The following is a 204,096-nucleotide window of genomic DNA, read 5'->3' on the forward strand; positions in this document are numbered from 1 at the left end:
TAAAACTCTGGCTGCCATGACAGATCTCCTGTACCCTCCTGTGGGCACCGTGTGCTAAAGCCCCCAGCACAGCTCTGAGTCACCCTGGTGAGAACCGCAGGGGCTCCGAGCCTTTTCAGGAGCCAGCAAGCGGTGACATTCCAGGCAGCAGGAAGGCGAGCAAGCTGAGAGGACACAGCAGCCGCCTGAGACTCAATCGTTGCATGAAGTCCAGGACTTACAGCACAATGCAGTTTCCATGAGTGGTTTGGAGAGCCTCCTGGGGGCTGCAGGGATCCCGTGTTTTGATCCTGTGGTGGTTACATGGGTATATACATATGTAAAAACCCACCGAGATGTAGGAGTTAAGATTTTTGCATTTATGGATCTAAGTTTTAGCACCTGCAAGCTTTCTCTATGCTTGCAATTCTTCCCACCTCCAGCTAACTGCCCCTCCTCAGTCTCCAAGGCTCTCTGTCCACATTTCCAGTTTGCCATAATTATATACACCCAGAGCCGGCAAGCGTTTTTCCCTAAAGGGCCAGGGAGTAAATATTTTCAGCTTCGGGGGCCAGATGGTCTCGGTCGCAATGATTCAGCTCTGCCCTTGTAGTGTGAAAGTAACCCGATGCTACATAAACAAATGGGTATGGCTGTGTTCCAATAAAACTTTATCCACAAGCACAGGTGGGGGGGCCAGATTTGGCCCTGGGGTTATAGTTTGCCTGCCTTTGGTATACACCACGTTTTAATTGCTTCACCTGTCTCCTCTATCAACGTAACTACCTTGAAGGCAAGGGCAAGTTTTTCCATCCCTGCGTCTTCACCATCTGCTCCAACGCCTGCACAAAAATAAATGACTGTCCGTAAACAAATCGATGGGTGATTTAATTAATTATTTGCTCAGCTTGCCCCTAAGCGAGAAGTGCCAGAACAGCAATGTTGAGTAGTATAAGGGCCCCATTAAGACGCAACCCTTCGGTGCGCCTGGGTGGCTCAGTCGGTTGAGCCGCCGACTTCAGCTCAGGTCATGATGTCGCGGTCCGTGAGGGCTGTGAGTTCGAGCCCCGCGTCGGGTTCTGTGCTGACAGCTCGGAGCCTGGAGCCTGTTTCCGATTCTGTGTCTCCCTCTCTCTGACCCTCCCCTGTTCATGCTCTGTCTCTCTGTGTCTCAAAAATAAATAAATGTTAAAAATAAATAAATAAATAAATAAATAAAAAGACGCAACCCCAACGCCATGCATACCCCCTTCCGGGTCGCCCCGTAACCACAGGCGTTCTGGCTATTACATTCAACACATGTTGACCGAGTACAGGGTTTTCTTTTGGGGTGAGGAAAATGTTCTAGAACTAGAGCGAGGTGATATTTGCACAACGCTGTGAATGTCCTAAGTGCCACTGAATTGTTCATCTGAAACGGGTTAACTTTGTGTTTTGTGCGTTCCGCTTCCATTTAAAAAAAAAAAAAAGTGAGCTACAAATTTGAAAACTTTTAACTTTGCTAAAAAGGAAAAACAAAGGCTCCCTCTGGCTGCTGTGTGGAGAATAGACGATCCTACGAGGCCGGAGCAGAGGCTGGAGGCACCCAGGTCCCGGGGCTTCAATCCTTTCACTTCTGTTAGTGCTGTTACAGCTGAATTATTTCCTGAGGGACACGGAATGTTTGGCCTGGGCGTTGCTGCGACTACTTGGGTTCCCTGATCTTGGGGATGGCCAAGAAATAAAGGTGCTGCCAGCGGGCAAGCTGGTGGGGTCCACGGTTTGATGATCTCAGACAGCCCTGGCTGATGTTGGAACGTCATAGCACTGGCCAACCCCCAGGGGGCGCTGGGTATATACCGCCTTCAGCTTGACCATACCATGAGCTGACGGGCTGGTGTATCATTATGTCTGTTGCAGCAGACCCTCAGGTGGCCCGTGTCCCCTCCCCTCAGCCCGCCCCACCCCCGCTTTCACCATAGGGGGACAGTTCCTGCAAGTAACCTCTTGTTGACAATATCACATGTCAAGCCTGTACCACACATACATGCATGCAGTTCCTCCCATGTTTGCCAACGCCCCAGGGCAGCCCAAAAGTGTGGGGCTAACGAATGGGAGTGTAATGGGGCGGCGGGGTGGCTCAGTTGGTCAAGCGTCCGACTCTTGGCGTCGGCTCAGGTCATGATCTCACGGTTCGTGAGTTTGAGCCCCGCGTCCGGCTCCGCGCTGACGGTGTGGAGCCTGCTTGAGATCCTCTCTTCCTCTCTCTCCGCCTCTCCCCTGCTCGCTTGCGCTCTCTCAAAACTAAATAAATAAACTTATATTAAAAAAAAAAAAGAGGGGTGCCTGGGTGGCGCAGTCGGTTAAGCGTCCGACTTCAGCCAGGTCACGATCTCCTGGTCCGGGAGTTCGAGCCCCGCGTCGGGCTCTGGGCTGATGGCTCAGAGCCTGGAGCCTGTTTCCGATTCTGTGTCTCCCTCTCTCTCTGCCCCTCCCCCGTTCATGCTCTGTCTCTCTCTGTCCCAAAAATAAATAAACGTTGAAAAAAAAAATTAAAAAAAAAAAAAAAAGAATGTGAGTATAATGACCACAGACAACATCAACATAACGCATGTCCCTTAAGAAGACATATTCAAACTAGATGTGTCTCCCCAAATTGTATGTGTTGAAAACTAACCCCCAGTGTGATGACAGTCAGAGGCGAGGCCTCTAGGAGGTGATTAGGTCAGGAGCATGGAGCCCTTGTACATGGGATTTGGGCCCTTATAAAAAAAGATGAAAAAGTAGGTGATGGGTTCCAGAGGCTGGGGAGGGGGCAGGAATGGGGAGTTTGTGTTTAACGGGGACAGAGTTTTAGTCTGGGAAAATGAAAAGAGTCCTGGGGCACCTGGGCGGCTCAGTCAGTTAAGCGTCCGACTTCGGCTCGGGTCATGATCTCATGGTTCGTGGGTTCAAGCCCCGCGTCGGGCTCTGTGCTGACAGCTTGGAGCCTGCTTCGGATTCCGTGTCTCCCTCTCTCTCTGCCCCTCCCCCATTTGTGCTCTGTCTCTCTCTGTCTCTCAAAAATAAATGTAAAAAAAAAAAAAATTTTTTTTAAAGAGTCCTGGAGGTGGATGGCAGGGATGGTTTGCACGACAGTATGGTTCTATTTAATTCTAGTGAACTGGACCCTTAAACGTTGCTAAAATGGTCAATTTTATGTTAGGTCGATTGTGGTCATATTTCTGCAAGCAGTTGTGTAAAAAAACACAACAACAACAGCATCATAACCTCAATATAATTGTGAGAAAACATCAGGAGGGACACTCTCCAAAATACCTGGCCAGAACACGACAGAAATGTTAAGATCCCGGAAGACAAGCGAAGCCTGAGGGAACTTCACAGACCGGCAGAGACAAGCAGATGTGACAACTAAGTGAAACGTGGATGGTTTCCCGGATCAGATAAAGGACCCGGTGGGAAACCTGGCGAATCCTTTAGAAGGTCCCTACTTTAGGGGCGCCTGGGTGGCTCAGTCGGTTAAGCGTCCGACTTCAGCTCAGGTCGCAATCTCACGGTCCGTGAGTTCGAGCCCCGCGTCGGGCTCTGGGCTGATGGCTCAGAGCCTGGAGCCTACTTTTGATTCTGTGTCTCCCTCTCTCTCTGACCCTCCCCCGTTCATGCTCTGTCTCTCTCTGTCTCAAAAATAAATAAACGTTAAAAAAAAAAAAAAAAGAAGGTCCCTACTTTAGGGGCGCCTGGGTGGCTCGGTTGGCTGAGCATCCAGCTCTTGATTTCAGCTCAGGTCATGATCCCAGGGTTCAGGAGATGGAACCTGCTTGGGATTCTCCACCACCACCCCCCCCCCGCCCCCTCCCCTGCTCTCTCTCTAAAATAATAAATAAATAAATAAATAAATACTCCAGGTTTCAACCCTCAGCCAATGGAGACTGTGATCCAGTGGCTAAATATTCATGCCTCCAGCTTTCGAATGGACGCTGTTGGGAGAAATCTTTATCCTGTGACCCCGGTGATACACCTTCTCTTGGCTTTTCCTCCTTCTTGGTCAGTCTCCCAGCTCTCTCCTGCTCCCTGGGGTCACCGCCGACAAGGACCACTGCCTACCCGAACTATAGTGAGGTTGCTCTGAGCTCTCTTCCCGCCCAGGCCTCATCAGCCTTGGCAGGCTGAGCCCCGTGTAGTAAGAATTCCCCCACCTCTTGAATAAAGTCTTCCTTGAATAGAGCCTGTTTCACACTGCCCCTTGCAACTTTGCTTTGGCACCTCCCAAATAAACAGCCTGAACCCAAGTCCTTGTCTCAAGGGGACCCAAGCTAAGAGAATCCCTATGTAACAGATGAGGAAAACAAGGCACAGAGTAGTTAAGGAGCTCTGCTAAGGTCACACAGCCAGGGAATGGAAGAGATAAAGCGCCAACCGCATGGCCCAGCACAGAAGGTGCCCTCCTGATGACAGCACTATCCCAACCCTGAGCGTTAAAGGATTCTCCTTTTTTTTTTTAAATTTTTTTAATGTTTATTTAGTTTTGAGAGAAAGAGAGACAGAGTGTGAGCGGGGAAGGGCAGAGAGAGAAGGAGACACAGAGTCCAAAGCAGGCTTCAGGCTCTGAGCCATCAGCACAGAGCCCGATGTGGGGCTCGAACCCATAAAACGTGGGATCATGACCTAGGCCAAAGTCGGCTGCCCAACTGACTGAGCCACCCAGGCTCCCCGAGGATTCTCCATTTTAGATTTCACTTAGTCCCAGATTTACATCCCCATAATTCCCTAATACAAACCGAAACAACACTCCCCTGCCAACTTATCTGAATAATGTGTGTAAGGCAGAGAAAGTGACAGCTGGAAACCACTCTAATTTTCCTTACACATAACTGAGGTTGATTCGCGTTGTCTTCTCCAAGACCTTCCCCCCCCCCAAAAAAACCCCGAGTAATCTGGTTGGTGCTACAGGATGCCAACTTTGTCACATCTCTCTTACAACTTCTGCAATTCTCCCCCGAAAGCAACCCGCAGAAGCTGTCGGTGGCAAAGCTGGAGTAGTAAACGAGGGAGAGGAGAAAGTTCGCTTTCTTTTTTTTTTTTTTAATTTTTTTTTCAACGTTTATTTATTTTTGGGACAGAGCATGAACGGGGGAAGGGCAGAGAGAGAGGGAGACACAGAATCGGAAACAGGCTCCAGGCTCCGAGCCATCAGCCCGGAGCCCGACGCGGGGCTCGAACTCACGGACCGCGAGATCGTGACCTGGCTGAAGTCGAATGCTTAACCGACTGCGCCACCCAGGCGCCCCAAAAACAAAGATGTTTTTACTGTAGCTAAAGGTCGGGGGGAAATCACAAGGTCTGAGCAATGTGCTGGAGTTTCACATGTTTCTCCCCCTGACCCTCATCACACCCTGTGAAAAGTGGGTTATGTAAGCCATTTGGCAGATTGGAACAACTGAGGCTGAGAAAAACTGAGGCTGAGATTAGAAACACTTGGTCAGGATGGCACAGGCAGTAAGTGGCACGGGCAAGATTGGAATCCCTGCTTCTGCACCATGCGATGATGACCCAGTCCTTATCCTCAAGGGGCTTACAATTGCTAACTGTCTCCCAGAACCCATTCTCTGTGGGTTCCTTTTAGTAATAGAACCTCGCAGGGGCGCCTGGGTGGCGCAGCCGGTTAAGCGTCCGACTTCAGCTCAGGTCACGATCTCGCGGTCCGCGTGTTGGAGCCCCGCGTCAGGCTCTGGGCTGACGGCTCAGAGCCTGGAGCCTGTTTCCGGTTCTGTGTCTCCCTCTCTCTCTGCCCCTCCCCCGTTCATGCTCTGCCTCTCTGTCCCAAAAATAAATAAACGTTGAAAAAAAAAAATTAAAAAAAAAAAAAAAAGTAATAGAACCTCCTGAATTTTAGGGGGGGGGGGAACGCATGGCCCCCCAGCTGGAAACTACATTTCCCAGGAACCCTTGCTGCCAGGTGTGGCTGTGTGATCACGTTTGAGTCAATGGGATCCAAGCAAACACGAGAGAAACTTGGAGGTCATCTCCTTAAACACAAGCTACCTGCCCTAGGCTTCCTCCTCCCCCTTTCTGCTGGCCGCAAATTGGAAATGGAGGCAGGCAAGCTCTTACCAGGTGGGTGAGGACAACCCTAGGGGAACAACAAGATGAAAGGAATCTAGGGTTCCAGATGACCCCTTGGAGCCCAGAAAGAGAATTAATGCCCAGCCCTACATGATTTTCTTTGCACCATGTTTCATTTCAATCACACGTTTGGGTCCACATGAAATCTGTGACATGAATTAAAGGGAATTACATTTAAATAATTAAAGCTTGTTATAAGCATCCCATAAAGCCCAAAGCCATTCAACTGGTTACTGTTTAATTATGTGCAGGAAGGCACATAGGAAACTTCGGAACCTGGTGCAAATAGAAAAAGGCACCAAAGTATGGAAAGAGCCCAAATGTCCATCGAGGGATGAATGGATGAAGAAGATGGGGCATAGATATACAATGTTCTCTTAAATATAGAGAACAAACAGAGGGTTGTTGGAGGGGTTGTGGGAGGGGGGATGGGCTAAATGGGTAAAAGGCTTAAGGAACCTACTCCTGAAATCATTGTTGCACCATGTGCTAACTTGGATGTAAATTATACAAAATAAATAAATTATAGGGGGAAAAAAAGGCATCCACTCCGACAGACAAACTAGAAGGTACCCTGTCTCCAGCTTGGGGAACACAGCTAAGCTAGATTTCAGCCCCTGAAATCCTGAGGGATGCCGGTGCCCTCAGCCAGGCATAACAGCACAGCCAACCACACACAGCGGTTTATGTCTAAATGCAAAAAGGGGGGAGGGTCTTGTAGCTAAATAATTTTTTTTTATTTTTTAACATTTATTTATTTTTGAGAGAGAGAGAGACAGGATGCGAGCAGAGGAAGGGCAGAGAGAGACGGAGACACAGAATGTGAAGCAGACTCCAGGCTCCCGGCTGTCAGCACAGAGTCCTATGTGGGGCTGGAACCCACAAACCAGGAGATCATGATCTGAGCCAAAGTCTGAGGCCCAACTGACTGAGCCACCCAGGCGCCCCTAAATAAATTTTACATAAAGTGAATAGTTGTCAGTGCACTGAGGACGTTTTCTATTTAAAGAAATCCTGCTCTGAAGTCCTTTGGAGAGACTGCTGTCCTAATGGAATTAGTCACCACTGAGTCATTTCTGCAAAATTCAGATTCGTGATTCGGTCTAAGCCAAGATCTGGCCGGAGAAGTCAGATAAATTATAGATGCCATTAATAAATTATAGAGTACTTAAAAGCAAAAGAGGAAAGAAAAAATGACACGTGAAGGTAAGCGGGATTGACACCGGGAGTGTGGTCTCCACCCGCACCCAATCGTGGCCAGGATCCGCCCGCCGTTGGTTGTCATTTAATTAACTGTTAAGTGCTCCTGGGGATAGGAAATCAGCTTTTGTCCAGTTGGAAGGGAATGAACGAAGGGACGAGGAACAACCCGCAGAAGCTTCACCGAGTTTAGGCAAAAGACCAAACGTTAAAGAACAAGCAACGGGGACTCCGCGCGGTCTCGCCCCGTCCGGGTTGCCCGGACAACCGCACCGGCGTCCGGGCTGAGCCCCTGGCGCGCGCGCCTGCGCCTGCGCAGACCCCTAGTTCTTCGCCTGGCTGCTCTGTTCCGCCGCCGAGGTCCTCGCGGAGCCGGGAAGCGGGGTCGCAGGAGCCCTGGAGGCGGAAGCACGTCTGAGCGCCCCCTTGGTGCCGAGAGCCCTTCGGGGAGCCCTGGAGAGGACCCCCGCCTTTCCAGGCCAGCCCCTTCCTTCAAAGCTTGAGACCGTGGTCCAGTTCTGTGCTCCCAGCCTCGGTTTCCCCGTTTGTAGTGTGTGGGTTCACAGCCCCTGTCTCAGCACCCGAAGAAGATCTAGAAAACTGGGAACAAGGTGGGCTCCGTGGGGAGTGCTTGCGAGCCCTTTGTGGCGGGAGTGGTGGGGGGAGGGACCCTCTTCAAACAGCCCGAGGAGGTGGGTGTTAACATTTTCTCCATTTTACAGGGAAGGAAACTGAGGCCCAGAAAAGGGAAGTGACCCGCCCAAGGGGTTCAGCTAGTGCCTGGGCAGGACCAGGAGGGGAAGATGCCCACCTTGGGGTAACCCTCACTGGAGAATCTGGGGGTGGGGTGAGACCTCTCTCTCTCTCTCTCTCTCTCAAAATGTTAAAAAATTAAATTCTTTTACCATTGTTCTGTGCCCCAAAGTATATGCTATACCAATTTTCTAATGATATGGAAATTCTTAACAATAGCCAGATTTTCTGGAAACTAGCTGCCCAATTGGAGTTTATGAAACCATAGATGATTGTCATGGACAGTTCAACTGAGTGGACCAAGCATTGGGCAAGAATCAGGAAACCTGGGGTCTGTCCCCATTTCTGTCATTACAGGCTCTATGGCTTTGTCTCTCAACCTCCCTGGACTCACTTTCCCCCTCTGCCAGGTGAAGATACTGAGATGATTTTTTTTTAATGTTTATTTTGAGAGACAGATAGCATAAGCCGGGGGGGGTGGGGATGGCAGAAACAGAGAGGGAGACACAGAATGCAAAGCAGGCTGCAGGCTTTGAGCTCAACGCGGGGCTTGAACCCACGAACTGGGAGATTGTGACCTGAGCCGAAGTCAGACACTTAACCAACTGAGCCACCCAGGTGCCCCTGAGATGATTTCTAAGGGCCTGGAAATGCTCATATTCTGATAAGACCCCTCTCCCCACCTCGCCCTGCCCCTTGGAGTTATTAAAGCCACCCGCCTCCCTCCGAGGGGTTTTCACCTCCAAACATCTTTTGTTAACATCTCTCAGCCCCCCCCCCCCCCCCCCCCGCCCCGGTCTGGTCCCTCGGACACATCTTTCAGAGTCCGTTTTTCTAGGCTGTTGTTACCACTCAGACAAATGCATTATTATCCCTGATTCTAACAAGTAAATTATGGTGATGTTTACCAAAGCAGTGTCAGGGGCTTGTTTGTGGCAAATTACAGTGTTTAAGCACAAGATGCCCCGATGTTTCCGTGAGGAAAAATAAAATGAAGCTTAAAACTGGCCTTTTAAAATGCTCCCTGATGCGGTGCTGAACTGTAGAAATGTCCCAAGCATCCTCAGAAATTATTCTGACCTCGCTGGTGTTCAGACAAAAAGCCATAGATCATCCCTTTAATTCATTCTCCTCAGCACCCACCTGCCTTTCTGTGTATGTTGCAGTTGCCGGGTTGGGGTAACGGGTCAGAAGACTGTCTATCCTCTCCTCAAAGAACAGGAACTGGAAATAAGGAATTGAGATCCTGTTCAAAGGGAGTAAGTAGTCCGCCCAGAACAATCCAACCTGAACCCATTAGAATGTAAGCTCGAGAGGGAAAAAAAAAAAAAAAAAAGACGGTTTTGCGTATGGCTGCATCCCCAGTGCTTAGAGCAAGGTTAGACACCTAGTAACACTCAGTAACTACGTGTCCAACTAATGAATGAACAAGGAGTCCCTGACATATTTGGGTAAGTAATGACTAAAGGCGATCTAAACATTTTAAAAAAGTTTTTTAATATGTTTTTTTTTTTAAATTTTTTTTTTCAACGTTTATTTTATTTTTGGGACAGAGAGATACAGAGCATGAACAGGGGAGGGGCAGAGAGAGAGGGAGACGCAGAATCGGAAACAGGCTCCAGGCTCCGAGCCATCAGCCCAGAGCCCGACGCGGGGCTCGAACTCACGGACCGCGAGATCGTGACCTGGCCGAAGTCGGATGCTTAACCAACTGCGCCACCCAGGCGCCCCTATATGTATTTATTTTTGAGAGAGAGAGAGAGAGAGAGACAGGGAGACAGAGTGCGAGTGGAGGTGAGCAGAGATAGAGAGGGAGACACAGAATCCGAAACAGGCTCCAGGCTCCAAGCTGGCAGCACAGAGCCCGACGCGGGGCTCAAACCCACGAACGGCGAGATCATGACCTGAGCCGAAGTCGGACGCTGAACCCACCGAGCCACTCAGGCGCCCCAAGGCGATCTAAACATTTTGCTTGAAGTTTGAGATTATGTTCTAGAAAGTATCAGTGTACTTGACATCTCCCTCTCTTTTCGCCCCTTCCCCTCATTTCACACCTTTTTCTGTGTCTTGCCCCCCCCCCCCCCCCCCCCCCCCCCCCGGACTCTCATTTGACAAAGCATCTCCTTCCTCACTGGGTCTGTGCACGGCAGCTTTCTGGAGGGTGACATTTACATGTGCTGCTGGGGGCAGGACAAGGGATTTATTACATGGGGTGGGGGCAGTCCTGTGGTGCCTAAACCTGATTCCTGCACCACCACCACCCCCCCCCACCCCCCCCACCCCCGCCATGTTGCACTTGTTTGGAAACATCACCTTAAGGCAGATGATTCAGAGCAGGTGGACACAATGAAGAAACATCATTTGGAAATGGAGCTTCACAAGCAAACTTTGTGCTGAGGCTTGCTGTCCCAAAGGTCTGAGTTCGGTTTCCTACTTAGCCTCTTCATGTTTTTATTGGAATCCATCACAGAAGCAACAAAGGAACAGACTTCCTCTTAAGAAATTTTCAATAGTTGGGCGGCGCCTGGGTGGCTCAGTCGATTAAGCGATTAAGCATCTGACTCGATTTTGGCTCAGGTCACGATCGATCTCCCAGTTCGTGAGACTGAGCCCCCCCATCGGGCTCTGCACTGGCATCGCAGAGCCTGCATGGGATTCCCTCTCTGTCTCTGTCTCTGTCTCTCTCTCTCTGCCCCTCCCCTGCTCACACTCTCTCTCAAAATAAATAAATAAGCAACAAAAAAATTGTCAATTGTGTTCATGGCTTTTGGACAACTACTTCTTTTTATTTTTATTTATTTTTTTTTTCAATTTTTTTTTCAACGTTTATTTGTTTTTGGGGGGGACAGAGAGAGACAGAGCATGAACGGGGGAGGGGCAGAGACAGAGGGAGACACAGAATCGGAAACAGGCTCCAGGCTCTGAGCCATCAGCCCAGAGCCCGACGCGGGGCTCGAACTCACGGACCGCGAGATCGTGACCTGGCTGAAGTCGGACGCTTAACCGACTGCGCCACCCAGGCGCCCCTGGACAACTACTTCTTAAGGAGAAGAGCCGTCTGTAGTAAAAATCTACTTGGCCCAGGAGGTGATACAAGTGGGGGGACTCCACTCAATTCCTTTCATATGTCATTTGTCTACACACAACGGTTATATCAAGCCTAACTCTCCAATATTTTCAAAAGATTTTAGTGAGGCGCCTGGGTCAGCTAAGTCCGACTCTTGATTTCCGCTCGGATCGTGATCTCCAGGTTGATGGGATCGAGCCCTGCATATGACAACTCAGAGCCTGCTTGGGATTTTCTCTCTCCCCCTCTGCCCCTCCCCCTCTCAAAATAAATAAACTTAAAAAAAAGTTTAAAAATTAAAAGATTTTAGTTTGTCCTAATCATGGTCTTAAAGATGATATTCTGGATACAATTCTTTTCTTTGAGGCCATTTCTCCTACAGACCATATTTACTAGCATAAACTGATAGACTCAACCTTGAGGTGCCCTCAGATCCAGAAGTCCAAAAGTTAAAAGTACTGATCTTATTTCAGCTTTGATAAACCTCAATTAATTTATTATTGTTTTTAATGTTTGTTTATTTTTGAGAGAGAGAGGCAGAGCGTGAGCAGGGGAGGGGCAGAGAGAGAGGGAGACACAGAATCCAAAGCAGGCTCCAGGCTCCTAGCTGTCAGCACAGAGCCCCACGCAGGGCTTGAACCCACAAACCGTGAGATCATGACCTAGCTGAGGTTGGATGCTTAACTGAGCCACCCAGGGGCCCCAATATCAGTTAATTTATACAGTGGGATGAAGGGAGGGGGGAGCCTATTTGTTAAGCCAAAGACTTCCAGTTCAACATCCTCAGAATCTAGACAAAGGACCAGGCATCATACTAACTGCCTTCTCGACGTTATCCCATGAAACCTCTCCAACCAAGTAGGGATCATTATCTCTATCTTTGGATAGTGAGACTGAGCCACACAGTAGTTAACAACTTGCCCCAGGTCCCCAAACTAAGAGGTCCTCTGTGGCCCTTGAGGGTAAGGCCAATTGCAGGGAAACAGGTCTCAGCTTTTTATGTCAAGAACTTCCTGATGCTTAGAGCCTGCCCCTTGCACCCAAAGCTGCACTATGATGCCGGAATGCCCTTCCCAGCCCACAGCATTCTCTTTTCTTATTCAGAATGCTTTACAAGTACATCTGTGGGCATTTATTGCATTATTTCCCCTGGGTGGAGCCAAGATATCCCACTTTACACAAACAGAGATGAGATGATTCACTGAGGGTCCCCAGAGCTAGAATTCAGGTCCCTCCCTGCCACCCTGCCCAGACTGGCTAATTACCCTCCTCTCCCTAAGTCGGTTCCCTTGGCCCCACAGGCACTGGCCTGCATTTGACATCTTTATAGAACTGGCCTGCATTTGACATCTCAGGCTGATGTCTGGATTCCATCACCTGCCTTATGTGTGAGTGATGAGAGGCTCTATATGTCCCTTGAAAGCCAAGGATCCTCATACGTCCCCCTCCTCTAAATATTACAATTGGCATTTTGTGGTTTTTCCATCACTCTCTTCAGTCAGGTACAGGACTAGGATTCAAGCAAAATCTAGACGTGATAAGCAAGACTGGGGTTGGGCACAGTTCCACAGCTCCATCTTGTCCATCAGGATCTGTGACCATTACTCTGCCCTGTCCCCCCTTCTTCTGCCTCGTTCCTTTTCATCCAGCTCGGGAGTCACCCCTCCTAGCGATCTTGCCTCACTCCTGCCCGCTCCCAAACCACCACTCTTGTCAAAGATTCCTGAGTTCCTGTAGCCCTTAGGCTTAACGCGTACAATCCGAAACAGCATAGCTCAGGAATCAGAGGAACAAGGTGTAGCATCAGCAGAATGAGATCCAATCTTCCACCCCCCACTAGCTGTGTGACTTTAGGCCAGTTACTTAACCCCTCTGGGCCTGTCCCCTCATCTGCAAACTGGGAATGATGGAGTATCCATTTCCTAGGGGCAGCATTCCCTGAGATGACACATGTAAGTGAGCAGTGAGCCCTGGTGAACGGTGCCTGGCGAGTTATGAGCACTCAATATGCAGCACCATGATCACGTGAGAACTGACTTGTGTGGGCTTTAGAACAGGGCTTGGCATTGAACAATGTAGTATTAGTATTGTCATCATTTCTCACACTGTCCTGAATAAATTGCCAGTGGAAGTGGCTGCCTCATCAGAGGAAAGGGTGTGTCGTTTGCTTCTGAATCGCATACAGCAGGCACCTAATAAATGGCTGTTGAATGACAAAGAAACAGATTCTGTTGGGCCCTACAGGGCATAAAAGTAAACTCAAAAGCCACTCTCCGAGAGACAAGGGCTGGTCCACTTCTGCAAAGGTAGTAAACTGTTTTAGACTGTGTGGGTCACACACTCTGTTGCAACCATTCAACTCTGCTCTTGGAGTGGGAAAACAGCCATGGACACGTGGGTAAATGAATGGGCACGGCTGTCTCCCAATATTTTATTTACGGGCACTTCATATTATTTTGAACTTCATATTATTTTCGCAATTCATAAAAGGTAAATTTTTTTTTCCACAACCATTTAAAAATGAATAAAGATTTCTTAGATCGCTAGCCTTTCAAACGCAGAGAGCAGGTTCGATTTGACCCGCGGGCTGCAGTCGGCCAACCCTCGCCCTACCTCTTCCCCTAACAAGACAGAGCTCCCAGGAAAGCGGGCCTCGGATTGGGCCAGGCAGAGTGGGTGGGGCCTGGGGGGGGGGGGCTTCGTGTCGTCGCGCATTGGGAAGGGAAAACCCGGATTGGTCCACTCCGTTTGGCAGTCGGCCAATCAAATCAGGGCGGCCCTGCCGCTTTGCCCCGCCTCGCGCTAGCGTCTGCGTTACGCGGGGAGTGCGCCACGCCCCCTTGAGCGCTCGGGACTCACTTCCGGGCACTGGCACGGCGTGACGTCAGGAGGAGGGCAGGTAAGTACAAGCGGGCGGTGGGGGTGGTGGGGGCGGTGAGGGCCGGGGGTCTGGTCGTTGTTCACCCGACCTCGGAGCCGCTCGACGGGGTGAGCGCGCGGGGGGTCGTTGGGCACTGCGGTTGTGGACACGATGTCCGGAGCCGGCTCCGGTCCCAGCCGCGACCTTAGTCCCAACCCCAGGCAGTTTTATGTCTGAAGGGCCTTTGGGTTTTCTTATCCGAAAGATGGGACCAGTGAGCCCCTGCCTCGCTGGGTTATGGTGAAGATTTAGATGCTCGTAAAATGGTTTGGCATGAGAAGTAATCGAAAGTGCCAACATTTAACTCTGCATCAGGCGCTGTGCTAAGTCCTTCAACTCACTGAGCCTTGACAGCAACCTTATCAGGTTGATACTTTTATAAACCCTCCTTTACAGATGAGAAAACTCGGGCTCAGAGAGAAAGGCTTTGCCAAAAGTCAAAACCGCTAGCACGCAGCCGAATCGGGGTCCAAGCCCACGCACTATGCCCTAAGCCAGTGGGGTTTATAATAACTCCTGGCACCAACGACTAGAAATTTCTATACATCCATCCTATAACACCCGCTCCCTGGGGTGGCAAAACCACTGTAAGAGCCCCAGCTCCTGTAAATGAGGTCCCCTGCGAACACTTCCAGCATCTTATTTCATTCACAGCAACCCCAGAAAGTCAGTCCGGTCACCCTCATGTACTTGTTACAGATGAGGAAGTCGAAGTTCAGGGAAGCTCAGACACTGGCTGAGGTCACCCAGTTAGTGAGGACAGGAGCTGGGATGCAGCCCCAGGGAACTGTATCCCAAGCCGGGGTGGGCACTTAGCATTGTTAGGTTGGAAGCGACCTTGGGAAAATCCAGTCCAAGGGCACACTTTACAGATGAAGGATCTGAGGTGAAGAGATGTTCAGGGTCATGGCAGAACAGTTTAAATTTTTTTTCAATGTTTATTTATTTTTGAGAGACAGAGCGCAAGCAGGGGAGGGGCAGAGTGAGAGGGAGACCCAGAATCCGAAGCAGGCTCCAGGCTCTGAGCCGTCAGTACAGAGCCCGACGCCGGGCTCGAACTCATGAACCGTGAGATCATGACCTGAGCTGAAGTCAGACGCTTAACCGACTGAACCACCCAGGTGTCCCTGTTACCAGACACTTTTGGATGATGGCACTGTGAGCCCTCATAGTTAGCAATTTTCCTTTCCAGGGAGTCCCAAGAGACTTCTGGGACTTGAGGCAGGGAGTCGACACCGCGCAATCTGCGATCCGTGTCTCATCACCTCTTCAGATCAGCCGATCAGTCGAGGGCGAGGACCAGTAGGCAGCTCGCAAGATGGTGAGTAGACAGCCTCGCGCTCACCGGGTTTTTCTTCTGGTCTTTGTCAGGCCCCGGAAGTAGCCCTTTCCCTCCCCCACCCCAGGCTGTAAGGAGGTATTTCCAAACTCCGGATCATGATCTTTTTGGTGCATTGGTTCTCAAAGTTGGCATTGCACTAAAATCACCCAGGGAGCTTTTTCCTTTCCTTTCTTTCTCTCCTTTTTTTCTCTTTTTCTTTCTTTCTTTCTTTCTCTCTCTCTTTCTTTCTCTCTTTCTTTCTTTCTTTCTTTCTTTAAGGAGGTGAAATTCAAACAACATGAAATTCACCATTTTAGAGTGTACGATTTAGTGGCATTTAGTATTTTCATATTGTTGGACAACCACCACCTCTATCTATTTCCAAAGCATTCCCATCTCCCCAAAAAGGAAATCCTATCCCCACGAGCAGTGCCTCCCCAGCCCCCAGCAACCACCCGTCTGCTTCCTGTCCACATGGACTTTCCCGTTTGGGACATTTCATGTAAGTGGAATCATACGCTATGTGGCCTTTTGCGTTTGGCTTCTTTCACCAAACACAATGTGTTTGAGGTTCATCCACGTCGTAGCGGGAGTCAGGACGTCATTCCTCTTTGTGGCCGAATAATATTCCACCGTCCAGATCTGCCGCATGGTGGGTCCCCATCCATCCGTTGAAGAACGTTTCAGTTGTTTCTGCCATTTGGCTGTCATCACTACGGCTGCTAGGAGCGTGCGTGCACAACGATTTGGCCAAACACCTGTTTCCAGGTTGCTTTTTAAAAGCCCGGGGGTCCGGGTGCCAGGCCCCGGAGGAGCCCTCGTCAGGAGGGGCGGGGCCCAGGCGTCGGGATTTTAGAAACTCGTCAGGTGCACGCAACGTTCGGCCAAGGTGGAGACCCACTCCTACCTGGGTCATCAGGTCAATTTATGGGGCGGCTGCCAGCATTTAGAAAGTGAGACCCTGGCAGCTGGATAGGCGTTCTTTCCCGAAGCCCGTGCTGTGCTTTGGCTGTACGACGCGCGTGTTTACGCAGCGGCTGTGTTAACGTGTCCTGCTGTCAGTCATGGTCCCCAAAACACGGGAAGCCCTTGCTTTAGCAGAGTCGGATTCTCTTGTAATTTTCCACTGTGACGACAGCGGCTCGCCAGTCCCCAAGTCACGGTCCCCAGTCCGACCCAGAGCCCAGGGCTTCTCTGGGATGTCCCTCAACCTCCCCCCCACGGCCCCCCATCCGGGCCCTGCCCCTGCAGGCCTCCTGGAGGGCCCTCTCTGAGTCACATGTCTCTTCTGCTTTCCAGGGTGAAAGGAAAGGTGTAAACAAGTATTACCCTCCGGATTTCAATCCCGAAAAGGTAAGGCTGGGTTCCCTTCCCTGTGTCCATGATAGCAAAGAGACTCCACAGAGCAGGGGCCACGTAGCACGGCATCCCCCCCTGACGTCAGGGCCACGGCTGCAGGAGCGCGGGTGGCCTCTGAAGTGTCACTGCCTTGCTGGTTTGCACTTGTCACAGGAGTCTCGGGACAGTCTTTTTTTTTTTTTTTTTTTTTTTTTTTTTTTTTTTTTTTTAGCATTTATTCATTTTTGAGAGACAGAGTGAGGGGAGAGTAGGGGAGGGGCGGGGGGGGGGGGGGGGACACAGAATCTGAAGCAGGCTCCAGGCTCTGCACTGACAGCCTGACAGCAGTGAGCCCAACGCGGGCCTCGAACCCACGAACCGTGAGATCGTGACCTGAGCCGAAGTCAGACGCTTAACCGACTGAGCCACCCAGGCGCCCCACAGGACGGTCTTTATTCCCCGTGGAAAATCGGGCTGTGTGGTCAGTGACCTTTTACCCTGGGCCCAGCATGGCCCGTTTCCTGCGAAGGTCAGGGTGAAGTCCAGCACATGGGCTGCATCAGACCCCCTTTGCACTCTCAGCTCTGGCTCCTCTGCGTTCCTCTTTGTTCCCTGTGCTGTTCCCTCCGCCTGGAATCTCTTCTACTTTTGACCACAGGCCCCAGCCCCCAGCAACCACCCGTCTCTCCCCTTCTCTCCTTCAGGTCTCTCCCCACAGGGGGCTTCCCTGACCCCCGTCTCGTTCTCTGTGGCATCACCTAGTGCTTTATTTCTCATCGTAGCGGTTACAACTCCGGGATGCGCTATCCCTTCATATGGATGTTGTTCCCTGTCCCCCTCTAGAATGTCCACCTGAGGGCAGAGACATTCATCCGTCCTGTTCACAACTGTGGTCCCACGCTGTAGGTGCTCAGTAAGGGCCCGGTGAGTGAATTGGCGCATCCCAGCTTCGTGGTCCTGGGCACATGACTGGCCTTTCTGTGCCACAGTTTCCCCATAGGTCAAAAGGGGAAAATAAAAAACGGCCCTATGTCACAGGATCCTTGAGGGGTTGAAACAAGATGACACAGGGCGCCCGTCTGGCTCAGTCGGTAGAGGTGCAACTCTTGATCTTGGCGTTGTAAGTTCGAGCCCCAGGGTGGGTATAGAGATTACTGAAAAAAAATTGGGGCGCCTGGGCGGCTCAGTCAGTTAAGCGACCGACTTCCGCTCAGGTCATGATCTCATGGTTTGTGGGTTCGAGCCCCGCGTCGGGCTCTGTGCTGACGGCTCGGAGCCTGGAGCCTGCTTTGGATTCTGTGTCTCCATCTCTCTCTGCCCCTCCCCACCCCCCTTTCAAAAATAAACACTAGAAAAGGTAATTAGAAAAAAATAAATAAATCGTAAAGTCACCTTTACAGAAAAAGAGAAGATACACACGTAGTACCCAGTAAACACTAACCAGTACTGACATCTCACCTGGTCTGCCCCACAGCACCAGAGGTGATGACAGTCATTGTCCCCAGTCGACAGATAGAGGAAACAGAGGCTGGAAAACAAAAAGTGAGGTCACTCCCCGGGGTCATGCAGCTCGTTCAGCTCCTCAACGGAAGAACAAAGATTCAGACTCACATATTCCTGATTCCAACCCCACTTGCCCCACCAAGGCCTTAGTGCCTCACGGTCTGCTGTTAACACCGTCCACAGGACCTGAGAAAGAGGCCTCTCTCAGCCTGCGAGAGACAGCCTTGCTGTGCTAACCTGCTCCTGTGTCCTTTCCGTGCAGCATGGCTCTCTCAACCGATACCACAACAGCCACCCGCTACGGGAGCGGGCTCGGAAGCTGTCCCAAGGCATCCTCATTATCAGGTAAGACCCTGGCATCACCTGAGGATCCCTGCATTTGTGCCACCTGGCATCGGTCTCTGGGAGAATTCAGCGCCCCTGATTTTGCCCCATTGGCAGGGCCTTAATTCCATAAAGCAGAAAGTCGCTGTTATCAGTCAGCTGTTGCCGGGTAACAAAATGATGAACGTGTATTGTGTGTTGCTCCCGATTCTGCAGCTCAGCTGGAGGTCTCTGCTGGCCTTACCTGGGCTTGGCTGACCTGGGCTGGGCTCTCTCATGCGTCGGGGGTCACCTGCCTGGGGGACTGCCTGGTCCGGCATGGCCTGGGCCAGCACGACCGGGCTCTGCTCCACATGTCTCTCATCCCCCAGTTGGCTAGCCTGGCCGTGTTCACATGGCAGCACCCAGCTTCCAGAAGAGACTGGGCGGAGGCAGGCAAGGACTCTTGAGGCCACAACCCAGAGCTGGCACACCGTCACTTCTGTCTCACTGATGGCCCAGTCGTGTTGCAGGGGGAGGGGCGGTGAGTTCATTCCACCTCTCGACAGGACGTGCTGCAGACACACATTGCCAAGGGCACGGATATGGGGAGGAGAAAGAATCACAGCCATACTGCCACTGAGCCAGGACAGTGGCCCTTCCCGCAGGGCTCTCCTTTTATTTCTGGCCCGTGCCCCCGCGGGCCACCCAGGACAAGTAGCAGAAGCCAGCCTGTGCTGCCTCGGGAGGACGAGCCCTTCTCTGCTTCGTGGACTCTGACCTCAGTCTCCATGGCCCATCGTGGGCCTGAGCAGATCCACTGACAGAATCACGAGAGGTCAGAATGTCTTTGGAAAAAGAATCAAGATCGGAGGCCCAGCAGTGGCCTCAGGAAGCCGAGAGCTGAAGGTCCCTTCAAAACACAAAACCCTCCCCGCACCTCCATGTTCCAGCCGCTCTGTTCGCTGAGCCCTCAGCTCATCTGTACGGTGTCTTCCCTTCGCCCCATTATTCCTTACACAACGGTGTCCCAAACTGGAGGCCCTGTCGCTCCCGTACACGGACGGCCAGGTCACGCGTCACAAATAGAAGCACGGAGAAGAAATCCAGTGACGGTGCAGCAAGTTCCCTAAACTCTGGCTGGGCCGCTGCTCCTCCCCTCGGCTCCCCCCACCCGCCGTGGCCTTGGCTGGTACGGGTGCGCGGACCCAGGGAGAGCCCGAGCGCACCGGGCGCCAACGAGCTCTTTTCTCTTCGCGTAGGTTTGAGATGCCCTATAACATCTGGTGCGATGGCTGCAAGAACCACATCGGCATGGGTGAGCCCCGCCCACCCTTCCGTTCCTCGCCCCGCCCCCGACCACTCAGCCCCGCAGATGGCCAGCCCCTTGGCCGCTGGGCCCAGGAGAGACCGTCTCCACCAGGGGCCCCCGATCAGGCTTCGGAGAGGAAACGGGCACCCGAGTGACTGGTGGGTTGTGGACACCTTGTCGCAGAGCAGTCGGGAGGCCTGGGCTTGCCACTTCCTACCTAGCCGGACCTCAGCAAGTGACTTAGTCTCTGTGTGCCTCAGTTTACCTACCCATAAGACTCACGTGGTAGGAGAGCTGCGTGGCAGGCCAAGTGCATAACCCACGGCACAGAGTACGCACGAGGGCTCAGGACTTAAACCGCTGCTGCCTGTGCTGTGACCTTTAATATTGGACCCCTGTCCGTGCCACAGATGGGCAGACAGACAGACGTGGGGCCACGGCCCCACTGGGCCGCTCTGAGATCTCAGGCAGGTGACATGACCCACCTGGCTTCCACGTCCTCCTCGGATACAGGGACCCTCAGTTCTTCACGCAGCGCCTGGCCCGGTGCAGCAGCTCATTCTGTAAACGGGAGCGGTGGCCCTTGGCAGTAGGGGCTGGCCACTGTCACAGGGGCCACAGAAGAGCAGGAAGGAGGGGCTGGGCCGCCCCACTGCTACGGAGGATGAGTGAATCCTCCCCACCCAGTAGGTCCCCCTGATCAGACCCAGCCAGGGGCACCTGCCCCAAAGGCCCCCGGGTGCTCAGGGGACAGAAAGCAGGACGCAGCCTAACACCCAAGGTGGGTCACCCTCAGGGCTGTGAACCGAAGCAGCCACCAGGAAAGGGAAACTCAGGCCATGCCACCCGCCAGCCCAAGGTCTGTTTTTGTGGTTTAAAGCTTTTTTTCCACCCCATAAGCGAGACTAAAGCGATCAAGAATACGAACTATCTAATCAGTGAAAAACCAGAAAACGCAGATGTTATTAGTGAAAGCCAACCCTCCTTGAACACCTGCCAAGTCCCAGCCCCCGTGCTAAGTGATGTGTGTGTATCGTCAGCCCCTGTAGTTGGCACCGCAGCGCTGTGTGGTGAACAGGATAGTCGTCCCTGTTGAATAGGTGGGGAAACCGAGCAGCCGGCCTACGGCCGCGTAGCTGGTATGCGGTGAAGTCGGTATTTGAACCCGGACCCTCCTGCCGCCACCCACACTCCTCTGTGGCTTGAGCCCCCGTTGTGTGGCCTGGACACAGCTCTTTCCCACCTTGAACTTCAGGGCTCTCCAGAGGTGTCTCCCCTGCGGGTACACGGAATAGCACCCCTGTCTGCCCCCCGTCAGCAGAGACGCTGGGGGTGGCCTGAACCTGAGCCTCCGTTCTTTCCCTTTCCTCCCAGGTGTTCGTTACAATGCAGAAAAGAAGAAGGTTGGCAATTATTACACAACGCCCATCTACAGGTAGGGGCAGCCTGGCGGGTGTCCCCAGAGGGACACATTGGTTAGCTACAGGGTGAGGGGGCTACAAAGGAGTCGCAGTAGGAGGGCAGCCATTCCCTGATGGCCATTTGCAACGGTCCTTTCCCGGAAACTGTCCTGGTCTGTCAGTCCGGGCACATCCCTCTGGCTAGAACCCTCCATGGCTCCCACCTTCCTCAGACTAAAAAAAGCCTGAGTCCTCCCCACTGCCCACAAGGCCTTGCACATTCTGCCCGGTCCCGTCTGTGTCCTCACCCCCTTCCGCTCTCCCCCTGAGTTCCCTCACACACCCCCCCCCCCCCCAGGAAGACCCCCCCCACCTCGATGCTCTCAGCCTGGAATGCTCTTCCCCAGACATCCGCAAGGCTCCCTCTCCTTCCTTGGGTTTCTGCTCCAACACCACCTCTCAGAGAGGCCTCTTCCAGAGCAGCACTCACCCCCCAACACTGGTTGCTTGTGCATTTGCTGCGAGCGTGGCCCCTGCTGGGACGTCAGCCCCTCTAAGAGCAGGTTGACGTCCTTCACCGCCGTGTCCTCAGCAGCCGCTGCCAAGCCTGCCACAGGGCAGCCTCGCTCGGGAGGGTTTGTTGAATGCACGAAGGAGCAAACTCCAGACAGATCAGCTCTGGGGCGATGGGACGGTGTGTGTCTCACCCACAGCCATGACCCCAGACGCAGAGCTTGGTGGGTAGCAGGTGCTCAGTGAACGCTTCCCGAATGATGCTCACCAGCGGAAGGAAGCAGGCGAGGGGTGACGGGTGGCCTGGGGCCGCCGCGGTGTCCTGACGTGCGCCCTCTGCCCACCCAGGTTCCGGATGAAGTGCCACCTGTGTGTCAACTACATCGAGATGCAGACGGACCCCGCCAACTGCGACTACGTGATTGTGAGTGGCGCCCAGCGCAGGGAGGAGCGCTGGGACATGGAGGACAACGAGCAGGTGCTGACGACAGGTGAGCACGGGGGAGGGGTGGGCCCGGAGGCCAGCCCCGAGCCCCAGCCCGAGCCCGAGCCTGGAGGCCCTGCCGCATTCCTGCCGTGGCAGAGCATGAGAAGAAGCAGAAGCTGGAGACGGACGCCATGTTTCGCCTGGAGCACGGCGAGGCCGACCGGAGCACGCTCCAGAAGGCCCTCCCCACCCTGAGCCACATCCAGGAGGCCCAGAGCGCCTGGAAGGATGACTTCGCTCTCAACAGCATGCTGCGGAAAAAGTTCCGGGTGAGTGGGGCTCCCGCGTGGCGTCGGGACCACGAGGGGGCAGGGGCCACCGACGTCGGAGGGGGGAGAACGCAGATGCGACCCTGGCCCCACCACGTGCCAGCTCCAGCTGGGCCATTTAGCCCTCGGAGCCTCAGTGTCCCCATCGGACCACGTCCCTACCTCGGGGCACCCCCGGGAAGCCCCTGGCCCAGCAGCTGTTATTAAGCAGGTAGCCCCTTCCGGGGAGCCCCAGCTCTGCCTTCAGCAGACTCTCCGAGGGAAAGAAAGCGTCGAGCTAGAGCACAGGTGAGGCCCAGCCCCGCCAAGGGGGACAGCCGAGGCCCAGCAGGGCCCTGACCTACTACTCAGCTCCTAACACGTATTTCACGGGTCCACGCAGCCATCCCAGAACGGAGCCCCGAGATCATCAACCCACGCCCGCACGATTGCCAAAATATCTCTGCCGTACCCTGTGGTAAAAAATGTCTGAAAGGGGAGAGTCGCTTACGACGAAGCGTGGCCATGCGTGTTTCAGTGTACAAGTGCCTGAGTGCAGAGTCGCTGAGGGCACACGTGCAGACCCCGACTCGCACCCCCGGGGGCACGGTCCTCCCTCGATGTCTGCTCGCGTCGCCCACTTGCTGGGTGGCTTCCACGTCCCGGGCACCGCGTGAGGCCCTTGCCTCGGATGAGCTTGAAGAGGAGGAAACCGAGGGGCGCCACGCACCCCGGGTCAGCGGGCAGGGGAGAGGCGGGTCTTCGACAGCCACCGTACCTTTCCCCCACCCTGTCCCCCACCACACAGGAGAAGAAAAAAGCCATGCAGGAGGAGGAGGAGAGGGACCAGGCGTTGCAGGCTAAGGCGAGCCTGGCCATCCCGCTGGTGCCCGAGACGGAGGACGACCGCAAGCTGGCCGCCCTGCTCAAGTTCCACACCCTGGACTGTGCGTTGGGGGGCCAGTGGGCAAGGGGGACCGGGTGGGAGGACACGGAGGTCCCCGGCCGTGAGCGGGCCACGGCAGGCCAAGGCAGAGGGCGGCTGTGGACCTCCTTCCCTCTCTTGCCTCCCCATCCCCAGCCTACGAGGACAAGCAGAAACTCAAGCGGACGGAGATCATCAGCCGCTCCTGGTTCTCCTCCACCCCGGGACCCCGCACCGGCAGCAGCAAAGCCAGCAGCAGCAAAGTCGGCAGCGTCCTGAAGAAGCTGGCCCAGAACCGCAGATGCGCACCCGTCGGCTCCCCCATCACCGTAGAGGACCTGGGCATCGTGCGGCGGCGGTCCCGAGAGGCCTTGGAGAACCTCCGGCTTGCCGCGGAGACCCCCAAGCCTGGGGAGCCATGGGTGCCAGAGGGGAACACCCAGGACAGGCCCGCATCCCCCCCAGACTGCTCTCCGGAGACAGCCCAGACCCCCAGGAGCAGGGGACCTCCGGGGCAGGCGGGGAAACGTCAGGACAGACCCCGGTCCCCACCAGGCCCCTCTCAGGAGGCAGCCGCCTCCCAGGACACACCACACCCGGGCACCCTCAGCTCCTCCCTGGTGGCCGATTACTCCGACTCAGAGAGTGAGTGAGCAGTTCTGGGCACTGGACCTGCTCCAGAGGCTGCGACCCAGCCAGGAGGCCCCTCCCGGACTGCAGCCTTGCTTGCCCCCCCAGCCCTCCGAGCGCTCAGACGCTGCCCCTCCCGAGACCTCGCCTTCCTGCAGCAGTGGAGTTATTTATTTGGTCCTGGAGAGGGTGTTTGTGCCTTGTGGGACAACATCCCAACATTAAAGCCCTGCTTCTTTGTCCCTGCCTCAGGTTGCTGGATGGGCCCGGGGGCTGACTCCCCCCGCACCCCACCACCCAGCTAAGCTTCGCAGGACCCTCACCAGCCAGCGTGATGCTACGGCCACAGCCGTGATCCCCGCCCAGCATGAGGGTTTCAGTGTGGTAGCTCAGGTTGGCCTGCAATCAGAGCGGACTTCCCAGGGGAGGCAGTACAGTCTCAGTGCGAAAGGTGGAGGGGGGACCGGGCAGCAGGAACCGCACAGTTAGGACTGGGAACATAGGAGGTGCCTGAAGCAGTCAAACCCGGAGCATGCAAGTGTGGGGTTTTTGTTCTCCCCAGCCTGTAGGGGTGCCTTGGAAAGGGGGCGAAAAGGCCCTCTCCCCTACCCCCTTCCCTGCCATGGTGCATCTTTTGGAGGGAACCGGTAAACTGAACAGGAAATAGCTCAGAAACAGCAGGGCACCGACCCAGAAACCCAAACGGCCACCTCCCCTTAAACCGGGGAAAAGGAAGAGCATTTAACAAATGTGGGGGGTTGTAGCCCCAGGGGATACGGCAGTGACCCAGCCACACAGTGCGCTTGGTGCTGAGGTTCTGGCCAGATTCATATTTCGCCTGATGGGGCATGGTGGCCCCAGGGGGCTGTCCCCAGCCCACCAGCCTTTGCTCCCTGCAGAGAAGGGAAGGTTTCAGGGCAACAGTAAGAGCTCCTTAGTCTCTGAAATACCCAGTGCGGGCCTTTATTTGAGACCACCTTCAGCATTCTCTGTGGCTGAAGAAATCAGGCACCTAAGGGTGCCCACCCGGGATTTGGGGGACCTTGCTGCGAGCCCTTAACTCCGGTCAGCCGAACCGTAAACAACGTGGCCCCAGAAACGGTGCGCTCTGGTTTCCAGAAGGCGGCTAACTGCCCAAAGTCGGCCCTGGGGGTAGGGCGGGCTCGGCCTCCTGGACTGCCGGTCTTGCGGGGTTGCTGTGCGCACGCGCCTCCTTCCGAAAGGGCGGGGCGGGTCCTGCCCACTCCTTGCGTCCTATCCCCGCGCGTGCGCAGGGAGGGCCCCCCCACCCCCACCCCCGTCCTTCCAGAGCGGCGTGAGCGAGGCGGCGGTACCATGGCCTTGGAGGCGATCCGCTACTCCCGGGGCTCGCTGGAGATCCTCGACCAGCTGCTGCTGCCCCAGCACAGCCGCTACGAGGCAGTGGGCTCGGTGCGCCAGGCCTGGGAGGCTATCCGCGCCATGAAGGTGGGACCGCGCGGCGCAGCGACGGGGCAGGGATGAGAGGGGGGCGGCCCCTTCTGACGCCCCGATCCCTCCCCTCCAGGTGCGCGGCGCCCCGGCCATCGCGCTCGTGGGCTGTCTCAGCCTCGCCGTGGAGCTGCAGGCGGGTGCGGGGGGACCGGGCCTCGCCGCACTGGTGGCTTTCGTGCGCGACGCGCTGAGCTTCCTGGTCACCGCTCGGCCCACCGCGGTCAACCTGGCCCGCGCGTCCAGCCAGCTGGCCGACGCCGCAGCCTTGGAGGCCGAGCGCGAGGGCGCCACGGAAGAGACGGTCCGGGAGAGGTAGGGAGGCCTTGGGCCAAACACTGCTCCGCGTGGAAGCTGTTGACTCATCTTTTCGCACAGCGACCCGTTTTACATACAGGAAAACTGAGGCACGGCATGTCAGTCCAAGGCCACGCAAGCGGGACTAAGAGCCCTTACCGGACAGCTGGGTCCCAAGGTCCTTGCACTCAAGTTCAAGTCTCTTGAGTCTGCCTCCCCAGCACATGCCCAGCCCCATCTGCCTCGTCCCTTTTGGAGCCACTGCATTCTCCTAGTTTTTCTTTTGAGGAATTTTGCTTCCTGCCTTGATCCCTTCCCTGCCCTTTTGTTTTTCTACTCTTCTCTGTTGCAGCTACGTGGTCACTTGGCATGTTTCTTGACCTTACCAAGCTTACTCCTGTCTCAGGGCCTTTGCACACGCCATCTCTTGCAGGCCGGGTATCCACAGAGTTTACTCTCTGTCAGGTTTCAGGTTTCTGTCTTCCCCACACCTCCTGTAACACAGCTCATCCCCCCCATCTCTGTCCCCTGACTCGGCTGCCTTCTCCTTCATTAATTGCTTACCACCTGCCTCCCCCACCCTAGCGGGAGCTCCACAGGGGCAGAGATTTTTGTGCTGTGCTCTCCAGTGCCCATGAGGTACTCGGTAAACATACGTTAAGTGAGCAAGTGGTGTGACAGGTGACGGTCCAGAAGAGTGCAGGTCCCACAGCCTGGAGAGGCTGTGAGCAGGAGGGATCCTACTGAGCGGTGTTGGGCAGGGAGGAGGGGCTAGCCTGGGCCCCAAGGCCTGGTGGCTGGTGCTGAGAGCCCCTTGTCGGCCCCAGAGTGATCTGCTGTGCCGAGGACATGTTGGAGAAAGACCTCAGAGACAATCGGAGCATCGGGGACCTAGGAGCCCGCCACCTCCTGGAGCAGGTGGCTCCTGGGGGCGGCAAGGTGACCGTGTTGACCCACTGCAACACTGGTGCCCTGGCCACTGCTGGCTATGGCACAGCCCTGGGTGAGTGGGCATCATGGGAAGGGGGAAGGGCCCCTTTTGGATGCTAGAGAAAGAAACCCTAGTCACTTTACCCACCAAAAAGATGTGAAGTTGTTCCTTTTTTTGTTTTAATAAGTTTAAGTACTTTTAAACATTTATTTATTTTTGAGAGAGAGAGAGTGAGCGAGTGGGGGAGGGGCAGAGAGAGAAGGACAGAGGATCTGAAGCAGGCTCCGTGCTGACAACAGAGAGCCTGATGTGGGGCCATGAGATCATGACCTGAGCCAAAATCGGATGCTTACCCCACTGAGCCAGCCACGTGCCCTGGTGAAGTTATTCTTGTACAGAAGTGCTTAGGTGGTTGGCTTCAGGTGTGGCTGGATCCAGGTGTTTAGATAGTGGCATCAGGATCCATCTATCCCTGTCCCCTAAATCCTGCCCTCCGCGACGGCATCATTCTCATGCTCCACGGGTCAGCAGGGAGGCTGCTAGGATTCAGATCATGAGGAAAAGAGCCAAGGGTCTCTGTGCTGACAGTGCTGGAAAAGTCTCCTTATATCTCAGGGGCTCTGATAGGGCCACTCGCCCATCCAGGATCAATCGGTCAACGGGCCCAGACTGAGCCTTATGCTCAGAATGGGCACGATGTGAACTCCAAGAGGACTGAGAAGGGAGTGGCCCCCCAAAAGAAAGATTGGGGTAGCTGTGACCAGGACAGTGGGGAACAGGTCCTGGGGGTGAAAATAGTAGATGCCACTTGACCCTAGGAGATTTGCCTACCTGCCTGGGTCCTGCCCTTGTGCTTGGGGACTGAGGCCTTGATGGCAAGATTCTCGTTTATTCACTCAATAAACATCAGTTAAGAAGCCGAGTACCCCCACCATTCCTGCATACATGCATTCCTCAATTCACTCAATGCTTACTGAGCACCTGCTGTGTACCAGGCACAGTTCTAGGCACTGGGGACCCAGCAGTGAAAACAGTAGACAAAACCTCTGCCCCAAGGAACAGGAAAGTAGGAAGAAGTAACACAAGCAAGTTGGTAAATATGCACGCTGCGTTCGAGGGTGATGAGTACGAAAGAGCAGGGAAGGGGTCGGAGGGGTAGGGGTGGGGGGGTGGCTGTGCGAGATCGAGGAATCAGGGAGGGCCTCCCGGAGAAGGTGTTCTCTAAGCCCACACGTACCGGGCAGAGGAAATCATCACTGCAGGGGCCCGGGGATGAGACTGTGCCTGGCGAGGCTTTGGTGAGCTGCGCTTCTAAACCGCGAGCCACTCGGCCCAAGCGTCGCTGTCTGTTTCATCCTGACCTTCTGGTGGGCCGAGCCCTACAGGGGTGATCCGCTCGCTGCACACCCTGGGCCGTCTGGACCACGCCTTCTGCACGGAGACCCGGCCCTACAACCAGGGAGCCCGGCTGACTGCCTTCGAGCTGGTCTACGAGCAGATCCCCGCCACGCTCATCGCCGACAGCGCGGCAGCAGCCGCCATGGCCCACAGAGGGGTGTCAGGTCAGCGGGCGCCATGCCGGTGGGCGGGGCTTCCAGGCGTCCGGGGCCAGGTGAGGACCCCAGCATCTTGCTCCCCAGCCGTCATCGTAGGAGCCGACCGCGTGGTTGCCAACGGTGACACAGCCAACAAGGTGGGCACCTACCAGCTGGCCATCGCTGCCAAGCACCACGGCATCCCCTTCTACGTGGCTGCCCCCAGCTCCTCGTGTGACCTCCATCTGGAGACAGGCAGGGACATCGTCATCGAGGAGCGCCCAGGGCGGGAGCTGACCGACGTCAACGGGGTCAGGATTGCAGCCCCCGGTAAGCCGGCCCCTTAGAGGTGGGCACCACGGCACCTGGGCACGTCCCTTTAGGCACCTTGGCCCCTTCCTGGGGGCAGGTGGATTTAGGGCATCACGGGCCTTCTGGGGCATAAGCGGCTCCTTCGACCCATTTCTTGGAACAGAAGCATCTTGAAGGTCAGATTCAAGGTCGGAATGTACAACTAATGAGTTAGGAGACTTCAGGCAAGCTGTCCTGCTCTTCTCCATTTCGTTTTCCTCCCTTGAAGAAGAAATAAGAATACTGCCTAGCCCAGTGCCTGTGAAGAGACACTGATGCTCTCAGCTTCCCCACCCCACCTGGAGCAGGCTGCCTGAGTTCTCCCATTCCCAAGAGCCCCAGCGTTCACGTCTGTGAGATGCACTCTTACTATGACCTGCCTCACAAACCCCTGGGTGGTCAGCGAATCAGCCCAGGTGACATGAGGAACCGCGCCTGACCCTTACTTAGTGCTCATTGGATAGTAACAATTACATGGGGCATCTGGGTGGCTCATTCGGTTAAGCGTCGGACTTGAGCTCAGGTCATGATCTCACAGTTCATGAATTCGAGCCCCGCATCGGGGCTGGCCAGCTCAGAACCCACTTCAGATCCTCTGTCCCCCTCTGTCTCTGCCCCTCCCCATGTGCACACACGTGCTCTCTCGCTCTCTCTCAAAAACAAACATTAAAAAAAGCAAGAACTGTGAGCCAGAGAAAATCGTCACGGGCCCCCAGTTTGCAGCCTCTTGTGTAAATGGTGGTTATTGACTCAGCAAATATTTTAGGGTACCTGACCGATGCTAGGTGCTGTGCTAAACGCAAGGGATACAGGTATGAAAAAGTCATAAAATCCCTGCTTTGTGGAGCTGACAATCCAAGATAAATAACAAAATCACAGTGCGTGTTAGAGGCGGGCAAGGGCTGAGGAGAAAAGGCAAGGAAAGGCACGGGAAGTGTTGGTGCAGGGAGATTTAGACAGAATGATTAGAGAAGGCGTCGCTGAGAAGGTGACATCTGAGCAAAGACCTGAAGGAAACGAAACAGTGAGTGAGTCGTGTGTATGTTGGAGGCAGAGGGGACTGCCCGTGCAAAGGCTCTCGGGTGGGTTCTCTGAGGTTCTTAATGCGATCCTTGGAGCAGGCGGAAGCGGGATAGATGTGTGTAAGACTTCTAAACCTTCTGAGACGAAGCCAACAGGGTTGTTACTGAGTGCTAAAACCCACGCCCTCATGCACTTGCAGAGTGACTATTCCCGGATTCTCAAGGATTCTCGAAGTCCCAGAACCCCCATGGGGGAGACAGGACACAACAGCTTGAGAGCTGTCACAGAGCCAAATACTGCCTTCTTGCCTCCTCCTTCTCTCCTGTAGGGATTGGGGTTTGGAATCCTGCCTTCGATGTCACCCCCCACAACCTCATCACCGGCGGCATCATCACAGAACTGGGGGTCTTTGCTCCTGAGGAGCTCCGGGCAGCCCTAAGCACCACCGTCTCCTGAGGGCGGGTACCCCAGCTGGACCCCAGAAGTAACCAAGCTGACTCTCCATATCCTGCCCCCATTCCCTTAGGTTTTGTAATAAACTTATTCATCGAATGGCTTGCCCCAAAACTGACTTTCTTCCCCGCAGCTACACTTCTTCCTAGAGCAGGGAGAGCACGCAGGGCCTTTGGATGGCTTTAGGAGCCCTGTAACTGGAGCCAGCCTGCCCAAGTTCAAAACCCAGCTCAGCCACTTTCTCTGCTGTGTGACCTTGGTCGAGTCACTTCACCTCCTCGTGCCTTGGTGTTCTCATGTATAAAATGTTCTCAGGTTGCTTCAGGGCCGGAACTAGGATGGTACCTGGGGTGCAGAATTTTAAACGGCACCCCAAAAAGCTCAGTAATCAAGTACAGCTTCTTGCACAACTTGACCTTACCTCACCCCTGACACTGGCCCTCATTCCAAGAAAATCTTACTTGCGATCTCAGGCACCTGCTCTGCAGGCTGTGGTTTGACGATTTTACGTTTATGATACTAAAATTTTATGTTTCGGGGTGCCTGGGTGGCTCAGTTGGTGAAGAATCCTAGACCAGCTTTTATGTACAAAGAGCATAAAACTAAGTTCTACAAAAGAGCGCTCAGGAAGCGTTAGCTGATCATCCTAACCTTTCTTTGGAAGGTTTTGCGAAGCCCTCCGTATCGTCTACGTCTGTGGGCGTCTGTCTCTTTAATGCCTTGCCCCGTTGTGTCCCGTGAGTCTTTGCGCGCGCCCCGCCGGCCCCACTGTATCCCGTCGTGCTCTGCGTCTTCCGGCTGTATTTTCTCGCGGCCCCGCCTCTTCCGGTGCGTGCCGCATCATGGCGCAGGGGCAGCGCAAGTTCCAGGCGCGGAAGCCGGGGAAGAGCAAGGCGGCGGCGGCGGCCTCCGAGCGGAACCGAGGCCCGAGGAAGGGTGGTGAGGAGCTGTTGAGGGCTATGGGGGGCGAGGGGGACCCGGGGCTCCCCGGCCTCACACGAGTGCGTCTCTTCCCAGGTCGTGTCATCGCCCCCAAGAAGGCACGCATCGTGCAGCAGCGAAAGCTCAAGAAGGTGAGTGGGGGCGTGCGAGGAGCCTGAAATCGGTGATGGGCGGAGGATGGAGACTGGAGCCGGTGGGGGAGCCTGGAGGCTGGCGAAGGGCGGAGGGGGGAGCCTGGAGAACTCCGCTCTCTGAGCCTCAGTTCCGCCCTCCTGTGCCGTGGGTACCGGAACCTCCCACATCGTTCACCGAACCCCGTAGAAGCAAGGCCCGACCGACGTGCAGGAAGTGTTAAACGCACGCCAGTTGCTCTCGCTGTTACCGTTCGTTAGTGGAACTTGGGAGGGGAGGTGACATGGAAAGTAGAAACCCCAGTTTCGAAGGAAGGCCGCGCGGGTGCGATCGCAGCCGTCAACGGCTATTTCTTCACCCGAGGTCTCTTACCTGTCACGTGGTCATAGTGATTGCACCTTTCTTTCTAGAGTCGTAAGGATTTAATGCCATAGGGCACTGGTAAAGCGCTGAGAACAGCACAGGACCCAAGTAAACGTTAGCTGCGTTGGTTGTCATTTTTGTGGTTGTGTTTAAATGCAACTTCTTTATGTAGGCGGCTAGGGTGGAGCTTATAAAGAAGTTTACAGAGATTTAAAACTAGTTTTACTGGAGTCAGATTTGCGTTCAAATTGTACTCCACTCGAACTAATGCGTGATCTTGAGCAGGTTGTTTCGTTTGCTCAGAGCATAGGTTTTCTGAGACCCCAGGGCCTGCTTACCTCCATGTGGCAGCGGGAGGCGGGCTGTCACATGGGCGTCTCAGTCTCAGCACATCCAAAACCAAACTCCTGATGCTTCCCTCTCCCTCCCCGACATGACCCTGCCACCGTTTTTGATTCAGGAAGATTCTGTCCTTCCAGATACTTGGGATCATCGTTTCCCCCCTTCTCTCACATTTGGGTCTGATCCCGTCTTTTTTGCCCCCAGTATTAGTTTACAATCCACCCATTTCCCACCTCCCTGACCCCCTTCCCCTTCCCACCCCATCAACTACCACCCGGACCAGGGCAGGTGCACCCTCCCTGATCTCCTACCCCCCACCACAGCAGCCAGAGGGCGCCAGTGAGCACCCAAGTCTGGCCGAGCCCCTCTGCTCCCGGCCCTTCAGTGTCTCCCACGTGACCCCAAGAAAAGCTCAGATCCTCCCCGTGGCCCACAGGGCCCTGCGTGATCTGCCCTTGTCACCTCCCTGCCCTAATCTCCCACTCTCCCCCTTGCTCACTGGGCCCTTGACTACTCCTTATCCCACCTCAGCACTTTTGCACTGGCTGTTTCCTGTGGGATTCTTCTCCCAGAAATCCACACGGCTTCCTTCCTCTGAGTCTAGTCTGACTGCAGGCATTACTTCCGAGCGGCTGTCCTTGGTAACAGCCCCCATCCCTCGCTTGTTATCCCTTGTTTTTTTTCTTCCACAGCCGCACTTACCATCACTTTCACCTAGTGGGTTATGGGTATTTATGTTGTCTGCATATACATGCTGAGTGTCAGCTCCCTGAGAGCAGAGACTTTTCTGTGTCTTGTTTGCTGTTCTGTTCCCTGCATCTAGGTATGTGACAGTCGCGGTGGTCATGGTCATTGGAACTCATGGGCAGGATGGGGCAGTTTGGGAAATATGATTAAACTACCAGTTTTGGACCCAAACCCGTGTGCCTTTGCCTTCTGACATTTCTGTCTCAGAGCCCCAGGCCACCATCTGCCAAGTGGAGATAACACGTGACAAGAGGGGACTGGTGCCTGGAAACTGAGACCAAAGGCTCTGGGCATGCTGGGTTCCAGTCCCCCTTCACTCACCTGTCTTGGGAACCCTGGGCAGGTGCCTCCACATTGCTAGAACGTGTTTCCCCATCTGTAAAATGGGGAAGCTGAGGTTCAGAGATGAGAACAGGACTTGTGTTTCAACCCCAGACCCCAGGTACCGTTCATGGGAAGTTGCTCATCCAGTCTCCTGTGAGCTCTTGGCAGAAAGAGGGTGACGGGTCAGCCCCCCCCACCCCCCCACCTCAGGACCCAGTTTCACCGCCCTGTGGTTGCCCCCTCAGGACCTGGAGGTCGGGATCCGGAAGAAGATCGAACATGACGTGGTCATGAAAGCCAGCACCAGCCTGCCCAAGAAGCTGGCGCTGTTGAAGGCCCCCGCCAAGAAGAAAGAGGCAGCCTCTTCCTCCTCCACCAAGACGCCTTCCTAAGGACACCAGCCCAGTGGAGGCCATCGGCACAGCCTCCGTGCTCAGATCCATGCCGGGGACCCCGCAGGTGGCACCGCAAGGAGGAGCTGAGCTCTCCCGAGCCTTGGGTTCGCGCACCTCGAGTTTCCTTGGGGAAAGAGTAGGTGAGCCCAAGAGTAGGTGAGCCGCGGACCTGAAACGCCCCGGTCAGACTCCCGGGGCCCGAAGAACGCCGGAAGCGGAGGAAATGTCCGCCGGTTTCTTGTGTCCCTGTCCCCCTCCTCGGTTCTTCCCTCCACTGGTTTAACCCAGAGCAATAAACCTGACCGCCGTTCCTCCCGCATGCCATTCACGTGCTCCTGTGAGTGGGCCGTTTCTGGAGCTGGCGCCTCGGTGCCCCGACCCAGGCCGGTCCCGGCGGCTTCCACCGGAGACCGGCTGTGTGCCCGGGGAGGGACGGAGAGGCTTCTGCACCTTCAGCCCAGGAGCCGAAGAAGAGGCTTTTCGTCCCTCACCCCCTGGGCCGTTCCCACCAGCTTCCTCGCTTACCTGACACCCCCTGCAGGCATGCCCAGGTCACTGCCTCTGCCAGAGGCCAGCCAGGCGTCCCGGGGAGCTCCTTTCCCGCCTGTGTGACAGGGTGACGCCACCCGGTAGGGTCTCCGTGCCGGGTAAGCCCGGACGCGCGCGTCAGCTGCTCGAGGCCACCTCGATGTTTAGTCCTGACGGCTCATACGTGTGCGGCGCTGCGAGTGGCCCAGGCGCCGTGCCAGCGCTTTCCGTGCCAGCCCAGCCCTCGTGATGCCCAGGCTAGGTGGTGTAAATGCTACCGAGCAGGGATGTGCACAGCCGCTAACGGGGTCCCCGATCCCCGCTGCCTCCCCTGCTCCCTCCTGGGTCCCTCCTCCTTCGGTCATTGTTTGCGGTCCTGCTGGACCACACGGTGCCTGCGAATCAGCCAAGAGCTTGTCGGCCTTCTTCCCGCACCCCCAGCACCCCCGCCATGCCCCAGGGGTGTGGGGAGCAGGTCACAGCTGACGGACTCGGCTGCGGTCTGGGTGACACTGAGCTGCTGTCCAGGGGAGGTGGTGGCACCTGTGGGTGCAGTCGGCCGCACGTGTGGGTGACCGATCCCCCGGTGGCCTGTCCTTTCCCGGCCAGCCTGACCCACCGCTGGCAGCTTTTCTCGATCCCGTGGAGTGGTGGTCAAAATTTTTTGAACGACTAAAATTTTTCTGCACAGTAGGGGACGACCGCCGTGGAGAACGGTCTGGTGGCCCCTCGCTCAGTAAGTTCAGCGTAGAATTACCCACGACCCGGCCGTTCCACTCCCGGGCGCGCGCCCAAAAGGATTGAGGACGGGGGCCTGACCAACGGCTCGGACGTGAGCGTTCACAGCACTGCCAGTTTCAGTCACCAGAAGACAGAAACGGCCCAGATACCCCTGAGCAGACGGAGGATAAAGGGCGTGTTTGCGCGACGGAGTCACATTCTGCCGCGAAGGTACAAAGCGCCAGCTCGCTGCCTCGTTGAACCTCGAGTCCACGCTCCGGGAGAGGAGGCCGCTGTGAAAGGCCACGTGCTGTATGCTCTCGTTTATGGGAGACGTGCCAAATGGGCCAGCCCACAGAGAACCAGAAAGCAGATGGGTGGTTCTTGGGGGACCCGGGGAGGGGGGGGTGTGGGGTCCACCATTGGACGCTGGGGTCACGTCCTGCAGGAAGAAAAGGTTTGCAGGGGCGGCTGCTTAACGTGGTGAACGTGCTGAATGCCGCTGAGCTGTGTGCTTTTTTTTTTTCTAAGTTTGTTTTGAGAGAGGGGGAGAGAATCCCAAGCAGGCTACACACTGTCCGTGCAGAGCCCTATGCGGGCCTCGATCTCAGGAACTTGAGATCATGACCCGAGCCAAAACCAAGAGTCTGAATGCTTAACTGACCCAGCCACCCAGGCTCCCTGAACTACTCTTTTAATTGACAGATTTTGTTTGTGAGCAGTTTCACATACACAAAAATTGTAAGTTACGACTTGAACGATCAGGGCTGGGGCACCTGGGTGGCTCTTTTTTTTTCTTTCTTTTTTTTTTTTTTAAGTTTATTTTGAGAGAAACAGAAATAGCACAGCTGGGGGAGGGGCAGAGAGAGGGAGAGAATCCCAAGCAGGCTCCACTCCGTCAGCCTGGAGCCCTACGCAGGCTCCCCGATCGATCGAGAGCTCGTGACCTGGGCGGAAACCAAGAGCCACTCAGGTGCCCCACGCGTCCAACTCTTGATCTCAGCTCAGGTCTCGATCCGAGGGTTATGAGTTCAAGCCCCACGCTGGGCCTGAAGCCTACTATTCAAAAAAAAAAAAAAGAAAAGAAAAGAAAAATTGGGACTTGTGGCAACAGGACCCAAATTTGATGCAAAGACTAGTTTGGGGTTTCCCCGGATCCAGCACTCAGGTTTCTGGGGGGGGGGGGGGAGGAGGCTGGAGGGCAGGCCTGGGGTTGGGAGTCTGATCCTCGGGGCACGCCCCACCTTGAGCCCCATTTGGTCAACCTGGGCGCCCCTGCCATCTGGTCACAGCACGGTGGTTTATCCCCTAAGCAGACAGCGAGCGGCTTCTGCCTTTTGAGAGGAAGCCACATTGGCCGCCGGGCATTTGTTGTCTACCTACTGTGTGCCAAGCACGGCTAGGTAGAGCTGAGAACTGGCATTCTAGTGGAGAGAACAGAAAACAAACCTCAGGCTGGCCACCGCCCCCTTGTCTCCCGTCCTGCCTCCTGCTGTGGTTCCCTCCACCTCCCGGATGCCGCCTCCGGGAGCCCCTCTCAGCCCTCCCGCACCTCCACCCCCAGGAGTGGTCACTGTGCTCCGCTCCAGACTTTTCTCCTTTGCTCCTTTGTTCACTGCTGAGTCTCCCAACACCTAGGAAGGTGCACAGTAGGTGTTCATTGAAGGAAGGAAGTAATGTATTGTTTCTTTTTTTTTTTTCTTTTGCAAGGAAAATTTTGCATTTCAATGAATCAGTTCTGGTTATTCAGTGCATCATCTCTATACAACACACCCTTCCGGGTTAATCTGATTCATAGCATTGTCTTTGAACTCTCGGCTCTGTAAATTGTAAGCAATTGATAGCAATATAAAACCACCCTTATCTGTAGACGTGCAAATCCCATCCGGTCCGGGAGAGGTTTCTTTGACAACCCTCCTCCCCTGTGGAAAAAAACAATTTGCCCCCGTCTGCACGTGGATTTGGGTAAATAGTCTGATATGTAAAAGTGTCTGGTCTCCAGACTCTCTTTCGAACCGCGTAGAACATCTGCCTGCTTCCCACGTGAGCTCAATAAACGTTTTAACACGTGTCCGTCTTTATATGTCCGTGAGGCTCAGGATTTCTTCCTCTTTTGGAAATTCTCGTTTAACCTTTATCTGGAATCTTGGAAGGGCAAGGACTGGGGGAAGGTGGGCTCCAAGGGCCCTCTGGTGCCTCCCTCGGCCACCAGGAGGCACCTCGAATCCAGGCCAGCGCCACTGAGGCTGGCGGCGCCCCGGCGGGCCAGGGACTCCCGTAAACCTGCTCCCTTTGTCCCTCTGACGCCAGCCCTTGTGAGGAGGACCCCAGGGGCGAGGAAAAGGCATTCAGGCGCAACAGGTATGAGGTCTGGAATGTCAACCCACGTGTTCCCCTTTCCCCCAACCCCCGCAGCCTCCCCAAACCGCCTCTGCCAGCGGCGTGCCTTTTCCTTCTCTGCTAACCCTGACCTGCCCACGAAGCCCCCCATTGGTGCTGAAGCCAAGAGCCCCAGACTCTGGGAAATACCTCCACCTTGAGTTCAGGGTCAGTTTCTGCCACTTCGTGGCTGTGTGACCTTGGGCAAGTCCTGTCACTTCACTGAGCCTCAGTTTCCCCATCTGCTAAATGGGGATCTTAACACCCCTGCCTCAGGAGAATTCTGGAGCCTGAGGGCTGTGAGAGTTGCCTTTGTCCAAAGATTGGAGCCCGAGACTAGCCACTCAGCCGGTCCTCTCTTGCCCGCCACCCTGGCCCTCTCCCCAGGGCCAGAGCAGTCACTAAAGTGTGGCTTTTCAGATACAATTATTCCTTCCCAAGCCTCTCCTGTCTTGCTTCCATCATCCCCCTCCGCCTGAATGCCCGTTTTTCCTGGCGGGGCCCTGACATTCAGCCCATGAACCTGTGTTCCAAAAGGGAAGAAAAGAAATGTAAGAAGTAAATCTTGCCAGTTGGACAGGCCAGAGGGGCTGCATCAGAACCAGGAAGTGAAACTGCTCCGCCTGGTTTCCTGCCTGAGTCAACAAGGGCATGGGTTTGTGCAGGGGGCTGGCAGAAGGGAGGGACCCTGGAAAAATTGGGGTGGGGTGGCCACAGAGCTGGGGGCCCTTATCCCCCTTCGTCTGAGCCGCCGGGGCCACCCTATTTCCCACGGGTCTCAAATACATGTGGGTTTGGGGTCAGGAGCTGTGGATGCCTAGACAATGAGCTCACAGCGGCCTGGCGGGATAAACGTGGCTTCCATTTCTCTGAAGCCCAAGTTCGCCGGCTGCATGGAGAAGGGAGGACATGTGAATGTCTGGAACCTGGCTCCCAACCTCTCCTAAAAGCATTGCTGGGAGGAGAGCAGGCCAAGAGATTCCCAGGGGCTTTTCGGACCTCATATATTCTCCTGGGATCACTGCGTGGCCTGGGGTAACTTTCTGACCTTCTCTGGGTCTCATTCCTCTGCAAAATCAGGGAAATGGAATAGAATGTTGGTGTTTTCCCAAACTCTGTGCATTTGATCCCCAGCAATGTGACAGAACCACCCGCAGGGCTTGAAGGCGGGGCCCTGTCCTTTCCCTGCTGGGGACCTTGAGCAAGTTCACCTGGCCTTTCTGTGCCTGATGGGGATGGTGACAGTATTAATATCTAATGTCAGAGAATAAAATAACATCCTCACTCTGTGATACCCTAGTCTCCATTCCTCCCATGGTTAACCCACTAGAGCAGCCTGGGGTGACTTCTCTGATTCAACGTCTCGGGACACCCACTGAAGCATCCTCAGGGACTGGGACCTGGGCTTAGCTGACACAGCCACGTTCCAGTTGCTGAAGAGGATCACGGGTAAGGGTGGCTCTGGGGTCCTGTTGGCAAGGGGAGCACCTGAAACGTGGGCTTCACTGAAGTCCCTCCTCATCCTCCCCACGTCTCCCCACAGTCCAGTTATCCTTCCCCATCGGTCCGTCTTTGCCTCGACTTTTCTGGCAATAAGTCTAGGGCATCCCAGACTGGGTAACTTCGGGCAAGCACTTCCGCTCCAAGCCTCAGTTTCCTCGTCTGAGAAATGGAGGCAACGAGCCCCACTTGGCAGCACTGTTGGAAGGCTTAAACGTGATTATATGCTAGGGGCACCGGGGTGGCTCAGTCGGTTAAGCATCCAACTCCTGATTTCGGCTCAGGTCATGATCTCACAGTTAGTGAGTTCGAGCCCCGCCTCAGACTCCATGCTGACCGTGTGGAGCCTGCTTGGGATTCTCTCTCTCTCTGCTCCTCCCCAGCTTGTGCTTTCTCTGTCTCTCTCTCAAAATAAATAAACTTTAAAAAAAGTGATAATATGCCAGAACAGCAAGAGCACATTATTATCCACGTTGTTCCTGCTGCTGCTATTATGGCAGGTTGTGGTGTCTCAAGTTAACCATGCATGTCGCCTGTGTCACTTTAAATGTCCTGATACCAAATAAAATATAAAAAAATAAAAGGAAGCAGGTGGAATTAATTTGAATCATGTATTTTATTTAACCCAAACTTACCTAAAATATTACCATTTCAACACATCAGTATAAAGAATTCTTGGGGCGCCTGGGTGGCTCAGTTGGCTAAGCGTCCGACTTCGGCTCAGGCCATGATCTCGCGGTCCGTGAGTTCGAGCCCTGTGTCGGGCTCTGTGCTGACAGCTCAGAGCCTGGAGCCTGCTTCGGATTCTGTGTCTCCCTCTCTCTCTGACCCTCCCCCATTCATGCTCTGTCTCTCCCTGTATCAAAAATAAATAAACGTTTAAAAAAATTTTTTTAAAATAAATAATTCTTAGTGAAATATTTTGCCTTTTTTTCCCTAAGTCCTTTTTTTTTTTTTTTTATAAGCAACTTTTTTTTTTAACGTTTATTTATTTTTAAGAGAGGGAGAGAAGGGGATAGAGCATGAGCAGAGGGGGGAGGCACAGAATCTGAAGCAGGGACAGCTCAGAGCCAGACATGGGGCTCAAACTCACAAGCTGTGAGATCACGCTTAACCGACTGAGCCACCCAGGTGGCCCTCCTACTAAGTCCTTGAAATCCATCTTGTTACATTTACAGCACACCTCAATTCCCCCCGGCCCCATTTCAAGGGCTCAAAGGTCACTTGTGGCCAGTGGTGACCCTACGGGACAGCACAGGTCGGAGGGAGTTTACTGAATGGTGGATTGGGCACTGGCCAGAAAGTGCAGCTGGAAATTCCTGGAAGGAAAAAGCCAGTTTCCATATGGGGTGGGGAGACTGGGGACAGCAATCGGGCCATTTAAGGGCCAGCTTCGGTGTTTCCTGCTTTGTAGACATTTCAGCGGAACGGGAACAGAGTTTGAGTTGGCTCGGTCGGTAAGTTACGGGTTGACTGCTGTACGCCGGCTGCTGTTCGGGCGCTTGCGGTGTAGCAGTGCACCAGTTACACAAACGACCGCCCCCGGGGGTCTCGGTGGAGAGGAAAGAGTCAGAAACTAAACAGCTGCTAAAACACATGCAGAAATGTAATGATAATGGCGAAAAGCGTGCCGAAGGGGAAACGTCGGGTTTTCTAAGGACAGGGGAAAGGAAGGATGGCGTGGGCCGTGGGGGCGGGGCCGGCGATCAAGACCAAGGGCGGCTTCCGGGCGAGAGACGGTGTCCAGGACAAAATGGGTCGGAAAAACAATTAGAGGTGATCGGATTCGACAAGTATTAGTTAAATCTTACGAAATTGCCATTTTAGTCGGTCAAAACCGGTCGAAAATCAGCAACTGCCTATGACGACGTAATGTTCAGGGCATAGAATGGATTAGGGGTTCCTCTCTTAGGGCTTGAGTTGAGCTCTATTTCTAGGGAGGAGGTCTGCAGCCCCCATGAGCTCTACAAGGAGACTGTGATCCTCCCCGCCCCCCGCCCGCCCCGCCATCCCCCAGAACATCAAAACTTGACTCCGCGCCCAGAGACGCTGAGAGAGTTTCTCGCATCACACAGCCCAGAGGGAGGAGGGGCCGAGCTGCTGCCCTGGAATCCCGCCGCTCAGTCTCGCTCCCTGGCCGAGCCTTGTTGATTGTCCCCTTGCGGAGCCCGGAAGCGACCCTCAGTAAACAAAGCCGTGTGTGGGCGCAGCCCCAGCTGCCCGGGGCGCGCTGTCCAGCCGGAGGGGGGCGGGAGAGGAATGTTGTGAATGAACCCAGGACCCGCCCCGAAACTTCGCGTACGGCCTGCGCCGCGGGGGTCCTCCTACTGTGATTGGCCGCAGGTGCCCCATGATTGACAGCGCAGCCCGATGAGCTCTCTGATTGGGTTTCCTCCAAAAGACAGGCAGCACATACAACGAATGAACAGCGAGAATTTAGGGATGAGTCTGGAGGTGCAGCCAATGGTGGAGGAGGGCCTCGGAGGCCGAGGGGGGGGCCAATGGGGACGGGCGGCGGGGGCGGGACGACGGCGGAGGATAAAGCGGCGACTGAGGCAGCTTCATTGTTGTGAAGAGTCTTAAAGGGGCCGCATCACCCGGCCGGCCCGGCGCGGGGCGGGGGTGGGTGCGGCTGGGGTCCCGGGGCGGCCGAGCGCGGAAGACGAACTGGAAGGCGGGTAGGGGGCGCGGGATCCGGCGAAGCAAAGCGGGCATCGGACCGACCCCCCAACAGGCCCCGCCCCGGCCCCGGTCCGGCCGATGGACCCCCCTGCGGCCAAGCGGAGCCGGGGCTGCCCCGTGGGACCTGAGGAGCGCGATGCCGGGGCCGGGGCCGGGGCCGGGGCCGTGCGCGGCCGGGGCCGGCCCGAGGCGCTGCTGGACCTCAGCGCCAAGCGAGTAGCCGAGAGCTGGGCCTTCGAGCAGGTGACGGGGGCGGGGGGGGGGGGGGTGGAGGGGGGAAGGGACGCACCCCCAGCCCCTTCTCCGACTTGCCTTCTCCTCCCCTTGCCCAACCCCCAGTCTCGGACCTGCCCCCACATGAGACACTCCCAGAGAGAGATCCCCTTCAGGATCCTTAAGTCCGCCCCGAAACACCCCCTCATCCTCCCATTTCACTTCTTCAAGCCCTGTGACCCGCCCCCATTCCTTTTGCCATCCCTGCCGTCCAGCCCACAAGAACAGAGATGCCCTCAGCGCCCTAGATCCCAGCTCAGGACACTTCCTTCTCCTTCTCCTCCTGCCCCGTAGTCCCTCTCTTCCCACCTCATCCTCGGCACCCCATTCAATCCTCACTCCTCTTTCCAACTCCTGTAAGCCGCCCCCACTTGGACACCCCAGATCGCTGCCCCACACCCCCAATAGAACCCCTCCCCCCCATTTCTACAGATCCCAGCCTCAAGATACTCCTTTCTGTCTCTGATCTGTGCCTCCAGAACCCACCTGTCTCCTGGGGAACCCCCTCCTCCTCCAGCTCCTTCCCTGGGGTCCTGCCCCCCTCCCTCTGAGACCACCTCCCACCTGGGGCTTCCCAACCCCTCCAGGGTGAGGGTACCCTCCCACATCCCCCTATTTCCCCAGTGCTCGCCCTCCCTCTGCCCCCGCCCCTACTCCCCACCCCCCAGCCATCCCAGTCCTTCCAGGGGATCAGCAGCAGGGCGAGGCCTGGGTCACAGTACCTGGACGGGTGCACTGGAACCCTACCTCTGTAGTTTCTGAGGGCTCTGCCATGATGCCCCAGGGCTGGTGAGGTTAGAGTCCCCTTTTCCAGCCTCAGAGTGGGCCTCTGGAGAGTGGAGATGTGGCCTGGATCTGACCAAGCCTTCTGCAGCCCCCATAGGTTCTGTCCTCTGTCTGGCTTTGAGGGGTGTTCTTTGCTCCCTGGCCTCTCCAGAGTTAGGAAGTCTGCAGGACTGATGAGTCTGGGCCGCCAAGTGGGGATGGGGCAGGCTCTGATTCACGGCCTGGAAAAATCCCTCCTTAGTCATCTGCCAAACCATCCCCAAGGCCTCAGCCAGTCACTGGCCCACCCACTTCCCCCAGAAACCCAGGACTGGGGGCTCTGGGAGGTTGCCACCCCTCACAATCCTAAACCATCTCTGGGTCTCCCACGTACCTGCCCTGGTCAGGCCTGGTGCTAGGAAAGCTCTCGCTCATGGAGTCCTCTGCAGCCCTCTGGGATTTGTCGTTCTCCCTCCCACTTTGAGGAAACTGGAGCACAGAGAGGTTGAGAAACGTGCCCAAGGTCACAAAGCCCGTGAGTTAGCAAGCCCGGATTGGAACGCAGGCTCAGTCGGCTTGGTTCACTGCCCAGAGCCCACGGGGTGACGAGGACACCCCTCCCTTCCTGTGGGCCGTTGGAAACTGAGAACAGAGCCTGTCTTGGTAGCTGGAGCTTGCCAGCTGGGAGACTGAACAAGTGAATTCACCCCACTTCTGAGCCTCAGAGTCTCCAGGCTGCAAAATGGGATGATAACTAGTATCACTGAGATGTTGCTATGGAAATTATGGGAAATCACATACATAAAGCATTTAGCACAGTGTAGGCTGAGAAAATGGAGACCTGATCACTATTCTCATTGCTTTTGTCTCCCTTTCTCTTGCCCCTTCGAAGCCTTGGAGGTGGGTCTATGTTACAGCAGGACCCCCGGACCTGGTATCCAGGAAGGAGGTCGCAGAAAGTTCTGGAACACTAAGTACAGGCCAGGAGTTATTGTAAACGTATTTACATGTGTAAATGAATATTTAATCCTCGTGATACTCAGGAGGGCAGTGCTGTTAACATCCCCACAACACGTTTGAAAAAACAAGCACAGAGAGGCACAGTGACTTGCCCAAAGTCATACTCCTGAGCGGCAAAAGCCAGGGTTCCAGCCGGGGTTTCTAACCCACCGGCCCTTCCCGCAGGTTGAGGAGCGGTTCTCCCGGGTGCCAGAGCCGGTCCAGAAGCGCATTGTGTTCTGGTCGTTCCCACGCAGCGAGCGGGAGATATGTATGTACTCGTCGCTGGGCTACCAGCCCCCAGAGGGCGAGCATGATGCCCGGGTGCCCTTCACCCGCGGGCTGCACCTGCTGCAGAGCGGGGCCGTAGACCGAGTGCTGCAAGTGGGTGAGTGCTGGCCCCCACCCCTGCCGGGGAGGCCAGGAGGTCCAGAGCAGGCGCGGAGGAGGAGGAGGAGGAGGAGGAGGAGGAGGGAGTGGAGGGAGGCCTGGGCCAGGGCGAGGGGAGGTTCCAGATGTCTGGCTTCCATGCCCAGGAAGGATTATGCAAGAAATTGTGAGCTAAGGATCAGAGATCTGCCTGGACCTCAGGCAGCGGGCTTAGATGCGGCTGGGAGGAAGGATGGTGAACTAGAAAGCAGGGGAAGGAAGGTCCCAGAACTTAGGCAGCCAGGACCAGCTGAGGGCTGAGGGCTGAGGCTATTTCTAGATCCTAGGTGGAGGGCCACTATGGGGATTGGGGTAGAGGTGGAGACAGAGTGATGAAAAGCCCTAGACCTCAGGCTTTGAGTCCACTTGGGGGTGGGTACAGGATTCTGAGCTAAAGGCAAAGGTGGCCCTGGAGTCCTCAGCCAGGACGCTCCTGAGGCAGGCGTCAAGGAGCAATTGTAAACAAGAAGGAGGGTAAGTTTCAGACCTCAGGCAGAGGGACCTGGTGATGCTTTAGGGCCAAGGTTTAGAGCCAAAGGTGAGAATGATCCTAGACCTCAGGACACAGGGGCTAGGTGAGGGCTGGAGGCAAAGATCTAGAGCCAGAGGTGAGGAGTCTTGGACCTCAGGCAGAGGGACTCGGGGGAGCTCTCATCAGAGGTCTGGCGGTCTCAGACCTAAGGCAACGAGGCTTAGGTGGGGGCCTAGAGTAGAAGCTTGAGATCAGCTGTGAGGGGTGGTCTTAGGCCTTAGGCAGTGGGGTCCAGGTGAGGGTAGGGGGCAGAGGTTTAGAAGTAGAGGTGAAAGAGCATTCTAGACCCCAGGCAGCGGGGCTCAGGAGCGGACAAGTAGAGGTCGAGCCCGAAAGGGGGTAAGCCCTGGAAAGCTACACCTCTCATGTGGGAGCGCCGCTTCTCCTAACTGGAGGCAGGGGCTTGGCCAAGACGGTCCTCCCTGAACCCGGGCAGCCTGGAGGCCCCCTTGCCTGGACATGGCCCAGCCCACCCCAGGCTCGGCCATCTTCAGCCGGTATGAGGAAGCCACTGTTTCTGTGCCACTGTCTCTCTGCGTGACGCAGCCAGGGCCGGCTGGGGCCTGAGCTGCCCAACCAGTTGGATAAGCCTGGCATCTGGGCTCCCCAGGGGCCAGGGAGGGGCAGGGGGTGATGGGATGACCTGGCCCCTCGCCTGCCACATCGGCCCCTCACCCCCAAGTGTCATAGGCCTCTGTCATCTTCCCAGGAAGTTACAGGGCCCCCGGAGCCCAGGCTGTATCCACGGTAACCCAAGGGCGGAGAAAACCACCTTCAACGTCATCATTATAAATTCTTCAGATTTAGAACAGGAGCCAGCATTTATTTAGGACTTACTATATACCTACAGTGAGTGTTCTAAACATTTACCAAGCGTTTCATCCTCATCACAAAGGCATGAGGAAGATGTCACTATTCACTCCCATTTGACAGATGAGGAAGCGAGGCACAGAGAGGTTAAGTGGCTTGCTCTAGGTTCCTCCGCGGGGATTTGCATCCGGGTCTTGCCTTGCACCATGGACAGCACCCCCGTCTCCCGGGTGACACAGCGGGCGGCTGGTTTGGCTTTGGTCTTAGGGTTCCATCTGAGCGGAAACATCCGGGAGCCCGGGGGCCCCGGAGAGCCCGAGCGCCTCTACCACGTCTCCATCAGCTTTGACCGCTGCAAGATCACATCTGTGAGCTGCGGCTGCGACAACCGGGACCTCTTCTACTGCGCCCACGTGGTGGCCCTGTCGCTCTACCGAATTCGGCACGCCCGCCAGGTGGAGCTGCGGCTGCCCATCTCTGAGACGCTGTCCCAGATGAACCGAGACCAGCTGCAGAAGTTCGTGCAGTACCTCATCAGCGCCCACCACACCGAGGTGCTGCCCACTGCCCAGCGCCTGGCTGATGAGATCCTCCTGCTGGGCTCCGAGATCAACCTGGTGCACGGTGAGGGCACCCGGGGGCCTGATGGGGCGGCGCGCCCTCAGTTGCAGCCACCTCGGTGGCCTCGAGGCAGGCATTTGCCATGGAATCCTTAGGTCCCCCGGATCCTTGAATCGGGGTGGGGAGCCATGGCCTGAAGTCAAGGTCACACACCCAGTTAAGTGCAGATCCTGGATCTGACCCCGGGCAGATGAGTGAATGGTTGGAAATCAGCCAACCGGGAGATTCAGCCCCCGGGTGGGGGTGCGCCAAGATCACAGGAGCAGGCCTGCGTGTGGGTAGGTGGAGGGCATGAAGGGTATGTGGACGTGGGTGGGTGTCAGGTGGGAGACAGACCAGGAGGCGTTGTGAGCTCCGGGAGGGTTTGGAGCTACAGGGGGCTGGGAGAGGGTGGCGTAGGATGGACGGTAGGGAGATGGATGGGCCATTGGGAATGGTGGGGTGTTGGGTGAGCGAATGATCATGTAGGATGGTGGGTGAATGGGGAGTGGGTGGTATTGACCGCATCGGTGAGGGGGGATGGGCTTTGATTAGGATCAAGGTAGACCGAGGGTGGTGGACAGATGGGAGTTGGTGGAAGATTGGAAACCCCGGCCTCACTTTTCCTCCGTCCCCGCAGGTGCCCCAGACCCCACAGCGGGCGCAGGCATCGAGGATGCCAACTGCTGGCACCTGGACGAGGAGCAGATCCAGGAGCAGGTGAAGCAGCTGCTATCCAACGGCGGCTACTACGGCGCCAGCCAGCAGCTGCGCTCCATGTTCTGCAAGGTGCTGCGCAGGCGCGCGGCGGGGCCGGGGCCGGGGCCTGGGAGGTGCCGGCGCCCCGCCCCCTCCTCACCACTCCGCCCCGCCCCCATCCCGGCACAGGTGCGGGAGATGCTGCGCATGCGGGACTCCAACGGGGCGCGCATGCTGATCCTCATGACCGAGCAGTTCCTGCAGGACCCGCGCCTGGCCCTGTGGCGGCAGCAGGGCGCTGGCATGACCGACAAGTGCCGGCAGCTGTGGGACGAGCTGGGTAAGGCCTGTTCCGAGGCGGCGCACTGGACCCGGGGCTCCCGCTCCCGCGGCGGCCCTGGCAGCCAGGTCTTGCCCACCCTGACATTAGGGTCTGGCCCCTGAATCCTTTCTCTGCTCATTTGCCCCTCTGATGTAAGAGGCACTGTACCGGGTGCTGGGGCTGCAGCAGAAAACAAAGGTTAAATACCTGCCCTCTTGGAGCTGACACTAAACGCTATAAAATCCTATCAAATACTACCAACCCCTCTGACCACACCTTTTCCATAAGGGCGACTGTCTGTGGCTTTGGCTTTGCGGGGCACTTGTCTCTGTCACAGCTTCAGGGTTTTTTTTTGTTTTTGTTTTTGTTTTTTTTCCAACGTTTTTTTATTTATTTTTGGGACAGAGAGAGACAGAGCATGAACGGGGGAGGGGCAGAGAGAGAGGGAGACACAGAATCGGAAACAGGCTCCAGGCTCCGAGCCATCAGCCCAGAGCCGGACGCAGGGGTCGAACTCACGGACCGCGAGATCGTGACCTGGCTGAAGTCGGACGCTTAACCGACTGCACCACCCAGGCGCCCCCACAGCTTCAGTTTTGACCGTTGTCGTGGAAAAGTAGCCCCTGACATATCACCAGATGGGCGTGGCAACGTCCCAATACAGTTTTGTTTACAGCGGCTATTTATGTGAATTTCACGTAATTTTCACAGGTCCCAAAATCTTCTTCTGATTTATTTTTCCCTCACCATTTGAAAACATAGAAGTCAGTCGTAGCTCGCGGGCCGTTCAGACCAGGTGGCAGGTTCGATTTTATCCACTGGCGGTAGTTTGCTGACCCCTGTAAACAGATGGTGATAAGTGCTATAGGGGAAAAAAAAAAAAAAAAAAAACAAAACCAGCAAGAGGAAGAGTCTGGGTTCCAGTCCTGACTTCCCAGCTGTGTGACCTTGAGCAACTGCTTTTACCTCTCTGGGCTGTAAGGCGAAAAGACTATCAGTTGCAACCTCAGAGGCTGGAGATGAGGGGTCAGCAGAGACCAGTGCCCGGCACGCACTAGGCACTCCACAGGTGTGTGCCCGTTCCTGTTGGCATGAACGCTGAGCCTGCCTCGTGCCCACACTGACCACCCGCCCTCCCTCCCCAGGGGCCCTGTGGGTGTGTGTCGTCCTGAGCCCCCACTGCAGACCAGAGGAGCGAGTGAGCTGGCTGCAGCTGCTTGGCAAGTGGGACAAGCTGGACGTGTGCCCGCTGGAAGAGGGCAACTACTCTTTTGACGAGCCCAGCCTGCAGCCCACCATGACCCTCAGCCGAGGTAGGAGAGGGGTCCCTGCTATTCCCCCTGCAAAAAGCTGGCCTGGTGCCCAGTCTCCCCATCACAGTGCTCTGGGGGAGAGCAGAGGGTCTCCCAGCCCCTGCCAGCAGGAGGGAGGGAGGGAGTGCCCAGGCAGGGGCGGCAGGCAGCCTGAGTCACAGGAAGTGAAATGTTTAAGGCGCCTATAGTTCTGGGCTGCTCTCCTGGCCATGGAGGCAGGGGTGGGGGGACAGAGAGAAAAGGAAAAAGCTATTGAGAAGAGAGAGACAGGTAGAGTCAAGATGGAGGGACGGAGGAAGAGAGAGAGGAGAAAGTGAGGAATGGGGGTGGGAGTAGAGACGGAGAGAGAAAGAGGAATGGAGTCCAGGGAAGGGGCAGGACGGACAGAGAGACCAGTGGACAGTTATTCCACCTCCATTGTCCATTGGCATGAAGGGCTGTAACAGCTCCTCCAACAGAGCCATCACTGAGCCCAGAGCCTAGTTCCCAGCTGGCACCCGGTCAGGGGAGCTGGCCTCAGCCCCGAGTGCTAGGCCCCCTTACCAGGCCATGTTGGGCGCCTCTCCCGCAGGCCCAGAGGAGGAGGAGGAAGAGGAGGTGGGGGCTAGAGGTTCCCGCCACACCGTCTTCGGCCGCGCCCTGCAGGCTGGGTCGCTGCACTGGAGCGACACTCACCTGCAGAGGATCCTGGCCAGCGACTCCTACGGCCCCAGCCTCACAGGCACCATGGGCGGTGAAAAGCCAACCTTTGACCCCCAGGGCCGCCCACTGTGGCTGGGTGAGCCCTTCCCCACCGCGTGCGCCCGTGTGGACACCCTGCGTGCCCATGGATACCCCCGTCAGGCCCTGCGGCTGGCAGGGGCCATAGTGAACTCACTCCGGCTGCAGCGACGGCATCAGCTTGAAAGCTACAAGCAGCAGAAAAAAGGTGGGTGCCACGACTGTCATACTACCCTGGGGCTCTAGACACAAATGCCGACTGCTGGGCACTGTGGCAACCCTGACATCTGTGGGTACCGCTCGGGGTCCCACCGGGAAAGCCAGATCAGCCGAAGGTGTCGGGAACCGAAAAGAATTTAATACAGGGGATTGAGGCCTCACAAAACTACTGGAGGGGCTGCAGCATTAAGAGTCAGGGATACCACTGCTTAGGTTCAAGAACCTGAACTCCCGAAGTACAGGGATTACCGCAAACTGCTGACATTGAGCTCAGCAGCCTGTGGCTGCACTGTGGGCTGCGTCCAGGAGGACACTCGGAACCTTCTGGCAAGCCCTTGTGTCTGTGCCCTGCACAGTCACACACCTGCTCATGGAGGCTGCAGAAGAGCCTCATCCTTTCCCAGCCTCTGCACCTCACGCAAAGGAGCCTGGGACGTGTAGTTTCTAAGCTTCCAGCTCCCGTGGAACAGGATGGGTGCACCAGCCACAAGTCTTTCAGGAACGTGGACCCAGTGTGCCCAGATTTTCAAGACAGGCCGGAAATCTGGATTGTATGATGTGCAAATTTACTGATTTTTTTTTTTTTTTAACGTTTATTTGTTATTGAGAGACAGCGCGTGAGCAGGGGAGGGGCAGAGAGAGAGGGAGACACAGAATCCGAAGCAGCCTCCAGGCTCCGAGCCGTCAGCACAGAGCCCGACGCGGGTCCTGAACTCACAAACCGCAAGATTACGACCTGAGCCAAAGTCAATCGCTTAACGGACTGACCCACTCGGGCACCCGTGATTTTTTTTTTAAGTTTATTCATTTGGGGGATGAGACAGTGAGTGGCGGGGGCAGTGGGGAGGCAAAGAGAGAGAATCCGAAGCAGGTTCCACGCTGACCCTGGTGCAGGACTCAAACTCACCAACAGTGAGATCATGACCTGAGTCGAATTTGGATGCTTAACCGACTGAGCCACCCACGGGCTCCAATTTACTGAAATTTTTAAACATGGGCACCAAATTCAAATTCGTATTAGGGGGACCAAAAAAAGCCACAGTGTATGGGCCAAAAAAAGAACCTGTTTGTGGACTGGCTATGGGGAGGCAGGAGGGCAACTTATCAGGAAATTGAACCCAGGGTATAACAGGAACCTGGGGGATCTGGGACCCCGGCAGAGTTCTGGCCTGGCCTAGAGGCACAGAGAAACCCCGCCCCGCCGCAGAGCCACTGAGAGCTGTACATCTTAGGGATGTATTGTGGTTTTCCAGGGGAACAGGAGGGAGAAGAACAACATGGGCAGGATCCCAGAGGCAGGAGTGGGAGGAGATCGGAGAATGGGCTTTCGGATGGGGCAGGTGGCCACGTGGGGTCGGGACAGCTGGGTGAGATGGAAAATGATGGGAGGGATTAAGAAGAGGAGAATGGCACCGGTTAGGTGTTTCAGAAAGCACCCAGTTTCCATCCTGTGACCTGTCAGGCCTAGGTCTGGCTGTGCGACAGGAGGCCAAGGCTGTGGAGGTGAGGGCTGCTACAGAGCTCAGGGGGCAGAGAAGATGGCTGCGGGGTGGGTGGGCAGTGGGCAGGCTCTGGGAGGCCGGGCTAGGGGTTCAAGGGCAGAACCCCCCCCCCACTAGGCTTGTGGAGGGGCAGGCACTGAGCCCCCCCATACTGCCTGCAGAGCTGCTGCAGAAAGGGAACACCTGCATCACCAACACGGAAGGCTGGGTGGGCCACCCCCTGGACCCTATTGGCTGCCTCTGCAGGGCGCTCCTGGAGGCCTGTCGCCTGGAGGAGGAAACCCTCGCCCTTTACCCAGGTGCCTACACTGGGGCCCCTGGGAGGAAGAGGGGCATCCCCCCACCCTCCCCGGCCCAGCACCCCGAGAAAAGAAAGTGGGGCCGCACCCTTATCCTTGGCCACACCCCTAACCGGTGCCAGCAGCCCGTAGACTCCGCTTCTCCTGACGGCGAGGCCACCATATAGACCTACGTGTCTGCTGGTAGGAAGTGTCTGGTTAGAGCTGGGAGCCGCTGGGTTCCCCCTAAACCTAAGCCCCCAGACCCCCCGCTTGAGGTGAAGAGCCGCTGGGGTCCCAGGAAGCGGGTCCTGAAACCTGAAACCCGTGTCCCACAGACTCGGGCCCCGAGAAGCGGAAGGTGGCCTACCAGCACGTGCCGGTGCCCGGGAGCCCTGGGGAGTCCTACCTGGCGCTGGCCCTCGAGGTGGCACTGCTGGGCCTGGGGCAGCAGCGGGCCCTGCCCGAGGGGTTGTACGCCCAAGACAAGGTGGTGCGCAGCGAGGAGCAGCTGTTGGCCCTGCTGGAGGAGGTGGAGCTGGACGAGCGGCTGGTGCAGGTGCTGCGCAGACAGGCCGGGCTGCTGCTGGAAGGTGAGGCCCCTCCCCCCCCCCCCCCCCCCCCCAGCCCGCTCCTGAAGGCGGGGTCCCTCCCCCCACCTGCGGTGGTCGGTTGCTGCCGGATCTCGAGACCCGGCTCTCGGCCCTCGTAGTTCGCTCCCAGCTCGGCAGGCAGTGCCTGAAAGGTGAGATCCGGCCCTTGGCCCTGCTCCCGAGAAAGTTCCGGCAGCCAGTAGCCGCTGTGGCCTCTGAGGCGCTGCCCCTCTCCCACCTTGGAGTCGAGGAGCCTGGTCCCTGATGCCCAGCTGGACTTCAGTGGCTCTGCCCGTGGCCCTGCCTTCTGAGGCCCCCACCCGCCCCTGGAGCGGGTGCGGCCCCGTCTCGTATCTGAGTCCTGCCTCCTACCAAGGGGGAGGCCGGGTCTCCTCTTCGGATTCTCCGGCGCTTTTCTGACTCGGCCCTGCACCCCCATCTCCGGGACCTCTTTAACCCCCAGCCCCTGCCCCTCTGTCCTGGGGCCAGCCTATCCCCTACTCTGAGCCTGGGGAGGGGCGGAGACGAGCCCTCACTTGGGGGCTGAGCTCAGCATGCCCCTGCAGCGGGTCCCTTCAGTGGCTTCGGAGAGGTGCTCTTCCGGGAGAGCGTGCCCATGCACACCTGTGCCCGCTACCTGTTCACCGCGCTGCTGCCCCACGACCCTGACCTGGCCTACCGCCTCGCGCTGCGAGCCATGAGGTGAGAAGGGGCGGCTGGGGACTGGCCCAGGGGACCGGGCCGGACTGGAGGGTGAGAGGCGCCCTTGGAGCCCCGTCCTCCCGCCTGAACTAGCAGCCTGCTTAATTCAGTCTCCCTCACGCTGGCAGCCCGGTTGCCCTGTGCTTTTGATTATTAAATATGCATGGGTGTTATGCTCTTGAATTTGAGAGATACCCACACGGCACAGAATTCAGAGTCCTTTTCTAGACATTTTTGTCCCAACCTACCCAAATCTCTTCCGAGGCAAGCCGTGTCACTACTTTCTGCTTATCTAACCCACAAGAATCAAGATTTCGGCAAACCCATGGTCTGGAAATTGAAAGTTGGTCTTCCGTTTACACCCATGATGCATCCTGTATCTCTTTCTTGGCACCTGCACTTTTTTTTTTTTTTCTTTTAGAGAAAAAGTGCCTGCAGGGGAGGGCAGAGGGAGGGTGAGGGAGAGAGAGAGGGGGCGAGGGGAATCTCAGGCAGGCTGCACGCTCAGCCTGACGTGGGGCTTGATCTCATGACCTGAGCCAAAATCCAGAGTTGGACACAACTGACTGAGCCACCCGGCAGCCCCAGCGGAATTTTTAGAGGCCCTCTGTGTCCTAAGCCATGCCCAACAAATAAAGTGCCTTCTGTCCCCGGTCTCAGACGATCCCATTTAGGGTGCATCTTTCCAGAATATTTGGAAAGAATCATCTCTGAAGAGCTGTGGATATCTAAGGAGGACCCAGCAAATTAACAGCCCATGGGCCAGATTCGGCCTGCCACCTGTTACCATACAACCCAGGAGACGAGAATGGTTTTTACATTTTTAAGTGTTTGAAAATAAAAGAATATTCTGTGACCCATGGAAAGTATACGAAACTCAAGTTTCAGTGTCCAGCAGTAAAGTTTTATTGGCACGCAGCCACGCCCATTCATTTACGTATCGTCTGTGGCTAATTTACGTGGCAGTGGCAGAGTCGTTGGGACTGGGACCGAATGGCCTGCACAGCCAAAAATACCGGCTGTCCAGACTCGTGCAAAGAAACGGTGCCGGTCCCTGGTCCAAATCCATGGCTCACAGCACCTCGTGTAATCTTAACAACCTAGAGAAATAAGTATGTTGACCCCCATTTTTTTATTTTTATTTTTATTTTTTTATTTTTTTATTTTTTTCAACTTTTATTTATTTTTGGGACAGAGAGAGACAGAGCATGAACGGGCGAGGGGCAGAGAGAGAGGGAGACACAGAATCGGAAACAGGCTCCAGGCTCTGAGCCATCAGCCCAGAGCCTGACGCGGGGCTCGAACCCACGGACCGCGAGATCGTGACCTGGCTGAAGTCGGACGCTTAACCGACTGCGCCACCCAGGCGCCCCTGTTGACCCCCATTTGACACGTAAACACACTTAAAGTGTGTCCAGAGTCACATGTTGAGGAAACTTCAGTAATATTTGAAACCAGAATAGTCTTGATTCCTCTTCTGTGCTGTTGATCCCATCTGACAACTTAGAAGGACTTTCTAAATATAAACCACATCTATAGAGAGTGAGCCGGTTAACAATATGCCGTAGTGGGCACGTAAAGTCCTCCCCCAAACATTTGTGTGCTCAGCATTGTTCTGGCTGCTGGATATGCAGCAGTGAGTAAAATAGTCACAAATGCCCGCCTTCATGGAGCTGAGGTTTTGGGGTGGGAGAGACAATCAAGAAATTAATAGGGGGGCCCGGGTGGCTCAGTCGATTTAAGCATCCGATTCCTGATTTCAGCTCAGGTCATGATCTCCCCATTTGTGAGATCAGGCCCCGTGTCAGGCTCTGCCCTGACAGCATGAAGCCTGCTTGGAATTCTCTCTCTCTCAAAACAAATAAACTTTAAAATTAACAAAAAAAAAAAAAAAGAAATTAATAGTAAACTATATTGTGTGTCAGATGTGACCTATAGCAAAGAAGCCCTGGGAGAAGTTGGGAGTGGGAAGTTCACACGGTGTGGGGGGGGGGGGCCCATGGAAGAGCCCACTGAAAAATATTTGAGCAAAGACTTGAGGGAGGTGAGGAAGAAGCCGTAAGGATGTCTGGGGAAGAGTGTTCCAGGCAGAGGGAGCAGCATGTGCAAAGGCCCTGAGGTCGGACTGTGCTTCATTGTATTTGAGGGACATTGAGGGGAACAGTACCTGGAACAGAGTAGGGGTGACAGAAAGGCTAACAGGGGCCGCATCAGGACACAAATAACCTCACATTTTTATTGGCCCTGGCATATGAATAGAGTATCATTTATTTAATCAACTGTGAAGGGCATCAGCAGTACTTTGGTGAACATCTTGCGCTTCTCCCCGTCCCCTGCCCCAGGCTGCCTGTACTGGAGACCGCGTTTCCAGCCGGAGAACCTCACCCCAACCCGCTGGACTCCATCATGAGCAACCGCTTCCCCCGCTGGTTCATCCTTGGCCACCTGGAGACCCGCCAATGCGAGCTGGCCTCTGCCATGCTGACAGCTGCCAAGGGTGAGGGCAGCGGCTGCCCCCTGTCCCCCTCTGCCTTCTCTTTCTTCCTTTCTGTCACGCCTCCCCTCTCCTTTTTACTCCTTCATCGGATTTCAGTTTTCCTTGAGCACTTCCTAGATGGCCCAGGCAGTGCCCCGGGCGCTAGGGACACACAACACAGTTCCGAATCCCGCGCCCTGTGATGTTACGTTCTAGTGGGGGCGGGCAGACCACGCGCAAGGTAAACAGTTATGTTACTCAGTAAGCAAGACAGTAAGAGGTGCCTAAAGCAGGTTAATGCTTAAGCCAAGAGGCCTGAGCTATGGCCGATATCTGCTCTCCGAGTCACCGGGAGCCTCCATGACAGAACCACAGACCAGGGTGCTCAAACAACAGACGTTTATTTTCTCACGGCTCTGGGGGCTGGAAGTCCGAGATCAGGGTGCCAGCCTGGTCGGTTCCCAGTGAGGACTCTCTTCCTGGCTTGCAGACGGCCACCTTCCTGTTGTGTCTTCCCTTGGCAGAGAAAGAGCTCCAATTTCTTCCTCTTCTCAGGAGGACACTGATGCCCTCACAGTGCCCTACCCTCAGGACCCAGTGCCTGCGGAAGTCCCCACCCCCAGATACCACCATCCTGGGGATCCGGGCTTCACCATGAATCTGGGGAGGGTGCAGTCCAGGGCTGGAGAGCATTCCAGGCAGAGGGAATAGCCAGTTCAACGGCTCTGAGGCTAGATTGTGCCTGGTATGTTTGAGGAACAGAGGAGGCCCGTGTGGCCGCAAGTGGAGTGACAGAATTGTAGGATCGGGGCCGGTGATAATAACAGCAATAAAAGCTCACATTTCTATAGCTCTTGCCCTGTTAAAGCTTTTCAAGTGTCGGCTCCCCATCCCGTGAGGCAGGTACCATAGTGTTAGTTTAACCCATTTTACAGATGGGGCAGCCAAGGCACAGAAAGGTGGAGCACCTTGCTCAGCATCACACAGCTAGTGAATGGCCAGGCAGGGATTGGGACCCTGGTGCTCGGGGTCCAGAATCAATGCCCTTGACAATTAGGGGTCCTTTTGTGGCTTTGTCCCGCCGGGTGAAGGAGTACCAAGAGCGGTCTGGATCTTTACGGAACCACTGCCGGGTGCTTCTCCCTCCTCACACGGGTGCACCGAGTGGGGAGGAAGCTGTGTGAACAGGTCAGGCGGCAGCAGGGTCTGGTGCCAGGTGTGCTGACCCTGCCCTCCTCCTTCCCTCACCCCAGGAGACCCCAAGTGGCTGCATGCGGTGCTGGGCTCCATCCAGCAGAACATCCACTCGCCTGCCCTGCTCTTCAAGCTGGCCCAGGACGCCTGCAAGACGGCCACCCCTGCCAGCGCGCCTCCGGACACCACGCTGCTGGGCATTGCGCTGGAACTGGGCCTGCAGGTGGGCGGGAGTCGGGGGAGGGGGGGTGGGGGGAAAGGCTGCCTGGGGCCCCGCCTGCGTGTGAGCGACACCTGGGGGCGGGGCCGCGAGGAGCCCTGTCTGGGAATGAGAGAAGGGTCACCAGCTGGGGTGGGCTTGTGAGCGAGGGACTCTGTGGCAGAGTCTGAAGGTGACAGTCCACTTCTGGAGGTGTGACTGAGGACAAGGATGCGGGTCCCGGGTCCCGCAGGTGAGCCAGTGGGCCACAAAAAGCAGCAGAGCCTAGGGTGCTGGGCTTGGGGTGGGGCCTGGGGCTGGTGTGCTCGCGGCTAGGGCCCCTGGGTGGGCGGGGCTGAAGCTGAGGGAGCAGAGCCAATAAGGAGCCTGCTTGGGGGCGGGGCTTGCTGGGAACCGGCCTGGAAGGAAAGGTCACCGCGGAGGGGGCGGGGCCCGGGGGAGGGTCCTGAAGGTGAGGAGCCACCTCTGAGTCTGAGGTCTTCGAGGCCGGGCCTGCGAGTTGGGGCCGTCCCCAGGGGCCGCCCGGGCAAGGGCTGTCCTGCTGGGGCAAGTCAGAGGCCAGCAGGGGTGCAGCTTGGAGGTGAGGAGTCAAAAGCCGGGTGTGGGACCCGGAGGGGGCGGGGCCTCAGAGTGCTTGCGAAGTAAAATAGGAGGATAGGGAACAGTTGGGGGCAGGCTTGCAGGATGGGGTGGGACCTTCCCAGAACTGGCAAGCAGGGGGGCTGCAGAAGGCAGGATTAGCCCCGAACAGAACAGAACAACCTCCTGTGGGGGAGTGGAGGCATGGCAGGGGGTATTTGGGAGGTGAGAGCAGGGAGGGGTCCCTTAGAGATGTGACACACTGTTTAGGAGCCTTCAGAAGGCAGAGCCCCCAGACAGGACCTGGGGACGGAGCCGGGGGGAGAGGCAAGCAGGGAAGGTGGGACTTGTGGGGCAGGTGCTTTGGGCCTCCAGGGGGAAATCTGACAGGAGCATGGAACTTTCTAGAGAGAAGGGGCAGGTTGGTTGGTTGTCTGGGGTGGGCTCCGTGGGGCCTCAGAATAACACCAACAATAACAGTAACAGTAATGGCTGGCGTTGGGCTGAGCGCTTTGAAGCAACCAGTACTGTGCAGGAGCTTTTTATTTTTTTAGTGTTTTTATTATTTCAATTTTTGAGAGAGGGAGACAGCATGAGCAGGGGTGGGGCAGAGAGAGGAGGAGATACAGGATCCGAAGCAGGCTCCAGGCTCCAAGCTCTCAGCACAGAGCCCCACGCGGGGCTTGAACCCACAAACTGCGGGATCATGACGTGAACTGAGGTTGGACGCTTCACCGACTGAGCCACCCAGGCGCCCCTTTAATCCCCATTTTATAGACGAGGAAACTAAGGCCCCAGGAGGCAAGGCCACGTGTCCAGATTGTGTGGCTCACTGACTCAGCCCTTAACTTCCGAGTCTCCTGGGCCCCTCAGGATCCCTGATCCCCTTCCCTGTCCCCTCCCACGCTGCAGGTGATGCGGATGACCCTGAACACCATGACCTGGAGGCGGAGGGAGATGGTGCGTTGGCTGGTCAGCTGTGCCACAGAGATTGGTGAGAGTCCCCCAGTGAACCTGCCGTCTGTCTCCCTATGGTGGCAGGCAGGCATGAGAGAGAGGCCGGGCCTTTTCCATGACTCCAGCCCGAGCTCAGGGCCAGGCTGGTGCGATGGGGGTTGTGGGGGGACAGAGCTGGACAGAGGCCCAGAAGCCGGCCAGGCTAAAGTGGCTTGGAGAAGGGACAGCGCCTCCAAAGCGTGCCCTCTCCCCACCCGGCCCCGCTGCTCCCCGCTCCTTTGGAAAGGTGGGGTGCGGCTTCCGTCAGGCTTGGGGTGGCGGCAGAGGGGTTGTCTTCAGCCCTGGGTGGTGGGGACGGCGCATCAGGGCAAATCCGTGCCCGCACCTGGGAGTCCCCGCCCTTCTTCCCGGCCAGCTTTGCCCTCTTGCCTCCCCCCAGGCCCCCAGGCCCTGATGAATATCATGCAGAACTGGTACTCCTTATTCACACCAGTGGAGGCTGCCACCATCGTGGCGGTGACAGGCACCACGCACGCCACGCTGTCGCGGCTGCAGCTGGATGCGCCCCGGCGGGAGGAGCTCTGGGCCTGTGCGCGCACCCTGGCCTTGCAGTGCGCCATGAAAGACCCGCAGAACTGTGCCCTGCCCGCCCTCACCCTGTGCGAGAAGAACCACGCGGCCTTCGAGGCGGCCTACCAGATCGTGCTGGACGCCGCGGCCGGTGGTCTGGGCCATGCCCACCTCTTCACCGTGGCCCGCTACATGGAGCACCGTGGCCTCCCACTGCGGGCGTACAAGCTGGCCACGCTGGCCCTGGCGCAGCTCAGCATCGCCTTCAACCAGGACAGCCACCCCGCCGTCAACGATGTGCTCTGGGCCTGCTCGCTCAGCCACTCGCTGGGCCGCCACGAGCTCTCTGCCATCGTCCCCCTCATCATCCGCAGCATCCACTGCGCCCCCATGCTCTCTGACATCCTGCGCCGCTGGACCCTCTCGGCACCTGGCCTGGGGCCCCTGGGGGCCCGTCGGGCCGCCAAACCGCTGGGCACTGACCGGGCGCCGCTCTGCCAGCTCCTGGACGCCGCGGTGGCGGCCTACATCGCCACCAGCCACTCGCGCCTCACGCACATCAGCCCGCGGCACTACGGTGACTTCATCGAGTTCCTAGGCCAGGCCCGTGAGACCTTCCTGTTGGCGCCTGACGGGCACCTGCAGTTCGCCCAGTTCTTGGAGAACCTCAAACAGACCTACAAGGGCAAGAAAAAGCTCATGCTGTTGGTGCGGGAGCGCTTCGGTTGAGGGGCTGCGGCCCCCTTCACCCCTGCCTCCGCGGCACCAGCGCCCCATCCAGGGCCTCGGCGCTGGAGGCCCACGTGGCGTTTCAGTATTAAGTCAGGGAAGGAGCCCGGCCGCAGCTAGGAGATCTTGCCTGCCATCCCCTGGAGGCCTGCTGGGGGGGCGGGGGGGGAGGCGGGGGGGTGGCTTCCTGCCACACGCGTGCCTAGGAGTGTGCAAGTGAGTGCGAGATGTGAGGATCAGAAGCCATACCGCCACCCAGGGGCCCGGAAGGGGGTGTGTGCTTGGGCAGCCGGTATGACCCCGCCTTGGGCACCCCAAAAGCAATAGGCAAGCTCTCCCTCCCCAGACAGGCAGGCCTGGCTTGGACTGGGGGTGGGGGTGGGATCTTCGAGGCAGGACATTCCAGAAAGTGGCTCTTAAAGCCAGCGTAGCAGACCGCCCCACACCCCACTCTGGGTGGCCAGGGGACTCCTGTTAGGGCATCTAAATCTCCTTTTGTACCCTCCCCTCACTGCCTCAGGGGCCCCGTTCTGCATCCCAGGGCCTCCTCCAGGCTGCCCAGCTGGGACCAATGGCTCATTCCCACTGAAGGATTTGAAGAGGCCTCAGGCCTCAGCCACATACCTCACCCCCTTCCGGCCGGGACTCCCATTCCCGAGGATGCCAAGGTCCCAGGGCAGGCTCAAGGGGTCACTACTGTCCCTCCCCCTACCTGCTAGTCACTGGATACAACTCAGGAACTGAGCCAGGCTCACACTGTCCTCCAAACCTGGTGTGTGTCGGGGGGGGGGGTGGGGGGGGGTGGGAGACGAGCGCAGGAGAGCCAGGGACTCCCCGCCCCAGATCTGGAAAGGAGACAGGTTGGCATCCTGGCATTTCCGACTCTGGCTCTCTCTCTCTCTCCTGCTCTGTGTCCCTGCTCCTCCCCTCATCTTACTCTCTCCCTTTCCCTATTTCCCTTCATTTAGCCTTTCTATTTGTGTCTCAATCTCAGCTGCTGACTCTCTTGGGTCTCCCGTTCCCACCTTGGCCCAGGGAGGAAGAGGGAGAGTGTCCCAGACCAATCACCCCTTCTGTCTTTTCTCCTCTTGTAATTAAGGACAAAATCATGTCGTTTTGTAACTTTTTTTCTATTTATTGAACCGTATATTGTATTTCCTTTTTCCTTTTTTTTTTTTTTTAATAACACAAATTTTGAGACTGAGGTGTGTCCCCTACCCCCCCTCCCCCGCCCCGAACCAGGACCACCTGATCCCTGGACAGAAAAACTCCAGCCTTGGCTGCTCCCGGCACAGCTTGGGCACAGCTTCAAGCGAGGCGTGGAATGGGAGTGCTTGCTGGTTTCGTCCGTTTGCAGTAGTGTAGATAATAGGGCTGAGAGCTGGGCAAGCCCCAAGAGGAGAGCTTTATACCTGTCACCTGTTACAACACGTGTCACAGTGGCCCTACGAGTCGGGAAGAATATCATTTCCGAGAATAGTGGGGTTCCAAAGCGTAAGGAAAGGCAGAGCCTGATCAGTACCATGGTGAAGCCACTGACCCTGCCCACCTCGGACACCATGGCCCTTGAACTGCTGGGAATGGCCACTAGGGGGTGCCCTGCCCCCAGACACCAATGTTGGAGATACTTGTCTCCGAGTTGCTGAAAGCGGGGACCCTGACAGGTGCTGGGTGCACCTGGGTGGGAGAGACACACACAAGACAGGAATCCCGGGCCTCGACTCGTCCTTGGTGGGCGGGTTCTGGCGTCGGCGAGAAAAGCAGGTGGGTGTGGTCAGCGAGGGGCGCGGCCCGGGCGTGTCTGGATTCCTACGCCGCCGTGGAGGCTTCCAGTAGTCCCCAAATGGAGTGAGCCGTCTGGGGGGCCGCAAAGAAGGCCTTCGGTTGCCTTCTTTCCCTAGTTCCCTGAGAAGCAGGGCGCCCCCCCCCCCCCCGTCTTTAGGGTGTGGCGGATAGATGAACAAGTGTGTCTGGGTCACTGTCAGGGCCGGGGCAAGCGAGGACGGGCTTCGCGGCCAGGCGGGGTACAGAGCAGTGCTGGGTGGAGCTGACCGCCAGAGGGCGCCGAGACAGCGCGCGCGGTCGTGGGCGGGGCATCGGCAGCGCTGGGCACAGCGATTGGTTCGTGGCACTGCCCTCTGCCCGAGAGGGCCCATTGGAGACGGTCCCATCTGCCCCGCCTCCCCGTTCCCGCAGGTATGTGCCGGCGTGTTCTTTTGCGCCGCCTAGAGGCGTGATTGAGGGTAGAGGGGCCAGGCTCGGCGCCGAGCATTTGCTTCACCCCTTACAGTCTCAGCTGCCTACAAATGCCGTCCTCGGACTTGGGGCTCCCTTCTTATGCCCCTCAGCTCTCAAAGTCATCCAAAAATGTCCCCCTTGGGCCCGGGGATTCCCTCGTAACCCACGCACACCTCAAGCACGAGTTCCCTGCCAGAATTCTCGGACACCAGCAGGTCAAGTCTAACCTGAGGCCTGAATTCTCCCTTATCTCTCCGCCACCCCCAAATATCACCAGCTCAAGACCCTCGGGCCCCATCCATCTCTGAATGCCCAGCGTTTCCCTCGGGGTCACCCCCCACTGCCACCTGAGGTTGGGTTCAATAGGCCCTGGGCTTGGGGTGCTCCTCATTATGACCCCATCTAGATTCTTCCTAGAACAGCTCTCCCTGCCATTGCATCAGCCCTCCCCCCCGCCCCCATCCTAGGACATCCCTCAAGGTCACCTTTCCAGCTTTCTCTGCCCTGTGTGACTAAACTTGCGACCTTTCTCACAATAGGTGGGACAGGCATAGGGATCCTGGGAAGTCAGGAGCTCAGGGTGCAGGGACAATAAATTCAAGCCCATCGGTCCTCCCCACCTGAAAAGCCAAAACTCCAGCGACAGGAGGAAGTCACAAACTACCAGACCTTCAGGAATGAGGTAGGAGGCAGGTTTTATTTAATTGGACAGCAGCAACACACAGCACAGACCCTGCCCCGAGCTGAAGTATGCCCCTATCCCTGGGTGAAAGGGTACCCTGGGCCAGCGCTGACAGCCTAGGGGGCTTCTCTCTGCCTGGTCGCACTCAGAGTCCATCCCATCTGATACTGGACAGTCTCAGGTCTTGTAGTAGCAGGTGCGCTGCAGGGCCACCGGCAGACTCAACAGGCCCGTCTGTGTCCTTTCTGGGCCCCCAAGGGACCTTGCTCCCTGCTCCACGTGCCCGGAGAGTGTCACAGCTCTCCCCACACCCCCAAAGTTAGGACGCCGCAGGGTTCAGGGAGAAGAGGCCAGGCACACTCAGGTCAGGCCAGCCTGGTTCCGGAAGCCGGAGTTGGCATTTAACGGTCTGGGGGCCCAGGGCAGCTTCCTCTTGAGTAACTGGCTGCTGGGAAGGTACAGGCCTGGCTCACGTCCCACCAGGCCTGGGAGAGAAAAGGCCAAGGCTCCAGGCTGGGAGGGTTACTGGGAGGGGACAGGGACCCAGATGGCTTCCCTTTCTAGTGGGAGGGCCACCCACCCACCTGCCCATTCTCTCTAGGAGTTCTGTCCAGCCTCAGCCGGAAGTAGGACTGTGCAGGGGGCAGGACCCCCACGTACAGAGTTGGGGGAGGGCGCCTACAGCAGACAGCTAGGTCCACCCACCCCATTCCAGGCTATATTGCCCCTCCCCCAAGTCCCTCCGCCCAACACAGGTCTGGGTCTGGGTCCTCAGCTTTTCTCCTAGGAATCAGCCCACCCGAGGAAGGCAGGCTGCACAGGCTTCGAGGGGGCTCGACTCCTGTTCCTGCTGAACTGAGCCAGTCTGCACAAATCAACTGTGTTTCAGCTCAGTAGGCACGGGAGGCAGAGCCCAGGGAGGCCCGGACAGTGGGACAGGCAGGCGGCAGGGCCAGAGGAGGCGGGGTCCCGGGGGGCGGAACTTAGCCACTGTGAACACGACTTGGTGTGGACTCTGCTCACAAGCAGCTAAGCCCTGCTCCCCAGGCCAGACGCAGGCAGCAGGGGGCGGGGGGGCCTCTCGGCCTCCCATCCCCGGCCCTATCCCCGGGCAGCGTCCTCAGCAGCGAAGGCGGTGGCGGCAGCCCCAGAGGCAGGGCTCAGGGTCGGTTGGAAATCCCTGGCAATGTGATTTGTGACAGGCAGCAAATCCCATCCCCAGGAACCCCAGCCGGCCATGGCACAGGGGTTGGGGGGCACCGGGTGGGACCGGAGGTTGGCACCTGAGGGTGGGGGGGGGGAGAGAGAGCAAAGGAGGTAAATGAGATTTGAAGACATCTGTGCTCCACGTCCCCGCTGAGGCCTGGTAGGGAAGCCCTCTCCCCACACACGGCGGCGGCTGAAGGGAATGCTGGACCAACAGGCTGGACGCCCCCACCGCAGCCACACGCTCAGGCCCAGGCCCGGAGAGGTAGAGATGCTCCAAGGATCCCTCTGAGCTAAGAGGGCTGCAGGGACGTCCAGAGCCAGGTTCCCCCCCTTTTCCCGCCCCCCCCCCCCCCAGTAAGCCCCGGGCAGGCTAAACGGGGCCATGAGGAGAGGAAGTCGATGGGGTGGCGGGCAGGCGGGTGAGGAAGTGATCTCACCCCAGCTGGCGCCACTTCCTAGAAGCCTGAAGGGCAGGAGGAAACCACCAGGGCCTCTCCCCCCTCCCGTGGCCCCGTCTCCTCAGTGGCCAAGCCTTAGCCTGCACCCCATCAGAGCGGATGCCGACAGCGGGTACCCAGCTCTTCCCGTGGGCACACACATCCCCAGAGCACCGGACGCAGGCCCAAGGTGCAGATCTCCACTCTGCAGTTTCCCAAATGCCCTCCAAGCCTCAGTTTCCCCATCTGTAAAACAGCCCAGGGCCTCAACCGCACAGCACAGGGAGGTTTCACCAAGAGCGTATGTCATTCACAAGCACCCAGCACCAGGACCGCCTTACACGATTGTCAGTGCTCAGTGCAAAATGAAATTGCAGGGTCCCTTCTTCACAACTTGCGAATTTCAAGACGCTGACAGAAGAGCATCAACCCAAGCTCAGGTCCTTCCGAGCAGGGGAGACCCCGTGAACTGCATGATCACAAGCCCACGACGCCAGCCTGCATGTCGTAAACGGAGCTCTCCTTAATGATAAGAGCCCTCTGGCCAGGAGACCCCAACTCTGGAGCCAGTTTGGGCAGCTCTGAACCCTGGTTCTGTAGCATCCTAGCTGGGTGACTCCTAGAGAGCCACTCAACCCCTCTGGGCCTCCCTTTCCCCATCCACAAAGCAGAGATAATGCCGTGGTAAGGATCTCACAAGTGGTACATGTAATTAGAATGGGGCCATGCCGTCATCATCAGGGAGAAACAGAAAAGACGGTGGCAGTGAAGATTCCAAACACTGGTGGGACCCTGGCACCCACATATGGTGGCGCCCGTCACTGGGAGACAGGTGTTAAGAGATGTCCTGCTCTGTTCCCCGACCCCTCGCATACATATAGGCGCGGGCGGGGGCGCGCACACACACACACACACACACACACACACACACAGTGGCCACTGGTTTTCCCATCAGGCCCCAGCCCTGTCCCCTCAGGGTCTGGGGGCACCAACCGGGAGCAGACAAGGCCCTGCAGGGCGGCCGGCCTCCCTGGGCCGCCTCCGGAAGTGAGACAGCACATTCGTGTCCCAGGGACGAGAACGGGAAGGGCGGCCATTTGGCCAGGCCCGTTTCCTGTGGGGTTTCCCCTGCACAGAGCCCCAGGCCGGGGCCAAGGCCACTCCCCATCCCCAAAGGCACAAAAGGCCTGGGTCTCTCATGGATGGGGCGCTGCCGTGCAGGTGCCCAGGAGCCGGGACCCCTGTTACCAAAGGTGTGCCTCTCAGGCTCATGGGAGATGGGTGTCCAGGGAGGGCCAAGTCCTTGGCAGCTGGAGGCGTGGGGGGAAGATGGGCCCCTGGGCCGGAGGAGCAGAGCAGGCCCCAAGCCACACGGATGTATGTATGTATGCCTGAGTACAGGGCGTGGAGGCACGAGACACAAGCAGGCAGGCTTACTGTCACCACCCCCCAACCCCATGCTCCAAGAATGAATCAGGGGCAGCTTCCGCCGGGGGCGCCACCACCACCGCCCCCAAGCCTGGTCCCCAAATACTTTCCACCCTCTCGGAGCAGCTGGGATCGGAAAATACCAAGGGCTGCAGGCCCCGCCCTGCCCGCCACCGCCCGCCCTCCCAGCCTGTCACTAACGCTTTGCCTAATGGGCCTAGACTCTCCGCAGAGGCTCCCTGGGCCGGGCCCAGAGCCAGCCGCCAACCTGGGCTGCTCGGCCAAGTGCTGCCTGACCACCAGCCCCCCATCCATTACCCTGATCCCAACACAGCAACCGTAACAACCATCCCGATGGGCGACGCTCAGAGGCTGGCACCTGGGTGGAGGCAGGCAGGACAGTGGCAAGTGGGTGGGCCCCCACTGCCCACCCAGGGCCGGGGGGAGGGGGCAGGCCCAGGAAGGGGTGAGTAAGTGAGGACTGAATCACTTGTTATAAATAGGGGAACCGTGCAAGTCACATCCCAGCCCCCACTGTGCCCAGCCACACCACACCACACTCCAACCCCTGCCTTAAACTTCAATCCCCCTAGGATCAGTCACGGAATTCCCAGGGCCCCCCCCCAACATCCACACCGAGAGCCCTTAACTGAGGGGCACACCCTATTGCCATGTTCACCTCTTGCCTTGTCCCCATACGTCCCCATCGTAGCCCTGGCCTGACTTTTGCAGGGGGGCCACCAGCCTCGAGGCGAATCACGGGCTTCTGGGCCTTGTCCTCCTTCCTCAGCACCCCCAGAACTCCCAGGCCCAAGGCTGAGGGGTCCCCAGGATCCTCAAGGCATTCTAAGGGCGTGGGTGACCACAGTCCTGGATGGTGATGCCAGACCCAGGCCAGGGGAAGGCCAAAGGTCTTCAAGTCTCAGAAGTCAGCTTCCTGGCCGCTCACCACCCAGGCCCCCCATCCCAGACCACCCAGGCCTGCTCTGCCCAGGGCCACAGCTCAGTGACCACACCCAGGGTGGCGCCAGCTCCAGCACCCTGGGGCAAGGCGCTGCTGGAGCATGACTCAGCCGTGCCCAGCATGGCGGCGTCCTTCTCTGCCCAAGGATTCCCACACGCCTACGCCCGCTGCCCTCGGTGTACGACCTCTCCAGGTGACCAGCCTTTTCCAACACATCTCCTTGTCCACCCAGGACACCTGATGGCAGGAGGGAAGGTGGCCAGGGTGCCCCAAAAGGGATCTGAAGGCGAGCGCCCGCGACAAGGAGGGGAAATGCACTCTCTTCCGCTTGTTTTCTGGTGCTCCCCATTTACAGACGGAGAAACCGAGGCCCAGAGGAATTCAGGGCCGGGCCCAAGGTCGTGCAGCAAATCTAAAGGAAAGCCAGGTCTGCTCCTGGCAGAAAGCGTATCCAGAGTGGAAAAGGGCTGGCCAGACAGCCCAGCGAGGGGCAGGAAGGTGTCTTTTTGCGACCACCCAGGGTTCCCAGCAGTATTCTTCACCGAAAACAGAGCCCCTCCGCTCAGCTTCCCAAGGTGAAGGGCACACTCTGAAAAAAATGCTTTAAGGTATATCCAAGTGCCATCTGGGCCCATAGGAAGCAGGTCACCCCACTTACACCCACCCGGACCATGATGCCAGTTACCCTGGGACTGCAGTAGCGACAGGGACTGCTCAGCAGCTGCGGCCAGCGCAGAACATCTGGCCTCCACTTACAACAGGCAGAGGTTGGTACGGGGGCCCTGGGAGGACCCCTGGAGCATCCGCCTCCGAGATTTCTCTCCAGTGAGCAAGGGTCTGCAGAGACTTGGAGGCCGGGCTAGCACAGACAGGCCCGACCCCCCTGGACACGCCCTGTCACGCATGTGCTCCGCGTGCCAGCCCTGGGCTAGGCCGGCAGCTATTTTAGGGCCCCCTCTGGGCCCACAGACGAGGCCTGCCAGTTGGGGTCTCGAAGGAGCTCCCAGAGGACATCCTGCAAGGGCAGAGGGCAACGGGTGCCCTTCTGGGAGCTAGGACGGAGCTGGCACCAGGCCCCAGGGCCCGTGCCTTCCCAGGACGTGCCTTCCCGGGACTGCGGCGTGTGAACACATGCGCAGGGGCCGGCCCGGGCAGGGTGCGTGGGCGAGGGGACAGGGTGTGTCCCACATCACCTCGCCTCTAAGCCGGGGCACCTGTCGGGTACTGCCCTCCAGCTCTGGCGGGCATGGGAAGAGCTACCAGAGGACAGCCTTCATGCCAGGGGTCCCACACCGCCCCCCAGCTTTAACCTCACACGGCACCCGTCATCGTGAGCGAGCAGCTGGTTAGGACTGGGGCAGGAACGGGGCAGGTGACAAGAGAGCCAACTGCACCTTCAAGGCGTTCGGGAGGCCACTGGGTCTGGCTGGGCCTGGCTGGGCTGAATAGGCAAGTCAGTGTAGGGCTGGGGGCTCTGGTGGCAGTCAAGTCCAGTGCTGGGGTCAGAGGTCAGTGTGGGGCTAGAATACAAGGTTCAGGTTTTAGTCAGGGGCCTGCAGCCCAAGGGCATGAGGACTGCGGGCCGCTCGCGGGGCACGGGACTGGGGAGTCATCCCTCCAGGAATCTCCCACACCTGGCCCCCTTCCTAAGCAACCTTGAATGAGCTCCTCTCTCCTGGGCCCGGAGGAGCCAAGAGGGAGGGGAGGGGTGCCCCAATCTCCACCAAGCTAGGGCTACACCTTGGGGCCCCCAAGCCCATCTGCTCAATGGAAGGCCTTCCCTCTACTCCTTGGCCGACATGTCAAGAACTTGAACCACCGTGTCACCCGCCATCCACGGAACTCTGGGAGACCCCCCACCCACCCACTCCTCCAGCCCCATCCCCACCAAAGCCCTGAGAGGCACCCTAGGAGCCCAGGTACCCGTGTGTATCCGTCCCTCCCCACCCCAGCCCGGGCATATGCCCTCCCCCTTCCCACCCTGCCGCTGACTCCCGGCCCACCTGGACCTGCCCCCGTGACTATGGGACCCGCCCTCCCCACCACGCTCTCAAGGGTCTCGGTGGGGGGAGTGGCCAGGGGTCTCCTGGGGAGAGGGTAAATGTTGGGCTGCCCTTCCCCCGCTCCGTAGGGGGCGCCCCGGGACTCTGCCGCCACCGCCACCGCCGCCGCCAGATGCACGATCCCCGCTGCACCCCCCCCCCCCCACACACACACAGAGCCACCGGCGGCGGGGCGGCGCCCTCCCCCTCTCCAAGCGCTGGGGACCCGCCGGGCGCACCCCCCCACTCCGCCCACGAGTCCGGCGCAGAAAAGTTGCCGCCGTCGCCGCGGCGCCGCCGCCTCCCTCCCGGTTCCCTCCCCGACTCACCCGCGGGGGAGGGGAGCCGGCACTCGGGGCTCCGGCCGCCGCCCCGGGCCCGGCGGCAGAGACGCGGGCGGGCGGCGGACCCGAGACGGGCCGGGGTCGGTCACGGGCCCGGCTCCATCCCACTCACTGGCCGGCCCGCCGCGGGGCCGAATCGCTTTTAAAACCTTCCCGTCTCCTCCCCCCGGGCCGGACAGGGGGCGGGCGCGGGGCGGGGCGGGCGCCGCCGTCATGTGCCCCCGGAGCCGGTCCGCCCCCACTTTCTCTCTCTGGTCCCCCAACTCAGCCCCAACTTTCTCCCTCCTTGTCCCGACTCCACCTGGGCCCCCAAACCCAGCCCAGCTTCCCCCGTCCGGGTCCTGGCCTCGAGAAGCAGCCCCAGATTTTAAGCTTAGGCTCTCCCTGCGGGAGGAAGGACAGAAGCAGGGGTCCTAATGCCCCTCGCACCCCCAAACCCCTCTTGGCAAAGTCCTGCCCCTGCGCAGGAAGAGAAACGCTGGAGGCCGTGGGCAGGGGCAGGGGAGATGGGGAAGGGGGTGGGGGAGGAGAAATGGCGCCAGACGGAGGACATACTTCTGCTGTGTATGTACCCTTCCTTGGGAGGCACGGGCCTGGGCGTCTGGGCTCCTGCCAAACACCAATCCCCACTTCCTCCAGTCCCTCAGTGCCTTCTCCAGCCCCAGGAAGTCCCTCCTTTTATCCCATCCAACCCTCTCCTGCTGCCATGGAAGCCTCCGACCCCAGTCCAGGTGGTCCCTGGATCAAGGTTGCCTCCCGGCTCTGGCTTCCCAGCATCCCCATCCCCCACCCACCCAGGGGCTCTGGGAAACTCCCCAGCTACTGGAGTCTCCCTGGGATAGAGTCCCTCCCTGGATCCCTCCCTCCTTCCCTGCCTGCGTCTGTCCCACCACATCCTCCACCGGCCTCCCCTCCACCGGGAGAAACACGGAGGCATTGTTCCCCAGGACGGGGCCCTGCCTTGGGGCCTGGCCTTGTGCCCAGGTGGGGGGCCAGGAACAAAACTAACCAAAGGAGGGGCGGGGTGCCCTCTACCGCCAAGACAGCCTCCTTGGGCATGCCTAACTGCCACTTCACCCTCTCCAAGATGGGACAGGGGCCGATGGCGCCAGATCGCCACCACGGCCACCCCTATGGTGCCATGGCGCGGGGGGTTCTGGAGCCAGAGGACCCTCCTCTGGCTGTGTGTCTGTGGACACACACACACAGACCTGTGTGGGCATTGCTTTGGGGGCCGTTTTTCTCCCCCCGCTCCCAACATTTCCCAAGTCATATGATTGGGGGTGGGGGGGCCAGATTGTTCACCACCCAACTCCTGGGAAGTAAGGGTAACGCTGGGGAGTGGGAACCCAGCAGCAGGCCCAGGCAGGGGACCGTAGGGGCTGGTTGGATGCCTCTGGGTCACCTCGTACCCCAGAATTCCTCCCGAGGTTCTCCATTTCCTCAGTTCAGCTCAGCCGGCTCCCACCTTGGATCTTAGTGGGAATTGGAAGAAGCCGGTGGAAGCCACACCTAGTTCCCATCCCATGGGACCCAGCCTGGGGGGTTCCTGGGTCTTTCTTCTCTGTGGGGCCCAAGGGGCAGGCTGGCCCAAGCTGCAGGATCTGGCAGGTTGGGGCAGGAGGGGGCAGAGCAGCCTGTGGGGCCCTGGGGGAAGATTTGGGGTGGCACAGAATTCCCCGACTCGGGGTGGGGCCCAGAGAGGGGTGGGGTACTTGCCACATGGCCTCCTGAGCAGCTAAGCGCAGGGGAATGGAGTTCTCAGAATCCAGGGTCTCCCTGTGGACACACACACACAGGCTTGTCATTTCAGAAACAGACCAAATAGAAAGTGACCAAATTACAACCGCCACCCCCCCCCCACGCTGCACCTCCAGAATGCTTCCTTCGGACCCCAGAACAAGCCTCCCATCCAGAACCATCCCTCGCCTGGCATTAGTCCAGTTGGGCACACATTTAGCAGAAATGCCTCCTCCATGCTGTCCTCCAGAGATATCTGTGCCAAGGCCCTTTATAACCCCAGGCGACCCAGCTCACTAAGCTTGGAGGGACCTCAGGTGCCACCAGCTCTCCCAGTGCTTGCCCCCCCAGTGCTTGCCCCGTACGCCCTGGTCCTGAGTTGGCCAGTTTACCCAGGGACAGCAGCCAACAGGGATAGGAGTTCTCCAAACTAGCCAACAGATCCTTTGTCACGACAGGGAGGGATAGGGGGACAGGGCCAGGGTGAGGCCAGCTTAAGTGGTCAAGTGGCATAGGGATCACACACACGCCCATCTGTTCGTTCTTCAAACATTCGCTGAGTGTCTGCTGTGTGCCAGGCACTGTTCTGGGCACCGGAGACCACAGCAGAGAACAAGCCAGAAAAAAAGCTTTGCCCTCATGGGACTGACATCTGTAGGGAACACACACATACAAAACAGATAGGTATAAAGATATATTGTGTGTTGGGTGATCCACGCTAAGGGAAAATAGAAGGGGGCTGAGGAGGTGGGGGCCAGGTCAGGAAAGGCTGCATGAAGACCAGGTGACACTTGAACAAAGACTTCTAGGAGGTGAAGGAGGAGCCGTCCAGACATCTGGAGGAGAAGTTCAAGGTGGAGGGAACAGCCAGTGCAAAGGTCCCGAGGCAGAAACATGCCTGGGGTATTTGAGAAACAATGAGGAGAACAGTGTGATGGACGGACGAGGGGAGCAGGGTGGAAGAAATGAATTTCAAATCTTTGCTCCCCAACTTTCTGGCTGAATATCGTTGGCCAAGTGATCACACCTCTCTGAACCTCAGTTTCCTTATATTGAAAACGTGCAGTTTGCAGTTATGCCAAGGCTCTGAGATGAGATGAGGAATGTCCCGGCCCAGGGCCCAGGATGGGGTAAAAGTTGGATAAGCGAGTGCCCGGAGGTACACCAGGTACATGCAGTCCTGTGGGCCCGGGACGGGGGGTGGGGGGGGGGGGTGGTGGCTGGGTCAAGGGACCCTGACAGACCCAGCCGCCCCATAGGTCACCCCAGCTCACACGCACGGCTGCCTGCCGGGCCCCATGGCAACGCTGCACACAGAGACATCAAACAGGCCCTGCCGAGGAAGTCCCACGTCACTGTGGTTAGGGTGGCTCCTCCCAGCCCAGCCCCCCTGGCGCGCGTGTGCTCCTCCGTGCCAGTCAGGGCCTCTGCCTCCCATCGCCCTAGTGACGGGCTGTGTTGTGGACGGAGCAGGGATCCCACCACCTGCCCCCTCCCTAGCCAGTTCCAGCCATTCCCCACATCCGGGGAACGACGTTACGAGGTGGCCCCGGTTCACTGCCACGAACCCTTCCATTGAGCCACCCTCGGCCCAGGTGACAGCACCAGGGAAGCCCTTGCCTACCCACCTACGGCTGAGAGAAGCTGAGGCCCCAGGGATCTGTGGGGACCCCCACCCCCTCCCCCCAGCCTGGCGCCTGAAATCCCTAGGGCAGCGTCTGGGTGTTGCTCAGGGGCACTGGAGGGGTGAGTCAGACAGGAATAGCCCCCAGGCCTGGCCCAGCCCCCACCCGAGGACTGACTCACCACCCACCCAGCACCGGATGACATCAGGGCCTGGCCTGCCACCCTCACCTGGCACCGCGCCAGAATGGGGGCGCCCGAGAGGTGTCACATCTGGCTGCCCTCTCCCCTCAGACCGGGACCTGGCAGGCGCAGGGTTAAGGAGGGGCCCTCCTGGGGGTCTCCCCCCTAATCCCATCCCCCCTTTCCCGGGGATTTCGGGCCCCAGCCCCTCTGACGTCACTGGGGGTTGCTATGGCAACTGGCCGAAGTTCCCAAATAAAATTACCGCGGGCGGGTTAAGTTTCCTAGGAGGCAGCCGACGGGTAAACAATGGCGGTGGCAGGCGGGGCCGATGAGGGGCCGTCTCCCCCCCCCCCCACTCTGCTGGGACTTGGGGGGTCCCCACGTCGGGGAGCAGCGTCCCCCCTCCCGCCCGGGCCCCGAGAGCCTGTGAGCACCGAAGGCACCGGCGCACAGATGGGGGACAGCAAGGCCACCACCGAGATGAGCGGGGCGCGGGGGGGTGGGGAGGGGGGGTGGGGGTGAGAGGGGACCTCGGACTCGAGGCTAGGGCGGCGGGGAACAAAGAGGGGACCTGAGGCCTGGGATCCGCCCCCCGCAGACCCCGCCCCCCCCGACCCCGGCCGGCCGCCAGTCCAGCTGTGGCTGCTCCCAGCTGCCTGGCTCCCCACATCTGGCGGGCCGCGCGCTCACTTCCTGTCGCCCCGGCTGCCTGGAGGGAGGTAAAAATAACCCTCCCCCTCCCCCTGCCGGCGGGCGCAGACGGCGGATCCTCCCGGCCTGGAGGAGGGCGAGGCCGAGCCGCAGCCGGGGAGCGGAGCCCCCCTGAGGCCGCCTCCCGCCCCTCCCACTGCCTCGGTGTCCTGGGAGGAGGGGCGCCGGGGGGTGGCACGGATCCCGGGCTGCGGGACGGGGCTGAGGATCCTGTTGCCACCAGAAACCAGGGGAACCTTCGTGTCCCAGCCCCATCCCCCCCCCCCCCCGCCCGTGGAGGAGGGGGGTGTGCCAGCTCCAACCCGCTGGTGGACGGCGACCAACGTGCCCGGGTTCCAGTCGGGGGGCACTCGCTCACTGTCTAGGCAAGTTACCGAAAGCTCTCTGAGCCTCCGTTTCCCTATCTGTAAAATGGGAAAACAGTGCTCCCCTCAAGGTGCGTTTGCTCAGTACTGTTAGCTATTATCTTTTCGCCATCCCTGGGGAGGAGGGGGGCTAGGGGGCTTGAGACCTTCAAGTACTCCTGCCAGATAAAACACAGGACACCCCGTTGAAGCTGATTTTCAGAGAAACAAGGAATCACTTTGTACCGTAAGTTATGTCCCCGGCAATATTGGGGGACGTTATTATACTTAAAAAAATTTTTTTTTACTTGTTCTGTATCCGAAAATCAAATTTAACTGCGTCTCCTGTATTTTTATTTGCTAAATCTCGCAGCCATCATCTCTGGCCCGAAAAACACGCCAACAGACACCTCCCTGGCCTCCTTGCTCCTGGCCTTACCCCTTCCACCCCTTCTCCGGAGACAATCTAATCACATCTTTCCTCCTCCCTCTACCATTCACTCTGCGAAAATTCCCATCCCCCCTTTCCCAGGGGGATGGGATTAAGGGGGAGACCCTGCCATTCTTCCAGGGTCTCCCACCTCTTCTGACCACAGGCCCTGCTTGTCAGATCCCCACTTCTCCCCAGCCTTTCACACTCACCTGCCCGCCCGCTCGTAAAGCATCCTTCAGATCCTAGGGCATTACTCTTCCAGGAAGGCTTCCTTCCCTCCCACCGTGACCCTCTGACTTTAGACTCTCCAGGAACCCTGTACTTTTCTGCGTCCGCACTTCACCATCCCAGTGATTTATTCAATCATTTGAGTTAAAAAAAAAAAATCTTTTTTTAAAAAAAAATCTTTTTTTTTAATGTTTGTTTATTTTTGAGAGAGACAGAGACAGAATGCGAGTGGGCTAGGGGCAGAGAGAGAGGGAGACACAGAATCAGAAGCAGACTCCAGGCTCTGAGCTGTCAGCACAGAAGCCCACGTGGGTCTGGAACTCACCAACCGGGAGATCATGACCTGAGCCGAAGTCGGGCGCTACACCGAATGAGCCATCCAGGCGCCCCAGTCGGTGGTACCTATTATGGGGTCCTGGGGAGCTGGAATGAAGTGATGCCGACTCCTGGGAAACTTCTCCCTGGCCTCAACTAGCCTGGCATAGCCTCTGGAGGCCAAGGCCTTCAACTGTCTTCTCTGCAGCCCCCACCACACTCTTGCAGGTCCCACCTGAACCGTGAGCTCAGACCTATGCTCCAGACTCCCCCAGATATGACCACTGCCGCGAGGGGGAGCCCACGATACCCTGCCTGCGGTCAAGCTCGGAGTTCTGCATCCTCTGGCAAAGAAATGTGCCTGGGCCTCAGTTTCCCCATCTGTAAAATGGGCATAATACCTGCGAGCCGTCAGAGGGCTACTGTGAACATTAGTTAATATCCATAGGTACACACGTGAGTAGAGCAGCTTGGAACACAGAATGTATTCAGTGTTAGCTCCTTTGGGGGGTGGGGGTGGGGATGAGAAGCCCAAATCCCCTCCTCCTCCTGATCCCCCCAACCCCAGGCAGGCACCCTAAGTCCCTCTACAAAAATGGTTTCCACTCCCTGGTCCAGCTCCTCAGGGCTCTTCTCACCCCACAGCAAGTACATCGTGCCATCCCCTGATCCTGGCACCGGACTCCACAGGCCCGAGGGAGGGTCCGGCTTGCGGCGACACACCCTCTGTCCCCCGACCCTCATTGAACCGCAGCTGTCTCTTGCGCCCTCGTGTCTGCGCCCACCAGGACCGCAGGCCCGATCAGAGTCCTCAATCTCGGAAAGGCCGCCGCTCCCAAAGCCCCGCGCAGCTTCCATCCGGCGAGAGGCTCGAACCCTGCTCTCCGGGGCGGACGGGGCGGGCTCCCGGCGGCGGTTGCCCGGCAACGCGCTGTTTGTTAGCGCGGGGGGCGGGGCCGGCGCGCGCGGTGACTCACAGCGGCGTGATGCGGCCGGGCAACGCGCCCGGCAGCCTGGCGGGCGGCCCGGCTTCTGCCGGCCCCGGCGGCCGGAGGGGCCCGGCGGCGGGGGCGTCCCAGCCCCCAAGCGGGCGCCCGAGGCCCGTGGGGAAGCGGCCGAGCAAGGCCCCAGCTCTCGGGTTCGGTTCGAACCCGGGCCCAGCCTCTCACTCTCGAGTTAGGTGCTCGTTGCCTCAGTTTGCTCATCGATAAAATGGAGTCCACGTTGCAGGATGCAGTAACCCTGCTCTGGCGCACGAGGCAGCTGGGATTATTACCCCGTTACACTCCGGAGCAGCGCTTTTGGTATAGCCCCGACCCGGTTTGATCTCCTGTGGCTTTGGGCCGCAAGGGAATCACGCCGAGCCTCAGTTTCCCCATCTGGTAAAAGGAGGTAGCAAGAATTCCCTACCTCACGGGTGGTTTGAGGATCCATAAATCAATAGTGAGACAATGGCTGGCTCATCTCAGTGCCAGGGGTCTGCCCCCAACCAAGGAGGGGAGGAAGTGTGGGAAGTTTTCTCAGTGGTCTGAGCCCTACAGGGCAAGGAGGTCAGCGCAAGGCAGGTGCCTCTGGAAATGGGTGTGGGTCACAGGCTCAGAGTAGGATGGCATGAAGGCGGCTGCAGAGGCCCCCATCCCCAAGCCGGAGCTGGCAGCACCTGCTGCAAGCTGGCCAGAGGGGGGCCTGGGCTGAGTCACCGCCCAGCAATGAGGAGTGAGTCACGCAGGGCGGGGTCCCCGCCGACAGCCCCCCCCTCCAGCCGCTCCCACAAAGGGCCTTTGAGAAGAGTTCCCCACCCCCTCCTCCAGTCCTTAAGCCCCTCTGGAGGGTGGGATGTGGGCCGCGACCCTGATGGGCTACCCCCAGGAGCCCTGCCTGGCCTGGGAGGCGACAGCCGGTTTCCGCCATGTCTGTGAAAAGTCACCGTGGGCAGCCGGGTGTCCCCCCCCCCGTCCCCCCCCCCCCCCACGGAAGGGGGTTCCAGGCTGCCTGAGTCATTCCGGGGACAGCAGAGGGTCACATGCACAGAGTGGACAAACTGAGTCAGGCTGTCTAGTAAGGCTGGCAGGTGGGGGGGGGGGGGGCCTGGATTCTGGCTTTGTGAAAACCCCAGGAAGAGCCATCTTTCCAGCCAACCCCCCCCCCCCCCCCCCCCCCCCGGCTTGGGAACCTGCAGCTCAGGGAAACCCATGGCTTTTGTCAGGAAGAGGGGTGCACATCTGGCCATGTCTCCTTGGCATTACCACCCCCTGCCTTGTCTACAGTGAGGACTCCTCGTCTACACTGGGGACTTCTCCCCACCTTAGCTGTCCTTGAACTTGGTGTGGAAGGAGCAGCAGGGCCTTGTGGCCGAGGAGAGTGAGGCTCTCTCTGCAGGGTCGGGTCCCACAATTCACAGCGACACCCAAACAGTAATCAAGATGAAACTTTTTTTAAAAGGATTTTATTTTTAAGTAATCTCTACACCCAGTGTGGGGCTCAAACCTACAACCCCAAGATCAAGAGTCACGCTCAATCGACTGAGCCACCCAGGCACCCCCTGAATCATTTTTTACAACCGCTTTATTGAGATAAAATTTACATGCCGTACAAATGCCTTACTTAAAGTATACAACTGGGGGGGAGGCACCTGGGTGGATCGGGGGCGCCTGGGTGGTGCAGTCGGTTGAGCGTGCAACTTTGGCTCAGGTCATGATCTTGCGGTTCGAGAGTTCAAGCCCCGCATCCGGCTCTGCACTGACAGCTCAGAGCCTGGAGCCTGCTTTGAATTCTGTGTCTCCCTCTCTATCTCTGACCCTCCCCTGCTTGTGCTCTCTCTCAAAAATGAATAAACATTTTAAAAAATTTTAAAAAATGCACAATTAGGTGCTTTTAGTATATTGACCCCCACAATCAATTTTAGAACACTTTTATCCCCCTAAAAAGAAACCCAGGTACCCATTAGTAGTCACCCCCCCCATTTCCCCTTCATCCTCCTTAGCCCCTGACACAACTAATCAACTTTCTATCCCTGTGTATGAATGGACTCCTATTGTGTGACTTAGGACTGGCTTCATTCACTTTTCAAGGCTCATTCGTGTTAGACCATGTATCACTACCTCGTTCCTTCTAATTGCCAGATAATATGTGGTATGGACACATCCCTCCCCCCCCCCCCTTTTTTTAAGTTTATTTAATCATTTGAGAGAGAGAGAGGGAGAAAGAGAATCCCAAGCAGGTTCCGAGCCATCAGCACAGAACCCGATGCAGGGCTCAATTCCACAAACTGTGAGATCATGACCTGAGCCCAAACCAAGAGTCGGTCACTTAACCATCTGAGCCACCTAGGTGCCCCTACATCACATTTTTAAATCTATTCATCAGTCGATGGACATTTGGGTTGTTTGCACTTTGGGGCTGATATGAATAATTATGCTGTGAACATTCTGTGTAAGTTTTGTGTGGGAGATTAAGTAAGATTTGAGAAAAATAAACTTTTTGTAAGTATACTTCCAACACGGGGGCTTGAACTCACGACCCCGAGATCAGGAGTCACATGCTGTGCCGACTGAGCCACCCAGGCGCCCCTCAGGTGTAGACCTGAGCCTTCCAGGAAGGTTACCACTGATCGCACAGGGCTATTGAGATATGCTGTCAGCGTGGATTTTTAAAAATCTTTTAAGTATTTTATTTATTTCTTACTTATTTACTTTAAAAGTTTATTTATTTTGAGAGAGAGGGGAAAAAAATCCCAAGCAGGCTTGAGCTGGAAGCATACAGACTAACCTGGGGTTCGATCTCACAAGCCGCGAGCTGATGACCTGAGCTGAAATCAAGAGTCAGACGCTTAACCAACTGAGCCACCCAGGTGCCCCTAAGTTTTCATTTATTTAAATAATGTCTACACCCCACATGGGGCTTGAACTCACGGCCCCGAGATGAAGAGTCTCCCCTCTCCTCTGGCAGACCCAGCCAGGTGCCCCCCGGTGTGGATTTTTTTTTTTTTTAAGAATGTAAACAATCTGCTTAATAATTTTTATTTGATTGCATGTTGAAATGGTACTGTTTTGGGTATATTGGGTAGATGAAATATATGATTAACATTCATTTCACCTGTTTCTTTTGCCCTTTTTTTTTTTTAATGTGGCTGCTCGAAGTTTTTAGAATTCCGCATGTGACAGCTTGCGTTTGTGGTTTGCCAGAGCCTTCTGCTGAAGAGCGCTGTGCTGGAACCACTGCCTTGGTTTCCTTCCCTCTCTTTTACTTTTTTTTTTTTTTAATGTTTATTTATTTTTGAGAGACTCAGAGAGATAGACTCAGAGAGATAGAGCATGAGTGGGGGAGGGGCAGAGAGAGGGAAGACACAGAATCTGAAGCAGCTTCCAGGCTCTGAGCTGTCAGCACAGAGCCTGACTCCGGGCTCCAACTCACAAACTGTGAGATTGTGACCCGAGGTGAAGTGGGACACTTAACCGACTGAGCCACCCAGGTGCCCTTCCTCTCTTTTGCTTCTCAAGGAGCTGCCTGGGCACATCGCTGACACCAAGTTGCCCAGCCCACCCGACTTCCTCAGCCATCGCTGTCCTCTATCTCTGGGTAACATCTGTCACCTTTGCTCTCTTCTGCCTTGGCCCCGGGACACTACTTTCTCCTGGTGTCCCTCCTCCTCTTCAGTCCTTTCTGTAAACTACCTCCCAAAAGCCATCCTCCCCAGGCATAGCTCTGCTCACCGTGTATTGATGACCCCTTCTCTGAATATCTCCTCCAGGAAGTCCTACAGGTGTCTCTGACTCACCCTGTCCCCATGCACGTCCTTGGTTCCTCACTCCCTCTCGCTCGCTCGCTCTCCCTCTCCCTCTCGCTCTCCCTCTCTCTCTCTCCCTCAGCCCTGTCGGCCCCAGTTCCTGGGCTCCCCATTCCCATCTTCCCCCAGACCCCTACCTTATCCAGTCCCGTGTGTTTTCTCCCAGACAGCCACACTGGTCTCCCCGCTGGCCCTCTGCTTCCAACCTTGTCCCCTTTGCAGGGTGCATGACCTGGTACATGTGACCTATTTTTGCTTAAGACCTCCCAAAGACTCTGCTTTTTCATGATCCAGGCAGTGACTGCACAGCTATATTTATTTATCAAAACTCATAGAATTGTATAAAGGCTGAATTTTACTCTCTGTAAGTTATACCTCAATAAACTGAACTAAAAATAAAAACCCTCCAAATGTTCCTGTCTTACTTATAATCCAAACTCCTCCCTGGCCACTGCATGGCCCCACCTCCTCCAGAAGGCTTCCCTGATTGCACCCCATACTTAGGCTGGCCCCCATGCCCCCGCCCCTGTACTCACTCGTGCCTCCAGCTCTCAACCCTGAGAACTCATTACTATCAGCTAGCTATGTGACTGTTCCCCCCCCCACCAAACAGTGGCAGGCAGGTGCCATGTCTATTTTGTTCCCCAGCATGCCAGGAATATGGTAATTATCAATACATCGATGCAACAGATAATTGTCTGAGACTCTGCTCTGGTGCCACAACAATGATCAAGACAAAGCTTCCTGCCCTGAAGAAACTGACACTGACACGTGAGTACAGGAGACAGACAAGAAATGAGATATGCAGTAAGACATATAGTGTGGTCAAAGGTGATAGGGTGATGGGTGAAAAAATAGGGCAGGATAAAGCAAGGGGGTGTGATTTTAAACAGGCAGGGAAGGTGTCACTGTGGAGGTGATTGTTGAGCACAGTCCAAGGAGGCAGCCATGTGGGTATCTGGGGGAAGAGAGTCCCTAGTAGAGGGAACAGCCAGTGCAAAGGCCCGGAGACTGGACTGTGCCTGGTGTGTTTGAGGAACAGCGAGGAGGCCTGTGTACACAGAGCAGAATGAGCGAGGGAGGAGGTGAGGGCGGGGGTGGGGGGATGGGACAGAATAGCGTGTGCAGGGCCGTGGGGAGGAGTGTGCTCTGAGTGAAATGGGAAGCATGGAGAATTCCGAGCAGAGGAGGGACACGACCTGACTCGGCTGATCCCAGGTGCCCTCGGGCTGCTGGGGGTGGACCAGACAGACTGTGTGAAGCTGGGGCAGGAGAGCAGGGAGCTAGTGACTGCATGGGACCAGGAGACCTGGTGGGGGCCCTGGGGCGAGTAGGATTCTGATGCATTTAGGAGGGACAGTAACTGAATTTATTAACAGGCTGCATTTTGTTAAGAAGGGTTTTGGCCCCAAGCGGCTGGAAGGATGGAGCTGCCATTTCCACAGATTGAGAAGATGGCTGAGAAGCTGGTTTGTGGTTGGAGTGAGCAAAACTCCCGCCCAGGGCCTCGTCCTGGCCCTGGACTGTCCCTTTCCAGTCTTTGGTGGGGGTGCAAAGGGAGGCATCCTCACACTCTGGGCCCTGCCTTTTCAAGCTTTTCTCTTGGCTGACTCCTGAGTGTGCGAGCTACGCGCCCATCTGGGCACGTGCAGCCACCACCCAAGACCCCCGCTGACCTGGCATGTGTACCCATGGCCACAAACTTGGGGACCCCTTGGGCCTGGGGCTCTGAGCTGTCATGGCTGAGAAGGGTGGCTCAGGCACCCGCCTGGCGTACATCTGGGTCTCTAAGAAGACCCCGGGGGGGGACAGGAGGTGACATGGGGTGGGAAATCTCTCAAGAAGTTCAAGAAGGGCTGCTGCTGAGTCACAGCCCTGGGTCCCCTATGAGTCAGCACTGGCAGGGGCCCCAGGAACTGGGGGCTGGGGCTGGGGTGGGTAGGGCAGTTCCCACGCCCAGAGGAACCAGGCGGTTGGGGCACTGGGGCTTTCCCCTACTGCCTCTCCCATCCTGTGCCGGTCCCCGGGGGGGATATTCGGAGGACTCTAGGGGCAGGAAGCGGGGGAAGGGTGCTGACCACTGGACTGGGCTCCAGGAATCCTCTCTCCTGATCTGACCCGGTTCAGGAATGCAGAGGCCGCCCGCCCAACAACATGTTGCAGCAAGAAGGAGAAGAGCTAGCCGTTAAGAGGGACCACGTGCAAGGGAGGCATTTGTGGGGACGTCGGTTCTATTTAAGAAGAGCTCCTTATTTCTGGGGCCTCTGCATTTCGGCAGTGGAGGTTCCAGCCTGGGGGTGCAGGCGGGGTCCCAGCTGCCGAGAGGTATGGGGTGTGGGAGGCGACGGGAGCTGAGCGCTGAGCGCCAGCCTGCCCTCACGGAGGGGAGGGTTCTGGAGTCTGCTGCCCCCTGCTGGTGGCCTCGGGAAGCTCAGCGGGCAGAACTCGGAGCGCTTTTCCGGGCCAGTCCTTGCAGAGAAGGAGATTGGGAAAGGCCTCGGGCAGAATTCCAGCTCTGCTGCTGTCCAGGCTGTGCCACCTTGGGCAAGGGGCAGCCCCTCTCTGGGCCTCAGTTGCCCGTCTGTAAAAAGCACAATATGCATTTCGTTGGCTTGCTGGGAAGAGTCTGAGATGATTGTCCGTGAATGAATTAATGAATGTTGTACATTTCAGAGTAACCCTCACCCTCTTTTCAGTTATCAGAGGGAAAGGCGCAGGAGGCGACCCCACCCACGAAGGCCCAATTACTATTTACTCCTGTCCTCTTCCTTACATGCTCTCCCTCTCAGGGAATTATCCCCCATTTTGGGGGGAGTCAGGCATAGAATAGACCTGGACCCCTGTAGCCTCTGGGGGATCCTAGGGACATCCACCTGCCTGGGCCAGCTGGAGCTTGGCTTTCCGGGCAGACCTGAGGAAGGGTGCAGGGTGTGGGGAAGGTGGACCTGTGAAGGGGAAACTCAGGCAGGACTATGGTGAGGGGGCCGAAGCGGGGGGGGGGGGGGGGTCGGGGGTTGGGGGGGGGGATATGGCCAGGTAGAGCAGGGCCATGGCTCCACAAGGGTTAAAGTCTGGGCTTGCGTGGGGTGCACAAAGGCTTCTCTGACGCCTTGTCAGACTGAGATGGGGGGATAAGTCGAATGAGAAATCTGTCAGCTCAGCCCTGGACATGGGGAGGCCGCCTAGCTCCCTCACGGTCCCTGAGGTGAGGTGACTTCCCTCCACCAACCAGCAGCCATCATGGCCACAGCAGGCAGGGACTCTGAGTGTGTGTTCAGAGTATATGGGGATACCTGTGTGTGGATCCCTGGTGGGAGTCTCAGCGAGTGTCCGTTTCCTGCCGGGTGTGCCTGTGTACCTGATGTGCGTGTATGTGAGGGAACAGGGGAGCTCCATGTAAGCATCTCTAGGTGATGAGGGGACCCCCCCCCCCCCGACCTGTGTATAACTTTTGAGTCTATCTTCTGTATGTGGCCTATGTATCTGGCCTGTGTGCATGCCTATGCCAGATGGTCAGAGGTACATGTGTCCCCAAATATCCCTGTATTTACTGTGTTCTTATGGACCCCTGCGCCCTGGGGACCTGTCTGGGGTTTTTTTTGTGTGGCTATGACTGTTGGTTTTATGAATTCTAGCATGCCTCTGCCCTTTGTACATGAGTCATTGCGCATATATTTGTGTGTCTGTGAACTTTGTGTGTCTGTGTGTGTCCCTGAGACTGTGTGTGCCTGGCATATCTCTATAGATGTGTTCTATTCTGTGTGTATATCCATGTGTGTTGGGGTATTGTGTTTCCAGGTGTTCCCATGACTGCACCTGGTGGGTGGGGAGGTATGTTGGTTCTCTGTGTATCCCTGTATGTCTGTGTATCTTGTGTGTGCTCTTGTCTCCCTGGGCTTGTGTGTTCTGTGGCCATCCCTTCGAGGTGAGTCTGTGTATGTGCCCGTTTGGTATTCTCTGTGCATGCCCCTGGGCTCCTCTCTACCTATATTTCAGTTCTGAACAATCCTGTCCTGTGGAAGCGATGTGTCTGTATTTTGCATGTGTCTGTGTGCTCCCTGGGCCTATTTGTGTAGCTCAGTTTTATGAACATCCTCGTGTGGCCGGTGCCCCGGTGTCCCCGCGTGTCCTGACATCCCCTCCTGCGGGTATGTGTATCTGGAAACCCCTTGCACACCCTTCCCTGTGTTTGTGGTCCGCGTGCCTTTGTGCGCGTGTGCTCCCCGTGCGCCTTTGAGGTCTACGTGCGTCTGGGTCCCTGCGTGTGCCCGCTCGCGCCCCCGTGTCCCCCGCGCGGGCCCCGGGAGCTGCGTCCTGACGCCCCATGGGTATCCCGCGTGCGTCCCGGTGCGCCTGGCGGGAGGCCTCGGGGCACACACGGTCGCCGCCGGACCCACCGCCCGGCAAGGCGCGGGGAGGAGGGAGGGGGCGGCGGCAGCGGCGGGGAGCGCGGGCACGTCACCGAGACAGACAGGCGGGCGGGCGGGAGGCGGCGGCCGCGGGTTCGAGCCGGCGCCGGAGCCCCGCGGCCCCCTCCCCCGGCCCGTGGCCTGGCCCCCCCCCCCCCCCCGCCCAGCCCGGGAGCCGCCGAAATGCAATTTCCCGTGCAGGCGCCTCGGCTCAGGGGGCTTTTCCGGGCGGGTTTGGAAAGAAGAGGGGCGACGCGGCCGCGGCCCAAAACGAGGTGAGCGCGGGCGCCAGGCGGGCGGGGGCGCCGCCCGCGGGGAGGGGGCGCGGCGGGGCGGGGCGGCGGCGGAACCCGGCTGCGGCCCCCTCGCGCACCTGCTCGCGGCCCGGGGGCCGGCGCCCTGGCCTCTGCAGCCCGGCCCTCCATTGTTGCGGAGGCTGGAGAAGGGGGGCGGGGAGGCCCCGGCGGCATCTCTGCATCTCGCCTTCCCCGAGAAGGGGAGCCGGGGAGACCAGACGCCCTAAAGAGGACAGGCCCTCAAGTACCCGAGGCTGGGCCGCCGAGGGGGAGGGCAGGCCGAGATGCCCCCGCCGGGAGGGGCTGCATGATGGGGGGCGTAGGGGCAGCGGTGCCTGGGCCGCCCGACACCTGACCACGGGGAGGCCCCGGGGCCGGGCGGTGGCGAGCTTTGTTCTTGGGGGCGCAGAGCGGGTGGGGGCCTCCGATATCCAGGGCTGGGAGAAGCTCAGGTCCGGCGCACGCGTTCGGGAAGGCGCCCCCGGCCAAGTTCACGGGCGCGCGGGCCTGCGCGGGCCCTGCGGAGACCGATCCAGGCGCGATTCGGGAGGCGGGGGGGGGGGGGGGGGGGGCATAGGGCCTGGCTGTGGCCGTGGCCCCGTGGCTGCAGCGACGCCGCCTGCAGGAGCCCTGGCGCCCTCCGCGGGCTCCCCGCCGGCCTGTCATTACCTGCGGAGGCTGCAGGGTATTTACTGGGGCCAAGGTTTACTAACAGGAACACGCCCTCCAAAACTGGCCGAAGAAGGGAAAAATGGCCCAGAATCCCACTGCCGGGGAGCCTTTTTAAAGCGACAGGACCCCTTTCACAGGGACTTCGCCCTGGTGGGCATGCTGAGGGTGGGGGGATGAAGGGCTCTTATTGGCTGATAGGAGCTGAGAAGTGCCCCCCATCTCCTTTCCCACCCATCCCCCTGCCCTGGACTACTCACAGATACATTTACGGAGCCACAGTTAGATATTCCCAAATCCCTGATGAAGTCTCCCAATCCACACGTTATACGTGGACATACATCATCCCTATTGTTACTCCCATCACCTGCGGGAACAGTCATCCGCACACTCGCACACACAGTCACTCACGATAACACTGCCACGTGGGCACACACATCACCCGCGATGACGAGGACGCGCAGGGCTGACAGCTGGAAAACATTGCTACACTGAAAAATGCAGCCATCGCCGACAGTGGCCGCAGTGTAGGCACCGCCTTGCCTAAAACGTGGACATTCACACAGTTCTCTACTGCACGCGCACACACACCCGGATGCTCAGTGTTGCACGGGCACCCGCAGGCTGTCACCCAGGGTAACCATGACTACCGCAAATACTTAACCCCCCCCCCCCCCACGTACTGATAGATACCACCATCCATAAGAACTGGAGCAGACACACGTACACGATGTAGACATCCATGTGCCAGCCCAAGCAAGGATCTGCAGTCCCCCAGATGACTGGACACACCCACACAGCTGGTATGAGGCCTGTGTGGACACTGACATCAGGCCATCATAATCGTGACGTACACACGTACAGATCCCCAGTAACACAGCTGCACGTGAGGACACACGGTGGCCCATGGTAAGACTGACCTCCTAGACCCCCATTATGACACCGTCACCCACAGACATGGGAACCCTTCAGCAGTACCTACACCTATAGTCACCTACCCTAACACTTGATTATACACCTCGACACCCACGGTACCAACACACAGACAGAATAACACACGCGCAATGGCCCACAGACCCACGGGAAAATGACAGAGGGACAAGCAGAAATCTACAGTCACCTGGATGTAAAGCCAACACTTGTTTATTGAGCATCTGTTATGTACCGGGCACTGTTCTAGCACTGGGATGCAAGAGATCAAAATCCCTGTCCTCCTGGAGCTGACATTTTAGTGAGGGCGGTCGGGGGGCACCATGATCAGATGACACACAGACTACAGTCACCCCCAGTGACACTGACAGACGACAGACACCCACACACGCTGGCTCACAAGTCGACCTGCAGTTACTCACAATTAGCCTGACACACACCCACAGTCATACTGACATCCACACACAAACAGAAGCCCACGGGAGTGCCGACACTTGTGCCGACACAAAGACACCACTGGCGTAGACAGCCACCCACTACAGCACACGCCCACCTGGATATACAGACACCCACAGAACCCCCCGAATAGCCCAGCAGAGTAGCTAGGAGCCCAAGCCCACTGCAGACCCCCCAGTTACAGGTCCACTGGTAGCTGCTGCCCGAGTTTTGGCAGGCACAGTCCACCCTGACCCAGACCCAGGGTCACCCTGCACCATGAACCTCACTAGAAGTGTCTGAATTTCCCATCGACCTGCCTAGGCCCCTCCCCCTCCCCACCCCCCACCCCCACCCTAGCCCCGGAGAAGCTGGACCCTTCTGCCTCCTCCATCTCTGGCCCCGTATCTGGTAGCCTTGGGATAGAAGCCCAGGGTCCCAGCCCACTGGCTGCCCCCAGGTCTTGATGGGACAGATGAGCCCCTTGGCTGAGGACCCTGTGTGAAAGGGCGGGCAGGTGGAGAGGAAGCCATGGGGAGGGCAGGTGGGAACCTGAGAGGTCATGGAGGTATCAGGGAGATGAGGAGTCCCCTTCCCCCCAGTCTACACAGCCTGGGCCATCGATGGGACTCCACTTGGGGACCTCCAAGTGCACTTTTGCTACACACTCCATAATGGGCTCTGTCGGCCAGGCCATGACCAGCTCCTCCTGCACGTGCCCCACCAGGGTCTATCCACACACACAAGGGCACACACACAGGGACACGTGCACACTGGAGCAAATACGGGGTCGTGCAACCAGGAACACTCGCATGGACATACACAGAGGGGCGCACAAAGACGTGCCGGCTGCCAGACACCCTCTGGAAGCCCTGTACCTCTGACCTCGTGCCCCTGGCCCCTGTTCTTCAGCTTGACAGACCTGCCTCCTTCCGTCTCTACCCATCTGGTTCTGTTGGGACCTCTCACCTCCAACTCTGACCCCCAGACCCATGCCAGCTGCCTTGCCTTGCCCTCCTGGAGCTCAGGGTGAGGGTGGGTGTGGGGGCAGGTCAGTGTGGTTTTGGGATGGCTCCCCTCACCCATCACTCCCAACCCCCTGCCTAGACAGATCCTCCCAGTTGGGATGGGAGCTGGGGGGGCGGGGAGGGGTGCTGTCCCAAGGACTAAGGAACAGGAAGAGGGAGAATGAGGGCTAAAATGGCCCTGAAAAGTCCTCCTTCCTTGCATCAGGGTCTGGGGTTGGGGTAGGAAACAGCCCCCCATCTTCACTCTGCTGGGCTTCAAAGTCAGATAGGGGGATGCCTGGGTGGCTCAGTCCATTGAACTCAGTCCATTTTTTTTTAACGTTTTACTTATTTTTGAAAGAGAGAGAGAGACAGAATATGAGCAGGGGAGGGGCAGGGGGCAGGGAGGGGGTCGGGGGACACAAAAGCTGTGAAGCAGGCTCCAGGCTTTGAGCTGTCAGCACAGAGCCAGACAACGGGGCTCAAACTCACTAACCATGAGATCATGACCTCAGCTGAAGTCGGACACTTAACTTTCTGAGCCACCCAGGGATCCCTGAGCATCTGACTCTTGATTTCCGCTCAGGTCATGATCCCAAGGTTGGGAGATGGAGCCCTGTGTTGGGCTCTGTGCTGGGCGTGGAGGCTGCTTAAGATTATCTCTTTCTCCCTCTGCCCCCTCCCTCGTGCAAGCTCGCTCTCTCTCTCTCTCTCTCTCTGTCAAAAAAAAAAAAAAAAAAAAAAAAATCAGATGGAAGCCCAGTTGGCCCTTCAGAAAGCCGTAGGACGCTTGATGGGAGGAACGGTCAGCTTCCGCTCTCCCACCTCCCCAAGGGCCCCAAGTCCAGAGAGTGAGATGCAGACAGAGCAGAGCCAACCCTTACCAAGGGCCAGACCCAGACTTGGAGGGGATAGGCTAACAGATCAGATGTAAACAGGCAGACGCACACAGGCAGACCCAGACAGCAACAGACAGGAGCACACACAGAGCAGGAGATCCAGACAAATACTGGCCCATGAGGGGCACAGTCAGACCCAGACAGACACCAAGGGCACGGGCAGAAGCCTGCACTGACCACCATGGACAGAGAGACAGGCAGACCCAGGGTAAGCCCCAGGCAACCCCTTCTCCATAGGGCCTATAGGGGCTTTGGGTTTCCTCCCACCCTTTCCTTTGGCTGGAAACCCTGCCTTCCTACCTGGGCTCTGACCCTCCGGACCAGGCACCCTCTGATGGTCCTTAACTTGTCTTGGAGACAACCCCTTTAGGGACTTCCCTCTTTGGTAGGTCAAGGTCAGAGTCCTCAAGGAATCAAGTCAGAGAGGAGACACAGAAGGAAAAGGGTGTCTTGAGGAGTCTCCCCACCATTGTGCCCAGTACCTTATGCCAGGTGACCCCTCATTCTAGCTCCATAGTCATCGTCACAAACAAAGCTTCTGAGGAACCTGGGTGAGTTCTGTTCCAAACTCTTAGAGCCTCACCATCCTCATCGATAAAATGGGTATCCTAATAATAGTGGTGTAGGTAAAGCATTATTATTATAAACTTCCCTTCCTGAACCATGCTTCTCCCCCATAGTTTTAGGCATTCTGTTCTTTAGGACCTTGATTTTCACTGCAGGAGACCCCACATGGCTGTCTCAGAAGGGCCTAGATATCCTGAGCCTGGTAAAGGGGGGCCCTCAAACTATCCCCAGAATGGGGCCCTTTTGGCTGGATTGATGGGTGGTGGGGGAGGGCTCCCTACTCTGAACTCCAGTCTGGTGTGGGAACGTGGCTGGATCCCTGGCCAAGGTCAAGAATGTGGGCTCTAGGGAAGGGGCTTCATGAAGTAGGGGAATTTCACAGGAGCGAGCATTTCCAGGATCCCCTCCCAGGGCTTCCTGTTTGGGGACAGGTCCTACAGGGGCAGAACTTAAGGACCGTGGGCTTCAAGGGGGTGGCCTTGGGGCCTCTGTAGGGACGGGGTTATGGGGGTCTAGGCAGGCTGACTTTAGAGGCGGGACTGAGGGGTGGGGCTTAGTGGCCTTGGGTGCTCCTGAAGCTGGAATATGGGGGTGCCAGAGGGGTGGGTTCAGAGGGCGGGGTGTGGAGGCAGGACTTAGAGGATGTGGGCTCTTTGAAGATTGGCTTTGAAGGTGGTTTTATGACGGATGACTTTGGGGGTGGGCTTTAGAGGACGGGTCCCGGGAACTGGCCATAGGAGTGTGGGCTTTCAGAGTCAGGCTTTAGGGAGGGGCCGGGGTGGGTGCAAGGGTCTCTGGGGGCTGGCTCTGGGTAGGGATCTGGCACCTGGCTTGGAGAGTTGTGCTGGCTCCGTCCACCTCTGACAAGGGGCGTTTTGGGGTTAACTTAAGCTCAGCACACTTGGGATCCCTGACCCCCTCAGTATTTCCCAGTAAACTGAGAAGGGACTGGACATCTGAAGGCCTCTCCCCAGGCAGTCCCCAGACCCCGGTTGGAGGTGGCTTTTCCTGAGACTGCGCATGGAAGGTTGGGGTGGGGGACCTTGAGGGGGTGGGAGCCCAAATCTGTGGGCCCCTGGAGGGAGGGACTGGGAATGGGGAGGGGGCAGCATCTTGGTGCAGTTGGGAGTCTGAGCAGGGATTTGACTGATGCCTACTTTGAAGTCCCAGGGTGAGCGACCCTGTACCCCCACATCAAGGGGGCAGATGGCCAGGGGGGTCTCTCCTCTAGTCCTCAGGATTCTCCGCTGTCAGGTGGACCAAGTGGCCCTACTGCTAGCCCCAAATTTGCAAAGAGGAACAACCCCCTGGGGTTGTTGTGATTCATAAACAATCTTGCCTTGCTGGGAACACAGTGAAGCTCACAGAAGGTATTACATTGTATTAAAATGACTTGTTTATCGCTGTTGCATCAATGTCCTGGGGCAATAACCGTCTGGCAGCCAGACCTCTTGGGGCCACTAGGAATCCCTCCTTTGCCTCTCACTAGCAGTGGGTGCCCTTTGGCCTCAGTCTCCCAACTGACAAATACGAGTCCTCTGCACCTTCCAGGACCGTTTTGAGGATGATTTGAGTAGATGCGCCGAGAAACAAGCCCACTACCCAGTATTGCTGCCTCTATGTAGCAAAGCCTACGTAAATATCTACAGTTATTATTTATATTTATCTTGTGCTTTTTCCAGGTCCTGGAGCAGACAGGTCCTGCTTGCTGAATTACTGAGTTAATAGGTCCCTCACCCCCTCCAGTCTCTCCTGCCCCGACCCCACTGTCCAGTCCTGTCCCCCCTGGAGAAGTTGCCAAGGGTTTGGGGGAACATTCAACCTGTCGGTGAGTTTGGGCAGCTCAGGCAAACCATCGACCGTTGAGTGGACCCCGAGGCCTGGAACTGCCATCCACCCATCATGACCCCTGCCTTCTATATCTGGAGGGCCGGGGTAGCTCCCAGATCCAGCCTGGGCATCCCCTCCTTTAGGCCACAGCGAAGGTCACAATCAACATTCATTGTTGTCGGTGGGTTGTGAGGACGGAGGCCAGACCCACCGAGGGATGAATGTCACTGTGGCTGGGCCGGACACAGCCTGAGGGGAAGGGACAAGACCCACTCACGCGATGCCCTGACCTCAGCTCCTCACCCCTTGGGGAGGGCTGGCATCTGGGATCCTTATGGACACAGGCCTGATTTGGGGAATAAATCCAGGGGAGTGGGGGGAGTTGGAAGGCACTTGGAAAACCTTTCTGACGGGATAGTGAGCCCTGTTTCCAGAGGACTCAGGACTAGGATTTCTTGAACGAGTCAGTCAACCAATGAATGGGGTGGGCAGGCAGCAGAGCCCCTCCTCTCTGTGTCTAGGTCCTGGGCCCAGCACCCACAGACCTCTGCTTTACCTGTGGTTGCCCCTTAGCACCTTGGTGCCTGCTCATCCCTTCATCTGCCGAGTCTCTGCCCCACCTGGGTACCTCTTGAGGGTCTCATTTGAGGGAGTGGGTGGGGATTGAGGTGCTGGGGGGACCCCCCTCCATTAACCCAGCCTGTGCCTCTGCTGCCCCCATAATGTTTTCTCACTTCCTGTCCACCCCAGGGCCAGCACCTAGCCTTAGGGGCTATGGTAACTGGATGGGGGAGACTGGCTTTTGTGTTGTCTTTGTGCAAAGTATGGGCAGGTGGCCTCATACCTCAGGGTGTTCATCCAGGGAAGTGGTTCCACTGAAATAGGTGTGAAAGCTCCCTGAGGGACTCCTGAGCTGGGGGGTCTTGATCCTTGGCCTTCCCCACGAACCAGGCACCATCCCCCTTCCAGAGACAGCCAGAGCATCAGCAGCTCCCCACCTTCCCCAAAGAGCCCAGGGGCACCCGGCCCCTCCCCCAGCCCAGGGGAAGGAAGACACAAGTTACTAAGTTACTGACTACATCGGTGCTTGTCTTTGGGGTGGGGCTTCCCCCTCCCCTCCCCGTCTCCCTGTGGGGGCAGGACTGGCTGGCCTCACAGGCCTCCAAGAGGGGTAGGCAGGGGTAGCCCTCCCCATGCCCCTCTGTGTGGGGGGTGGCTCCCAACTGTGGGTGCCCCCTGCAGCCTGTGTCCTGTCACTCCCCATCACCCCCAGCCCACCTAGAGACCATGTATCCCCTGGCAGGTGCCTTTATGGGGGAGCGGCAGCAAGCCCCCCTGTGACAATAAGGAACCTCCCATGGCCTGCTCCTCCCCCTTCACACTCCCTTGGAGGTATAAGGAGGGAACTGACAGCCCAGACTCCTAGGCTCCACAGAGGGGAAGGGAGGGGCAGAGGAAGGGTTAGAAAGCGGAGCTCTGGGCAGGCAAGGCTTCTTCTCTCTGCCCCTCTCCCTGGCGCACACGCTGCCCAGCTATGGGAACCTTCAACCTATGGACGGATTACCTGGGTTTGGCACGCCTGGTCGGGGCTCTGCGTGGGGAAGGGGAGCCTGAGACCAGGCTGGATCCCCAGCCACAGCCAGCTCCAGGACCTGGGGGTCAGAGGCCCAGCCCGGAATCTTCAGCAGCTCCTGAACGCCTGTGCTCTTTCTGCAAACACAACGGCGAGTCCCGGGCCATCTACCAGTCCCATGTGCTCAAGGATGAGGCCGGCCGGGTGCTGTGTCCCATCCTTCGTGACTACGTGTGCCCTCAGTGCGGCGCTACGCGTGAGCGTGCCCACACCCGTCGTTTCTGCCCGCTCACTGGCCAGGGCTACACCTCCGTCTACAGCTATACCACCCGCAACTCAGCTGGCAAGAGGGTATCCCGGCCTGATAAGGCGAGGATGCAGGACTCGGGGCATCGCAGAGGAGGAGCAGCAGGCGCGGGAGCAGCAGGCGCGGGAGCAGCGGCGGCGGCCTGTGCAGGTGGCTGGGGAGATCCGCTGTGGAGGGGACCTGCCCCAGGCTGTGGCTGAGTCCTTCGGGGCCTCTATGAAGTGGGGTTAGCCCAAGCACCCACTTTAGAGGGGCGGGGGGAGATGATCTGTGTAGAAACTTTAGAACAATATTCTAGAGTGTTGCCCAATGTGAGTAAACTGGGGCTGGGATTAACTTGTGGCCTGGGCAAGACTCTCCCTCTTTGGGCCCATGTGGGAAGTGCCTTCTTTTCCAGGCATGGGGTGATCTGTCAGGGAGGCTGTGGGGACTAGTAGTGGGATCTGCAGTTAGGTATAGCAGGGGCTCCAGTCCTGCTTGGCACTTAGGAGCTGTGTGGCCTGAGAGAAGTTCTCAGCGTCTCTGAACCCTGGCTGCTTCATGCTCCTCCTTTGTTCACTCTTTCGCCAAATAGCTTGGGTGTCTGTTTTGTGCTGAGTGCTGGGCTGGGTCAGCGATGTGAAAATGTAGATGGGAGAGCGGCATTTCAGAGAGTGTGATGAGTGCTGAATGGGAGAGTCTTGGAGGAAGCACCTGGATCCGGATGGAGGGGTCCAGGAGGGCTTCCTGGGGGAAGTGACTTTTGAAAGTCTAATTCAGTTTAATGGAGTGCTGAGAAGTGTGGCCCAGGCATTGGAGTTTGTTCAGGAACCCAGTGAAGTTAATGTATCTGGGACAGAATGCGTGTGCATGTATGGTGGAAGAGGTGTCAGAGACTTGGGGGAACAGCACAAAAGCCTTATAAATCTTGGACTTGGGTACTAGGGAGCCACGGAAGGGGCAAGACCAGGTCTGCATGTTAACAGTATGTTGGACCGTGGTAGACTGGACTGTCGGGACAGATTTCAGAGTGTTAGAAGGCAAGAAGGAGGCTGGTCCTCCAGGCAAAGGTGTCAAGGCAGCAAGGAGGGAGAGACCCAGCATCCAGGGAAACGTCAGGTTGTGTGTGGATCAGCTCAGGAGGGCAGCGGGGGCATAAGTTTATGAAAGCTTTGGCTGAAGCCTCCCTGAGGTCTAAACTGGCCCCACACTGCCTGGCTCACTGCCTGGATTCCATTTCTGCAGGTCTGGGTGGGGCCTGAGCACCTGCATTTCTAACGAGCTCCCAGCCAGGCAGGAAGGCCAGGGACCAGGCAGGCCGCAGGCTTGGTGTAGTTTGAGTTTACGTGGCAGCAGTTATTACAGATGCGAAGGGCCTCAGCTCCTGTGGGGTTTTAAAACAAATCGTTTTAGCAACTTTAATTGCTTTTGCGGAAGATGGCTAACAGAAGAGGCAGGTCTGACTGGGCCATGTTGTTGCCCATTTGGGTGCCCGATGTGGGTATAGCCTCTTCCATCAGAGTGTGAGCTCCTTGAGGGAAATGACTGGGCGGGACCATCTCACCCTCACCCCCAGAAGCTGTGCAGGGAACATTTGTCCAAAGAGATGAGTCCCTCCAGGAGAAGGCCATATTCCCCAAGAGATGAAGTGAAGTCCATCTGGGAAATGGGGGAAGCCGAGGGTACATAGAAATGATGGCCTCAGAATTTGCTTTTTTTCCCTTCTTAAGTGGGAGGGAATAGGAAAACTCCCCAGGTTTGGAGGGTGGGGTGGAGCAGCCCTCACCGCAATACTGGCAGAAAGGCCAGCCTCCTGTAACATTCTGGGTGTAACAAATGTGGAGTCCCAGAGCCCTGCAGCCGCAAGGGGGCAGCGCAGCCAGCCAGAGTGGGAGTTTCTGGGCTTTGTATCCAGCTCTGGGTCCCACCCTGGGCTGTCCTGATCTGGCGGTCACAGGGATGCTATTCCAGGAGCGGCCCCCAGGTGGCGCCAGAGCCCTGGCAGCCTTGAAGTTTGAACCAGGACTTTGAGAGCCTTGAATCATACCCTATTACCGTTTTTCTCCTTCCCTCCGCTTTTTAAAATCCAGGTTCCAAAGGTGCTGGGAAGTCTTCTGGACCTTCACCCTCTTCCTGCTGTCCCTCCACTTCTACCTAGGAGACTGGTGCAGGGAGGATGGAGATGCTGCCTTCCCCTGGGTGTGGGGACCCAAGCTCGATGGAAGATGTATTTTGGGGAAGGTCCACTTTGCAAGGACCTGCCCCTGGGCCCTTCCCCCAGCCTGGAGGCCTGGCTAAGAGAGCAGGGCCTGGGAGCACAGCTGAAAGAGCACCCCCATGAGGAAGGAGGTGGCCGTCAGTCACCCTGGCCCTCCCTCCCCAGCACTGGCCACCCACTCAGCACTCAATAAATGCTTATGAATGGATCAGCGTCAGACGAGGCCAGGTCTTGGGACAAGGTAGTGTGAACAGCTCCAGAGGGGATGGGGCACCTCTTTTCTATTCTCACTGCATCTTTCAGCCCCCACATGTTACTCTGACCCCCACTTTCCCCAACTGTTATTTGGATTTTGGATCATCCTAGAGCGCTGGGGTGAGCTTGCTTTATGCTGAGAAATGGGAGTGGGCACCACAGGGTGACAGCCCAGCACCTGAGCACGGCACTTGCTGCCCAGTTAGCACCCTGAAGCCATTTCTGTGATGTTTGGTATTTTTGAACTCCCTTCCAGCCATCTCTCACACACTGACATGCCAAATGGGCAGAATCCTCCACCCTGGAGGTGGAGGCTTGATAGGAGACTGTCCCTCCCCCTCCTCCCCAAATCATCCTGACCAAGGAGGCCCTCAGTGAATGTTTAGGTCATCACAGATGTCCTAGCAACCAAGGCCATGAAGTCACATGCCAGACCCTTCAGAACAGGGAAGAACTTCTTGAGGGGGTTGGCAAAGAATGGGAATATGTCCTGGGGGGTTGGGCCAGCCAAGGCCTTGGGCAGAAGGCATCATGGCTTTGGCTCTGCTTGGGCAGGGGAGGGAGAGCCATCCCTACAAGGTAGTGTGATCCAGTTCTCCTGGGGCAAAGGCTGAGCTTGTGGGAATCCCCACTCCCTGTCTGCTCCCCTGGCCTCCAGAGGGCAGCAGGTGGCAAGTGTCTGTCTAAATTCTTCCCCCAAGCCAAGGGCTGGCCTGGGGTCTGGGGTTCCATCCCTAGCTCACACGGTCTCCCAGAGTTGGGTGGAAGCGGGATTTGGATTTTGCAGGTCCCCTCTGGCCCTTGGCTTTTGGACGTGGACCAGGACCCGAGGCCACCCAGGAGGAGGGCTGGGGATGGGAGACAGTCTTTGAGGACAGCCTGGTCCCTCTCCTTGGAGAGGGGAGGGAAGGAGGAGAAAGAAGACCCAGAGGAAGGCTCCTTAGCAGCCCCAAGAGTTTCAAACTGCGTTAGGGGACACAACATCCCAGTCACCCCCAGCTGCTTGTAAGTGCTCATTGTATAGGCCAGAGCTGCTGGCACTTGAGACCCAGGGTACCAGGAGAAGGGGCATGTCCAGGCAGGTTCAAGGAAGAAGCTGCACATCCAGCCAGGAGAAGGGGGACCATGACCCACCTTGCTCTCCTCCAGCATAGGGTTTCCTGGGGTCTAAGAAGGCAGTAGGAGGGGATCTCTGCCTTGACTATAGGAAATGGGTGCAGGAGTCACAGGTCAGAGGACTAATGAAGTCTCCAGTCTGGTCAACCTTTTGGTGACCAATTTAATTGAAGCATCGTGTTCTGTAAAATGGGTTGGACAGCAGCACCTGCAGACACTAGCTGTGTTTGTATCAGTAACAATCCCCCAGCACTGCCTCCTTCCAGTCTGGGGCCTAGAAGCAGCTTTTTCCTTGGGGGATGGGTAAGGCCATCTGAGCTCTCAAAGTGAACCTACCAACTCCGCAGTTGGGTGATCAACTATGATGTCTCAGTGGGCTTGTTGCCCCACAGATACGGGGGTGTGTGTGTGCTTGGATGTGTACACACACATGGACACACAGCCACCCACTCCTGGAGACTGACACACTTAGCATCTTGTGGGGACCCCTTGATTCACAGGCCCCGGCAGTGGCCCAACCTGCCTTCCTGGGGAGGATGAGAAGTAAAAGGAGAAAGAGGTGGTTAGGGAGGTTTGTGGGCAAAACATAAGGAACTGAAAATGCCTCAAACCCCAAACAACAGGTCACAGATCCACACTAGGGAATCATTTATTAATGCTCTAACCAGAACAAATAAAATGGAAATCTGGAGAAAAACAAAGGTACTGCCAACAAAGGGAACCCTTTTCTCCTCCAGGAAAGAAACAAATTCTGAACCTCCCATAACCTGAGCTAAAGAACTGAAATTTGCAAATCCAGATAAACATCCGGGCAGCTCTAGGCCCTGCTCAGAGCAGCTGGCTTTCTGAATGTTGGGGGCACGGTCAGCTTCCAGCCTCCTGCCTCTGGCCTTTGCTGCAGCCCCAGGGAGGAGCAGGTCCCCTCCCGTACCAACTCCCAAGGGAGGCTATTGACTGAGGCCTGGCCTCCTGTGTTTCCCATGGAAAGCTGACTTCTGGGTAGGCTGAGGGAAGGTTTCTGGGGCCCACTGGGGAAACGCTGGAGCATCTTCTAGGGTAAACCAGGGGGCACACACGGCCTGCAGGCTTTCTGGGGTCTGCTGAGGGATTGTTTCCAGCTGTTTGGCAGGAGTACCAGGCACTTCTGGGGGCCAGCGCAGAGGAAACATGCATAGGCACTGTGAGCTTGCACACAAGTGTGTGCACAGGGCGCTCCTGAGGTGGTCTGGAAGTAATCTACAAATCCCTCCAGGATCGCTCCCCTGGAGGGAGATTCCCAGCTCCCTTTGATGTGTAGGGTGCCGGCGCTTTCCCTGCTGGCCTTGCCTTCCTGTAGTTGAGGCGCCTGAAAGCCTCCAGGTCCCGGTGGGTGCTCATGATCAGCCGGCTGCAGGAAGTGCCAGCAGGAGCTGTGCTCCACCAGACGTCTGTGCGAGGACCCCACCTCTCATTCGGACACAAGTGGCTGCTCACTCTCCCACACAAGCTCACACACCTACACACTCACGGATCATGGACACGCACACAGGCAGATGCTGGCACTGGGCCCTCCCCACCACCCTCCAAGGCCCTGTCCCCTCTGCCACCCCTCCCACCCCACTCATCCATGGATCCCTGCCCAATGCTTACTTCAGGTTGGAGAGCTCAACGACAAGGCCACGCACGGTGTCTGTTGCGTCCTCCATCCTGGCAGCTTCGCAAGCTTTGATCCCTACACATGTCCTGGGGGGGAAGGGAGGGATGACATGAAGCCTGACCTCACTGGACAGCTCTGTCAAAGTCTGTTCTGGGGGCTTTTGCTGGGTCTTCTCTGGATGTTAATACCTTTTACAGATACAAAGCCACCACAGGCAGAGCCCTCATGGCCAACCTGGCTAGCTGTACCATGAGAAGCACACTCAGAATCCAGCCGCCTCCCCTCCACCTTGGTCCTTGTCTGGACAGCTGCCACAGCCTCCCTGGCCGCCAGTTCCTGCCCCTACAGCCTGTCCCCCATTCAGTGCTGGGGTGGGGTGGGCTGTGAAAATGGAAACCGGGTCGGGCCCAGTGCCCCTCCCTGCAGCCCTGCACCATCTGCCAGCACCTCCAGACCCCATCCCCTCATTCTCATTCCCTTCCCCCCTGTTCCAGCCACACTGAATTCCTGGCTGTTCCCTGAGCACTTCTTAGGGCCCTGGAATGTTCTTTCCCAAATATCTCCTCCTGGTGGGGGGAGGGGGCCTTCTCTGATCACCACTGTAAATTTTTAACCCCTTCCTCACAGTCTTTTTCTCAACACTTCACCATCTGACTAATTTGCTGGTCTCTCACCCTCCCACCCCCACCAGATGGAAGTTTTGTGTTTTGTCCCACACGGCCTCCCCCATGCCCAGAGCAATTCCTGGAAGAGCTGGCACTGGATGGCATTAGTATCTGAAGGGTAGATGCACCACAGCACCCACTGTATCTAACACATGTGGCCTGCGGGTGTGGGCAGTGGGCTGCCCTCCGGGACTCGAGCCAACAGCTGTTCCTAAATCCTCCCACACCCCAGCTTAGCAGTGTCTGCCGGGCTGTCACTGTGGGAACTCCAGTTCTGCCCCACCCGCTTCGGTCACCCTGAGCTGGCTTGCCTTAGCCTCTGCACGTCCCACTCAGCCACAGGCCACTGAACCAGACCCATGACCTGCCTGGGGCTTCCAGTCATCCATGTGGGTCATATCAGAGGCCACTGGAGATTCACAACATGAATCTCTCTCCTCTTTGCTCAAGCAATAGTAAGGCCACTTTGACTAAACTGCCACTGATCCCCTTGCAGTGTGTGTGTGTGTGTGTGTGTGTGTGTGTGTGTGTGGCAACAAGTGGTACAACAGGTACTATTTACAGACGTTATGCATGGGTAAGAGGTGGGAACGTGGCCACCTCTATCCTGAGGATAAGGGGGAGGAGGAGAAAAAGGAAGGAGACAAATTCTGCCAAGGGCTGTGTCTCTCACCCCTCCTCCACACTTGCCAGCCAGAAACAGAAACTTGGCCATGAATAATCGATAAGCTGCAGCCTCTGCAGAGAGGCCAGTTCAAGTACAAGGTAACAGGAGAGGGCTGGCTCAGTGTTAGCGCCTGGCAGGGTGGGGAGAAAGGACACAAAGGGAGGTGATGGGACTGTGAAAGGCTCTGGGGTAGAGACAGAGGACCCCCCCCAACACACACACACACACACACACACACACACACACACACACACTCCATGGCCTGCAGGAGGGAGAAAGTGGCCTGCCTTAGGGCACAGAGCCAAGTGAGGAGATGGGACCAGTCAGGGACCCTGGAGGTCCAGAAGGTGCCAGAGTGGGGACAGACTCCAAGGTCACATGGGCCAACGGTTCTCAGCCCTGTCTGGGTCCTCTTCCCCTCTAGAGATTTAGAGAAAGCTCTAGAACCTCTCTCCACAAAAAGTACATGGTACGTCACAACAGCCCATGGACCTGGGGGCACCTTCCCAGGGGTTCTGGGAAGAGACTGTGGTTTGTCTGTAGATCGATGATCACGATTTTTCCACTCATGGGGATCAGGGGACACGCACAGTTTGAAAGATGGGGGTTGGCTCCCTTACTGAGGCCCATCCAGGGCAAGGCAGGCCTATGGTGAGGGAGAGTGTGGGAAGCGCCAGTGCCAGGAAAGCAGTGACGTTTTCCCCTCCCAGGCACTTAGGGACAACCGGTACTGGGGCAAGGGTCCTGGGTCAGCCTCCCCCCATCATGTCTACCTCAGCTGGAAGTCAGTGAGGGGGCCTCCATCAGCATGTAGGCTTGTGCCAGGCCAACAAGAGTCCAGCCTGCTCCCCAGAGGAAACAACTGTGAAGAGAGAGCACACCTATGAATGACCTAGCTGTGAGCCCTGCACAGGGAAGGGTCATGCAGGGGACCTCTCGGTTCCTCCGGGCCATGTCAGGGACACAGAGGCAGAGAATCCTGCAGAACAGTGGTATAGGGAAGGGACAGGATGCTGTAACAGCTAGACCCGGGGGCCGCCAGCCCTGGCTGCTCTCCCCACCTCCCCATTCCAAAAGAGCAGACAGGGCAATGTGGGGCCTGACCCTGGTGTCCCCTGCCGGGCCTGTGCTTTCTGAAGGGCTGATCTGTGCTGGCAGATGGCTCTGTCTCTGATGGCTGAGGTGTAGCACTGTCTCCTGCTCATCCTGCAGTATCTGGAAAGATACAGAGAAGACCCCCAGTAATGGTGACTGGGGCGAGGTGGGCATCTGGTGTTGAGGGGAAGAGGTCAGCCAGGTTTCATGTCAGGGGGAGATTTTGCAAATACATTTTAAGGGAAAATTTATAATTAATAGGGGAGAAAGCCAGATAACCCTGAGAAGCTTAAGTTTCTAAATGTCAACGGTGGTTTAACTTTCATGGAAAATGTCAGGCTCAATCATGGAGGTGACATATGTCCCTCTGAAAAGAGGCAAAGAGGCTGGGGCAGAGTGGCCGGCCCAGGGCCTCTTCTGGGGGGACCAAAGTCCTAGAGTAAGATGGGACCCATTCCAAAAGACATCCTTTCAGAGCCGAGCCCCTCTCTCCTGACAGCAGTGGGGGATGGGATGAAGGGTTTGAGCTACAGCTTACAGCTGCAAATGTCCCTGAATCCCAAGGAACAGACGTGAAGAGCTGCTTGTAGCCCAGCGGCTCTCACCAGGGAGGATCACCCCTAGGCACTTCACGCTGGTCGGCACACTTTGGTACTGGGGAAGGTGCTACGGGCGTGCTGTGGGTAGAGGTCAGGAGGGCCACTCAGCACCCTACAGTGCACAGGACGGCCTCACCACACAGAACTATCTGGGGCCAAATGCCAGCAGTGCCGAGTTGGGAAGCCCGTCCAGTTATCTCCCAGGCATCTGGTTGACTTTCACGTAAGTGACTCTGTGGCTTAAAATACAACTTGGCATCACATGTTCACTCAACTCACTGTGCTGTTCTTGGCCATGAGGAATATTCTCCCTCCTGACAGGTACTACTGCCTCCACCAGGGTTCTGTGAATGTTTGACACAGTGAGGGCAGTTCTCCTCCAGAATGTGCTGGAGGCCACCACTCTAGGACCCAAGAGGGACTTGGAATCAGCTTTTTTTAAGTGACTTACGTGGCAGTGGCCTACAGAGGCCCCAGTGTCTCTGTGGGGAGTGTTACATCCTAAGGGAGCTACTATGAGAAGAAAACACCATAGTTTCCTGTGAGGAGACCTGGGTTTGAAACTGCTCTGTCATTGCTGTGTAACCTCTGGGACACCCCGAGTTGCCTCCTCCGAAGCAGTGCCCATGGCTGTGCCACCGTGAGGGACAGTGGGCAGGCGGCTGCTGCCACTCTCTCCATCTACCTGCACTCTATTCCCAAGTGTGCCTGTCCACGCAGCCTTCCTGCTGGGCCCCATCCAGAAGCTTTCCGTGGGAACCTGCCTGTGCCGGGGTCGCCCCAACTTGTTTGGGAACGCCCATTATCTAAACGAAACGTGCCCAGGCATCAGCAGCCTTGTCAGGGCAGCGCTTCCGCCCCTGGGGGGCCTGTCAGGTCTGACCACCCCGGCTGTCTGCTGGGTCCCACCACTGCGGATTCCTTGGTGTTTTCAAAGCCCAAAGTCACTGGTGGCCGATCAGGAAGGGCTTGCTCTTTGCCTGCTGGATGCCACTAGATAGCCCAACTGCTCCTTTAGCCACTGCCCAGCAGCCAGAGACTGGGGGTAACTTAGACTGCTCTTCTTTCCAAGGGAGGGGTTTATATTTTTCAAGGGATGGGGCTTCAATTATAAAATTTCAGCTGTGCCAGGAGCTGAACGCCCATCTATCCTAGGTACTTGTCTTCAAACGTTATGAGTGGACTGCACGGCGATTGGCTTTCCATGATCTTACTCATCTGGTGATTGAGAAATGGGTGGCCCAAGGTACTGGGGGCCCACATGTGGCACCTGGGGCCTGGTCTGAAGCTACCTTGCAGGTAAACATGGTGAAGGGCCAAAGATGACCCTTGGCCATCCCCTGGGAAGGCAGCACCTTGGAGACTCACATTTGCTCAACCCAGCCACATTCCCCTCTGTGGCTGGAACAGCTGGCTCTCTTCAGCTAGGCACCAGATGAAATACTAGGCTTCTGTTTCATGGCCATATTGTATAAAAAAACTCTTTAAGTGCTGAAATGATAGGGTACAAAATGTTTACTCTGGGAGAGGCAGGTGGGAACAGTATAACCACAAACCTCACAGGGGCAGGGACCACGCCTGATGTGCTGACTCCTGGAAGAGCAGGCTCTTGATAAGCATGTAACTGAATTAATTTTTTAAACATTTCAACAGGACAGCCGAAGAAACAGAGGCCAATGTTTGTGAAGCAAGCTGGGTTCTGTGTTCCAGGACAGACACAGCTGCAGAATCAGGCCAACCTGGGAACAGACCCAGCCTGCTTCACTCAGCTGCTTCACCTTGGGCAGGTGCCCAACCTCCTTCAGCCTCTTATCCACACCCAGTGTGTGGAAAGAGAACCACCTACCTTCCAGGGTGTGACCACAAAGCACTTAGCCCAGATTCAGGTGTGCCAGTGGTCAGGGATGTGGTGCCTCCCTGGGAGTGGGGCCGAAGCAAGGCTGCCACTTGCCCTAGACAGGTGAATGCCAATGGCCAGTGTAGGCTCAGTAGCCAGGAAAGGTGATTTGGGGCAGCTCTCCCACTGCCTATTGGGCAGGCAGATCCCTGAAGGAAAGAAAGTCCCTACGAATTCCAGCAGGAAAGAAAAATTCTTGTATATATTTGGAAAAAAAAATTCATATCAGGACCCTGAAACGACCCTTAAGATGGGCAAAGGCTCTTTTCAGTTGGAGACTGAAGTCCTCTCCCCCATGCCCAGCTTTGACAACAGTGGCTTTTTCAAAGGTACCCTCAAGGCTTCAGGCATCCTCTTTATATCCTTCAGAAACCTGCAGCCAGGGCCAGGCCCTGAAGCGTGGAGAGGGTGGGCACACCTGGGGGCTCCAGTCAAGGAATGGAGGACCTCCATCAACTCTGCCTGGGCTGACGGAATGCATGTGTGTCACTGCCTGGGGCTCTGCAGTTCCCACACAAACTCCTTACAGAAAGAAAGGCAGGACTGTCCTATCTGGAAAATCACTGACTCCATACACACTGAAGCTAAACCTCATTCTCCTAGACCCGTGTGCTGTATAAACAGATGACCACACACCCCAAATTCCCCACCGGTGGGTGGTTTGTGACAGGGCTCATGGCCACTTGACACCTATCTTGGGATGGTCTGGCTATCATGTGGGGAAACTCTTACCTGCTCAGGTGAGGCTGCAAGGTCAGGGACTTCTAGGGCATCCCGTAACTGGCTGTCTGGCAGGAAGTGAGGTTCCATGGCTGGAGACTCCCCCAAGAGAGCCTGGTCTGCAGAGCCAGGAGGGGGTTCAGACCAGCCTGTGGGATCTTCAGGGGCATGTGGGTGGTCGTGGCAGGCCCTGGTCTCCTGGGAAGGGCCACCCACTGCTTCTCTGTGCACTGGAGGAGCAAAGGCTCCAAGAGACAGATTGAACCAGTCAAGGTCTTCTTTAGGGCTCTGGCTCCTTAACTCAGCTGCTTTTTCACCTTCAGGCTGCAACAGCAAAGGCAGTGCACATATCCCCCCCAGTCCCTCTTCATCCAGGCCAGGCGCCCTTGTTTGATCAACAGGTGGGCCCACTTCTGAGGCTAGAAGACTGGAATCTCCAGCACCTACTATGGGCTCTTTTATCTTGCGATCCAGAGTCAGGGAGCCTAAAGGGCCCCCCAGGATGTTGCCAGGGGGCTTGTCTTCCCACCTTGCCTCCCTTCTGCCTCCTGTCTCCCCACTGAGAAGTGTGCAGCTGAGCAGGGCCCCACTGTGGCCTCCATCAGGGGCCTTCCCACTGGGAGAGGAAGGTGCCCTGGTGTTGGCCTGTTCATCTGGCTTGGCCACCTCTGGAGCCCTCCGTTCTGGCTCAGTGGGGTCTGTCCTCCTGTCTGTGATGACAATGGTCCCAAGGGAGGAATGACTTGGGCCACTACAGCTCTGTTCTTCTTCCCTGCTAGTCTTGCTGGGTATATGCATGGGGTCAGAGAGGGCCTGGTCTGCAGATCCGGGCTCTGGGCCCTGAGTGGAGGAGGGACCCAGGACACTGTCTCCTTTTTCTCTGTGCCCCTCAGGCAGGTCAGCCTCTGCTCCCCCTTGGACACCTGCTTCCTGGAAGCTTCCTCGGTCTGGCTCCTTCTCTTCAGCATCACTGCTCAGCAGGAGCCCTTTCTGGCCATGATAGCCTAGAACCCAACATCCCTTCCTGGTTTCACCATCCGGTGTGTTGGTTCCTTGCTCCGACAGGTGGTCCTGGCTGGCCCTCTCTGAGGCCAAGGGTACCATCCCCCGTTCTGGAGAGACATTGGTGGAAGCCGAGGGCGGAGAATCCCCACTTCCAGGCACAGGTGTCACGGGGTTTCGGTCTCTGTGTTCAGGGTGAGTGCTGTCTACCTGGGTCTGGGCTCCCAGCTCCCTGGCCTCCCAGGAAGCAAGCCCTAGTGACTCCTCTTGCAGTCGGCTTCTGGCCTGTTGGCTACTGGGCCCTGGCGGTGTTTCCTATGGAGAGTAAAAGACTCAGCCTTGAGCCTTCAATAATCAACTAAAATTTTTTCTAGTTGTAACTATACCTGTACAAAGTCTCAGATGTTACACATGGTGCACCCAGTACCATTCAGTACCAGTGCTGGGCATAGTTAGAGCCAGGGGCTGGAATGGGGACCAGAAGCAAAGGAATCCCTCTTTCCATCAGCTCCTTCTTCCCACCAACACTGGGCACATGGAGGCTCTTGGACAGATCAAGAATATAAAAATCAAGGGGGCCTGTGGATTGTGTCAATGTCAACTGACCGGTGTTGGCAATGGATGCTAGTTAGAAGATGTTACCACTGGAGGAAACTGGAGGAGAGCACACAAGGACCTCTCTGTACTGTTTTATTTTCTTTCTTTTTTATTTTTTTTTATTTTTAAATGTTTTTATTTATTTTTGAAGGAGAGAGAGAGACAAAGCATGAGCAGGGGAGGAGCAGAGAGAGAGGAAGACATAGAATTCATAGCAGGCTCCAGGCTCTGAGCTGTCAGCACAGGGCCCGATGCGGGGCTCGAACCCACGAACTGTGAGATCATAACCTGAGTCAAAGTCGGACGCTTACCTGACTGAGCCTCCCAGGCGCCCCTGTACTGTTTTTGTTTTCAATTGTGGTCTAATACGCATTACATAAAACTCACCATCTTAATCAGTAAGTATACAGTTTAGTGGCATAAAATACATGTACACTGTTGTGCAACCATCACCACCTTCCATCTCCAAAACTCTTTTCATCTTCCCAAGCTGAAATTCTGTCCCCATTAATCCCTGTCTCCCAGCCCCGGGCATCCAAGCATCGAGCGTCTACTTTCTGCCTCCATGGATTTGACTTCTCTAGGGACCTCCTGTAAGTGGAATCCTATAGTATTTATCCTTTTGTGGCTGGGTTATTTCACTCAGCATAATATTGCCCAGTTTCATTTATGTTGTAGCCTTTATCAGAATGTCTTTGCTTTTTAAGGCTGAATAATATCCCATTGTATGGATATGCAACATTTTGTTTATTCATCTATCAGTGGACACTTGGGTCCATAGTATTTTTGCAATTTTTTATGAGCCTATAATTATTTCAACATAAAAACTTAAGGGACACCTGGGTGGCTCAGTCAGTTAAGCATCTGACTTTGGCTCAGGTTATGATCTTGTGGATTCGTGAGTTCAAGCCCACATCAGGCTCTGTGCTGATAGCTCATAGCCTAGAGCCTGCTTCAGATTCTGTATTTCTTCTCTGTGCCCCTCCCCCACTTGCACTCTCTCTCTCTCTCTCTCTCTCTCTCTCTCTCTCAAAAATAAACAAACATTTAAAAAAAAACTTAAAAGAGAGATGGGGTGCCTGGGTGGCTCAATCGGGTAAGCATCCAATTCTTGGGTTTTGGCTCAGGTCATGATCTCACGGTTCGTGGGTTCAAGCCCTGCATCAGGCTCTATGCTGACAGCACAGAGCCTGCTTGGGATTCTTTCTCTCTCCTTCTCTCTCTGCCCCTCTCCTGCTCTCTCTCTCTCACAATAAATAAACAAACACTAAAAAAAAACTTAAAAGAGAGAGGGAGAAGCGAAATGTCCCTAATGGAGACAGAGATGACCAGAACAGGGTGGGAAAGAGGGTTCTGACTGGGACGTAGATAGATATTGTCCCCTACGTAGATGGCAGCTCAATCCAGGCATTCAGACCTAAACCTGCAGAACCACTGCAGCCCTTGGATCTCCCCCAACTCGAGACACTGGTATCTGGAATCTCCCTCTGGTATCTCCTAGTGACATCCAATGTCACATGACCGACACCAGCTCCTGAGTATGCCCTCAGAGGCTCCCTGTTTCAACTACAGCAACTCCATCCTTCAAGCTATTCAGGCCCCAAACCCTGGAGTCAACCCATCACCTCCCTTCCTCTCACAACCATGCCATCAACTCTCCTTTCAAACTGGACTACAAGTAATTACATCTGACAGGTAGGGACTGAGGTCTGTACCCAAGGGCACCCTATAGACAGCGATTGTCCCCCCCCTTCCCATGCTTCTTCCATACGGTTATCAGCACTGAGGGAGATGCCTCCTCCACAGTTACCTCCCTACATCAGTCAAGTCCAACCTTTCTAGGAGGGTGTGTGTTACAAATATCAGAGCATTGAAGGTCATGGCCTGTCAGTCTGGCTTCAGTAAAGCCACTGGCAACCAGCCGCTGAGTTACACATAGCATTTCCTGCACATTTTCAGTCGACAGTGAAGCTAAGACCCCTCTTATTAGTTAGTTAATATTATTTTTTTTAAATAAGCTCTACACCAAACATGGAGCTTGAACTCACAACCCCAAGATCAGGAGTCTCATGCTCTACCAACTGAGCCAACCAGGCACCCGACCTCTCGTTTGTATGTACGTATGCACGTATGTATTTATTTATTAAGTTTATTTGAGAGAGACAAACATCACACGAGGCGGGGGAGGGACAGAGAGAGAGGGAGAAGCACAAGTAGACTCTGCGCTGCCAGCACAGAGCCCAACATGGGACTAGAACTCACAAAGCCGCAAGATCATGACCTGAGCTGAAACCAAGAGTCAGACACTTAACTGACTGAGCCACCCAGGCACCCCCCCGACCCCTCTTGTTTTTAAATTACACTTTTTGTGAGATCATTGTAGATTCCTATGTAGTTATAAAGAAATGGCAGAAAAAGACTCATCATGCCCTTTACCCAGTTTCCCCCAGTGGTATCATCTTATATAACTTGAGTATAATATCACAGTCCAGATACCAACACTGATCAAGTCCACCGACCTTATTTGGCTTTCCAGCTTGACTTACGCTTGTTTGTGTGTGTGTATGAAGTTCTACAAAGCTCTCTCAGTGGTGGAGGCTGTGCATCCACCACACAAATAAGATATGGGAAATCTCCAACACAGGGTCCCTTGTGCTGCCACGTGTAGCCACACTCACCTCCCCACCCCACCCTGGTCTAACTCCCTGCAACCACTAACCAACCCATCTCTATAAGTTTCTCATTTCAATAACGTTATGCAAATGAAACCCTACGGTATATAACCTCTTGGGACTGGCTTTTCTCACTCCACATAACGCCCTAGAAATCCGTCTAGATTGTTGCGTGTATCACTGGTTTGTTCCTCTTTCATTGCTGGGTTGTGCTCTATGGTGTGTTCAGCAATTCGCCCATGAAAGGATATCGGCTGTTCTCCGCTGGGGATGATTACAAACGTGGCTGCTGGGAATGCCCATCCCTCACTTTTGTAGGGGCCCCTGTTGCCAGAGACATCATCACCCTGGGAGCTCATGGTAGAAAGGACAAGAAAGTACGCTGTAAGACCCATCCCCTACCCCCAACCACACAAAAGCTTCCAAGAAGTAAAGGGGTTCAGGGACAGAATGTAGATTGTCTTTCTGCATTTTTACTACTATCATGCAACCTGGGGAAAAGGGCTGTGGCCTTGACCACTTGGGTGCAGGCACAGCTGTCCTGAGCGCCTCACACAGGCGTGGCACACGCTCCACACACATCTGTAGCATCACGCACTGAAAAAGGGCATGCAGACAGATGCAGGTCTAGCCAATGCCAAAGAAAACCAAGGTTGAACTCAGTAGCCAAGGCTGGTCCAAGCAGCTACTGGGTGTCTAACGGGCTCACCTGGCTGATTTTAGGGGTTCTACTCCTGAGGTCCTCTTCCCTCAACTCTGCTGGTCTTGTCACTGTCTTCCTGGACTTTGCAAACTGGGGGACAAACCTCCTGGCTGAATTCTGTGGACCAGATACAAGAACAAAGCAGCAATAAAGATAAGGGCGGAATGAGGTCTCAGAAAACAAACACCAAACCAGTTCCTTTCTTGCAGCTTCAAATGCAGTCCTTGCCCTCCACTCCATCCCCAGCACACAGTCTCACCAACCTGTCAGCCTGTTGATGCTGAATGGAGATAAGAACTCCAGCTTAAGGGAGGCAGCGTTTGTAGTACATATATGAGGCCATAGAACAGGCTCACCTGGGAAAGAGGAAGGGGTGCTGGCTCCTTTTCTGGTTCCCCGAGGAGACTGGCGGGAGCTTGTGCTTCCTCAGCAGGGGAGCTGGGTGGAGAAAGGCAAAACAGAGGTGGTTCCGAAGTCCTGGAAAGCTGTCTGTGCGCGTGGTAAGACAAACAGAATGAATCCAAAGGCAAAGTAGTGCTCAGTCTCCTGCAAGGGAGGTCCTGGAGCACCTGCTTGGAGAGGGTGGGGTGGAGAAGGGGAGCTGCGCCTAGGGTGACATGTGACTGCCAAGAAGGGTGCAGAGTCTCACATCTAGAATCCAAGCTTCCTGCTCTGGCAGCACTTTACCCTTAGAATCCCAGGAATTGGCTCCTGAAATAAGAATAGGATTTCACATTTGGAATGACACTCTAACCCCCAACTCTGCAAATTCCAGAGAAAGGAAATTGTAGATGCAAAAGACACAATGTCAGAAAAAACAGGTGTACTCATTAATTGCCAAAAATGCAGAAGCAACTGAGATTGCATTTAGTGGGTGAATGGATAAATAAACTGTGGTGCATCCAGACAATGGAATATTATTCGGCATTAAAAGAAATGAGCTATCAAGCCATGAGAACACAGAGAGGAAGCTTAAACACGTGTTACTAAGTGAAATAAGTGACCTGAAAAAGCTACATATCGTATGATGGAAACGCTATGACATTCTGGAAAAGGCAAAACTACGAAGACAATAAAAAGATCCGTGGGGCCAGAGTTGGAGAGAGGAGAGATGAACAGGTGGAGCGCAAAGAATTTTTAGGCAGTGAAAATACTGTGCATGAGATTATAATGGTAGATACATGTCATTCTATGTTTGCCCAAACCCACAGAACATACAACACAGAGTGACCTCTAAAGTAAACTGTGGATTGCAGGTGATTATTATGTGTCAGTGCGGGTTCATCCTGGGTAACAAATGCACAGCTCTGGTGAGTGATCATGACAATGGGTAAGGCTACGCATGTGTGGGGCCAGGGGTCTATATGGGAACTCTCCATTACCTTCTTTCCAATTTTATTATACACCCAAAGACCTTAAAAAATTAGGTCTTTTTTTTTAATGTTTATTTGTTTTTGAGAGAGAGAGAGAGACAGAGCGCAAGGGAGAGGCAGAGAGAGAGAGGGAGACACAGAACCCAAAACAGGCTCCAGGCTCTGCAATGTCAGTACAGAGCCCGACACGGGGCTTGAACTCACAAACTGCGAGACCATGACCTGAGCCGAAGTCGGACACGTAACCAACTGAGCCACCCAGGCGCCCCCCCCCCCCCCCCAAATATTAGGTCTTTTTAAAAAGATTGTGAGACTTATGGTTATATCTAAATAAATGTGGATGTATGTGTTGTTAAAAAAAATCAAAATCTGGAACTAAACCTTCACGATTTCACCTTTATAAGTGGAACAGGAAAAAGCACGAAGATACAGTAACAGGTTTAAACCATGTCAGGAGGTTATGGAGACAGAATAAATCTAGATACTGACAGCAAGAGTTTGAAAAAAAATTTTTTTTAATTTTTAATGCTTATTTATTTTCGAGAGAGACAGAAACAGAGTGAGAGTGGGGGAGGGGGAGGGGGGGAGAGAGAGAGAGAGAGAGAGAGAGAGAGAGAGAGAGAGAGAGAATCTGAAGCAGGCTCCAGGCTCTGAGCTGTCAGCACAGAGCCCAACATGGGGCTCAAACCCACGAACTGTGAGATCATGACCTAAGTTGAAGTTCGATGCTCAACCAACTGAGCCACCCAGGTGCCCCAAGAGTTTGAAAAAAAAAATTTTTTTTTTTAAAGTCCAATTTGCATTATAGCGTTTTGATTTTTTTTTTAATTTTTTTTTCAACGTTTTTTATTTATTTTTGGGACAGAGAAAGACAGAGCATGAACGGGGGAGGGGCAGAGAGAGAGGGAGACACAGAATCGGAAACAGGCTCCAGGCTCCGAGCCATCAGCCCAGAGCCTGACGCGGGGCTCGAACTCCGAGACCACGGGATCGTGACCTGGCTGAAGTCGGACGCTTAACCGACTTCGCCACCCAGGCGCCCCGAGTTTGAAAATTTTTAATTGGAGTGGATTATTTGGGTGGCTGCTAGGGTACTGGTAAAGATTTCATTTCTCAACATAAATGTGTTAAGCTTGTTGGCTTTGCTTTTTTCTGTTGTACTTCTATGCACATGGTATTTCTTAATTAAACATTCTGAAAACAAAAACAGAAAAAAGAGAGTGGGAACCCACTTCTGTAGGTTCTGACTATTCTTATGGACTAAGACAGTAGGGTGGGCAGTGCCTGGGACCCCATGAGCCCTGCTGGCCTCTCCAGGAGCGTGAAGCACAGTGACATGCTACCTGTCTGGGAGAACGGGTTAGCTGTGACATGCGGCCCCTCTTCATATCCCACACACCACAGGGCTGCCTTTAGTCTTAAATTGCAATGACCTGCGACCACACAGCCCCCACCGCCAAAACCAGCTCTGTTGGTCAGACCATGTGCCGCAATTGTTTACTCAGAAAATTTGGTACACTGATCCATGATACTTTCTTTGAAGACTTCTGGTAGCAGGAATCCTCCTCTTAACTCCTGCTAACCCTTTCTACTTTGTTGTAGTTACATGTGGTTTAACTCCATGAATAGACTATGCTCCAGATCTTTCTTTTTCCCCCATTGTGCTTAATTACATATTCCTGAAAATAAAAATAAGGAAGCTGGGAAACCATGGTGGTTAGGAACACAGGAGCCAGACACAGCCAGACCCCAGCCTGCCCTGCACCAGCTCAGTAGCCTTGGGCAAGTAAGCCATTTGATTTCTTGAAATTTCGGAGTCCTCACCTGTGACACAGGGATAAAAACTTACCTCACATAGCCACGAGGATTAAACGAACAGACAGACGTAAACCATTTATTATTAGCGCACTGTCTGGCACATAATATTTGCTATCCCCTTTCATGGCTTATTAGTTCGCAGACCCACAACTCCATCGATCCTTTCTTGGTTAAGAAGGAATGTGGGATAAACATGGATTTGACCAGCAGAGGACAAGATGCATTCTATTACCAAGTGACCTTGAAACATTCAAGGTTTTCCTTGCCCGTGGTTAAAATATCAACCTTTCTCTCTGGAAAGGAGAGTCCTAGGAATGGCTTTGAGAAGCAACCTGAGGGGCCCTGAACCCGCAGAGGGAGGCGTGGCGTTGGATGGGTCATGGTTGTCCCCACGCTTTTGCATCCTGCCTACTGGACGGCTGTGCTGTGCCCACTGTTGGTGTGAAGGCTTGCTGGAATGTTCCAAGCCACCTACCTGGAGGCTGCCTGTACTGGTTCCTCTGTCCTCTGTTCGGCAGAGGGAACAGGTCCTGATCTGCCTTCTGACGCTTCAGGGAGACACAAACAGCCCCACTCAGAACTCTGGGGGGGCCTGCCAGAGTCTCCTAGCCTTGGGTTCTTTGGGAGTTTTGGAGGACGGATTCCTTCTCCACCTAGTTTAGAGAGAAAGGAAAATGAAGGGATGGGAGGTACAGGGAGCAGGCACTTTCACGGCTGACAACCAACATGGCAGGGCCACTGCTGCAACATGAACAAGCCTGTTCCAAGAGCAGGAAACCCTTCCTCTGACACTAGCCTGGAGAGAGAGGTGGGATGGAGCCTTGTCTAGGAGCTTAGGTAGCCATGGGATTCAAAGACTTTTTACCTAAGGACTGGTCATGACTGAGACCAAATCCTGATGTGGCCTGGCACCAAACTACATAAGACAACCTGGTCCAGCCACCTGTCTCTCTGGGAAAGTGGGGAGAGATGTGTACTGGCTTCCTTGAGTCTCAGCTCAAATATTCCTTCAGAGGGCCATCCCTGACTTCTCTATAGGGCACCCCCTATAGAGACCCACGGTCTGTTTCATTCACTTCACAGCTTTTTTTTTTTGCCAGTATCTGATGTACTGGTTATTTTCTGTCTCCCTCAATACAACCTGCTCCATACAAAGAGGGGTTTATCTCACTCTCTACTGAGTCTCAAGTGCCTAGAAGATCATCTAGTATACCACTGGTGCTCAATAAGTACTTGGTACATGATTAAATAAACACACGTGTAAAACAGAGATCACCACCAGGAAACACTGATAGGACTAGATTATGTACCACTCTAGTTTTCTGTGATGCCTGCAGAATACCCATCCTGGGAAAACTGGGACCTATAGTCATCGAGTGCTAGGGAGGTGACATCTCAGCTGCTCCTCGGCCCCTTGAGTAACTGCAATACCTTCCCCATCACTGAAAGCAATTAAGAGCCTAACACCTATTTGCTGAATGAAGGAAACACCCTTACACGGAAACTGCCAGTAGTGGCTGACTTGTAATACCTCTCTAAACCTGGCCCCAACCTACTCATTTATTCAAAAAACAAATGATAAAGGTTGAACCTAGACAACTCCATGACAGACGCTATCCTGAGAAGTTGGGTATGTTATGATAAAAACTTTGAGGCAGCATCCCACTGTTCTGCCCATCTTACAGATAAGAAAGCTGAGGCACCTGGAGGCCAAGGAATCTGGAATGGGATCCAGTCAGTCCAACTCCAGAGCCTGCACTTGAGCATTTATTGAGTACCTACTATGTACCGTGCCTCTGACCAGTGAGAACAAAAAGGCAAACCAGGTGGTCTTTCTGGAGTTCAGTCAGGTAGATCCTTTCCAACCTCAGCTAGAAGTAAACCCACTGAATGAGCCCCCCATTCCCAACATCTATCACTAGGGTCCTCGTTAGCATTCACTTGACTGTTTGTGCTCCAGTAGACCACTGTGACTTTTCTGTAATTTTTTTGATTCTGTTATGGTTCACGTGTACCCTTTTAGAACTTTACCTTACTGCCGTGTATTTGAATTAGTGCTCCCGGCGAGAAGCAATTTTCTTTCTCCCCTGCCTAGACCCTGAGGGTCATGAGGGCAGGACCTGAGTCTGCGGCACCCTTTGATCTCATCCTTGCCCCGCCTGCCAGTGTAACCTGCTTAGATGCCCGCGCCAGTGCTGTACTTAGAGCAAGGCTCCAACGAATGCTTCTTACACAAGCATATTCCCACCCTGTGGTCTGCCAAAAAAGGCAAAATCGAGCAGCTTTGTTTATTTGGTTTCTTACGATGCCCAAACACCAGCTCGCTTTACTCATCCAATGGACATGTGTACCAAATAAAAAACAAAAATATCAACAGAAGTGAAGAGCCTCCCATTTCCTTCCTGTGATCTATCCCCACAGGACTAATTTAAGAAAAACTAAGGCAGAACCTTATGTTCAACACCAAAGGCCAAAGACGTTGGGAGGGAAGGGCTTCTTTCACCACCTGCCAGAATCCTCTTCCTTTGTCCCCACCCCTTCCAGGACACACAGAAACAGCTGTCCTGGGCCAGCCTGGGGTCCACCGAGCTAGGGAGGCCACTGCCAAGAGAGGCCCCAAATGACATGCTGTGGGTGGGCCTGGCTGTCCCCAGCTTCCCCCTCCAAGGTCAGTGAAATTCCTGTGTTTCCAAGCAGCCTGTTGCTCATTTCTACACAAAACATTTTCAATCCGTTGCTAATTTTTGTCCCACATAGTTGGGGGGGGTGGGGTGGGAAATGAATGCTACTCCTTATGTTCATTAGCCAGTAAGTAATCATTTCTAAACTTCTACGAGGTTTAAGTTATCTTAGACAATGACAGGGAGGTGGTGCTATACTATGTAATGTTGGGTATTTTTCTTTTCGAGTGAAGAAACGTATATGTAGGTTGACAAATAAAGAGGACGTGATATCCCATAAAGCAAAAAACAGATTATAGGTCGATATGTGTGATGATTCTATTTTCCAGTGAAAACACTATATTGGTGTATATATAGGAAAGTTTGGAACAAGTAGTGTAGCGAGGTTCATTTCTTGGCTTCTTATGCAATATTATGATTGATCGTTGTCCTGTGGTTTTGTTGGACATTAACCTCCTGGGAAGCTGGAGGTAGGGCAGACAGAACCCTGAACTATTTTTGCAAGTTTTCTGTAAGACCAAAATTACTTTAGAATGAAGGTGGTTTTTTGTGTTTTTTTTTTTTTTTTTTTTTTTTTTTAAGTCTGGGGGGAGAATCATAACAGCAGCATACACTTGTGTATACCTAGGGTCTATCCTCTGTGCTTAACAAATACTAACCCACATGTGAGCTCTAGGGCAGAGTTCTCCACCTCGGTACTGTTGACATTTGAGGCCAGATCATTCTGTGTTGTGGGGGGCTGTCCTGCGCATTCTAGGATTTTAAGCACATCCCAGGCCTCAACCCACTAAATGCCAGTCCCTGCCACCTTCCCCACATATATCAGTTGTGAAAACCAAAAGTGTCTGTAGACATTTCCAGTGTCTTCCAAGGAGCAAAAAATCCTCCCGCCAGGTTGAGAATCATTGTTTGAATGGACAGGGTAGGTGCCTTTATTATCTTCTATTTACAGAAAGGAGAAACTGAGGCACAAAGTAAGTCATCTGCAATCACAGGGCAAGTGTGAGAGCTAGGATGAACCCAGTTTTTTTTTTTTTTACGTTTATTTGTTTATCTTGAGAGAGAGAGAGAGAGAGAGAGAGAACGCGATCAGAGTAGGGGCAGAGAGAGAGAGAGAGAGAGAGAGAGAACGCGATCAGAGTAGGGGCAGAGGGAGAGGGGGAGAGAGAATCCCAAGCAGGCTCCGTGCAAATCCCAGCACAGGGCCAAAATGTAGAGTTGGACACTCAACAGAATGAGCCACCCAGGCTGCCCTCAACCCAGGGTTTTGGTTCCAGAGTGAAACACTTAGCCACCAACCAATGACCCTGTAGTATATCAAAGACCTTGTAGTTGAGGGCACCCGGGCGGCTCAGTCGGTTGAGCATCCGACTCTGGCTCAGGTAGTGATCTTGTGGTTCATGAGTTCGAGCCCCACGTTGGGCTCTGTGCTGACAGCTCAGAGCCTGGAGCCTGCTTCGGATTCTGTGTCTCCCTCTCTCTCTGCCCCTCCCATGATCCCACTTTGTCTCTCTCTCTCAAAAATAAATAGACGTGAGGGGCGCCTGGGTGGCTCAGTCGGTTAAGCATCCGACTTTGGCTCAGGTCACGATCTCGCGGTCCGTGAGTTCGAGCCCCGCGTCGGGCTCTGTGCTGACAGCTCAGAGCCTGGAGCCTGCTTCCGATTCTGTGTCTCCCTCTCTCTCTGGCCCTCCCCCCGTTCATGCTCTGTCTCTCTCTGTCTCAAAAATAAATAAACTTAAAAAAAATTAAAAAGTTAAAAAAAAATAGACGTTAAAAAAAAAAAGACCTTGTAGCTCTATTCACAGGTTGTCTCTGAGAGCGCACCCCTGCCCTAAGCTTGTGGGATCCCACCCGAGGGTGGAGGAAACTCCAGAAAGCTTTCACTTTTTTTACCATATGCACTTTCCACAATTCACACTTTTCTCACCAGCTCCTATGAAGTCACTCCCCCCGCCCAGGGGCTTGGCGGGGTCGTGTTAGCATTTCTACAACAAACAGGCCCACATCCTCCCGTAACCGGAAGCAGCAATAAAGACGCGTCAACTTGAGTGTCCAAATACCTGAAGTCCGAAGCTTTTTCCTCTTGGTCATTTTATCCCTCCTTTGAGAAATCTGAAAATGAGCACCATCCCATCGTTGTAAGCAGTCCTCGCCCCTGGGTACAGCCCCAGTGACCTTGGCTGAGGGCAGAAGCCACCCTCCCCGCACCTTGGCCCATCAGGCTGCCGGGATGCGGGGTGGGGGCAGGGGGTGGGGGGGACGGGGGGGAGGTCAAGCTGGGCCCCGAGGGAACATGGTGGGGGGGAGTCACAGCCACCTCAGGCCACGGCCCGCCCGCCTGGGAAGCCCTGGGGACACGGCTCTAGTCCCCACGTCGGGACAGAACATGGGAAGCGCCGTCCCTCTCCGCTCTGGTCGGAGGCCCTTCCAGGGACACCCGAGGACCCTGGAAGGAGCCACCTGGGGCCCTTCAAAAGGTCAGGGAGCCCTGTGGGGGATGCCTGGGGCCGTCCAGACAAGTCGACACCGACCTGGGCCACAGAAGTTGTCAAGGTCTCTCTGTCCTGATCAGGAACTGGGTAGGTCTGCCTGGATCTGTCGGGGAACAACTCGGTTAAATTACTTGCATTAGAATTTTCTGAGAATATGAAGGGCAAAAGTTGGCCCTCACGGAGGCCGGGGGTCTGGCGCTGACTGTGGGGGGGGGGGAAGGGCGGAGAAGGCCCGAAGCCCGAGCGCTGTGGGCCCGACTTCCGGGGGCCGGACCCACACTAACCCTACCCCGGCCACCTAAAAATATGGAATGTCCAGACCCGGGCCGCCAGGAGAGGCCAGAGCCCGCAGGTGGCCGCGCGACGCCGCGAACCGCGCGGCCGACACCGCCCCTCACACCTGCGCGCGCGCTCCACCTCTTTCCCGCGCATTCACGGCACCGCCGTGCGCAGGCGCGATGACAGCACCGCCCCCGCACACGCGCGCACGCCCCGCCTCTTTCCCGCGCGGCCCGCGGCCCGCCCACCGCCCGGCAGTGCGCACGCGTGCCCGCGCACTGCCTGCCGGGAGTTGTAGTTTCAGTGCGGCGGGCCCAGCAAGTCCAGTGGCTGCGCTCCGGTGCCGCGGCGCCGAGGCCGAGGCGGAAGTGGGGCGGCCACCCCCGGGGTCGAGGGCGCGGGGTCAGCGGTCGCGGGGCGCCAACCAGGGGCGCGGGGCTCAGGAAGTGCGCGTGCGCGGCGATAGGCCCCAGGGGAGGAGGCAGGGCAAGGCCAGGCGAGGTGGCCAGTGGTCTGGGCATCCTGCCTGGAAGATGCACAAGAGGAAGGGACCCCCGGGGCCCCCCGGCCGAGGTGCCGCCGCCGCCCGCCAGGTGAGTCTATACCCCACGGCCCCGCCTAGAGAACCGTTCTCACCCCTATCACAGGTTCAGAGGAGGGCCCCACCCACCAGGGGAACCGATCACCACCCCCAGGTGAGCCCCGGTCCCCGCCTTCCAGATGAGGTTCTGCCCCCAAAGTGGGGCCTAGTGGCCCCGGCTCCCCAGCTCCTCAGCTCTTGGCGCCCCGCCCTGGGCTCAGAGCCACCTGTTGCCGAAGCCTCTCCAGTTTGGGAGGGGAAGGCCTCGGACCTGAGATAAGGATAGTTAATGTACTCCTGGTTTGGACACTCATGGAACCTCGCATCAGCCAGGCCAAGTCAGACTTTCTATCCCCACTGTACAGATGAGGACACTGAGGCCCAGAGAGGTGAAGACAGCTTCCCAAGGTCATAGGGATTAACAGCTTGGCCAGGGCCAAGTGCAAAATCCAGAGCGGCTGCCATGAGCCCACGGGACTGTGTCTGGTCGTCCTTTTCCCTCCTCCGTCTCCTCTGCCCCAGGCACCTGGAAGGTTTGATTTTTCTTAGCTTTGGTGGAAGGAGCTCAGGCCGTAGTTTAGTGCCCGGGTATTAGAATCTGGCCAACCTGGAGTTCCCTGCTGGCCTCTGCATGTTGGACACTCAACTTCCCAGCTCTTACACCTGTATCCTCGTCTGTAAAATGGAGGCCCTAAGAGTCCCTATGTCACAGCACAGTTGTGAAAATTCACTGGAATAGTTTATGGAAAGTGCTAGAACCTAACACTCAATAAGCATAACTTATTTTGTTTAATGTTTATTTATTTTGGGGAGACAGAGAGACAGAGTGGGGGAGGGGCATAGAGAGAAGGAGACACAGAATCTGAAGCAGGCTCCAGGCTCTGAGCTGTCAGCACAGAGCCCGGCGCGGGACTCGAACCCACAAAGCGCGGGATGATGACCTGGGCCGAAGTCAGACACTCAACCGACTGAGCCAATAAGCGTAACTTATTACTGTTGAAAGGAGGCATACATAGTAGCCAGTATTTGCCCATTCTGACCGACAGAAAAGGCCGTTTTGTGTAGTTCAGTGTAATATCATCACATCACGATTGGTCATTAGCTGGGACGGGATAGGAAGACAGGTCTGTTACACAATGAAAACCCCGCTTTCAGTTTCTATGTTGTCCGGGCTTCTATTTGCTCTTGATAAGTCCAGGCTTCCTTCGTGGCCCCCTCTGCTGAGTATGCTGGAAGGAAAAGCCCAGGTGTACCGAGTGGCTTAGCTTTGGGCAGGGTGTAGGGCCTGTCTTTCCCACTGAACTCAGTCAGCAGCACATTGTGGGTGTGGGCTCGGAGCAGGGAGCAGGGTCTCTCTGCCTGCCCTTTGCCCCGGGTTGATCTAGGCCAGAGGGCCTGGCCCATCTTGGAACACCTGTTGCATTCTCAACCCATTCCAGCCTCCTGGCACTTCCCTGGGGAAATTACTTTCCCTCCGAGACCTGGGTTTCCTTCCTGAGGGAAACCTGGGTCTGTCCTGGTTGCCTCTGGACAGGTGGGGTGCATTCCAAGGTCTGACTGGACCCTTACTGTTCCCTCAGCTGGGCCTGCTCGTTGACCTCTCCCCAGACGGCCTTATGATCCCCGAGGATGGAGTTAACGATGAGGAACTGGAGGCCGAGTTCTTGGCCTTGGTGGGGGGCCAGCCCCAAGTCCTGGAGAAGCTCAAAGGCAAAGGTGAGACTCTCAACACACCCCTGAACATTCTCTGAGCACCTGCTGTGGGCAGGACTCAGCCCTGGGCCCGGGGGAGAAGGGGGAAAGGAGACGGAGAAGGTCTCTGCCCTCCTAGAACCCGCAGCCTGGGTTAAGAGGTTAAGCGATCAACTCTGGGCCCAGAGTGAGGGTTCAAATCCCAGTTGTGCTGCTTACTGGCTGTGTGACTGATGAGTCCCAGCACCTGTGTGGACTTCGGTTTCCCCGTCTGTAAAATGGGAATAATAACTGCCCTTAGTCACAGTAGTTCATCTTCTCGTGTGTGTTAAGTACTTCACACAGGGTCTCACATTTCCTCCAACACGCTGTCCCATGATCAGGTTGGGGTGAGGGAAGCACAGAGGGATGGGGGAGACCTGTGAGCTGGGGCCAGGTGCCCGCAAGAGACACCCACAACAAGGATGGTCAGCAGAAGAGCTAGAAAGTGCGGCCGGGAGGCCCAGCGCGTGCAAAGCCCTCCCCCCTCCCCCCGTGGGAGGTGACAGGGTCAGCAACACTGCAGGGCTTCGAGTAAACACGGGTCCTTCTCACAGTCTGTGTAAGGCTGCATTTTGCTCATTTTGGCACTCTTTGTGGGTACTCTTTGCGTGGTACATTTTGCTGTTCAGAATGGCACTAAAGTGTGGCGCTTAGAGCTGTCTCGTGTCTTTAAGGGCAAGAAGTTTGTGATGCGTCTTGTGGAGGAAATACGCTAGCAGATAAGCCTCATTCAGACACGAGTAGCCTTGAGTTAACAATGTTAACAAACCAGCAACATATATTTAAAAAGGTATAGTTAGATCGAGGCACACATTGAACAAGATTATGCATCGGCCGGTTGACGAAACTGTGCCCAGAGGCTCATGGGATCCTAACCTTGTATTTCCTCTAGGGGCAGTGGTCCAGTACTTGCTAAGTCAGTGTTGAAGGCACTTTTATGGGACGTAGGTAATGCAAATAATGAGAATAATTCGAATGACAAAGTGCTGATGACGTGCTTTTCTAGAACCTCATTTACCTTGAGTCCTCACGATGCGTGTGTGAGGGAGAAACTTGCCCTCGTCTAATAGGTGGGAAGACTGAGGCCCAGGGAGATCACGTGACTTGCCCAGGGCTCCACAGTAAGAAAGCTGCAGAGCCAGGGTTGGAAGTCCGGCTTGATAAGCACGAGAGGAGGCCGGCAGGATTAGCGGGATCATACCTGGTGGGCCTGAGGGCAGTAGGGTGCCATGGAAGGGCCAGTAGGGGGGCATGCTGCCCTATTCTTTAGGGCCATGGGTAACTGGGACAGGAGGCTGGGGACTTTTTTTTTTTTTTAATGTTTATTTATTTTTGAGAGAGAGAGAGGGAGACAGAGCATGAGTCGGGGCGGGGGGGGGGGGGGGGGCAGAGCGAGAGGGAGACACAGAATCCGAAGCAGGCTCCAGGCTCTGGGCTGGCAGCACAGAGCCGGACGTGGGGCTCGAACCCGCCAATCGCGAGATCATGACCTGAGCTGAAGTCGGCCGCCCAATTGACTGAGCCACCCAGGCGCCCCATGGGGACTTTTGAAGGATCCCAGTCCATCTGGGGCCTGTCACTGCCACCAGGTCCCCTGCCCATGGAGGCCATTGAGAAGATGGCGAGCCTGTGCATGAGAGACCCGGATGAGGAGGAGGGTACCGACGACGAGGAGGATGTGGAGGCTGACGACGACCTGCTGGTGAGCACCCAGGGCAGGGCAGGGGGCCACCCATGCTGTCATTGCCCCGTGCAGCAGGCCCTCATGCCTGGCCAATGGCCGTGTGTCCCTGCAGGCAGAACTAAATGTGGTCCTTGGGGAGGAGCAGAAGTCTCTGGAGTCCCACCCTCCTGTGGCTCAGGTATAGCCTGACAACCTGCTCCCTGTAGTGCAGGGTTCAAGGCCCTCCCTTGCCCCTCAGCCATGTTACCTTGGGCAGGTGACATGACACCTCTGAGACCCAGTTCCCTGCATCCGGAACAACGATGATGATTTCTACCTTGGGGAGGGGGGTGGGGGAGGCGACGGGGACAGCTGGCCCCCCGGGCACCATGCCTGGTGTGTGATAGGCACTCGCCCAGGGGAGCCCTTGGGGAGAGCCCAAGTGGGGTCACCACCCAGACCATGCCCCGGTCCCTCCTGCAGCCCAAAGCTGCAGCCCCCAGCCCCGGGGTGGAGGCCACCTTGCAGGAGAGGCTGGCCCTCTACCAGAGGGCGATCGAAAGCGCTAGGCAAGCTGGAGGTGGAGCCAAGATGCGACGCTACGACCGGGGGCTTAAGGTGAGCGGGCGGGCGGGTGACGGGAGGGCGCTGGCACCCTACCGCCGGCCCACCGCACCCAGCTGTCAGGCTCCTCGGAAACCCATTTCGCACCTTCTCTCAGACACTTGAAAACCTGCTGGCCTCGGTCCGGAAAGGTAACGCCATCGACGAAGGGGACATCCCACCGCCCGTGGCAGTGGGGAAGGGTCCGGCAGCCACCCCCAGCCACACGCCCGCACCCTCCCAGCCGGCCTCCACCACGAGCCAGCCAGCCCCGGAGCCCAGGGTCACGGTAGAAGGCCCGCCTTCCTCTGCCCCAGCCTCATCCATAGGCTTGGCTAAGCCCCAGCTTCCGCCAGGTAGGCCGGGGGCAGGGCTGGGCTGACATGGGATGCTGCAGGCGTGGGATTTACTCAGCACTTGGCCATTCTGTGGGGGTGCAGGCCCTGCACTGACTGTCAGATACCCTTAACGCCCCTCGCCTCCCCAGGTCCTCATGTCTCTGGAGTTCACGAATGCCGTTTTTTGTACGTGTCGTGGTTTAATACATACAACATGACATTGGCCCTTTGAACCCTTTTTCGGTGTGCAATTGAGTAGCAGGTTCACCATGTGGTGCGCCGGTCTCCTCTGTTTCCAAGACTGTTTCATTGAACAAAAACTCTCTTCCCGCGAAACACTAGCTCCCCATTTCCGCTCCCCCGGCCCCTGACAGCCGCCATCCATGCTTTATGAGTCTGCGTCTCCCGGACACGTCACGTAAGTGGGACGACACACGAGTTGTCCTTTGGTGCCAGCTTCTTTTACTTAGCGTCACCTTGCAGCATGCGTCGGAGTCCCTTTTGAGGACTAACGCGTAAGAGCTATAAGTGGATAATTCCCCAGCCCTCAGCATGTCTGTCTTCTAAAACTGACCTGCGGGCTTATGAGTTCAAGCCCCGCGTCAGGCTCTGTGCTGACAGCTCGGAGCCTGGAGCCTGCTTTGGAGTCTGTGTCTCCCTCTCTCTCTGCCCCTCCCCCACTCACACTCTGTCTCTGTCTCTCTGTCTGTCTCTCAAAAATAAACATTAAAAAAAACAAACAAACCCTCACCTGCGGGAGGTTTTCCTTCCCAACCTCTCCCTCTCCTATGGCCTTCCTCCCACTACCCGAAAGGAGTGCCCGCCTCTGTCCCTTCTAGAATATCAACACAGGCACTGCCCCAGGGGCAAACGCTCCCCAAACATACGAAGAGACACTTAAAACTGGGGTGGCCCGGTTGAGAAAGTAAACACCAGGTCTAAATCTTTCCACAGCCTGGCTGGTTTCTAAGCTATTGTTTTGGCAAAGTTCAGGGAAGGTTGTTGGAAATCGTCACCCGAAATGCTCAGCCAAAATCACCAAAGCTTTTTTCACGATGGGGTTTTGGCATACGACTTGGGTAGGGTCCAGGGAAGCCCGCAACATGGTGATAACAGGACCCCGTGTCTTCCCGTCTATTTGTTGGTATGAAGCAGGTTTCCTGGTGCTTTGAAGAAGAAAAAAGGGAATTTGGGAAACAATGAACAGGGAAACGGGAGTTAATTGGTAGAAGGTGGACCCAGCCCCAGCCCTGTCAGCGAGAGGTGCCAGTGCGATGAAATTGTGCTCTTGGCATATAAAAATTCTTTATCAAAAAGCCTGATATATTTAGGCTTTGTTCAGTGCTATGCTAATAATACCAATGATTCAACCTGGAAGAATGTTTTCTCTGCGCCCCCCCCCCCCCCCACCAAGAGGGAGCACAAAGCAGGGGAGGGGCAGAGGGAAAGAGAGAATCTTAAGCTGTTAGTGTGGCCTGGATCTCACAACCCTGGGATAATGAGCTGAGCCCAAATCAAGAGTCAGATGGACGCTCAACTGACTCAGCCACTCAGGTGCCCCCGGAAGGACATTTTTTTGACTCCGAGAGACTCACTGTGATAGGAGATAAAACCGATCAAATGTCAACGCTCTTTTGCTTCCACTCACGGATACCTTTTCAGGCAAATACGCCTGAACTTAAAGCTGTAGGTGCAGTTGTCAGTCTGAAAAAGTACGATGCATGTAGCTTGCCAGGCGTTTCTAGGATTTGTGGACCCCGGTGGTCGTAAGTGCAATAGCCCTTTGTTTTTTTATGTCAAAAATTGCACCAGTTGCCCTAAATTTAATGATACTTCTCCTGAAAACCTATCGAACGTGTCATTTAATACTGTAACTAGCATACTGTTTAAAAAAGCAATTTAGGGGGGCCTGGGTGGCTCAGTCGCTTGAGTGTCCGACATTGGCTCAGGTCACGATCTTGCAGTCCGTGAGTTCAGGCCCCACGTCGGGCTCTGGGCTGATGGCTCAGAGCCTTGAGCCTGCTTCGGATTCTGGGTCTCCCTCTCTCTGCCCCTCCCCCACTCACACTCTGTCTCTCTCTCTCTCTCAAAAATGAATAGACGTTAAAAATTTTTAAAAAAAAGCAGTTTAACTCTCCATTTCCTCACTTTGCCAGTGAACCTTATAGATGGATTTTGGTTGCACAAATATACCATAGGGCGGTCAGGAAAAGACTTTTAACAGGGCACCTGGGTGGCTTAGTCAGTTGAGGTCGGGCTCTTGATTTTGGCTTGTGTCATGATCCCCAAGTCGTGGGACTGAGCCCCTCGTTGGGCTCTGCGCTGAGGGTGGAGCCTGCTTGGGATTCTCTCTCTGCCTCTGCCCCTCCCCCACTCATACTCTCTCTCCCCCCACCCAGTATGAAAAGAAAAAGAAAAGGCAGCTTTAAACTGAGCAGGCCCCCTGTTTCTTTGATAAACACAGTGCAGCACTGTATTTCTCTTCCTTGTGGTTTTCCTAGTATCATTTCTTACAGCTTCGTTTATTATAAGAACAGCATATAACGCGCATAATGTACGAAACGTGTCGATCGGTTGTCTTTATTGGTGATGCCCGTGGTCAACGACAAGCTATGAGTAGTCAAATTTGGGGGGAGTCAAAAGTAGATTTCCAACTGCATGGTGGGGGCAGGGGGTGTTGGTGGCCCTGACACCCTCATTGTTCAAGGGTCAACTGTACGTGATGTACTGAATTGTACACTTAAAAAGGGTTAAGAGGGTAAATTTCATGTGTATTTTGCCGCAATTAAAGAAAACAAGGGGCACCACCAGCTCATTCGGTAAAGCGTGTGACTCTTGATCTCGGGGTCATGAGTTCGAGGCCCACAGTTGGCATAGAGCTTGCAAAAATATAAAAAATAAAAATAAGTGAATACTGGTGAGTTTCAAATCACCATGGTAGTTAAAGTACATTAGATTAAAAAACGTTAAAATTTTTTTTTTTTTAATTTTTTTTTTTTTCAACGTTCATTTATTTTGGGGACAGAGAGAGACAGAGCATGAACAGGCAAGGGGCAGAGAGAGAGGGAGACACAGATTCGGAAACAGGCTCCAGGCTCTGAGCCATCAGCCCAGAGCCCGACGCGGGGCTCGAACTCAGGGACCGCGAGATCGTGACCTGGCTGAAGTCGGACGCTTAACCGACTGCGCCACCCAGGCGCCCCCGTTAAAAAATTTTTTAACGTTTATTTATTTTTAAGAGAGAGAGAGAGAGAGAGTACAAGTGAGGGAGGGGCAGAGAGAGAGACAGGGAGACACAGAATCCAAAGCAGGCTCCAGGCTCTGAGCTGTCAGCACAGAGCCCGATGCAGGGCTCGAACCCACAGACCGTGAGATCATGACCTGAGCTAAAGTCGGACACTTAACTGACTGAGCCACCAAGGCGCCCTTAAAGTACATTAAGTTTTAAAGAGTGATGTGATAGTTCTGTTTTGTGAATGTCAGTATTTGCACGACACTGGGAATGACAACTGTGGCCACTTTTTAAAGTTAAGATGAGGGCCGCCTGGGTGGCTCAGTCGGTTAAGCGTCCAACTTCGGTGCAGGTTATGACCTCACGGTTCGAGGGTTCAAGCCCCACGTCGGGCTCTGTGGTGACAGCTCGGAGCCTGGAGCCTGGAGCCTGCTGCGGATTCTGTCTCTTTCTCAGGTCCCGGGGTAGAGTCCCCGCCACACCATCTTGGGGAGACGGCATGGCCTCTCAGCCTCGGTGCTCACATCTGTAGGTCAGGCCTAAGGAACAGGCTTCGTCGTGACGGTTAAACAGAGGCGGTTCGTATGCTGTTCCCCCTTCCAGGTCCCTGCAGCCCTGACCTCCTGGCCCAGTTGCAGAGCCGCCAGCGCGAATATAAGTTGGCCGCCCTCCACGCCAAGCAGCAGGGAGATACTGCCACTGCTGCCAGACGTTTCCGTGTGGCCAAGGTGCGTCCAGACCGGTGGGAGAAGACACGACGCTTCCGACTTTGCGTGGTGGCAAAGAACGGGAGCGCTGTGGTCACACGGACCCCAGTTTGACTCCTGACCCTTAGTCACTCTGTACGTGTAGTTTTCCGTATCTCTTAAAGCCCCGGTTTACCCTGCCTGTGAAATGGGCGTCAGTATTGGAAGGGGCTTAAGCAAGATGCTGCAGAGGAATGGACAGAGGCTCCCCACAGGGTCCTGGCCCCCAACCGCAGCCTCTTCCCCTCGTCTCCTTTCTCTCAGAGCTTCGATGCCATCTTGGAGGCCCTGAGCCGGGGGGAGCCTGTGGACCTGTCCCGCCTGCCACCTCCCCCTGGTGAGGACCCCACCACCCTGCCCAGCCTCCGGGACTTGGTGCTGCCACCCTCTCTGGTCACCTGGGGACCCCCTCAGACCACACCAGCGTGGGGTAGGGGGTCCCCAAGCAAGCCCCTCACTGGACTGGACCTCTCTGCCCTCAGACCAGCTGCCCCCAGAGCCACCCTCGCCATCACCACAGCCTCCGGCTCCCAGCACGGTGCCCTCCACGCCAGGTAGGCTCTTGGAACCCTGTGTGGTGGGCAGGCCAGGGTGACAAGTCTCTCCTTCCCAAGACTCTTAACCCTGCCCCTCTGCTCCCCCTCGGCCCCCGTCTGGCCCAGAGGTTCCCCCACCTCCGCGGACTCTCCTGGAGGCACTGGAGCAGCGGATGGAGCGATACCACGTGGCCGCGGCCCAGGCCAAGACCAAAGGGGACCAGCGGAAGGCTCGCATGCATGAGCGCATCGTCAAGGTGTGTGGGGGCCCAGTGGGCAGGCAGACAGCGCCCGGAGGCCTTGCCCAGGTAGCCCTAATCCTGTGTCCACTACAGCAATACCAAGATGCCATCCGAGCCCACAAGGCGGGCCGAACAGTAGATGTGGCCGAGCTGCCGGTGCCCCCAGGTAGGCACAGCCCCCACCCCTGCCCCTCCCGGCCTCTGAGTCTCCGTAGGTGCTATTCCTCCTGACCGCACAGGCCCAGGGAGCTGTGTGCTCCGCATTCGGGAATTCTGCAAACTTGTTAGATAATTGGTACCTTACAGTTGGGTCCCAATTGGAGTGTTTGTACCACGGAAATCGGCAGACACTAAAAATCAGGGGGTTTTACTTGGAGAGCCTGTTCACCAGCCCACCATCGTCTGTCTGATTTCCTCCATTTCTTCTGTGTTCGACTCCTCCTTTCGCATCAGCTCTCGGCCTTACACTCTACTCAGCCTTCCATCAGCCTCCCAGTGGGTTGGGGGCCTCCTCTGGGTTCTCAGAGCTGCCCGCGCACCCCCGGGAGAGCAATTATTCCTCAACACCTTGGTCCCCTGGGAATCCCTCCAGGCCTGTGACCGCCTCTTGTACCTGGTAGCCCGCCTCACCCCGTGCTTGCCCGTTGGCGTCTGGTCAAGGCCCAGGGTCAGGTGAGAGGCAGCAGGAGATTAGGTTGGAATAATCTGGCATCTACACAGAACCAGCAGCAGCTCCTTCCTGGATTCAAAGTACATCCAAAGCCCCGAGGCTCCTTAGGAAAGGGAGGAACCCACGGCTCCGCCATCGCGGCACGGGTCCCTCCCTCCTGACTGGGCCCTGACTGGCCGCCCAGGCTTTCCCCCCATCCAGGGCCTGGAGGCCACCGAGCCCACCCAGCAGAGCCTGGTGGGGGTCTTGGAGACCGCCATGAAGCTGGCTAACCAGGATGAAGGCGCAGAGGATGAAGAGGATGAGGAACCTAAGAAGGTGGGAGGGGCTGGGGTCTTGGGGTGAGACGGGAGTGGCAGCAAAGCCCTGACAGAGCCTGGGAAGAGCTGGCCTCCCTCCCGGCCTGGCCACTTCCTGGCTGTGCAGCCGTGGGCCAGCCATTTTGCTCCCTGATCCTGCCTCCTCATCTGTAAAGTGGGTACAGGGGCTGTCTTTGTCTCTGCAAAGATTCAGTGAGAATGAGACTATATGGGGCATTCGTTGCTGAGGAAACAGAAACTAAGACAGTCACCATTGTCAGTTTCGGGCCCCGGCCCCTTGGGGAGTGGAACCATTGCGAGTGCTGGGAGAGCTCTGATTCCCTCCCTGTCTGTCAGCAGCCCACCAGCCCTCCGGCCCCCACGGCCCAGCCCAAGGCCCCACCCTCAAGGGCACCCCAATCAGGCTCCACCCCAGCAGCCAAAACAGCCCCCAAGGGCACATCCGCCAGAGGTAGGTATGCCCTCCCTTCCTGGGCTGCCTGTTGCTTGGTGTGGGCCAGGCCGCATCCACAGACCCCCCTGTACCCACAGCCCAGCAGCAACTGGCCTTCCTGGAGGGCCGCAAGAAGCAGCTCCTACAGGCCGCACTGAGAGCCAAGCAGAAGAATGACGTGGAGGGTGCCAAAATGCACCTGCGCCAGGCCAAGGGGCTGGAGCCCATGCTGGAGGCCTCGCGCAATGGGCTGCCTGTGGATATCGCCAAGGTGAACCCTCTAGGCCTGCTGGACCTCCCCAGGCACCCCCTGTTGGGCTGTGGCCGCTTAGCAGCCACGTAACTTGGGGTATATTAGTCAGGATCCAGGTTAAGCTTCTGTAACAGATAAGTACCCCCCCGACTCAGTGGCTGAAAGAAGACAGATATGTTTTCTCGCATGGAATATTCAGGGCAGTCTGGGCTCTGGAAAAGACAGAGCCCTCCAGGGCCCAGGTTCCTTCCATCTTGTTGCTCTGTCACACCTTGGAAGGTCATCTTTGTCCACGTGCTCAGAGTGGACTGATGCCCTTCCTGCATTCAGTCCATGGGAAGCAGTGAGAGAAAGAAAGGGCAAGGCAGGCAGTTCCATTTAAAGCAAGTGACATGGAATGCCATCACTTCTCACCTTCCACTGGCCGCAGCTGAATCCCATGGCGGTACCCGGCTGCAAGGGATGCTGGGACACGTAGTACCTGGGCTGTGTGCCACTTTGGGAGGGACCATCCACTTCTCTCTGAGCACCACTTTTCTCCTCGGGGAAGAAGAAAGACCAGGGCTGGGGCAAAGCAGTGGTCCAGGAAGGCCTCCCCAAGAAGGGGTGACATTTCCATGCGCGGGCCTGTTTGTTGCTAACCAGCAGGCCCCTCCCCATGAGGCTTGTCTTCTCTAGGTGCCACCCGCCCCCGTCAACAAAGACGACTTCTCTCTGGTCCAGCGGCCTGGCCCAGGTCTGTCTCAGGAGTCTGCCCGGCGCTATGGTGAACTCACCAAGCTCATAAGGCAGCAGCATGAGGTGAGGTGGGCCCCTGGCCCAGATCAGCAGGCCTCAGGGTCGTGGCCCCCCGCCCCTCCCCTCACTGCCTTCTGCTCTTCAGATGTGCCTGAACCACTCTAACCAGTTCACCCACCTGGGCAACATTGCCGAAACCAGCAAGTAAGTACCCCTGTCCTTGCCTCTGCCAGACGTCTGTACCCCCATCCCATCCCTGGGTCCAGGGACCTGAACAGGGCTCTCTTGCCGGCAGATTTGAGAAATTGGCAGAGGACTGTAAGCGGAGCATGGAGATTCTGAAGCAGGCATTCGCCCGAGGTCTCCCCACGCCCACTGCCCGCTTTGAGCAGAGAACCTTCAGCGTCATCAAGTAAGGCCCTGATGCCCCTTGGCCCAGATGCCCCTTTGGAGAGGGGCTTGCACTCCCCAGAAGCCAGCAGAGGACTTGCCTCTGGGGGAGAGTTGGGTTGCACGGTGAAAGCACAGTATATGCAAGGGTCCTGAGGCAGGCATGAGGTGCAAGTGAAAGATGGTGTTGGGGAGTTGCCAGTGACACATTGAGAAATGGGGAAGACCGAGTGAGTGCAGAGATGTGCCTTGTCCCGAGGCCGGGGCGAGCCCTCAGCGTGGTTGTTGTTGGTCCTGCTCCTCTTAAGCCTTCCCACACCGTGGGGAATTGGGATCATTTCCCCCACTTACAGATGGGGTTAGGCACAGCCACTGCAACAACCTAGGATACCCCACACCCCTTACCTTGGCTCTCCCACATCTGCACAGCCTGGCTCCCCATCACCTCATCCCCACCCACTGTCCCCACGTTGCTTGCCTCCTGCCACACAGGCCTGTTTTTGGTCCCTCAGACAAACCAAGCATGTTCGTCCTCAGGGCCTTTGCACTGGCTCTTTCCTCTGCACAGACCCTCTTCCCCAGGTCTCTGTGTAGTAACGCCTTCTTGGCATCCAGAATCACCTGTGATGTCGCCTCCCTTGAGAGGCCCTCTTTGACCACTCCCGTCTACAACAGCCCATCCTGAGCATGCTCCACTCTCTTCCCCTATTTTAATTTTCTGCAGAATTGCTTTGTTTCCTCTGTTTATATATGCACTGGTCTTCTCTTCACTCAGCTAGCTTGGGCTCCAAGAACACAGGGATGGGGTCTGTCTCACTATATCCCCATCAGTGAGGACACCAGCAGGCACATAGTAGGGGCTGCAGAAATATTGCTCTTATAAATTTGTTAAGATGTTTATTTATTTTTGAAAGAGAGAGAGAGAGGGACAGAGTGCGAGCGGGGGAGGGGCAGAGGGCGAGGGAGACACAGAATCTGAAGCAGGCTCCAGGCTCTGAGCGGTCAGCACCGAGCCCGACGTGGGGCTCGAACCCACGAACCCTGAGATCATGACCTGAAATCGGACTCTTGACCGACTGAGCCACCCAGGCGCCCCCCAGAAGTATTGTTAAATGAAGGGAAGGTCCCCCAGCAGTGAAGCCACTGGCTGGCGCAGAGTGGGTCCCAGACTGAAGAAAAGTCTCGAAAATAAGCCATTGGCAGATCTGGACAAAGAATTCCAGTCTGTCCAGATCCTAAAACTGGAGCCCAGGAGCCCATATAGCTACAAAGGCCAGCATGGGGTGTGTTCCCTGGATCCACAAAGGGAAAAGAAGGCGGGCAGGCGTTGGGGCTGACGTGCCTCTGTCTCCCCACCTGCCCTCCCGGAAGGATCTTCCCTGACCTCAGCAGCAACGACATGCTCCTGTTCATCGTGAAGGGCATCAACTTGCCCACGCCCCCAGGTGAGGGGCGCCAGGCAGGGGTCAGGGCTGCGGGACTGCCTCCCTGCCCGGCTCTGACCCTTGTCTGCCCACAGGGCTGTCTCCCAGCGACCTGGATGTCTTTGTTCGGTTTGACTTCCCCTATCCCAACGTGGTATGTAGGAAAGATGGGCTCAAGCCTCATCCGCGGGAGTGGGCCGGCAGGGGTCCGAGGGCAGGCCCCAGCCCCTGAGCCTTCCTGCCTCCTATTTGATTTGGCTCTAGGAAGAAGCTCAGAAAGACAAGACCAGTGTGATTAAGAACACAGACTCCCCCGGTGAGCGGAGGAGGAGGGGGAGGAGGCCGTGGCTGCCGTGGCTGCCGGAGGCACCCCAGCCCCATGCAGAGAGAACCTGAAACCATAGCCTGACCCCTCCCTCTTTCCTCCTGGGCCTGTCCTCATTCCTGGAGTAGAGTTCAAGGAGCAGTTCAAACTCTGCATCAACCGCAGCCACCGCGGCTTCCGAAGGGCCATCCAGACCAAAGGCATCAAATTTGAAGTGGTCCACAAGGGGTGAGCTGGGGATGCAGGTGCTGGGCGGACTCTGGGGGAGGGGGAGCTGCCTTGGGCCAACCGTCCTGTCCCCCTCACGCACACAGGGGGCTGTTCAAGACTGACCGGGTGCTGGGCACAGCCCAGCTGAAGCTGGACGCCCTGGAGACCGCGTGTGAGGTCCGGGAGATCCTTGAGGTGAGATGTGGACATTTGCCCACAGGCTCTGGTGTGGCTGTGTCACTTGTTAACGTTATTCAAAAGCTCCCTACAGGCCCTGGGCCTCCTAGGGGTCTCTTCTGCTGACCCAGCTTCTCCCCCAGGGATCCCAGACCTCCATACTACCCAGCCCTAAATATTCCCAGCACCCTGCTCCATTTTGACCAATCGGCGTCTCAGCTCTATCTATCCAGGGGCTCAGATTTTGGAAATTACCCTGGTTCTCTCTGATCCCGGCCCTGGGCCTCCAGCCACTGCCTGCTTCTCAGTAGCCTCCCCTCATTTCCACCCAGGTCCTGGATGGTCGCAGGCCCACCGGGGGGCGGCTGGAGGTGATGGTCCGGATTCGGGAGCCACTGACCGCCCAGCAGTTGGAGACCACAACCGAGAGGTGGCTGGTCATTGACCCCGTGCCAGCAGCCGCGCCCACGGTGAGACTCCTGCCCATCAGCCACCCCAGGGAGGGAGGCTTGGTTCAAGCGGGCCGGGAATCACAAGACTGGTTCTGTCCACTGAAGCAGGTTGCTGGGCCCAAAGGGAAGGCCCCTCCCGTACCCACCCCTTCGAGGGAGCCAGGGAACAGGTAGGTGGCTGGGTCAAGCCATGCTGGAGAGAAGTCCCTTCTTCCTGTTTCAGCCCCTCCTGGACAGTTTCCCATCAGGCACGAATTGTAGTGCATCCCTTCCCTGCTCCAAAACGTCTCCTGGCTCCCCGTCTCCTGAAACGTCCTGACACTTCGCAGCCTGGTTTTTAGGACCTTTTGTGATTGGACCATCATCAATATATCCAGTAGTCTCGTCCCACCCCACTTCCTCCTGTTCGTTCATGGTTATCTACACCTCGTTTTCACTGGCCTCTGGGCTTTTCTGTCTTCTGATGATGCCATGAGCCCCCCTACCCAGCACTTGCTCCCCACTCCCCTGCCCGGCTCTAACTCCTCTGGCTCCCAGCTTGGCTGCGTTCTTCCCTGGGAGACCTTCCCTGACCACCGGGCACGGCAGTTGCCTGAGTGTATAGCCTTCAGCCCCACTAGGTCGTGGGCTCTGCAACACCAGGGTGGGCCTAGCTTACCTCCTGCTGTTCCCCAGCGCCCAGTGCGTCTGTGAGAATTAATGAGGTCAGGCTTGGGGGGTCCCTGCGGCCCTTCATCCCTCCCCAACTCCACAGAGCGGCCCGGCCCCTGCACAGCCTCAGCGTGCTGGCCTTTGATCAAGAGCGTCTGGAGCGGAAGGTGGGTGCCTGCTTTGACGGGCTGGCCGGGGCAGGATTGGGGGTTCGGTAGGCCCCGGACGGGGCCGTCACAGTCCCCCGCTCTGCACCCCCCCAGATCCTGGCCCTGAGGCAGGCGCGGCGGCCGGTGCCCCCGGAGGTGGCCCAGCAGTACCAGGACATCATGCAACGCAGCCAGTGGCAGAGGGCGCAGCTGGAGCAGGGGGGCCCGGGCATCCGGAGGGGTAGGGTCTCGGGGATGGGCGCGTGGGGGAGGGGAGGGCAGGCAGCAGCCCCCATCCTGACCCCTCCCCACCCTCAGAGTACGCGGCCCAGCTGGAGCGCCAGCTGCAGTTCTACACAGAGGCGGCCCGGCGCCTGGGCAACGACGGCAGCAGGGTGAGCCAGGCGAGGGCCGGGTGGGCGCTGGGGGGCCGGGGCTGCCCGCGGCCGCCCGCTGACCGCCTCTCGGCCCCCAGGAGGCTGCAAAGGAGGCACTCTACAGGCGGAACCTGGTGGAGAGTGAGGTGAGCGGCCAGGCCGGGGGGTGTGGGGCACGGCTGTGGCCATGAGTACCCCCCCCGACCCTGGCGGCTTCCCCCTTAGCTGCAGCGGCTCCGCAGGTGAGGGGTCGGCCGGATGGGCGGCCCCTGGAGAGTGCCCAAGGCCCTGGCACCGGGAGGAGCTGACCAGGCCACAGCCGGAGGCCAGACAAGCAGACAATCAGCAGACCGTCAGCTCCAGATGGACGTGTCCTCCGCCGGGTTCTTCCTGGCGGGGGGCCCTGAGGATGGCACCACCAGCCAGCCTGTGCCCCTTGCCCCGGCCTGGCTGGGTGGGCCCTGGAGAGTCCCGTTTGCACAGCCTGGGGTGTCCGGCCCCTGGCCTGCCCCAGAGGTGGGGGGGGGCAGCTAGGACCAAGCCCCGAGGGCCCCTGCAAGCACTTTACTTCCTATCCCTCCCCAGCCTTAACCCTGAAGCCCACCCACACCCCAAAGAAGCCACTGAGGTCAGCCAGAGCCCAGCTGGCTCCCCAGGGCTGACACAGGGAATAAACAGCCAGGGCCACGCCTGGCTCACTCTGTCCTGTTGATGTTTCTTGCCCCCGCCTTGTGGCCAGCTGGGTCTCTCCCACAGTCCCCCGGGGGTTGATGGCAAGGTGCCCATAAGAGGGGCAGGCTGTTGGGGGGGAGAGTGCCCGTGAAGGATGTGTTCGATTCGCACGCTTGCTCCGGGGACATGTGTGAGGGCTGTGGCCTGCTTGAGGGCGTCTGCCGTGCCGTGTGTTTCTGTAGCTGGTGGCCTTGGGTGTGTTCGGGTGTGTACGTACGGTCAGCTGTCACGTGGTGGTTCTTGCTGACCCCTCGAAATCCAGCCCGGCTGCTCACTGGCCCTGGGACTTGGACCAGATTGCCTGACCCTCTTAGCATCCCACAGCGTCAGTTTCCTCAGTTGGATGCTGGGATGGTGAGAGCCCCTCCTGCAAGGTGAAGGGCATCTGGCAGGTGGTGAGCACTTGACAGGGTTATTAGGCTTTATTGTTGCCGCCTCCACTTGTGCGGGGAGTGGGGACCGCGTCCGGCAGGGCTGGTGTGGTCTGCGTGCCTGGCGTGCGAGCTGCATGCTTGAGTCTCTCCCGGGGCTCCCTGTGTGTGGACGCAGCGCCCCTGTCCCCAGCTTCCTGGCCGGGCCCTTGAGGCCTGGGAGAGCCTGGCTGAGGCCCCGGATGGGCACCGTCTCCTCGGTCCGTGACCCAGTGGAGCCCCAGGGGTCTGGGCTACACTGCTGGACCCCTCCGGGCTCGGGGGCTCCCTGCCCGTGGCTGACGTGGAGTTGTGGGTGGCAGCCGGACCAGGACCTGCTCGGGGTTGCCCGCCGTATCCACCACACTCAGGTGCAGGAGGCCCAGGAAGGTGTCCGGTGCGATGCTGGTCATGTGAAGCCTGTTTGCCCTGTAACCGAGAGGCAGGCGTGAGGGTGGGTGCAAAGGAAGTGTGTGTGGGGGGGGGGGCCACGACCGTCCTGGCCCACCCAGGCCTGCTGGAGCCCATCACAGCCCCTGCCCCCAGGACTCGCTCTCCCCAGCCGCCTCCGGGGCACCTGAGAAAGAGGGCGCGCAGGCGGGGAGTGCTGAGGAAGGCTTCAGGACCCACGTGGCTGATGCGGTTGCCCTGCAGGTGCAGCTCCTCCAGGGCCTCAGGCAGGTCAGGGGGCACAAAGGACAGCTCGTTGTGGCTGAGGTCCAGCACCTGGGCAGAGATGATGCCACGGCGGCCCCGGGCCTTGAGCCCCAAACCTCTCTGCCCGGGCACTCCACACCAGCCTGGGCCTCCTCCCCTCAACCCCCTCCGCGTTGCCAAATTCCCTCCAGCCCCGACAGAGGTACAGGGAGTTCCGTCTGGGGCAGGCTGGGCTCTAGGTGCCGGGGTCCCAGACAGATGGGGACCTGCCTGCTGCGGGAGAGATCGAAGCAGTCGTTCGCGAGGATGGCACTTCCCTCACCGGGCACCCTCCTGACACCGTCTACTGACCAACCGCTTTCTCCCTAACTAGTGCGTCGGTGCCACGGGCCCGGAGCTGTGTCGCTCTGTGCCCACCTCTCCAGCGCCTAGGACAGCGCCTGCACCCCCAGATGCTCTAAACTCTGTGGAAGCAGCCGCGTTCAGGAGGAACCAGGGGAGGCGGGGACTGGTTGCCCCGGGGAGGCGGAGGGGCTGGTTGCCGAGGACCAGGTGGCAGGGACGGCACGGCCCAAGGCCCGGAGGCCGGCTCTGCCTCACCCACCCCGGGTCCGTCTGCCGGGCTCTCTTTGAGGCATCTCGGGGCCTTGTGGGAAGACGCTGCAAGGCGTGGGGATGGAGGGGACGGAGGGGCGGTGGGGGCAGTGTGGCTGACCGGCCGGCGCCTGACCTGGAGGGCCTGGAGTTCGTGCCAGGTGCCGGGCCCGATGTCTCCGACCCGGAGCCGGTTGTGCGCCAGGCTGAGCTCCCGCAGTTGGTCCAGGCCGGCCAGCGGCTCCGGCTCGAGGGCCCGCAGCTGGTTGCGCTGCAGCCGCAGGGTGTGCAGGCCGCCGGGCAGGCCGCCGGGCAGCCGGGTCAGCAGGTTGCCGGCCAGGTCAAGGCTGCGCAGGGCACGCAGCGGGCGGAAGGCCCGGCGGTGCACGCGGGCGCTGACCAGGCGGTTGTAGGCCAGGTTGAGTTCGGCCAGGCCCGGTGTGCCAGCCAGGTCCCGGGCGCCCAGCGTGGTCACGTGGTTGTGGGGCAGCACCAGGGCCCGCAGGCGGCGCGGCAGCGCCAGGGGCACGCGGTCCAGCCCGTTGCCATAGAGATGCAGCGTGTGCAGGCCCCGCAGCGGCCGCAGCGCCCCTGCGGGCAGCCCCGTCGCCCCCAGCTGGTTGTGCTGCAGCAGGAGGTAGCGCAGGCCCCGCGCCCCGCGCAGCCGGGCCGCCTCCACCCCGCGGATGCGGTTGCGGCCCAGGTGCAGCACGGCCAGGGTGCGGGGCAGGCCCGCGGGCACCGAGGCTAGCCGGTTGTGGGACAGGTCCAGGTACTCGAGGTGGTGCAGCTTGCTGGTGGGAGAGAGGGCTGGCGTGGGGCTGGGTGCTGAGCGGGAGTGGGGAGTGGGGGGTGGGGACAGGTGAACCTTGGGGGTGAGGGTTGAAGAGTGCTCCCGCGATAGAAGCCGGAGACCCCAACTTGGGGGTGGGCGAGTCGCGAGATCTGGGTGGGAGGGGCACCTGCTGAGATCAGGGCAGAGTCCGGCCCCCTGGACTGGATGTGGAGGTGACCAGGACAGAGTTCTGGGTGCAAGTCTGCATGCGGCGGTGATGACGTTTGGAAAATAGAACCCAGGCACAGAGGAGCTGGGAGCAAAAGGATGGCTGCTAGGTGCTCCGATGAGCCTGGTGCACAGCAGGTGCTCAGCAAATGAGGCCTCGGTTTGGGGGTCATACCCCGGAGGGGGCTGGAGGGTTGCGGGGGGTGGGGCTTGGACTCCGAACCTCCAGCCCCTCCTGCCAGCACGAGGCTGCACCTGTGTCCTCCCCTGTCTCAGGCCCCACCTGAAGGTGGTGGCATCCAGGCCGCTGTCCGTCAGCTGGTTGTGCTGGAGGTAGAGCTCCCGCAGGTGTGTCTGGCGGCTCAGCGCCCCCCGGGGCACCTTGGAGATGAGGTTGTTCTGGGAAAGGAGGAGACAGCGAGACCAGGGGTCGGCGGACAGACAGCAGCAGGGAGCTACGGAAGGCTCTTGAGTAAGGGAGTAGCAGGGAGCTAGCTTTGGCAACGCGGGTCCGAGAGCACCCGTGAGTGACCCGCGCCAGTGGGCAGGACTCGAAGATACTTGTGACTACTGGCATTCTCGGGGGGGGGGGGGGGGGGGGGGGCTCCCCCAGGAGAGAGGGAAAGGGGGCGGGCAGGGGGCTGGCAGGGTGGAGGCGGGGCACCTGCAGGTGGAGCCGCTCCAGCGAGGGTGGCAGACTGGGCGGCAAGTAGCTGAGCCGGTTGCTGGAGAGGCTGAGGATGACCACGGCTTCAGAGCCGTGGAAGGCGTCAGGGGGCAGGCCGGCGTTGCTCAGCTGGTTGTTGTGGAGGTACACGGACCTGAGGGGAGCCAGGCTCCGGCCACCAGCCTGCCCCCGGCCCTCCCACCGGCCCCCACTCCCGCCCCCGCCCCCTGCACCCCAGCGCGGCCTCCAGTGTGAGGATGCGCACGCGTCCGCGCACTGTCTCCGCCTCGTGTGGCGGTTCTCCAGACAGCATCCAGGGTGTCCTGCCTCAGATCCCCACTCCCCACCCCCCACACCTCCCTCCCAGGGTAGGACTCTGCCCCTGCAGACCCTCAAGGGCAGGCTCTGATCCCCTCAGGCCTCCAGGGGTAGGGAGTGACCCCAGGCATATCTGAGGTCAGAGAGGTCCGGGCTGGGCCAGGGGCTACCTGAGCGCGGGCTTCTCCCCAAAGGTAAGCGGGAAGATCTCCGTCACTTGGTTGGCAGCCAGATCTGCAACCCGGAGGGAGCGGGGCAGAAACTGGGGGGCCACCGAGAGCTGTGGGGACACGGCCACGCTTGGTCAGGGAGCCCTGCCCTCCACCCCACCCCCGCCGTGCCCTCCGCGCTCTGCTGTATGTCCCTGCGGGCCAGGCCTCAGGGCCGGGGCAGGGGTCAGGTAGGGGTGCTCACCTTGTTGTGGGCCACGTAAATGTGCTGCAGCTGCGTGAGGGACTCAAAGGCCTCATCGGGCAGGCCTGGGAGCGGGATGGGCAGTGAGGGGACCCCCCCCCCACCCCGCGGCCCCGGGGCACAGGGAGGGGGCAGTGGGGGAGTCTGTGCTCCCAGCTGCCCCAGGGCTCTTGGCTGGCCACTGGCAGGGGCTCCTCCAGGCACCCTCCCACACGCCTCCCCACCCGTCCTCCAAAGCCACAGCCTGGGTTTCCATCCTGCTCAGCAAAGGGCAGTTCTGGGAACGACCGCAGAACTACCCACAGACCCAGCAGGGGAGGGAAGGGGCCGCCTCCCGAGGTCCCCTCACCCCTCACCCTCAGAAGAGATGAGGTTGTTGTGGAGGTTGAGGGTCCGGAGGCTGCTGAGGCGTGACAGCTCATTGTAGGGGAGCTCCTGGAGCTGGTTGTTCTGGGGGGGGAGGATTCACACCCCTGAGCCCTCCGCAAGTGGCCGGAGCCCCGATTCCCAGCTCCCCATCGCGTTAAGCAAGTAAGCCTTGACACCCCTCACCCCCACACTTGATCCCCAAAGCCCCATTACCCTGCAACCAAAACAACCCCGTCACCACAAACAACCCTGTGATCGCCAAGATGTTGACCCCCCGACACCCCATCTGCCCCCATAATTGACCCCTGACACCCATCACCCTGACCCCAAACAACCCTATAAACCAAAAAGATGTTGTCTGACATTTCATCACCCCCACACCGGACCCACATGCTCCATCACTCTGACCCCCCCCCAAAACCCGTAACTGCCAAGACATTGACCTTTTAACACCTCCAAACGCTCAGCCCCTCCTAAAAGTTCCAGTGTCTGTCCCCCCCGCCCCCCGACCTGCCCTCGCCTCTAATGCCCAGACCCCGACGCTCTCACCCAGGCCAGCTTCCATCGCTGCCAAGACCTGCACGCCCAACGCCCCATCACCCTATCACCCTGAAACCCGGCACTTGGCGTGCTCACCCTGGCCCCCGGGGCCCCACCTGCAGGGAGAGGTGCTGAGCTGCCCGGGTGATGTTGTCCGGGAACACCTGAAGGTCCAGGCCATTGCAGTCCACTGTGTCTGCCCGGGGGCAGGAGCAGCGCAGGGGGCAGGCCCGGGGCGGGGGCTGCGAGCTCTCCCCCAGGTGGGGGAAGGCGGCGTCCTCCATGCCTGGGGCGGGTGGGGGGCCGGGCAGCAGCAGGAGCAGCAGCAGCAGGCTCAGCCGCTGGGAGTAGAGGGACTGATGGGTCACGGTGGCCCCAGGCCCAGCACCAGGTCACCATGGCGACAGGAGCATCCCCGCGTGGGGCGGGGGGGGGCAGGGGAGAGGGGGAGCAGGCAGGCTCCCCTCCCTCCCCTGCCCTCCCGCCCCCACCCCACCTTACCATAGCCAGCCCCAGCTCTGCCGTCTCGCCTGAAATGCCGACCAGGGCTCCCTAATGGAAACCAGGCGGTCACCTCCTGGAGCCTCTTCCGTGGCCGCCACCGCCCCCCATCTCTTGGCACAGGTCACCCTCCACCCGGCTTGTTCTCCCAGGCGCTGGGGGGTGGGGGTGGGGAACTAGCCGGCCCACCCCCTTCCCCGCCCTGGGGAGGGTGGGAGGGCTGCCGGATGGGGTGGCGAGGACAGGCCGGCCCGTCCCCTCGGTCCCACCCCCACCAACCACCCCTGCTCAGCTTGCGTAACCTCGGCCAGCCTGGGCCGGGCCACAGGAGCATGGAATGCTTGGGGGAAAGCTAAGATTCGCCCTGTCTGGTATTTGGGCCAACCGCAGAAATAGGGGTGGGGGCAGAGGAGTGGAAGATGCTTCAGGCCACAGGAGGGTCCCCAAGGAACTGGGGCTGGCAGCAAGGGGTCAGGGCAGGCCTGGGCTCAGCCTGCCAGCCCAGATGCCAGCCTGGGGGCTCTCAGCCAGGCCTGCCATTTGGGCCCCTCCTCCTCCTCCCTGAGTGGCCACAGCCGCAGCTGCCTGAAAGGAAATGACACGTATTGAAGCACGAGCCCGGTGGTTAAGGGTGGTTAAGGATATGCACTCCGCGCCAGCCTGCCTGGGCTTGAACCTGGGCTCTGGCACCTCTCTGGGCCTTGGTTTCCCACTCTGCAAAGTGGGGAGTGGTCGTCTCATCTCCAGGAGTGGTATAAGGATTAAATGAGATAACACATTTGAGGTGGGTGAGAAGGTTCCCGGCACATTCCTTGGCCTTTACACCAGAGCAGTAGCGTGGGGGAAGAAGCCAACCTCTGCCCCAGATCCCATCTCCCAGGATGCACCACTTACCCGCAAGGTGTCTTCAGGCAAATTGTTTTCCTGCCCAAACCTCAGTTTTCCCACACGTAGGACAGAGATGACAGAATATCCTTCCTTCCTCAAAGGCAAAACCAGATTTTGGACAGAAAATTCTAAGCATCACATCTGCCCCTTACAAGTGCTCAGCTCAGAAGTGGCCGAGCCGATGGGCTGTGTGAAGGGCATGAAGGAGGTTGAAGTTTGGGGGGGGGGGGGGGGGGAGGAAGGTTTTCCAGAAGCAGAGCTTGAGACAAGGATTGAGTGCATTTGTCTTGGACAAAGAAGCTGTAGGGGAGCAGGGAAATGACAGAGGGAAGGAAAGAAGTAGTCAATGACGAGTTATCTCCGGGGTAATCAACTTACCTAGAACTTGCCAGTTTTAGCACTCAAAACCCTGTGTCCCAGGAAACCCTTAGTCCTGGGCAAATTGGGACGGTTTGTCACGCTTGTTATCAAACAAGTTCCCACCAGAGGCATAGGGCTCGGTCCTGCTGGGGAGTGCTGGCAGATTTTGTAAGACACACGTCCTACCTGAGGGGTGAGGGAGCTGGGTTATTGATTCTCCAACTCCCTCCCTCAGGCACTGGTTGAGGGCTAAGGCTGCAGGATCTGAGTTCCCTGGCACTTTGGGTAGAACAGGCCCCAGCCCTAAACAGATATAAATGCCTGATGGTGAGGCTTGGGGGCGCCTGGCAGGCTCCAGACATCACCTGCCAGGGAGAGTGGGAGGTTGAGCCACGGAGAGACGGCAGTACATCAGGGGAGTGGGAGGAAGGGACCGATGTGGGGGAATGACGGACAGAGAGGGTATCTGCATTGTTAATCCCCCTCCCACAAAGGAAGAAGCTTGGAGGTGATCATTTGCCCACATGTCCCAGGACGGCGTGCACTCATGACAGGAGACACTCAGGGTCCCTCAGGGCTAGGGCAGGAGACAGGTCTGAGTTTCAGCCAGAAGAGAGAAACAGTCCTCAGCCCAAGATCTCCATGTGGAACCAGTAGCTGCTAGCTCGGAATGTCCTCAGTCTCCCCAGCAGGGTAATGGGACTAGCCTCACAGAGCTACTGAATTTACTGCCTTGATGCTGGCCCCGGTGAGAACCAAGCTGCTTCTGGCAGGCCTCTTTCAGTTGCAAAGGACAGAGAACCCAAACGAAACTAGCCGGTGCAAACGAGGGCATTTATTGACTCATGAACAGAAACATCCAGTGGATGTATCATTCAGGCATAGCTGGATCCAGTGGCTCAAATGACATTCTCGTTTGATCCTTTGCCTCTTAGCTCTCTCAGCAGGCTTCTCTGTTGAGTGCCAAGATATCCCCAGCAGCAACATGGACAGACTCTGAGCTTTACTCCAACTGAAAAGTCTCAAGTTTCAATCTCATTAGCCTCGCTTTGGTCACATGTCCGTCTGGAACCAGTCCCCGTGGCCAGAAGGATGGACCGCGCTGATTAGCTAGGAACCTAATCACTGCTCTTGTAAATGACCTGCTGGCCTTATCTCCCTGCGACAAACTCCATTTCCTCTACCTTGCACTGCCCTGCCCAGCCCTGCCCTGCCTTTCCTAGCCCTGCCCTGCCTGGTCCAGCCTTCCCCTACCCAACAAAGAGTTCTGCAGGGACAGCACTGGAGGACTGACTATGGTCCACGAATATAGAGCCCGGCATAATCAGCATTTATGACACCTTCATGGAATGCATGTGTGGAGGATGGTGTCTGTGTGTGTGGGAGAGGTTTGCATGGGGAGGCAGTGTTGGCTCTGATCTCAGAGTAGGGAGGACTGTAGGGTCATGGGGACAAGGGACAGTTGCAGGAACACTGTGGGCAGCTAGGGCAGCAATCTGGTCTCATTTTGCTTGCTGGGGCGTATGGGGAGGAGGTGGGGGTTGATGTTAAAGAGGGCAAGAGGATGATGAGAAATGTAGTCTCCCAATTAGAAAAGGAAAGGGGAAAAAAACAGGGTGGGCACCTGGGTATCAGTTGGTTGAGCGTCCGACTCTTGATTTCAGCTCAGGTCAGGATCCCAGGGTCATGGGATCAAGCCCCATGTCAGGCTCCACATTGAGTGTGGAGCCTGCTTGGAATTCTCTCTCTTTCTCTATGTCTTTCTTCCCTGCTCATGATCACTCTTTCTCTTTCTCTTTCTGTCTCTCTCTCTCAAATAAAAAAAAAGAAAGAAAGAAGGAAAGGAAAGGAGGGGCCTTAAATCACTACGCACTAATGATCCCAAGGCACGCCTTGGGCCTGCCCCTCATGCTCTGATGGCATTCAACCTCAAGACCCAGGCTAAGGCCAAACTTCTCAATCGGCCTTCATCTGGCTAATTAGCCCTTCAAGGTCTGAGCCAAATTCATAAAATCACTGATACTTATCTGGGCCTATGGCTGCCTAAGATAAAGTGCCACATTTCCCAGCCTCCCTTGCAGCTGGGTACAACCATATGACTGTGTGAACGGAGGTGGTATGTGCCACTTTGAGGGAAAAGGAGTGCGTTTCTCCTCTCTACTGTTGGAATGTGGATGTGATGGCTGGAACTCCATCAGCCATCTTGGGCCATGACGTCAAGACCACTATTCTTGAATGGTGGAGGGACAAGATAGAAGCAACCTGGGTGTCACATACAATGGAAGGCCATCCCTGCAATGCTGAGTGTTTTGATCACCTCCTACCCACCCTGTTGGTGAAGGAGGGGTCTGCTCTAAATGATACAAGATAGCCACGCACGTTGACAGCCAACCCTGGATAGAAAAAACTGGTGTTGATTTATTATTCACATATAATCACAGCCTGGAGGAGGGAAGGACACGGCATGCCACGCGGGGAGCCACATGGGGGTGGCGCACGTGGGAGCCAAGTCAAGAAACAGGGTCAAAACAACTAGAATAGTCACCAAACTCGCGATGAAAATTAGCATAGTTATTTAAGTCGTGGCCTCCAAAGTTTAGAATGAAAATTGCTTATTCCTAACACAACATGCTCAAATTAGTGCAAATTTTGCAAATAATCACCAAGAAGCTGGGATACATTTTTTTTTTAAGTTTATTTATTTTTGAGAGAGAGAGAGGCAGAGACAGAGTGCGAGCAGGGGAGGGGCCGAGAGAGAGAGGGAGACACAGAATCCGAAGCACGTTCCAGGCTCCGCGCTGTCAGCACAGAGCCCGACGCGGGCCTCGAACTCACCAACTGAGAGATCATGACTATGAGCCGAAGTCAGACGCTTAACTGGCTGAGCCACCCAGGCGCCCCTGGGATAAATTTTTTAATAAAGAAAAAAATGAAAAAGCAGGCTTTGTAGTGACAAAAGGGGGAGGTGACCTCTGGTTCCCATGAAGGGGTGTGATTGGCATGTTTGGATGATTTCTCAGGCTGCCAGGGAGGTGACCCATTAGGCGGAGGACCCGATGGGGTGCAGGTGGTCTGGCTGATAGAGGAGGTAGCTGGGTGGGGAGCCTCTCCCTCCGGATGGAGGACATGTCTGACAAAAGCAGGGAGACTCCTGGTTGGGCCTTGGGGGCCCTGTGAGGCTCAGAGATAGGAGAGGAGCCACGGCGTCTCAGGCTTTTTAAGACCCCGGCTCCAGCGGTCTCGAACGCGACGGAGAAACAGACGTCTCTCTTGGGTAAGCCACTGTTTCCCTTTTCCTCTCCTTCAAAAAAACAACGTACTCTAAATCCTAATGGGGACGCCTGGGTAGCTCAGTCGGTTAAGCTTCCTACTCTTGGTTTCAGCTCAGGTCTCGATCTCGTGGTTCGTGGATTCGAGGCCCATGTCGGGCTCCACACTGGTGGTGCAGAGCCTGCTTGGGATTCTCTGTCTCTCTCTCTCTCTCCTCCCTCTCACTGCCCCTTCCCTGCTCTCTCTCTCTCTTTTGAAAAATAAAATAAATAAAATCCTTAAAAAAATAAGTCCTAATGGATACGGAGGCTATCTACAGAATGAGAGTTGCAGCCAAGGTGTGGATGGCATTGGCCAAAGAGAAAGCATAAAATGGAAAGGGAGGGGCGCCTGGGAGGCTCGGTTGGTTGAGCGTCCAGCTTTGGCTCCGGTCATTATCTCAAGGTTCGTGAGTTTGAGCCCCACGTCGGGCTCTCTGCTGTCAGCACAGAGCCCTTGTCGAATCCTCTGTCCCTCCCCACCTGTCTGCCCCTCCCCTGCTCACGCACTCCCTCTCTCTCTCTCAAAAATGAATAAACTGGGGCGCCTGGGTGGCGCAGTCGGTTAAGCGTCCGACTTCAGCCAGGTCACGATCTCGCGGTCCGTGAGTTCGAGCCCCGCGTCAGGCTCTGGGCTGATGGCTCAGAGCCTGGAGCCTGTTTCCGATTCTGTGTCTCCCTCTCTCTCTGCCCCTCCCCCGTTCATGCTCTGTCTCTCTCTGTCCCAAAAATAAATAAAAATGTTGAAAAAAAAATTAAAAAAAAAATGAATAAACATTTTTTAAAAAGGAAAGAAAACGAGCAGGGAGACCCAAGGGACACTGCTGAGAAAAGCTTGATGGCCGAGGGGTGGGCAGAAGACAGCCAGCAAAGATCATGGAGAAGGAGGGTCCGGAAGAGAGGACGAACCTGGAAGTATCTGGTAAAACCGAAAATGTGCCTGTCGTGTACTTGTGATGGTTAACCGTACAGGTCCAGTGAAACGTTATACTCTAAAGTGATACTGGCCCATGGGCTGCACAGATTAAACCTGATTTCTGGGTGCAGCTGTGACAGTGTTCCCAGAAGAGATTAGCGCTTGAATCTGTGAACTCAGTGAAGTAGATTGCCCTCCCCCAAATGGATGGGCATCATCCAGTCCATGGAGGGGCTGAACGGAACAGAAAGCAGAGAAAGTGAGGCCAGGGGCGCAGGAGTGCTAGAAGACCGGGCTCCAGGGGTTCCCAAATACACCGGCTTCCGCTGCTCGCCGGCGACAAAATCCAAAGGCAGGGAAACCAGTGGTGATGAAACAGGAAAGGAATTTCTGTCAGTGAGGCCTACACCGGGAAGACAGCGGACGAGCTCTCGAAGACTGTCTCCCAAGTGCCAAAAATACTTCCAGGTCGGTATAAGGAAGATGGGGGGCAAAGGTGGGTGGGTGCATGCAGGTGAGCACTGAAGGTCAAATCGATCACGGCCTTGGCATCACTCTCGACTTAAAAAAACCAAAGTTTATTTGTTTTTGAGAGAGAGAGCGGGGGAGGGGCGGAGAGAGAGGGGGACAGAGGATCTGACATGGGCTCTGCGCTGACAGCAGAGAGCCTGACATAGGCCTTGAACTCATGAACCGTGAGATCATGACCCGAAGCCAAATTCAGAGGCTTAACTGAGCCACCCAAGTGCCCCTAAATCTTTCTATAGATTGATAGGTGTAGATATAGGTATAGATAGATCAATCAATACATAGAGATAGAATTCTATGTCTATAAATAGATTGAAAGAAGAAGATATATATATAAAATGATATATACATATGTACATACAAAAGGATATATATATAAAGAATAAAGGATAAACATATACAGGAATAAGATAGATATAGATGATTTAGATATGGATATCTTACTGGTTCTGTTTCACATGTGCATATATAAAAAGATAGATATATATACACATATCTATCTATATATAAAAATATAGATATATATACACGTATATATCTATATATAAAGGATATATATACATGATAAGATATATCACATATGGATACACATATATGTAGATACATTTGTTATTGGTTCGGTTTCCTGTGGGTATTAGATGGACAGGCAAGATCATTCTGTGTAACAAGCAGCCCCAAGGGTCAGCGACTAACCCCAGAGTTGGTCATCCACACAATATGATCTCAACGGCTCAGCAGGGTCACTCTGAGCCACACAGTCACTCAGGGATCCAGTCCACCAGAAGCCTCACCATCTTGAACAGCAGCCCCCACAGTTGCTGGCTCTGTGGAAAAGAGAGGACTCCCAAGTCAGCTTTTCAGGGTTTCCACCCAGAAGTACCTTCTGTTTGCATTTCACTGGCCAGGATTAGTCACGTGGTCCTGCCTGACTGCAAGGGACAGAGAAGGTGGGGGTCGGGGTAGGGGCTTGGGGAGGAGCAAGGGGACTATTTGGAGTATTACTCTCTCTGCAACACCCAAGGACCAGAAGTCTGCTCTGGAAAACCTCTTACACAGCCGGTAACAGATACATACAAGAGTTCCCTGTAGTCTCGTTTATTACAGTGAAAATTCTCTGCCGCGGGGGATCACACACGGCTGGTGATTTTAACTCATGTCACTTCCTCGGAGGACCCCTCACCAGAACTCCCAATCAGAAGCAACATTTTTGTCTCTCTCTCTCTCCTCTTCCCTGCCTTACTTTTCTTCCTGGCATTTCTCACATCCTGACTTACATATCTGCCCACCGTCCACTGTCCTCCCCCACTGTGGAGGGGGGCACTTGGCCATAGTCACCTCTGTCCCTCAGCACCTAGAGCAGTGTCGAATACAAACCAGGTGAGCGGTGAACATATGTCGTGTGAACAAGTGAAAAATAATCTCCTAAGAGGGGAATAAACAAACCAAACATGTTCCTGTTAAAATAATAGAGAACCAAGGGCGCCTGGGTGGCTCAGTCTGACTTCGGCTCGGATCGTGATCTCGCAGTCCGTGGGTTCAAGCCCCATGTGGGGCTCTGTGCTGACAGCTTGGAGCCTGGAGCCTGCTTCGGATTCCGTGTCTCCTCTCTCTCTCTCTCTCTCCCTCCCTCAAAAATAAATAAACATTAAAAAAAAAAATAGAGAATCAGATCTAGGACACACAAGGGACTCACTCTATATACGTAATGTATCAGCTTCCTGGAACGGTGGTACCAATGCTCACAAACAAGGTAGCTTAGAATGGCAGGCATTTATTCATTTCAGAAGTCCAGATTATTTATTTGGACCTGCGGAGAGAGCCTGGAAGTCCCAAGTCAAGGTGTTGGCAGAGCTGTTCCTTCTGGAGGCTCCTTCCTTGTAGTTCTTCCAGCTTCTGGTGGTTGCTGGCAATCTTTGACGTTCTTGGGCCTGTGGCTGTGTCAGGACCATCTCTGCCTCGGTTTCCATGTGGACTTTTCCTCCATGAGAGTGTCTGTGTTCCTCCTCCTCTCTTTTATAAGGACACTGGCCGTGGACTTTAGGGCCCAGCTGGTTAATCCAGGATAATCTCATTTCAAGATCTTTTACTTAATTACGTCTTTTTTTTTCCCCCCCCCCAAATAAGGTCATATTTGCATGTTCTAAGGGTTAGGACACCAGGATACCCTTTTGTGGGTCACTGTTCAAACCATTACATGGATTAGTGTGGGTAGGGCTAATCTCGTGAGGAGAAAAAGGGTACAGAGCGAGGCTGACAGTTTTGATCATTTTCATAAAGTGAAAAAGATATTGGGGCGCCTAGGTGGCTCGGTCAGTTAAGTGTCTGAACATTTTTTTTTTTAGAAACTGAGATATAATTGAGATGCAACGTGAGTTTTAGGTGCACAGCACTTCATTTTGTTTATTACGTGAGTTTATTACTCATTTATTTATCACGTGTTGATACACTTTTACTCATTTCCCACTTTGGGCGATTAACAAATAACACGGCCACGACCAGTCCTGAGCGAGTCTTTGAGGACACATGTCTTTTTTAAAAGTTCTTTCGGGTAGGGGTGCCTGGCCGGTTCGGTCGGTGGAGCGTGTGACTCTTGATCTCGGGGTTGTGGGCTCGAGCCCCACGTTGCCTGTGGAGATTATGTGAAAAAAAAAAAAAAAAAAAAGACGTTCTCGGGTGAATACGTCGGAGTGAAATGCGCTGAATCACACAGTAAGTGCACATTTCACTTTTTATGAGACTGCCAAACTGCCTTCCAACGTGGTTGTGTCGTTTTGCACCCCCACTGGCGGCTGTGAGAGTTATGGTTCCTCCAAGCCCTTGTCAACACTTGTGGTCAGTCTTTAATTTTAGCCATTTTGGTGGGTGTGTCCTGCTATATTATTGTGACTCTATTTGTATTTCTTTGACGACTAATAATGTTGAACATCTTTTCACGTGCTCACGGCCCATCCTATGTCTCCTCCGTGTTGAATTTAAGACTGTATAAAGATAATGCCTATTTAAAATAAGTGAGGGGGCGCCTAGGTGGCTCAGTCAGTTAAGCGTCTGACTTCGGCGCAGGTCATGATCTCATGGTTTGTGGGTTCAAGCCTCGTGTCAAGTTCTGTGCTGACTGTGTGGAGTCTGCTTGAGATTCTCTCTCTCCCTCTCTCTCTGCACCTCCCCACCTTACACATGGGCAATCTCTCTCCCTCTCGAAATAAATAAACTTGAAAAAAAAGGAGGGGTACCTGGGTGGGTCAGTCACTTAAGCGTCCGACTTGGGCTCAGGTCAGGATCTCACAGTTCGTGAGTTCGAGCCCCACGTCGGGCTCTGTACTGTCAGCTCAGAGCCTGGAACCTGCTTCGGATTCTGTGTCCCCCTCTCTCTGCCCCTTGCCTGTTCACACTATGTCTCTGTCTCTCTCTCAAAAGTGAATAAACATTTTTAAAAACGTCAATGATAACACCCATTAGGATGGTTTCTATAAAAAAAAAAAAAAAAAAAAAAAAAGATAACCAGGGCAGTCGGGTGGCTCAGTCGCTTAAGTGTCAGACTCTTGGTTTCAGCTCAGGTCATGATCTTGCAGTTTGTGAGTTTGAGCCTGCACAGAGCTCTGCACTGACAACGCGGAGCCTGCTTGAGATTCTCTGTCTCCCTCTCTCTGACCCTCCCTGCTTGCTCTCTATCTCCTTCTCTCAAAATAAATAAATAAATACTTTTTTAAAAAACGCAGAAGATAACAAATATTGGCAAGGATGTAGAGTAACTGAAACCTACTTTTTTTTTTAACATTTTTATTTATTTCTGAGAGACAGAGACAGAACGTGAGCGGGGGAGGGGCAGAGAGCGAGAGGGAGACACAGAATCCGAAGCAGGCTCCTGGCTCTGAGCTGTCAGCACAGAGCCCGACGCGGGGCTCGAACCCACGAACCGCGAGATCATGGCCTGAGCCGAGGTCAGAGGCCCAAACAACCGAGCCACCCAGGCGCCCCTGAAACCTACTTCTTTTTTTAAAAAAAATTTTTTTTTCAACGTTTTTATTTATTTTTGGGACAGAGAGAGACAGAGCATGAACGGGGGAGGGGCAGAGAGAGAGGGAGACGCAGAATCGGAAACAGGCTCCAGGCTCCGAGCCATCAGCCCAGAGCCTGACGCGGGGCTCGAACTCACGCGAGATCACTCGAGATCTCACGAGATCGTGAACTCACGGACCGCGAGATCGTGACCTGGCTGAAGTCGGACGCTTAACCGACTGCGCCACCCAGGCGCCCCTGAAACCTACTTCTTATCTCTACCCCGATGCCCAGTCCTTGAACATGACCCATGGGCCCCGAATACAGCCGCTTTTCTCCGTCTTCACTGCTATTACTCGAATCCGAGCCACCATAACCTGTCCCTCTGGCCTCCCTGAGGCCTTTCTTGCCCCACCACCCCTCTTCCCCTCAACATCCTCCACACGGAAGCCAAATGAACTTTTGAAGAGTCTTCTCTTCAGAAACCTTGGTATTTTGAAATAATTTTCAATTTACAGAAGATTTGTGCTATGGACTAAATGTATGTGCCTTGCCTAAAGGCATATGTTGAAATCCAGCCCCGATGGGATGGTACTGGAAGGTGGGACCTTTGGGGGTGGTTATGTCATGAGGATGGAGACTTCCAGAATGGGATTAGCGCCCTATAAAGGAGCCAGTGCTCGTGTGCCTTTGCTCTCTCCTCTTTCTCGCTGTTTCTCTCAGTCATGGGAGGATATAGCAAGGATATACAATCTAGGATTGGCTAGATCTTAGACTTCCCAGCCTCCAGAACTATGGGAAATCAAATTTGGGTGTAAATCCACCCAGTGTACAGCATTTTTAATATGGCAGCTCAATGAGTTAAGACAATTTGCAAAGGAGGCACAGAAAGTTCTTGTCTACCCATTACCCACTGGCCCGAATGAGAACATCTTGCATAACCACGGTACAGTTGTCACAACTAAGAGGTTAGCTAACTTTGGCACAAGACTGTTCACTAAACTACAGGCTTAATGTGAGTGACACCAGTTGTCTCTCTGATGTCCTTTTCTTTTCTGGTCCAGGGTCCCATCCAGGACACCACATTTCATTTATTTATCACGTCTCCTAAGACTTCTCTAAGTCGTGCCAGTGTCTTGGTCAGGCTTTGTTTCTCGTGATCCTGACGTTTTTGAAGTATCCTAGTCAGGTCTTTGTAGACTCTCCCTCGAGTTGGGACAAACATCTGATGGTTTCTCACGACTAGATTGAGTTTGGGGGTTTAAGTGACGATATTGAGGAGGTGATGTGTCCTCCTCATCACATCATATCAAGGGTCCGGGCACATGACTCATCGCTATGATGACAATGTTGATTACCTGGTTGAGGTAATGTCTGCCAGATTTCTCCACTGTCAAGTTCGTTGCTTCCCTTCCCATAACTTTATTCCTTAGAAGCAAGTCACTAAATCCAGCCCGCACCCAACAAGGTGGAGAATTAAGCTCCACCTCCTGGAAGGAGGCATATCAAACAATCTGTGGACATATATTTAAAAAAACCCAGTAGTTAATAAATATTTTGGGAGAGATACTTTTAGGGTAGGTGTTTCTCCTTCCAGTTTCATCCACAAATTTTAGCACCCATTGGTAGATCTCGCCTGCTGCAAATTGTAATTGTGGTGTTTGCCTCATGATAATTTCCTATTTCCCTCATTCTTTCTACACTTATTAATTGAACATCTATTAATTGAACATCTTCTATATGGAAGAATGGTCTCTTCCCCCCCCCCCGCCCATTTTTTTTTTAATTTTTTAATGTTTTAATGTTTTTATTTATTTTTGAGACAGAGAGAGACAGAGCATGAGTGGGGAAGGGGCAGAGAGAGAGGGAGACACAGAATCTGAAGCAGGCTCCAGGCTCTGAGCTGTCAGCACAGAGCCCGACGCAGGGCTCGAACTCAGACTGTTAGATCATGACCTGAGCTGAAGTCGGATGCTTAACCAACTGAGCCACCCAGGTGCCCGCCCCCTGCCCATTTTTTATTCATTTATTTACATCAGTATGAACTCATGGGTATTTATTTAATTCTTTGGATTACAATGATTATTTCTTTGTTTATTTATTAATTAAAGTAATCTCTCCGCCCAATGTGGGATTTGAACTCAAGACCTGGAGATCAAAAGTCGCATGCTCTACCCACTGAGACAGCCAGGTGCTGCATGGATCATAATGATCTTTTTGACCATGTATTTTTTTTTTCAACATTTATTTATTTTTGGGACAGAGAGAGACAGAGCATGAACGGGGGAGGGGCAGAGAGAGAGGGAGACACAGAATCAGAAACAGGCTCCAGGCTCCGAGCCATCAGCCCAGAGCCCGACGCGGGGCTCGAACTCACAGACCGCGAGATCGTGACCTGGCTGAAGTCGGACACTCAACCGACTGCGCCACCCAGGCGCCCCGATCATAATGATCTTTTAAATCTCATATCAGATTCCATCATCTTCTACTAAAAACCTTCCAGAGGCTCCACTTTATGCTTAAGAGTAAAATCCAACTATCTTGCTCACCCGACACTCCCTGCCCACCTCCCGGTCCTTGTCTGTTTGACTTGCTTACTTTCTTCCTTGCTTATTCCTGCTTTGGCCCAACTGGACTTTTTGGGGTCTTTCAGGCATGTCACCCTCATCCCTCTGAAGGCTTTGTCTTTATTGGAATATTCCTCCTCCTCACCTGCATGGGGACCTCTCTCTAGCTGGCCTGAGCAGCCTTCTTCCTTCTCTTTGATTTCTAATCCCACCTGGAATTAGGTAACTGAAATCTATTTCTTTGTTTATCATCTGTCTTGTTCACTGCTGTACCCCTAGAACCTAGAACATAGTAGGTGCTCAAGAAATATTTGCTGCATAAATGAATGCACGGAATGCATTCATGAGGCTGGGAGAGTACAAAGAACAAGATCCATTCACTCCCTCTTTGATTACAGCCATAATTGAGGCATATGCGTGCCAGGTACTCAGGAGCACTACACGGTAAGCCTCAGTTTCACCCTGTGTAAAATGGACGTAATAAAAGGACCTATCTAGGGGCGCCTGGGTGGCTCAGTCAGTTAAGCGTTTCACTTCAGCTCAGGTCATGATCTTGCTCACGGGTTTGAACCCTGAGTCAGGCTCTGTGCTGATGGCTCAGAGCCTGGAGCCTGCTCCGGATTCTGTGTCTCCCTCTCTCTCTGCCCTTCCCCCTGCTCACGTCCTGACTTTTTCTCACAAAATAAAAAAAAAAAAACAAAACATTAAAAAAATCTTTTTAAAAAGGACCTATCTACAAAACTGTTGCGAAGATTAGATGAGCTAACACATATGAAAATGATACTCAGCAGGCATTCAACAATTATTAGTATTGTTATCTGTAAGATGGGCACAACAGCGACTTACTACATAGAATTGTTTGTAAGCTCAGAACCGTGTCTTGCACAGGTGAAGTGCTATATAAGCGATAGATTCTATCATTATCGTCATCGTCATCCCACCAGGCCGTCCCTACTTTCAACGAAAGATGTTTTTAATCGAATCTCATTTTTTTTTTTTTTTTTTTTTTTTTTTTGCAAATCCCTTTCTTCGGCCTGCCCTGGTGGTCTCAGGATACTGTCAGGCCTCTGCACCTCCGTAGAGAGCGCCGACATCACTAGGCTGGGGACTCTGGCCCTTGTGGACCACAGACTCCCATCGCCCCGCCCACAGGCCTGGACCGCCCGCGGTCTCCATGGAAACCCACTAGCCGCAGGGGGGCGTGACGCCGCCGAGACGGATAGAGGCCTCCGCCTATCCGGTCAAAGTCATTTCGGCAAGGGGCGCAAATGGGGCCTCTGATGGGTGCGTCCTTGCGGAAAGGCGGGGATACGGCGGCGGACCACGGGGGTTGTGCCGTTCCTACCAATCAAGTGCCGAGATCGCTTTGATGGACAGGCGTAGCGGGAAGAGGCCCCAAGTGCGGGCTTTCACCCAACAGACTGGCCGCAATGCCGAGAAAGGGCCAATGAGGAGGAGGCGGGGGTGGGACGAAAAGGCCGGTTGCTCCGGAAGTGGAGGGAGGGGGTGAAAATGGCGCCCAGCTCGAAATCGGAGCGGAACAGCGGGGCCGGGAGCGGCGGCGGCGGCCCCGGGGGCGCCGGGGGGAAGCGGGCAGCGGGGCGGCGGCGGGAGCACGTCCTCAAGCAGCTGGAGCGGGTCAAGGTGAGGCCTGGAGTCTGGGGAGAGCTCGCTGGAGGGTGGGGAAAAGGGACGAGGGAGGCGGAGGGAGGGAGGGAGTTCGCGGGGTGAGGGGTTGGGGGCGGAGCCCCGGGGGAGGGGGCTCAGAGGAAGGGGGCTGGGCGGGGCCCAGGAGAGCGGACTTGGATGGAGGGGGCTGGGACGGGGGCTTGGATGGAGTGGGCTGGGGGCGGGGTCCGCGGTAGGGGGCTTGGATGGAAGAGCTGCTGGAGGTGGCCGCGAAAGAGCTTGGGTGGAGGGGGGTCGCTGGAGGAATAAGGAGAAAGGGGGCGATCCAGGGTCAGACTCGTTTTTCAAAACCCTGCTCCCATGGCCCCTCCGTTATGGAGCCTTTCCGCCCCCTTGGCAGAGCCCCTGCTACCGGCTTTGGGCTTCCTCTGCCTGGTGTTCCTCTCTCTGTCCCGGCTCTGACCACACGGGAGCTGGGAGTTCCTGTACCTGTGTCTGCCTCCCCCATCGAATGGGAGGGATCTTCCTGGAGAAAGCCTGGTCTTCTCCCTCAGACTGGGAGCTTCCTGAGCAGGGCTCTGTCTTCTCCATCAGACTGTAAACTTACAATGTGTCCGCGTATCTATCTCCCATCAGTCTGGGAGCTCCGGGAGGGCAGACATGTGAATCTGCTGTGAGGTCAGCAGCAACCTGGGCAGAACTGTTTCCTTGTGGGTAGCGAGAGTGCCTTCTCCATTAGGTTGGGAACTCTGTGAGGGCAGGGCTGTGTCTCCTCCTTTTGACGAGTTCCTTGGGCAGGGATAGCCGCCACCTTCAGCCTGGTTGCTCCCTGGGTTGGTCTGTGGCTCCACCCTTAGCTTGGAAGCTCCCTGGACTGGGATTGTGTCTCCCGTCAGCCTGGGCCTCCCCAACAGGGCTGTTCCATCAGACGGGGATCTCCTTGAAGAGTGTGCCAGAGAGCTCCCCAGATGGGGGTGTTTCCCATCAGACTGGAACCTCTTGAGGGCAAGGCCAAGTATCTCACTCAGATTGGGCTGTAGGACCCGGGTGCTCTGATCCCCTAGCACTCAGCTTGTGCCTGCCTGTCCCCCCCCCCCCCCAAATTCTTCCTTGAAGTTTTTGGGATGAGGGAGTCGGTTGGAAGGCGGCTAGGTTAATTGAGAAGGGGGAATTGGGCAGAAATTGGAAGGTCACTGGTCAGCCCCACCCTTCTGCTGCCTCACCTGTCCCTGAGGCCAGGGCTGTCCCAAAGGCCCTGAGCACCCTGTGTGTAGGCTAGTGGGTCAGGAATAGGTGAGTGCGGTTGGTCAAGCCTCTTTAGTGGTGGATGGCACCCACCGGAAACAGCCTTTAGGAAGGCAGCCAGTGTGGCCCCTTGTGACCAAGGTTGACTGGGGAACCTTCCTGGAGGAGGTGATGCCAGTGCTGGTCCTCAGGACCTGGGTGCTTGCGCAAGAGGGGCTCTGAGACTGAAGAGGTGTGAGGCTGGGAGGGTGGCATGGGTCCCTCCTGGAGAGCGAGGCTCAAGTGAGGCCCAGCTGAGCCATCTTCCCTAGCTATTCCCACCTTCCGGAGCTCGGACCCCTCTTGACCGTCATAGTTGGCGGGGGGGCGGGGGGGGGTGGCTATGTGGGCAAGAACTTGGGGGTGCTACTCTGCTTTAGGCGAGGGCACTGGGGGGCGATGGTGCCTTAAGAGCCAGGGCCACCCCTTCCCCAGATCAGTGGGCAGCTCTCCCCTCGCCTCTTCCGGAAGCTGCCGCCCAGGGTCTGCGTCTCCCTCAAGAACATTGTGGACGAGGACTTTCTCTACGCAGGGTGAGGCTGCGTGAGGCTGGGCCGAGCAGGGGGGTGGCTGGGTGGGGTGGCAGGCTGGCCCTGACCTGGCCATTCTGCCCCCGCCCCCACAGACACATCTTCCTGGGCTTTTCCAAGTGCGGCCGTTACGTTCTTTCCTACACCAGCAGCAGCGGGGACGACGACTTCTCCTTCTACATCTACCATCTGTACTGGTGGGAGTTCAACGTCCACAGCAAGCTCAAGCTGGTAGGGCTGGGCCCGGTGCTGGGCTGTCCCTTCCAGCAGCAGGACCCGCAGATCACAGCACCCCTGAGCCCCAGTTTCCTTGTTTGTAAAGCAGAGAAATCGCACTCCTAAGGTCGTTGTCAGGGCTTACCACGTGGGAGGTCAAGCCACACGGAATTGCCGTTTTTATAGTTGAAAGCGGGTAGACGGCAGCAGCCTCGTGAGGTTCGGCTCCACGTCTAGCCTGCGGAACACGGCGGGCTCAGGCCAGGGGGGAGCCGTTAGCTTTGCTACCCCATTCGCTTAACCCTGACTTTGACTCCTTGAACCCCCCCATTCCAGCAGGTGAGTGCTGTCAGACCAGCTGACACGTGAACCCAGGGAGGTGGACAGGTTTCAGGGTGGAGCCGGCTTGGAACCGATGTGTCTAGCAGGGTCCCCTCTTGTGAGGCAGGGCTTCTATTAGCTTCCTCCCTGCTGGGCCAGGGCCCTGCTTCCCGTGCCAGGCCGCCTCCCTGCTTCCCCTAGTTGTGAGGGTAGCTTCCCCTGCCCATCCTCAGGAAGGCAGAGGCTAAGGTACAGGGGCTGCTTAGACTCCCTGGCTGGAGTCACACACCCCCCCACCCCCCCACCCCCCAGAAAGGGCGCTCCTGCCAGCTCAGCCCCAGCTCGGATTCCAGGCCAGCATCGTGCAGCCTCGGGCCCCCTCTCCCCCCACCCTACCTGCTCTGGCTCCATACCGACCCCGACCATGCTGCTCAGGTCCGGCAGGTGCGGCTCTTCCAGGATGAGGAGATCTACAGCGACCTGTACCTGACCGTGTGCGAGTGGCCCAGCGATGCCTCCAAGGTCATCGTCTTCGGCTTCAAGTAAGACCCGGGGACAGGGAAGGCCTGGCGAGGGTGGTGCGTGGGCCAGGCCGCTGAAGGTGTGCCGGCCCCCAGCACCCGCTCGGCCAATGGGATGCTCATGAACATGATGATGATGAGTGACGAGAACCACCGAGACATCTACATCAGCACCGTGGCGGTGCCGTCGCCGGGCCGCTGCGCCGCCTGCCGGGAAGCCAGCCGGGCCCACCCGGGTGAGCGGGCCGGGGGCCTCGGGGTGCGGGCTGCTCCCCCCCCCCCCCCGCCCCGCCCCGCGGCCGGGAGTGAGCCTGGGTGGCTTGTGTTGCTGCAGGCGACCCCAGCGCGCAGTGCCTGCGGCACGGCTTCATGCTGCACACCAAGTACCAGGTGGTCTACCCCTTCCCCACCTTCCAGCCCGCCTTCCAGCTCAAGAAGGACCAGGTGGTGCTGCTCAACACCAGCTACTCTCTGGTGGCCTGTGCGGTCTCGGTCCACTCGGCAGGTAGGCCCCCGGGCCCGACGATGGGCCGAGCACGGGCTGTAAGCCTCAGAGCCCGTGACCTGCCGACTCCGCCCAGCGGCCCTCCGGGGGTGGTCCTGTCACTGCCCCCCACGGCAGATGAGGAGGCCGGGGTACGCAGAGGTGGAGTCCCTTGTCCGGGGCCACACGGCTGGACAGCAGGAGTACGGGATCCGAAGCTAGCCATGCTCCTCCCCGACACCGTCCACTAGAACTTTCCGTAGGGGTATGATGGTCTATATCTGCTGTGTCCGCTCCAGCCGCCACCGGTAGCCACTTGGAAGCGGCTGAGTGACCCAAGAACTGACTTTTAAATTTTATTTAATTTTAGTTGAGCTCAAGTAGCCCCATGTGGCCACAGCCACCATGCTGGACAGTGCAGTGCCCTTTTCGAGCAGAAACGGTCACTTAAAATTTCAGTTGGTAGACAGAAGGCCATCTTATGTCTTCGGGAATAGGAAAAACGCCAGTGAAAGTCACAAGGTGATGTCCCTTGTAGCTAATGTTAAGAGTAGCTAATGTTAAGCTGGTTGATGTTACCACTGGCGGCGATGGGGGACCCTGGGGCCTCACCTGCACCCTCAGGGCCACAGGGCAACAATGTGACCGCAGCCCGGCCTGAGCCCGGGCACGTCCAAGGCTTTGGTGGTAGGGGCTACCTGGCGTCCATCCCTGGGGATCGGGGAGGTAGGACAAGGCAGTGATTCCTTTGGATCGGCAGTCCACTGAGCGCCCCAGCACGCGTGTCTGGGGAGCATGCCTTGAAGACACATCCAAACGCAAAAGAAACCAAGGAGATCTGTCACCAGTCAACGACACCACTTACGTCCCGATTTTGTAAGAATGGAGTCAATAAGAAGACACCCACTAAGTACATTAAAACGGTTGTCCCTGGGAGAGGGAGTGGAGTGGATATAAAAAAAAAAAGGATTAAATGTATACAATTAAGCCACAAACCAGCAAGGGCCAGGATGTCCTGTCCCCAGGCCCGTGCAGGGGCCTCCTTCCCTGGCTGCTTGTGCCACTGTGGGCAGGGTCCTCTCCAGAACCCAGGCCTGGTTGAGGCCGATACCTGCCCCCGGTACTTGTGGCTATGGGTCCCTGTAGGAAGGGTCACGTGGGACAGGATTCAGCTTTGTGCACACTGGGGTGAGGGGGACATCGTCACCCGTGTCTAACACCTCGCCATAGGACAGTGTTTACACAAAGGGGGAGTTTTGACTTGGCCGTCGTCCACTCTGGTGGACAGGAGTGCCTTGGTTCGCATTGTCATGCAGCGTGCCCTTGGATAAGTTTCCCTCTGAGCCTCGTTCCCCAGTCTCTGAACTGGGAGGACACAGCCCCCGCCCTCTCAGTGTTGATTGTGGGGGGGGTCCTTTGGAGGTGGTGCAGGCAGGGCCCAGGGCTCAGCTACAGTGCTCCTCTGAACACACTGGGGTTGTCCGTGGCGAGCCCACATTCCTGATGGTGCCCATAGATGGGCACTGTGCCCAAGTCAGTCAGGCTCCCGTTGGGGAGGATGGAGGGCTATGGAGTAAGTTTTCAGACTTTGGTGATTTTTAGCTTTTGTCACTGTAAACCGTGAACTCCCCAAGGGCAGGGATTTTTGTGTCTCGTTCCCTCGCATCCTCAGTGTGGCATCTGGTAGATGCTCAGAAATAAAGCTTGAAGGTATTGTTTATGCCCGTGTTTGCACGCGCACGTAAGGCCTTTTCCCCTTCCGAGTGTTTTCAACTGATCTTTCAGCATAGGGAAGTCTTCTAGAAGGGTGTCCCCAAGGCGGATTTCTAAGAACCACCCGCCCCACCCCACCCCCCTGCCCCCGGGCAATGAGGGAGGTCTGCGGTGCCCTAGATTTGAACTTGTTTATTGACATCCCCCCCCCCCCTTCACTGTTTTCGTTTCAGGCGAGAACAACTTCTGCCAAATCCTGTATGACCACACCACCTCCCCTCCGGCCCCTCCCAGCCCCCCTGGGCCTCAGAGCCCTGAGGTGCCCCCCACCCTCCCCAGTCCCTGTCCCGAAACAGCCCCCGCCCGGGTCCCTGGGGCCCCTGAGCCCTCGCCCGCCATCGCCAAAGCCAAGGAGTTTGTGGCCGACATCTTCCGCAGGGCCAGAGAGGCCAAGGGCGGGACCTCGGAGGAAGCCCGGCTGCCCCCCTGCCCGGGGCCCTCGGGCAGTCGCTGCCGCCCGCCCTCAGAGCCCCTGGCCCCATGTGGGGAGGTGGTACCCCGAGACAGCCCCCCTGCGGCGGAGGCACCAGCCCCTGAGCCCGGCTACGTCAACTACACCAAGCTGTATTACGTGCTGGGGTCCAGCGAAGGGACCGAAGCGGAGGATGGTGAGCTGGGAACCCACCTGGTGGGCAGGGCCCCAGGCATGGGAGGCCAGCCAGGCCTCCCACCACCCCTACCCCCACTTCCTGCCCCCTCAGAGTTCGAGGATGACAAGATCTCCTTGCCCTTTGTGGTGACTGATCTCCGTGGCCGCAATCTGCGGCCCATGAGGGAGCGGGCTGCCGTCCAGGTTGGTGCCAGTGGGGGGCAGGCCTAGGGGCAGCCCCTGGGGAGCCTGCTGGGGTGACAGCTGATGCAGTCTTGCCCTCCGCCCGCTGCCCACAGGGTCAGTACCTGACGGTGGAGCAGCTCACGCTGGACTTCGAATACGTCATCAATGAGGTCATCCGCCACGATGCCACCTGGGCCCACCAGTTTTGTTCCTTCAGTGACTATGACATTGTCATCCTCGAGGTGGGCCCAGGGAGGGAATGGGGTGGGGAGGGGTGCCCAGGGCCTCCCTGTTCTGGGCATCACCCTCAATAACTGTCACTGTCCCACTGCCTGCCTCCCCCCCCCCCCCCGCGCCCCTGCCCCCCAGGTCTGCCCGGAAACCAATCAAGTCCTCATCAACATCGGCCTGCTGCTCCTGGCGTTCCCGTCCCCCACTGAGGAGGGCCAGCTCCGGTGAGTGAGTTGGATGCCCCTCTCCCCCGCCTAGCAGCGGGCCACGCTCGGATACTTCAGGGGAGTGGGCGAGTGGGGATGTGAGAAGACTTCCCCTGCCCCCCAAATTCCATTACTGTTCCAAAGACAGAAGCCCCCCAGGGTTGCCTGGGTCCCAGCTGAGGGACCCGTTGGTCCCGTCCCTTTCTCCTTTGCTCCTCATCCGCTGCAGACCAAAGACCTATCACACCAGCCTCAAAGTGGCATGGGACCTCAACACAGGCATCTTTGTGACAGTCAGTGTAGGCGACCTGACCGAGGTCAAGGGGCAGACCAGGTGAGGTGGGACTGGGGCCAGGGCCGGGAGGGGGGGGGGCCTGGGACGGGGGTGGGCGGCCTGGGGCCTGGGTGATGAGAGCCCTCACCCCCTTGCCCTCAGCGGCAGTGTCTGGAGCTCATACCGCAAGAGCTGCGTGGACATGGTCATGAAGTGGCTGGTGCCTGAGAGCAGCGGCCGCTACGTCAATAGGATGACCAACGAGGCGCTGCACAAAGGTGGGCCCCGCGACCCGATGGCGGTCAGGACTGAGGTCCTTACCCTGGTGCCATGCCAGGCCTAGAGCGGGTGCTGATTCCTAAGTGTTCCTGATGGAGGAGTCCGCTGGCTGTGCCACTGGACACGGTGGAATGGGGGTGAGGGGAGGAGGGCAGGCCCGGCGAGGCGAGGGGCCGGCTCGGAGAGGACCCGGCAGGCGTGGCGCCCGGGGAACCGCGGCCAGTCCTTCATTCAGCAGAGCTTTGCTGGGTGGCTGCAGGCCTCACTGCCTTCTGGAACCTTGTGTGGCCCAAATCAAGTCGGGGAAAGAGGCAGACCCCTCCCACAGCCTGGGCCCGCAGAGACTCCACGGCTCCCTTCTGCCCCTTCCCTGCAGGGTGCTCGCTGAAGGTTCTGGCAGACAGTGAGAGGTACACGTGGATTGTGCTGTGAGGGCCCGGCCGCTCTGGACACTGACTCCAACTACCTCCGCGGCCTGGGAGCTGGCCGCCTTCCTGGCAGCCTCTCCCCGGCTGGCCGGCCGACCGGTGACCGACTGACGACCGGCACTAGTGTTAGGCTGCGGGGAAGGGGGCTGGGTGGGGCAGCCCCTGGTGGCCTGAGAGTCTGGACGCTTCTTATTTATGCCTATTTAAGTTGGGAAGGGGCAGAGGGAGGGAGCCCCCTGCCCCACCAGCCTCAAGCGCCCACCTTCACCCCGCGCTGGGCACAGGCCCTTGCTCTTTGCGCGTCCGCCCCTTTCCTTGGCTACAGGTGTGGACGTTGCCCCCCGGGGAGGCCGAATGGACCCCTTTCCCCTGCCCTGCCCGTCCCAGCCTCCCCCACCTGAGGTGGCAGACCTCGTGGCCATCCCCTCCCCCTGCCCGTCATTCCTCTTCATGTAATAAATGTTTTATTTCTGAGCCTCACTGAATTCCCTTTACTGCCGCTCAGGGCCCAGTTGGAGCCCCCAGCCCCGAGGCCCCTCGAGTCAGCAGTAGCCAAATATCACAGCGGAATTTATTGTGTTTTAAGAAAGACTACAAAAAGGTAGAAAACAGCTCGGCACACTAGACTACCACACGCGTGGACACTTTCACGGCCAGGAGAGGGGAGGCCCCGAGGGCAGGGGAGTGGGGGGGGGACGGGGTGGGCCACCCCAAAAGCTGTAGCACGCGGAGCACACAAAATAGTGATTTTTTATACAATAGGTTCAGGTTTTTCTTTTTTTTCCTTTTTTTTTTTTTTTTTTTTTTTTTTTTTGCTTTTTGCTTTTTGCCATAAACATCTATCTCACAGGTTGAAGACACTGAGAAAACCGGAACAGATAAGGCCATGATGGTTGGAAAAAAACCAACAAGTTACCAACTCCGCTCAGGCGGCTCACAAAAATCGCACAATAGTCGTGTGGGGGGCGGGGCGCACTGCACGGAGGAGAAGCACAGTCTCCTGGGAGAGGAGGAGCACGGAGGTTCCATTACAAACCAGAGGCGGGCGGCCTGGGACACTGGGGTCTTGGATCTGAGGGAGTGGAGCCCCCAGCCTGGGCCGGGACGGGCGCGGGCACTTCTGGACCCCACTGCCGGCAGCAGGCCCCTCGGGGCTCCCACGCCCAGCCCCCGCCTGCTGCTCTTTGGAAGCTGGAGGCGGCATCCCCCGGCCACCCTACCCCCGACCAGGCCAGGCAGTGCCCCCCTCTAGGGCTGCGGGGCAAGGGAGGGCCCAGCTCTGGAGAAGATGCGACACCCACGGCTTTAATTGCACTTATACCAAGGAGTGGGGAGCGGTGGGGTTGCTGGGGGAGGGGTCCCGGGGCTGCTGCTGACAGTGGGGGTCCCCAGGTGACGCCCACCTGTGCCCACCTGGGGCTCAGGGTTGGGCCCAGGACAGACTGTGCAAAGCCAGCGAGCTGAATAAGTTAACGGTTCCACAGGGGAGGGGGGCCTGCCTGCCTGCCCCCTGGGATGGGAGAGGGAGATGCTGAGGCCTTGGAGGCCAAGGAGCCAAGCTGGCTGTCCCACGGGGCACCTGGGCACGGAGGCGGGTTCCTTAAGGCACGTCTTTTGTGTCAGTTTGCAGCTGCGGCTCCGCCCCGGCCCTGTGATTGGTGCCGGCCCCTCTGGGGGCGGGGACCCCCTAGCCTTCCCTGTCTTGGAGGCCCCCATCCCGGCCCTGGCCGAGGCTGGAACGGTGACAGCGAAGCCACAGAAGCTGTGAGGGACCCTGGCGTGGATGGGCGGCGGGGGCGGGCGGGGCGGGGTGGGGGGAGGCCGCGGGCTTAGCTGGAGGGCAGCGCCTGCACGAAGAGGCCCCGTGTGTCTGTCCTTGCCAACTTGGCCGGCGGCTCCAGGGCGTCCGGGCCCAGCGCGGGTGACTCTCCGCCGGCCGCCAGTGAGATGTCCTGTGGCAGCTCGTCCTCGCTCTCCTCCTCCTCTTCCTCCTCCTCGTCTGGGGCACACAGAGCAGGCCCGGCTCAGCGTGTGGCGGCCGCACCCCCAGAGCACCGTGGGCACCTCCTCCGCCCCAATCCCCCTGGGTCGCCGCCCCTTGGACTCAGGCCCTGGGTAGGGACGCGCCCCGCCTACCTTTGTCCGGGTCAAGGGGGTTCAGCGAGGTGGTCAGGTTGGCGAACTGCAAGGAGGCAAGACAAGGGGTGAGGGTCCCGCCGGGGGGGGGGGGGGGGGGGGGACCCGCCCGCGCCCTGGGCGCCCCGCCGCGCGCACCTCGCCCATGACGGCGATGGGGGTCTCGCCCTTGGCCTGGGCCACGCGGTGCTCGATCAGGTAGTACATGTACTCGTCGTAGAGCAGCCGGATGAGGTGGAAGGACCCAAAGCTGGCAGCGCTGCGCAGGGTCAGGTCCCGGATCACCATGGAGCTGTAGGCGGCGGCGGGAGAGGAGACCGTCAGGCCCGGCCCCGCCTCTCGCCCCCGTATAGTACCGCAAAGACCCCAAGCGCCGGCAAGCCCCGCGACCCGAGCCCGGCCTCGCGCTGGCTCCCCAAGGGCTTCCGTCAGTGACAGCAAACGGTCATCACCCAGCCCACCGCCAACAGGGCCTCCGCCTTCGTAAAAGGGCACCTGAGCCCCAGGGAAGGCGGGGGCGGGGAGGGGGGGCGAGGTCTTCTCCCGTCCCAAATTCCCCGAGGAGGCGGGGCCTCCTGTGATCCCATTCTGGCCCGCCCCCGGAGGGGAGGAGCCGTCCCTAAGCCCTCGCCCTCAGATCAGGGTCCTCCCACCCCGCCCCTTCCCGCCCGGATCGCGCAGGGCCTGAGCGCACCTGTAGAAGGACCACTTAAGGAGGAAGAGCTTGGCGGCCTTGGGGAAGCCGGCGCTGCCCTGGTAGGGCTTAAGCACCTGGCTCACGACGCCGTCCAGCCAGGCCGCCCACTGCTCCAGTGAGTTCTGCTGCTGCAGGGTCACCTTGAAGTCCTGCTCCAGACGCTGCACCACGCGGTCCTCGCAGCGGCATACCCACGAGGCCTGCTCCTGCAATAATACAGCGGGCACGTGCCCGCGGCTCAGCCACCGCCCCGGGGCCGCCGCGCGCTCACCGGTTCCGCCGCGCGCTCACCGGCTCCGCCGCGCGCTCACCGGCTCCGCCGCGCGCTCACCTGCACGTTGGCGAAGTCCACGCGGTTGAGGTCGCTCAGCATCTGGTTGATCTGTGCGGTGTTCTGCAGCACTGCCCGCGCCGCCTGCGCCAAGTGGTTGAGCGACGTGTAGCGTCGCAGCGTCTGCGCGAAGGCACCGGCCGCCGCCACCTGCGGGGCGGGGGGAGGGGGGGAGGCTTGTGGCTTGTGTGGAACCCACCTCCACCCCCGCCATCCCCTGCCCCACACACTGCAACTTCTCTGATCCTTTCTTTCTCCTAAAAGGGAGGGATGTATCTTGTCATTTTTGTTGGGCAATCAAGGGGTTTGGGATTTTCAAACTTTGGGTGGACACCCAAAGTATGGGACCAAAAAAAAAAAAAAAAAAATCAATGCAATGTGTCTGACCAGATTATTTTTCTTTTAAATTTTATTTGAGCGAGAGAGAAAAACTGTGCACACGAGCAGGGGAGAGAGGGGAGAGGGACAGAGGGAGGGGAGAGAGAGAGAGAGAGAGAGAGAGAGAGAGAGAGAGAGAGAGAATTCCAAGCAGGTGCCACACTCAGCCCACAGCCAGACACGGGGCTCAATCCCACAACCCTGGGATCATGACCTGAGCCAAAATCAAGAGTCAGAAGCTCAACCGACTGAGCCACCCAGGTGCCCCGTGTTATTATTATTTTTAATTAAAGGACACAATACAAACTCTGAGGGCACTGCCTAGAAAGGCCATTGCTTGGATTGTTATTCCTCTGAGTGTCAGGGAGGGTGGGGTTTTGTTCATCTCCGTCATTGCTGTGCTCCCAGCATTGAGAACCATGCTGGCACACAGCAGGTGCTCAATAAATGCATGCTGAATAAACGAATGAATACATGAGTCTTGCCAGTTCTGAAGGGCTTCCCCCTGGATCCAGCTTCTACTCTTTCCACCCCTCACCCCCCCCCCCCCCCCCAGTGTGCAGTGCACTCAGGGGTGATGCTTCAGATGTCTGGTTCTGTACGGCTGTCTTGTTACCATTTTAAGGACAACAAAACAACCCTTTTCTTCCTTTTACGTTTTTTGGTCAAGAGCAAGCACGTCGCATCTAATCCCTCACATGTAAGCAGTGAATGTGCAGCATTGATGCAGAGGGCCATTATTCTGTTACCTTATAGATGGTGCTCCCCCCCCCAACATAGAAACCGTCTGAAGAGAACTACTTCAAGCTGCATTTGGTTTTTATTTTTTTAAGATGTCGGATCGTGTACAAAAATACCACCAAGGGGTTGTGTTTCAGAAGTGGGCACCTGAGGAAGCCGGTTTGTAAAGACAACACCCAAAGCTCACTCTGAGGGAACAGGAACTGCCTCTCTAACGGGCAGGGGAGACCAAGGCCCCCAGCCCACAGTTCCATGGCCAGGAGGGAGGAGCTGGGCTGTGCACCCAGGCTGGCCGCTCGGCCCGCCCTCACCTTCACACGCAGCATCTCCTCTGGGATGTTCACCATGGCGTGGGTGAGCCAGCTCTCCAGGCTCTTGGCAAAGTTCCGGATCGCTTGGGTCAAGGCACCTGCGGGTGGCAGCGGGGGCGTATCAGGACCGCAGGGGGGAGGGGAGAGGCGGGAGGGCGGGGGGGGGGGGGGGGTTGCGGCAGCGGCGCACTCACTGGGGATGGGCCGCAGCACGTCAGGGATGAGGATCTCCACCAGGCCCTGGTACAGCACGTTGTCACAGTGCTTGGTCCACTGCAGCACTGGCTCAAACTTGGAGAGGAGCACCAGGCTGGCCTTGGGCAGCCGCTTCTCAGCCTCGTCGTGCCTGTGGACACCCACCCCGCCCCTGAGGTCAGGCTGACACGGGCCCCGATGCCCCCGGGGTCACACGGGCACAGGCACCCACCCACTGCGGGGAGGAGACGGCCCAGCGAGGCGCGCTATACCCCCGCGCCGTCAGACCGACACACAGGCACGCTCCGGGGTGGGGGTCACAAGGCCACGTACACCCCCTAGACTGCAGGGGTTCGGGCAGATGCCCCCCTTCTACGTGATGGCCGAGGTCTGGCTGCCCCGGCCCCGGGTGCTGCTGACTCACACAGTGCCCCACTTCCTTCCCTCCTCCCCACGCCCACTGAGGGACTCACACGGCCAGCGGAGGCGCCTCGTTGGGCTGGCTGAGGTTGTACCTCCAGAAGGTTTTCCACAGCGTCTCCACCAGGGTGAACTGCAGGTTCACCATGACGTCGACAATGGCCTGTTGGGGAGGCTGGATGCTCAGGGACGGGGCGGGGGTGGGGCAGCATGGCCTTCCCTCACCCCTGCCCACCCAGCCGGCTGCCCTACCTCACAGTGTTCCCGGTACAGGACCTGGAAGGCCTTGATGTCCCCAGGCCCGACGCCCTCGGGGAGCACTTTGCCCTGGAGGTCAAGCTCCGAGAAGTCAGGGAGACTCCTCGAGGCATCTGGAGGCGGGAGGAGACACCATGAGGCCTTTATCCTCTACCTGCGTGCACCCCCCCCCCCCCAGGCCTCTCCCCGGGGATCGTATCAGGTTGTCATCACCCTCCTCCCCAGCAGGGCCCCCACCCCACCCCACCCCCCCGCCCCGCAGGCAGTGGGGGACGGTGAGGCTCTGCGGCGGGGGCGGGGGGGACAAGGGAACCATGTGCATGCTCCCCGGAGGCCTCGGACCTGCCCCAGAGCCCGCCCCGCGGGCCAGGACACTCTCACCCAGAAACTGCTGATACTGCTGCACCTGCGCGCTGATGTCCGACAGCCCCGCGGCCTGCTGCGGCCCCACAGCCACGCCGTTCGTCATGCCCTCCATCTTCTGGAGGGGCTTGAGCCTGCAGAGGGGGCGGTTGGGGCCCTGAGACAGGCCGGCAAGCCCTGCCCCCCGCCCCCGCCCGCGCGGGGCCGCCCCTTCCCGCTACCTCTGCTTCTGTGAGAAGGGCTGGCCCCGCATGGCCATGTGCTGCTGGTCCTCCATCAGTCGCAGCAGGGGCGAGCTGGCCTTGATCCGCAGGCCGTAGTAGTGGTATTTGGAGTTGCCCCTGGGGGAGGCAGAAGGTGAGAGCCAGGCTGCGCCTGGGGTGGGGGGGGGGGTGGGGGGCTCCGGTTGTTCGCCGGGCCCTTCCCGTCCCCCCTGCCTCCTCTCTGCTTGGGGGACGAACAGTCCGGGTGCGAGACCCGTGTTCCACAGAGCCGAGCGGGCGCCACGCTGGGGAAGGACAGGGGCTGTGGGTGCCAGGCGAGGTCCCCACGTGCCAACGGCCTTCTGGGAAGGCGGGGCCGGCATCGGAGGGCACGCCTGGGCCCCTGACGCTGGCACGGGCCGGGAGCTCAGCACGGACTCGTAGACTAGTAGTTACAAGGACACCGCGGGCCCTGGCCTGAGCGCTCCGCACGCACCAAGGCCCGTGTTCCTCAGCCCTCTCCCCTGAAGGGTGCTCCTGGCACCCTCCACAGACAGGTGAAGAAGAAACCGCGGCACAGAGAGACGGTCAGGCACGTGCAAGCGAATGAGGCAACGCCTAAGCTGGGAACTGGACCGGAGAGATGAGCAGGGCTCACCCCAGGGAGGTGTGGGCGTTGCAAAGGAGAAGAAGGGAAGAGTGGGTTCGTGGGATGGCTCCTTGTTCCTCCCTACATGAATTCACTCGAAGGCCCTGATTTAAGCACCAACCGTGTGCAGCTCCTGCATTTTAGCATTGGAAGCCAGATCAGAAACAAGAGAAGGGAGTAACCCAGAGTCATGTTGGATGGTGCTCCTCCGTAAGGAGAAAAAGCAAGCGGGGAAGGGGGCGGTCTGGGGAGTCAGGGAGGTGGGAGGTGGGAAGGCTGCAGTTTTAGTTAACGGGGCCAGGCGGCGTTTGAGGAAGAATACGGGGGAAGAGTGCGTGAAGGAGAAGGCATAGCTGGTGCAAAGGCCCTGGGGTGGGGATGTGTGGGTGTGACAGGAAGGGGCCAGTGAGCGAGGGCGTGACAGGGGTAGCCGAGGCCCTGGAAAACTTGGAAGACGGGGCGGGCTTTGCGGCTGTCGGGGGTGGATGGCCCACCTGGTGCCCAGCCGTCGGGTGCGCAGGCCCATGAACACGGAGCGGATGAGCTTGCCGAAGGAGGCGGCATTGACGGGCTCCAGCTTCTGCTCCTGGCAGTGCAGCAGGTAGTGGCAGTAGAGGGTGCTCCGTGGCAGGCTCACACCCTCGGCCGTCTCATAGTTGTCTAGGAGCCACTGAACCTGGGGCCGGACCAGGGACCGAAGAGCATGAGGAATTGCTTTAGTTTCTGGAATACTCATTGTGAAGTGTTCTCTGTACCTATTTTCTTTTCTTTTGTTAATGTTTATTTTCGAGAGAGAGAGAGAGAGAGAGAGAGCACAAGCAGGGGAGGGGCCAAGTGAGGGGGACAGAGGATCCAAAGCGGGCTCTGCGCCGACAGCAGTGAACTCAGGAACCCTGAGACCGTGACCCGAGCTGCAGGTGGAGGTTCAATTGACTGAGCCACCCAGGCGTCCCTTCTCTCTGTGCCCATTTCCAATTGTGACGCTGACAACCACGTTGTAGGTCACATCATAGCATAATCACTGGTGGGAACTAAATCTCATGGAACTCTCTAAAACTGCACCGTCCAACAGAGGTGCCTCCAACCACACGTAGCTATTTAAATTAATTTATACTGAGTGGAAAAGGCCAATGTCAAAAGGTCATGTGGAGTATGATTCATAGAACATTCTCGAGATGACAGCATTATAGAAATGGGGAACAGATTCATGGTTACTGGGGGTTAGAGACGTTGGGAGGGAGGAGGGCAGGGGTTACTATAAGGGGTAGTTGGAGGGTGATCTCTGTGGCAGTGGAACAGTTCTGCATCGTGATTGTAGCGGTGGTTTCCAAATGTACACCTGTGATAAAAAGATAGAAGTAGACCCCCCGCGTTGTACCAAGGCCAGGTTCCTGGCTGGATACTGTACTGCAGTCATGTAAAACGTAACTAGTGGGGTAATCTGAGTGGGCGGGGTAACCTGGGTGAGCCGCCCACGGGGGTCTCCCTGTACTATTTTTGCGGCTTCCTATGAATCTACAATTATACCAAAATAGCGTAAGGAAAAACAAACAACTCAGTTCCTTGGTGACCCCAGCCACATCTTAGGCACTCAATAGCCACATGTGACCAGAGGCCTCTGTATTGAACAGCACAGAGGGAATACTTCTATCAATGGGGAATGTCTAGAGGACGGCAGTGTTCTAGTGAAGCGTGTCTGCAAACTTCGGGTAAGGACCCGTTACAGGGTCATGAAATCAGCTGGGTGGGTCACAACCAGCATTCGAACAACATAGACCTGAAGCCGGGCTACATGGGGGTATAAGGGAGGTTCAGCCTGCCTTCTGAGAAAGCTTCCGTCTCGGTTATGTGGTCCGTGATGGGTGGCTATGTCAAAGGGCGGTATTTATTTATTTTATTTAAAAAAGCTTTTTTAAATGTTTATTATTTTGGAAGGAGAGAGAAGAGAGAGTGAGCAGGGGAGGGGAGGGGCAGAGAGAGAGGGAGACACGGAATCTGAAGCAGGCTCCAGGCTCCGAGAGCTCTCAGCACAGAGCCCGACGTAGGGCTTGAACTCACGAACGGTGAGATTACAACCTGAACCGAAGTTGGACGCTCAACCGACTGAGCCACCCAGGCGCCCCCAAAGGGCGGTATTTAAAATCGCTCCAGGGGCGCCTGGGTGGCTCAGTCGGTTGAGCGTCCGACTTCGGCTCAGGTCATGATCTCACAGTCCGTGGGTTCGAGCCCCGCGTCGGGCTCTGTGCTGACCGCTCAGAGCCTGGAGCCTGTTTCAGATTCTGTGTCTCCCTCTCTCTCTGCCCCTCCCCCACTTGCACTCTGTCTCTCTCTGTCTCAAAAATAAATAAACATTAAAAAAAAAAAAAATCGCTCCAGACCCCCAGGGCACCTGGGTGGCTCGGTGGGCGAAGCGCCTGACTTCGGCTCAGGTCATGATCTCACGGTTCTTGAGTTCGAGCTCTGCATTGGGCTCTGTGCTGACAGCTCAGAGCCTGCTTCAGATCCTCTGTCTCCCTCCCTCTCTCTCTGCCCCTGCCCTGCTCGCTCACTCTCTCTCTCTCTCTCTCAAAACTAAATATTAAAAAATAAAAATAAAAATAAAAAAAATCACTCCAGACCCCAACTTCCAAGAGGACAAGGACCACCCTGAGACTACTAGGCCCTGATCCAACCACAGTCACAGAGCTAGTGAGAGGCCCGGCCCAAGTGACTCCATACAGCCCACCTCTGGGCAGAGAGAGGTTTTCTTGTCGCCTTCTAGATGGACCAAGTGCCTTGCTCAGGGCAGCTCCCCCCATGCTGGTGCCTGCCTCTCCCTCCCCTTGCTATACCCCTGCCATCATCAGTTCTGATCACAGGAGACAACACTTCTTGGGGCCCTGGTCTAACAGCCTCATGCATATGAGCTGAGGCCCAGAAAGGCTGAGTAACTTGTCTGAGGCTACACAGCCAGGATCTGATCCCCGGACATCTTCATCTGAGGACTCCGGCGCAAGGGTGCGAGGACTCCTGCTGCCGGCGACCAGTGACCACCCACCGCCCGCGCCCAGCACCTCCCCCCGCCCCCGGCCCTGCATGCCTTTTCTGGGGCCCGAGTCGGCACTCACGGTGGCTGGCGAGGCACGCGTGGTGTGGGAGTAGGACTGGCTGGCGCTGCCCAGCATGTAGCCGCCCTGGATCACATAGGTGCCTGCTCCGCTGCCGCCGCCGCCACTGCCGCCGCCGCCGCCCGCCCCGCCGCCGCCGCCTGCCGCCGCCGCCGCCGCCCCGCCGCCGCCGGTGCCCGCCGGTGCCGCCGGCGCCGCCGCTGGCCCCACCCGCGCTGCTGGCGGAGCTGGTGACGACCTGGCTCCCGGACACGTACATGGGCACAGAGCCGCTGCTGGCCACCGCCTGGGAGGTAGCGGGCGTGCTGACCTGCGCAGCTGTGCCTGCAGCTTCGTAGTAGCTTGCGCCCCGCTGTCTGCGTGTACAGCGGCGTCTCCGGGTAGGGGTAGGTACTGGAGCGGCTGAGAGGGAGCAGAGGCAGGAGTCAGCGGGCAGGAGCTGGGCAGCCGAGGGGCGGGGCGGAGGGGGCTCCTGTGGCGCCGGGGCCCTCCCAGGATGGGAGCCAGAGGCCGCCAACGGTTTACCCATGCCGGACCAGGCACCACTCTGAGCGAGTGCCTGATGGGGCGCAATTTTCCATGTAATCATCAGAACGGCCCCTGGCATGGGAGCCCACACCTCAGATGTGAAGAAGCCAAGACAGAATGGCTAGGTCACTTGGAATAGGGCACACACTTCACTCAATTAAAAACAAAACAAAACAAAAAAAACCAACTCATCGAGCACCTACTGTATGCTGGACACTGTTGTAGGCACTACAGACCCAACAGTGGGTAAGACAGAAAAAGCCCTGCCCGGGGGAGTTCACGTTGTCGCCGGGAAGCCAGAGGAGAAGCAAGCACAGAGGTGAATCAAGGCATTGCAGAACGTGGTCTGTGCCCAGGTAGTAAATGAGACGGGAAGAGGGGGCTGGAGAAAGGGGAGGTGGCCTCCCTTCAATCCGGTGGCCACCCTGGGGGGCCATTCAGCGACGACTTCTGGAGTGCAGAGCATGTCCCTTTTGAGGCAGAGGAGCGTTCTCCTCAGCCGTCCCAGGACCCGCGTCAGATGATGCGGGGGCTCAAGGCCGCAGTTCATAGCAAGAGAGCAAAACAACTGGGGTCCCTCTTTGGAGGACAGTTAAGTGAAAGGTGACAGAATCCTAAGAAAGGGTAAGAGAGAGGAAGATCCTGCCAAAGAAGAAGCTCCAGAACATTTTTTCAGGTGAACGAAAAAGGTTGGGAAAGGTAAGGATGGGGTTTCTGGAACAGGGGGGAGACTGTGCCCCATTTCCTATCTATGTCTGCATCATGCGGGTGGAGGCCCCATGGATGGGGAGTGGGCATCTCACAAGACATCGTTGGACACAGTTTGGTTTCTGAGTCCTCTTAACTTATTAGTGATTCAAAATAACATCAAATTTTAAAATCCAGAAGGGAGCAAGGCCAGCCAGATGGGACCCGCCGCAGAAGGCTCTGTTGTAACAGACTCCTGAAGGAAGCTGGGAAGGAGACTTGCAGGCCTCCAGGGCGGCAAGGAGAAGGCGGGGGGAGGGGCAAGGGGGGAGGGGAGGGGGGGGAGGCTGGTCACCTGAAGTGGGCGCCCTACCTGTTGGACACCAAGAGGCAGCTCTTGACTGCGGCATCCTGGTCCACGTCTACTGAAGTGGCACTGGGTGGCACCAGCAAGTGCCCTCCACCCATCCCCAGGCAGGGACCACAGCCAGCCCAGCCCAGCACCCCACCCCCACCCCACATCTGGAGCCACACGTGCTTGAAAAATGTTGCTCTGGCAGCAATTTGCTGCATGATTGAATGAACGTGTGCGTCTCTGGACAGAGCCAGAGCCAGAGCCAGAGGTTCAGGGACTGTGGCTTTGGCCAGGGAGGGGTCCAGGCTGGCAAAGGGCTGGGAAGCCAGTTAAAATCCACTGCAAGAGACAGGCAGGGGACACAGTGCTACTAACAATTTCACCAGAATCCGATGGCAGTGATGGGCTACGTGTGATCCCACACGCGATAACCACGGAGGGAGAATTCAAACAGAAGCAAGGACAGACACTACCAGGGGAGGCAGAAGGAGCCAGCCCGGCACCACAAGGCCTGGGCTTGTGCCTCAGTTCTACTTTCTGGGGGCCCTATGGGGGCCACTCTTCTTTCCGGAATGCCCTGTATGGTCCCTACCCACTCTGGTTAATTGCGTGGCTAAGAGACCGGCAGCATGGGAAATAAGTCAACGGAACTATGAGGTAGCTGGAGGCCGTCGACCATGACTCAGGTGCCAGGGTCAAGCCCCCTGGGATAGGCCACAGCACCACGATCCAGGGACTGAGTTGCTCTATGAGCTAATCCCCAGCATCACGCCCTTATGGGACAGGTGGGTGGGGGATGTAAGAAAAAAGGTCAGACACAATGTAAAGAAAACCGAAAGAAGCTTCCGACAATTAACCGACAATCACCGTGATCCTGGAACTATTACTGTGAAGGAGGAGAGAGCAAAGGTGGTGGGAGGGGTCTCCCGGACAACAGTGAGCCAGAGCGGAGGCTCGGGCAGGCCTCGGGCATGGCATCTGCCTGACATGGCAGGTGCTGATAATGCTGCAGGGCACGCGACAGCAGGGAGAGGAGGGCCCCCAAGTGTCTGCACTGGCTGACGGCACTGGCTACGACGTTCACGCTATGTCTGCACCGTGGAGTACTATGCAGCCGTTAAACAGGGTGACTGGGACCCGGTCAGAGAAACAGGGAAGAGCTTTGAGACACACGACTGGGAAGAAATAAAGGACCGAACATTCTGCCTGTTTCTGAACAAAAAAGGGGCTAGTTTCTATTCTCAGGGTGTCTCTAGGAGGAAACAAAGAAACTGGTCACAGCACTGCCTTTGGAGCAAGCTTGGGGGTCAACAGGGAAGATTTCTTTTCTTTAACATTCCCTACTAATTCAGAAAGTTTGTCTTATAAAAATTAAATTTTCTTTTTTTCTTTTCTAAAAACCAGGCCCATCTGACCCCAAGGTCTTAAGTTATACTGGATGCCTTTCCCAACCTGCGAGGGCCCCCTCTGCTTTGCCCCTGCCTGATGGCTGCTGGTTATCCTGGGGAAGCACCTATCACCTGTCACCTGAGCCTTGAAGCTGGCTGGTCGGCTAGGGGCAGGGACTCTCAGGCCTCGAGTCCCAGCAGGGTCCTGAGGCGACCTAGGCCCCCGGCCCCCCCCCCCCCCCCCCCGCGCCCACTCACATGGCACTGGCCGTGTAGCTGGCGTCACCACCCTCCACATACTGCACTTGGCTGGAGTACACGTGTGGGACGGGCACCTGCTGGAGCTGCTGCACCTGGTGTGGGAGGAAGGGCACACAGGAGGTCAGGGGTGGGGCGGTTCCTCTGCCTCTGTCTCTGTCTCTAAAGGGCTGGTAGCTGTCCAAGCTCGCAAGGACGCCTGGCTCCCCGGCGGGGAGGCTGCATTTCTGGACTTTCTGAACACATCCTGGACAGGGCCAGGGGTCAGAGGCCCAGGGGTTGTGGCCTTGGTCAGGGCTGGGAACCGGGTGGCACTGTGTCAGAAGCCAGGACTCTGTGCTCAGGCTACGGACGGCAAGGATGGGGCCTGACGCGAGGCGGGCTGAGGAGACCCCGGAGTCCTACTCTGAGCGCGAAAGCTGGACCCCACAAGTAGAGCCAAGCACTGGGACAAGGCTGTCACTAGAGCTAAAGCCAAAGCTGGAGCCTGAAAACCACATACAAACAGGGCCTCAGGGGTGGAGCCTGCATCAAGGGAAGGATCCCCGTCTGTAGGGGCGGGGCCTGGAAGCTAAGTACAGGAGGTCAGGGGAGGAGCCAGAGGCCAGGGGTGGGGCTCCGGTTGGCGGGACACAACCTGGAATTACTGACAAGGTTTGGGGGGCGGGGCCTGAATTCCCCACCCCCATCCCCCGCCCGTCTGTTGGAGTGGAGGCTGGGACCTGGGACCCCCAGTCTTGGCGGTGGGGGGTGGGGGGTGGGGGGTGGGGGGTGGGGGGTGGGGGGTGGGAGGTGGGGGTGGGGTCGGAGGTGGGTCCCCACACTGGCCGGGCGGAGGTGGGGTCTTCAGGGCCAGCAGGGCCAGGGGGCAGCCTGGGGCCGGGCGCCGGCCGGGCCGGCGGATCCCGCCCCCGCCCGCCCGATGCCCCCCGCCCGTGCGTCGGCCACCTACTTTGAGGGCCGTGGCGGCCGTGCCGAACACTAGCACCTGGGGGACTCTCTGGATCCTGACCCTCTGGTCGGGGCTGGCTCGGGCCGGGAGCCCGGGCAGTGGCTCGAAGACCACTTTCTGCTGCGGCAGGAGCAGGTGCGGGGGCATCACGCCCACCAGCTCCACCCACTGCTCGGCGCCCGGCTCGTAATGGGGCGGCGGCGGCTGGGGGCTGCCTAGCTGCCGGACCTCGCCCCTGCACGCGGGCGGGAGCGGCGGCGGCTCCGGGGCCAGCGCGCTCGGCCGGGGCCCGGGCGTGGGTGGCCGGGGCGGCGGCTCCGGCGGCGGCGTGGGCCGGGGCTCCTGCTGCTCTGCCTTCCTAGCGGGAAACTGACTGCCTGAGCTCTGGAGGACAAACAGAGACACTGGGGGGTCACCGGGAGCGGCCGCGGGCGGGGCTCTAGGCCTCCGCCGCCCACCGGGTCGCTGAGCCCACGCGGCAACCCCACAGAAGATCCCGCCCGGTGCCTCAGGGAGGGGAGAATCCAGATCTCTCTCTTAGCAAAACCTGGGCCCTTGAACCGCCAGGTGCCGGGGAGAGGGGAGGCTCCAAGACAGAGTCTACAGCCCACAGCCCAAGCCCTTGAGGAACTCCCCCCACCCCGACCCCCCCCACCCCGACCCCGAGCCCCCCGCCCCGCCCCATTCCCTCCCTGCAGCCTGATGGGCCCGCACCCACCCCTCCCCAGCCCGGGCCTCCCCAGTCCCAGTTTGCCCAGAGGTAAGTGGAGAAGACACGCACCTCTTGAGCCACGTGAACTGGCTGGAGCCCCTGCACCGTAAGTTGCTGCACGGGGCCGGCTTTGGGCGCCTGTGGCGTGGCTTGGACCACGGACCTCTGGGATGGAAAAGGCAAGTCAGACTGTGGTAACCGTGGCGACCAAAGGCCCACCCATCCCTGAGCACCCACCCCATGCCCACATGAACTCCTGTAAGCCTCACAGCAGCCCGGTGAGAAAGAGGCCACCATTCTCCAGCTCTTCCCTGCCGGCCCTGCACCAAGTGCCTTTGAGATTCAGGACCACATTGACCCCGGGCGTTCAGTTAGAGGCGCGAACAGAGGCGCATCAAAGTGAGGCTGACAGGAAGTGGCAGAACTGAAGTTGAACTTGGGACTGACTGCGGGAGTCCTTGCCACCCACCCCTACTCTGGACATGAGTTATCGCACACCCCCACATCCGCCATGCCTCCTCCTCCTTACTTTCACGCTACCGCAGGAATACTGACATCGCCCTCAGGGCACAGAGCGAGGGGCAGAGGCCGGGGGTGGGGTGGGGTGCCGAGTGGTGGATTAGGACTCGGACCCAGGCCTGGAGGTTCAGAGGGTGCGTGGTGCTCGGCAGGACATCTGCGAATCCTTCGGGATGGGGTTTCTGCTTTTCCTCTGGGGGAGGTCTGTGCCTTTCATCTGGTTTTGCCAGGGGTTTGGGACCCCGCAACGTGAGTGATGACAACCAGATGGCAGACGACCCTTGCCACTTAACCTGCTCCAGCAGCTCAGAGCATAGCCTCCTCCCAAAGGCGGGCCGTGCATTTGGAGGCTGGGTCTCTCCCTGAGCTCCTTAGGGGTAAGCCTGAACTTGGCCTCGGGGCTTCCTCCCGGCGAGTGGGCCCAAAGAGGCAAGGTTGTTTCTCAAAGTTGTTTCCAGCGCCCATTCAGTGTTAGGTGCCACCTGTGAGGACCACATCTCATCCCCCAGCAACCCCGGCCACCCTGCCCCCAGACTCCCAGGGCAGAAGCCATTATGCAGATAAGGATGCCGTGTCTGAAGGAGAGCAGAGGTTCTTGCCAGAGGCCCCCGGGGGCCGGCTGAGGATGCACCCCTACCTGCTTGGCTCCCACAGACCTTCCCGACCGCAGCTCTCACAGACAGCCAAGGAGGCCGCAGAGGCTGCCTGGCCAGGACCCCCTGCCCCAGCCACCGCCCGCCTTGGCCTGGCACCTCTTGGGTGACGGGGACACTCTGCTGAACGCCACAGACCTGCAGCTGCTGCGGCACTGCACCCGCGGGGGCCCCAGCCGTCTTGCTGGAGGAGCTGTTTGCCTGCCCCGGCGACCGCTGCGAGGGAAGGAGACACGGGAGCGTAGTCTGGGCACCCAGGCCCTGGAAAACCCTTCTCAGGAGGGCTGTCCCAAGAGCTACTTGGGGAGGGTGGCAGTCTACAGAGGTCTCAGTCTCCTAGGCTGGTAACTGGCCGCGTTTCATGAATCCAAATGCCTAGTCCCTGCCGTAGCCCCGCTCACTCCCAGGCAAGGCTAGGGGTTCGGCTCAGAGGTGCTGGTGGGGGGACCCACCCTCTGCAGCCCAGATGGCCTCAGCTCAGAGGACACCCGTGCCTCCGAAATCAGAGGGACTGCCGCCTTGAGGTGAGGAGGGGTAGGTGAGGCAAGCCCCACTTTCCAGATGGGAAGGGATGTCCCAAGGCCACACAGCTGAGTGGTGGCACCGGGCACTGACCCCAGGCAGACTGGTGACAGAGTCCCTGTTAGCTCTGGGCCATGCTGTGGCCACACGGAACTGACGGCACTTGGTATTATTAGCTGTTTTACACAGAAAACACTGGGCTCAGGAGGCTCCAGGGGCCTGGCCAGAGTCCCCCAGGAGAAATGGCTGAGCTGGGGGTCTGACCCCAAGCTCCTGATGCTGCCACCTATGCTCCCAGCCACCCGTGGTCTGCCTGCCTCCAACACACTCATTAGTGCTTAGGGGGTCCCCAGAATCCACCCTGTAGTCTGGGGAAGAGCCTCTACCAGCCCTGAGGGGCGCAGGGGGACCCGCTTTGCTTCCTGGGACGCGGGGTCCTGATGTGGAGCTGCGAGGCCCATCTCAGCCTGGGGTGGGAAGCAGCTCAGAGCTGGCAGGGCCACGAGTCAGGCAGCCAAGCCACCCGACCCGGGCTCAATAAGGACTTTGGAGGAGCGAGTGGGCTTGGGGGCACAGGGACCCCTCCAAGTATACTCTGGGGGTACATGCCCAACCCGGGGAGAGAGGTACAGAGAGGGCAACTGATGGGGCCACCACCTACCTCAGGGGGCGAGTGCACCTGCTGGGTGCCATGCACTGTCAGGGAAACCTGGCCACCCTTGCCGCCTGGGGCCGTGCTCTGCACCACCAGACGCTGCGTGGGGAGAGCCTAGAACCAGGAGGAAAAAGGACCACAGTTCACTCACAACAGCCCGTCTGGTTCCCGCGAGCATCTGCGCCACACCAGGCGATGTCCTGGTGGTGCTCACCCGTCAGCTCACAAAACTGCCCCGACGGCCCCCCGGGCAGCTCTGTTACTACCCCCACCGCACACACGGTGACAGCGAGGCTTGGGACGGCGAAAGCGCTCGCCTGAGGCCCTGGAACCGGTAAGTGGCCGAGCCAGGGTTGACGTCTAGGGAGCCCGGCTCCACAGGCCATGCGCAATATGCTCTCACCCTTGAAGCCCGTTCTGGGCGGAGCCCCGTCACACCGCCGGCAGCCTTCTGGGGGACAGGCCACCATGTACTCACGGTCCCCGTGCTGGCTACGGGCTCTTGGCTCCTAACTGGCATTGGGTTCTCTGCTTTGAGATATCGGGGCCGGGCCTGAAAGCCACCTTCCTTACTGCTACTCCTCGGCTGTCTATTAAGATGTCTCGTGCAGCAACTCCTTCCCCAACGGGCCCTGACTGCCACCGTCTCACTGGCCGGAGGCGGCGGTCATCCCCCTGGATGGGGCCTAGGTCCTTGATGCTGGTGAAGGCACATCTGAGCAGGCCACCAGGAACTGGCTCTGCAACCCAGGGGGAGGCCGGGCCTGGTGTGGCAGCCTTACCTGCTGGGGCACTGAGATGTTGGTGAGCTGGAGGGGAGACACGTGGCCCGGCTTGGCCTGCACGCTTGTCTGGACCAGCAGACGCTGTAGGGGCAGGGAGTAAGGACCTGAGCCATGCAGGCTTCCCCAGGGCGGGGTGGGGGTGGTGGCTGAAGCGAACATCTTGCTAAGAACAGGTGCAGATGGCTCTGGCAGCAGGGTGGGAGGGGAGGCCAAGTACCTGTGGCCACCGTCACCAATGCCCCTCTCGTGTGCCCTCCCGCCCTGCCCCCTGGGGGGGGAGGGGAGTACGTCCTACCTGCTGGGTGCCCTGCACCTGCTGAACCACCTGAGTGGGGACTCCGGTCTGGCTGGCTGTGGAGCCCGGGCTGGCTTCTGATACAGTCTCACTGGCCCGCATGGCGCCTTCTGTGAGGAAGGGTCACTGGGTCAGCTCCGCCTGCTGTCCCTGTCAACCCTGAGCCTGAGCCCATCAGGAGGGGACGAAGTGGCCTGAAGCTGATCCTCTGACAGAGCGGGGTCTCTCCAAGATCCTGCCTGTCTCCTGGCAGGCCTTGACACTGCACATTGGGATAAGCCTTAAGGACCTGTGGCCCTTGACATGTAGAAGCAGCCCCACCCCACCCCACCCCTCCTCGTCCCAACGCTAGACCAGGAGGGGTGACTGAGGAGCCGTGATGCTCAGGCCCAGAGGGCTGAATCCGTTTCCCCAACAGATAGGACTTGTGGACAGCCAGTGACTGACCCCCTTCCCCAGGGTCTCAGCAGCCCTGGAAGGACCAAGGTCCTGGGGCCACCTTCCTCAAGAGGACTCTTGGCTTCCCAGGAATAGGAGATGGTCAGGAGTGAGCTCAGAAGGCCTTGCCAGCCTGTGGCCAAGCACCACCCCCCCCTCCACTGTCCCAGCCTCCCTGTCCTCGGTGGGGCGGGGGCAGCGGGGGGGCTTGGAGGTGGGCAGGCAGGTACTCACGCTGACAGGCAGCCGAGAAGAGGCAGTCGTAGAACATGGTGCCCACCTGTCCCCGCCCTGCCCCTGCCCCTGCCCCCGTCCATCCAGGGGAACCTGCCCCACGGTCCTCACTCCTTGCCCACCTCTTTGGGAACAGCAGGGTGCGTGGGCAGCTTTCTACCTGCAACCTTGGGGAGCTAATCCCTCCCGGTGGATGCAGAGCTCCCGGCTGCCCTCTTAGAATAAACACTCTCCTCCCAGCAGACACGGCCCAAGCAGGGCCTTCTCTGGGCCGGGCCTTGCTATGAAGTCAGGAGGGAGGCTGGTACCCGGAGATGCTATCGGGCAGGCGCAGGTCGAGTTTCATGCACATCTCGCTGAGTGATTAACAAGGGAGCTGAGAAGGGGAGGGGCACGGGGGGCAACTGTCCTTGAGGGATGCTGGCTGGGAGCCCCCCGCCCCAGTCAGGATACCATCCATCCTGCCCCCTCCCTGTGGCCTGGCTTGGTCCCAGCAGTTCCAGAAGTCAGGGTAGGGTGGTGGGGCGCATATGTGCCTGCCTTCCTCCAAAGTGCTACCAGGAGCTAAGCTGCCAGTGCCACCTCCCCGGGGGGTCCCTGGCAGGACTGGAGGGTGGTGGGCAAGGAGGAGGGGTACCTCTAGTGCTTCTAGTGCCCAAAGTGTTGCGCTACGGTCTTCCCGGGTAGCTGGAGACAGAAAGAACTTTTATCACCCCTGTTATTAGATAAGGCAAGCGACAGGGAAAGAGGAAGTGACCTGCTTAAGGTCACCCAGATGGGAAGTGGCAAGACAGGATGCTGGCCCAGATCTGTGCCCACCTAAACCTCACGTTGTGCGTAGAATCCAGAGTCTCGGGTCATGCTTGGGCTGACACCCCAAGGGCCGTGGTCAACAGTGAGGGGGGGCGGTCAACGGGAATCCCAGAAGGACCAGAGCATTGGGAGCTGGGCCTTGGCTATGTGCGGACACAGGCTTGGAGAAGAGCCTGGCCAGGGCAGAAGGGCAGTGCCAGGGAGCAGCGAGAACCTCAGGGACCAAGTCTGGAGCAGAGCTCAGGAGCGTGTTTTGCATCGCGGGGAGGGGGAGTGGTGGCCAGATGCGGGAGGTGGTTGTTGGGGGAGGCCTCTCACGGGCCACACGTGGGACACACACTGGGACAACCTCAGGCCCGCTTGGCCAGCTGCCTCTGCAGCCAGTTCCAGGAGATACCAATCCCTAGATCCGGCTAGAGTCCTCCCTCGTATCCACTTAGGCTTCCCTGAGCAGTGAGGGAGGCAGCCATCACTGAGATGGGCCCCCGGGAGAAACCTGAGAAAGCCCTGAGTCACGTGAGGGGCCTGGCACACCTGGCCGTCCGTGGGACACGGGGAGCCAGGCCCAGCCCAAGGAATGGCACCCAACCGAAGAGGCCTCTGACAGGTTTTGCCTAGTTCATGGTGGGCCACTGAGTGGAGGGCTGGCCCCAGCTACCTCCTAGGCCCGGGGCCTCCGATGAAAACGCCTTCAGTGGGACCTTCAGCGGGACCCTCAGCAGCTGGGAGGCCTGGGGACCTGCTGAGACCAGGGGATGGGGAAGCCCCAGGAAACAGTCTGGGATGGTCCTCAAGGCTGGGAGCCCCGGATCTGCCAGGCCAGGAGGGGGTGCCAGGCTGCACCATGAAGTAAGCAGGTGAGATTCCAGAGTCTAATATTTGGATGAGGGGCTTCGTGTGTGTGTGTGTGTGTGTGTGTGTGTGTGTGTGTGTGTGTGTTGGGGCCTCTGCATCTGTCTGTCTGCTTTCTCCATTCTGGGCATGTGCATGAGACCAGGGAGGGCCCTGCAGCCTCAAGTCTATAGTCAGGAAGTGGCAGCTGGTTTCCTGTCCCTCAATCTGATGAGCATCACTTCCTCCCCGGGCCCTGCAACTTCCCCATTGAGACCTACTCACATCTCCAGGACCACGAGCTATGAGGGGGGAAGACTGAGGGAAGCCCCAGAGGCTTGATGACAAGCTGTCGTCCTCACGGATGACAGACGGGGCAGTCTGGCTCTCTCCCTCCCGATCCTTTGATCCTGAAATGACTTCCGTCAGGCGCTCTTGGAGCGGCCTGTGGGTCCTGGGTCCCTCGTCTGCCCTGACCTTGGCTTCCCCGTCTGTAAAGCTCTCTTTCGGACACAAGTCTTCCTGGACTCCCAAGGACTCCAAGTGTGAGCTAAGCAGGGAAGACAGGCTGGCCGCAGACCCTCCTTCAGCCCAGCCCTGTCTCCTGCAGGCCGGCTCAGTTTCACCTTCCTGCCGTGGCAGCCAGGGCCCGCAGTGCCCTCCTTCCACCTCGAGTTTCGGGCAAGAGGCTGGCAGCCTGTGAGGACAGGCACTTATGGATCTAGAGGGCTGGTCCTGAGCAGGGAAACAAGTTTCCTTCCCATCACCTCCAAAGACACCTTCGGGCAGAGCCCATAAAGTCTGGCGTGTGGTGTTGCTCTCAGTTGGGATTCCAGCCTGGGCTCCAGGTTGGATCTGGCCCGCGCCCCCCCCCCCCACCTCCTCCCTGCGTCCCCCTGGGTCCCTGGTCAGCTCAGATTGCTCTGGCTCTGAAGGAGCCCCTGGCACCTTGCCGCAGCCTTGACTGGTGTCAGTTACCTCCCCTACCCCCGCCGCCACGGCTGGGATGGGCTCACGTGACCCAGAGGCCACCCTTAGATGAAAAGAGACACTAACCCAGGAGAGGGTCATGGAGGAACCCTGGGAAATCACTGCGAGGGGAGGGGGGAGGGGCCAATGGAGCAGCAAGTGGAATGACAAGGTACAGCCAACCTCCTCTTCCTCAGAACAGACGAAGGAAGCATCACCCAGTAACCCTTTGGGGGACAGGCTCCCTGCCACCGGAACAGGGAGCAGCGGGGAACAGAAAGCCCCCAGCACCACTGTGAAAGACAGACCAAAGAAGGAATCTCTAGTGTCACCCCGTGGCCCATTTACTGCAGCCCACCAGCATAGAGTGGCCCCACGGTATAACGGGGGACCAGGGGAGTGGGAGCAAAGGCCTGACCTCTAAGCACCAGGGGCTTGCTCCCTGGGCATGCATCAGGGAGCACAGGAGAGGCTGGGGGCGGGGAGAGAGGAACATGCCAGGAGTTGGGGGTGCCCTAGGGCCTGGAGCCATGTGCCCTTTCCAAACCCTTGCCCTGAGGGCCCCGGACCCCCAAAGCAGCAAAAACCAGCACCCAGGAAGTCCAGGGCCAATCAGATGCCCTGTATGCTGAGCGAAGTCCTCCCGCAGTGACAGGCGAGGCCTCCCGCCTGCTCTCGGCTGCCCAGGGCTGACCGAACGGGAAGGCTGTGATGGGTCAGGCTGGCACTCACGTGGGTGCTCACCAGTCATTCCACAAAGACCCAGTGGACAGAGCCCCGCCCTCAGGGATAAGGGGATGGGCGTCATCACTTCAGGTGACGATGAGTGTTAAGAAGAAAAATAAAGCAAAGTCAGGAGACAGAGCGAGCCGTGGAGGGTGGGGAGGTGTGGGTGTCAGGGAGGTGGCATCTGAGCAGACACCAGAACAGAGAGGACAAGCCATGGGAAGGTTTGGGACGAGCAGCGCTCCAGGCAGAAGGCGCCGACAGCGCAAAGACCTGGAGGTCAGACTGAGCCTTGTGGGTTTTTAGAGCCGCAGGAAGGCCAGTAGGGCTGGAGCAGATGTGGGAGGGGGCAGGTGGGACCAGGTAGGGCTGGGAGGCTGGCAGATCTCCCAGCCAGAGTTGGAACGCTAGGCAATTGTCGGCAGGGGATGTAGGAAGGGCGGAGCTTTGAAAGCCCTTTCCTTGTGGGAGAGGCCACGGGGGGCCAGCTCTCCTCAGGTGAGAAAGCCAAGGTCAGGGTTTCTCAGAGAGGGTTCCCAGGGCCACCTGCCTCCGAATCATCTGGGTTGAACTGGGTTGTGATGCGATTAATCAATAGTTGCCATCAGGCTCCCTCTTGGGCGCTGTGGGGGTGGACGGTGGTGGGTGAGGGCAGGAGCTGGATCAGGGTGGGGGGGGCCGTGGAGGTGGGAGAGATGGTGGGTGCTGGCAGCATTTAGGAGGTGGGGCCAAGAGGTCTTGCTCAGGGATGGGTAGGACGGGAATCCAGGCTGGCCTGAGCCCGGGTGTGGTATTTATTAGGACGAGGAAGTCTCAGGAGAGGGCGGACTGATGAGGGGAAAACATCCAGAGTTCCATCTGGCCATGCTGGCTTGGGAAGCCTGTTCAACCCTGAATGGATGGGTCACAGGTGGCTGGGGTTCCAGGCCATGGCCCAGGGAGTGCTGTTAGCACCGAGGTGGGAGTGGAAGTGGACACACTGGACAAGGCCACCCTGAAGGGACGGGAGGAGGAAAACAGCAAAGGGGGCTGAGAAGGGAGGCAGGAAGTGGGCAGAGACCAGGGCAGGAGGGTGCTTCTGGGAGGAAGGGGACCAGTGTGTCAGGTGGCTCCCAGGGACCAAGGAAGCAGACCAGCAGACAGACAAGGTGGAGCTGTGGGCGACTCCCAACTGGGGCCCTGGGCGGGGGGTGGGGGAAAGGCACAGGCCAGCAGAGGAGAGAAAACGAGTTAAGGAAGGGAGGGGGAACCCTTCAAGGAATTTGAACTTAAAAGGAAGTGAAGCCGTGGGCAGCAGCTGGAGGGGTGCAGGAACTGGGGTTTCGGGTTAAAATGGGAGCTGTTTCACTTTTGCAGGCTGGTGGGAAAGATGTGCAAGAGAGGGACTGAGCCACGAGGCCCTGGAGGGGATGGCCTGGGATTTTCAGAGCTGGTGGGCACAGACCCACCCTGAGAGCTGTGAGACCAGCTCAGGGGAGATGGGGTCCTTCTTGATAAGTGATGGCGCCTGTCCCCAGTCCCCAGTGAGGTAGGCAGCAGGGTCAGGGATCAGGAGGGAGGAGTGAGATGAGATAATGGAGGTGAGGGTCGGCTTCTTGCAGAGTTGGGAGGTGGGGTATGCTGGTGAGAAAACCCAGCAGGATAACTGGGCAGTGCTGGGAACCTGCTGGAGATCTGCGACCTGGGGACCCTGGCCATGTCCATGGCTGGTGCTCTCAGCATGGCTCTCACATGACATCCCTCCAGGCCAGCCCCTGTGGTAAAGAGTCACCACTTTGAGCCCCTGCTTGCCCCCACCCCCACCCCTCTCTGGAGACTCCGACACTGCCAGGAGCCTAAAGGATGCTGCTCGGGGCTCCGGCTACATCCGCTCTGGTCCCCTGGGGCCATGTCAGTTGCCACATATCACTCTATATTGTCCTATCTTCCTAAACCCGGCCTTGACCTGCCCCTTCCACAGCCTCCCAGGATGGCTTTGCGATTCCCCCTCCTTCCCTTTCCATTCTGGAAGGATTGAGGGGCTTCAAGGCATTCTCCCCCTGTCCTACCCCCACCCCACCCCTCGGTGCACACTGGAAACCACTGAAGATGCCCAGTCCTGGTCTGAGCTCTGCCTCCTCAGGGGCGTGACTCCCTGTCCTGACCCTCTGCTCCCAGTCCCTCCTGCTGGGCCCATCTCTAGGACGTGGGAAAGATGGTCCAGGCAAGAATCACGGACGCCACGACTCAAGCTTCCCGGCCACTTTCTCTACAGCCACAGGGGAGACTGCAGTGAGAAACAGGGGTCCTTGGCCACGCGATCAAGAAACTGCCCAACCAACAGCCTCCCTCGGCCCCTGGGTCCTGCCAGAAACAAAAAGGGTGCACCTCTGGGGAGGCCTCCCGGCTGACCTCCCCAAAGTGCCCCCACGAATGCCTCACATGAAATGAGGGCAGGCCGTTCGCCCTCCGTCTCCAACAGACGTTTGCAAACTTTAAGTCCCCCGCCCAGTCCTTTCCTCAAGTGGCAGTTTACTTGGGGACAGAGACAGAAACAGCTCTAAGGGCTGCCCTGGTGGAAAGGAGTTCAGGCGTACAGAAGCCTCGTTGCTTGGCCTGACCCCTCCTTCCCCAGAAATACCCCCCACCACGTCCCCCCCCCCCCCGGGGACCCCAGCAAGTTTGAAAGCTGCCGTGCTGTTGACAGGCACAGTGACAGAGGGAGGGCGTCCCTTTGCCCCCCTCCATCCAGGACGCAGGGCTCCCCAAAGTCCTGTCCGAGTCGTTCTCAGAGCACCCCCGGCTCCGAGGACATGTCCACTTACCAGAGACGGTGACCACGATGTACTGCTGGGACGCCGGGGTCGGGGTGGGGGCGCCAGCCGGCTGCGAGGGCGTGGGGGTGGCCGGGAGCTCCGTCACATACTGCTTCTGGCTGCCTGGTGGCTGTGCCTGGGGCTGGGGGCTCTGCAACTCAGTGACATATTGGGGCTGGGGGGTAGCCGCGGCGGCAGGCGGCTGGGGGGGCTGGGGCGCCGCTGCTGGCGGCGGTGGTGGCTGGGGCTGGGCCTGTGGTGGCTGGGATGGTTGTGGGGCTGCCTGGAGCTCAGTAACGTACGCTGGTGTTGCCATGCCAACAGTGGGGGAAATGATAATAAATAAGGCTTTTTTTTTTTTTCTTCCTTGGGAAGAAGGGGAGGGGGGGGAAACAAAAAAAAAAAAAAAAAAAAAAAAAAAGAAGGAAAAACAAGAATTAATCTACAGGCGGAGGAAACCAGGGGCAGCTCCTGGCTCCCTAGAGACACGGTTAGGTTCATCGCTAACTTAATTAAATCCTGAGGCTGGTGGCCAGAGACAACCAACCCATCACTGCAGGGGAACTGGTTATGGACTGGGGCTGGCCCACGCTTCTTCCACTCACCCCTGTCCAGGGCTTCTGCCTTCTTCCTTCCCAGCCTCGGCTGCCTGGGGGACCCCTGTGTCAAAGGAGGGTGAGGGAGGGTGGGGTCTTGGGCCCTCACCCAGAGACAAATAGTACACTTCTCCCGAGGGCTCCTGCAGACTGGGCAATGTGCTGAGTGCCTTCTCTCCATTATTTCATTTTAAACTTTGCAACAACCATGCCTGGGTTTGGGTTTGCTCCTGCCAGATGAGGAGCTGAGGTTCAGAGAGGTTAAGGAGCTTGCCCCAGGCCACACAGCAGGCTGAGGCTGAGTCCTGGGCACTCTGAGCACCTGAGTAGCTGGCTAATTGTTGGAAGGTAAGGTCGTGGGGAAAGCTGTCTCGCAGCCAGCCTGCCCCAGTTCCCTACATGCCTGCTATTTGGGCTTGGATTCTTGGCTGGGTATCATTCCCAGTGGGGTGCCAGACAAGGGAAGAGTGTTTTTGAGTCCAAAAAGCTCTTAGAGCAGCTTGTGGCCACAGAGGCTTTCAGGCCCTTGAATGGACCATAATGGGTTACCATAGCAGATGTGAGCTCATCACAGGAAGAGTGCCCTTCCGAGTCTAGGGGCACCGGGCTGGGAGCAGGCCCCGGCCACAGGGCAGGCTCAGCAGTCACCGCTGACCTCAGAATGGGGCCGGCCCAACCAGGCAGAGGCAGCTTTTCTGGCTGCTGAGGGGTCGTGGGTCCCGCTCCCAGGTACTGGGCTAGGCACCCGCCCCTCCTGATGAGCCTAGTCCCTTCTAGCTGACTGCGCCCCTCCCAGTGCTAAGTCCCACCCCCGCAAGCCCCACCTCCCTCTCACCAAGCCCAGAAGATGGGCAAACGGTTCCCCCCCCGCCACCCCCCGCCGCCGCCGCCGCCCACACTAACGGGTGCCATCCCCAGCCCCTGAATATCTGAGGACAGCGGAACAAACACTGGGGTGGTTAACAGAAGCTCCAGCCCCCGTATCTTCGCGGCCCCTGCCAGCCCAGGATAGTATTTGAGTTTGACAGCCCTGCCCGTGGTCGCCTGTGACACCCGTGGGCACTCCAGGCCCCGATGGCCGCTGAACCAGAGGCTCTCTTGCGCTAACCCTTGAGCACCTGTGTGCCATCGCGCGCCAACAGGCAGCCCTCCAGCCACTGGTGACGAGGAGTGGGATTCGCAAGGGGAAGGACGCAGGGGGTGGGGGTGGGGGGGGTGGGGACAACTCTTGGTTGACCGGAAGCCCCAGGAGCCCTGGCTGCGATCACCTCTGCACAGCAGCCCCATGACGGAGGAGCCACCATGGCCATTTTACAGATGAGCAAAACCACGCCAAGGGTGCCCAGCAACTGGTAAGAAGAGGATTTGAACCCGGGTCTCTCTGAGCTCCAGATGCGTGCTCTTAACTGCTAGCCCCACCCCGGGAGCCAGGCGCAGGGCTCACTTACTTCTCTCAATCAGTACATAGCGTGTTCCCTGTTTTCCAGATGGGGATACCTGAGCCCCATGCACAGAGATTAAACACCTGCCACGCGCAAGAAGATGTCATCATCCTGCAGCCCCTGCCCTCCCAAAGTCTTCGTGCCGGCATCAGAGGGGCTGCCTTATGGGGGCTCCTCACACCATCAGGTCCAAACTCCGGCCGAGCTCAGGGGCTCGAGTCACGGCTGCTGATCAGTGTTCGTCTGTTTGGGGTCAGAGCCGCCTCGACACGAACCCTGACTGGTCTCTTAATTCATGAACACGTTACTGACCTTCCGCTGGGCCTCAGTTTCCCCATCTGTACCTGGGGATGAGGAGGACACCGATGCATAGGGCTGGTGTAAAGGTCCGACGAGACAAGCCCAGCACCCAGTAAGCCCTGAGAGGTGGAAACCACTATTCTCCTTCTCATTGAACAAGTATCTGTGCCACGTAGAGATGGAGGGGGAAGGGGAAAGAGGTCTTAGAAAGAGGTGCCCAGGGGGACTCCAACCCTGGTGTTTGTTCATCAGCATCACCTACGGAGCTAGTTAAATGCAGGCTCCTGGGCCCCACTGCCCAGAGTCTGGGATGGCCCCAGAGTCTGCTGTTTGAGCTAACTCTCCACCAGATGATTCGAGGCAGGTGGCCCTGAGGGACGTCTGTGAGAAACCCTGGCCTGGGCTTTTCTGAGCCCCAGCACGGCTTGCTCCTGGGGTACCTCCCACAAGGAAGGGAGCTCCACACTTGCAGGTGCTTTCTCCTCCTTGAGGTGCAAAGCCCGAAGGCCTCATTCCTTCCACTGAGGGGCAGGGGAAGGAAGGGACAATGAAGGCTGAACAGCGAAATTGAAAAGGAGGAGGGGAGGGGCGCCTGGGTGGCTCAGCCTGTTAAGTGTCTGACTTCGGCTCAGGTCACGATCTCACTGTTTGTGAGTTGGAGCCCCGCATCAGGTTCTGTGCTGACAGCTTAGAGCCTAGAGCCTGCTTCAGATTCTGTGTCTCCCGCTCTCTGCCCCTGCCCCACTCGGAGTCTGTCTCTCTCTCTCTCTCTCTGTCTCTCTTAAAAATCAATAAACATTTTTTTTTTTTAAGAGAAGGGGAGATTAGTGAAACAGTTAAACCAACTTCTCTATTGGCAACTGTCATTGCCATCAGTCTCCAGGAAGGGCCATACAGGATCCCACGTTTCCCACAATTGTGTGACCAGGAAGCCCTTTTCTTTCCATTCGTGGATGAGTAGGTTAAGCACTGTTCTGCAAGGTGCTCCCTAGAGAGAAATAAGTCACGAATATTTATACGGCATGAGACCCCTTTCTTTACAGAGCAGGGCACACAGAACAAGGGAATCACTCAGCAAACCTGTTCCTTGGCAATGAAACTGCCAAGAAAGTCACCAATGGCTGTATCTATCTTTCAAAGTCAGTATCTGTTTTTGGAGAATGTTTGCATCAATCATTGAATCAATCAATCTCTGGGCAGGCAGCCTCTATTGCAACTACTCAACTCTGCCCTTGCAGTGAAAGCAGCCATAGATAATATGTAAACAAATGAACGCAGCTATGTGCTAATAAAACTTTATTTATAGACACTGAAATTTGAATTTCATATCCTATCACGCCAGGACATTTTATTCATGCCACACAATATTCTCCTTTTTGATTCCCCCCCCCCCCCCCCCAATCTCTGAAAAGTGTAAAAATCATTCTTTGTTCACAGGCCACACAAAACCAGGTGGCAAAGTTTGCCGACCTCTGTTCTGGATGCCAGATTCTACAACCAGATGGTTTATATCTTGGACAAGGCCCTCCGAAGGAAATGGAAAGAAAGCTCACTTTCCTCATCCATAGAATGGCTTCAATGGGGAACTTGCAGGGGAACAGGGAATTTAAATATCATGATGTGCGTTTCCTTGATCCTCTATAGCCAGTTAGTTTTTAAGACTTCTCTGTAATTCCTCCAAAACAGATCCTAAGGCTGGACACTTCTCTCCACTTTCATCAGCCAATCCCAGTTGTCAGACCCCCACAACACTCTCATTACTGGCTCCTAGCTCCAGTCTCGCCTCTATAGTCTTTAAGATCCTTTGAAAACACAAATCCTATCTTGTCACTCTTGTATTCCAAGGCTCCTATCACAGAAATTAAATAAAATCCAGAGCCCTTCCCAAGACTTCTGAGGCCTTGAGGCATCTAGCCCCTCAAGTCTCTCCTGCTCACTTTGAATGTTCTAGTCAAACTGGCTCTTGCTCCGAGAATGTTCCATGCCTCCTCCTGCCTCAGGACCTTTGCACCAACTCTTCCACCTGACTGACATCCTCTCCTCACCTCTACTCCCATTCTCCACTGCTGGCTGCCTCATATCGTTCAGATCTCAGCTTGTATGTCACCTTCTTGGGTCTCAAGTGTGCCTCCCACCCCAAGTACTCTGAAGCACAGACTCCTGTTTGATTTTCTTCCTGGACCTCTATTTCCTTCTTTTCTTTTCTTTTCTTTTTTTAACCATTTATTTTATTTTTGAGAGAGAGAAAGAGAGAGAGAGCAGGGGAAGGGCAGAAAGAGGGAGACAGAGGATACGAAGCAGACTCTGCTCTGTGAGCACAGAGCCCAATGCGGGGGCCCGAACTCACGAACCGTGAGATCATGACCTGAGCCAAAGTTAAGAGTCAGCAGCTTAGCCGGCTGAGCCACCCAGGCGCCCCCCCCCCCCGCCCCATTTTCTTATCCATAGTTCCTCTTCCTTCCATGACCAGAAACGCAAGCTCTCCCAGGGCCGAGACCTGGCCCGCCTTGCCCATCACTGACCTCCGGGTCCAGAACACTGATGGGCACATAGTAGGGACTCAACTTTTACTGTCAAATGAGTGTCCACATGCCAGGAACACACTGTTAATGGGTGTCAAAGGTCACTGTGAATCTACCAATGGACGAGACCTTGTGAAAGAGTTACTGCCTCCTGCCTCTGCCTGCCAGCAGCAGGCTTGTGCAGCAGGGCTGGGCAATGCCCCCTGGTCCAGAACGGGCTGCCCAGCCCAAGAAGAGCATGCAGTGTGCCGTTGCTATCTGCAGACTGCATCCCTGGGGAAGTCTGCCTGGCCCATCCCCGAGATGTTGAGACGTGTATGGGGAGGGGAGGGCAAGGACTTCAGCTCCAGGGACACCATTCCCACGACACCCACATCTCTGGCTCACCCAGCTGCCTCCTGGAAGCCTTGGGGCTGAGTCTGGGCCCAGGCCCAGGAGAATTTTTTCTGTTTGGCTGCTCTCCTGAAGCGGGAGAAGGACTATTCAGGAGCGAGGGGAATAACACTTTCCCACTAGAAACTAGAGTCCTGGTATCCAGCTTCCCGGGATCTCTGTCATCTGCCCACACAGCCCAACAAGTGAGTCAACCTTTAAAGCCACTAGGCTCTCACCCAATTCAAAATGATAAAAATAAATACAAGCGGTGTAATTCGGAGGGCTGAGCAGGAGAGGACAATCATGATAATAAGGGTAGCCACTAACACAGTTTGAGCAATTACTATGTATTTGATGTTCAACATGGATTCTTTTATCGGGTCCATAACATAGGAATATGAGATTAAGAGTATTACCAATGGTCACTGTCCCTCGCTTGGACAAAAGGAAACTGAGGTTAGAGAAGCACAGTAACTCATCGAAGGGCACACAGCGACAGTTGATTGCGAGAAAGCAGCTGATTGCTTCCACAAGCAAACTAAACCAGTGCCCTCAACCCTAGTCACAAGACCCCTCTGGGGTTGGGCCCTTCAAATGTAAAAGTTATGGGGGGGGGGGGGCAGTTAACAAGCCTAGATAACTGCTAACATCGCCTTCTGCTCAAAGTTTGCCTTTTCCAACAGGTGGTGATGACCTTTCTGGCGACTTGGTATTTCCAGTCTGGCTCGGAAAATTAATCTCTGCCTTTCTGAACTTTCAAGGGGTCCTGTCACCTCTCAAAGAGGAACGGGTCTAGAAAAAGTCCCGGAGAAGTGAGACCCCCCCCCACCCCTCCCCCCTTGTCTCAAATTCTTGACGGAAAGCCTGAGACGATCCTTTTCCTCGAAGTTGATTGACTTTAAAAGAAAAGGACTTGGGGCGCCTGGGTGGCGCAGTCGGTTAAGCGTCCGACTTCAGCCAGGTCACGATCTCGCGGTCCGTGAGTTCGAGCCCCGCGTCGGGCTCTGGGCTGATGGCTCGGAGCCTGGAGCCTGTTTCCGATTCTGTGTCTCACTCTCTCTCTGCCCCTCCCCCGTTCATGCTCTGTCTCTCTCTGTCCCAAAAATAAATAAACGTTGAAAAAAAAATTTTTAAAAGAAAAGGGCTACAGTTTGCACACCGCCACTCAGCTCTGCTGATGCCGAGCTCCAAAGCAAGACAGAGAACAAGCAACATGGACTTGGCCCAGCTGGCTATCTGAAAAAAATAAGTCCTTCCCCAAGCAGGTAGATCCTGTTGCCCGCCAAAGCAGTCGCTCAGATTCTCCTGTAACAAACATGGAACACTTCCCCTTTCCTCTAATCTTGATGTGCCGCTCCTGCCCACGTGGCTCTGGAGGCTGGTACCTCCTCAGTGACATGTGACCCAGCTGACACCAACTTGATTGACACAAAAACATGTGTCTGGCCAAGAGAAGCAGCTTAAGAAATCTAAGAAACTTCTCCAGGCGCCATTTGCTTCCCATTCCCAGAAAGGCAGACTTTGATGGGCAAGAAGGTTGGAAATCGTGCCATCTCCAGAAACAAGTCCTCTGGCCAGGGACGATACGAGGTCTAAGAGAGCAGTGCACAGAGAAGCAATCAAGTTTCTGTTCGACGACCTCAGTCACCCCAGATCACTCCTCCCCTGCCATGGGCTTCGACTTCTGCAAACCAAATCCTTCCGGCTGAAGCCATATTCCTCGCCCACAGTTTCGCCACGAAACTTTGTTTTCCTTTGCTTTCTCTCCGAGAATAAGGGAGATTTAGGAACAGACGGCAGTGTGGAAATCAAGATTAGCTAACAGTTCTATCAAACCATATTCAAAAATAGCACATAGCAGTAAAAGTTCAAAGATGAGGCCTAGAGAAATTCCTGAAAGGAGTCAGAAATCCCTGAAATGTAGAAAAGGGACGATGGCAATGATTCTCCCCACTTTACAGAATGGAAAACTGAGGCCTCAGATGTGGCAGACACGGAGTACTGGGAATGACTGGGGTGGGGTGGGTTCTAAAGCGACGCAGCACAGGTGGCTTTCCAACCCTTTGGGAGGCTGTAAGGCCCTGGCGGCAACTGCCCCACCCGGTTCCCCAGCCACCGGCACCCGCCGGCCCCGCCCACACCTTACGACCTGGCCCCGCCCATTCACCTCCGCCCCGCCTCGCCCCTCCCTCGCTCCCATTGGCCCAGCCTCCCCAGGCCCGCCTCTCCGCGCCTCCCAACATATAAAAGCCCCCCGCCCCGTCCAACCGACCTCCACTCGCCGCCGGCCTGCTAGCGCCCGCCCCTCGCGGGGGCTGGGCCCCGGACCCCAGGGGCGGGTGGTGTCGCCCCAGCCGGGCCCCGGCCCCCTCCCCCACGGCCCCGACAGTCGCCGCCGCCATTTTGACCGCCCGCCCCTTCCCCCCGGACTATGATTACAGCGACACCCGCCGCCCGGGCCCCGCCGCCCTCCCTGGCCGGGCCCGCCACCCCAGGGCCGCCCGGGTTACCTCGGCTTCTTCCTACTTCTGTCCGCAGAAGGGCTTTCCAGAGGTCTCGGAGGCGATGTTGGGAGGGGGACGGAACGTGCCGGGGTCCCCGGGCCGGGCAGGGGGGGGTGGGGGTGGGGGTCGGCCGGGCGGTTGTTGTTGTTGACTCGCGTTGCCGGGTTGCTTGGTCGCCACGACTACCGTGGCTATGGCGCCTCCGTTTCCCTCACCGGGGCAACTGTTGCTACCCACCCTACACACGTCATGAGCGGGGGCGGAGTCCCGGGTGATTGGCGGCGCCAGGAGAAGTGATTGGATGGCGCTAGGTCCTGCTGCTAAGCTATTGGTCCTAAGTCACGCTTTTCAACACCCTCTCGACTTCTCGGCGCTCTGATTCATCGGTGTGAATGTCCATCAAAGGAAATTGAACCCTCAAAGGCAGAAGAACCCGTCACTCCCGCAAGGAAGCAGCGGCCTAAGAATAAAGGGGTGGGGTCTGTGAGGTTGGGATTGGCTTGCGGCTGTAAAACCTGCCTTATGGTTCAGCTAAAGGGATGTCAATCCATTCCAAAGGTTTGCCGCGCTCTCCAGCTGGGAACCGTGCGCATGCGCAGCACGCAAAGCCAGCTGGGAGTGGTAGTCCGCTCAGCGTACTTTAAAAGCCTTACCAACTATAAAAGGCGAGAAAGGAAAGCTCTCTTCCTTCAGACTTCTTCCTGCCCCGGTGGGTCTGTTCCTCGCCTCGCGCGCTTACGTCACGGGAGGAATGCAGTGACGCGCGCGGCTCGTCTGTGACGTCAGCGGCGGAGCTGGGCTAGGGATTCAGTGACGTCACTGGGCGCTCTTCCCCTCCCCCCTATTGCCCTACGTTGGTAAGATGGTCGTGGGATGTGAAGGCTGGGTTCGATCCCGGGTCCCATCCCTCGAGCAAACTTCCTCCGCCACCTCCGCCTAGACCCGGCCTCCGCGAGGGCTCCCGCCTCCCCCTCCTATCGGGCCGGAAAAGGTCACCGCTGCCGGGACAACCGCGGCTATCTCCGCCCCGCAGGCGGTGCGGACAGCCCTGGGAAAGGTCTCCTGCAAGCGGAGGACTTAATTAGAGGCTTCTAGCGCGGGCGATAAGCAAAGGTCGGTGCCCAGCACCCCCAGGGCAGTGCGGGCTGCTCACCAAGGCTCCACAGCGCACCCCGACGCTCTTCCCCCTCCGTCGCGCCGCCCCCTCACCGTCCTCCTTGCCTCAGTTTCTCCAGGAGAGAAGAGACAGAAGCGGGTCGAGACTAGGTTGAGGGCGCAAAAACTCAATCATCAAGATAAATGACATTCTATCCAATATTTTTTAAGTATCAAAATTAATGGGGAAAAAATAAATCCATGATGACCAAACTACCAAAATTTTAAATAAAGATAGGATCCTGCCAGGAGTGGGATCAAGATGAAGTGAGTCACGCGAGTGCTGGATCGGATCTTGTCTTTTACTTTTTCAAAAACATATTTTAATCCTCAAAATTTTTTGCATTAATTTTGATTTCTCAAAATAGTAATTATCTTGATAAATGAGTTTTTTGCCCACCCCCCCCCACCCCCGCCCGCCCCGCGACCTGCTTCAGTTTTGCCCCGTGGTCTCCACCAGAGACAGGAAAATGAACGAAAAAGCTCAGAGCCCACGGTTCTACTTGTAGTCCTGCTGTGTGACAGTGTGACGAAGCGGCTCCGTCTCTGAGCTGCTGTTTCCTGGTTCAACCAACTTCACCCCTCTTGTGTGCAAGGCCCGGGCTGTAAAAGTAAAGAAAGCAGACAAAACCTCAGGCTTTGCATTTTATTAAGAGAGACACCATTACTAGTGAAATGACTACATAAGATAGGTTTTTAAGGGGCTGTACGAGTGACATGGGGCAGGGGGAGAGGAGTGACAGGATGCAGTGGCCTGTGTCACTTGAGGGAGGGGTCCTGCAGTCCTGAGTTGTGAAAAGAAGCAAACTCCATAAAACCCAGGTGGAGGGAACGGCGGGGAGGAGGGGAGGCGGGAGATAAACATCAGGCTGGGGCAGAATGAGCAAAGAGGAAAGCGTCAGGAGGTGAGGTCAGATAAGCAAAGGCAGCCAGGTGATTCCCCAGAAACCCTCCACCTCCCAACAGCCCCGCAAAGTGGAACATCCACTCCCCCCCACTGCCCCCCCGCCCCGCTAGACGGGTAAAGCAAAAAAGCAAATAGAGTCTCAGAGGTAGAAGTAGATTCTTCCGGGATCACACAGCTGGGAGGCAGCAGAGCCCAGACAGCCTGTCTCCTTTTCTGGGCCTTTCCAATGTGCTTTGATGCCCCGGGGTGTGACCCTCCACGGTAGAGGAAAAGCAGCAGCAGTTTCAATCAGCCTGGAAATGCTCTCGGAGCCCCAGCCCTGATAAGTCCACCCAAGAATGAATGCGACTTGCAGGCATAAGGTGGCCAGGATAAATCCCAGCCCGCAGAGCCAGTCAGCCCCTGCAGCTGCGTCTGTGAGACAGGTGGAGGTCCCAGGGCCAGCCCTGTGTGCATGGGGGCCACGGCGGGGGGGGGGGGGGGGGGGGACTAGAAGCCCTATTGCCACCTCCCACCCATTTCCCCACCTCCCTGAAGTCCCTAACCCCCCAGTGAGCACAGCCAAGCCTGGAAATCATTTCTTCAATCGCAAATATTCATTATAAGCCTTTGTGGCAGGGAAGGCAGTGTGGGCTAGAAGTGTTCTATTTTTTTTTATAGTGTTTGCATGGGTTTATAGATACAAAAAATTCCCTGAGCTCTCCATTCGAAATCTATGTCCTTTATGTATGTTATACCCCAATTTGAAACTTAAAAACACACGTTATACCATTGGAAGTCAAGTTATACTCTTGACCAACTCCTTTCTGAAACATTGGTAATTAGGGGGGCCTGGGTAGCTCAGTCCATTAAGCGTTCATCTCTTGATTTCAGCTCAGATTATGATCTCACAGTTCGTGGGATCAGGCCCCATGTCGGGCTCCTCGATAATGGCACAGAGCCTGCTTGGGATGCTCTCTCTCCCTCTGTCTCTTTCCCTCTCCCGCTTGCTCACTCTCTCTCAAAATAAATAAACTTTTTTTTTTTTTAATGCAGAAAGAATGAAAGAATTAGAAAAAATGCCATTTGGGGGCTTCCGGGTGGCTCAGTCCATTGAGCATCCAGCTCTTGATTTTGGCTCAAGTCATGATCTCATGGTCTGTTGAGTTCGAGCCCCATGTTGGGCTCTGTGCTGACAGTGCGGAGCTTGCTTGGGATTCATGCTCTCCTTTTCTCTCTCTGCCGCTCCTTCCCTCTTCCTCTCTCTCTCAAAATAAATGAACTTAAAAAAAGAAAAAGAAAAAGAAAATTTGCCGTTTTGCAAAAGCCAAGGAAATCATTGATCTGGGCAATGATCGTCGATGGGCATCATAAAGCAGCAGGTGAGAGAATGATGGGGAACAAACTACGCGCAGGGTGCTGGATGGCTCACGGAGCCCAGGGGTGTGGACTTGATCACGGAGGCCAGGCTGTCACCAGCATTAGCTGCCAGGCAGCTCAGCAGCACAGTAAAGGGCCCTGGGCCTCCCGATGTGATGCGAAAGGAAGTTCACAGCTTCCCCTAGGACACGTCTTGCCAAAACGTTAAACCTGACTCTGATGAAGTCTCTCAACCTCACATCCAGTTTGCAGGAAATGGAAAGGGTAGAGAAACAAGTTAAATGACAATATCAGGAAGCGACAGACAGACAAATCCACAGTTGGGGGGGGGGGGGTACCACATGACAACTGTCCCTGTCTCTTCAACAAGTCAGTCGTGAAAAAAAGGGACTGGGGACTTTTCTAGGGCAGGCGGCACCGTCGACACTTGGGGCCAAATTGTTCTTTGTGGTGGGAAACTGTCCTGTGTGTTTTACGATATTAAGCAGTGCCCCTGGCCCCCACCCACTAGATGCCAGTAGCCTCCTCCCCCAGCCAGGTATGACACTGAAAGATGTCTCTAGACAAACGTCCTTGGAGATACTACCCTAGAGGATGGCACAACAAGGGACAGAAGGGCACGGGCTTCCCAGCTATCCACCAGCAGAGACCAACCTTCTCTCGCATTTAAGCCAGTCATCGGGTCTCTGTTAAACCAAGGGAACCGCGCCTCGGTGGTTCTGTTCCAAATTTTTATATTCATTGAAAGTTTTGCACCGGGTGAGCATACTCACTGAGGTGGGTCACTGGAGGCAACGTACATGTCCATCTTTCTAGCAAGATGAACTAAGAAAGTGGCATGATCCAGACTCCTCAGCCAAGTAGCCCGGCAGCAAAAAGTAGCTTACAAAGTATCGTGGTAATGGGCGTGAAACCCAGACACCATAGCATTTTAAGACCCGGCAACCCTGTTTCTCCCGCAAGCGGCAGGAGAAAGAGATCTCCGTGGAGTTTTGCTAAAAGGGAGAAAAAGAAGAAATTTTAAACTATCTACGAATGTGCCAGCTACCAAGGAGAATCTGACCCTCGGTGCATTGGAATGCAAACAAGACATCCTCCTGTTACACTGGCAAATCATCATAAAAGCCGGTGCATTTCTGCTTATTATTAAGTGTTATGCTTAGCAGGCTAGTTCTAACTTTTCAAGCCACACAATGGGGTAAGAGAAAAAAATATATCGTAAATGTGTGAATACTGTGCAGATATATCCATGGATAAAATGGAATCTAGTGTCAGAGGACGCCCAGTCCAACAGGTTTTGGGAACTATGTTGCAAGCAGGGTTTTGATGAGTTAAGGTGATCTTGGGAAAATATTGTTGAAGGTATTGCATCATCGAGCGGAAGGAAAAGTTGAGGGGAAGAAAAAGGAATGAACTGAGATTTACAAAATAACAGGGGCGCCTGGGTGGCTCAGGCGGTTAAGCATCTGACCTCAGCTCAGGTCATGATCTCACGGTTCGTGGGTTCAAGCCCCGCATCGGGCTCTGTGGTGACAGCTCAGAGCCCGGAGCCTGCTTCGGATTCTGTGTCTGTGTCTCACTCTCCCCTGGTCACGCTCTTTCTCTCTTTCTCTCAAAAATAAATAAACATTAAAAAAATTAAAATAAATACAAAATTAAAAAACAAAAATCTGAGATGTGAGGGACGCTTGGGTGGCTCAGCTGGTTAAGCCTCTGACTCTTGATTTCAGTTCAGGTCATGATCTTGAGGTTTGTGAGTTCAAGCCCCACGTAAGGCTCTGTGCTGACCGCACAGAGCCTGCTTGGGATTCTCTCTCTCTCCCTGTCTCTCTGCCCCTCCCCTGCTCTCTCTGGCACATGTCGTCTCTCTCTCCCTCTCTCTCTCCCACCCCCCCCCCCAAGTCTTTCAAAATAAATAAACTTTTTTAAAAATCTGAGAGGTGATCCCCTAAATGCTTGGGCTTTGAGAGAAAATGCTTGGGACACATGCGTATCCACATGAACTTGTGTCAACCTATTCCCACCCCCCACCAAGTGGTAAGACAATTTTTGGTGGGGAGAGGCTGAAGGAAATAAGTTAATAACCGCTTTGACTCTCTTAACAAAAATGCAATATATCACTGAGCTAAAAGGGTACAGATGGAAATCTAGTACACAGTCCCATTGTGCCAGTCACAACATACTTGCACACACATACAAAGTGAGCATATAAACATACACAGTGGTACATCCTATTGCTCGAGGTTATGTACCTGTTCAGGAACACAGGGCAAATGTCTTAGAGATTCTGGCAGTGGTTTGGGAAGAGCAAGAAATTGGTTATCTGGGATGAAATTACACCAGTGGGCACTTTGCCTGGACCAGTGAGGGCGTAATAGTGTTTGGGGAGAGATGGGACTCGGTGAGACCTAGGTTCACTGGCATTTGGGGAGCATATAGCAGATGGCAAACGGCTGAGGGCCAATTGGGAGGTGAATGGAGACAGTGAATGTAGGTTAGATGTATTTGGGTCAGGAAGACAGATTTGAAATCTGCACTAATATGGTGGCTGCTGGGGGCGGGGGGGGGGGAGAAAGGGATACCTTTTATTTATTTTTTTAATGTTTTTGAAACATTTATTCATTTTTGAGAGGGCTCGAGGGCTGGGGGCGGAGCAAGGAGAGAGGGGGACAGAGGATCTGAAGCGGGCTCTGCACTGTCAGCACAGAGCCCGACGCGGGACTCGAACTCATGAACCGTGAGATCATGACCCGAGCAGAAGTTGGACTCTGAACAGACTGAGCCACCCAGTCGCCCCTCCCTTCTGTTCCTTTTTCTGCCAAATTGCTCTGGCTGGGACTCGCGGTACTGTGTTGAATAAAAGTAGTGGGAACGGGTACCCTTGTCTCGTTCCTGTCTTAGAGGAAAAGCTTTCAGTGTTATACTATTATGATGTCAGTTGTGGGCTTGTCGTACGTGGCCTTTATTACGTCGAACTACGTCTCCTCTATGCCCAGTTTGTTGAGAGTTTCCGTTACGAAAGGATGTTGGATTTTGTCGAATGCTCTTCTGCATCTCTTGAGATGATCATTTATGATTTTTGTCCTTCATTTTCCTAGCGTATTACACTGATTTGCGGATACCGAGCCGTCCTTGCATCCCCGGAATAAATCCCACTTGATCGTGGTGTGTGATCCTTTTAATGTATTGTTGAATTCAGTTCGCTAATATTTTGTTGAGGGTTTTTGCACCTACGTGCATCAGGGATCCTGACTAGCAATTTCCCACATGCTGTTAAAATTCAAAGTAACTTGGGATGCCTGGGTAGCTCAGTCAACTAAGCGCCGGACTCTTGATCTCAGCTCAGGTCATGATCTCACAGTTCACGAGTTCGAGCCTGGCGTCGGGCTCTGCACTGACAGTGCAGCCTTCTTCGGATTCTGTCTCTTCCTCGGCCCCTTCCCCACTCTCTAACACACACCCGTCTCTCTCAAAATAAATAAATACCCTTAAAAAAAAAATAAAAGTAACTAAAATAAAATACAACGAACAACTTAGTTCCTCATCGCTATTGGACACATTTCAAGCGCTCAGTAGCCAGCTGGTGGCCACCATGGTGGAAAGCACAGATATAGAACACTCCCACCCTCGTAGAAAGTTCTGTTGGTCTGGGCTGTAAATCAACTCTGAAAAGACATTTCACAGACTCAGGGAAATTTGAATATGTGTTCGGCGTAAGATGATACCGAAGAATGCTTGTATATTTGTCAGTGTATAAATATCCTTATTTTCTAGGGATGCATGTTACACGTAGTATTTAGAGACGAAAAATGATGTCAGTCAGGTTGACTAGGGTGTTTAAAGCACCGCAGAAGACCAGGCGTCCATCAAATTCTCAATAAATGTCATTGTTCATTAATTTAAAAGTTTGGAGAAACGGCAACCTGGGAGAAAATATTTATCCCCCACCGGATAACCAGATAAGATATCTCCTTAATATATAAAGAACCCCTAGAAATCAAGAAGAAAAAGATCAACAACCTAAAAAATAACGGGCAACGAAGGTGACCAGAGAGGAACGAGAACACTGTAATAGCTCTGGAACACATGGAGTATGTCCCACTGTACTTATGGAAGGGAAGTGTAAATTTTCTCTATTCCGAGATACCATTTTTCACCTGTTATGCTGGCAAAAATCCAAAGGTTGACACACTCTGTGGGTGAGGCCATAGAGGAGCCGAACACTCATTAATTGCTGGAGGGAGTGTGGATTAATCTATCCCCCAAAGGGGAAATTTGGCAATATCTATAAAAAGCACAAATGCGCATATTGTTCGAGCCAGAAAATCTCACTTTGGGAAATTTTTCTACTGATACACTTGCATATGTGCGAAATGACATTTCTACAAGGTTTTTCACTGCAGTGTTAGCTCCAGAACAAACGGATGAAAAATGTCGCCCGTCTCTGGGAGTGAAATTAACTATGGGACATCCACACAGCAGAATATTACCTAGCTGTGGAACAACAACAAGGTGTGTGAAGAGAGTTTCAATATGGGGAGATCTCCGGCATTTGTTGTTAAGTGGGGCGGGGGGGGGGGGGGGAGTAAGGTGTAGCAGAATGTATAAAACACGCCACCCTGAATTGAAGTTTTGACACATGCTACAACATGGATGAACTTGAAAACGTCGTGCCTGGGGCACCTGGGTGGCTCAGCTGGTCCAGCATCTGACTCTTGATTACAGCTCAGGTCATGGCCTCGAGGTTTGTGAGTTCAAGCCCCACATCAGGCTCTGCACTTGACAGCGTGGAGCCTGCTTGGGATTCTCTGTTTCCCTCTCTCTCTCTCTGCCCCTCCCCTGTTCATGCACACACTCCCTTGTTCTCTCTCTCTCTCTCTCTCAAAATAAATAAATTAACTTAAAAAAAAAAAAAAGGAAAAGAGGGACGTCTGGGTGGCTCAGTCAGTTAAGGTTCCAACTCTTGATTTCCGCTCAAGACAGTGATCTCACGGTTTGTGAGTTCGAGCCCCGCATCAGGCTCTGCGCTGTGTCAGCTCGGAGCCTGCTTGGAAGTCTCTCTCCCTCTCTCTGTGCCCCTACCCACCCCCTCTCTTTCCCAAAATAAAGAAATAGGCTTAAAAATTAAAGAAAAGAAAAGAAAACATTGTGCCAAGTTCAAGAAGCCAGACACAAAACGACAAACGTCATAGGAGTTTACTCACACGAGGTACCTGGAATGGGCAAATCCATAGAGACAAAAAGGGGGAATGATGGGTGCCTGAGTGGAAGGGGGGGAAGTGAGAGATTAGTGTTTCATGGGGACAGAGTTTCAGTTTGGGAAAATGAAAGAGTTCTGAAGAGGAGCGCCTGGGTGGCTCAGTGGGTTAAGCGTCAGACTCTTGATACCGGCTCAGGTCGTGATCTCAGGGTTCGGGGGATTGAGCCCCAGGTCAGGTTCTGTGCTGACATTGTGGAGTCTGCTTGGGATTCTCCCTCTCTTTTTTTCCTCTCTCTGTCTCTCGGCCCCTCCCCTATTGTGCACGTGTGTGCATGCTCCCTCGCTCTCTCTCAAAATAAATAAATTTTAAAAGTAAATTTTAAAAACATCTGAGAAGATTTAAAAACATAGGGGTGGTAAACATGGATGGTGGGGACGGCTGTACAACAATGCGACGTATTTAATGCTGCTGAACAGGACACTTAAAATGGGTTAAAATGACATATTGTATGTTATGTATATTTTACCACAATAAACAATTAAAAACATTTTTTTAATGTTTGTTTACTTTTGAGAGCGAGCCAGGGAGGAGCAGAGAGAGAGGGAGACACAGAATCCGAAGCAGGCTCCAGGCTCCGAGCTGTCCGTGCAGAGCCCGACGCGGGGCTCAAACCCACGAACCGCGAGATCATGACCTCAACCGAAGCCGGATGCTTAACTGACTGAGCCACCCGGGCGCCCCACCACAATTAAACAATTTTAAATGCTACCTTTCATGTAAAAGTAGGTGTGTGTATGTGGGGGGGTGGGGTGGGGAGGATAAGAACCTATATTCACATGTTTGTACAGGTGCACAGAAATTCTGGAAAGATACTCAGGAGACTAAGAGCAGTGAGTTACCTGTAGGGGAAAGTGGGGGCTGAGACTGGGAGGGAGATACCGCAGCCGATCTTATGCTTTTTATCTCCTGATGCACAAGGCTGTACCGACCATCCAGAAATAGGATTACTTAAGTTTGGAGAGAGTGGTTTTATTTAGGATTGGTAAACTTTGGGTGCATTTGTATGCTGACCAAAAATAATAATGGTAATGAAAATAATAATGATATTAGTAGCAGGCGGGCTTTCCTAATTCTTGCGTATTCGTTTCCTGTGGCTGCTTTGATAGTTGCCACAAACTGGGGGGCTTACAAAAGCAGAAATGTATTCTCTCACGGTTCTAGAGGCCAGAAGGCTGAGATCAAGGTCCGCAAGGCCATGCTCCCTCCAAAGACTCTGGGGGAAGATCCTTCCGTGTCTCTTCCAGCTTCTGGTGGCTCCAGACATGACTTGGTTTCTTCGTGTATATCACTCTAACCTCTGCCTCTGTCTTCACATGGCCTTATCTCTCCTGTGTCATTGGGTCTAGGGTCCAACCGGATAATCCAGGACCATCTCATCTCAAAGGCCTTAATTACGTATGCAAAGACCCTTTCCGCAAATAATATCAGGTTCAGAGTTCCGGAGGGTTAGGACGCGGGGAGGTATCTTTGTGCAGGGTCACACCCAACCCACCGCACTTACCGTGCGCTGTGCGTGGTGCTCAGCACTTTACAGAATTTCACCCAAGTCCCCAAACAGCCCCAGGAAGGAAATAGGCCTATTTTTTTTAATTTTCTTTTTTTTTTTTAATGTTTGTTCATTTTAGAGAGAGAGTGTGTGTGAACGGGGGAGTCGCAGAGAGAATGGGGGACCGCTGTCAGCACAGAGCCCGACGTGGGGCTCAAACTCGCGAACCGCGAGATCATGACTCGAGCTGAAGTCAGAGGCTCAACCGACTGAGCCACCCAGGCGCCCCAGGAAATATGATAATTAACTCCGTCTTCCCAATGAATTCAGAGAGGTGTAAGGCCTTTCTCAAGTTCACATAGGAACTGGAATTTGAATGCAGCTATATTGGGCTCAAAACTCTGATTCTGTGTGAAGCACAAAAGAGCCTTCTGGTTATGGGCCAGGCAGTCAAACTCAGACAGACAGCAATTATTTCCCAGCGAGTTTGTTCTTTGCCAGCCCTTGAGCCAGGCACTGGGGATATGGAGAAAAGGGCAGAAGGGGTATGTCCCTGGAGAGTCGCTGGGAGAAGAGGAGGTGGGGGGAGCATTTTATTCATCAGCCCTTTCAAAGCAGTACAATCAGATATGACTCCCGCCTCCTGGAGCATTGCCTGGGCCCAAGACACCACAGGGGGCAACAGAGGCCAGGAGTTTGTCATGAAGAAAAGGACAAAGGGATAAAGTTCGGATCCAGAGAGAATGTGTCAAGTAGAAATAACAGAAGTACACAGCGCTGCCCGCCGGCCCCGGGATGTTTTAAGATGCGCGCATTGAATCTTCCTTGTTTTACAGGTGAGAAAACCAAGGTACAGAGAGGTTAAATGCCTTCCTTGCCTACTATGGTCACACAGCAGGAAAGAGGCAAGGGTGGGATTCCAAGGCAGCTCAGCCCATCATGGGAGCCCCTAGTATTGTTTATTTAAATCGACGTGAAATTGACGTAACACAAAACTATGTTAACGTGAACAATTCAGCGGCAGATAGGATAGTCACAATGTTCTGCGACCACTACCTCTGTGCAAAACATTTTCACCCCCGCAAAGGGATACCCAGTAGTGATCACTCCCCACTCTGTCCTCCTCCCAGCCCCTGGCAACCCACTAGTCCGCTTTCTGTCTCCAGGGATGTGCTTATTTTGGGTATTTCGGATCAACGCAATCCTATAATATGTGACCTTTCGGGTCTGGCTTCTTTCACTCGCTGTAATGTTTTCAAGGTTCAACCACGCCGTAACGTGTATCCGAACCTCATTTCTTTTTATGACCGAATAATGTTTCATTGTATGGATCTACCGCATTTTGTCTATCCATACATCTGTTGACGGGTTGTTCCTGCTGTTTGTGTGAATAGTGCTATCAACATACATGTACATGTAACACCGAAATGGTTAATTTTACCTGAATGAATTTTACCCAGTATTTTAAAAAAATGAATGCCGGACGCCTTGGGGGGCTTGGTCGGTTACGCGTCTGACTTTGGCTCAGGCCACGATCTCACAGTTTGTGGGTTTGAGCCCCGCGTCGGGCTCTGTGCGGACAGCTCGGAGCCTGGAGCCTGCTTCGGATTCTGTATCTCCCTCGCCCT

At 56.6% G+C, this 204,096-nt stretch overlaps 10 protein-coding genes and 1 long non-coding RNA gene across 30 annotated transcripts; 7 read left to right on the plus strand and 4 right to left on the minus strand.

The window, feature by feature from the left end:
* Positions 1-13,916: 13,916 nt before the first annotated feature.
* YJU2B (YJU2 splicing factor homolog B) lies at positions 13,917-24,241 on the plus strand. Of its 4 annotated transcripts, none has more exons than XM_047827167.1 (10): positions 13,917-14,000; positions 15,214-15,342; positions 16,642-16,695; positions 18,446-18,528; positions 19,749-19,804; positions 21,173-21,233; positions 22,060-22,202; positions 22,295-22,467; positions 23,255-23,393; positions 23,528-24,241. In XM_047827167.1, the coding sequence occupies exons 2-10, from the start codon at positions 15,340-15,342 to the stop codon at positions 24,022-24,024; spliced, it is 1,209 nt and encodes a 402-aa protein (XP_047683123.1). In that variant the 5' UTR covers positions 13,917-14,000; positions 15,214-15,339; the 3' UTR covers positions 24,025-24,241. The 4 variants fall into 4 exon arrangements, with proteins under 4 accessions (XP_047683123.1, XP_047683132.1, XP_047683113.1 ...); XM_047827176.1 differs by lacking the exon at positions 13,917-14,000 and adding an exon at positions 14,014-14,089; XM_047827157.1 differs by lacking the exon at positions 13,917-14,000 and adding an exon at positions 14,101-14,387.
* Positions 24,242-24,372: 131 nt separating this feature from the next.
* Positions 24,373-30,860, plus strand: MRI1 (methylthioribose-1-phosphate isomerase 1). Of its 2 annotated transcripts, none has more exons than XR_007145721.1 (7): positions 24,373-25,468; positions 25,548-25,786; positions 26,596-26,771; positions 28,085-28,261; positions 28,340-28,564; positions 29,937-30,134; positions 30,726-30,860. XR_007145721.1 is itself a non-coding variant. In XM_047827198.1 (7 exons), the coding sequence occupies exons 2-7, from the start codon at positions 25,337-25,339 to the stop codon at positions 30,062-30,064; spliced, it is 1,077 nt and encodes a 358-aa protein (XP_047683154.1). In that variant the 5' UTR covers positions 24,377-24,394; positions 25,311-25,336; the 3' UTR covers positions 30,065-30,160. The 2 variants fall into 2 exon arrangements, 1 of the variants encoding a protein (XP_047683154.1); XM_047827198.1 differs by lacking the exon at positions 30,726-30,860 and having other exon boundaries at positions 24,377-24,394; positions 25,311-25,468; positions 29,937-30,160.
* A 4-nt stretch (positions 30,861-30,864) lies between these two features.
* CA2H19orf53 (chromosome A2 C19orf53 homolog) lies at positions 30,865-36,635 on the plus strand. The gene is made up of 3 exons (XM_047827218.1): positions 30,865-31,000; positions 31,079-31,134; positions 33,157-36,635. Exons 1-3 carry the CDS (start codon positions 30,904-30,906, stop codon positions 33,301-33,303), a joined length of 300 nt encoding a protein of 99 aa, XP_047683174.1. The 5' UTR covers positions 30,865-30,903; the 3' UTR covers positions 33,304-36,635.
* A 3,884-nt stretch (positions 36,636-40,519) lies between these two features.
* Positions 40,520-59,800, plus strand: ZSWIM4 (zinc finger SWIM-type containing 4). Its single transcript, XM_047827144.1, has 14 exons — positions 40,520-41,358; positions 43,339-43,540; positions 45,191-45,547; positions 46,164-46,312; positions 46,412-46,562; positions 47,690-47,857; positions 48,429-48,785; positions 50,460-50,597; positions 50,915-51,169; positions 51,736-51,871; positions 54,214-54,368; positions 55,601-55,764; positions 57,253-57,334; positions 57,737-59,800. The coding sequence occupies exons 1-14, from the start codon at positions 41,194-41,196 to the stop codon at positions 58,594-58,596; spliced, it is 3,339 nt and encodes a 1,112-aa protein (XP_047683100.1). The 5' UTR covers positions 40,520-41,193; the 3' UTR covers positions 58,597-59,800.
* Positions 59,801-61,512: 1,712 nt separating this feature from the next.
* Positions 61,513-68,062, minus strand: LOC125148854 (uncharacterized). Its single transcript, XR_007145722.1, has 2 exons — positions 67,926-68,062; positions 61,513-67,074 (listed from the first exon to the last, which is right to left on the minus strand). It is a non-coding gene; the product is annotated as an uncharacterized LOC125148854 (long non-coding RNA).
* Positions 68,063-80,653: 12,591 nt separating this feature from the next.
* On the minus strand, positions 80,654-115,846 carry BRME1 (break repair meiotic recombinase recruitment factor 1). Of its 9 annotated transcripts, XM_047850525.1 has the most exons (11): positions 115,817-115,846; positions 115,456-115,519; positions 114,985-115,036; positions 110,716-110,893; positions 107,406-107,487; positions 107,056-107,166; positions 102,088-103,392; positions 98,869-98,979; positions 98,538-98,626; positions 96,426-96,518; positions 80,654-80,887 (listed from the first exon to the last, which is right to left on the minus strand). In XM_047850525.1, exons 3-11 carry the CDS (start codon positions 115,013-115,015, stop codon positions 80,683-80,685), a joined length of 2,205 nt encoding a protein of 734 aa, XP_047706481.1. In that variant the 5' UTR covers positions 115,016-115,036; positions 115,456-115,519; positions 115,817-115,846; the 3' UTR covers positions 80,654-80,682. The 9 variants fall into 9 exon arrangements, with proteins under 9 accessions (XP_047706481.1, XP_047706484.1, XP_047706488.1 ...); XM_047850529.1 differs by lacking the exon at positions 80,654-80,887 and adding an exon at positions 91,159-92,591 and having other exon boundaries at positions 115,456-115,830; XM_047850526.1 differs by lacking the exon at positions 80,654-80,887 and adding an exon at positions 95,102-95,323 and having other exon boundaries at positions 115,456-115,830.
* On the plus strand, positions 90,541-93,558 carry NANOS3 (nanos C2HC-type zinc finger 3). The gene is made up of 2 exons (XM_047850534.1): positions 90,541-91,378; positions 93,298-93,558. Exons 1-2 carry the CDS (start codon positions 90,883-90,885, stop codon positions 93,363-93,365), a joined length of 564 nt encoding a protein of 187 aa, XP_047706490.1. The 5' UTR covers positions 90,541-90,882; the 3' UTR covers positions 93,366-93,558.
* A 163-nt stretch (positions 115,847-116,009) lies between the features above and the next one.
* Positions 116,010-132,641, plus strand: CC2D1A (coiled-coil and C2 domain containing 1A). 5 transcript variants are annotated; one of them, XM_047849491.1, is made up of 29 exons: positions 116,010-116,288; positions 117,856-117,991; positions 119,599-119,711; positions 119,806-119,871; positions 120,156-120,290; positions 120,394-120,631; positions 124,449-124,573; positions 124,856-124,928; positions 125,074-125,145; positions 125,254-125,384; positions 125,463-125,535; positions 126,224-126,357; positions 126,696-126,810; positions 126,891-127,063; positions 127,724-127,846; positions 127,929-127,987; positions 128,079-128,195; positions 129,545-129,618; positions 129,693-129,751; positions 129,862-129,913; positions 130,051-130,150; positions 130,237-130,327; positions 130,642-130,779; positions 130,867-130,931; positions 131,516-131,579; positions 131,676-131,802; positions 131,880-131,956; positions 132,037-132,084; positions 132,164-132,641. In XM_047849491.1, exons 1-29 carry the CDS (start codon positions 116,229-116,231, stop codon positions 132,182-132,184), a joined length of 2,859 nt encoding a protein of 952 aa, XP_047705447.1. In that variant the 5' UTR covers positions 116,010-116,228; the 3' UTR covers positions 132,185-132,641. The 5 variants fall into 5 exon arrangements, with proteins under 5 accessions (XP_047705447.1, XP_047705444.1, XP_047705446.1 ...); XM_047849488.1 differs by having other exon boundaries at positions 132,181-132,641; XM_047849490.1 differs by having other exon boundaries at positions 130,870-130,931; positions 132,181-132,641.
* Positions 132,642-132,690: 49 nt separating this feature from the next.
* Positions 132,691-138,355, minus strand: PODNL1 (podocan like 1). Of its 4 annotated transcripts, none has more exons than XM_047849495.1 (10): positions 138,144-138,355; positions 137,759-137,983; positions 137,090-137,183; positions 136,734-136,798; positions 136,490-136,599; positions 135,999-136,155; positions 135,618-135,733; positions 134,468-135,125; positions 133,658-133,806; positions 132,691-133,509 (listed from the first exon to the last, which is right to left on the minus strand). In XM_047849495.1, the coding sequence occupies exons 1-10, from the start codon at positions 138,144-138,146 to the stop codon at positions 133,335-133,337; spliced, it is 1,752 nt and encodes a 583-aa protein (XP_047705451.1). In that variant the 5' UTR covers positions 138,147-138,355; the 3' UTR covers positions 132,691-133,334. The 4 variants fall into 4 exon arrangements, with proteins under 4 accessions (XP_047705451.1, XP_047705450.1, XP_047705452.1 ...); XM_047849494.1 differs by having other exon boundaries at positions 137,759-137,998; XM_047849496.1 differs by lacking the exon at positions 136,734-136,798 and having other exon boundaries at positions 135,999-136,130; positions 137,759-137,998.
* A 13,855-nt stretch (positions 138,356-152,210) lies between these two features.
* Positions 152,211-160,137, plus strand: DCAF15 (DDB1 and CUL4 associated factor 15). Its single transcript, XM_047851044.1, has 13 exons — positions 152,211-152,350; positions 154,055-154,152; positions 154,245-154,380; positions 155,122-155,228; positions 155,304-155,443; positions 155,542-155,712; positions 157,638-158,072; positions 158,166-158,257; positions 158,353-158,481; positions 158,609-158,694; positions 158,906-159,010; positions 159,113-159,228; positions 159,606-160,137. The coding sequence occupies exons 1-13, from the start codon at positions 152,219-152,221 to the stop codon at positions 159,659-159,661; spliced, it is 1,803 nt and encodes a 600-aa protein (XP_047707000.1). The 5' UTR covers positions 152,211-152,218; the 3' UTR covers positions 159,662-160,137.
* A 77-nt stretch (positions 160,138-160,214) lies between these two features.
* On the minus strand, positions 160,215-193,156 carry RFX1 (regulatory factor X1). Its single transcript, XM_047851041.1, is given in 25 exon segments — positions 160,215-161,656; positions 161,794-161,839; positions 161,932-162,085; positions 162,488-162,696; positions 162,822-162,971; positions 164,252-164,349; positions 164,446-164,597; positions 164,920-165,029; positions 165,119-165,237; positions 165,506-165,621; positions 165,709-165,828; positions 166,834-167,015; positions 169,447-169,587; positions 169,589-169,795; positions 169,797-169,848; positions 172,663-172,757; positions 174,396-174,491; positions 175,598-175,714; positions 176,682-176,789; positions 177,458-177,541; positions 177,756-177,865; positions 184,571-184,927; positions 185,167-185,221; positions 192,307-192,760; positions 192,954-193,156. Coding segments are annotated over 22 exon segments (2,943 nt in total). The 5' UTR covers positions 184,878-184,927; positions 185,167-185,221; positions 192,307-192,760; positions 192,954-193,156; the 3' UTR covers positions 160,215-161,486.
* Positions 193,157-204,096: the final 10,940 nt, after the last annotated feature.

The sequence above is a fragment of the Prionailurus viverrinus genome, chromosome A2, assembly GCF_022837055.1.
Source record: "Prionailurus viverrinus isolate Anna chromosome A2, UM_Priviv_1.0, whole genome shotgun sequence".
NCBI classification, from domain to species: Eukaryota; Metazoa; Chordata; class Mammalia; order Carnivora; family Felidae; genus Prionailurus; species Prionailurus viverrinus.

Bases quoted from the DNA above. Each gene is read 5' to 3' on its own strand.
- YJU2B (XM_047827167.1), top strand. The intron at 21,234-22,059 runs GTAGGGGCAGCC...CTGCCCACCCAG, and splicing joins TACACAACGCCCATCTACAG to GTTCCGGATGAAGTGCCACC. The intron at 23,394-23,527 runs GTGCGTTGGGGG...CCCCATCCCCAG, and splicing joins CAAGTTCCACACCCTGGACT to CCTACGAGGACAAGCAGAAA.
- MRI1 (XM_047827198.1), top strand. From the start codon at position 25,337: ATGGCCTTGGAGGCGATCCGCTACTCCCGGGGCTCGCTGGAGATCCTC. The intron at 25,469-25,547 runs GTGGGACCGCGC...CCTCCCCTCCAG, and splicing joins AGGCTATCCGCGCCATGAAG to GTGCGCGGCGCCCCGGCCAT. The intron at 26,772-28,084 runs GTGAGTGGGCAT...CGAGCCCTACAG, and splicing joins TGGCTATGGCACAGCCCTGG to GGGTGATCCGCTCGCTGCAC.
- CA2H19orf53 (XM_047827218.1), top strand. From the start codon at position 30,904: ATGGCGCAGGGGCAGCGCAAGTTCCAGGCGCGGAAGCCGGGGAAGAGC. The intron at 31,001-31,078 runs GTGAGGAGCTGT...GTCTCTTCCCAG, and splicing joins CCGAGGCCCGAGGAAGGGTG to GTCGTGTCATCGCCCCCAAG. The intron at 31,135-33,156 runs GTGAGTGGGGGC...TTGCCCCCTCAG, and splicing joins AGCAGCGAAAGCTCAAGAAG to GACCTGGAGGTCGGGATCCG.
- ZSWIM4 (XM_047827144.1), top strand. From the start codon at position 41,194: ATGGACCCCCCTGCGGCCAAGCGGAGCCGGGGCTGCCCCGTGGGACCT. The intron at 46,563-47,689 runs GTAAGGCCTGTT...CTCCCTCCCCAG, and splicing joins GCAGCTGTGGGACGAGCTGG to GGGCCCTGTGGGTGTGTGTC. The intron at 57,335-57,736 runs GTGAGAGTCCCC...GCCTCCCCCCAG, and splicing joins CAGCTGTGCCACAGAGATTG to GCCCCCAGGCCCTGATGAAT.
- NANOS3 (XM_047850534.1), top strand. From the start codon at position 90,883: ATGGGAACCTTCAACCTATGGACGGATTACCTGGGTTTGGCACGCCTG. The intron at 91,379-93,297 runs GTGGCTGGGGAG...TTTAAAATCCAG, and splicing joins AGCGGCGGCGGCCTGTGCAG to GTTCCAAAGGTGCTGGGAAG.
- BRME1 (XM_047850525.1), bottom strand. From the start codon at position 115,015: ATGACCAAGAGGAAAAAGCTTCGGACTTCAG. The intron at 98,980-102,087 runs GTAAGAGTTTCC...GTATCTTTCCAG, and splicing joins TTGCAGCCTCACCTGAGCAG to ATACTGCAGGATGAGCAGGA. The intron at 80,888-96,425 runs GTAAGCATTGGG...TGCTTTTTACAG, and splicing joins GTTGAGCTCTCCAACCTGAA to ACGGGCAACTGAGGCCCAGA.
- CC2D1A (XM_047849488.1), top strand. From the start codon at position 116,229: ATGCACAAGAGGAAGGGACCCCCGGGGCCCCCCGGCCGAGGTGCCGCC. The intron at 130,328-130,641 runs GTGAGATGTGGA...ATTTCCACCCAG, and splicing joins AGGTCCGGGAGATCCTTGAG to GTCCTGGATGGTCGCAGGCC. The intron at 130,780-130,866 runs GTGAGACTCCTG...TGTCCACTGAAG, and splicing joins TGCCAGCAGCCGCGCCCACG to CAGGTTGCTGGGCCCAAAGG.
- PODNL1 (XM_047849494.1), bottom strand. The intron at 137,184-137,758 runs GTGGGGCCCCGG...CTCCCCCCCCAG, and splicing joins CTCAGCACCTCTCCCTGCAG to AACAACCAGCTCCAGGAGCT. The intron at 136,600-136,733 runs GTGAGCACCCCT...GTGTCCCCACAG, and splicing joins TTTACGTGGCCCACAACAAG to CTCTCGGTGGCCCCCCAGTT.
- DCAF15 (XM_047851044.1), top strand. From the start codon at position 152,219: ATGGCGCCCAGCTCGAAATCGGAGCGGAACAGCGGGGCCGGGAGCGGC. The intron at 155,713-157,637 runs GTAGGCCCCCGG...TTTTCGTTTCAG, and splicing joins GGTCTCGGTCCACTCGGCAG to GCGAGAACAACTTCTGCCAA. The intron at 158,695-158,905 runs GTGAGTGAGTTG...CATCCGCTGCAG, and splicing joins ACTGAGGAGGGCCAGCTCCG to ACCAAAGACCTATCACACCA.